This window comes from Brachycentrus maculatus, unplaced genomic scaffold, assembly GCF_059751285.1.
Source record: "Brachycentrus maculatus isolate JH-2025_06_01 unplaced genomic scaffold, ASM5975128v1 h1tg000085l, whole genome shotgun sequence".
Lineage (NCBI taxonomy): Eukaryota > Metazoa > Arthropoda > Insecta > Trichoptera > Brachycentridae > Brachycentrus > Brachycentrus maculatus.
This window is the reverse complement of record NW_028280839.1, coordinates 798,945-1,077,500: the sequence shown is the minus strand read 5'-3', so window position 1 is coordinate 1,077,500 and position 278,556 is coordinate 798,945. Positions and strand designations below refer to the sequence as shown.

Here is a 278,556-nt window from a genome sequence, read left to right as displayed (position 1 = left end):
GTAATGAACAAACTTTACCTAATTCTCTCAGCAAATAATAACAAGTCAGTCCACTGGTGACAAACTACAAATTGTCATAACTTACCCCTGAAATTTCCGTAAACGAATAAATAAGGAGTCTAAAGGAGACATCTGTGTAAACTTTTCCATCAACGTAATTATTTTTATTTTAATACATTTCTCAATACTTTATAAAATAGGGATGAAAGAGATGAAAATAGGGATGAAAAAATAGAAGTGAATGCAGTCGAAATGCAAACTCTCAGACGAATGTGTCGGGTTGTGGTACCGTGGTTAGTATGGTGGACTCTTGAGTTAGAGTTTCTGGGTTCGAACCCACTCGACCACATTTTTAATAATGAGGCCGCTTAGGCTTACAGAAAAAGCATGAAATTGAAGTATTTTTGTAAATAATAAAAACACAAATATTTATCTTTTAAATAAAAAATGCTTCAAAACGATTCTTCAAAAAGATGTTCGAATGGCGATATAAGAAAATAAAGACTAGGCTGAAATAAATACTATATACAAAATTTAGAAATGTGTGTTTATATGGTTTGGACATGTTAATCGAATGATTGAATAAAGAACAGTGAAACACATTTATGACGCGAATGCGGTTGACAATAGAACCAAAGGAAGATCGAAGAAAAATTAGCATGATCTTGGTCGATCCTTGTTGTTAAGAATTTAATGTTACCGAAAAAAAATATTAATTTTTTACCGAATACATATAAATAACGTGAAAAAAATCATCATTCACATTTTTTTTAAAAGCCATATTATTTAAAGTACTACAGTTTTACTGAGTATAGAGTTTGAGATTAAAATATGTACATATTTATTTACAACATTTTGTGTGTCCAAATACTTGTTCGATTATCTCCAATTATAGGAGTTATTTGTCATATTATTTTTTGACATCTCATCAAAGATGAAGAAGAATATGGAAGTCAGGGCATTTATGGGGCTGACGACCGTCATATGCAGGTTATAGTTATCACTTTACACAGTGTAACATTCACCAATTCTACCCATTATTGACAAACACACTACTTAAATTCTCGGAAGTTCTATATATATATGAACCAATTTTGAAACATTGTTGTTGAATCAATTGATGAGATGTCAAAAAATAATATGACATATTTATTTACTTAATATAAATGCCTCGAATCCTGGTACAAGCATACTTATAAAATTACATATTTTGTAATTTGGTAATACAGCTATACATTGTAAAGTAATTGCAATATTGTATGCAATATCCATTGTTACTGAAATACAAATATAAATATAATAAATAAATTTTTTTAAATAATTGAATACAGATGAAAATAAATGAAATCCTTCAATATTTTTAAAATAATTATTCAGCCTTCTTAAAATTAAGGTTTTTCTTCCTCGTACGATAAAAAAATATATTCTTAAAACATTTTAATACATCATGATAACAAACGACCCCTTGACGATTAAATCTAGTATATGAATAAAAAGACTAAGACATACTCAAAAAATATTTGTAAAATCACCCCTTTTCATACGTGAAATATATAATATTTGTATTTTCATCGTTTCTAATACTTTTTAATATTTTCTTTCAGGATGCGGACACAGTGGAGAGGTTGAATGAAGCAGGAGAATTGAGGAGAATGCTGAAACCATACAAGGTAGGGAATTTAAGCTTTATCGTTTACACGTGTTTTAACATTTTGTTGCCGGAAGATTTGATCGAAATACCTTTCAAAATAAACATGTGAGGTTTGAGATTATTTTGTACAAAAAATATGCTTTATTTTTTGGACTGTTTTTATATTGTTTAGAAAAGTTTTATGGACGATATATACAGCGTTTTTTTAGTGTATCTGTATTTTAGTGTATTTATTATATGACGTTTTATTTTAAAAGTCTCTATTATTCCCATTTTTGAAGATCCATATTTTTTGGAAAGTTGTATACAGTACAGTTGTATACAATTCTTAATTTTTGTATTTCCAAACTTCCCATTTGAGACTATATACATACACATGTTACATTAATATATTGGTGAATGTTGAGAAGAAAAAACAGTGCGTGTATAAAAGCTTAATATTTACTATCATCGATACATTTCTCTAAAGGTAGGGGATAAAAAAACTTGGACGTTAAAAAATAGGCGACGAGTCAATTAAGTTGGAGATTTTATAGTTCAACATATTGACATCAAAAATCTCATATTATTCGTGTATGTTAGACACGCTTTTACGCTAACCGTCTCGTTATAGGGGCTGTTTTTATTTGTCCAACTACGAATTGAAAATTTTCCATTTCATTTAACAAAGCTTTTACCGAAAAACGAATTTTATGTTTATTTTTTTGTATTGGCATGCGAGAAAAAAATTGGCGTATGTGGGTTAAAACTAACAGTTATACAACGTTTGAATGCACAGGGTGGCGGAAAATAATCACCCGATTGAAAGATGAATTAATTATTTGACAATTGTGAAATAGACAGCCGCAGTATACAAATATATTGATAAAACGGTCAAAAATGTGTATCAACACTGACGACAGTCACTTTACATATATCATCTTTCCACTCAACAAAAAATATTTTAATGATCATTATAGCTGTCCCACCGCATTCCCAGATCTGATACAGAAGCATCCAGGCTTCCTGGAAGATCTTCTCTTGCAAAGCATTTTTTTGCGCAACTAAGTTGCGAAATTTATTGAAAATATGGTATTAAATTGTGTTCAGTTTTTACAGTGAATTGACATTCAAAAGCATTCAGTATCCCTGTCATTGTAAGTTCGTAAAAAGATTTCTTTTACTATATTTTTTTTTGGAAAAAAGTTATTCTAAAACAAAATGATTTGATTTATTTTGCGCCACTTCAATTTTTTTGTATACTGCAGGTGTTTAGTTTACAACTGTAAAATATGATTTATGTATCATTCGCAAAAATTATAACATTTTCCGATAAGGTGATGAATTTTACGCCACCTTGCACCAACTTTTACATAAAGCGTCTCCAACGCAAGTCGTGCTAGCGTGTGCATGATCGTAAAAACATTTCCACTTTTAAAGTTTAAACTTTTTTTTTATTGTTATTCTCCGTAGAAAAGGAGAAAGTACCTACCCTTAAATTTAAATTTAATGTACGGGTGGATGAATAACAGATGAAGGCAAAGCAAAACTTACTGGAAGCCCGTCTCGCATCGCCGGGAGCCATTCTTTTGTTACGAGACGATTCTCAAATTTCGCATTTATTAAATTATACTACGAAAATATACATTTCTTCCATCTGGCGTCGTTAGGTAAACTTGTATCCCGCAATCAGTTTATACTCCAGAGCACAGTGCTTAGTAAGTTTGATTGCTATGCATTTTATAATTTAAAAAAATCGTGAAAAAAAATCAACGTCACAACCAATTCCATTTTCTTTATATTATTAAATAGCTTAGTTGTAACCACTTTTTTACTAATACAATTTAACTTACCGGTTTCGATAAGAACTTTGTCATCATCAGGGTATATTATAATTCAAAAACATTAAAATACTCTCACCAAAAACTTCCACACACTCCGAAAAAAAATATTTTAAATTTTAATCCCGTTAAATTGTATTAATAAAAAAGCAGTTAAAATTAAGTTATTTAATTTTATAAAGTTTATAAAATGTGCCATAAAGTATCTGCGGAAAACATTCAAGAAAAAATCCATTTTCCTTTGTTTCTTTTACTAATCTGAAATTTTTAAAGCTATATTATATTATATATATATATGTAATGGTTAGCGTGCTAAGCTACCATGCTGGAAGTCCCGGGTATGATTTCCAGGGAGGGGGGGTTAAAATAAATATCAGTGAGTTTACACTCTAATATTTATTTAATATTACCCTGGACTGGTCCCTGAATCGCAGGAGTGATTACCTTGCCTTCGTGTAAGAAGCGTTGAAGATAACGCTGCGTCAATACGATACAGTGCCCTATACACCATCGGGTGCAGATAAGGGTTAGAAGTTACCTTTAGAAGATGTGCTCGTATATTTTTTTACTTCTGTTGAGATAGTTTGATAGATGGAAAGATGGATATTTATAAAGAGAGGTAAAACAAAGTTATGAATCGAATGAAGTTGAAAAAATGACCAAAGAAGTCCAAGGAAAAATTGACAAGCTCAAGTATTTCAAATACTTGAAAGTAGGGAGCGGCGTGATAGTTAGTTTACACTTTTATAGATTTTATTTAATCGATGTCCTATTTCCAACATTCCAAACGCCATAAGGCAAATTAAGAATCATCATTTTTACTGTTTGAAACATACGTGTAGTCGAATATCTTTGAACATGACATTAATAGTATTAATCTTAACAATAGGGTGTCCTAAAATCCAAAAATAATAAACATTTTATACATACACACATATGTGTATATATATATATATATATATATATATATATATATATATATATATATATATATGTATATATATATATATATATATATATATATATATATATATATATAAATAATAATAAAACCCTTATCCAAATCCCAATGGTGCATAGGGCACTGTGACAAATAAACGCAGTGTTATCTTGATCGTTTACAAGTGAAGGAAAGGTGATCAGCCCTCAGCCTCAGGCACCAGTCCATGGTTAGATTAAATAAATATTACAATGAAAAAAATCACTTATATTTATTGTACCCCCTTTGGGAGTCGAACCCGGGACCTCCAGAACGGTAACCGAGCGTGCTAACCATTACACTACGGAGGCGGACATCTATATATATATATATATATATATATATATATATATATATATATATATATATGTGTGTGTGTGTGTCACGGCTGGAAATCTTTAAGATAGTCCAGGGATATATTAAATAAATAACATGAAAGAATGTCTTATTTTTATTTTAAAACCCCTAGGGTTTAAAGAAGAATTTCAAAGGAATTTTGCTACTCACGATTTTAAAATGTTTTCATGAATTTCTTTAAAAAACTGACTTAAATATATGATTTTAAAAAAATATTTCATCTCGAAGGGTAGATTACTTTTTCTCTAGTATAAACGCAGTGTTATCTTGATCGTTTACAAGTGAAGGAAAGGTGATCAGCCCTCAGCCTCAGGCACCAGTCCATGGTTAGATTAAATAAATATTACAATGAAAAAAATCACTTATATTTATTGTACCCCCTTTGGGAGTCGAACCCGGGACCTCCAGAACGGTAACCGAGCGTGCTAACCATTACACTACGGAGGCGGACATCTATATATATATATATATATATATATATATATATATATATATATATATATATATATATATATATATATATATATATATATATATGTGTGTGTGTGTGTGTGTGTCACGGCTGGAAATCTTTAAGATAGTCCAGGGATATATTAAATAAATAACATGAAAGAATGTCTTATTTTTATTTTAAAACCCCTAGGGTTTAAAGAAGAATTTCAAAGGAATTTTGCTACTCACGATTTTAAAATGTTTTCATGAATTTCTTTAAAAAACTGACTTAAATATATGATTTTAAAAAAATATTTCATCTCGAAGGGTAGATTACTTTTTCTCTAGTATCTTCTTATTCTGACCTTCATCCTCCTTCAATGATCCATAAGACACTCTATAAAATCAGAGTAGTGTTAATTTGATCTTTAATCTTATGAGTAAAAGGTAATCCATAATGGTTGACGAAAATATTCAACAAATAGCATGAAAGAATATAATGTTTTATTTAACCCCTAGAAATCCAAATAGGTATCTTCGGCAATTATTTTTTGACATCTCATCAAAGATGAAGAAGAATATGGAAAAAGGAAGAAAAGGGCATTTACGAGGCTGACGACTGTCATAGGCTGGTTTAAGTGACCACTTTACACACGTGTAACATTTACCAATCCTATCCATTATTGACAACCACACTTTTCAAATATTTGGAATTTCAATATAAATGAACCATTTCGAAACTTTTCTTGAATCACTAGAACTTCACTAGAGACAGCTGCTATTGGTGAGATAAAAGAAGCTTGTTATTGAGCAGAAACTATTTTATTATATTTATTCTTATGTGAACAAGTATTTGGACACACTCAAAATGTTGTATCTTCAGCGATATAGCATTCACACATATTTCATAAATTATGTTCTTTAAAAAATAATCATTTCTTTTAGGACACTCTGTAGAATAATTAAGCATATAACAATTACACCTGAGTTCATTTCTAATTAGTTTAATCGCTACCACTTAACATAGCACAGCTCGAACAAAATTCATTCGGTTTTCCATCACTTTCTTGCCTGGTGATGATGATGGGTAATGAAGGAGACACGCATAGTCTACGTTTTCAACCTGGCGCCATTTTTTGTATTGATCTCGTTTACATACACGGAATAATTGTGATTACATCTGTCTATTACGCCTAACCTAAACTACATTTGAGAGAACAAAAAAAACTAAATTTGATAACCTACTTATTCGTTGTAATAACACGGTTCTGTTTAGTTATTCCACCATTATCACTTAATACGTTTACTGCGTTCAATATATCGTGAATAATAACGAGACACTAACAAAATATAATTTTCAAAACGCTTAAGCTATACTAGAAATTTTGTAGATACTAGACTCTTTGTGTATAGATTTCACGCGCGGAGCATCTTTATACTCGCTTTGAGACAAGCGAGTATAAACATGAGTCGTCGAGGAACTAAAGCTGAGCTTACACACTCGCAAATTATACATTCAGACATGAGAATTTAATTAACACTATTTTGTATTTATTTTCATTTACTATACATGTAAGGGTGTACTTTCGATTGCGCGATGATTCTTTAGAGCCATTTGACTCATTGTTATCAAGCATACGCCTCTAACGCGTATTCTGTACCGGGGAAAATATTAGACGTTCGCGCCTGGCGCGTATGCTGTACACAACGTGTTACACAACAATGATATTTTATACTATTGAATTCATGTTATTTTCACTATAATCATTCAATAAATACTGTTTTCACTAATCATTTTTGCAAACTTATCCAACAATATTAATTTATATTCAGCATCTATGGTTGGATTGAGAAAGCTTTTATTTAGCTGAGACATTTATTATTTATTATTTCAGTTGTGTGGTTATCAATCATGAGTAGAATGATGAATGATGCACATGTGTAAAGTGATCACTTAACTAGTTTATGACAAGCCATAAACCCTGTCAAAACCCTGACTTCATATTCTTTTTTGTTCATGTTGAGATGTCAAAAAAATATATAAAAATAACGCCTAAGTAGAGAAAAGATTACCTTAGATTTGTGAAAAAGTATTTGAATACACTCAAAATTTTGTAAATAATGAAGTGTTTAAAAATCAAAGCCTACTGTCATATTTGTCCATGACTAAATCACGTGACAAAATCATCGTACTGATATACATAATTAATTTGACATCATCATTCGGACTAACAGAGGAAAAGCGCTATAATAAGGGCACTCTATAGAATGATGTAACCAGGTTACGCTATCAAGGTCAATGTTACCGGAAATGAAAACAACTCGGTAGCAATTCTTTTAGATCGAGTTGGCACTGGGCGAAGTTGTCCGCGAGTCAAGATGCCCTAGTTCGCGATATACAAGTGGAACGGTAGACAAGAAAGTTTGTTTACTTTGGATAAAAGACGCAGAAAACTTTGTGATATTTTCCAAACATATTAGTATTATTTTTCAGGCGTTGTGCATAGAGGAACTAGTCGACAAATGAGAACCATGAAACTCTTAAAGTGTTTTTTTTTGCTTTACGTATCCAATTTCACTTTAAAAGCACTGCGCGTCGGTTGAAGTTGACAAATTTTGAACCATTTTGTTTCAAACAATATGAATGTTATTTGTATTACAATGATCCACAATGTTAGTGATTTAAATATTCAAAATTTTATATCAATATTATTCATTATATTGGACACTGGATTATACACCCTACGGATGGGATGTCGATTTTGAAGATGTCCTAACTTGAACAACAATATGAAACATGTATCATTCTTCCCTTTTTTAAGAAAGAAAATGGAAGAAATTTATCGAAAACCTTACCGATTTGCGGAAAGATTTAAGACCATTGCATATATACAGGTTTCAAAAATAAATACAATATGGTTGTTCAATAATGGACAGAATAAGGAACGTTAAACAAGTGCACAAAGTGGTCGCTTAATCCAGCCAAATGCCAGGACGTAATCCGTAGGATGCTCAGACTTCTTCTTTCTTAAATATCTAAAAATCTTCTTTCATAAATAATGAAGAATGATACATGTTTAAATTTTTTTTTAATAAATTTTCGTCACTATCAACAAGCACAAATTTCGCCTACAAAATACTGTTTAAATATATAACTATAATACTTGAAAAATAATTGTTAAATAAACATTTAAAATAATAATAATTTAACTAATTCAGGTTAAGTGGTGAAGTCTTATTCATTTATTATTTTCTATTAAAAAGAAAAAAAAATGTTTTTATTATTTACAAAAATAATTCAATTTCATACTATTTCTGTGAGGATAAACGGCTCATTTAAAAAAATAGGTATCAAATTGTGGTAGAGTTGGTTCGAACCCGGAAACTCTGACTCAAGAGTCCGCGACACTAACCACAGGACTACAACCCCAAATTTTTTTTTAGAAAATATAATAAGAAGAATACGGAAAAAATGTTGACTATGAGACAAATCTTGATTGATATAAGATATGGGACCCGTTGTATCTATTGTATTATTTCTATGGATCGATCTTATACATTTATGTATTATTTACGATACACGTTCGTTATCATTTCAAAAATATATAAACTGAATATGCTATAAATCTTTGTTTATAACAAGCGAGGAGAATTTTTTTAGAAAACTAATATACATATATAAATACTAATATATGTATATCAAAAAAATACTACTTCATATGAAATTCGAAACCACAAAACCTCTTTAAGTTCTCTCATCTTACTTCTAGTCTTCTACTTAATTTTCTGACTTATTTATAAAATTGAAGTGAGCTTTGAAGTGTATCCCGTATTTGATTTTCAGTTATAACGCAAAAGTTGTAACAAAAAAATAGTCAAATATGACACTATTTATAAAATTACATCACTCGTTGTAACAGTGAACGGAGAGTAACATGATTGATACTAGATTCAGTTGAATAATGACTAGGAATGTAATCAGGAGATGATGAGGCGTATTTGATCCAAAACGGGACAACAGGTGTCGTCTATGATACACCCTTGTCGTTTAACGGTAAACGAACTCTACCAAATTTATTAAAGTTATTTTTTAGACCTGGATTTAATATTCTTGGACACAATATTAAAAGAGTATAAGAATAGATTTGACTCACCCTATCATCTTAATAATATTCTCCGATCTCAGTCTGGAAGAATCTTTATAATCTTGGATTATCCTGGAAATATCACAGCCGATTACAGACGTATATAATACACATTAAAATCGGCAAAATCACATGCTCCAAAACATACCGATATTTTCGCAAACATAACCAAAAAAAAACACATACATTATTCGCGATAACGCGTGACATAGCCGCCGGCTATAAAATAATGTAACAGAGTTATCACATTGTTTTCACATATGTCGAAGAACAACAAACAAACTAAATGCGTCACATTCGATATTGGAGCGAATTTCGACTGCGTTCACTGCGCAATTACATTTCAACAATTCTTTTGGGGGGTAGGATATAAGTTTTTAGAAAATAGGTACCAATAACAAAAAATATCATAGAATGCATGAGTCGAACAATTTTTCTTTAAATTTGATCAAAAATAATAATAATGCTTATTTAATACACATTTTTTTTTTTGTTCAGGTTTAAGCGGATACATTATTTTATTATTTCATGAATTACTTTTTTTTATAAATATAAATATATATATGTATATATATATATATATATATATATATATATATATATATATATATATATATATATATATATATATATATATATATATATATATATATATATATATATATATATATATATATATATATATATATATATATATATATATATATATATATATATATATATATATATATATATATATATGTAGTGTGTGTGTATATATCGTCTTCTTCAAAGCCTCATCCGCACGCGATGGTGCATAGGGCACTGCATCATATAAACGTAGTGTTATCTTGATCGTTAACACATGAAGGAATGATGATCAGCCCTCCGCTTCAGGTTGGTACCTGAAGCGGTAGGTTGGTCCAAGGTAATATTGAATAAATATTAGAGCGAAAAAATCACTTTTATTTATTCGACCCCCCCCCCCTGGGAATCGAACCCGGGAGCTCCAGAACGGTAGCCGGTAGCGTGCTGACCATTACATTATGGAGGCGGACAATAGACTAAGATAATTATCCACAAATATCTTCGAATCTAGTATTTAGAGGTTTTAACTTCTTTTTAAACCATGGTCTGTCTTTTCCTTTCTTTGGAACTCTTACCAATTGTTTATTTTCTTAAAACTCAACAAAACACACTTACGTTTACCGCAAACTAACTAGTATTGCTTAGATCCGTTTTGGTAGTTTGCGGTAAATGCACCACTTCTCTGCTCCCTGGTGGGGTCATGATTCGGTTGAATGATCCGGTAAATACCAAGAGCGGGTGTTGTCTCAGAATGTAATGGGCAACACTGTCGTTGTTTTAAAACTTCTTGTAATACATTTTACGTGCAGCAGCTGTGCACGTATTATCTCGACAGGGTTGCCATAAATCACGTTAAATTTAATCCGAAAAATTAAAAATATTTTTTTTTATTTCAACTCAGATAAAGAAGAATATGTAAGTCTAGGCATTTACGAGGCTCACGAACGTCATAGGCTGGTTTCAGTGACCACTTTACAAGCCCCATAAATGCCCGGACTTTTAAATCCTTCTTCATCTTTATTGAGATGTCAAAATAATAATTAAAAAAAAACTTCTAATAGGAGATAATCCATATTTCCGTCACTCCTTTCAATAACGTCATAAATCAAAAATCGTCAATTTTCGGTGGTGCATGTTTTCGGAATGCCCAGAGAATGTTCTATATCCCAGCAAAAGCGGTATATTTTTAACTTAATATTTACCCGCTACAGGGCAGAATGTGTTGTTTTTGCATTTTGAAGAAAGGGTATTGCTTAATTCTTTTTTTGAATATACTAAATATTTTGCAAATGGAGAAAAAACCTTCAGGCTTTACCTAAAAAGATCTGTTGCACAGTAATAAATTCAATAAGTGGCTTGATATTTATTTTTTAAATTGTATTATATTTTTAAACTTTGAAAACGTTCTCCTGAAAAATCAAGTTTTTTGATTTATGACGTTCTTGAAAGGAGTGGGTGATTTGTGAACAAGTATTTGTACACAGTCAAAATGTTGTACACAAGATGTTTCTTTACAATTGAATTGAAAAGTATTTTTTTATTCATTTTTTTTAAATATTTTATGTATGTAGTATTTTTAGTTGAAATCCTTTCATTTAACTAAAGCGAGTTATGTTTTCTTATTTTGTCGTAATTTTGAAGCGCCCTTGAGGTAGCATGTTGCGAAATTAGATGTGAATAAATTATCCCAAATTATTTTGTTTTTTTGTTGCAAATTTTTCAATAAGACGTACCTGCTGCATATAAGGAATTTTTACAGAAGAGACTTATAAACTTTCGAATGTGAGTTTTCTTAATCGTTTATCAACCATCACGCGGATTACATGCAGGGGTAGGCAGAGAGAATAGAACGCTCCACCAATCTGTATTTGCAAACAATTTTCGCCTATTTTCCATTTTCGCCTATAGTGCATTTCGATATATACCTGCCGATTTTTCCGACTCATGCCGTGACCTCTTTTAAGTATTTTATATACTTGATCGTGCCAAGTTTTTCTTGGATTTTTTCTGCCCCTGTTTCCAACTACATTCGCTTCATGAATTTCTTTTACTGTTCTTTCCTCACTCAGTCATTCCACTTTTGTTTTCTTAAGTTAGCTTATGTAACAACTTATATAAACTATTATTTACACTTAATTTACATCATCTTTTTATAAATTTACATCTCTTTACAGTAAACAAAATATATATATTTTTTAATTCTTTCAGACTCTTTTCATTCTTCATACATTCAGGCATTTCATCATACATTCTTAAAACCTTATACATTAAGCAATTTTGCGACTTGGTTTTTTCTACAATGGCAGTCTTATTTTATCCTTATTTCTAGTAATATGTTCGTGACAATTTTTGTTTAAAACTATTTTATCCCAGTCCAAATCTTCTTAACATATATTTCTTAATTTTTTTTATATCAACTATATTAACTCAGACTTGCATTTTTCTTATTTCAACATTCGAACATCTATCGTACAACCTTTCGACACACATCCGTTAGAGAGATCGTATTTCGACTTCGTTCAGTCTACGTTCATCCTTCTTCTGCTAACTATTTTTTAACATCAACCTATTTTCTTCCTAGTGATGCGTACTTTTCAATTCTAAAATCATATTTTACTGGCACTTATAATTATAATATCGCTCACTCCTTTCAAGAACGTCAAAAATCAAAAATCGTCAATTTTCAGTTGTGCATGTTTTCGGAATGCCCAAATGTACTATATCCCAAAAAAGGCATATTTATAAGTTGATATTTACCCGCTACAGGGCAGAATGTGTTGTTTTGCATTTTGAATAAAACGTATTGTTAGTTTTTTTTTTAATAAACTAAATATTTTTCAAATGGAGAAAAAACCTAAAAAGATCTGTTGCACACTAAAAAGTTCAATAAATGGCTTGACATTTATTTTTAATACATTGTATTATATTTTCATACTTTAAAAACGTGCTCCTGAAAAATCAGGTTTTTTGTTTTATGACGTTCTTGAAAGGAGTGAGCGATATATAGACACAGGTTATAGCTGACATATATATCTCTTAAAATTTTATATATCTTTTTAAATTCAAACAAATACATATTTTTAAGAGTGTAATATTCGAAATGTCAATGAAAATGACAAAGAAAATCGTTTTAGCCCTATAGCTCTGAAAAAAGCGACCATTTAACCAATTCTTGTACTTCTTGTATTAGCTTTATAACAGCTCAAGGGAAATACAGTGCTCCGGATAATTTGAAATTTTGAATGAAAAACAGCTTCTTTGTGAAAATTTGAATGATTTTCTAAGAATATATGTAAAATCTGAGAATGAAAAGCTATTATACAAATCTTTTGATGATTTTTTCTCAAGCCCAAGAACGGAAGATAAAGACACTTATCTTGTTCATTAATGAAGAAAAAGACATCACTATTGTGTTTATAAATAAAATTGAATGGGTTTCAGTGTGATTTAGACCTTTTAATCTGTTTTTCATACTTTATTGTGCAAACTGAAAAACTTTTATCTATTAAACCGTACGTAACATCCTAAATACAAAAGAATTTACAACATTTTGAGTGTGTGCGAATACTTGTTCACAAAATCTGGATTATCTCCAATTACAGGAGTTATTTTCAGACTTATTGTTATTGACTTACTGTTATGGACACACGCAAAATGTTGTAAAAAAATTTAATGTGTTTCAGTCTTATTTATCTTATTTTTATGTCTTTGCCTATGTATTTTTTATTCAAACTGAAAATTTGGATTAGCAAAATGAAAAAAAAAAATCTTTAAAACCATACGTAACATTAAAAAAAATGGTAAAAAGTTACTACTCACTCATTTTATGGTGGCTTATAATTTTATTTTTATTTTATTTTATATTATTCGGGAATTGTACAGCTTACATATAAAAAAATGACATAAAACAATAGTTACATTAACAATAATAAACATTACATTACATTGACAAAAAATAGTTACGTTAAAAAAAGGCCAATTAAACAATTCCACAATTATGTTATAAAACTATTAAAAAACATTCAGAGATTAAACAAAAAAACAAAAAAAGGTTATTATATAAAATAATAGATTTAGCAGGAAGGAGAAGGAATTTTTTTTCTGGGTGAGAAGTTTAAAAATATATTTATAAATATACATACATACATATACATACTCATACATACACACACAAATATACATATACATTTAGTAAAAAATAATGAATTGTAAGATCCAAACTACAAAACAAACAAAAGAAAAGCTAAGAAATACATAGGTACCTATTTTGTTCAAAAGAGCTTTGATTATTTTGTAATAAAGTTGTTCATCCAGGTTTCATTATCCACAAAGTCATTAAATAGAGAAACTAACTACAAAAGAGCTATTCATAAATGGATATTGAAGCTGGATAGACCTGAAATAGATCGTATAATTCGGCCTTGTTTTAATTGACTGTATGTCATAAACAATTCAATTTTCATATAACTTAATAATTAAGTATGAAAAATATGCTCTCAGTGCGGAAAAACCTATTGAGGGCACATAATTGTAAATAATTAACAATAATTAACAGTGATTATGTGAATGATGAGAAATAAAAAACAAACAAAATGTCTGGGGCAAAACAAAGGATGTTTTATTATTGATTGTGTATCTAAGGTGTTCCTGGGATTTAATTGTGAATTTTATTGTAGAAAAGTAGAGCGTCTATAAATTTTACTTTACTCCTATCCGGGAATAAACGTTTCCCTATTTTATTTTCTTATCGCTAGCATTAACTTCCTGTTTTTATGTGTATTCCTTCTAGAAAAGTAATAAGTGTTTACTACAGTAAAATACCTTATCCTGTGACAATAGAAATTGTAGAACAAAGAGAAATGTCTTTTAATAATATAATAAAGTTCTTGATATACTGTCATTTAGAAGACTTAAATGAGATTTATGTATGGATATATAAACATATATAAATATATATATATATATACATATAATATATACAAAAATAATTAAAAACTTTTGTTTTGAATATTGAAAGCATTAAATTTTTGGATCATATTAATATATTATTTTGAGAAATAAAAAGACTTTGTGTTCTGATCCACTCACATAAGGTAAACCCTGAAGAGGGCAATAGGTTGTTGCTGAAACTAGTTGGTTAATAAAAATGTGAGTGGATCAAAACACAAAGTCTTTTTATTTCACAAAATAATATAAAAAGTTTTGTTTATGAAATAAATTGTCATTGAAATAATCGGTTTCATCAATTTTTATTAATATTTTACTTTATTCATCTAAGTTTATATTATTGTTTAATTATTTAGCCTAAGTTAAGCGAGAGATTATCATGCCAAGGACTGCAAAATGTTTCGCTGGAAATCTCATTAAAGTTGTGATGCTGAACGACGCTTTGCAAATAAAAAATGAAATGGAAAATTATAAAAAGTTTAATTAAATCGTAAACTCGAAGTTGAACAGATTTATTGGGGTGTGATGTTATTTTAACACGCCAAATGACCCTCAATTGTAGGACGGAATTTTTAATATGTTAAAAAATAAAAACGGTCTTTATTTCTGACCTAGTATTTTAACGTGCACCCTACATCTACTTATGATCCAGGATTGGCTTTCGAAGACATACTCTGGTAGTTATAATTAAAATATATCTGTAAATTTAGATTATTTTATTTTAGTGAAAGGACACATTGACCTAAATAATTGTCTTATTTATTGATTTTGCATTTATTTTAAGGAATAACCTGATGATTGAAATATAAAAATTAAATACTTGATAAAATTTTTGACATGTCATAATATTTGACATAGATAATATTAAATGGTTGACAAGAATCTTGTCATCATCATATGTATAACCCTGATGATGACAAGGTTCTTGTCGAAACCGGTTGGAGAAAAAAAGTACCAATAAAAAGTGGTTAAAAACAAAGTTGTCTTATTTTATAAAGTTAATATTACGGTACTTATAATACCTTAAACGCTTCAAGATTTAGAATTGCTCGAAATGTTCAAATAATACAAAGATTAATATTTAATTTGTATTTTTCAGAGTGCCGATGCTTGCACCACGTGCCAGATGTGCGGAGGCTTCAGGCTCCTGCCCTGCCAGGTCTGCTCCGGCTCCAAGAAGAGCGTCCACCGCAACCACTTCACCGCAGAGTTCGTCGCTCTCAAGTGCATGAACTGCGACGAGGTCGGCCTGGTCAAGTGCGAGGCATGCTGAAACTGACGATGTTCAATAAATACACAAGTTCTACAATCTGTGTAAATGGTATGTATCTTCATCTCCTTTGAATCCAATTTTACCACACGGTTCATTTTTTTTTCAAGTGCGAGGTATGCTGAAACTGACGATGTTGACTAGATATACATGTTCTACAATCTGTGTAAATGGTATGTATCTTCATCTCCTCTGGATCCCATTTCACCATACAGTTCGTGGCTTTTGTCAAGTGCGAGGCATGCTGTAACTGACGATGTTGACTAGATACACAAATTTTACAATATGTGTAAAAGGTATGTATCTTCATCTCCTTCGGATCCCATTTCACCATACAGTTCGTAAGTTTCGTCAAGTGCGAGGCATGCTGAAACTGACGATGTTGACTTGATATACATGTTCTACAATCTGTGTTAATGGTATGTATCTTCATCTCCTTTGGATCCCATTTCACCGCAAAGTTTGTGGCTCTTATCAAGTGCGAGGCATGCTGAAACTGACGATGTTGACTAGATACACAAGTTCTACAATCTGTGTAAATGGTATGTATCTTCATTTTCTTTGGATCCCATAGATGCTGGCGATCACCATGGTGAAAATTTCGATACCTAATCTTATTTAAATAACTCTTTTCTCTAAGTCTTCGTTTGAAGTCGTTTCCAGTATATGGAATATTGTAGATAGATACTATAGCTGAGCAACAAATTAGTAAATAGTATAAAATTATAAAAATTCACTAGTGTACGATTATTTTATCCGCATCACCCACAACGAAGGATTGATAATCCCAAGTTAATATATGTATGTAAATAGTGCACTTTAATGCATATAAAAATTCACTCCGTTTTTAATCAGCTGTCGATACAGTTACGAGGAGATACCAGAATATGGAGTAAAGTTGAAATACAGGAATAAATTATCGATCAAAAGTTAATATATTTAAAAAAAAATAAAAGTCTTCTAAATGTATGTATTAATTTAAAATCAAACACAGATTTTGAGTCTACTAAGTTGTATTTTATTAACAAAAACACATAAAAAATAACATTGTGACATTCGTTTGAAAATGCCATAACTAGGCGAAACAATTGTCACAATATAAATTTTTTATGTGTTTTTGTTAATAAAATACAACTTTGTAGACTTAAAAAATCTGTGTTTGATTTAAAATTAATACATAAATTAAAATGGAGTTCTACAAATTAAACGCCAAATCAACAAATCAATAGTCTTCTAAATTGTTTGCAAAGACAAATTGGTGTTGCGATCTAGTCTCTCTGTCTACCCCTGCAGTTAGCGGCGTGATGGTTAGGTAGTTTCATTGCATTCCAAAATTTCCTAATCTTATACATCATCGTTGATATCGCATCAAACTGTTGGCAAAAAAATATTGGCAAAATATTAATTAAAATATTTTTATTTTCAGGTATGAAAGACTACTCTCCATATACTAAGAGTGGAAAATGAACGTATTACGTAACAAAATTTTATAAACGAAAAAAAGAAAAAATATATGCCCAGAGATGGATAAATACTTTATTAAATTGTGACGACGTTTTATGGTATTTTTAAGTAATTAATTATAATTCTGAAAACTATATTAGTATGTGTTATAGAATAAGTTTCTTGAAATATAGACTAAAAAATGATTTGCTTTGTAAATACTTTTTTCATATGTATAACAAATTATCCTTTTAAATTGTTTAGTATACCAACAAATTTGTTAAAAAAATCTGAATAATTTTAATAATTTTTTAAAGAAAAAACATTGTATGTAAAAACTTCTTAAATCTTTTTGTATTAAAATTATAAAAACAATTAAATTTAATGTGTTTTCAATTAAAATATATATATTTTTTTTCTTGAAAAATTTTCTTTGAAAAGTTTTTTTTATCAGAAATATTTTTATTACTCTACCTTTATACGATGCAGTGCCCTACATACCATTGGATTTCAAAAATGATAAAAAGAGGAAAAATCTTTCATTAATTTCTTTTATGTTTCTAATATATCTATAAGAATTAGCTTTATTTCTTTAGTTATGTTAATTGAAAATCAGCCTGATTTTTTTTTTTTTTTAATCTTATGTATTAATGCATAAAATATGTTCAACACATTATGTACTCACGTAGTTTTATCAAATACATACTAGCTTTTTAAGAAAACATTTTTGTAAATAAAAACTTTTTAAAAATAATGAAATTATGAGTCTACGATTGTATATATGTAACCTTTATATTTCTTTAGATTTATTCTTAAAATCTACATTCCTAAACATATTTTGAACCATTTTTTTAAGAAAAATTTTACAGGAACCAAAAACAATAGCTGAAATATCAGTTTTCCGTGAAAAATGTATTTTATTTAATAAAAAAAATGGAAAATCTATTTATTCAATAAAAAATTGACGAAATTTTTTTTTACACTTTTGCCATTGAAAAAAAAAACTCCAATGTAAATACAAAGTACAAACATTCCTCTACTATGATAGTTACTTGGTATGTAAAGAGTATACTTAGAAAATTAAGTGCCCTTTGCACTTGTATATGCAAATTTAGTTGTGCGTAAAGTTATTCAAACTGATTTTGTTCCATATGTGTCTCAAATTGATATGAAACATATTTCGATTCTCTTTATATGAAAGTAGATAGAAGTCTAAGCATCCCAGGGCTTTCGACCTAGCATTTGTCTGGCTTAAGCGATACTTAATACACTCATGTATAACGTTCACCATTCTGCCCATTATTAAGCTTCCATATTGCATTAATTCATGAAACTTGTATATATGTAAAGGTCTCAGAACCTTCCACGTGTGGGTGCGATTTTCGATACGTTTGGAAGTATGTCTGATTGTAGCGCCCACAGTTAAGAACTTGGTGAAGTATTTATTTAGCTTTCTCAATTCATTCATATAAAGAGGAATGATAGATTTTTCGTATCAACTTGGACTCTTTTAAATTGACATCTCATCCTAAGGGTGAATAATCTAGTATCTGATAAAATAAATAATATTAATAGTGAATTATTTCAATGAATATTTGTTATCTTTTGTATACTTAATATTAACCCCAAAATGTATATTTGCTCATAACTACTACGTTAACATACATTTTCTTTAATTTTTAAATGTATCATTTTCATTATTTTGTATTTTTCTGTGCTTGAAAAATAAAAATTAAAAGTTTTTTTCAAACTTTTGCAGCTGACGCTAAATATTATAGTGAAGATAAATCAATTAGCTTACTGTAAAAATTAAAAATTGCTTTTATTAAATAACATAAAATTAAGATAAAAGAATGATTAAATTTTTTTAAACAAATATCTAGTTTAATGATTGTATTGTATTAAAAATATATAAAATGCAAACATGTTTTTATGTAACTAAAAACGATAAACTGTGTAATGTTGTGTCCGAATAAATAAATATATAAATAAAATAAAGCGTTTTTTTTATTATCAAGATTTTTTTAAATTTTGAAGTCACCAACCAGACATTATAAAGTGAAAAATTCAAATATCGGACAGATTTTAAAACCCTCAGGTGAAAATCCCAATCTTCTTTAAAAAAAAACCTTATTTCTTCCAAGTCTCTCCGTAAAAATGAAATGGGATATTGAAAATTGTATCTTTACAATTTAATGTTTCTAGAAAAAAATAATCATTTTCAAGAAGGTATTGAAATTGATAGGAAGACTTTTTATTATACACGAGCGATCGAATTAAAAAACCGAAATTAGAAACGACTTTTTTTGTAATTTATGTAATTTGGTTTTTTATTCGGTTTTGGAACTAGTCTGCTGCGAATTAAAGTTGTTGTGAATTCATATACCAAACATTATAAAGGTGTCCTAAAAACAATTTGAGACACCTTTATAATGTTATAAATATTTGTAAATTATTCATACGGTGAATGATTTATTGTTTTATACAATAAATAATTTTCATTAAATATTCATCGAAATGGTTAAGGTTAAATCAACGTTCATTATGAGGAATCCAAGTTTTTATATTCATACATCTTGATTGCAAGGCATTTCATTATTTGATTCTTATCAAACGGAATTATTAATCTGTGTTTTCAGGACAGAAGGATTCAGGAACATGATGTTTTCCGAAAAGCCATGAAAGCGATTGAAATTTACAATATTATATTTCAACATCAGAGCAATAAAGTCCTTGAAACTTTCATATTTTGGAAGACGTTTTAATGATCACTCGGTTTGGATGGTTTACATTGGGTTTTCGCTGGAAATAATTTAAATCTGAGAATCCAAACTTTGGCGTTTTGCATTTTAATAGAATAAAATTACAAAGTTCGTATAAACTTAATTTTGCGAATAAAATAAAATTGAAGAATCTTTTTTTTCAGCTTTTAATTTAAGTCGTAAGTACAACTGACTTTTACTTGGCGGAGGCTCTCGGGACGTCATTCTGTTGGAAGAAATGAAAGAATATTATGAAAACAACCCATGATTACTCTTGTCCTTCGTCTTTTTCTTCTCTTCGTGAGCTCTTTGGCCTCCGATGCCGGATATAGGACTCTTCCTCTTCTTTCCATTAACGATTACTCTCAATTTAAAATAAGAACTTATAATTCATGAAGGCGCAACTATTAAAAATAAAAATGAAATCTAACAATTGTCAATTATTTTTATTTTTGTTTCACCTCAAATAATAAAAATTTACTCAACAATATTTTAATTGTCTACATAAATACTCGTATATGTTCACAAATTTAATAAATAACTGGTCATATAGTAAAATCAAATATGAAAACGATATCTTTAGGCGTCTCTAGTATGTGCAAAAATTCGGAAACAATCTAAAAATATATTTCACAACAGTTTATGCTTACAATATTTTGAGTATGTGCAAATACTTGTTCACAAATCTGGATTATCTCCAATTATATGAGTTATTTTTTAAATTATTTTTTGACATCTTATCTAAGATAAAAAAGAATATGAAAGTTTGGGCAACCAATCATTCAATTCATCTCACCAATAGATGTCTCTAGTGAAGTTCTAGTGATTCAAGAACAAGGTTTTTAAATTGTGTAGTCGTCAGCCCCGTAAATGCCCAGACTTCCATATTCTTCTACATCTTTGATGAGATGTCAAATAAAAAATTGAAGCGTTTATTAAAAACTTGTAAAAAAATGATAAATTCAAACAAAGATGGTGCCAAAAAAGTAGCATGTGCAAGATGATATCAATTAAAGCGTGAATATAACTTCCAAAATTTTAAAAGTGTTGATGCCAATCATGGGAAAAATGTGAATCTTACACGTGTATTCTGTGATCACTTAAACCATATGAATGCCCAAACTTCATATTTGTTGACATATCAAATAAAATATCAGCCAACCAAAGGTTGCACTGAATTTTGTTTGTGAGAATTGATTTTTAATATACATATATATATATATATATATATATATATATATATATATATATATATATATATATATATATATATATATATATATATATATATATATATATATATATATATATATATATATATATATATATATTATATATATATATATATATCCATATAAACATCCGAAAATAAGCATTTATTTTCTTTTATGTACCCACATGCTTAGAATTTTAATTTTAATTTTATAATAAATATTTCTTCACAAGGTTTTTGATGCGTGTTTATTAGTTATTTTCATAAAGCAATTAGCTTGAAAAATAAAGATAGAATTAAAATATTACAATCCAAACAATATGTGAAAAATATCATTCATAAAAAGTATGAAGAATCGCAAAGGTAACTTGTTGCAACTAAATAATAAAGGGAAATGTTAATAAACTACTGTGCCAGTCGCGGAATACTCTGGAAAGGAAATACCCGGTAAACGCCGGGATTCAATGTCATCCCCCGTTGCAGCCTTCACCCAAAGTTACCCGGAGGGATGGCTTGGAACACAACTATTTCCCGGTAATAATGTAACGCTCGTGTTTCAGCGTAGATTACCACCCTCTATTCTGAATACAATAAAACACGTATTTATACGTTCTTTAATTTATTATGGAATAATGCATATTTCTATTATTAAAAATAAAATATTAAAAGCTTTTATATGTAAATTCACAGTAAAATCAGGATACAATTTTATATTGTTTCACATTTTCAATAAATTTCGCAACATACTCGTAGTTAAAAAAAAATTGCTTAGCAAGAGCAGATCTGTCAGGAAGCCTAGATACTTCTGTATCAAGTCTGGGCATGCGGTAGGACAGCATTCAATATATTAAAAATAAAAATAAAAACACGTGTACTATATCGTTTATTGAGTTTTATTTCATTACACACATTCATTTTGAAAACTATAGTTGTTTTCATCTAGAGGTAAATAGTATAGTAATAATAAGTTTTTCTTTTCACCTATTGATGAAACAATTGAAGTTTTCGAAACTAGTCATGTGTAATGAAATAAAACTCAGTAAGTGGTGTTATAAATACAGGTGTCATATCATATCACGATATTAAAACATGATAATTTCACGTCATTTTAAATTAAAATACAGTAAAACAAATTTTCCGCCTCTGTAGTGTTTCGCACTATTCCCAGGCGAGGGTTTCAAATAAATATGTGATTTTTCACTCCAATATTTATTTAATATTACCATGAACTGATCACTTTTCCTTCATGTGTTAACGATCAAGATAACACTGCGTTTATATGATGCAGTGTATGTACCATTGGGGATGCGGATAAGGGTTAAGAAGAAGTTAATAAGATTTATTTTGTCATGAAATTTTAGCGAAATAACACGAAGTGAATTAAATTTGAATATGATATGGTTCACAAGAGGGTAGGTTGAAAATAACATGATAGGGTTAGTATTATTGTGTTATTTCAAGCCAAAATATATTACATCGGTTATTGGGTGGTTTGGAAAGATACAACAGGATTATTAGGGAGGAAAATTTAATTACCGGAAGACCTTGAAGAACTCACAGGGTTCTAAAAATATGGGAAATCTGAAAGGGAATATTATCTCACCCAAAATGATATACAATCTGAACTACAGTCCTTATCATACAAAAAAAAAATCAAAATTGTATTATTCTGAAACTTGATGGAAATGATTGACAGTCAAAGAAAGGTCAATATAATTAGAAAAAAAATTAACTTTATAAAATTAAACGAATTTGTTAAAACCACTTTTTTTATTATTAGTACACTTTAACCTACTGGTTTTGACAATAACCTTGTCATCATCAGGGTTTATTAAAATCTAAAACATTAAAATACTCATAATGTATTGAATTCCCTTACCAAAAACTAAATCTTAAATGTTATTGTGCATCGCGTAGCAACTCCAAATAACAACTAATGGAATCACCCAAAACACAGTATGAAGCCCTGATGATGACAAGGTTCATATCGAAACCGGTAGGTTAAAAGGTACTTATAATATAAAAGTAGTTAAAGCAAAGTTGCTTAATTTTATAAAGTTTACAAAATGTGCCAAAGTATCTGCGAAAAACATTCAAGAAAAGAAAAAATTAAGCCATACAAAAAATATTATTGAAACCAAAGTAAAGGTCTAATTAACTTACTAACTGATCATCACACTGGTTCCCCTCTGGGGTATATAGAGAGAATAGAACGCCTAATTGTGTTAAAATGTAATATTTTGTTTGCAATCAAATAAATTATCAAATATTACATTGTATTAATCTTATATGTTACTGAGTTATCATTGATCCTTTGAATTCGAATGCACATTTGGTTATTAAAACAAAACTTTCTAACTAACCATCACGCCGCTTTTCCGCAGGGGTAAGGAAAGAGAATAAAACTCCACATTAATATGTCGTCGCACACAATCTTCGCCTCCTCCAAATTCATGCATCTCCTCATACATACCCGCCGATTATTCCGACTTCTGATCATGCTCAAGCGATTGAAATACTTGATCATACCAAATTTTCCTCGGTTTTTCTCTGTTTCTATTCTTTCGCACCAACCACATTCGCATTATAAATTTGATTTACTTTCCTTTCTTGTCTCTGCAAAAAAATAATATGTGAATTATGTCTATGAATTTATAAATCAATGTACAACTTTATGTATTTCTATGTAAACTTATATTAAAAGAAATTTAAATAAACATTCACATACACAACCATCTCAACACATCTTCTTTCCTCATATCACTATTCCAACATCTATCATACTGCGTTTCGCCCTCACATTTATCTAAGAGAACGCATTTCGATACCTACATATAATAAAGACGTAACTCAGCTAGCCGACGCAACTGGTAGCCTGTTTACTAACCGCCCAGACGTCGGACGTCTCAGTTTGTAGTATAGAGCCTTTCTACAGCCTTCCTACCCCATAGCAAGTAAGGCTAATATATACGTAGCAGTGCTCCGAGCATATGCGCCTTGCCGCCGCGCCGCAATCGGCGCGTGGAATAGCATCCCCATACTTCGAGGATTACAACAAGCTGTACTTGGAGCCATATTGAGATCAGAGGATATCATTAGTATTATCAGTCTAGAAATAGAAGCGGTTAGCTTCAAAACCGGTAGACATTATAAATAAGTTATAATAATATATTTCTTGCGATTTTAAAACAAATTTATTGCTTCAATTTTAATTTATATATATATATATATATATATATATATATATATATATATATATATATATATATATATATATATATATATATATATATATATATATATATATATATATATATTATATAGAATGTGTATTTATGTATATGTATACATGTGTATCCCTTTCCAAGCATAAGAGCTTAGTCTCTTTATCGGAGAAAGCAGCTTAACTAATTGTAAGATTTTTAAAAGTATAAATATCTAGCAAAAAATAATTATGATATATTTTGTAACAATATGAAATAAATATCAAATAATAAATATGTTTGTATTTATATAGTGTACTGTAATTTTTTTATAAATATTTTTTTTAAATTGTGTCCAAAATTTTTTTTTCATTGTATTTTATATTAAGTAAATAAAAACAGAGACCCACAACGTAAATATCTGTTTTAGTTTATTTGGGAGCATTCATCATTAAGCCAGTCTATGATTGGTCATTAGTTCTGTAAAAATGTACCTCCTGAAATTCCACATTTTATTGTTTTTTTTTTTAAATAGACAATATCTGTTAATAGGTTTTAAGATATTTGGTACTTATTGAGGCTTATTTAATTTAACATAATTTATTTCGTAAAATAACAGAATTTATTACAAGGGTTAGTTTTGTCAATATTTCTCATTTTAGTCAAACAATTAAACATAAAATAATTATTTACGTCTAGATTACATTGAACAAATGATGGACCATCCTGGATTTTTCCCTAGACGTAAGGTCGCCTGTGACGTCAGAGCTCTCCCAGGATTGGGAAGAGGGGGTTAGCTAGATGAGAATTGAGATAATGTATGAAAAAACATTGGTCTTGAAGATTTTTCCAGGATGAAAAAAAGACTTTCATCGTAGTATAAAACATACTCCGAAGTTTCTCAAACGATACATAGGTTGAAATTGGTCAGAAAAATGGATAGTAGAAAATCGTCATTTTCTATTTTATCAATTCATTGATGTACTGATCCTTTTATGTTGGAAGTAAAAATTTTGTAAAAACATATGATGAAATCCATACTTTTGAAATCTCTACCTGAATACATTTGTTAATATCAATGACAATATTGAAAGATATCTCATTATTATAAAAGACCAGTGAAATTTATATAAAAGGATAAGTTATTTTTTATTGATTTCACATTTACTTTGTTGAATAATATGATAATTCAAATAAAATTGGAAACATAGATGGCTGTTGTGAACTCATATGTACTGTGTCACGAGATTAATGCTATATCTAGGAGTTCCAAAAATAAGAGCAGTGTGTTCAAAAATTTGTCACAATGTTTCCTATCTATGTATGTGTTTAAATAAAAATAAAAATATGATTTTGTTTAAAATCTTTAATCTCCCAAAGGCATTCGGTGTTTGTTTTAAATTTTCCATATAACCTTGCATTTGAAAACACGTATATTTTTAGAAATAAGTGTTTTTTACCTGTAGCAGGTAAAACATGTATTTTTTTAAATCATTTTTTTGACCGCAATGACATCCATCTCTTGAGCATAACAACAATACACGCAAAACTAAACATTGCTTTTGGCGGACGGTAAGCTTCTTAACAGCTGATGGCACTTGGAATTTTCAATGTTTTTATTGCACAATTGTTTTAGTTGGACAAAATGCATGCGGTCTATTTAATTTCTTTTCGATTTGACCAGACTGTGCCACAGAAACGTAAAGCCGAGTGCCAGTTACCGAATAAAAGTTATGTTAAAACTATGTATCTATTGTGCGCTCTGTGGAAATCTGAAAACTATAGATTTTCACAGAATACAAAATAACGAATAACGAGAGGAACTCAAATAAATATTCACATCTCGACAATGTCAGTAGGGAATATTGACTAACAATTAGGGCAGTAGTTCTATTTGATAACCCATCGTTTAATATAGATTACTCTAAAAACACTTTTAATATTGAATTGAATTTTCTCTTTTGTTTTTTACATTTTTTTTAGATAAAGTAATGATTTCCGAATGCCGATAATATAAAGTTAACTTTATTTATTACATTTATTGATTCAGCAGTTACTGTGTACTAACGTGTATCCATTTTTACTTTATTTTTGACTTGGTTAATACCACTATTCCTTTACCTTCTATTTATTGGCAAATAATACTGTTATCAAAACGAAATAGTGGTATTTACCAATAGTAAAACTTTAATTTGAAATCAATTTATACACTATGTCCATAAATATTTATATGTATATATATAGAAATATATATATAAATAAATATATATATATATATACATATATATATATATATATATATATATATATATATATATATATATATATATATATATATATATATATATATATATATATATATATATATATATATATATATATATATATAATGAACCCTTATCCGCACCCAAATGGTGCATAAGGCACTGTGTCATATAAACGCAGTGTTATCTTGATCGTTTACACATGAAGGAAAGGTGATCAGCCCTCCGCTTCAGGTACCAGTCCATGGTAATTTTGAATAAATATTACAGTGAAAAAATCACTAATATTTATTTTACCTCCCTTAGGAATCCAACCCGGGACCTCCAGAACGGTAGCCGAGCGTGCTACGGAGGCGGACAACTTTATATATATATATATATATATATATATATATATATATATATATATATATATATATATATATATATATATATATATATATATATATATATATACATGTATATTTATATATTTATATATATATATATATATATATATATATATATATATATATATATATATATATATATATATATATATATATATATAATATATATGTATATATATATATATATATATATATATATATATATATATATATATATATATATATATATATATATATATATATATATATATGTAATAAAATAACTAGGTACCTACCTATACATTTTATTAAGTACTTACAAATAGTACCTACATAAAACAGTTCAACCATCAGATGTCGCATGCGTCGCTCAGAAGAAAACAAAAGACTTCCGATAATATTATTAACTGTCAGAATCAGATAGATAGATAGATGGATAGATATAAAAATATTATAAAGATAAAATAAGAATAAACTTTTATTATAACTTTAATTACAAAGCAACACATTGTTTATTTTATTATTATACACCCACTTTACATATTATTTACACTTAATTTTCAAAAGGAAAATATTACCACGTTATAAAACGACAATTTTGTTGATTGGAAATGGATTATGAAACATTAGATGTACTAAAACAATTACTACAATATGTTCGGAGTGAGAGAGAAAAATTAGAAGATGATCAAAGAAAACGATTAGAAGATAATCAAAGAAGACGTGGAAATTTAAAAACTAGTGATAAAATAAAAATAAAAATCATGTGAAAAAAATTTCTACAAAATATAAAATAAAATATACTCCAGAAAAGAAAAATTTCGAAGCAGATTGTATGAGCAGGAATCCAGTATTAGAATCGAAGGAAAATGCAAATGAACAATTAAAAGTTGTAAATTTGGTTAAATTAGAAGATATTTTAAAAGATCAGAATAAAAATGAAGACATTCAAATAACACAGAAACAGTGCTTGAAAAATGAAAATAAAAATAAAGTAGAAAAAACTTCTACGAAAGATAAAATAAAATATACTCCAGGAAAGAAGAATTTAGAAGTAGATTGTCTAAGCAGGAATCCAGTATTAAAATCGAATGAAAATGCAGATGAACAATTAAAAGTTGTTAATTTGGTTGAATTAGAAGATATTTTAAAAGATCAGAATAAAAATGAAGACATGCAAATAACACAGAAACAGTGCTTGAAGAATGAAAATAAAAATAAAGTAGAAAAAAATACTACAAAATATAAAACAAAATATACTCCAGGAAAGAAGAATTTAGAAGTAGATTGTCTAAGCAGGAATCCTGTTTTAGAATCGAATGAAAATGCAGATGAACAATTAAAAGTTGTACATTTGGTTATATTAGAAGATACTTTAAGAGATCTGAATAAAAATGAAGGAATTCAAAAGAAAAAAACAAATGGATTGAAAAAAACTGTGTCTACTTTAAAAGGGTCAAGAAAAAAAAAAATACAAAAAAAAGAAAGAAAGAAAAAAGAACGGAAAAAAAAGAAAGAAAAAAAAACAAGAAAGAAAAAAAAAAGAAAAAAAAGAAGGAAAAAAAAGAAAGAAAGAAAAAAAAAAAAAAAACTTTATCATATCACTAAACTTATACCAGTCCCTTCACTACAAGAAGATGATCCGGAGGACGAGTGAAAATTTTACTATGAATTTTCATCCCCAAGGGGGGAGATGTAATAAAATAACTAGGTACCTACCTATACATTTTATTAAGTACTTACAAATAGTACCTACATAAAACAGTTCAACCATCAGATGTCGCATGCGTCACTCAGAAGAAAACAAAAGACTTCCGATAATATTATTAACTGTCAGAATCAGATAGATAGATAGATAGATAGATATAAAAATATTATAAAGATAAAATAAGAATAAACTTTTATTATAACTTTAATTACAAAGCAACACATTGTTTATTTTATTATTATACACCCACTTTACATATTATTTACACTTAATTTTCAAAAGGAAAATATTACCACGTTATATATATACATAAATATATATAATAACAAAACTAAGCTTATCTTCAAATCAATCCTTGGGGTGAAGAGTTCAACGCTCCAAAATTGATAAGGTGTATTATTTGAAATACAATAACAAAAAAGTGCAACACATAATTAATTATTTGAAACTACTGTACACCAAAAGTAGAAGAATTTTTTTTTTATATGTTTGTATGTGAGTATGTGTTATAACTTTACTTCGTTATAACGAAGTAAAAATAAATCTGTCACCACCGGTATTAATTGAAATTATAATATTATACTCTGATCGTGCAGCCGGGCGAGTTCTAATTGTAGTCGAAATATAGTCCATTGTGAATGTGGGAGAGTAACTGGGTTCGACAGCTGTCATTGTTTAGCACACGTGACTATTTCTCTTGAAAATAGCAATTCCTATTCACACTATTATACACGTTTTAACTGGCCATAATACTAGGGGTGAGATGCCAATGTTTTAACACGAAGTTCTTGAAGGAAGAGGGTAGTTGGTTTTTTTTTCTCTCTTTTCATGAAGCTATATTAATTGTTATCAATCAACAACATATATGGTAATTTTAAAGGTGTCTAAACTTGATATGAAACATGTATCATTCTTTCCTTTTAAATGGAAGTACATGGAAGTCTAAGTTAACGGATATTTTAAGAAATAATGGTATATCCCAAGTAAAATTTAAATTAAAAACGGATAGATAATACCTCATTTTCTCAGCATTTTTTCTCCGTGTTATGATGGATAAATTTAAACGCTTTGTTTGACTCTTCCTCGCTGCTAGCTTATAGTGATGATAGTATATTATTTAATGTTATTGTGCATATTTTTTATCAATATTGTTAAAGGCATTAAATAAATCAAAATAAAATAAAATATACACCATTCAAAATTAATGACGATGTAGAAATTCAATAATGGGCAAAAAGGTAATCGTTATACAAGTGTTTAAAGTGATCAAAGGCAAAAAATTGAAAGGTTTTTATGAAAAAATATTTATTTTGTTATTTTACATATTTAAATTAATATTTTTTAAAGCATTAACCGTGAATATATATATATTTTTTTAAAACACAGTGTGTCTGCGAATCAATTAATGAAATCCTTCGTTATGTTGAATGCGGTGCCTGCAAGCCCTATTATAATAATAAGATATTTTTATATTTATATATATATATATATATATATATATATATATATATATATATATATATATATATATATATATATATATATATATATATATATATATATATATATATATATATATATATATATATATCACATTTTTTAACAAGGGGCTCGCTAATTATATTAAATGTCAATGAGGGGCTTTCTTCACCCGCTCCGAGCCCCCGTTAACCCACCCTAGCTTAATGCATGTTGCAGACGATGCGCAGTAACTGGCGTGAGTACGTTAAGGCAGATTTACATTGAGTCATTTACTGACGTCAGAACTAACGACGTCAGTACTAACGAGTTTGGTTATCAGTCAGTAAGGAAAAATGAATTCTCGAAAATGACGAGTTTGATACGAGTAAATTATTTGTTAAGAAATATTTCCTATCTGCTATAAGAGTTCACAGATTTCTTAGAAGAAGGGATATTTTTATGGAAAGATGTTTGTGTTAGTGATAAGTTATATTTTCTCTTTTTTTCCTTTAAATATATTTCTTACCTTTCGTTTTTTTATATGCCTATTTACCGTACCTTTTATTCTTTTATATTTTACATTTTGCCCGGTTTAACTTATTTTTTACTTTTTTATTTGTTTTGTTTACCTTAATTCTATGTCCTAAAATGAGAATAGGAAATTAATCATCGGGAATATCATATTTCGCTCACTCCTTTCAATAACGTCATATATCAAATATGGTCAAATTTCAGTTGATCATGTTTTCAGAATGTTTAAAAAATTGTACTATATCCCAGCAAAAGTGGCATATTTTCAACTTAATATTTTCCGGCTACAGGGCAAGTGTTGTTTTTGCATTTTGAATAAAAGGTATTGTTGATTATTTTTTTAAACATACTAAATATTTTTTAAATGGAGAAAAAACCTTCAGATTTTACCTTAAAAAATTAGTTGCACAGTAAAAAGTTCAATAAGTGAATTAATATTTATTTTTAATATATTTTATTAAATTCTTAAACTTTAATAACGGTCATCTGAAAAATCAAGTCTTTTGATATGTGACGTTGTTTAAAAGAGTGAGAGATATATAAGACTTTTGTTTGTAATATCGCTCACTTCTTTCAAGAACATCATAAATTTAAAAAAAAATTGATTTGTCAGGAGATCGTTTTTAAAGATTAAGAATACAATAAAATGTATGAAAAATAACTATCAAGCCACTTATTGAACTTTTTACTGCGTAACAGATCTTTTTAGGTAAAACCGGAAGGTTTTTTCTCCGTTTGAAAAATATTTAAAATATTTAAAAAATAATTAAACAATACCTTTTCTTAAAATGCAAAAACAACACTTTCTGCCCTGTAGCGGGTAAATATTAAGTTTAAAAAATGCTTCTTTTGCTGGGATATACTAATTTTCTGGGCATTCCAAAAACATGTACAACTGAAAATTAACGATTTTGGATTTATGACGTTCTTGAAAGGAGTGAGCGATATGTTTAAATAAATAAATATGTAAAAATAAAAAATAAATTATAAGGGAGTGGATAAACGATACCATGGATAAACGACTGCCTTGGACACCCTACAACGACTGATTTACTACTGATTTTGGTATTTAGGCGATATCAGTGACTATAACAGTTCCGAGTCACCACTGACTTGCCTTGTGTTAGAAGTCAGTGAGTATCTGAATGTGAACCTGCCTTTACTAATATTGCACATACCATAAGTTTTCATCATGAAGTGCGATTGTAGACAATTGAGATGTATGCACCCATGCTAAGTACTTGGGCAAGTACTTACCTAACATCGCCAGCATCAACAACGAGAGTTATATTTTATATTAATTTTCATTTTTCAAGTTTTTTTGACAAAATTTTGTAACTCCTACATAAGTATATCATTAATCTCATGACATAGTACATATGAGTTCATAAGAGGTATGTTTGTTAGAAAGCTTTTAATAAGCAGTTACCTCTTTATTTGGATGTATGTTAGATCCTAACTGGATTTTTTACATACTGTGAAACGTCTGAAAACATAATTATAAATTTTCAATGCTCACCAAATTATTTTATCCTTAAAATTTTCCGTCTTCTTCATCTTCTTCTTCTTGGTGTAGGCCTCGTGGCCTGTTTTTAATAGGGATTAGCCTCCTGCGATGTCGATTACCAGCTATCGATCCATCTCTTTGGTGGTCTGTCCGGGAGTCGTCTACCATGGAGTTGGCCGTACAGAGTGACGGGGGGGGGGTCTGGATGGTTTAAACTATCAAAAAAAATTGAGTGTGTCCAAATATTTTTTATGTAAAAATAACTCCTAATATAGCCGTAATAACTTCTTATAAGTGGAGAAACTCAGATTTGTGAACAAGTATTTAGACTCACTCAAAATGTTGTGAAGTATTCAATTAAGCCATATTTTTATTCATGGACAAGTCACGTTGCACTGATAATACGGATGAGTGAATTGAAAAAATATTCTTAGGGCGATTATCAAAGTGACAGGGAAAAGTGTGTGGGTAGAAAGCCAGGCATACGACTCTGATCACGTTTTACTGAAGTACTGAATGTGTGAGTGGAATTCAGATTTGAGAAGAATTCAATTTAATTATTTATTAATTCGGCATTAACTTCGTAGAGTGGCATTAACTTTGTGGAATGGTATTTAATTTTTTTTTTTTAATTAATCACTTGTATTTTACCACTTAATGAGATTTATGTAATTTCACGCGACTTTTTTCGAAAACTATAGCGGTTTTCATCTACAGGCAAAAAGTAAAACTGACGAGCAAAATAATATTCAGGTATATTGCATAGAGGTTGGTAGGGTAATAAATAGAAGGTACGGGGTGAAAAAACGGGACGTTTTTTTGGTTTTGCACCCGATGGTGCATAGGGCACTGCATCATATAAACGCAGTGTTATCTTGATCGTTAATACATGATAATCCATATGTCCAAACCATCTCAACACATTTTTTTTTTAAATTTTATTGATAGTGCTTATCTCAGCCTAAATTATAAATCAAAAAAAAATTGAATTCTAAAAAAAATGGAAATTAATATTTTTATTATTTATAAACGCATATACATTTCGGCTGTCCAAATTTAAAACACAGTAAGGGACATTTTTTTGTAGTAGGTTATTTTTTGCATTTATGGACCAAGTAGACTCTACATAGTCCAAAAATGCAAAAAAAAACCTACTACAAAAAATGTCCCTTACTGTGTTTAAATTTATAATATTAAATTTGGACAGACGATTTGCTGCTCGTAACAATTAAGAATTCTAGTTGTGATCATGTCTTTAAGAATAGTGTCCGTCAATGGTTACTTCTCGTTGGAAGGGACAAGGTAGAAAGTGAATTAATTATATTGTATGTAATGTATATAGTCTAATAATTTAAAAATAATAATAATAATAATAATAATTTGTATGTAAGTATTTCGGCTCAACACAGGCCATGCCTAAAGAGCCGTAATACATGTAGTAAAAATGTATGTTTCTATGAAATAAATAAATAAAATATTAATTGTGCCATTATATCCATGAAATTAAAGTCGTCCGATTTTTAATACCAATAAATTTTTTAATCTTAAATATACGAGTACCACCCTATTATGACATACATTATTCTTAACATTATACACATAAGATAAATATATACATACATACTACATACATAAGAACGTTATTCTCCTGTATACTCTTATTATTCTAGAATGTTTAATGTGCTCGAAGTTCATGGCCAAAGGTAGATGAACTTGAACAAAATGGCGTCCTTAACCCCTTTCAGGCGAGGCTCAAACCAGTAAAACAAGAGAATAAACCTTTTTGAGAATTATTAATATTTATAGCATTTACTTTGTGCTTGGTAATTTTTCTTCCATCCCTTTTTAAACGAAAATTATATTAATGTGAGTTTATTACCACTCACCGAGATTTTCATCTACCGGTTTCGAGACATTCCCGTCTCTTCGTCAGGATAATCACTACACCAGTATGCAAACAATACTACACATATTTCCCTTGACACTATTCACACACTGACAACTACTCAATTTTAATACTTCTCAAGTGTATAATTATCAAATATGTGGCCATATTCGTGACTTATTATTTTTGCCTTACTCGCAATAGCATAATTCAGTTAGCGTTCGGTAGCGCTGAGAGCCGGACGTCAGTTCACGGGCTTTTTTTTAGAATATATTTAACATTGGATTGTTTTTTTTTAGAATATATGTTAAAAACGTGTTTTTATATTTTTTGACTCCATTCCTTTCAATGAATATTTTCTTTAAAAAAAAAACATAAATTTATTTCGAAGTAAAATTAATTTTATCAAAACAAAATCAATTACGAAAATTATGCTGCAATTCATCAAATAATGGGCATTGAAAAAATTATGTATTGGGTTTTGAAAAACGAAATTGAATAAATTTTTCAAAATTGAGTATAAATAAAAAGTGTTTTATTCTAAAATAAAACTAGAAATTCAACGGATGGTACTTTTCAAGATGTTGAAAGTCCAGAAAATACCTTGACCTGATACCGGACTCTAGAATAACTCAAGATAAAACAAAAGTAACTTAATTTGCCACAGAGTTACTTCGTTCAAAACATCACTACTCGATGAAATTTAACGATTCATTTGAAAGAGCGTTTGTTAGAGAAAAAGAGCTATTTTAGTTTCATAATAACCAAAACACTGTCCCTTAGAGACAAAATAATAAAAATTCACGCATTCACATCAATAGTAAGGTTAGAGGCAAAAATTGTTCATTTATTTTTAAATTCACTTATTTGCAATTGTTAGGCACGCTTTCATCTTTGGATCCGAATGCTAAACGATGTATAATAACTATTCTAGGCAACTAGAAACTGCTGCTGGTGATCTGATGCTCAGACGGTCAGCTGAAGTGCCCTTTAGAGACAAAATAAATGCCCAGACTTCCATATTCTTCTTCATCTTTGATAAGATGTCAAAAAGTAATATGAAAATAACTCCTGTATTTGGAGACAATCCAGATTTTGTGTACAAGTATTTGAACACACTTAAAATGTTGTATACAAAATAAAGAGTTTGTGGAAGACTAGGGTAATAGGCATCAAAAGTAAGGCATAGAAAAGGCTATTGAGTTGGTATGGGCACATAGGGCGTGGAGAACCTGAATATATTTTAAACCAGGCTTTCGAAATGGATCTCCCTCCAAAGACATTTAGAAGAAGACCAAAAAATTCATGGATGTTACAAAAAGATAACATGATGCAAAGGCATGACCTACGTGACGTTGGATATGATATGATAAGAACCTACAACTAGAGGACGAGGGTAGCTGACCCTAACAGTCTACAAAGGCGATAAGTTGGGATGGAGCCAGGAAGAAGAAGATCATCATCAGCATACAGTTAGTAACACATTTGTATATACATATGTATGTATTGTATATTATAATCATCATATTATTTATTGATTCAGCATTAACTTTGTGGAATGACATGTGACATGGAATGATTTTTTTTTTTAAATTTAACACTTGAATGAGTTTAATGAGTTTTATTTATATATACGACTAGTTTCGAAAACTTACAGATGTTTTCGAAACTAGTCGTTTATATAAATAAAACTCATTAATGTGGTTTATGCAAGTTTTTAATTTTAAAAAATATATAAACATCATATATTATATAAAAATATTTAAATCAACATGCGATTTCATTATACCAAGGCTTATTATACGCTTCTCCGGAACTCAAACCGAGAACATTCTGTTTATGACTACATATCTGAGAGTGCTTTGTTTACTGAGCTAACTGTTTATCATACGAAAGCTCTCTGGATAATAATATTATATTAAATTTGATTTAAACTTGCGCTTTAAAGGTTGAGCTCAACGCTGTATGAAACGAGAAAATTTGGAGGCATATTTTGTACAAGGCACCTTTATTTTCGTATATCAAATTACAAGTGAAAAAGGAAGCGCAGAATATGATATTACCTGAAGAAGAATATTTGAAATATTAACATTTCATTTGATATTCATATTTAATGCAAATCGTATGTTAATATGTTTGAAAGTTTGATTTACTGAGTAACAAAATATTTTCCCGGAATAAAAATATTTTATTCATTTCTGTTTCATTTTTTATTTTAATAATATCGAACAAATAGTAAATTAATAAATATTATTCATAGATTTCTGAATATGGTGACCCTTTAAGCAAAAGTGAATAGAAAAAACAAATATTGAGAACAAATGTTTTTATTTTTTAAATGACAAATATACGTGTTCTTATTAAAAACATACAATTTTTCAGAAACCCGTTATAAAAATAAAGAGTGGGCTCGAACCCAAAAATTCTGACTTAGAGTCCACAACACTGGACCACAACCCAATTTTATTAAATTAATTTTTACAACCCAAGTTTTTAAACCAGTATTTTAATGCTATTTCTTTATCTAATTATATTTATACTGTCATGTATACTGATCTATCTCATTTTCATACAGTGTTTTCAGTTTAAAATCGCGATTTTACAAGCAAAAACAATGCAATCCTTATCTCTTCTGCACAAGTTCCTGCAAAGGTTGTTCCGTTTTCTTTTTTAAACAGATTTATAGTAAATACGTTAATCATTGTACAAAAAATCTATCATGGAAATTACATCAAACGATTCGAATTTACCTTAAAATAAAAAAAGAGACATCCCTTTTAGATACAGAAAATATCGTTTTAACACATGGAATTTCGTCAAAGGAAAAAAAGTTCTTCCCCAACTTTTTATTTTTAATGAATTGGCATTTATTATACTTTATAGAGTATTATTGAAATATGAAAACAAAAGTTTTTGCAGATACTTTGTGGCACATTTAAAAAAAATAAACAAAAATTATAAAAAAATAAACAAAAAGCATAAAACAAAAATTTTGTTTTTAACCACTTTAATTTATGGTACTTTTCTCCAACCGGTTTCGACAAGAACCTTGTCATCTCCTCAAAGATGGATATGTACGTATGTACATACTGCCAAATAAACTAATGATTTTAATTCATTATGTTAATTGATACAAAAACTTCGCAAAAAAACTTTGAAACCTTCAAAAACCTTACAGCATAATGAGAAACTAGCTCATTACGTGTGACGAAATATTTGCTCAAATCTCAAGGACAACGAAGGATACAGAAAAAAATATGTGATTCATATTTGATTTCATATTTTATAATAATGAAATAAGTACCTCCGTTTTGAAGCTCAATAATGGAGTCCTTTTCGAGACACATGTGCTGAATTTAAATACGAGGATCTTCTCATTATTTTTTATCTTGCAAATCAAATTTAATTTAATATTTTTATACTGAGAGCTTTAAGATGATAAAGAATTAGCTTACGATTACGCACAGATTTCATATTTTATTCGATTTTCTGCCTTTTTTGTTGGGATCGGGTAGGATTAGTCGTTTGTGACCTATTAGTAAGAAAGAAATATAAGTTGTAAGTCATCAATTGATTTAAGAAAATACCTCATTGTGTTGCGGAGCAACTGGATTTTTATTGTTTAGTAAAATATAAAATTTATGTTTGTATGTATATATACACACACACTTATATAGAGGATTAACAGAGGAAATCAACAGTATTCCAAGAACAATGCTCCAGCGAGTGATTGACAACATCCGTTTATATATGTATATATATATATATATATATATATGTATATATATATATATATATATATATATATATATATATATATATATATATATATATATATATATATATATATATATATATATATATATATATATATATATATATATATATATATATATATATATGTATATACGGACGTTGTCCCGCACAGAAGGGTTTTTTTGGTAAAAATAATTTATGTAAATTTCAATAAATGTTTTTATTGTAAGAATAAGTGAAAATGTTGAAAATATTACAATATAAAATATGGTAATATGTACGAATATTTTAATGCTAATCAGTGTACTGTAATCCTTGTTTCCCCAGCTTCTATGTACATAAATAATTTTAGTGGTTTTCCAGCGCGAGAGCATGCGACATTTAATTGTCATTCGGTCCATTGGTTCCGGAGAAATAACGGATTTTCACATTTGACCGCAGCGCCATCTACAGAGTCCAAAATTTACAGAAACCCGCTTACGGACAGGATACATATATATCCAAAATTTGGAGTAAATTAAGCGTGTATGACAGCTCCCGAGCAGTATCTAATGTATTCACTTAATAATAAAAATAATAAAACCCTTACCGCACCCTAATGGTGCATAGGGCACTGCTTCATATAAATGCAGTGTTATCTCGATCGATTACACATGAAGGAAAGGTGATCAGCCCTCCACTTCAGGTACCAGTCCAGTGTAACATTGAATAAATATTACAGTGAAAAAATCACTTATATTTATTAAACCCCCCTGGGAATCGAACCCGGGACCTCCAGAACGGTAGGCGAGCATGCTGACCATTACTTAAATTGGTACATAATATGATATCGAACATATGCACTGAAGTTTTTAAATAATAATATATCGAACGTATGTACTAAAGTTTTCATAAAAAAAAAAACGTATCAAAGATTTCGAACATACGTACTTAAATTTTTGTGAAATAAAATATCGAAATTATCGAACATATGCACATATTTTTTTTAAATAAGATATCGAACATACGCACTTAAGTTTTTATATAAAAGATACCGACCATATCGAACTTATGTACTTATGTTTTTACATAATAAAATATCGAACATATGCATGAAAGTTTTAGTATAATAAGATATCGAACATATCGAACATATGCACTTAAGTTTTTATATAAAAATTTTTGTAAAATGAAATATCGATGATATCGAACATATGCACGAAAGTTTTTAAATAATAAGATATCGAAGTTATCGAACATATGCACATAAGTTTTCATATAAAAGAGACTGAAAATATCGAACGTATGTACCTACTTAAGTTTTTACATAATAAAATATCGAAGATATCAAACATATCTACGAATTTTTTTCTATAATAAGTTTTTTTTTTTATAAAATAAGATATCAAACATATTGAAGATATCAAATATATGTACTTTAGTTTTCATATAATAAGATATCAAACACATCGAACATATGCACTCAAGTTTTTTTATATAAAGTAACCCAACGTATCGAGGATATGTAACATATCGCTCACTCCTTTCAAGAACGTCATAAATCAAAAAACTTGATTTTTCAGGAGAACGTTTCTCCTGTTCTCCATACAGGAGAAAGTGACCAAGTGCATTTTTTACAAAAACGTGATCATTGACTATTTGATATCTTACTAGCTTAATATTGCCTTGGAAAAAATCCCAAAGGATTTTAAACATGGAAGTTTATTATATATTGACTAGGATATGCAAGAAAGTTTTTAAAAGCAAAATTTCTACGAATAAATAAAGGTGAATAAAGTCTACTTAAAAAAAAGCTTTCCTCACTCCAACATAGATGACTATTGGGAACATAAATGTATGTACTGTGTCACGAGATTGATCAATATATCAAGGAGAGTAAAAAAAGTGTGCTTTTCAACAATAGGCAGAATTGGTGAAAAGTGGTGTGTAAAGTGATCAATAAACCAACCTATGATAAGTCACAAGCCCTGTAAATACCCAGACATCCATATTTTCTTTATCTGTGTTGAGATGTCAAAAAATGTAATAAATTAATTATTGTGCCATCCTTTACATTTTTAAGGTAATTACAGTCTTTTTTACGTTTTCTAATCTTGCGGTCGTCTTTTTTTAATATATTAATACTTTTACATATATTTAAGATATTCTGGGCTTTATGTTGAACTAATTCAACTTCAAAATGAATGCGACATTTGCAAATTGTCCAATGAGATTAGACCAATGGGTAAAGGAGTGAGATGTAGCCTGATTTCATTAGTCAATTTGCTGAGCTCAAATTTGCCTTAAAAGACGCACAATTAAAACTTTAGTTTCCTAATCGCTTTGGTCCATAAACGAAGTCGAAATCAAGAAATTTTGGTCAAAACCTAATTCAAAATGAAGTTTTCCTTAAAATTAAAAATTTAAATTATCGTGTTTTGAAATCTGAAATATCTTTAAGTAACTGGTTATTTAAAAAATTGACACAACGTAGCATTGAAATATTATAATTACAATATTAACCGTTAATCGCTATTGTAGATCACTCGTATTTATTTTTATTTATTTATATGTCTATGGCCATCAATAAAAACCACAATAAATGTAAGAACGAAAAATTAAAAAAAATTAAAACAGGATTAATTTTTACTAATTTTTACTCTTTTTGAAAATGTATTTATTTATTTAAACTTCATGTACAGAAAATAAATAAGTACATTGGCGGGTTTATTGCTAAAAAACAATATCTTCCAACCAACCAAAATTAATCGTGTAGAAAAGACTCCTGTATAATTTACTAACAATTTTTCTCTATTGTTTCGGTATTCATTTTGTGGTAAGACATGATAAATACTTGTTTTTTTACCACTTGAGTATATTTTATTATTACAACTTGTTTTGGAAGCTACACTACCATCTTCATGTTTATATAAAGATGGAAGCATGGCTTCCAAAACTAGTCGTTATAATAAAATTAACTGAAGTGGTAAAAAACAAGTGATTTTCTTTTACAATTTTTCCTATGTTTCACATGTCAATATATGGTATGTGCCCATAATTATTTATACTAAAAATGACTTAGACTCCTTTTTTAGAATGAGCATAATTTATTCTGTTTTTTTAAAACAGTCTAAGTCATATGAAAAAGAAAAAATATTTTTTCCTTACAAGTTCCATGCAAAATTTATATGTCAAAATAAACTGTAAACCTAGTAGACTACAAAGGTTTTGAAACCCTATATTGTTCAATGTAAAAATATTTTTAAAACATTGAAACGCAAGCCTTTAAATATCTCAAAACGAAGAAAACATGACTTACGGCACATTCATAATTATGGGCACATAAAACAATAATAATGAAATTGAAAGCTGTCCCACCGCATTCCCAGATCTGATACAGAAGCATCTAGGCTTCCTGACAGACCTGCTCTTGCAAAGCATTTTTTTTATAACATATTTTAAAAAAATATTTTGTAAAAACCCACCAAGTCACCTTGTGTCTTGTCGTAGAAGTTGATTCATTGATTTTAACCATTTTAACCTAATAATAAACACACAAAAAGAGAGAAAAATTAAGAATATTTAAATTTTACAATTTTCATAAAATTAACTCTTGATCATTTACTCATTCCTTTATTTGCCTTTGTTCTATATTTTATTTTGACCTCTAACATCCATCGACAGCAAATTAAAAATGTTCGTAACGATATATTGCAGTGTTTGACTCCCATATTTACTGTTTATTCTTGGGACTATCAAACCTTCGTTGTGTGTAAATCGTGGATCATGGTTGTGTACTAAAAGATTTCGATATCTAGTTTGTTGTTCGACGATGATACTCATCTACAATATTTCAAGTACCGGCAGTAATTTTAAATGTTTATATATCAATATTGGATTGTTCCTTTGATTATATATATGACTGGGTAAAAAAAATATATAATGGATCATTGCGGATTTTGAACCATGTTTTAATTTGTTTTAATCTAAGTTGTGAAATTTATTGAAAATGTGAAACAACATTAAATAATAATGAAATTAGTACGTCTTACATACTTCGCGGTAAGACTTTGCAAAATTTATTGAAAATGTGAAACAACATAAAATAATAATTAAATAAGTACATCTTGCATACATCGAGGTAAGTACACAGACTTTGCGAAATTTATTGAAAATGTGAAACAACATTAAATAATAATGAAATTTGTACATCTTACATACTTCGAGGTAAGACTTTGCGAAATTTATTGAAAATGTGAAACAACGTTAAATAATAATGAAAAAAGTTTGTCTTGCATCCTTCGAGGTAAGACTTTGCGAAATTTATTCAAAATGTGAAACAACGTTAAGTAATAATGAAATAAGTACGTCTTGCATACTTCGAGGTAAGTACTCAGACTTTGCGAAATTTATTGAAAATGTGAAACAACATTAAATAATAATGAAATTAGTACGTCTTACATACTTCGAGGTAAGACTTTTCGAAATTTATTGAAAATGTGAAACAACGTTAAATAATAATGAAAAAACTACGTCTTGCATATTCGAGGTAAGACTTTGTGAAATTTATTGAAAATGTGAAACAACGTTAAATAATAATGAAAAAAGTACGTCTTGCATACTTTTTATTCAAAATGTGAAACAACGTTAAATAATAATGAAATAAGTACGTCTTGCAAACTTCGAGGTAAGTACGCAGACTTTGCGAAATGTATTGAAAATGTGAAACAACATAGAACAATAATGAAATAAGTACGTCTTGCATACTTCGAGGTAAGTACTGAGACTTGAGTACCCTAGTCTCTCCCCGCTCGTCCGCCCAGCGTCCGCGTCGCGCCGCCCGGCCCATTCGCGTCCAGGCATCCGCTCGTGATGGGTGTGCTCGGGCCCGCGGCGTACAGCGACGCACAGCCAGACAGAGCCTTCGCGCGCGCCGCGAGCGCACTGCTCAGTGCGGGCGACCGACTCGGGAATACCACACTCTCCGCGCCGGACCTGTTGCGCGAGGGGGAGCAGCAGGCGAGGGTTTTGGACCTAGACGACAACGGTGAGAGAATTCATTTATTTGTTTAATTAATCTAAATTTTACACAGTAAATACCAGAATATATAAAAAATTTCAAATGCAAAAATACCTATTAATAGTATTCATCTAATACTAGTAGTATTAATCTAATACTAGTATTAAAATAAACATTAGTAAATGTAGAATTCAATCCAATAAAAACCGTGTTTTATTTTGGATATATTACCTAACAATTCGATATGGAATTCTACCAACTGTCTGCAGTTACAATAAATGCAAAAATACCTCAAAATGTTGCATGTATGCATCGAATGCAAGAATTACGATTTTTACCTAGTGAAATCTAAATTAAAAATCTAAGAATATTACGCAGAAATGGCGTGATCAATTAATGAAACTATATTATTTATTTATTCAATTTAAGTTTAACTTAGCAAATACCATTATTTCTGAATAGATTCTACTATAATGTTAATTAATGAAAGTATATTATTTGTATTTTTTTATTATTTTTTCAATCATTAGTTTTGGATTTAGATGACAACGGTAAGAAAATTAACTTTTTTTTTTAATTAATCTTAATTTCACTTGGTTTCACCACCATTTCTTAAAACTAAAATGTTGCAAAATGCATTGAAATAATACGTGACGCAATAAATTGAAATAAATAGTGGTATATTTACCTAGTGTTTTATAAATTAAAAATGTTTTGAATATCATCAACAACTGACTGCCGATTAAATTTAATGGAATCATTTTTATTTTATTTATTTACATCAATTTTATTTTGACTCAGTTAATATTGTTATTTCTTAAAATTAGAATATTGCAAAATGTATCGAAATATGTGTCACAAGAAAAGGAGTTATTTACCTAGTGAAACCTGAATTTAAAATGTTTAAATATAACAAAAAAAATACACTCTTTCGTTAAATGAAAATTTTGCAAAATGCATTGAAATACTTGTCACAATAGATTTTAAGAAATAAAGATATTTGTGTGGTGAAGCCTCAATTAAAAATATTGAATTTTAAAAAAAAATATATTGCCGAATCAATAAATGAAACGGTTTTGTTATATTTTATAGCATTTTTCAAAGTTTTTTATTCAAAATCTTTAGTTTATTCTTTCAATCATTAGCTTTCGACTTATCGACAACGGTGAACCGATTTATTTATTTTTTTAATTAATATATATTTCATGCGGTAAATATCACTGTTTTTTTTTAATTAAAAGGTTGCAGAATGCATCTAAACACGTGTCACAATAAATTTCATACGTAAATTTAATTTGAGAATATACAAATTCAAAACACAAATCAGGTACAGATTTATTTATACCCATGTTGTGTTTTTTTTATACCAATTTTTTTATTATTTCTAAAAATGATTTTTTTGTGTAATAACTAATGCATTAAGGTTATTAAAATAATGCATTAAGGTTATTAAAATAATGTATATAGGAAATACAAATTATGTAAACAAGATGAACTACGTGAATCTTTTCTGGTGTCAGATTATAACGACAATAAAATATTGCAACAATTATAATGTTTTGGTCGTTGCTATTTTGTTAGGGCAGTCAATTAAAAACATTTTTTTATTATATGTCATTAACTCACGTTCTAACTTGTTTTCCAAATATTATTATTTACGTCTAATCGTACATATGTTGAATTGGCCAACATATTTTTCTCGTAGTAACTCTCTTGTCCTACAATCACTCCAAACAACTAGTTAATGTTTTTTTTAAGTAAATACGAATGTTAAGATTACCACCACTATTTGAACAACATAAGTTTTTAAACTTTATTTTCATAGTTGATTGTAGTTACCGGAAAGCTTACTTTCTTTTAATTTTAGAAGATCGTAATTTTATGTCAATAATCTCCCATTTCTTCAGATAACCTTTGTATATTGGCGTTTTGTAATTCATTCAGTAATTATTCAGCATGCACAACTTCGAGTCTGACTAATAAACAAAAATTATGATGGAGAAAAAAAAAACAATAAAAACAATGAATATTTCTTAGTAATATTTCTGAGTAAAAAAAATTCTTGCATTAAAATTAGATAATAACAAAAACTACTCAAGTTCTGTTTTTTTTGTGATCGATTTTATGAGCTTAAGAGTTAGGGATTGGTTCCACCTCTCTAGCAAAGCTTGAATCTTATTTTCAAACCCAAGTTCTTCAACCCTAGAATACTAAACAATCGTAAAAATTACGACGGCAAAATGAAAATTTCTGAATAAAACCATGTTCGCGTCGTTCCCTCGCCCCCTGCTTTACAGTGTCCTCCTAATGTACCATATTTTTTTTTCATTATAATGTGATCCTTTGAACCCAAAAATGTGACTATGACTTCTGAATAATAAAAGTTTTTGACTATCGTATTAATTCACGTTTTATTTGTCATATTTTTTTACGAATGTTGAGTAACAACGTCACCCGTAGGATAGTTTAGTAATATAGAGTTAAGCTAACAAAAAACATTTATTTATTGTCATTTTTTTAAAAGACATATTACATACATAAGTCATGTACATAATTTTCCCGATGAGTGATTTTCATTTCTCGTTTTGGGATATGGGATAACAAGACTGCACAAACTATTACAGGGCAAAATATAAAATATAAAACATTAAATACGTACAGTAAAAAGGCATGTTTAAAGGAAACAAATAAGAAAATAAAATTAATCACTAACACAAATATCTTTCCACAAAAATATCCCTAACACAAATAATATTAAAGTGTTTTTTCAGTTTATTCTTTTTGGATCCCTGACTGGGTTCTATTTTATATACCGTAGTCATACAGGAGAAAGTGACCAAGTGCATTTTTTACAAAACCTGATAATTGACTATTTGGTATCTTGCTAGCTTAATATTGCCCTGAATAAATTCCAAAGGATTTTAAACTTGGAATTATAATATATTGACTTTTTAAAAATGACTAGCTACATTGAATTTATTATCTTGCCAAGCAAATGTGACTTAAATGGCCCTCCTGAACATTTTACGTTTTGTTACTTGGTCCCTTTCTCCTGTACGACGACAATATGTCAGGTACCTGGTTAATTTGATTACAGGCATATATTGTAAGGACCTTACTCTAACGCTATTTGTATTTATCGACACCACATGTATTTTTTAATGTCCTCGTATATTAAAATAATGAATTTCTCTCGGTTTGTATTCATCAACAACAAAAAACGAAAAGTATTTTTTCATACGCATTTTATGGTATTTCAATCCAATAAAAAAATATTAAAAGAGGATCAGAATTGAAAATTCTCTTTGCCCTATCCGCCTGCAACTTTAAGCGCCGGAAAGGGATGCATCCAGGTGCACGAATCCACCCCCTTCGCCTGCAAGCTGCGCCCCCGCCAGCAGGCTGTGGGTAGTCCAACCCTGACCAGAGTCCTGGGTCAATGTCGGCCGATCGATACCACACGGCACCGCCGAGTGGCAAGGTTACGATCCATTCAGATACACCAGCGTGCAACATGTTTTGTGAGGATAACAATTTGTAGGGGGATGCAACTTTTTACACCCGTGTGCATTTCTGATTTGTGGGCAACAGTGATGAAAAGTCTTCACGTTACTAACTAACTAACCACGCACGCCGTTAAATTGCGCTTATACACACACACATGTGTGTGTGTATATATATATATATATATATATATATATATATATATATATATATATACATATATATATATATATATATATATATATATATATATATATATATATATATATATATATATATATATATATATATATATATATATATATATATATATATATATGTGTATATTTATTTATATTTTTATATATATATATATATATATATATATATATATATATATATATATATATATATATATATATATATATATATATATATTCAGTGCATTGAAGAATATTACCTCTAAAGTCTTAGGCGATTAATTAACGCTATTTCAATATTACATGTGCATCAGATAAATGCGTATAATAGTTGCAAATCCAGCTTTACCTGCAAATTCAGCTTAAGTCAGCTTGAGACCGTAATGTTTCAAGTCATTTCTCAATAATTGCATTTATGTACAACCTGTTAGAGTCCATAGAATATGAAGTGCAAGCTACCTGTGAAGTGGTGGTAATCCATAGTAATAACTCGTAGGTTGAATATACGAACCAAACGTAATTATTATTTACTTATCCTTTTTTGCCGTCGCCGTCGAGTGTAAAATTAAAAAGGAAATTTCTTGAATGTTTTTCGCAGATACTTTGTGGCACACTTTATCAATTTTATAAATAAAATCAAAAATTTTTTTAACCACTTTTTCTTGGTACACTTTTTCCAACCGGTTTAGAATTAGTAAAATTAAATAAATTATTAAATGTTTTAGAATAAGTATATAAACCCCGATGATGACAATGTTCTTGTCAAAACCGGTTGGAAAAAGTGAACCAATAAAAAATGGGTAAAACAGAGTTGTTTTATTTTTTAAAGTTCGAAAAGGAAATGTTTTGTAAAGTGGTTTAATAATTCAAATATAAAAATTAAATACAAATTTCAAATTGAAGTAGTGCCACTTTTTTCAGTTTATTAGTATAAACACGACTAGTTTCAAGAACTACAGGTGTTCTCATAATATGTTTTTTCATTTTTAATGTATCTCATAGACAAAACGTGAAAAAAGGTCAGCTTTTTTAATTAGTAAAATGAAAAATATTCAACCTTCAAATATAATGACAGAAGAGCATAATTTAAATACTTAAAAATATTTTTTAAATAAAATTGAAGAATAATTTCATTTCAAACATCAAAAATAATTGTATTTATTTCGTTTTTTCAAAATACATAAAACCGGCAAAAAATCCTCATCTTCATTCAACACGACTCCAGTCAACGCATAGCTCCAAAATTTGTTTGGACACGGGAGCCGTGTTTGACGCACAGATCGTTTTAATAAGCATATATCAGTTTAAAAGGAGCGTCTGAAACTGACATCGATAATCCTTTTTAGATTTTCTTTAACAGTTACTTGAAATGGCGTTTCGATTGCATAAGTTCCTTAAACAATGCGATCTCACAAATTCACATATTTAATAAAATAATCACGTTAATTTTTACTTTCTTCGTTTTCATCTACTTTTCTTTCTTCAAATAAATTACAATATTTTCAAAATTAATTACGACTAAATATGGTGATTGAAATACAGGAAGACAATACCTTGTAAGGCTTTTTCGTGAAAATATCGTATTTCGATGGACAAACAAATAATTACATCTACTGAAAGAATCCTTGAAATTTCCTTTATTAAAAGGTTTCTGCAGTAACTAGGGCGTGAAAGGGTTCTTCAATTGTTTATTCGATGCCGCATTTTCTCCAATTTAGAAAGGTTGCTTATAAATTAAGGGTGATTTCCTTAAGTTTAATATGTATATATGTAAATATATATATTAATATATATATATATATATATATATATATATATATATATATATATATATATATATATATATATATATATATATATATATATATATATATATATATATATATATATATATATATATATATATATATATATATATATATATATATATATATATATATATATATATATATATATATATATACATATAAAACGTGGTAATATTCTTCTTTGTAATCATAGTGGGTGTAAAAATAAAACAAACAATGCGTTGCGCTTTTTAATTGAAGTAACGACAGTAAAAGTTTATTGTTAATCAATCTTTACAATATTTTTCTATCTATCTGATTCTGACAGTTCAGAATATTTTTCTATGCGATGTCTTTTGTTTATTCAGTGCGATGCATGCGACATCTGGTGGTAGATTTGTACTTTATGTAGGTACTTAATAAAATGTATAGGTAGGTACCTAGGTATTTTATTACATATATATTTATATATATTCACATATACACCTCACCATAGATGACAAAGAATATGGAATTCTGGGTATTTACAAGACTCATCACCCGTCATAGGCTATTTAGATGATTACTTTCAAACTTGCAACATCCACTTTTCTACCAATGATTGACATCTCAGGTATCCCAAGTATTTACGTAGTTATTTTATTAGAATTTCTTTTAATCAGATAGTTTTCTTATTATTTACCATGATTTTACTTAAATTAATATAAATAAATATATACGGGATAAATGCAGGCAGTTTATGCAGCCGATCCACGAGTGAAGTGTCTATTAACCAATTATTCTAGAATGCACAGCGCTTCTTGAAAGACTGATGCCATATTATGTAATGATTTATACAAAAGTCAGAGTTTATACTTTACCCTTTAAGGAAAGAGTAACTAATGTAATTCTTAAAGTAGTGCAGTGATATGTCTAAATTTACAATCAAGTCATAAAGTGATCACTTAAATCAGCCAATGCTTTGTTATAAACACAAAAACTTATATTATTTATTGATTCGGCATTAACTTTGTGGAATGACATGATTATTTTATTAAAATTAAACACTTGAATTATCCACTTTATCGAGTTTTATTTTTATTTACGACTAGTTTCGAAAACTACAATTGTTTTCATCTTCTGGTACAAAATAAAACTAAAAAATTTTTAGTTTTAATTTGTACCAGAAGATGAAAACAACTGTCGTTTTCCAAACTAGTCGTAAATAAAAATAAAACTCGATAAAGTGGATTATTCAAGTGTTTAATTTTAATAAAACAAAAACTAATCAATATGTGTGAACATTTGATTTTTTCTTTTACTTTGTACCTTTTTTAAAACTACTGCGTTTTATCAAAAATAACTTTATAAGAAATTGAATTTAAAAATAAACAGTTTTTTAATCAGTTACCGATCAAATCCAATTCATACTACAGGGGAGAGAAGTTTATAAGTATCTCAAATGAGGAGAAAGATCAACCATTTCTTAACTCTTCGTTTTCAACATAAGTTTTGGGGGTTTCTAACAAAATTAAGTAAATATTTGAATTCATGTAATCTACCGTTTTAACTTAAGTTCGTAACTTTCATGATTTCAGATGTTTGTCTTACAATGTTCGTAAAAATATTAACCAGTACCAAATAATCTAAATATCAGCTAAGAAAACTTAAAAGCAATTCTTCAAATACTTAGTGGATACATTTATTTTGCATCTTACATATAGCATAAAATTAAGACTTAAATCACTAATCATCAAAAAAATCAATTCAATCTTCATTTGACTCAAAGGCAAATAGACATCTAATATTTGAATTTGTAACTATTAGACTGAGCAAAGCATTGTTGTGGCTCAATTTGGTTAAATAGAATAGAATGAAAAGATCAAGCTCACATTTCGAAAATGTTTAATATTAAAATCGTTACGGTTATACAATATTTTAGTTTAGAAGGACGCTGTCTGCTATATTTAATATTGCGTGTGTTGCCGATTCAACGGAAAGCACTGCCATTTTGGTCTAAAATTGTATTTTTTCAATACTTGTTCACTTGTCAGAAGTAAAAATTAAACGAAAAATTTCAAAGCTATTGGTGAAATTTTTATTTATATTAATTATATTAGGCAAACGAATATTTACACATTTTGAATGTGTCCAAATACTTGTTCATAAATCTGGGTTTTCTCCACTTACATCCAAATAAAAGAGTCTCTGCTAAATAATAGCTTTCCCAATCCAACCGTAGCTTCAGTAAACTCACATGTACAGTGTCATGAGATTAAAGGTATATGTAGGAGTTCCAAAAATTGAGTAGTGTGGTCGTCAATCATGGATAGTTAAGTAAATGTTGTACAAGTGTGAAGTGGTCACTACACAGACTAATATATTCTTTACCTATGTTGAGAAGACAACAAAAAAAATCATTCACACGTTAATATTACATACGTTTCGACGTAATATGATAGATGTATCGTTTTTATTTTAATAAAAATGAGGACTTAGAGAGGGTTGAAAAATAATACTGTTATATGTATGTATTTCAAATTACAGTTTAAATAATGTCGAAAATTTACAGGCAAGTATGACTGTCCACAAAATAATTGCTGTGCGATCCTATGCGATTCTGCTAAGTAGATAAGGGATTTTTCTTTTTTTTTTTCTCTTAACAATATATTATAATTTTACGTACAAAAAAAATAATACAAAAAAAACACAAGGCATGGCCAGTGTGCGGGTATACATTTTATTTTAGGTTACAACAAAGGGCACTGAAAAAAATACAATAGATATTAGAAATATAAATAGATTAAAGTGCTAATATAAACTACAAATACTTGATTTAAATAGAAAACAAAAAACAAAAAGATGCAAATGAAAAAACTTAACAAATAAGCAATAAGTATATGAGTTATAAGATTATGAAAGGTGAATTATTGATATTAATATTTAATGACATTATTGGGTCGACTGAAGCCCCTTAATTTTTATTATTGCTCCAGCATACAGGCATTTGTGGGACAAGACCAGGTTTATATTGAAATGGTACGTGATCAGAAACGCTAAGAACTTCTTATGAGTTCACCTCCGTCCTATCAGTACCACTATCAGCGTATCTAAAACAGTGTGTTTCATAATAGTATTTATCTTTTATAACGTCATCCTTAAATCAGGAATAATAAATACATTGTGTTATATTTACTACTTACCATTTTTTGCACAGTGTAAAATCATGAGGAGGCTGAAAAATCACTTTTATTTTAATTAATGTTTTACTTAGTTAAATAATACTATTTCTTAAAATCTACTGCGACACGTGTTTCGATGCATTCCTCATCATTTTAAATACCGTTTGATGCGGAATGCATCGAAACATGTGTTACAGTAGATTTTAAGAAATAGTGGTATTTACTTAGTAAAACATTAATTCAAAATGGATAGATTTTACCACAAAGTGACTGCCGAATCAATCGATAATCAATTTAAAAAATACTTTTGAATTTATATTTCAACCAAAAATTAATCAATATAAGGTTTAACTTTACATTTAAATTTTTAAAAATTAACACATTTTTATTTCGACACACACTTGTTTGTATTTTCACATATTGAGAAGTTCTCTTGTTTAAAAAACTATAAATTTTAGAACTATGGTAATTATTTTTAATAAAATACTTACGACAGCTCTTAAGTGTACGTAAAAGTTTATCATTTATTATTTAAATCAATTATGATAAATAGCTATTTCGTCTTTTAATTTTAAGACTTTATTTGATCCATTTAAGTCTAGTAAAAACTACCCTTTTGTGCTTTTTGCATGCAACTTTACTCTCTCCTTTAAAAACCTGTTCTTATCTTTTCACCCCTAAATCTCTTCGCTTTCCTGTCTCTCATACTTGTAACATATCAATCCTATGTCATGTTGTCACATTCTAAAGAACGATCACTTTTCTTTTCAGAATCTCTCTCTTCTTCAGTGTCAGTTTTACAGACTTATTTGTACAAAAGCGTATCGCGTAAAACGTTTTAAAGCCTCTAAAAAAGCGTCGGTGTACTTTCCTTTAAAACTGAAATCATTTGTATTTGAAGATTCCAAAGCTGTAATGCTAAAAATCCAATAATCATCGTTTCGTCATATTTACCGTGTAAATTCTGAACACTAACAGAAAAAGATGTCGAACGTCTTGAATGCATATTAGAGCATTTTTAAAATAATTTTCTATTAGTTTACTTAATATTTAGTGTTTTTGAACGAAAGGAAGTTTTTATTAAACTTTTTTTAAAAATTGTCGTTTAATTTTTTTACTACTGGCTAAGCAAATATTATTGCAAAATCATGTTTTATTCATAATATCATTTTATTCACTATTTATTTATTATACACATATTAATAAAATTACAATTATGTCCACACTAAGGTTTTCCGAACCGAAAGCACATTTTCGAAAACAAATCATTATGTTTTATTTATTATTATTTTTAGCAATTATTGTAAAAAAACAGTTATACACATCGCTCACTCCTTTCAAGAACGTCATAAATCAAAAAATTTGATTTCTCAGGAGAACGTTTTTAAAGTTTAAAAATATAATACAATGTGTTAAAAATGAATATCAAGCCACTTTTTAAACTTTTTACTGTGCAACAGATATTTACAGGTAAAACCTGAAGGTTTTTTCTCCCTTTGAAAAATATTTAGAATATATAAAAAAATAACGAAAGAATACATTTTATTCAAAATGCAAAAACAACACTATCTGCCCTGTAACTGGTAAATATTAAGTTAAAAATATGCCGCTTTTGCTGGGATATAGTACATTTTCTCGGCATTCCGAAAGCATGCACAACTGAAAATTGACGATTTTTGATTTATGACGTTCTTGAAAGGAGTGAGCGACATGTTATACACAGTTATATGTTTGAATGTTTTTTTTGGTAATGATTAAGAATATTTTTTTAACAAAATCATATTTTTTTTCAATTGCTCACCTAAATCCTAATGGTTTTTCATAGCTTCAGTAATTATTATTATTATTTTTTTTTATTTATGAAATAATATTATTTATTTATTATTCATCGTACACGTATTTAAAATTTACAAAAATGTGTCCACACTGGGTTTTTACAAAACATTTCACATATCGCTCACTCCTTTCAAGAACGTCATAAATCAAAAATCGTCAATTTTCAGTTGTACATGTTTTCGGAATGCCCAGAAAATGTACTATATCTCGGCAAAAGAGGCATATTTTTAACTTAACATCTATTCGCTACAGGCTAGAAAGTGTTGTTTATGCATTTTGAAGAAAAGGTATTGTTTAATTATTTTTTTTTAATATAATAAATATTTTTCAAATGGAGAAAAAACCTTCAGGTTTTACCTAAAAAGATCTGTTACACAGTAAAAAGTTCAATAAGTGGTTTGATTTTATTTTTGATACATTGTATTATATTTTTAAACTTTAAAAGCACTCTCCTGAAAAATCAAGTTTTTTGATTTATGACGTTCTTGAAAGGAGTGGGCGATATATTCTATTAAATTAAGGTTTTGTTTTGACATTGGTGTAATTCCATTATGTATAATTAGATAACAACTTTATAGTTTTTTTTCACATACACTTTGATATGTCGTAGTCGTACAGGAGAAAGCGACCAACTACCAAAACGTAAAATGTTCAGAAGGGTCATTTAAGTCACTTTTGCTTGGCAAGAAAATAAACATCAATGCAGTTAGTCATTTTCAACAATTAATATACTATACTTCCAAGTTTAAAATCCTTTGAAATTGTTTTCATGGCAATATTAAGCTAGTATAATATCAAATAGTCAATCATCACGTTTTTGCAAAAAATGCACTTGGTCACTTTCTCCTGTATGACTACGACATATAAAAAAAATATATTCGAGTTGTTGTTATTTCATTGTTTATACAATTTATTCTTGTTGTTCAACTTATTAACTAATATTTATTATTTTATAAATCAGTAGAAATTATAACTTTTATTCGCGTTATTCGGTAGTTCAACTGTTGGATATTTTGGACATTCACTATTATTACAGTGGATCTTTGATTTCTTGTTTAAAGGTATAATAAAATCGTAGTTTTATAAAGCTGATTCTAAAAGTCAGATCTTGTTTTACTATCGTGTTCTGATTTATCGTAAACGAAAATTTAAAATCTTAAAAATTTAAAATTTAAAATCAGTTATAGTAAATAAAAACCTATCAGCGGAAGCTAAACTGGCAGTGCACAACGGAGTCCTTTTTCCAACTCTAATGTATGGAAGTGAAACATGGAGTTGGCAAAAGAAGGATGAAAGTAGACTGAATGCAGTCGAAATGCGATCTCTCAGAGGAATGTGCGACAAAACGATGTATGATAGATGTTCGAATAGTGAAATAAGGAAGGAATGCAAAGCTGAGATAAGCATTATCGATAAAATTAAGAAAGGTGTGTTGAGATGGTTTGGACATGTAGAACGAATGAGCGAGGAAAGAACGGTAAAACAAATTTACGAGGCGAATGTAATTTGGAAAAGAAGCAGAGGAAGACCGAGAAAAACATGGCACGATCAGGTATGCCAAATACTTGAAAGTGGTCAGGTTAGGAGTCGTAACAATCGGCGGGTATGTATGAGGAGATGCATGAACGTGGAAGAGGCGAAGAATGTTTGCAAGGACAGAGTGGTGTGGCGTTCTATTCTCTCTGCCTACCCCTACGGGGAAGCGGCGTGATGGTTAGTTAGTTTAAAATTTAAAATATCGCACAGGAAAAGGAATGAATTGTGGAGAACAAATACTGTTTGTTAAAGAATTGAATTTGCGATTTATCTATGAAAATTAAAAAGATTCTAATCAAATTTTTCCTTCTTTTTTTACCGCAGACGGTTCTAATCAAGATTTACAATCTTGTGAAAATTGCAAGGAATGAATGAAGGGCATTATCATTTTTCCAATACGTAAAGGTGCCTTTAGAAAAGAAAGAAATTAAAATATGAGTAAAATGACTTTGAGCTCTCATTTTATTATTTATCTCTTATGGAGAGTAAAATGAATTAAATTTTTCATTTTTCATTTTAATTTAAAGATTAAACATAAAACTTCTATGACAAGATTTTCAGTAACAGATTTTTTTAAACTATCTCATGCTTAGAGTAAAATAAATGTTCAACGACGATATTTTATACTTTTTGAGGCACTGTACATCTTTTTAAATATTTCACGAAATGAACCATTGCTTATTCATAATTTAATTTTTTATTTATATTTTTATGCTGAAGACATTCATTTTCGACTCCACAGTATAGTAGTTAGTGCTTTGTCTACCTAATTTTCTGTCATATATATTTTTTAAACTACTATTTCATGATTTTCAGCACCCAATTTTTATCTCAATTGACATCTTCACAAAGATGAAGAAAAATATGGAAGTCTAGTTATTTGCAGGCCTTACAACCTGCCACAGGCTGGTCAAAGTGATCACTTTATACACGTGTAAATTTCAGTATTCTATTCACGACTGGCAATCTCAAATTACTAGGTTGACTTCTTCATTCACATGTGAGATCTAAGTACTATATACTCGTCAGCCCGTAAATGCCCAGACTTCCATATTCTTCTTCATCTTTCATGAGATGTCAAAAAATAATATTAAAATAACTCCTGTTATTGGAGATAATCCAGATTTTGTGAACAAGTATTTGGACACACTCAAAATGTTGTAACTGTCGTTTTTCATAATGATAATTTCAGAAGTGCTCATATAGCAAGGCAGAAAGGAAATGATGTTTCCATTTCAGTTCTTTCATGAAATCCTGCCTGAAAATCTGGCCGTCGAGAGAGGGTGACTTGCTTTCATGAACACGTAATGAATTTTCTGTTTGACAATCAACTCCGGGCGTTATTTAAATGCAGAAACATGGAGCTAGTAATGGTTTCAGAATCGAACTGACAGCCTTACTTCCGGTGTGCTGTCGACAGACGGTAGAGGCTGACACGTAGCGTTTGATTTCAGAATAAAGAAAAATATGACGGACATAAAAGGTGTTCAACGTAGTGAAATATTTTTAAAGATATTTATTGCAACATTTATTTATAATAACCAATACTATTTCTATGAAATTGAATCTAATAAAACTTAGAAACCTAGGTTATCGTAAATTAAGTTTCGTTAAAATTTGTTAATTTTATTTTTTTTTATTTTAATTTAGTTTGTTCAAAAAAAAATGTAAAATGAACTACCTTTCCAAACACTTTATTAGAGAGGTAGAAACGTTATATTTAAAAAAAAAATAATATATACCAACTATTTTATATTATTTAAATATATAGTTTATAAAAAAATACAAATTTCAATAATAAAAAAATAATAATAAAAAAATACGTCATTTGTATTTTCATCGATCAATTTTTTTAAATTATTTTTTTTTAAACCAGCCAAAGTAAGGTCGTAAATCCCGTCAATGACCGAAATTATACATTTATTTTATATTCAACTCAACAACTCTCTCTGTTTAAAAATAAAAACTTAATATTTTTACTTTTACTGAGGGCAAGCATTGCTGACTTTAAATAAAAAAAATAAAACCCTAACTTAATTAAAATTTATCATTTCATTCCGTTAAGTTAATGTTAAATCAATAAATAATTTAAGAAAAGTGTTTTTTCTTTAAAATATTCTCTCCAATATAAATTTAGTATAATTTAGAATATTTATTTATTATCTCACCATTTTCTCTCTATCTTCATTTAATGGAACAATGTCTTTTAATATCAAATTCCTGTTCGCATACTTAATTCACCTTGAAGTGAAATTATAACATTCCAAGAATACCATATATGATCATAGCATACAAGATATTATACAATATTACTTATGATGTATATTTTCATAAGTGCCTTCTGAAAATACGTTTTAATTTAAATAAAGATGGCGTCGTTCAAGAAAAAATAAATTATGACGTATGCTTGTAAAACATGTTAGAAAGATTTATTTAAATTTAATCTTCATACATCTGAGAAAAACGAATGAATATTTTATTATAATATATTATTAGCTTTATTTTCATAAGTCAAATAAAATATTTATCATGTAGAATATAGTCTACTATTTACTGATATTTTTTGACAAGTAGATAGAAATATCGCTCACTCCTTTCAAGAACGTCATTAATCAAAAATTGTCAATTATCAGTTGTGCATGTTTTCGGAATGCCCAGAAAATGTACTATATCCCAGCAAAAGTGGCATATTTTTAACTTAATATTTACCCGCTACAGGGCAGAAAGTGTTGTTTTTGCATTTTAAAGAAAATTTATCGTTTAATTATTTTTTTGAATTTCCTAAATACTTTTAAAATGGAGAAAAAACCTTCTGGTTTTACCTAAAAAGATCTGTTGCACAGTCAAAAGTTCAACAAGTGGCTTGATATATTTTTTTAATACATTGTATTTTATTTTTAAACTTTAAAAACGTTCTCCTGAAGTTTTTTTATTTATGACGTTCTTGAAAGGAGTGAGCGATATATCCTCAACAGAAAGCGCCACGATCACACAGAATTCTTAATATTTGAACTAAGAACTAGCATTTGGAAGGAATCCATATATACAGGTTTCAAAAATTAACGCGATGTGGATATTCAATAATGGGTACAATAGTATACACTTTACACAAACGTGTAAAGTGTATATTGCAAATGTATAAAGTGATCACTTAAGCCAGCCAAGGGCCAGGTCGATGCTTAGATTTCCATCTTCCTTCATTACAAACTATAGATTAAAACAGACATTGTTTAGGGTTAAAATGCAAAACTACACATAAAGTTATACGTAACATTGCAAAACACTGCAATAAAAAAACAGTTTCATAATTTGCAGTGATGTATGAGTATTTATATATACAATAATTACAATATAAAAAACGCATAACTAAATACCTTGTAAAAATTCAAGCGTCCACCTCCGTAGTGTAATGGTCAACACGCTCGGCTACCGTTCTGGAGGTCCCGGGTTCGATTCCCAAGGGGGGTAAAATAAATACAAGTGATTTTTTTCCCTGTAATATTTATTCATTATTACCCTGGACTGGTACCTGAAGCGGAGGGCTGATCACCTTTCCTTCATGTGTAAACGATCAAGATAACACTGCGTTTATATAATGCAGTGCCTTATGCACCATTGGGTGCGGATAAAGGTTTTATTATTATTATTAAAAATTCATGCTTAAAATATGTAACAAAGAAAATCTATCATTTTTGTTACGCATTCAAAAACTTATACAATGGTTTTGTTTCAAAAGCTCGCTTGATAAAATACAATACATGATCCAACAAAATTTGATATTTAAAAATTTGAAGACCCTTTAAAGAATGTTATTAATCCTTGAAACTTTGAACGAATAAAAGAAAACATTTAAAGCGAGGGACTTTCATAATAAAAGTTTAATGAATTATGATTTTCAGGCACGGAAAAGAAAAATAATCGACCGAAAATATTGGATACTTGTAAAAAATGTTTAAAGACAAAAATATTGAGGAATTTTTCAAGAATTTTTACTTCCGTGTTTCGTGAATTTAAAAATGTTCATTTTTTATTTCTCAATATATATTTTTTTTAAATTAAAATATTTTAATGTATGAATATGCTTTTTCTTCTTCGTACCCCTATCCAAACCCATAAATAGGGCCCTGTAGCATTGATGCAGCGATATCTTGATCATGTTACTAAAAGGCTCGTTTAACTACCGTCCTTAAGGTCCCGGTTTCGATTCCTTTAAGGGACAAATTAAAATTAGTGATTTTTCACTGTAATATTTATTTAATATTTCCCTGGTACCCGATTGAAAAATGAAATCCGGGCTTTTGGCGTTTCAAAGATTTTTTTAAGTACACATATATTTAGTTTTCCTACAGAACAAATATTTATATTGTATATCTTATACAACGTAAATATTGAAATAATAAAAACAACTGTTTAATTCTTATCCCTAAGCTTAAAAACGTAGTATAATGAAGAATTTATTTTTGGGTGTACAATACTGTACTGATAAGTAGTTTAATAATGTTCTAACAGGGCGAAACAATTGCCAGAATGAAATTTTATTTTTGCGTTTTTCAAAAATATAAATACAACTTAATAAACCCTAAAAATCAGTGTTACATTTTATTATTTAAAATATATAGAATTTCTTTTCAGGCAAAGATGAAACATATTTTTACCGTTTTTTGTTTTAATCCCTTCTCATATCATCAGAAGAATTTATAAAAACATTATCTTTCTCCTTTGAATAAGAAAATGAAAAAGTAAAGCTTCGTATTACAGATGTTTTTATTTCAACACGTGTTCCAAATGTTTTCCTTAACAATATGTTTTTACACATATACTTCAAAATGCAAACAAATAGTTCTTAAACACCATTACATAGAAAAACTCATATAATTTACTACAACTTCCAAGTTTTCTTGATTTCTCAAAGTAATGAAAAAAGTTCAGTCGCTTTTTTTCAATTTTCACGTAAGCTCGTCTACTCAAATCTTACGCATTTTTTAAAACGAACGAGAAACTTTTGCGTATTTTCATTTATTATCAAACGTTAATTGGTTTTCAGTCCTCTTAGATTTCTCCGAATTAAAATAAAAACTTTTGGTATTGAAAATAAAAATGCATTCTTTTGTAATGTGATTTACATTTGGCTACCATGCTGAAGGTCATGGGTTCGAGGGGTCCATGGGAGATCAAAATAAATGTGTGTTATAACAACACGAAAATATTTAAGAAAATAATAATGTATAAATTTAAAATTTGTGGTTATAGGTTAAAATTTGTTTTTTTATATTTTATATTACTTTTAAGTATTTTTGTAAGTGTATTATTCATTGGATTTTGCATTTATCGTTATCTTATTAAAGACATAAGCTGTTTTGAAATAAAATAAAAATAATAATCATATGATAACATTACCCTGGACTGGTACCTGAAGCGTAGGACTGACCATCTTGTATCATGTAATGAATTGTCAAATTAATTTGCCTTGAAAATAATAATAATAATATTTCAAATAAATTATATCACCCACAAACATATACAATAAATAATATTATTTATTGTATAAAAATTAAATACTTACATATACAACTTTAATGAGTTTTATTTAAAAATTTAAATTGTACTTAATTGTAATTAATTAAAATTGTACCAGAAGATGAAAACATCTGTCGTTTTCGAAACTAGTCGTAAATACAAATAAAACTCATTAAAGTGGTATATTCAAGTGTTTAATTTTAATAAAACAATAAATAAGTCGAAGTGTAAGTCCCTCTCCAAGTACAAGAGCTTAGTCCTTAGATTGTAAAGTGTAAATGACTAGAAAATTAATTGAATTATAAAAAAAACTGTTGTGACTACATATATTAAATAAACAAATAAATAAAATAAAAACCACGTTATTTAAATTTCATAAATTGTTATCTTATATTTTTCTTGATTTTAATATAACTTGATAATAAATGTATCATTAATTTTTTTATTAGAATAACGACTTTTATTTTAACATTCTGGTATTTACCACGAAACAATACAATAAAATATAGATAAATATTACAAGAAAGTGACTACCGAACAAATCGTAGTCGTACAGGAGAAAGTGACCAACTACCAAAACGTAAAATGTTCAGGAGGGCCATTTAAGTCACTTTTGCTTGGCAAGAAAATAAACACCAATGCAGTTAGTCATTTTCAACTAGACAATATATTATACTTCCAAGTTTAAAATCCTTTGGGATTTTTTCAGGGCAATATTAAGCTAGTCAGATATCAAATAGTCAATGATCACGATTTTGTAAAAAATGCACTTGGTCACTTTCTCCTGTATGACTACGAAATAATAAAATCAATCATTTGTTATTGAAGAATGTATGTTTAACTAAATCTAAAAAAGTCAACGGTACGAAAACCCTTAGCGTAATATTACATATATATGCAAAATACAATTTTTTAGTATTGTATATACTTATTACAATACTAAAAAAATGTATTTTGCATATTTTAAGAACGAAGTTTTTAGCTTTAATTTCAAGTAAACTATACTTGCTGACTCTGTTACAGGGCTGTCATAATTGACAGTGATATCCCAAAAGCAGGGTTGCTCCTTACCTTCTATCAAAATTTCTTACAAAAGTCGGTAATAAAGTTTATAATTTTCACTTTTGATTTACGATTTCTTGAATGCTTAACGGCGCTCCGGTTTTACGCTCCTCCTAGCTTTAAGGAACTTTCCAGAATATATATTATAACACTTTGTTTTATAATCTCACCAAACCAATCTGTCGTAAATTTCGATAATAACATTTTAACGATTGCACCCTTCGAAACGTTACAACGATAATAGGGCATTTTCACACTAGCACATTTTAACTTAATTAACCTAAAAAAAAAAAATGTTTTTTTGCTAAAATTATTTGGCATATTTTATAAAATAAAAAAACTCAAACATATTTTACTATTTTTATCTTGGAAAAATTATTCCAACCGGTTTTTACAATCATTTTATTTTATTCAGATGTAGGTACGTACTATCTATCCCTGAAGTAGACAAGGTGCTTATCGAAACCGGTTGCAAAAAGATTGACAAACACTTCTTTTTTTTATTCATTTAATATATTTACATTTTTATTTATCACATAATACATTTGAATCATTTATACAACTGGAGAACTTTTATATTTTGATTCGCTGTGCCTCTCCATAAAAGAGTCTGTGCTCTTGTGCTTGGAAAGGGACTTACTCTCGTGGTTTAATGTTATACAATAAAAGATATAATAGTTTTTTTTTAATATTTTTTAAATTATTTTTACAACCAGTTTTGACGAATACCTTATCTTCTTCGGGGACGGATACGTACTTTCCATCCCTGTAAAAGAGAAAGTGTTTGTCGAAAAGATTCTCAAAAAAAATACCGAAAATAAAAGTGACAGGATTTATTTATTTAATAAAATATATGATCAAAGTATATTGTATGTTTTATTACTTTCACAAATTTTCAATTAATTTTTGGAAAGTCGTTTAAAATATGGATAATTCAAACTACCCACGAATGACTTTTATGTCTGTGACGTAGAAGTAGTTGTGTTTTAATCATAATACTTGATGAAATTCTATATATGTAATTGCACTTTCTTCAATATGGTAAGATGACCTAAACTTACGTATGTTAAGCGTCTTAAAACAGCACAAGGGAACAGAGTGCAGGATACACGGGAGATAAAGGAAATAATTTTGTGATCGTTTTTCAAATTATTTAAATTCAATATTATTTTTTTACATTGTAAATAAAAAAAACTAAATTTTCATAAAACTTTATAAAAGTAACATCATTACAATTGTGAAAATACCCTTTCATATTTAGTACATTTTCAGCTTTATATCCTATTAATGAAAAGACCTTAATTAACTACTAAATTGTATCGCTACATTGCAAAACCAGCCACATTCATAATAAGGTATTTTGTCTTTTACCGCAAAATTTCTTGAAACTGCTGTTAAGGAAATGTATTAAAGTACTTTAGAATTGTTAATTTTTTTGTCTTATATTTAAGCAAACGATGATTGTTTTTTTTGTGCTGAACTCAGGCGTTTCCTAGTATGTAAAATAATTAGGGAAAAATAGTTATCTAAAAAATAACTGATAATGGAGATGAACCCAGAAATTTTACACAAAGATTTGGGCATATTCAAAACATTTTGTTAAAACAAGATGAATGTACGTATTAGACTTGTACATGTGAAACATAGTAAAAATAAAGGGTTAAATTGTGTCGCAGTAATTTGAAAATGAATTTAATAAATAATTACTGTAACATGATATTAAATTTAATACCTGTCATATTTTGATGATTGTTGTACCTACATTTAATAAAAAGGTTTAATCATCCAATTCCATTTAAATCTCTCAGTGTCACGTCAATAACACTCTTCCTGGTAATAATAATGGCCAATTTATATAGCGACGCTTTTGTCAAAAATCTCCTCAAAGGCGATTTACAATTCACAGTAATTTTGATATTAAAAACGACCTGCGTAAATATTTATTTTTCAAATCATTGTGTACATTTATATATTTATATATATATATATATATATATATATATATATATATATATATATATATATATATATATATATATATATATATATATATATATATATATATATATATATATATATATATATATATATATATATATATATATATATATATATATATATATATATATATATATATATATACATATATATATATATATATATATATATATATATATATATATATGTATATATATATTTATATATATATATATATATATATATATATATATATATGTATATGTATATATATATATATTAATATATATATATATATTTATATATATATATATATATATATATATATATATATATATATATATATATATATATATATATATATATATATATATATAATATATAAATACATACATATATTCTTCTTCTACCAGTCCAGTGTGATGTCAAATAAATGTGCGAGTGAAAATCACCCATTTTCATTTTGACTCACCTGAAAATAGAACCTGGGACCTCCAGGAAGGAATTTTGTTGCACTTACTATTTTACTACGGAAGCAGACAAAAAAAATCGTATCTGAAAACGCATACTCCCTTATTTTTTTGTTACTATGATGAATTGTTCAGATACGAAATTTCAACCCTGTACTATGAGTCTAACCCGTGCCGACGATGCCCCAAAAATTATCATGATAGAATTAATTATAAAGAATATCCTCTAGATGTAATGGTAGCTCTAATTGTTTCATTTTTCTGAAATGGCCAAATAATATCGAAACTTGCGTATATTATATTTGAATGACGACACTGTGAGTTGAAGTGCCGCCTGAGTGTTTGCGCTCTAACGCTACTTGTTTTCAAATGAACTGAAATTATGTTTTTATAGCAATACAAAAAATAGGCCTTATGCATAAAAAAAATAATCAAGTTGAAAAATAAAAGACAGTCTAATATACATATACATATTTCTGTATATATTATACCCTCTGACGTAAAAACCGAAGCTTAATATTTTTTTGTTGATGTTGATGGAGCTTTTATACTAGTTGGACATCTTAGGAAACGTCTGGGTAAATTTTATACTATATTCTCTTTCAGTCTCCAACGAGAAGGATTTATTTTGATTTTTTTAAAGGAACAACCTGCAAAGCCTCTACTTTTAAAATGCTTGCTGCAGGTAGAATAGTAAGGATAGGGAAGGTTAATGTGAAAAATACATCACAAGCGCTTAGACCATTTGAAAATATTTTCTTGAATTTATTTTCCAATATACGGGAATCGAACACAAGACGCCAGTTTTGTAGTCGAGCATCTACCCAACTACGCCAAGGCGCCTGTCATTAAATTATTCTTATAAAATAAAAATGTAACGAATGTTATCAATAGTACAATAGTATACATTTTTAGGGGGGAAATTAATACCAGCGTTCAAAAGTTCATTAAATTTTTTTATGTGCGGTTATAGAAACAGATAAAAACGCAATAAGCATTTTAAATTTCAAGTGAGAAAAGTGTCCTCGCTGCTATAACAATGCCAGGGTCTTGTTATCAATTTGGGAATATTAAATTACATTGCTTTTCGTTTTCCTTTAGGCGCTAGGTTTCAAACGCCACCAAAGCGGACTGTCTCTTGATTTTATATTAGAATTTTTCGGGAAAGTAGCATGCGTAATTTGTTTTTTTTTTTATAATGATGTTTTTATTATTCAACATTGGTTTGGGAAGAAATTCAATTTTTTCAAACCTCAAAAGATAGTTGATGGGTTCCAGGATTTCGAAATATTGTTGTTGTTGTTTACAATCATGATACGTACTAGCCAATTACTAAAAAATATTCCAAAAGAAAATTGTCCAGATTATCATCGTCTTCGAATAAAATCGAGAGCTTTCAAGAAACATTGTTGACATTTTCCCATGTCAATTTTGTTTTTTTTTTTTATTATTTTATTCATATACATGTTACTTATTTCATAAACATCTCATTAAAAATCTTAAAAAGGTAATTCTATATAAGGGTCATTTATTATTTCATAAATGATTCGGCAGTCACATTGAAGTAATATCTATCCATTTTTAATCAAAAAATCTTAGTTAATAATAATTTTTCTTAAAATGAAATTTTAAGTAAAATCCGTCATTTTCGTGCAATGATCAATAGATATAAATAAATAAATAAAAATAAGAAACTGCTCCTACCCCCTCTTCATCCTTCAACGTCACAAAGACACAGCACTTAAATTTAGACTTAGCGTCATATACGGTGTTTGAAAATGGTGCGAAAAAATTTATATGTAAATAATCATGTAACATTCGAACCTTTGCATTATGAATCTGTTATATTTTTTTCTCATTTTTTGTATTTTCTTACTTAATCATTTGTTCATTTCAAATATGCTTCTTACCTTATGTTTTTCTCATTTATTTCTTTCAAATATGCTTCTTATGCCTATTTATTATACCAGTTTATTGTTTTTATATTTTGCCATATATTTTTGGTTATTTTTCTAAAATCTTTTTTGTTTCTTAATTATTTGTGTTCCAGTCTTGTTAACCTAAATCCCATGTCCCAAAATGAGAAATAGAAATTACTCTAATCGGGAATATTAAATATATATATATGTATATATATATATATATATATATATATATATATATATATATATATATATATATATATATATATATATATATATATATATATATATATATATATATATATATATATATATATATATATAAATATATGTATATATATATATATATATATATATATATATATATATATATATATATATATATATATATATATATATATATATACATATATATAAATATATATATATATATATATGTATAAATATATATATATATATGTATGTATATATTTATATATATATATATATATATATATATATATATATATATATATATATATATATATATATATATATATGCTTCATGCTTTCATACTTTCATACTAAGATTATTAAATTATCGAAAGCCCTCGTAAATTAAGCGAAAAGAATACCATCGCCTGTTAAATATATTTTAGAACATTTTTTAAGCCTGAAATGAGGATTAAGCTTTCGTTATATTACAAGCTTTTGAGTGTTTTATTCGTCAAGTATCTCATTGTCAAATTAAACAAGTTTGTTAACCTTAACTGAACTGGACACAAAAGTAAATACGAAAACAGTGAACTTTACTTTTGATCCGGGGATCAAATGCTCACCAAGAAAGGCTTAACTGGTCTCTTTATTAACAGTATAAAAATTTAAACTTAGGGATATTGATCTTTCACCTTTTTATCTTACCATTTATATTCATTTTCACACTAAACGAAGCCTTATTTAATCCCTCAATAGAAAAGGTTTTGTGTACAATATTAATTTATCTTTTCCTCACCCGATGGTGCATAGGGCACTGCAAAGTTTACACGCAGTGATATCTTTCATCGTTACTTACATGAGGGCAAAGTGATCAATTCTCCGCTTCAAGTATCAATCTAGGGTGATATTCAATAAATATGAGAATGAAAAGCTTTAGTATTAATATTTATTTTGATCATACTACTCAAATTTTTGGCACCCATACATACATATATCATCAATTTTATGACGGTTTACGATCTAGTTCACAACAGCCATCTATGGTTGGATTAAGAAAAAAATAATTTAGCAGAGACTTTTTTTGTTTTACTTATACATAAAAAACGCCTACAAACATGATTTTCAAGGTTTATGTCGCTTATAATTTGAACAGTTATTTCATTCACATCATTTTGAATGTGTCCAAATACTTTTTCACAAATCTGGGTTTCTCCGCTTAGTGGACATTTTTACATGTTGACATCTCGACACAGATGAACAAGAATTTGAAAATCTGAATAGTGTCATGAGTAGAATCGTGAATGTTATACGTTTATATAAAGTAATCACTTAACCAGCATATGACATATCAAAAGCCCTGTAAGTACCTAGACTTCCATAATCTTTATCATCTTTGTTAGGATGTAACGTCAATATAAATTAATTTATATTCATAAATTCTTCACAAGGTAACATTTTATATAGAAATCTGTCTAATATTTGAAGATATATGAAGTAGTGTGTAGCAAAGTTATGGTATAAGATTCTGCGCCTTAGGCTGTAATTTACCCCTAAATCCTAATAATAAAATCCCAGCAGCTTGAAATTTATATTCTTACCTACGTTACAATATCTGTTTTCTAGTTTATTGTTTTTTTTTGTTCGCTAAGCAGCGCAAACCTGAAACATCGTTATTTGTAATTTATCTCTTGAAGGTATAGAGAGAACTTATTATATTACTATTATTTATTAACGACTGTTTTTTCGGATTATTCGGTTACTCTACAGACGATTGGACGTCCGCCTCCGTAGTGTAATGGTCAGCACGCTCGGCTACCGTTCTGGACGTCCCGGGTTCGATTCCCGAGGGGGGTAAATTAAATATAAGTGATTTTTTCACTGTCCTATTTATTCAATATTACCCTGGACTGGTACCTGAAGCGGAGGGTTGATCACCTTTCCTTCATGTGTAAACCATCAAGATGACACTGCGTTTATATGACGCAGTGCCCTATGCACCATTGGGGTGCGGATAAGGGTTTTATTATTATTATTAAACTTTTTTTTCACTTTACGAACAATATATCAATACATGTACATTAAAAGTGTTGACTGAATAGAAGCATCTGCTAACATAACCAAAATTCAACCTTTGCGACTTGGTGTGATTGTTTTCTGGCAGTTTTTAGGTGGTTTTTGCAAGAAGCACATTAAAAAACCTTTTGACTGTTGTTTGAACCGCACACCGGGAGCATTGAATTTTTTTTTACCTGGGTTAACCTGTCAGAATTCAATAAAATTATTTGAGACCGCTCAGTTTCACTCAAATCACGTTTTCTAAGCATTTAAATATAAAATAATGAAAGCTTAAATAAAAAGAATAGAAAAAATATAGGTGATAGTAATGATAGTGTTTTCTTTATTGTAATTATACATATTTTTATTAAAATTGTAACAAGGCCATAAATAAAACAAAATAATATAAAAATAAAATAAAATATTTAACTTTAAAAATTAATGCAATATAGATAGATCTTCAACAATGGGCGTTATACAATTGTATTAAGTGATCAAAGACAGACAAATGTAAAGTTTTAAGTTCTGGATCAGACTTCCATCTCCCCTTTGTATGATGTGTCTCAGTTAAGATATCTATACATATAAGTATATTTTTGGGCAATAAAAATTAATAAAAGTATTAAATACTTTACTTTTTTTTTCAATTGTTATCTTTGGTAAAGAAACTTAAACTATATAGAAAAAATAAATATGATGAAACAATATAATATTTTGTTTTGTTGTTACGTATGAAGGGATATGTAGATCAATAAATTAATAACCACAGTTTAAAATCAATGTTTGTTCTTAACGAAGTTTTTTTCATAAATAATTATTTCAACTACCTACTGAAAATATTGTTTTTTCCTGAAAAAAGCCTCAGACGTGACTATTAACAAGCCAATATTATCAATTATTTAAACGACGGGACAAAGCTTTGATGATTTATTCAGTCGTTAATTGCGTACAAAACCTTTAGGGATGCTTTTATTCTAAAATTTCCTCAAATTACCGAGCTATTAAATCAATCATGTTTAATAATGAAGATAGAAACGATTTTTTGCCAAACAATAATTTATTTCGATGAATATTTCAAAGCCTGAATAAGGTTTATTCATTAATAAATTAATCCCAAATAAATCCCATAAGATTTTCGAAAATAAAAATGCCTGTGATCATAAATTTTTAAGAACCTAGTCAACACTTATGACTTCAGGGGTATTTTTTTCCATTTAAAACTAACTACCACGCCGCTTCTGAACCTTAAAAAAATATTGATTAGGTATTATTTTTTTAGTATCACAATTATTCAAATACGAAAAAAACTTATATTTTTTGTAAATTAAAAGCATTGTTAAATTTAAATACATTACATCATAATTAAAAACATATCTTTCTTTTTATTTTGTGTATTAAAAGTATTGTTAACATTGTGGTATGGTAATAAAACACTCTCCTTATCATTCAACGTTCACTTTGTGTACTACTTTAATAAGCACTACTTCATGAATGCCGGTTTCGGTTTCAAATAACCAACCCATCATCTGTCCTGATGTCCTGATTATTCCAATACCGGTAGTGATGAGTAGTGTTTTTTAGTCATATTATACTTAATGATAAGAAGAGTGTGTGAGTAATGAGGAGAAAAAACTTTTGTTTAAGACCACTTTTAAGTTTTTTCATGTTAAAACGACTAGTTGGAGTCTCGAAACTAATCGTGTTTACATGAATAAACTAAAAGTGATCCATTACAAACCTTTTTTAACCCTTTAAAATGCACATAAAAACGTGTTATTTAAATTAAAATTTTATTTTAAATATGCTCAAAACTAGAAATCATGAAAATGTCACCATTTTCGTTGATAAATTACAAGAGGATATGATATTTTTGTACGACCGAAAATTATCACGAAATTATTTTAATCCTAAACATCACTCGTCTGAAAGAAGTGTAAATGAGGGTGATATGTTAACACTAGATAAACGTTAAATCATGTCTGTCAACAATGATATAAACTCTCATTCACTCGCTTACTTCGTTTTTCAGTGGATTAACTTACTTTTGAAATATCGTTTGGGATATAAGTTTCAAATTAATTGGTTTTTTGAAACATAAACCACATTCTTAAATTATTTTCAAAATAAAAAATATTTTATTCAATGGATTAATATACTGTTGAAATATCTTTAAGAATATGTTGTTTCGAATATAGTAGTTTTTCGAAACCAAAACAGTCATTTCAATGGACTAATTTGTTTTTTTAAATATCTTATAGAATATTATGTTTTACATAAAGTTTTTTTTTAAATTGTATAGTTTTGATTAAAAAAATCAATTTAAAGTATTTATGAAAAAGGATATTATCCTCTCCTTATTTATAGAACAATTTTATATTTTAGTTATTATACAGACCTGAATGATGGTAGTTTAACTTCTGAAACATGTAGTCTTCAATAAAACTCAAGTGGTAAAAAACAAGTGTTTTCTTTAATCATTGTAACATGTCTTACCACAAAGTTAATGCCGAAACAATAAATAAAAAAGGATTTAAAATTATGTATTACTTACTACACAATAATTAAAATATTATCATTCAACATTTCCTGGGAGCTAAAAGTGCGTTGTTTGACTCCTATCTTCAAATATTGAAATTCACAATAATTGCTTTCTTTTAAATGTATCAGTATAACTTATTCACAAAGAAGGAATTTGGGTTATTTTTCAAATGAATAATATACTCTTTGTATTGAATTTCCTTTTTTTTATATTTCGACGAATTATTACCATTAAGTTTTTCTTCGGGTTTTTCAGGTTTATGGAATATCTATTGAAAAACTAATACTACTGGCTATTGGATATTTTATTATTCAAGATTTTTCTTTAAGAAAAGTTTATATCGGATACCATACAATTTATTCAAGTAAATAATTTTATAATAAGTTTTGCACGAAAAACATTGTATGACAGAATTAAAATCGAAGAAATAAGAAAGTAATGTAAGGTTAAACATTAATTACAAGGGGTAATTGAAAAGATTAAGAAGAGTTCTTAAAATTAGTATAGACGTGTGGAGCGAATGGATGATGATAGATTGACAAAGAAAATATTACTTAAGTGAGCAAGAGAACAGAACGAGGACGACCGAAAAAGACTTGGCACGATCGGATAAAAAACAATCTAAAATTTAGTGGTGTCAAAAGCCTACGTAATCGGAGGGCATGTATGACTAGATGTATTGATGTGAAGGAAGCTAGAAGTGTTTGTCAGGACAAAAAAGTGTGGCGATCCATCTTCTCTGCCTACCCCTGCGGGAAACGGTATAGTTGTAGGAGTAGTAGTTTCACCAAAACACTCATATTACATAATAAGTTTCGCACGATAGCAAAAACGTTGATGTTTTGTTGACAGGTGGAAACTCAATTTATCCTTCGTCAGATTTTTTTAAGATTCACGAACTTATTTAGGAATATCTCGGAAACTTATCATTCCTTTATGTTGAAACATACTATGGATACTTTTTTATAAGTCACCGAGTATATATTTGTAAAGTTTATCTTCCTTAGTTCATATCCTTGGATTTCATTTTAACAAAATATTTTCAGTTTAAGTAAAAAAAAACTTTATTATGGATGGTAAAATCTTGTGTTTTTGAATAATTACTTAAAATATAAAGTTTTTTTCACTATTTTTTTATTGTATTAAAAGTGTGATCGATGGCTATACGACCCTTACGGGCCCGAACCAAATATGACAAATTTAACTAGGCAATCTGACGCTATTTCCACAGGATAATAAACCTTCGATTTTACTTTTATTATTGTTTTATCCAAAAATAAACAATGAATCATATAATATAATATAGCGAAGCGCCTTTGAGGTAATATATATTTTTTAAATGGAGCTATTTAATTTTATTTTTGTACACACATTAAAAGCATTGTTAACTTTGTGCTATGGTAATATAACACTCTCCTTATCAATCATCGTTTATTAAAGTGGTATTACACAAAATGAACTATGAATGATAAGGAGAGTGTTATATTATTTTTTTCTCCCTAATCCGCGATTTTTAAGACGTCCTGGTGTAAACACCAAAAGTATTTTAGTCCTAGATAACGTTAAATTTTAAAACCTCAATTTTATGTTGTTTATTTTAACTATAAGACATTGACTGTTCGGCCGGAAACTCTTGGACCTACTTTTAAAACTACTGCGTATATATATGAGCATTTGTGTTTTTAAAACCATCAACTCAGCGAAAAATCTCACATTTAGCTATTGGTAATCTTATATTAAGTGTGTAAAAATATATGTAAAATTGCTCCCAAAGAACTTGAAATTTATATTAAAGCGTTGTGTTTTCAAGGGTTAAGATTAAACTCTTAGCAAGTCCATTGTTGTCTGGAATCCATTTATAATTTTTATAAAATAAACCAAAGCTGTTTTATTTTATAAAGTTTATAAAATGTGCCAAAGTATCTGCAAAAAACATTCAAGAAGCCATTTATAATTAATATACAACATTTTGAGTGTGTCCAAATACTTGTTCACAAAATAAATAAATTATCTGGTCAAATTATAAGCTTCAATAATAAAAATGAAAATGGTATTTTCTGGCGTTTCTCATGTGTGTGATTATAATCCAGGGTTCAGACCTCACATACTAATATAAGAGTTTCTGCTTAGTAAAAAAGCTTCTTTACATCTCGCCAATAGATGTCTCTAGTGAAGTTCTAGTGATTCGAGAACAAGGTTTCTAAATTGATTCATGTATATAGAACTTCCAAGAATTTGAGTAGTATGGTTGTCAATAATGGGTAGAATTGGTGAATGTTACACGTGTGTAAAGTGATCACTTAAACCAGACTATGACGGTCGTCAGCCCCGTAAATGCCCAGACTTCCATATTCTTCTTCATCTTTGATGAGATGTCAAAAAATAATATAATATATAATTTATCTTATTATTTATTAAGAATGCATGAAAGTTAAGCATGAATTTGATAATAGAGGGATGCAGTCAAAATACGTACTTACAGATGAATGTACGGCAAAACGTTGTATGATAGATGTTCGAATGGTGATATAAGGAACGAGATAAGCATTATCGACAATATTAAGAAAGATGTACGAATTTTATGTTTTGTTTCCTATCGTAAACGCAGTTTACCGTTATACAGTGTATCGACTTATGGTACTGGAACACCATAAGTCGATACCGATACACTGTATAACAGTAAATGAGGTATGATGAAGAAAACTAAAACACGCAAATGAAGACAATAATTTATTTACCGAAAATTATAAAAGTTATAAGAGCGAGAAGAACAAAACGACGCCAATAGACAAAGAGCGAACGCGACGTAAATACGTTTGAATCTTATCTGAGTAGGTACACAAAAATTTCTCTTCTACCCTTTATAAACGATTTTAAAGGAGTTACATGTGGCGGGGACAATATTATAAGCAAATAAAGTCGATGAACTGCGTCTCTTTGTTCTTCTCGCAGACATTTTTGAATACAATTTGAATACACAAATTCTTATAAAAAAAACACAAGTTTGGAAGGAACATACAGTATAAATAGTATATAAAAATAGATAAATGATTTATACGGTACTGAACCGTGTCCTAAAATTCAATATGAATCTATGTAATTCAGACTACCTCAGCTCAAAAAATATGGCAAAAAAGTTCATAAAAGTAAAAAATGTTATAGAGCTCATATATATGTATTTCAAAATAGGGCTTCTCCAAAAATATAAATCTTGAATCTTGAATAAGAAAAAGGTGTATAAATTTGATCATGTAGATACATATTGATTTATACTCCTATAGTACATCTGTACATTACTGAGGGAAGAGATCAGGGTTCGCTCGTACCTCTATTTATCTTTTTACGTAATTTTCCATTTGTATTCATGACACAGAGCATAAAACATGGACACGTGAACTATAATAAGTAAAGGCGCTGTAATATAATATTGTACTAATGGGTTTTCTTGCATACGTAACATACCAACTACATACATGTAATATGCAAGAGAATTCCATTAGTTGAACAATACAAAAAATATTGATATACCACTTAAAAACATTCCTGCAGGTTTTCAAGCTCATTTTACTTTGTTTTATACTACTAGCCCAGTCATTATTTACGGTTTCAACATATTAAACAACTTTTTTTAAATATCTATTTATTTTTACCATTTAATTTTTTCTTCTTTCTGGGTCCAATCTATCGTCTTCGTAGACTGTTGAGCTCACTTCTCCTGGTCCTCAGATTGAAGGTCCTTCTATTGACAACGTCCCCTAGGCCATGCCTTTAAATCATGTTACCTTTCTGTACCATCCATGAATTCTTTAGTCTTCCTCTAAATGTCTTTCGAGGAAGAACTATAGCGATTGTCTGGTTCATAATATCTCAATTACCTTTCCTCTATCTTACTATTAATGCCTACTACGCCCAGGCTTCCACTAATGCGTGAGTTCTTTATTTCGTCTCCAAGGGACACTCCAGCTGACCATCTAAGCATTCGCATTTCAGCAGTTTCAAGTTGACTAGAGTAGGTGTTATCATCGTTCAGCATTCGGAGCAATAGAGGAGTGCGGGTCTAACAATTGTTTGGTAGAATTTTTCTTCTTGTTTTTTTTTTTTTTTTTTTTTAACCATATATGTAGAGGTCCTCACCAAAAAGTTACATTTCCAATTTTGCACAAAAAATCATTTAATTGCAAATCTGTTCTGTTTACTGTATTCTATCAATATCTTAATTAAAGTTTAGAATAAACGTGACAAATCCTGTGTTAAACCGATAAGATTTTTTTTTACAAGATTTTGAGTGTGTCCAAATACTTATTCACAATATCTGGATTATCTCCAATTACAGGAGTTATTTTCATATTATTTTTTTACATCTCATCAAAGATGAAGAAGAATATAGAAGTCTAAGCATTTACGGGGCTGACGACCGTCATAGGCTGGTTTAAGTGATCACTTTACACACGTGTCATCAAAGATGAATCGGTGAATGTTACACGTATGTAAAGTGATTACTTAAACCAGCCTATGACGGTTGTCACCCCCGTAAATGCCCAGACTTCCATATTTTTCTCATCTTTGATGATATGTCAAAAAATAATATCAATAAGAAATAATTAAATCGCACCAAAACGCAACAATTACTTTTAAAAAAATACTTAAAATCATTTATAATGGAAATGAAACGTTTTGATTAGGACCTCTACATATGTGTTACATATTCTTGATTTTGTAGTTTAAACTAGACACACTTTGTAAATATCTTCTGATGGGTGTTTTTCTTTTGCAGGGGAGTGGTACGGGTGGGTCGTGTACCAGACTGCCGGGGGGTTGTCGCTGGTTGCGATGGCCCTAGTGCTTCTGGCAGCAGTTGGTTACCACTGCGCCAACACCTGGAGGTGGATAAGAGGGAGGTAGGAAAAAAAATATTCGTCAATAATCTAATTAATCAAAAATGTGAGGTGTGAATTATACGATAATTTGAGTTGTATGGTGGTCGATCATGGTAAGCATAATGAATTTTACACGTTTTTGCAGTGATCACTAAACTAACCTATGACAGGTACTCAGCCCTGTAAATACTCAGACTTCTTCTTCGTTTTGATATCAAAATATAGACATTTGATTTTAGCATGATTGAGTATTTAAAATACTTAGTCGTGGTCAGACGAAAAGTCGTAGTCATCGTATGTATAATATAATAATCGTATGTATGTATAATATAAAGAGATGTTTTTATATTAATTTTTGAGATCTCAACATAGATGAAGAAGGATATGGAAGTCTGGGTATTTACGGGCTTACGACCATTATAGGCTGGATTGAATGATCATTTTACAGACATGTAACATTCACATATCTATATTCTATCTATGTTGAGATGTCGAAAAATAACAAATAAAAAATAACTCCGAAAATTGGAGGTAATACTGATTTATGAACAAACATTTGGCACAATCAAAATGTTCTTTATAAAGAGATGCATGAATATGGAAGAACCGAAGATTGTTTGCAAAGTCATAGCGTTGTGACGTTCCGTTTTCTCTGCCTACCCCTGTGGAAAGGCCGCGCGATGGTTAGTTTTTTTTTAAATACTAAAATAAGTTTTTATTTGTACAGTGGTTAATAAGTAAACTTATTTAAGGGGAACGGTTTTTATGAAGTTCATGAAAAAACGGAATGGATTGAAGAAAAATTCATTCATTTCCATTTTATTTATTTTTATAAGCTTTCGACTAATTTGTAATTAACTAAAATATCAAAAATAAGGTCAAGTCTTTATTCAGCTTTTTTATCACTATTAATTTTCTAAACGCAAATCACTTAATCTCAATCTTTTTAAATTTGTGTTCATTACATAATACCTGTTCTGTGATTTAAAATTAGACAGTGTGTTTCCAAAAATTATGGTTATTCCATCACCAAAAATTCATTTCCAATATTTAAATGTTAATTTTTCTGCCTCTTGTAACGTTTTAAGAAGAAAATAATGGAAATAAGACATATATTAAGCGTTTTAAAAGTATTTTGAACCTTTTGGTTTGATAGTATAACACTTTCTTTTTCACTCAGCGTTAACTTTGTGTATTACATACCACTCAAAAATGATATTACACAAATACAGTATTGGTGATCTTTGAAAATTAAATTTTAAAAATAATGAAAAACTTTAACAAGGAACAATCAAGAAAATACTTGTTTATCAAATTTGCTACAGCAATGGTTATCATCCTTATGAGATATTGATATATGTTAAAACACTAACTTTTGGCTATGTAACAAATTCGATACACAATGCAGTGAAGGGTTAATCGGTATTACATAAAGTGAACAATTAATTATTAGGACAGTGTTATAATGACAAATGATAAGGTGAGTTTTATAAAGAGATAATCTGCGTTCTATTTCTTCAGATTTATCTTTGCTCCAGATTTTCGGATGTAGGACCAATGTTTACAATAAATAGTTTAGATAGTTACACAATGCATTGAATGTCTACGTAAAAATTTATTGTGAAACATAAGATTAAATCTGGTTACTATAGATAAGGGAATTATTTATTTATTTAAACTTTATGTACAAGAAAGAAATGAGTACATTCATCTTGTATAGTGAAGAACATACGTGTAAAGGTTACTAATTACTTTATTTCTTCAGGTCACGCAGATCGTCTGAAGACAGCCAGAGCGACTCTTTGTCGCGCCAAACGGCCATCAGAATTAGTCACTCACTTCCAGATCTCCAAACGGAACCACTCAAGAAGGAATATGTTCAAGAACATAAAGAAAATACCAAAAAAGTAAGTATCTTCATTATTTATGGATTCGGCATTAACTTTGCGGAATGATATGTTGATTATTTTATTTATGTATATATATTATTTATATATATATATATATATATATATATATATATATATATATATATATATATATATATATATATATATATATATATATATATATATATATATATATATATATATATATTTATATATAAATATATATATGTATACATATATATATATATATATATATATATATATATATATATATATATATATATATATATATATATATAAATATATATATATATATATATATATATATATATATATATATATATATATATATATATATATATATATATATATATATATATATATATATATATATATATATATATAAATATATATATATATATATATATATATATATATATATATATATATATATATATATATATATATATATATATATTTATATATAAATATATATATGTATACATATATATATATATATATATATATATATATATATATATATATATATATATATATATATATATATATATATATATATATATATATATATATATATAAATATATATATATATATATATATATATATATATATATATATATATATATATATATATATATATATATATATATATATATATATATATATATATATATATATACTCTTGCAAAGCATATTTTTAAATTGGTTGCTAAATTTATTGAAAATGTGAAACATAACAAAATTGTATCCCAATTTTACTGTGAATTAACACTTAAAAGCTTTCAATATCCCTGTCACTACCAAACAAAATAAATACGTTTGTAAATCCACCACCAAATTTTCTAGTACCCCGGTGAAGGCAGTGAAAGGGATTAGTATTTAGTTAAGTTAGTCACCTAGATCCTATTTCAGTCATTAAATGGTCTTTTTTTTCTCGATTTCAACCTTCCACTCTCAAAGTATCTAGAACATCCTTTATATCCCAATTCTAATAAAGTATGTTTCAGCGCTTACTATACATTCTTACTTTACACATAAAACATAAATTTTCTTAAAACATTATTTTCAAATCATAAAAACGAATTTTCTTTTCAGAGGCGAACTAACAAATCATTTTTCTGCTATTGAGAAGGCTGAAATAAATGAGTTTTAATCATTTTCTTTATTGAGTAGAAAACCACCGAATATTTATTAAATCTCTAAAATGTCAAAAAAAATTCAAGGGAAATAGTAATATCATTTATATCAATCAAAGCGGATCAAAGTTTAGCGAACGAAGTTAACGCCATATATGTATTTCTTGATATTTCTCAGTCTAGTTGAATGTTTTGTAAGTGCAGATGAGTTTGATTTGGTATGGAGAGAAATAGGACAAAAAGTGAGAAAAAATTAATTAATTTTTAAATTCATAAAATAATGCGTGTTTTCAATTTATTTAATCCTTTTTTATAAATTATTAAAAACCGTAAAAATAATTACTCTTGTAACAAATTCAAATTAAATATAAGTAAAAGTGAATTGTTACCAAGTTAATTTCTAAACTTTTCTTCATTTTATTGGTTGATCATACACGTAGAATATTCTTTATTTTTCTTCTTTTACCATATCCGCTCCCTATGTGGAGCATATGGAGTCCACACACTATCTCCAGGCTTTTCTGTCGGCCGCCAGCTGTATGCCCGAAGTTCAGACGAAAACTAACGACAAATTGTTAGCAGTGGTCGTCCTACCCTTTATGTACAAAATACATATACATAATTATAATCTATCTCTTATTAAAATTTAATTGGTAATTACCACTATTTCTTTAAATGTATTGTGAGACGTGTTTCTATCCATTCAAAATCATTATCAAATACCGTGTTTGATAATGATTATAATCAAATTTGTAAAAATTTACGAACAGTGAAAAAAAAAATTGAAAAAAGGTTATACTAACGTCTGTATATACGTGGCAAGTGTGTTTAAATTTGAAACACAATTTACTCACTCCTTTTAACAACGTCATATATAAAAAATCATAAAATTTCAGTTCTGCATGTTTTCGGAATGCCCAGAAAATGTACTTTATCTCAGCAAAAACGGCATATTTTTTTACTTAAGATTTACCCACTACACGGCACAAAAAGTTGTTTTTGTATTTGGAAGAAAAATTTTTGTGTAATTATTTTTTCAAAATACTAAATATTATTCAAATGGAGAAAAAACGTGCAGGTTTAACCTTATAAGATCTGTTGCACAGTTAAAAGTTCAAAATGTGCATTGATAGTTATTTTTAATATATTTTATTATATTTTTAAACCTTAAAAACGATGTCCTGAAAAATCAATTTTTTATATATGACGTTGTTGAAAGGAGTGAGCGAATTGTGAATGACTTTTTTCAATGAAAAAAATGTGATGATAACAACATAACTCCCTGTTAAATCAATGTGCATCTTACGATGCAATGATTAGAATTATCATTCGTAAAATTTGCCTTTACGATGCTCTGCCATGAAATTCCAGATAGTTATATTATGATATAACTCCCTTAATACCAGTTTATACCGACGCCGGGTAATATTAACGCAGACGATGCGATATTACGTAATATTCAGGTAGAGTCACTCAAAAAGGCTTTATCAACAGCGACGACATCTCTCGACGTCAAGAAACATAATATCTGACGCCTTAGAGGCCACTTAATAGGGTGAAATCTGAGCGCATCAACCTTGGCAGCGTCGTAAAGCGACAAAACACCTCGGCGTATTCCCTCATATCCCGGATCTGCATCCAGGCAAGTCCTTGACATCTCTTGATATCATTCCCACTAAGACTTACGGTCGGGATGGTGTATTCAGATACCAACGGCTTAACAGAATATAACTGCATATGAGATACACCTGTATGTAAATTAATTGGCTACCACCACAGACATATTTAATTTTCTCTCTCTCTCTAACCCTTATCCGCAATGCAATGGTGCATACGGCACTGCATCATATAAACGCAGTGTTATCTTGATCTTAAACACCTGAAGGAAAGGTAATCAGCCCTTCGCTTCAGTTCCAGGGAAACATTGAATAAATATTAGAGTTAAAAAAACACTTATATTTATTTGACACCCCCTGGGAATCGAACCCGGGACCTCCAGAACGGTAGCCGAGCGTGCTGATCATTACACTATGGAGGTAGAGGATTGATTTTTTTAGTCTACAATTATTTACGTTTTATTTTTACTCTATTGGATTCCACCATATTTACACTTTATTTTTAAGTCTAGAGTTATTTATTGTCTATTTTAACTCCACTCCAATTAATTTACTACCACCACAGGCACATTTTATTTAAAATTATAGACTTTTTATTTATTATTTTAAAACAATTAATTGTAAGAATATGTATATATATATATATATATATATATATATATATATATATATATATATATATATATATATATATATATATATATATATATATATATATATATATATATATATATACATATATATATTATTTAAAAAAATATTAACGGAGCTCACACCAACACCAATTTTCACTAATTAACACTTAAATGAGAAAAAAAACTTACTTCTTTCATATTTTGCAGCATTGCTACGTCTTAAAAACAATAATTATGATACCAATATTTTTTAATTAGAACAAATTTATTTGATCTTAAAATTCATTTAAACTTGAAAAACAAAAAAGGACAAGTGTCCCTAATAATTTGGCCACCCACTGTATATATATATATATATATATATATATATATATATATATATATATATATATATATATATATATATATATATATATATATATACATATATATATACATATATATATATATATATATATATATATATATATATATATATATATATATATATATATATATTAAATAAGTTTATATTAGTATAATATAAGCTTACTTAAGAAAAATAATTAAATATTCCCATATATGGGTGTTTTAAAGTTTTAAGGGACGATATCGTTATTCAGAATGCCAGTAGTACAGCAACGGAAATATTCGTTCAATTACTACATATTATGCAACGCACCCCTAGGGACGGTTAATGTAATATACCGTGTACCGTTTAATAGGCTTCGAAATCAGGTCTAGTCATCTTCCTGTACCCCCGCGGGTACTAGCTGCCCGTTATTCCGTGACTGGGGGGTGAATAGAAGGCTTTGTCACCGTAAGTGGGCTCCTGGATTGAATACTAACCACCCGACATGGCTAAATTCCTGCCATGAATATTCACTGACCGTCATTTAACAGGGCTGATTAACATAGTACGTTTATTGAAATACTTGTATCACTTTTTGGTGATATTTTAGATAAATTTAAACGAAAGCACTTGTATTTTTCCACTTGAGTTGTTTTTATTTTATTTTATTTTAATGATTAGATGTTTATATTTAGACTTGAAGATGGACACAAAGCTTCCAAAACTAATTGTTAAATAAATATAACTCAAGTGGTAAAAAACAAGTGTTTTATTTTATATTTCATCATGTCTTACCACAAAGTGAATGCTAAAACCATAAATAAAATATATTTTAATTATATCTAATTGCTGTAAAACCTCGGATTTGACAGACCTCTGTTAAATTATTTAAATATAACTATATTATACCCATTTTCGTAATTTCAAAGAGTTGATTGTAAAAATAACAGAACACTTCAAAAGTGCAAAGTGCAAACAAAACATGATTCCTATTTTAAACCAGAATTACTAATAGTAGCGACGAAATCCGGACACTGGTCAAATAAAATTCATGTGGAAATAACAACATAAATGGTTGGTATTTTGTTATATAAAATGCAGGCCCACCAAGAAATGTCAGTAGATAATTTAAATCGAATAATGATTTTTTTCAAAGGTTTTACGTCAAACTACCCTGCCTATTGTTCCGACGAGGCATCAGACCTTCCAGCGGCAGCTCTCACATCGTCTGGATCTTCCATCCATCCAGTTCAGCATTTGCAGCCTGGAGCGAGCTGACTCCTCTATTGGTCTAATCAAGGTAATAATTTTACTTTATTTTATTTATTTATTTATTGTTATAACAACAGAATATTTACAAAAATGTCAAATCACAATAAAAAATAAAAATCCAATAACAGATTTTCACTTAAAAGTAAACTGAAAAAATCTGTCATTGACATACTTGTAAGTATAATTAAATAATATTATACATAACTTACATTTTTTAATCAAATAGTCTAATAGACGTCAACAATATATCTCTTAAAAATTTTAAAATGAATATTATCTATGTCTATTTGATTAAGCATTATATCACGCATATCGCATGGTCTATTTAAAAATTTTCAAAAAGTTTTTGTTTCTGGTCTGCGCCACCGGAACATAATTATGAAATTATTTTTAAAATACGTGCTCTTATCGAAATTTTTAGGATACATACTGTATATTTCATCTACAAAATCTAAAAATTCAACAAAACAAACAAAAATTTTGCAAATTAAAAAAAATAATAAAAATGTAAAAATAGGAAGAAGGCCTGAAAATTTTCTTGAAAATTCTCAATAATGTTATCTTCGCATATTTAAATCACTTTCATATTTTTGGGATATATTTCAGCCATTACAGAAAATAACATTATAATATTTCTGTCAAGGATCTGTCACAAAAAGCTGTCATTTTTCGGTTGATTTTATTATCGTACATCAAATGCGAACGTAAATCCTTCCTCGACATTCTGGCCAGGGTTTCAGGATAGAAATTTAATTCGAAAATAGCAGGACTCGTTCAGTTACTCAGTTATCAAATCTAACTTCACTTTTTACTACACAATTTTGTGCCTTGAAGAAAATCCCGCAAGGGCGACTGAAAGTTCACTCCAATAAAAAGTTGTTGACATATTGCATTATCGAGCTTTACTTAGTGTTTAACTTCATGTTGATATATTTGCGTGTTGTCTACTTGTGTTTTTGCTGCACGCATTACCCATCGATAACGTCATGACTTATTCATACTCGCGCCATTTGAAATACAATATATTCTCCAGGAGCATAATCCCGTTTTTTTAGTGTCTGGGCTCAAACTCACTCTACTACAACTTGATTCTTATTCTTATAACGTACAAAATGGCGAAGAAAAAAGGGTGAAATTGTTTTTTTTTTGTAAACTTTATAAAAGAAATTAAAAATAAAAATTGTAGTATTTCTTTTTTTACAATACTATATACAATACGGTAATACAAAGAGTTTACATTGAACATTTTTTTAAGATGAGATGTTCATTCACATTAATTTAAAGAAATAACAGAATTTATATTATTATATATATCTAGATAATACAAGCAATACAATACAAAACAAAGTTAATTGATATAAACAAAATTGTAAAAAATTAGATGAACAAATACACATTGAAACAATAACTGATTATGACAAGGTTTTGTCAAAATCGGTTGGAGAAAAGAGTAGGTACCAAGTCCTAGTTTTATTTTATAATGTTTATAAAATGTGCCACACAGTATTTGCGAAAAATATTTAAAAAAATTGTATGTAGAAGAAAAATATAAATAATATTTCTCTTTTAATAAAAAAAAAAGACCAAGAAAAACATGGCACGATCAGGTATGCCAAATACTTGAAAGTGGTCAGGTTATGAGTCGTAACTATCGGCGGGTATGTATGAGGAGATGCATGAACGTGGAAGAGGCGAAGAATGTTTGCATAGACACATAGTTTTTAATAAAAAAAATCACAAAAATCCTGTTATTTTGTTCCCTTGTGATTTTTGATAGAATAAACATAAAAAAGCATTAAAACCCGCATTCAAATAAACATTTTTTTCCCTGATATTTTGGAATATAAAATAATAAAACAGTTGACTCAAATCATATTTTGAAGGAAAATAAATTAATAATGTTTACGGCTTTCTACATATTGTAAAGGAAAATAAAATTAAAAGTGTGTGACTGTATACATACCTAATTAAAATGAAAATAAAATAAAAATTCTATGACCTTATAGCTAATTTAAAGGAACATAAAATGAAAACTTTATACATAATATAAAGCAAAACGTCGTAATTAATTAAATGTGGGATGAGCATTGTTAATTACGTAATATTACGTTACACATCCGTTCTTATTAGTCAGTATCAAAATTCAAAGTCACCTTTTGCTTAGCAACAAAACATGGCGTAATGGAGCTTTAAAGTAAGATTCACCTGTTGCTGCCACAATAACGACCTCCAGCGGCCTTATTTCAAGCCCTGGCAAGTTCACCCGCCCACGCTAGCGGGAGATATGCGTAGGAGGCTGGGAACCAAAAATAGAACCAGATATTCAGAGAGCCGTTAAAACGCCGGGTTACTGAATATACTAACCTACAAGTTATGATTTAAATTTTATGGGATGAGAATATGAAATATAAGCTCGATCGGGTTAATTACAAACCCTTGTAAAGTCAAAATTATTACATTTTCACCAGTTATTTTTTTTTATGATTAAAAGTAACAGGCGCCGTTTCGTAGTTGGGTAGACGCTTGAATGCGAAACTAGCGTTGCGGATTTGATTCCCGCCGAGTGAAAAATAAATTCAAGAAAGATTTATTTTCAATTGGTCTGGGTGTTTGTGATGTATTTTTTACATTTACCTTCCAATCCTTACTATCTTATCTACAGACAAGCCTCTAAAATTGAGGCTTTGCAGGTTATTCCTTAAAAAATAAAATAAAAAATATATATAATATGTGAATTAAATAAAAAATATACACTTATATTTCTTCATAATTAACTTTTTCTCAGGAATATAAACAGAAATAAAATATTTTTCACTTATAAATAGGATTTGATAAAAATGCGTCGGTTTGGTGCCCTAAGGACCATTGTGTGCGGATAAGGGTTTGAAGAAGAAAGGCATTATAACGACAGTTGAAATTTCGAAAGAGATTGGACACACTAAAAGTCGTTTGTATTTATTTTGTAAATATGTTGAAAGTAGGCACCATTTTTCAATAGAGTATAGCGTCTAACATTACTAACATTTTTGTAAATAGAACTAAAAATGACCATAAAGTAAATGCTGTTAATATTAAAAAATATTAATGGTTTTATCTTTGCTTGCCGGCTTCATTTTTATGGGATTTTATACATCATTTTTAGTAACTATAACAATACATTGTCATAAAAGCTTTTAAATTTTGGGAGAATAGTTTCATTTTATATGAGGCCATGTTTTTTAACAACATCATATTTTTATTTTATGTATCTTTTACGTTTCATTAAAAAACGGTCATTATGTGTGGGTACCCGTAGGTAAAAGCATCCAAAGGTCGATTTTCCCTTCTATGAAAATGATTTTATTTCTCTTAACAAATTTCCTACCTTATTATTTGTTATGAAAAATTTATATTTGGACCTTAAATATAATTCAAAACAAGGATAATGCAGTGCCTTTTATACAGGTTGTCCCATAATCCAAGGTATTTCTTTTAAAGGGTGTTAGGCCAGCTCATGACTCACCAAAAAATTAAAATATGATCTCAGTAAATGTGCCTTAGTTTTCGAGATACTTCCACTTTGATGAATTTCACTAACATCAACGCCTTAAATCAGTTTTTTAAGTGCCACTTTTTCTAATTTTCATATTTTAGAATTCGGATTTGCGTTTGATTCGGTCATATCTTTCTTAAATTTATGATCACTGCATTATAACTACATACTATATTATACTGAGCCATATCCATACACTTCATCAAATTGCTGTAATTATAATTTGGTCGTTTATAATCATATAAGATGAGGTGATTAGTTATACGCTTCAGCTATAAGTCCAAGAAAATATAAAAATGATAAAAAAACGTGCGATCCCTCAGACGAATGTGTGGCAAAACGATGTTTCATAGATGTTCAAATGATGAAATAATGCAAGGCTAAGATAAGCATTATCGATAAAATTAAGAAAATTGTGTTGAGATGGTTTGGACATGTGGAACGTGTGAGTGAGGAAAGAACGGTCAAACAAATTTATGAAGCGAATGTAGTTGGAAAAAGAAGCACAGGAAGACCAAGGAAAACTTGGCACAATCAGGTTTGTCAAACACTTGAAAGCGGTCCGGTCAGGAGTCGTAATAATCGTCGAGTATGTATGAGGAGATGCATGAATGTAGAAGAGGCGAAGAATTTTTGCAAAGACAGAGTAGTGTGGCGTTCAATTCTCTCTGCCTATCCCTACGGGGAAGTGGCGTGATGGTTAGTTACTTAGTTAGTTATATAACAGCGAAAACTTACATGTTTTTCTTTTGAACCTCTAAGAAAACGAACCAAGGACCTATAGCATGATAGTCAAATGTGCTTTCCAAAATACTTTGCAATATTAAATCACTTCAATTGATAGATGTTACAAATGTTTTTGCCTAAATAATAAAATAAAAATTGTTGATTTCTGTCATATAAAAATTCAATAAACCTGGATAAAACGTAATTTCAAAAAGCATAGTAATATATCATATTTTTCTGCACTGAAAATTTCGAATACCGTTTCAGCATATTTTATTATAGATGAAGACTTCAAAGTCAGTATGCAAAAGCTCACATAGCTCTCTATGTACAGAAATGGAAGCATCAATCACCAACAAACATTTTATTAATCTTAATTTTATCTATTTTTTGACGATAACAGACAACACCTCTAGGCGCTGCGGTAGTGTATAAAATATGCAAGGAGAGAGATTTGATGATGAATGTTGGATTCAGGTGTAATGGTTTTTGAAAGAGATGAATGTAGATCTGGTTTGTTTGTAAAATAACAGTAAATGGGAAATATTGCATATTTCCTATATATTGCATATAGAAAGATTGATGAAGATTTTGAAAGGAAAGTGAATATTGAGATGGCTTGAAAAACGAATGTGGAACGAATGATTGAGGATAGAACGAAAAGAGAAATTTACGAGGCTAATTTTAGGCCTTTAGGGGAAATTATCGCAAATTTGAGTAAAAAAAATTGGTAAGAATCTTACAATCATTTCATGATAGCCTCTGCTTATAAAAACATCTTAAGTTTGAGTCGAAACACCAGCATACAAAATATGGGATCAATTGAATCATAAATATAACTTCCGAAATTTTAATTATGTTAATTATGTCAGTCATGGGTAGAATGGTAAATGTTACACGTTTATAAAGTGTTCACATGTAAACTCTGTGAATGATCGAACTTATTCTTCTTCTTTTTATGACCTCTTTTATGACCATATTCTTCTTCCTCTATGTTAGGAATATATATAAATATATATTTAAATATATATATATATATATATATATATATATATATATATATATATATATATATATATATATATATATATATATATATATATATATATATATATATATATATATGTTTATGTTTATGTAAATATTTATACATTAGCGGGTTTATCGCTAAGTAACAATATTTTCTAACCAACCAAAGACTGGTGAAAATGTGAAACTTTTACAGTCGTTTTGAATTGAAGGGCTAAATATCAACTTTCTTCTTCATCTTTGTTAAGATTTTGATAAAAATAACTCCTCAAAAATAGTATACATATTTTCTGTGTAAAAAGTTGAAAAAATATAAATATTTATTTTTATGTTAAACTATACATTTATTAATTTTTTGAGGTAAAAAAAACATTTGAAAGAGATTAATAAAATGGATTTTAGATATTTTGACTGTGTTCCTAATATTGATTTCCTAACTGAACTAAAATAGCGGATATCACGGACCGTATGACAAAACCCAAATAGTAATGTGCAGAACATGTTGCAAGACAGGACCCCACAAGATGGGCCCGTAAATTGTGAGATGGAGAACTTGAGAATAAAAGAGACGTCAGAAGACCTTAAAAAAATATGATCTTACGACATCACCGCTGTGGGGGATAGAAACTGGCTGCAAGCAATCCCAAGCAATGCAAGGCAAAAAAAAATGAAAAATTCGGAAAAGGTCTATATCCAGCAGTACAGGACAGAGGGCTTTAAAAAATAAGAAGAATAATAAAATGGAAAAAATGCATGTTTATTTTATTTTTCGAAAATGTACGTACGTGCTTTTGATACTGTGTACCGTAATTTTTGACATTCTTCAATGACATCAAGGCAACTCGCGTTTAAGAGGGTGAAGACGTATATCGGGAAAACGTGTGTATGTTCAAGCATTTTACTACTGGATGCATTGGAATTTACTATGAAATTTCTTTTAACTCAAAGTACCATGTCAAAATATAATGGTACTTTATTCTGTTGATCTAAATAAAATTATCATACGTATGTGACGTTGGCGTTCTACTCTCTCTGCCTACCATATGTGGATAAATGGCGTGATGGTAATTTGGTTACTTAGCTCAACTCCACATAGATGAAGAAGTCTATTGACATGGAATATGGAGATCTGGGCATCTTCTGGACTCACGCTTTATCATGGCTGGTATAAGTGATCACTTTATACACTTTATAACATTCACCATTTTGCCCTTCTTACTAACGATATTACTCAAATTTGATAATAAAATTCATTAAATGATCCGGCAGCATTTTGTGATAACATCCATGCATTCCTAATTTAAGTTTTACTATGTAAATATCATTTTTTCTAAAAATCTATTGTGACACGTGTTTCGATGTATTCCGTACAATTTTCAAACACCAATTGTATAAAAATGATGCGGAATACATAAAAACACGCGTCATATTAGATTTTAAGAAATAGTATTATTTACCAAGTAAAACTAATGCATTTGTCGATCAAAGATAGAAAGATAAATAGTAAAAAGTTTACATAAAGTAATCACGACAGGTCGTTAGTCCTGTAAATCTCCAGACTTTTATATTCCCGTCTCTATTGAGACTTCGTTAACCATGTTGAAATGTTAATAATAATAAATAAAAAAAACTTGATTTACTGTCTTTATATAAATAAACCCTTAACTCCAATGTGGAGCAAATTCATAGGATTTACGTTCATAAATTGGACACACTCAACATTTTGTATACAATTTTGTTTTCGATATACTAAGTCATAATTTTTTACGCGGAAATTTCCAAATTCTTGTCGAGAAAATATGCCGTCTTAATTTTCCCGTTTTCGCTTTAAAATTCAAAAATGATCCATACAACAAAGATGACATTTTGTTGCTCTTAATGTTAAAAGAATTTACTCGAGAACGTGTAATTCTTGGAAGGCTGCCGGCTTTTTTAATAAAGTGAAAAGCTTTCCCAGCACAGATTAAATTTAAAAAAATTAAACATGTTTTTAGCTAGAAGAAACAAAAATCCGGTAATTGATCTATAAACCTTGTTCATAAGAAACAAGGTAAATAATAAATTAATCTCCTATCTAAAAAAAATGTAAAAAATAATTACGTGTCCTCGTGAATGCGTTAGAACAATAGAAACATTCAAAGCTTATCTAACAAATATTTTTGATAAAAAAAAATTGTAAAATTACAAATAAATGGTAAAATTTAGCTGTACACAAAAACAAACAAAAAATAAGGTACATTTTAAAATATAGAAACATTTTGCTTTTTTTATGAAATTGGCAACTTTTTTTTTAATTTTACGATTGTTTAAATAAAAAAACATTTAATTACTAAATAATCATTAATGAATTCAGCAGTCACTTTGTTGTAATATCTATCCATTTTTAAATAAGCATTACTTGGTAAATATAGCTTTTTCTAGAAATAGTAAACTTTAGTGTGTAAAACTAAAACAAAAAGATAATGGACTTATTTTTTATAATCACTTAAATAAAACCATAATAAAGTATAAAAAATAAATTGTCAAATATTAATTTTATGTATTTATATAATTATTAATATTATTTTTTTATTATTATTAATATGTTTCATTATTATTATTAATATTAATTTTATAAATTAATTTTTAATATTAATATTATATCTTCATTGTGTGAAATTTTTAATTCATTCATTTTATATTTCATTATGTGAAATTTGTAATAACTAAGTAACTTTAAAAAAAAAAACAGTTAAAAAATTATATTTGTAATAATATATAATTAATATTTTTTATTTAAATTTCTTTACAGAATAAATATTAAATGATCTTCCTATGATTGATTATTTTTGAGTAAATGAGCTCTTTTGAAAGGTCTCCCAACAGTATTCCCGGATCTACAGACGCATCTACATAGGCTTCCTGATAGACCTCTCTTCCAAAGCAAATTTTTAGTTTATGAAAAACATAAGTTGCAATAATTATAAAATAATAAGAGTTCATGAAAAATGCGTACTTTTTAATTTATAGTATACATCTTATATCGCTCACTCCTTTCAAGAACGTCATAAATCAAAAAACTTGATTTTTCAGGAGAACGTTTTTAAAGTTTAAAAATATAATACAATGTTTAAAAATAAATATCAAGCCACTTATTGAACATTTTATTGTCAAACAGATATTTTTAGGAAAAACTTAAGGTTTTTTCTCCATTTGAAAAATAACTAGTTTATTTTTAAAAAATAGCTGAACAATACCTTTTCTTCAAAATGCAAAAACACCACTTTCTGCCCTGGAATAGGTAAATATTAAGTTAAAAATATGCCGCTTTTGCTGGGATATAGTACATTTTCTGGGCATTCCGAAAACATGCACAACTCAAAATTGACGATTTTTTATTTATGACGTTCTTGAAAGGAGTGAGCGATATGTGTTCACCCTAAATTACATTAAATTGTAAAGTATTATTTTTTTCACATCTTATCAAAGACGAAGATTAATATGAATAATATAAAAGATAATATTAAAAAATAACTCCTATAATTGGAGATAATCTAGATTTGTGATCAAGTGTATTTGGACACACTCAAAATGTTGTAAATAGGTGAGTGTTTACCTTTTTAAGCCAACGTTCTAAGAAAATAATAAGGAATCAAAAATCTTTTTAAAAAAATCTATTGCGTTCCGTAACATCCATTCCGTCTTTAATATTTTAAAGTATGTTTCACGGTGAAAAGTTAAACGTTACAAAAATTCTTTTTTTACCCCTATTTTCACGTGAACAATGCCTTCTATCACAAAAATCCTCAGTCGGGGTAGACCCAGGATTTCCCGGTATATATCACGAAAATGAGTACAATGCCTTCAAACCATTAAATTCATCTTTTTATCACTTCAATGGGTAACAATGAATGCTTTTGAAAATAATTTACATGTCTACACGTATATTTTTGTGAATTTCTTCAGAAACAGAATAAAAAACTGCTCGGAAAAATATTATGCTCTTCATCTAAGAAATGTTTAACTAATTAACTAACCATCACACCGCTTCCCCGTAAGGGTAGGCAGAGAGATTAGAACACCAAAGCAATCTGCCTTTGCACACAATCTTTGCCTCTTCCACATTCATTCATTTTCTCATACTGACCTGACTCCCGACCTGACCACTTTCAAGTACTTGAAATACTTGATAGTAGCAAGTTTTCCTCAGTCTTCCTCTGCTTCTATTACTAACCACATCCACCTCATAATTTTTTTTAACTATTCTTCCTTCATTCATACCTTTTTTTTATTTTATTGATAATTCTTATCTTGCCGTGCATTCATTCCTTATATCACCAATCGAACATCTATCTTACAACGATTTGCCACACATTCATCAAGTATACTGAATGCATTTCGACTGCATTCAGTATACTTTTATCCTACTTTTGCCACCTCTATGCTTCACATCCATACGTTAGGGTTGAAATGTTTAAAATAATTTAAAATATAACAAAATTAAAAGTAAAAATAGAACAGATTCCTGTGGGAATTCGCTATGTGAAAGCACCATAGTTTCAGGATGATAAAATACCAATTTGTCAAAAAAATTGAATTTGGAAACGAAAAAGAATTCTACCATTCTACCATTTTTATACAAATGTGTAATCCGTGTATTTTGTAATTCCTTTTTTCACTCGTCATTTGTTACGGATGGAGTTGTTTTCCATGTTAACCTTAAAATTCGAAAAAACATACTTTTCCCCTATTTTATACTGACATTTTGTCTACTACTACCATGCATAAATAAAATATTACCTTTGACCTCTGGTGTTTCAAAAGGATTTTACTACTTTCCAAAAAGAACGGAGAAAAAACTTATTGAGGTTACTTACATACTTGTGAACATAATTTTACTACCTTAAAATTATGTAATTATTTTTTAATTATATAAACTCTATCTGATACTGGAATATTCATCCTACGGATGACAAGTCGATGACATGTCAATTTTAAATGTAACACTCTCCTTATCATTCATTGTTCACTTTGTGTTATACAATTTAAAACTTTTAAGTGGTGTTACACAAAGTGGACGATGAATGATACGGAGAGTGTTTATATTACCATACAACAAAATTATCAATGCTTTTATCATACAAAAAAATATTAAATGCGTTTCAAATTAAGTTAAATATTTATCGTTTTATTAATAAAGATAATTGTTGAACGACCTCCCTTTGTCTGGCTTCCATATTGCATTAATTTTTTAAGTTGTATATATGCAATGTTGTTGGTTTATTTTCATATGCTAGTTTTTATTTGATCGATTTGAAAGTATGACTGATGGAGGTGTCTTTGAAAACGACTTTAATCTCATGTAGAAAATAATCCTTCAATGATGAATACTTATTTTTTCCTGATATAAAAAAAGTTTAATTTTACTTGGTTTATTCCATTTTTTTCTTGAATTTACTGTGAAACGTATTTCGATGCATTCGACATCATCAGTGCTTGCATTTAAACATGTATCATAATAAATTTAATGAAAAAGAGTATTCTCCACCAAGTTAAATTTGAATGAACATACATAGATAATACCACAAAGTGATTGCCGAATCAATAAACAAAAGATTTTGTTACCTTTACTGATCTTTCTTCATTACTTTGGCATTTTTTTTGGGATTTCTTGATGATTCAAATATAAATATTTAATTTCTTGAATGTTTTTCGCAGATACTTTGTGGTACATTTTATAAACTTTATAAAATTGAACAACTTTGTTTTAACCACTTTTTTATTAAAAGTACACTTTAACCAACCGGTTTCGACAAGAACCTTGTCATCATCAGGGTTTATTAAATTCTGAAATATCAAAATTGCCATAGTTAAAATACACTTCAACCGGTTGGTCAAAGTGTACTTATAATAAAAAAGTGGTTAAAACGAAGTTGTTTAATTTTATAAAGTTTATAAAAATTTAACACTTGCGTAAGACCATTTTATGTTAAACTCATATTAACTTAAACAGGACTAGTATTGTAAACATTTTTAGTTCTCGAAACTACATACATAGTTGTGTTTGCATTAATAATCTCAAAAAGTCGTATTGTAAAAGTGATTTATTTTTAATTTCCCTTTGTACAATGACCAGAGCGCATAATTAAACGAGAATAAAAAACAAATCAGACATAATGAAACTATGTTTGATATAAGCTTTATTATCTGCCTTGTACTTTTTAATGCTGCTTATCCTTCGAAAGTATTACCGAATAACTTTGACACAACATGATTTAAGAAAGTTTAAAATTATCGTAGTTCAAAGTTCGTAATATTAACCGTCGTAAGGTGAAGGTTCGCAGTTACGCCAATAAAACGGGTTGCGAACAAAACTTTTAATATTTTTTCATGACCTAACTTTCTGTTCAAAAATTCATAAAAGTTACTAAGTCAGTGACGACGTCTAAATTCAACATGAATATTTAATTGCTGGCTATTCAACTGCCGCGGCCATTTTGTTAAACTTTAAATATTGTAAAAAATTGTATCCAGGTCTCTTCGCAGTAACTACTACTCGTTAAATTGAATTTTATAAATGTTTTAATAATTCAAGTCTTACTCGCAATTTGGATGATTCAGCACGCATTTTGCAGTGGTAGAAGCCGGTCGCGTCTCTGCGCACTTTTTTAAAAATGAAAAATGATTTTTTTTAACTCCTTACCTTCCCATAACTCTTTTCTTTTAAAAACCGTTTATTTATTTTGAAGAACAACATACGTTTTAAGCAAAACATTAAATTACATCAAATTTTACCTGGATTTAAAGAAAATCAAGTTGCAATTTATCGTATATTGGGCCTTAAAAACTATCACAAACATCAAACTTCCTAGTGGGAACGTCACACAACAATATCACTTATATTTTATTCACATCGATGCACTTATACGACCTACCTTGAATTATTTGGTGTACTCTATTTCACCAAGTTTCTTTAGCATTCTTTGTATTCGCTTTCATCCGAATCATTGTGATTCTGTTTAACAGTGTTTTCCTCACTCAAATGCCAAAACATTTTTTATCGTTTATCTTATTTTATTACAATATTTTGAAAACGCCCAAATCTGTATTTACAATTTTTGGGCTTGTCTCCATTATAAGTTATTTTTCAGAGATGTATTTTTCACTAATTATTTTACATACTAGGAAACGCCTAAAAGCGTCATATTAAAATGTATTTTTATAAAATTATCCAGGAAGAGTCTTACAAACATTTAACGAGAGTCTCTACTAATAAAAAAAATAATAATAAAACCCTTATCCGCGACCCAATGGTGCATAGGGCATTGCTTTATATAAAAGCAGTGTTATCTTGATCGTTTACACATGAAGGAAAGGTGATCAGCCCCTCGCTTCAGGACCAGCCCAGGGTAATATTGAATTAATATTACAGTGAAAAAAATACTACTTATAAATAATCTCTATTAATAAATGAATAAACTCTGCTAATAAAAAGTCCAACTTTAGGTGGTGTCGAGGAACTAGCAAATCGAAGGAGGTTCAATTGAAGCAAAATATAACTTCTAATATAACGTAGAAGGGTGAATGTTATAATGTACACAGTGATCACTTTAAACAGCCTTTAAAGGTCATTGGCCCTGTAAATGCTCAGACTTCCATATTCTTCTTCATAACGTTTTTTTAAATAATTTATTCATCGGCAGTATTTTCCAATTAACCTGAAAGAAAAATATAAACAAAATTATATATCTCAAAAAACAAGGGTCATCGTGATAAACAAGAGTTTATTTATTATTATTAATACCTTTATTATGCAAAAATAATAAAGCTTCATTTGAAAATACAGGCAAGGTTTAAATCCCATTGTATAATCTTTCGAGCTTTCGGTAAAATCCCTGGGCATAAAAAAATAAAATATGATAATTTTGAAAGTGGGTTTTAAATCACGTTCTCGCTCGCTTGTGCATACGTCCTTATTTTGCGTGTACGTTTTTATGTGCGGACGTGTCCTTTTATATGACGATACATACCTACCTGACTTTCCACATATTATATTTGCATTTCATACTGAAACCTTTTTACTGAATATCCTGTCATTTTCTTTATACTGAAGGTTTTCTTAGCCATGCGTTTTTTCGTTCTGCTAAATTTTAATCTAGACTCTAGATTAACAAATAGTTTCAATACTTTATAATTGGTTATTTAAAAACTGAATTATTAATTTCTGCTCAAATTCTGTATTTGAAGCTTTTATTCTGTATTTTAAGACATATAAGTTTCCTGAGTTATACTCTTCTTGCCTCTTAAACCATGGTGACATCTAAACATGGAAAGGCTTCAGAATGTTAAGACTTATATCTTCACCCTCGCAAACCTCTTCTTCACCCTCTAGATCTATAGTTCTTAACCGTGTTGGAGGTACCGAGGTACAGTTTCATATGCGCGTTAACCAAACCCTTAATTAGAAAAATAAAATATAATAATAAAACCCTTATCCGCACCTCATTGGTGCATAGGGCACTGCTTTATATAAACGCAGTGTCATCTTGATCGTTTACACATAAAGGAAAGGTGCTGAGCCCCCCGCTTCAGGACCAGTCCAGGGTAATATTGAATAAATATTACTGTGAAAAAAATCACTTATATTTATTTGACCCCCCTGGGAATCGAACCCGGGACCTCCAGAACGGTAGCCGAGCGCGCTGACGATTACACTACGGAGGCGAACAAAAAAAATATATGATTTTTTCAAATTCAAAACAAAAGTAAATATAATATTTATACATGGGTGCACAAAATGAACAAAACCATGTTTTTCACATAAAAACCAAAACAAAATAATGCACATTTTGCGATGTAAACACGTTATGACAATAGATCTAGTACATTTGTTGACCTATTTGAAGCGTCATCCCAGTAAAAAAAATAGCCTTTGAACATTTGTATTATTTTTATTGTCAGATTGATATTTCAAGTACTATACTAGATCTTTTGGATAAATGAATATATCGTGCGTAGTATCATTTTTCATAATGTCGTATAATAAGTAGGTGTGTGTTTTGACCTCCGCCGAACCCAGGAGACTGACTCACCAAACCCCTGGGGTTCGATTGAACCCAGGTTAAGAACCACTGCTCAATATCTTCCAAAAATTCGTAAAAATCTGTGAATTACCGTTGCAGATTTAAAATATTGAAGAAAATATCATTCTAATGTTTATTTATTATATTAAGATAACGTTTTCTTCATGTACTTACTAACGATATCACATTAAAAGTATCGTTTGGTACACATCGCTCACTCCTTTCAAGAACGTCATAAATCAAAAAACTTGATTTTTCAGGAGAACGTTTTTAAAGTTTAAAAATATAACACAATGTATTAAAAATAAATATCAAGCCACTTATTGAACTTTTTACTGTGCAACAGATTTTTCTAGGTATAACCTGAAGGTATTTTCTCCATTCGAAAAATATTTAGTATATTCAAAAAAATAATTAAACAATACCTTTTCTTCAAAATGCAAAAACAACATTTTCTGCCCTGCAGCGGGTAAATATTAAGTTAAAAATATGGCTCTTTTTCTGGGATATAGTACATTTTTTGGGCATTCCGAAAACATGCACAACTGAAATTTGATGATTTTTTATTTATGACGTTATTGAAAGGAGTGAGTGACATATTAAATAAATCTCAAAATTCGGAATTTGTCATTTTTCCCATATTTTTGTTAATATGAAATCATATTATACAACAATAATAAAAACGTCTGTAACCATGTAGAAAACCCTTAATTCGAAAAAAATATTGTGATTATATTGTCATACATTGAATAATGGACCATTATTTATTGGAGGGAAATTATTTTTACATAATTTTCATACGAATTTGGGAAAATGATTTATATACTTTTATAATACACCCACAAAATATTATTTTAACGAACATATCATTATTTTGGATATATCGCGTTTACCATATCTTTGCGGGTTTAAAATTTTCATTTCAATATACAATACATTAAGCATTCAAGAAATATGTTTTTGTTACAATTTTTATTGATTGTAATATTTTTAAAGATTTTTTTATGGAATGATAAACATTTACTAAACGTATTTATTTTCAACTAGTTATCCCTGTCACGCGTCACTGTGGCTCAGTAAAGTGAAATGGAAAAGAAAGAAAGGATATAACATAAATTTGTCATATTTTAATTTATTGTTTCGGAATTCACCTTGTGGTACATACGACATGATGAAATTGTAAATAAGAATTATAACGACTTGTTAAAAACACCAACACTCTAAAAACTCTGGGTTGGTATTATATATTCAACAGATGTCGCTGCCATAAGTTAAAAAGCTGTTTTTCACAACAACGACAACAAAATTCATAAAAATTTTGTCATTTTTTTGAAGCAATCGGTGAATAGCTTTAGGAGATTTAAGATTTTAAAGAAACAAGCACCAATATTTTTTTATTTCATTTATTGATTCGGCAGTCACTTTGTGGTAAAATCTATCCATTTTTAATTAAAGTTTACTTAGTAAATACTACTATTTATCAAAAAATAGTAAAACTAAATTTGTTTAAATATTTTTCAATATATGTTGAAATATGTTAGTCAAATTCTAATTTTTCTTGTCAAAAAATCGAGCGCGGAAAAATGTCAAGCCCCTAGCGCGATCGATCGCCTATTAATTTAAACGTTAGAGATCTCAGCCTTAAGGGCATTTGTCGAATACTCGTGAATGAAGTTTATTCTGTATAATTTATGCTTTAATTGTAAAAACGTATTCATTATAGATTCATATATTTCTCTATATTTCAAATACCCGAAAATCAGGTAGCAATGTACACACATTGCTCATATTTTGGGTATTTTAACGATCGGAGATAAACCACGAGAAAGGGTATCTATTTATCCCCTCTGGCCACCTGGAGGTTGTTGGCCTACTGATAAAATAAAGGATCCAGGCGTCCCTTTTTGCTCAATAAATCAGGGGCGTAGTGTTGTTTTAAAAGCTTACAAAAACAACTCCCAAAATGTTGTAAAAACACTTTATTGAAGAATAATATAACTTTTTTTTTTTCAAATGGTTTTCGCCGTTGATATTGTATTTTACATATGAATATTTTTACAATAATAATAATAATAATAATAAAACCCTTATCCGCACCCCAATGGTGCAGAAGGCACTGCGTCATATAAACGCAATGTTATCTTGATCGTTTACACATGAAGGAAAGGTGATCAGCCCTCCGCTTCAGGTACCAGTCCAGGGTAATATTGAATAAATATGACAGTGAAAAAATCACTTATATTTATTTTACCCCCCTTGGGAATCGAACCCGGGACCTCCAGAACGGTAGCCGAGCGTGCTGATCATTACCATATTTCTGAATTTATCTACTTCACGAGATTGATAGGAAAGAATGCAAGGCTGAGATAAGTACTATCGATAAAATTAAGAAAGGTGTGTTGAGATGGTTTGGACACATGGAACGTTTGAGTGAGGAAAAAACGGTTAAACAAATTTATGAAATGAATGTAGTTGGAAAAAGAAGCAGAGGAAGACCGAGGAAAATCTAGCACAATCAGGTATGTCAAATACTTGAGAGCGGCCTGATCAGGAGTCGTAATAATCGTCGGGTTTATATGAGGAGATGCATGAATGTAGAAGAGGCGAAGAATGTTTGCAAAGACAGAGTGGTCTTTGCAAACATTCTCCGCCTACTCCTGCGGGGAAGCGGCGTGATGGTTAGTTAGTTAGTTTATATCAAGGAGATCCAAAAATTCAAGATGTGTGATTATCAACCATGGGTGAATGTTACACATGTGTAAAGTAATCACTTAACCAGCCTCTGACAGGCCCTGTAAATGTCCAGACTCCTTTATTAATCTTGGTTTATTCTAAAATGTCATAAATACTATTTATATTGATATAAAAATAATATACCTCTTTTGGTCAAAAGAAAAATAGTGCTATGGTAGTGAAGGGTAGTATTATTTGCATGCTGTGGTAGTAATTGCCCTGACGAAGAGACGAGTACGTCTCGAAACCGGTAGGCATAAAAATCTTGGTTAAAAAAAGAACTTTGATTATTATGCAATCAAGTCATTGCTTGAGTTGCGCCCCTGTACTAAGAATATTAAACGTGCGGTTGCGCCTTGACCACATGTACACCCAAAGCCATTTTTCATACATTTGACTTTGCTCCCAGCAAAATTGCTGACAATTACTTTTGATTCTCTGTTTTATACCAAGCTTCCGGAATCTTCACATTTAGACCCTTAATCTGTTTGTTATTGAACAGTGCTTAAGTAATTAAGATCTTGATAAAACAAAACCTTAACCATATTTGAATATTGGCTAACCGTTTATATTTATTAATTCATTCAGAAGCCACGTTTAGTAATATCTTCCCAGTTTTAAGTCAATTTTACTTGGTAAATACCACTATCTCTTAAAATGTATTGTGACATGTGTTTCAGTGCATTTCACATTTCATTTTCAAGCACCATAAACACGGTGTTTGAAAATGATGCGGAATGCATTGAAACACGTGTCACAAAAGATTTTAAGAAAATGTGGTATTTACAATAAACAACTAAATTTTAAAATGGTTTTACTAATTTATACTTGATTGATTAAATTTTTTTTGTTTGTATATAAAGTTCAGTCCATTTTTCTTATTTTATAAATCCGTTTATTATTTGATTTTTCGTAACTGAGGAAGTTTTCAACACTTTTCTCAATTCTTTCGTACAAACAGGTAGTATTTTATGTAAAAAACGTTTGTAAATAATCCAGAATATTATCAAGAGTGTCTGCCGAGAAGGAGTTTATTGTAATCATGACTATAGGTTAGAAATAGAAAAAGAAAAAGAAAAAAAATTAAAACAAGATTTTTTATTATTTATATTTTACACAGTATATACCACTATTTCTTAAAATCTACACAAGTTTCGAATCATTCAGAATTATTTTCAAACCTCGTATATGCTGTGTTTGAAAAGGATGCTGAATGTATGGACACACGTGAAAATTTCACCAAGCTAAATTTTAATTAAAAATGGATAGATATAACCACAAAATCTCTGCTTACTAAGTTTATGAAAATATTTTTCGTGAGAATTAACTGAACTTACAAAAATCTACAAACTCCTCACTTATTTAATGACGAAGATAAACATAATTTTAAGAAATTATTATTTAATCGACATTTCGCATTTTCAGTAATCGCTTGAAACGCGGTTATTAAGGTTTAAAATTTCCTTTTTCTGCTTGATTATTGCTAAGCGTTTTCCAATTTTCGGGAAATTCGACGACAAAGCCTTGCGCTTGAAATGGCCTTCAGTTTCCGTAGAAACCACTTTTAAAGGGTTACACAATCAATTTCTTATTCACGCTGAAACTTAATGTCGTTTCTTGGGAAATTTATCAATTTGTAAAATAAATTTAAAATCACCTGTTTTGTATCACCTGTCGATGGAAGGACTTCTCTCCCGACACTAACAATAATTTTTTTTAAACCCTTCTTTGCACCTCAATAGTGCATAGGGCACTGCATCTTATAAAAGCAGTGTTATCATAATCGTTAACACATGAAGGAAAGGTGATCAGCCCTCAGCTTCAGGTACCAGTCCAGGGTATTATTGAATAAATATAAGAGTGAAAAAATCACTTTTGTATTTATTTGATCCCCCCCCTTCCTGGGAATTGAACCCGGGACATCCAGAACGGTGGGCGAGCGTGCTTACCACTACGCTACGGAGACGGACAAAAATAAATCGGCTGTAAATCTTTAATTTAGTCAATTAATTTTTAAGTAGTAAATGAGAGAAATCTATAAAATACCGACCCTACAAAAACGACAAACGCTTGTGAACCTTTCTTCAACTGATAATAGATAGACCTTTATTCACATATCTGTGTTTCACCACTAACGAGTGATTTGTATTGTCATCTTAACATAGAAGTTTCATACAATACGAATGTCCGGGTATTGAAAGAGCTAACGACTTATTATAGACTGGTTTAAGTGATCACTTTAAACACGTGTAACATTCACCATTCTACACATAATTGATAACCACACCACTCAAATTTCCGGAATTTGAGTAGTGTAGTCATCTATCATGGGTAGAAGGTAAATGTTATACGTGTATAAAGTGATCACTTCCTCCTATCAAAAAAAAACTATCATACCTCTCAACTTCATTAATTAATTTTTATTTTATTATTTTTCTTTGTTACGTTTGATATCGATCCATCTTTGAAGAATATAAGATTGTTGTCGAAACTGTTTAAAATATCAGTAATAAAATAAATTAAAACTTTTAAAAACGAAAATTGCTTTTATAATCGCAAGTAAATTAGAATAAAAAAAAACAAATGTACTACTACTATCATCACGTTTTTCTGCAGGAGTAGGCTGAGAAGATTTGATTATGAGTGTGGTTTTAAATATTTATGTTTTATAAAATATGTACATATAATAAAAATCTTAAATTTTCTTGAATGTTTTTCACTGATACTTTATGGCACATTTTATAAACTTTATAAAATAAAACAACTTAGTTTTAACCACTTTTTATTAGTACTTTATCCAACAGGTTTCGACAACAACCTTGTCATCATCAGGGTTTATGTACTATATTCTAAAATATCCTTAAAAATTTGAAATCTTCTTCACGAAAAAAAAACGGAAAATATAAATAAATACTTTTAAAAATTCATCTTATTCGTAAGTGTACTCGAAAGCACTTCAATTAAACGTCTTTAATTCCACTTAAAGCTCTACTTGTATACATACCTGCTAACTCAATGAAAAGACGTAAGCTCTTAATCTGATCCCGCTTAAGGAACAATTATCCGGGAAGGTTACGCTCACCTTTAAAAAGGTTATATCCTTGGTATTGCTGTTATTACGAAGCACGCTGTTAAGGTGATTGCATTGAATTAGTGAAAGCCATTCTTATAACGTAAGAGTCATTAATAAGAGGAACGTTTAAGTTTTATTCTAAATTTTAAAATGAAAACCATTTTTTCAAAGGTTTTATTATTTTTGTTGGAGTAACGGATTTCTTTAAAACTATGATCTTAACATATTATCTACCCAAAGCCAACTAGTCGGATTTTCGCTGTGAACTATAAGCAACCAAACATTTTGGACGACCCGAAGACCAACATGCACTAAAGGTTTCAGCACGAACATGCGTAACGAGCCGAGGTTAAACATGCACTAGTGCATGTTTAACCTCGGCCAAAATCACATGTGTTAAACATTTTGTGTAGTTTTAAGTGTGTAAATGGTGCTATGGTGGTGAAGGGTAGTATTGTTTGCATGCTGTGGCAGTGATTGTCTTGACGAAAAGACGGGTACTTTTCGAATCAGGTAGATTTAAAAATCTCAGTGAGTGGTTAAATACTAATATTTTTAACATTTTTGTAAAAAAATTCATAAGTAAAAACAATAAAATATTGATCTCGTTCTCGGGTTATATTCAATGCCCAATATACCAGATCCCCTGACTTCAAATACAAAAGAGTAAATATGTAGATACCCATTTCAATACATCTGAGTCAAAACAAATATTGAATTTCTACTTCAGTTCACCCTCAAAAGATCCTGGTTGTATTGTAAACGCATGAAACGCGGGGATGTAAACTCAGCCTGTTTTCAGGCAGGGGTGCAAAGTGTGTCAAGGCTTCACCACACCCTGCCTATAGGATACTATGAAGGACACAAATCACCGTGAAAAGCAACCGGTGGCGACCATTGTAGTAATCAGCTGATAGAAAAGGAAACAATGGCTTTCGAAATGTATCGCATTTCTTCGAGAAAACTTTTTTCGGATTATTTTTTGCTCGGTAATTTAAACATTTGGAACTGTATCATTTTGAATATACTCAAATTTGCGTTTACACATTTTGATTTGCTCTACTGGAAGACTAGGCCATTACAGGGTTTACTACCTGGTATAATGATAGAAATAAGTTTTGCAAAGCGAATCCAGAATATGTGAACTTTTTTTTACACAATAAAATTATCATTAAAAACATGCTTTAAAAGTTAAATAAAAAATTTTAAACGTGTTTGCAGGCATCTTCTAGTATGTACAATGATTCGGAAAGAATCTTACATTAATGTTTTTGCTAGTAAAAAACTTATTTATTTAAATCATAGATGGTGCTTAAGAATTACTGTGTGCAATATGGTATCAATTGAAGCATTAATATAACTTATGAAAATTTTAGTAAATTGGTTGTTAATCATAGGTAGAATGGTGACTATTTCATAGTATATAAAGGGATCACTTAAACCAGTCAATGATTGTTCGTAAGCCCTTTAAATGTTCAGAATCCCATATTTATTATTCATCTTTGTTGAGATATAATAATTTATAAATCTTGATACTGACGCATTTAACTTTTCGGGGTTATTATTATTCGCAAGTATCAATGATGGATGGAAATTTCGCATTTAATGGTATTGAAGATAAATTCGATTTCAAAACACAAAATCAACTACAGAGAGGATATATTAAAACCTATACTTTTAAAAAATATGTGAAAAAGGAAAAATGTGTAATTTTATTTTTAGGCAGGAAAAACATATTTCTTATCAACTTTATAAAATAAAACAACTTTGCTTTTAAACCACTTTTATTGGTACACTTTTTTCAACCGGTTTTGACAAGAACCTTGTTATCATCAGGGTTTATGTAATAATTACAAAACATGAAAATACTCATAGTTAGGTAATAGTTAATTACCCTTCCTTTACGATGCCAAAAACTTCCACGCACTCCGTACAGCATGTGAAAATGTGATTAAAAAAAAAAAAAAAAAAAATTTCATTGCATTGCAAAATGTGATTTTAAAAAATTTGTTATCATTGATTAGTACGTTTATTTATTTCATCCTAATATAAATATTTTCTCGTCGAAAATGCCATATTTTTTGTTATATATTACATAATACAAGGGGTTAAGATCTGAAAGTATAGGGTAAGGAGCTTTGAACAGTCGAGAACAAATGTGCTACGAGAAAAACTTTTCTGTCACCTTCGAATTTCTTTGAATAATCTTTCAATACTAGATATTTCTTTTCTTGTTGTTTATAAGCTTTCTGCACTTGCAATCATTTGAAGTAACGAAAAACTGTGAAATGTTTTTTAGATGATAAAGCGAGCACAAACTTAAAAGAAAAACCCAATTTTTTCATTGTTTTTAATTTTTTTGTTTAATTTGTAGAACTCTATTTTAATTTATATTTTTAATGTTAAAATCAAACACTGATTTTTAGGATCTATTTAATTCCATTTTATTTTTAAAAACACATGAAAATAAAATGGCATTATCATTTTATTTTTTGACATCAAAACATAGATGAAAAAAAAATATGGGAGTCTGTGCATTTACGGGGCTTACGACCGTTATAGGCTGGTTTAAACCATATTCTTCTTCGTCTATGCTAAGATGTAAAAAAATAATATGATAAATAACTCCTATAATTGGAGATAATCCAGATTTTTGAACAAGTATTTGGACACACTTAAAATGTTGTTAAAATGGCATTAGTTTGAAAATGCTATAACACGGCCAAGTTGTAACAATTTTTTTCGTAATGTGTTTTTAAAAATAAAAAACAATTTATTAGACGCTAAAAATAAATAATTGATTTTGACAATTATTATATTGTATAAATTATTAAATTTTTATTCGTACATTACTCATCATCTACAATCACATTATAACTGTAAATATTTTTCAAGGTCTAGGTTAAAGGTTATATAGAAAAGGTTGAATGTACTAATCTCTGTAAAAGCTTGAAGTCGGAACATCCTGCCAGCATGAAATTTTCTCAGATCGCTTAGACGTGAACTTTTAGGTCGAACCAAGTATTCAAAGACCGCTCGTTTATATAAATATATCTACATTTTGACATCTTAACAAAGATGAAGAATATTAGAGACCAGTTAGTGTTGGTCTGGCTCCAAAGTGTAGTGGTTATCACATTTGGCTACCATTTGTTCAATTCCCAAAGGGGGCAAAATAAATAGACTTGTTTTTCCACTAAAACGTTTATTCAATATTACCCTGGACTAGTACCTGAATCGCAGGACTGATCACGTTGCCTTATAATAATAAACGTTAAGTGAATTTTGCATCAATTTGATGAGTGCCCTTAGCACCATTGGGTGCCGATTAGGGTCAGTAGTAGTGTTGGTACAAAATGATATAAAATGACATAAATTACATATGACGCAATATGAATGAAGAAATAATTACAACATTTTATTTTCTTAATTTTTTTTGTAGATACTTTGTGGCACATTTCATTAACTGTATAAAGTTAAAAAATACACCTTTCTTTTTAACCTTTTTTTGATCGGTACATTTTTTTCAACCGGTTTCGAGAAAACCTTGTCATTATCAGGGTTAAAGTACTAGTACATATTTGACCCTGATGATGAAAGGGTTTTTGTCGACACCGATTGGAGAAAAAATTTAGGTACCTACCAATAAAAAAGTGGTTAAAATAAAGTGTTTGTTTTTATAAGCAACAGTATTTATTAATGGAACATGAACGTTGTATTTTGTTGTTCTCATTATATATTACTTTCAAAGCTTCAACCTATTCATGGAATGGTGTTGTCAATAAACATTAAGAGCACTCTACTTAACGATACTCTAACACCCTCCCTTGCTACATAGTCAGAAGACTGTCTCGAGACGGTTCTCGATATTTCAAAAAAATATTTTGCTTATAAACAATAACTTTATTTTAATATGTATTCCTATCAAATAAGATCTCAAAAATAATACTTATTGATTCGGCGTAAGCTTTGTGGAATGACATGTTGATTATTAAAAAAAAACACTTGTATAATAGTACTTAACTAGTTTCATTTCATTACACAAGACTAGTTTTGAAAACTACAAATGTTTTCATCTACAGGTGAATAGAAAAACTTTTGATTTACACACCCATTTGACCTTACATTCAAGTGAATCCAAAATCTGACTACGGCTTACGAAGCACTGCTTTTGTTCTTCCTGGGGCTCTAAATTTATAAGTTTTATGGCTTATTCCAACCTCAGAGCGAGTTCACATAATTGTTGAGTGTAAAATACATATCTAGGCAAAAACACTCGTTATGTCGTCAAATGTGTGTCGTATATATATATATATATATATATATATATATATATATATATATATATATATATATATATATATATATATATATATATATATATATATATATATATATATATATATATATATATATATATATATATATATATTTATATATATATATATGTATATATATGTTTACTGTATATTATAATAAATATTACATTTTATATCTTTTTTTACTTTGAAGTAAAGTATAAAGTTACATAAAAGAAAATGTTTGAACTTTACGAAAAATTTATACTGTAACCTCGACATGTGATATTGATTTGTTTTACTCGGGGAAAAATGAAATACAATTTTTTTAGCAGTACTCCCTTGTAGAATGTCAAAGTGTATTGGATAAATTTTGAGCACCTGCTGCTCGACGAACGTACTATACATTCATATGTGACGTGCTTAAACGCGTATGTATGTAGTTATTCGTATAAAATAAACTTTACATATTTTACATCAAAGGGTAGTTTTTCAGCGGTTTACCTCTAACAATATTTCCAATATATTCTGCCAATTATTCTTTATTTTTTAAATGACTTTTTTGTCTTTCTTTATTTTCGACGTTATTCTGTAATCGATTAAGTATTTTGATATAATGTACGGCAGATATAAGTACAATTATCCTTTCAACCTTGTATTGAGAGCATAATTTTCGCTGTACAAAGGGTTCAAGTTCATAACATCTCCAATGTCAACATATTATCATATCATACGTAAACATCCTCGTCACATCTCTCTGCGGGGTACGGATATTGATAAAACGGTTTCATCATGCCAATCACCATCTCATGTATCATATTATGTATAAGACAGCTTTGGCCAATTGGGTATATAGCCCATAACTTTCAATTATCTCTATGGGCTTATTCACCAAACCACTAATATAATATTATATTACCCAAGTTGAGTCGCTTCATGGATTATTAGCAAATACTACCAAACCTCGTACTTTTATATTTTAGGAGAAAACTACATAAAAATGGAATAAAAGTAACAATTTACAACATTTTGAGTGTGTCCATATACAAATCTGGATTATCTTTAATTAGGAGTTATTTTTTGAACAATTTTTTGACATCTCAACAAAGATGAAGAAGAATAAAGAATCTATGTTGAGATGTCAAAAAATAATATGAAAAATAACTCCCAATTGGAGATAATTGCTAAGACAGAGTGGTGCGGGGTTCTATTCTCTTTGCCTACACCTGCGCAGAAGTAAATTAGTCAACTTCTCAAAGGTTTTTAACCCTAATTTAGGTTCAAAATAGAAAAAAATATTGATTGTGGATTTTTTTTTGCTAATACTTTGTAGCACATTTTATAAACTTCATAACTAATCAAACGAACTACCACTGGTATAAACGAATAAGCAAGTGTTGCCCACTAGTCACTCCCTTGCGCAGTACACAGTTGTTGAATTTATAAGAGGTGTCCTGGGATGCAGTGTGCTCGGAAGTTTTGCAGAAATTGGATTTTGAAACTATTACCCTTATATAAAATATTTCTGTTTTTCATACTTCAACGTGCCTGGGTGAAGCGAACGACTAACATTAAGTTTAACAGTCGATTGGGGACAATATTCGGAGGAAAATGTTAAAACACATATCCGCAAATGGACCGTATCTGAAAAAACCTGAAAATTCTGTGGCCCGTAATTCTTAGGGTTGATAACCTTTGCTGAAGGGCAGGTGTATTTACTTTTTACCCCTACAGGCTTATCAGCTAGAACATTTCTGATTTATTTTGATTTTTTAGAGATACGTGTAGTGCATATTTTATGAAATTTATAAAAATCAATAAAACGCATTTTTTATATTTAACCACTTTGTTTTTTGTGGTATTTAGAAACTGGTCGACAAAAACAACACCAAATTAATGTAGTTTTTCTAAAAAAAAAATATAAATAAAATACAACTCTTTATCAAGACTGATTAAGAAACGATTAGCTTCGAAACCAGTAGACATTTTAATTAAGTTAAAATATTAATTAAGTTAAAAATATGTTAAGTGATTTTTAAACAAAGTTATATTTTAATTATAAAATAAAAATCACAAAGTCAGTGCTTCAAAAACTTTATTTGCACATTCAATAACTGATACCAAAAAAAAATATTTTTTAAAAACGGAAAATATTGTTGACCCAGGGAAATAAAACAGTAAAAAACAAATGTCGTTCATATACTATAAACAATGCAATAAACATTAATATTAGTTTGGTTCATTTCAGCTTTGTATTTTTTTTTTATATTTACATTTATTAAAATCTATGTAAAATATATATTCTTCTTAAAATTTTAAACTACCAATTGTTATACAGATTGGGAGAACGGTATCTTTACTCGATCGTATCTCCTTTTATATTGAGTTCTTAATACCGCATTCATAGATTATTTCAATAGGTCCCTTTAAAAACGATAAATAAAGCTTTCACTTTATTTCAGTTAGTCATTTTGTCAACATATTTTAGGGAAACAACTATGAAATGTACGCGATATAAATAAAATATGAAATACTTTCGTCATGTATGTATATTTCCGTGAAAATGTAACCAAATTAACCCCACCTTAAATTCCTAGAACGATATTATAAATTTTGGGTTCTAGATAAAACCAAGCTTTTCATCAAATTTCGAATTCCAATGAAATGTTGACACAACTTTTGCCGTCGCTTTGCAAATATTATTGTGTTTACTAACTATAGAGATTTCCATATTTTCCGTGAATTTTAAATGGGCAAAGCAGTTCGGTTAGGACGCAAACAATGTGTTTTTTTAACGTCCCAGGTAGTAAATATTATTTTTTTATCGAAATATGTATATTTGTTTCCTAAGCTAACAATTATAAATATAAGCAAAGCAAATTCAGAAATGGCAGGGAATAAATGGAAAAGGATTTCAAAACAAGTTTTTTTTCGACGAAAATTAACGTTTAATGTTTCATTATATTGTGAAATACTGTTTTCAATAAATATTAGATATTTTCTTTGGTACAAATAACGTTATTAATTAATTATGATACGATAGCTCTCTCTCCTTTCGAGAGCATTATCAAACTTTTTACGTAATCACATCTTCTTCTTCTTATTATTATTCTTCTTTTTCCTTCTTGTAGATCCTTGGATCTGTTTGTTTCATTATCGCTTTGGAGATCTTCCAGATGGTCTTCTTCCGTCTGGACCAAAAATAAAAGCGTCTCTTCAAGAGTAAATCGAGCCAGATCTACTCGCATTTTATTGACATGGGCATTCCAGAATCGTCTTCGCTGTCTTCCCCATCTGACAATATCCTATATGTGTGTGTATGTGTGTGAGAGAGAAATAGAGAGAGAGAGAGAGAAAGAGAGAGAGAGTGTGTGTATGGGTGCGTGTGTTTTTTTTATATTAGTAGACATAATGTTTTTATAATTTTATAAATCCAATGCTTTTTTTAGCACCATTCGTAAAGTTTATTTTCCGCATAATAGCAAACCTCGCATTACAGGTGTATTGCAAATAAACGCTTTATTAAATAACTATTTCAATTGTTTCTTGTTAAAACCATTTGATGCAAAATGCATCAAAATAGCACAAACAGCGAAATACCATTTTCGAATTAAATTTATTCATAAATTATATTTCCCACCTGAGATATCGTGAATAGCGTAGTTTCGCTCTTAACTACCCCTGTATAATGCAGTATACTTTATACCTACACCCATGCGATATTCGTGAATATATCATGAATATTCGCGACACTCGAATTTATTATTGACTCTTCGGGCCCAGTATTCATTAACTTTCTTTAAATCCAGGTAAAATTTTACGTAATTGAATTTTTCTTTAAGTTTTTTTTTTGGAATAATTATATGGTTTTGAAACGAAAAGGGTTATTGAAAGATAAGGAGTCAAAAAAATAATTGAAATGTTTTCTCAAGAAAAAAAAAATACCCAATGTCTCGTGGTCTCGGGTGGAATGAATGTTGTGCGAATATTCCCTTAACTACCCCTTTAGTATTATATGATGTAGTATACTTTATACCTACATTCATAGGGTGAATAAAGTGATTATTGGTACCTATTGTAAAATAATCTCTTTGATCCTCCTTACTTCTGAAAATCACAATTGAAATATTTTTTTGTTTGCTTTGAGCTGGTTTGGGTCCGTTTTAATTCCATCAACTCGTAAATTAAATTTGTGGCGTTTCACCCGATATTTAACGCCTATAAAAAATGCCTTTTGGATATAAAACCGATTTTCATCCATTGATGACGTAAAAAAACATGAAAATGTAACAAATAAATACATAAAATAAAAACAATAAAATCCCGTTTATTATACATACTTAATGAGCAGTATGGTCCAACTTAATGTGTTAATTTTAAACAATCTTTTAAATAAAAATGTAAAAGTCTATATTTGTCACCTATTTTCAAAATCCGCCAGATCCATGTAAGTCGATTTCACAAAAAATGTAAAATTCTCTGGCAACATTTATGTTTAAAAGATATGTCTATCTTTAGATAAAATATTATGAAATCGAGAATTTTAATTTTTTTAGAAAATTTTTCAGTATTTAAAGAAAAAACATGAGACACAAACCGATAATCACGTCATTTTAATTTTTGACCTGTCCCCGCTCTCTGATTAGCCGATATGGGTCAGAAGGCAAGTTCCATGAACATAGCGGAATTTGAAGTACAACGCTGCTTTTAAGTATTTTTGAGCAGGGTTTTCAAGTATATAAATATTTTAAACAATAAAACCCACAATTGGTATTCCGATAGAGTATTTATTTCAAAATCTTATAAAATTGGATCTGGCGGATTTTGAAAGTAGACGACACATATACGTTTCCATAAAGTGCGTTAATAGTGATTTGTGTGCTTTGCTGGGAGGTGTTTTCTTGTGATGTGTGTATTGAGTTATTCTCAAATGCATAAGTTAGGATCGTTTTAGCGTATAGTTGTTTAACTATAATAAATGTAAAAAAAAAATTTTTTCGCAGCCGGAACTCTACAAAAACGAGCTGATGAGACAATCTTCGACCGAGAGCACCGGAGACTTGGAATTTTGTGGGAAACTTCACTTCGCTTTGAGATACGAACATGAGATTGAAGGACTTATTGTCAAGGTAAATTACAATTTGGACATTTCCTGTAATATGAAATTACCATTTGTACATTCTCTGTAATATAAAATTATCATCTGCCCATTTTCTGCAACATACTCGTAAAATTACCATTTTCATAGTTTATGTAATGTAAAATTACTATTTTTATATTCACAGTCTGTATGATAAAACTACCATTTGCACATTCTCAGCAGTTGAAAATTACCATTTGCACACTTTCTGCAATAAAAAATTATCATTTGCTTATCCTCTGTAATAAAAGATTACCATACGCACATTTTCTCTAATTTAAAATTGCCATTTGCACATTTTCTATAATATTAAGTTACCATTTGCATATTCTTTGCAATATAAAATTACTGTTTGCACATTCTCAGCAGTTGAAAATAACCATTTGCACACTCTCTGCAATATAAAATTACCATTTGCATATCGTCTGTAATATAAGATTACCATTTGCACATTTTCTCTAATGTAAAATTACCATTTGCACATTTTTTATAATATTAAGTTACCATTTGCATATTCTTTGCACTACAACATTACCGTTTGCACGTTCTCTGAAATGTAAATTTACCGATTGTGTATTTTCATTAATAATAATAAAATTATATAAATGATAATATAGAGTAACTTTAGATACACTGAATAAATATTTATTAACTTATTTGAGTTCATTTACGTAAACACGACTAGTTTCGAAAACTATAGACACTCCTTTCAACAGCTGACAAAACATACTCCAGGTTATAATTTTACCTGATAGTGATAACATCTATAGTTCTGGAAATTGGCCGTGCTTACATTAATAACCTCAAGAGTGGTCTCATACAATTGTTTCATCTATTTTTTTCCATAAAGTTAATTAATACCAAATCAATAAATAATATGTATTTAAACAACATAATATGTCCGCCTCCGTGGTGTAATGGTCAGCACGCTCTGCTACCGTTCTGTAGGTCCCGGGTTCGATTCCCAAGGGGGGTAAAATAAATATAAGTGATTTTTTCACTGTTATATTTATTCAATATTACCCTGGACTGGTACCTGAAGCGGAAGGTTGATCACCTTTCCTTCATGCGTAAACGATCAAGATAACACTGCGTTTATATGACACAGTGCCCTATGCACCATTGGGGTGCGGATAAGGGTTTTATTTTTTTAATATGTTACTATCACTCACTCATTCTTGAGAAATTGCATTCTTGTTTAAAATCCAGTTATCGCCCGTTCATTGTTAGTATCTTACACAATTTGCAACTTTACATATAAAAATTTTTTGGCACAAAAAATGTTGTAAATTATCATGTCATTTTAGCACAATTTCCGACAAATGGTTACTTAATTAACAAGTGAAGTTGAGGTTTTATGTAATTAAAAATAATAAGGCTATATTTAAAGGGCTTTTGGGAAAACTAAACACTTTTTTCCTCGTCTTTCCTGAATTAAGTCATCCAGTATGTTTTCTTAGACATTTCCTGAGTCAAACAAAAAATACATTTTTGTAGGTGGAATCACATGGACCTGTATCATTTCCGTTTCAGCGTATTTCTTTCCGCATTAAGGATTTGAAGGACACAAAAAATAAACATTTATTTTTACCTTCTTTATCCATTAGGATATTTAAGAAAATCTTTTAAGGCAATTTTTTTAAATGACTAACTAACTAACCCTGCAGTGGTAGGCAGAGAGAATAGAATGCCACGCCAATCTGTCTTTGCAAACAATCTTAGCCTCTTTCATATTCATGCATCTCCTCATACATATCGGCCGATTATTCCAACTCGGGATTTGACTACTTTCAAGTATTTGATATATTTGATCATTCCAAGTTTTCCTCGGCCTTTCTCTGCTTCTATTACCAACCACATTTGCCTCATAATTTGTTTTTACTGTCATTCATTCGATTTAATTTTATGCTTATCTCATCCTTGCATTATTTTCTAACATCACCATCAAAACATCTATCAAACATCGTTTTTTTTATTTGTTCAGGAATTGTACAGCTTTACATTTAAAAAAGTATATAATAAAAAACAGTTACATTAATAAAAATAAAGCCAATTACACAATTCAACAAATTTTTCTGCACATTCGTCTGAGAGATCGCATCTCGACTGCATTCAGTTTACTTTCATCCTTCTTTTGCCAACTCCATACTTTTCAAGATATTAATCAGTACTTTTATAATTAAAATATCACTTTGTTTTAAAATTTGTAAATAAAACCATAAGTTTTATTTTATTGATTTTTAAAACAAAGGTACTTATATTTAATTTTTTAAATGGAAAATCACAAAGTTATTGATTCAAATATAAATTATAATTATTATCTTGTTTAAATTGATGATTATCTTATTTAAAAATATTTTTATAGCGTACACAATTTTTTCAAATCATCATACCACTTTGAGGTACGTCTAAGGAATCTTATGGTGATAACGAAAGAGATCGATCGACGGACCTATGACTTGAAGTTTAAAATTCTACCACGGGACCACAACCTGTTTTATTACGTGCTAATGGTCGATTTTAATTTTATATTTGAAAACACCATAAATCTTCACACACATAAATATAATATAATAAATTATGCTGTATTACTTCATCCCTTAGTTCCGATAAAGGGTTGTCCTGGAAATTTTCCACAATGACGCATCAATAATTCCAACATAATATAACACTTTATTAAGGGATATCGTAACATAAATATCAGCGGGTTGTAATAAAAAACAACCAATTCAAAAAAACTTATAGGGGTAGGAAAAAAATATATAAATATATATTTCCACAATAATGTACAAAAAATCAAAAAATATCATATACAATGAAAATGTAACTTTGATTTATTTAAACTCACTATAAATATATAATAAAATATTTTTAGTGATTTTAAAATTTCTAAGAAACTTGTTTGAATTTTTACGCATGAAATAAGTTTAACTTTACAAAGAATCTTTTGACTTTTCCCAGGTCTTGGAAGCCCGCGATCTACCTATCAAAGATGTCACCGGAAGTAGCGACCCTTATATCAAAGTTTTCCTGCTTCCTGACCGGAAGAAGAAATTCCAGACTAAAGTGCACAGAAAGAACCTCAATCCAGTTTTCAACGAGACATTCATATTCAGGTACTTATTTGAACAATGATTTGATAGTGAATTGGTACAATAAACAGGACTGATTACCTTAGTTTCATTCAATAATCGATCAAGATAATTACATTAAGTGCATAGGGCATATTGCAGTGCCCTATGCACCATTGGGTAGGGGTAAGAGCTAACAAATGAAGCACATTTTACGTTCAAAGCTTAATTTTGTGGAAATAGTGTTTTTTAACTTTAAAAGTTTAAAAATCTCTTTAAATATTTTATTTTTACATAATTATAATGTATACCGGTTTTGAAGCTGACCGCTTCTTTATCATAACTGATTAAAACTTCGAAACCGGTAGACATTATTATTTGGTTATAATAAAATATTATTGGTGATTTTAAAACAAAGTTACATTTTAATTATAAAATGGAAAATCACAAAGTTATTGCTTCAAATATAAATTATAAGATTATATTATTATTTACACCTCAACATAAATGGAGAAGAATATATTGAAATCTGGGCATTTACAGGGCTTACGACCCTCATAGGCTGGTTTAAGTGATCACTTTACACACGAGTAATATTTACCGATTCTACCCATGATTGGCAACCACACTTCTCGAATTCTTGAAACTTCTAGATATATAAATTAAACTCAATACACAGTGTGGGAAAGTTCACTAGACAATTCTCTAAAAAATAACTCCTACAATGGAGATTGGAGATAATAATTGAAGATAATCCAGATTTGTAATTGAAGATAATCCAGATTTGTGATCAAGTATTTGAACAAAATGTTGTTTAAATAGATTGTTTCATCATAAAAAAAAATATATTTACTAAATGTTACTTCCGAATCAATTCACAAAAGAGTTTTTTTAATAAAAAATTAAGCTTGATTTTTTTATATTAAATAAACAAGTGAGTGTGATATATTTATCAAACGATTTGTTTGCTTAAAATGTTGATATTTATTCTTTAACGTGTATATATAGTATATCGCTCACTCCTTTCAGCACCGTCATAAATCAAAAAACTTGATTTTTCAGGAAATCGTTTACGAATTAAAGTTTAAGAATACAAAAAAAAGGAATTAAAAATAAATATCAAGTCACGTATTAAACTTTTTACTGTGCAACAGAGTAAAGAGTTTTTATCCATTTGATAATATTTAGTATATTTAAAAGGCGATTCAGTTGGCTTGGCCATGTACTCCGCATGCCTCCTGAGACCCTTAATCAAGCTTGCCTCTTTTACAAGGCATCAGGTTCGCGCCGCCCAGGGCGACCACTGCTGACAATTCGTCGGCAGTTCTCGTCAGAACTTCGGGACGTGGATCTGACTTGGGAGGATGCAAGGGAGCTGGCAGCCGACAGAAAAGCCTGGAGACAGTTTGTGGACTCCATATGCTCCACCTAGGGAGTGGATATGGTTTAATTAATTAATTAATTAAAAAAACAATTAAACAATACCTTTTCCTCAAAATGCAAAAACAACACTTTCTGCCCTGTAGCAGGTAAATATTAAGTTTAAAATATGCCTCTTTTGATGGGATATAGTACATTTTCTGGGCATTCCAAAAACGCGCACAACTGAAAATTGACGATTTTTGATAAATGACGTTGTTGAAAGGAGTGAGCGATATGTTTGTGTATACACGTTTTGTTACCACATCACGTGTATTGTTGCTTGAACGTATAATTATTTAGTATTAATTCAAATCATTTACATTGTTTTCACGATAAAGGAAATTAACTGCCGAAACGGTAGACATAACTGTGTTTAATTAATTATGCCGGTTCTTACAGAATTATACAAATAATTAATTTTATGTAAACGGAAAACCTTAGTTTATTCCGGGTAAAGCATGTGTGAACTGGCGTTTAAGGCCACGGTCACGATGCGAGCAGCGAGCGGCAAGAACAAAATAACGGGCATGATGTCACTTCGTCAGGACAATAACTAAACTAGCATTTAAACAGTTTTACACGTCACTATCATAGCACTACTCACACATATACAACTACAAAAATCTTCACATGTGATTTTGGTCAAGAACCATCATGCACTAAGAATTGCAGAACAATATACACTAAAGGCCCAAATCTGATATTTACTTGAGAACTATTTTTTTTTTCATCTAGGCACTACTACGGGTTTAATTTTTTTTTATTTCATAACTTATAACTTCTCGTCAGTGGAATTACTCTTTATGTTTAAGTTTGCTATTATTTATTGTAATTTACGAGTAAAAATTCTAGCTAAAATCACTGGCTTTCTCTCTAAAGGTATGAATGTATAAAGATGTTAGTCAAAATACGTCGGGTTTATATACATATGTTGCAAAGATTGGAGGGGTTTAAATATGAATTATTTTCATACCACAGTATACGGTGTTTAAAAATGATGCGGAATACATCAAACACAGAAAAACAAGACTATATTTTTTTCTTTTTACTTATTTATTTGGGAATTATACAGCTTGTACATAAAAAAAATACAAACAAATTGTTAGATTGACAATGATAAAAGCCAATTTAATGCATAATTCCAAATTTATGTTATAAATACTGTTGTATATTAAGAGAGAAAAAAGAGAAGAGAGGATGTGTGTGAGTATATGTGTATGTGAGTGTAAGGGTGTGCGAGGGTGGAGTAAAAGGGTAACGGTATGGTATAAAATGGAATATGCAGTAAGAAAAATAAAATTAAGAAACCGCCCCTACCACCTTTCCAACGTACCAAGGAAACAACTCTAAAATTTAGACTTTGTAGATTAAAGTTTCACTAGGTAAATACTACTTTTTCTTAAAATCTATTGTGGCATATGTTTCGAAACATTCCGTATTATTTTCAAAATCCGTATGTGAAGCCAAGTATAAATTTTAGAGTTGAATCCTTGGGATGCCTTTACATATATTTGTTCCTCGGACATAACACTAAAGTTTAGACTTAGGTTCACATATCGCTCACTCCTTTCAAGAACGTCATAGATCAAAATCGAAAATTTTCAGTTGTGCATGTTTTCGGAATGCCCAAAAAATGTACTATATCTAAGCAAAAGAGGCATATTTCAAAATTAATATTTACCCGCTATAGGGCAGAAAGTGTTGTTTTTGCATTTTGAAGAAAAGGTATTGTTTAATTTTTTTAATATATTAAATATTTTCCAAATGGAGAAAAAACCTTCAGGTTTTACCTAAAGAGATGTGTTGCACAGTTGAAATTTCAATAAGTGCCTTGACATTTATTTTTAATACATTGTGTTATATTTTTAAACTTTAAAAACGCTCTCCTGAAATATCAAGTTTTTTGATTTATGACGTTCTTGAAAGGAGTGAACGATATGGTGTTTGAAAATGATGCGGAATGCATCAAAATACGTTTTACAATAGATTTTAAGAAACAGTGTTATTTACCAAGTGTAACTTAAGTTGAAATCTGAATTGTCACCCTGTACGTTCTTCATGAATTATCCTGCGTAAAGTCTATTCTCGTCGGAATACAAATGCTCCATTAAACCTTTGACAAATCCCGCCGACGACATTAACGCGTTGTTTATGTTAAGGATTACAGATCCCAGGGCGGGATTCGTCCCGGAGTCCTGTTTTCTCGGGAAACACCGAGAATTCGGGATCAGCTAAAGAAATTGAAACTTTAGTGCTTTTTCTTAAACGGATTAAACAGAATTGCTTTTAGTACTCTGCTGACGGACTCCACCCGATAACGTAGTTATAAAACTATATATCCTTACTTATTTTTCTGAAAATGTCTGAACACATACATAATTTACACACATGTTTATGTCGGTTTGTGGTTCCGTACATAGTTAGTGTCGCTGATTCTTGAGTTTCTCGGTTTGAACCCACTCTACCACAATTTGATACCTTTTCCTAAAAAAAGAGTCTCTGCTCAATAGATGTCTCTAGTGAAGTTCTAGTGATTCAAGAACAATGTTTCAATATTCGATCAGATCAATCAGAACCTAAAAGCTGGCGGTGTCTAAAGTCTGCGTAATCGGAGGGCATGTATGACTAGATGTATGGATGTGAAGGAGGCTAGGAGTGTATATCAGGACAGAAGAGTGTGGCGTTCCATCCTCTCTGCCTACCCCTGCGGGGAAACGGCGTGATGGTAGTAGTAGTAGTAGTAGTAGTATATATATATATATATATATATATATATATATATATATATATATATATATATATATATATATATATATATGTATATATATATATATATATATATATATATATATGTATATATATATATATATATATATATATATATATATATATATATATATATATATATAGAACTTCCAAGAATTTGAGTCGTGTGGTTGTCATCATGGTTATTACACATGTTTAAAGTGATTACCTTACCCGCCTTTAACAGGTCTTTAGCCCAGTAAATACCCAGACTTCCATATTTTTCTTATCTATTCAACTTTTCAAAACTTTAAATATGAAAATGTGAATGTTTCTGTAATTCAACGAATTTTAATTGCTGATTCATTTATTCACAGGCATAATAGGTCTTATAACGAATCCCTCTTTAGCAAATATTTTGATAAAATATTTCTAAGGTTTCAAATTCTGGCTAAAACTCCAATTAACAACAATATTTTTCATCAGAAGTTTCTCGAATTTTGTTCGTACTTATAAACTTTATAACAATATGATTTATGAAAAAATATATGTAAATGTGATTAGAAATTAAGGACGAATTTTAATTTGCGTTTACGTTGTTTGTTGTTTAAGTTGTTTGTTGTTTACGTTTGCGTTGTTTTTCTTTAGCCATGAGATTTAATTTCATCAATTGATTTGGCAGTCCTTTAGTGGCAATTTTTTGAGGGGAATGTAGTTGGTAACAGAAGCAGAGAAAACCCGAGGAAAACTTGGTATGATCAAGTATTTCAAATACTTGAATGTGGTCAGGTCAGGAGTCGGAACAATCATTGCGTACGTATGAATGTGCAAGAGGCGAAGATTGTGTGCAAAGGCAGATGAGTGTGTCATTCTATTATCTTTGCCTACCCCTGCACAGAACCGGTGTGATGATAACTTAGTTAGTTAGATTATCTGTTATAAAGTTTATATGTGGAGGTTCTCATCAAAAAGTTACATTTCCAATATTGCACAAAAAATCCTTTAAATGCAAATCTGTTCTGTTAACTGTATTATATCGAAATCTTGATTAAAATTAGGACAAAATGTGAGCAATCCTGTGTTTAACCAATATGAAAACATTAAATCACACCAAAACGTAACAATTTTTTGTTATTTGTTCGGGAAATGTACAGCTTTACATTTTTTTTTAATATGTAATAAAAAATAGTTACATTAATAATAATAAACATTACATTACATTAACAAAAATATTTACGTTAGTAAAAATAAAGCCAATTAAACAATTCCACAATTTTACTTAGTAGAATCCCTGATAACTTTAAATCATTTATAATGGAAATGTAACGATTTGGTGAGAACCTCCACATAAGAGTGTGTCATTAGTAGGTAAAAAAATTGTTTTCTTTTTTTTCCCAGTGTTCTTTACGAAGACCTTCGAACCCGACAGCTGCAGTTCTCTGTTTATGACTTCGACCGATTCAGCCGACATGACCTCATAGGCCACGTGTCTCTTCGCGGACTCCTCGAGAGCGCTGATCTGCAGCAGGAGATTGAATACACCATGAACATCCTGTGCGCACCTCAGGTTAGTGAAATACTATACAGAACACTTTCCTAGCTCTCGATCCATCTCTTTGTTGGTCAGCCAGGAATCATCTTTCTTGGGGTTAGCCGTACAGTACAGTCTGGATGGTTTATTCTCCTCACTTGCGCATACCATTGTCTTTTTCGTCTCAGGGTTTTTGTTTATAATTTGGAGGGACCCAAAAATTACTGATACTTTTTTTTTTTTTTTTTTTTATTCATTTAATATATTTACATTTTTATTTATAACATAATAACATTTGAATCATTTATACATATGTAGAACTTTTATATTTCGATTCGCTGTGCCTCTCCATAAAAGAGTCTGTGCTCTTGTGCTTGGAAAGGGACTTACACTCGTGGTTTAATGTTATATAATAAAAGATATAATAGTTTTTTTAATATATTTTTTTAAAGATTTAAATGTATAGAGCTTTAATTTTTTTCTTGAGGATTTTTATATCATCTATTTTTTTTATTTCTTTAGGGAGTTTATTGAAATGTTTGATTGCCAAATATTTGAAGTTTTGCTGAAATTGCTTGGTGTTGCATTTTGGAATAGAAAAATCGTTTGAGAATCTCGATGATAAATTCTTTGTTAAATTTAAATAGTTGTCACCCTTTAGTATTTGAAAAACTGCGGTTTTTTTTATAAATGGATTCTATATTTGGGACTTGAAATTTTTTAAATAATAATTTTGTTGGAAATATGTTTTTTTTTTCAAGATGACTTTAATTATGGTTTTCTGTACTATTTTCACTGAGTTCAGTATGTTGTTGTATGAGCCTCCCCATGCAATAATGCCATACTGTAGTAGTGAGTGAACGATAGCATAGTAAACTCTTTTTAGGTTGTCGATGGTTAGTATGTTTCGGATTCAAATGAATATATATATGCATTTTCTTATTCGTTTTACTAGTTCATTAATGTGACTATGGTATTTCAAATGTTGGTCTATTATTACACCTAGATATTTTATTTCTTTTTTTGGACATAAAACAGAACATAAGTTTTTGCAATTTGAATCCCTGCAGTCACCATTGTGAATTGTAATTTTTATATTTGTCGGTATTTTGAGTTTATGGATACAAAATGTATAAATTACAGCAGCGAAAATTGACTTATTTCTGGAGTATTATTTTCATCTCTGAGTAATCAGGATTTGAATATTTGTTGCGGTTTCTCAATATTCCGTGCTTAATACAAAATATAGGGAATCACGTAAAATTATAGAAAGCACGCGCATGCGTTGGAGTGGTAGTGAGGTATTCATAATACATATATGTATAATATGCGAGCAGGATTATGATTGAATCAAATGTTTGAACAGAATTTATTGGACCAAGAAAATTTGAATTGTTTCATTAAATTAAATTAATGTTATCATAATTCCATGATTTCATATACATTTATTTGTTTTCGTGTATTTAGTGGCGGAAAATTATATGGAAATTGAATATCAAGCACCTACTTGTTCAGGATCATTGTAAAGCTATTTTGTAAAGCAGCGTGATCAGTCTTACGCTCTCGGTAGGTACCAGTCCTGAGTAATGTTAAATTAATATTAATATTCTTGTTATTTGCCTTGTGGCCTGTTTATAAGAGGGACTAGCCTCCTGCGATGTCGATTTCCAGCTGTCAATCCATCCTTGTGCTGGTCTACCGGGGGTCGTCTACCTTAGGGTTGGCCGTGCAGTGCAATGTGGGGGAGTCTGGATGGTTCCATTCTCCATTCTACATGCGCATACCATTGTTTTCTTCTTTGCTTTCCGTACCTAACGACATCTAGTAAAAAAACGAATATATTTATTTCAACACCTCTTGAAATGCTACCTCAAGAGCGCTTACACAGATACGAGATTAAGTTATGATATGAAAATGATGATGATAGAAAAAAAATATTTAAAAAAAAAACCTCGTTAATCGTATTGGATGGATGTTATAGAATGACAGGATTCTGCGAATTTCAATAAAATATCTGACTCAGTAAAAATGGCAAAATAAATTAATATTAATATGGTCTAGTGCAAAAATATTACCAAAAGAAATTAAATTGTGATGTTCCAAGGCTAATTTTTTCATTTCACACAGAATTTCATGAGTGGGAACTGTTTAGATCGTTGAAATATTTATATACTCGTATACAAATTATACCTCGAGTTTCGCGAGACAAATCAAAGTTATTAACGATCAACCCAACACTGCGTCATAAAAATATGTATTTTGAAATCATAAATCCTAAAGAATATTATTTAAGAAATAGAATTTCAGGTAATGCATAAATTTAAAAATTTCCACGAAGCCAGTTAAAAAATATTTTCAAATTTAAACTTTTAAAAATGGTTCATTTTTAATTGGAGAGCTTTTTAAAAATGTTTATCCGCTCTTCTTGGTATTAGGTATTAAACAATTATTGTGATATCCATTTTGGTAATAAATATATAATGAAGTAATCTACCTTCAAAAAAGCAATTTATTTTAATGGCTTGTTCACAGTATGGTCGAATTTTTTTAGCCTGAAAAAGTTTGGATTATAAAATAAAAACTAATTAATTTCAATTATTAACATCTCAACATAGATGAAGAAGAATATGGAACTCTGATATTTACAGGACTATCATAGAATGCTTAAGTGATCACTTTACACACGTGTAACATTTATCATTCTATCTATGATAGAAAACCACACTACTCAAATTCTTAGAACTTCTATATACATATATTGTTTAGATTTTTCCTCAAATTTTGGTTTGGTTAAGTCATACATATAAAATCAATTTCACGACTTTCCATGATTGAGTTCACAACAGCCATCTTTGATTTGATTTAGGAAGCTTTTATTTATCAGAGACCCTTTTGTTTGCATTCCAGATTCGAACCGGATTATTTTACATACTGAAAAACACCTTTAAACCTGATTTTCAATTTTTATGCAGCTTATACTTAGACGAGTTGACGTCATGAAATTAATATGTGTATGACTTTCAAAATTAGAGTAGCATGGTTGTCGATCACGGGTAGAATGGTGAATGTTACACGTATGTAAAGTCATTACTTAACCAGCCTATGATAGATCGTAAGCCCTGTAAATACTCAGACTTCCATATTCTTCTTCGTCTAAGTTGAAATGTCAAAAAACGAAAATAACTGCAATGTGGAGAAATTCAGATTTGTGAACAAGTATTTGGACACACTCAAGATACTGTGAATCATTTTTAATTTTAAATATAACCACTTTTTTATCCATGCAATAAATATTTGTAAAACTTTTTTGGCAAATGTTAACACACGAATGACTTCGCAAATGCATATGACTGACATATCGCTCACTCCTTTCAAGAACGTCATAAATCAAAAAACTTGATTTTTCAGGAGAACGTTTTTAAAGTTTAAAAATATAATACAATGTATTAAAAATAAATTTCAAGCCACTTATTGAACTTTTTACTGTGCAACATATCTTTTTAGGTAAAACCTGAAGGTTTTTTCTCCATTTGAAAATATTTAGTATATTTAAAAAAATATTAAACAATACCTTTTCTTCAAAATACAAAAACATTTCTTTCTGCCCTGTAGCGGGTAAATATTAAGTTAAAAATATGCCTGCTGGGATGCTGGGATTGCTGGGATAAAGTACATTTTCTGGGCATTTCGAAAACATGCACAACTGAAAATTGACGATTTTTGATTTATGACGTTCTTGAAAGGAGTGAGCGATATGTGTCGTGCGAACATTGGCCCACCTATAGGAGAAATATGAATTGAGCAGTTTAATATATCGCTCTCATATATTACTCTTTTACCGTCATTTTTCAATATGACGTCACACCCTTTACTTTTACTTGAAGGTATCCCTATCAATAGATATATGACTTATATATTATGGAGTTGACAGTTTAAAATAAGTTTGCATTTATATACCATTTTGTACTCTTCTGCACCCTGTAAGTAGGTACCATTACAATATTGTCTATTTCACACATTAAGATAATTCATGTTGACGAGGAAATTTTTAAGTCAGATATTTTTTTTAATCCTTCAAGTAAATCGTGAAATGGTATTAAGGTGATGCGTTATTTTAATCAAAGGCAAGATTGAAATATGTAGCCAAAATTTGACAAGTAATTAACTACGTTTGGTGTTAAAAAATATTAATACTAATCAGTGGCGTACACAGAAAATTAATTAAACTGTCGCGGAATATATTTACGTGCAAAGTAAGCCTTTAATATATTTACAACATTTTTTTCTCTAAAATTGATGTCTCTAGAGAAATTCTAGTGATCCAAGAACAATTGGATCAAATATATATATAAATATATATCTAAATATTTGATCCAAGAACAATTGGATCAAATATTTAGAATTTCCAAGAATTGAATTTCTAAGAATCCAAGCGAAATTGGATCATATATATAGAATTTCATGGGTAGAATTGTTGAATGTTACACTTGTGTAAATTGATTATTTAAACCAGCATAAGACTGTCATAAGCCCTGTAAATGCTTGGATTTCCATATCCTTTTCCATCTATATCGAGATGTCAAAAAATAATACTTTATTATATGTTTGATGTAATAACCCTCAAAGCTTCTTTTTCAATAAAATGTCTTTTTATTTATTTATATACATTTATTTCAATCACAATTTATACATATTTATAACCTTTTTTTGCAGAGACCCACCAAGCCACTTTGTGTGTCTTGTCGGTGGAGCTCTTTTTTAATACATTTTATTGTTTTTAACTATTTTAACCTAACATAGACACAAAAAAGAGAAAAAAAATTAAGAATATAAATATTTTACAATTTCATAAACTTAACTCATGATCTTTACCCATTCCTTTATTTTGCCTTTGTTCCATATTTTATTTTGACCTCTAACATCCGTCGGCAACAAATTAAAAATGTTCGGAACGATATATTGCAGTGTTCGACTCCCATATTTAGTGTTAATTCTTGGGACTATCAAACCTCCGTTGTGTGTAAATCGTGTATCATGGTTGTGTACTAAAGGATTTCGATATTTTTGTCTAGTTTGTTGTTCAATGATGATACTCATCCATAATATTCCACGTACCGGCAGTAATTTTTAATGTTTATATATCAAGATTGGATTGTCCCTTTGATTTTATATATATATGACTGGGCACAATTTTTTATTATGGAATATTGCAGATTTTGAACCATTTTTTAATTTGTTTTCGTCGAATGTCCCCAAGACTTAATTCCATATTTTAATATAGATTCTACTAAAGCACAGTAAAAAAATCTTTAAGGTCTGTATAGGCAGGATAAAGTACAACTAATAAAAAGTACTCCCTAGAGCCCGCAGACGATCACAGAGCTTAAGAATTCTAATAATAATAGGAAAATAAGACACCTACTTAAGTAAAGACCAATTGAAAATAAATAAATATTTCTCGAATAAATTTTGTAATCAAAGAAAATCTGAAGATGTTTAGAGTATGTATTTTTTTTAAGTTTTATTTTGTGTTTTTTAAATATATTGTTTCGGTAACATGTAGTTACACTTTTCCGGATAAATCAAAAGTAGTTTCGCTGTATCGAATCTACATCCAGTATTCAAATTTCAAAAGGTAATAAGATCTGAAGGCGTTATCGTTAAAGATATATTCCATTTAACTAAAGTTTGTATAATACAAAAAAACCTGCCGGATTATAAAATACCACTTTCCTTTGAGCTGTTCCAGTGAAATTAGTTATTTATATTACTTTGTTTTTTTATTTATATTCAAATTGGTATTCCGATCTCGACAAAAAATCATTTGAGCGAATGGCGTAGTTAAATGATAATATTACCATCAAAAACTAATTCGTTTCTGGCTGAATGACTGAATTATACATTTTATTAGTATTATGCCGTTTTTTTCTATAATACTTCTTTGCTTAAAATATTTGAAATACGTACAATCCTTTAATGTTTTACTCATTAAATCTTCTGTAAGATGGAAGGAAAAAATATTTTTAAGTAAAAAGATTATATTTTAAGTGATAAATTCCAATAACTCGTAATTTTCTAATAAATCTTTTAAATCTTGGTCCCTTGAAAATACACGTTGATTAGTTAAATTTTATTTCAATATAATTTAATTAACCACTCTACATATATATATATATATATATATATATATATATATATATATATATATATATATATATATATATATATATATAAATATATGTAATCGTTAATTAATTATAACATTAAATAGCTTTACTCTTCATCATATCGTGGTATCGTTCGCTTGAGATTTGGATTTTACACTTAGGGGTAAGAAATTTCTTGGTATTATAACCACTGAGAAATTAGAAGTTTGCCGCACTCAGCAATTTCAGGCGCTATGTTGGCGGGATTTAATGTTTCGGCGAATTGATGTTAGGCTTAGTTGACGTACATTCGCAAAAGTGTTTCATATTAAAACTGTATCTTTACTGTACTCGCTTCGGCAGTACATATACTAAAATTGAGTATATTAATTAAAGCTATGTTGTGAAACATAATGAGCTACTAATGAACTGAAACTTCACGATCATAATAAATTGAAATATTTATAATGGATGTTTTTTATTTGTTTTATAGTAACATTTTTACATAACTTATATATATTTCAGGACGACTGTGGAAGTTCATATATTGGTATGACTTCCATGAAAATTCAACACAAAAATCAGCAAACACGAATTATGTTTATTTTAATAATTTTTCAGAATTTACTAACCATTACAGGTCCAATATACGATAAACAGCAACTTAATTTTCACTTAATCCAAGTAACATTTGACGTTATAATTTTTTTTCTGAAAACACCGTTTATGTATTGAAAAAAACAGTTTTTTTATCGAAATAAATATATGCTTTTGAAAAAAAATAGTTTTAAAAGAAAATTTAAAAGGTTAGAGTTAAAAAAAAATGTTTAATGTTTTTCGCAGATACTTTGTGGCACATTTTATAAACTTTATAAAATTAAACAACTTTTAGGATTTTTTACGGAGTGTCTGGAAGTTTTATGATAAGGGAATGTAATTAATTATTGGGTATTTTAATGTTTTAGAATTTAATAAACCCTGGTGATGACAAGGTTCGGTTGTCGAAACCGGTAGGTTATAGTGTATTAATAATAAAAAAGCGGTTAAAACAAAGTTGTTTAATTTCATTAAGTTTTTTAAAAAAACAATATGTTTACTAAAAAAATGTTTGTGGAGCTAGCCCCTAACGCGGCCAAACACATTATAATTAACACGTTTGAGGTCTCAGTCTAAATAAACAATCATCACAAATAAAACAACAATAACGTAGAAATTTTAAAAATTATTAATACGAATAGTTATAAACTGCAACATTTTGAAACAATTGAAATTCATAAAAATATAAACAGAAATAAACCTGTAATTATCAATATGACAGTTACTAAAGCCTATTATTTTTTGTAAAACTAAAACTAACTAACTAACCATCACGCCGCTTCTCCGCAGGGGTAGGCAGAGAGAATAGAGCGCCACACCACTCTGTCCTTGCAAACATTCCTCGCCTCTTCCACGTTCATGCATCTCCTCATACATACTCGCCGATTGTTACGACTCCTAACCTGACCACTTTCAAGTATTTGGCATACCTGATCGTGCCATGTTTTTCTCGGTCTTCCTCTGTTTCTTTTCCCGCTAACATTCGCCTCATAAATTTGTTTTACCGTTCTTTCCTCACTCATTCGTTCTACATGTCCAAACCATCTCAACACACATTTCTTAATTTTAACGATAATGCTTATCTCAGCTTTGCATTCCTTCCTTATTTCACTATTCGCACATCTATCATACATCGTTTTGTCACACATTCTTCTGAGAGATCGCATTTCGACTGCATTCAGTCTACTTTCATCCTTCTTTTGCCAACTCCATGTTTCACTTCCATATATTTTTTATGCTTTTCACAACATATTTTCGAACACACTCAATATATTGCGATTCACAAAACCTTTTTTTCATTGTTCTTAAATATTATAGTAAACACGGTCAATATTTTTTTTGCTTCTCTCATATAATACAATAAATTAGTTGTTTTATCTACCAAGTATATTTTGAAACCATAGAAAAAGCATTTGATAATTATTTAAATTTATTCAAATTTGCATCGTTGAATAATAAAAGTTGGTCTTAACTTTAAATTGCCCTTCGGGGCTATGCTCACTAACGGTTTTAAGGGTTGAAAAGTTATATATTTTATTTGCTACCCAAATGACACCTAATCGTAATACATTTCCAGAAGAGGGTCTCGGGAAATAAAGTAGCTGAAATAAAACAAATTAATTAATTTATTTGATTGTATGCCATTATCCTTAATGAAATCGTTCAGGTACGATTTTATAAATAAAATTTTATGAATATTTTGTAGATAAGGGATCTGAATTTTGTAAAGAAAACATAATTAAAACCAAAGATCTCTTTTTTTTAATTGGATCATAATATCCTACTTCCGAAAATTTGAGTAGTGTGGTTGTCAATCATGGGTAGAATTGGCGAATGTTACACGTGTGTAAAGTGATCACTTAAACCAGCCTATGATGGTCATCAGACCCGTAAATTCCCAAGTCAAGCCATCCAAGGGTAACTTTTTACGAATGGACTCGTTGGTGCTTCTAGCTGTCCATGGGATTCAAAGTATACGCCTCCAACGCCACATTTCAAATACGTCAAATTTTCTCCTTTTTGCTGATTTTATGATCCATGATTAAAAAATTTAAACCGATTAATCACAACATTTTAATATTTTGTTTTTTGGCATCTCAACAAAGATGAAGAAGAATATGGAATTCAGGGCATTTACGGAGCTGACGGAAGTCATGTCTAAATAATTTTTCCACACCCTTCTCAATTTCATCGCTAAAGCTTTTCTCAGCCCAGCAGGAAGCTCGTGTGATTCATAGCATAAAATACATGCATTATATTTTATTTTTGACATCTTATCAAAGATGAAGAAGAATATGGAAGTCTGGGCATTTACGGGGCTGACGACTGTCATAGGCTGGTTTAAGAGATCACTTTACACACGTGTAACATTCACCAATTCTACCCATTTTTAACAACCACACTACTCAAATTCTTGGAAGTTCTATAAATATGAACCAATTTTGAAACATTCTAATTCTTCTTCAACTTTGATGAGATGTCAAAAAATTATATGAAAATAACTCCTGTAATTGGAGATAATCCAGATTTTGTGAACAAGTTTTTGGGCACACTCAAAGTGTCGTGAATAAATTCGATTTTTCAAAACCGGACTGCCGGACGGTCAAATTCCGGGTAGTGGACAATCGCCCTATCGGTGGCATTTGGTGTTCACCGAGTATAGATCCGATCTCCAGACAGCCTTCAAAATGTAGATCCTGGAAGTCCTTATCGCACTCTCAGTTCCTTTATTAATCAAGAAGGAGTAAAATAAATGATCTGAAAAAGTACTTTATGGAAATATATGTATATGTAGTGATTAGTCATATTTTCTTATTTTGTTTTTAGCTTATGTTTTTTTTATATTTTCTCATTGGTTTATTTTAAATATGCTTTCTTACCTTATGTTTTTCTCATTTATTTCTTTTAAATATGCTTCTTATGCCTATTTATCATACCTGTTTATGGTTTCACATTTTGCCATGTATTAGCATTACTTATGGTTATTTAAAAATAATATTTTATATTATCCACTGACACTTCGTGATGGAATTGCATTTTTAATATATTATTAGATTAAAACCAATACTTTTAGCTTTTCCACTTAATTTTTGGTGGTGATCACCAGTCTGATGATGTCGGTAACGACGAAACCCGGTCGCTGGTCAAATAAAAATAAAGTGGAAAAGTTAAAAATATTGGTTTTAATCTAATAATATATTAAAAATAATATTTTTTGTTACATTATTATTTGTGTTCCAGTCTTGTTAACCTTAATCCCATGTCCCAAAATGAGAAATAGAAATAACTCATCGGGAATATTATATGAAAAAAATAAAAAATAAAAAAATTAATCGTTCTTAGACGTAGATTAAGTACTTGAGGTACTCTTTATCTTCAAGAGTTTGTATCATGAACGTAAATTATTCAAAAGTTTTAGCCAAATCTTGTAACCCCAAACAAGCACTGTAAATCATCTCATAAATATTTCGAGCGAACACCTCTCACTTAACTTAAATGTTTTATTCACATCTGTATTTCAAAAAGTGTTTGTGGGGAAAGTTACAGTAATGTTCTATTAGAATAAACGCTTGGGGAAAAAAACGATTTCCTCGTTCTTAACTAACTAACTTACTAACTATCACGCTGCTTATCAGCAGGGTAGGAAGAGAGAATAAAATGCCACACCAATCATTCTTCGTCGCTTTCACTTTCATGCGTCTCCTCATACATTCTCACCGACTATTCATTATATCATGCCAAGTTTTCCTCGGTCATTCTCTCCTTTTACTTTTAATCATATTTACACCTCATCAATCTAATACAGAACCATATGGATTACTGGATACAGTGAAATGTCAAACGAATGATAATTTATTTTTACTAGTTAACCAGCACGTCGCTTCCCGCAGGAGTAGACAGAGAGAATAGACAGCCACATCAATCTGTCTTTGGAAACAATCCCAATCATATTTGCTTCATATTTTGTTTTACCTCTCTTTCCTTGCGAGTTCCACATATCCAAACCATCTCAATACGCCTTTCTTAATTTTTTCGATTATTCTTATCTCAGCCTTTCATTATTTCTATTGACACCTATCATACGTCGTTTTGCAGCATATTCGTCTGAGAGTTCTCTTTGTGATTGCATTTAGGTAACTTTTAGTCATTCTTTAAATAACGTAATTTTCGAGAATAAATTGAATGTCTACCTACACAAACCTTCCCAAACCAAAATAAATTCATTCGGCCATTTGATAAGTACCTGTATTTGACAATCGAGGGCATTACTGAATGAATACATGGTTATCTTTTTTTAATATTATTCTACAGACGACATCTGTCGAAATTTTGGCAGATTGACTAAGTAGGTTATTTTTTTATACCATGACAAATCGTTCAGAAATTCGATCTTTTTCTAGTCTTAAGAAATGGAAAGGAAATTGAATATGAGTGGTTTAAAAAGACAACGCATCTTCGATGAATGTTATATATTTAGTCTGTAAAATTTAGGCGTACCTATGGTTTTAAATGTTATGATTACAGCGAATCGTTTTAAACCTATGTCAATCTACAGATTTTTCGATTCAGATTGTTGGTTTTACAAACCAACCTTACAAATCAAATTGGACGTTCAACAAATCGAAGTAGACATTTTACAAAACAAATTACAGGTTTTGTAAAACAAATTGGACTTTATAATATATTCTTAAAAAGTTTGAATTTTAAAAACATATTCAAAGGAGTAATCATGATTCAAAGTAATACTGAAATTCTAGTCTCCAAACATTAGTAGGTATACATCGCGCGCACATACTATGACAGCGCGCCGCGCAGGCTTGCCAACTTGACGACAAACGCACTTGCTAGTCTTAAGAATAATATATGTGGACAGGTTTTTACACCAACGGTATATGTACTACTTATTTCTGAATAAGACTGAAAAACATCTTGATTTTGCAAAATATACATCATTATCATAACGGGTATTATAAATCCATCTATGAAATAGCGCATTTGCAATATTGTACATACTAAAAGAAAATCGATCGCCAACTTCTAAGCAATGTTTTGCCTAGTTCATGTGTAATCCGAGTAAGTTCCTTTAACTCCATGTGACCATTCATAAAATATACATCCATTACTTTACGCCAAATGAAACTTCAACAGGCTTAACGAATTACTTCAGGCGAATGCACAACAAATAAAATGAGAATATTCCCACCGACGGATAAAAATTGTCAACCTTTTTGTGGAGTTTGAGAGACATTATCTTTATGAAGACTTAAATGGAAAACGTCCCTCGTAATCATCGCACTAAACCTAACCTAGTTATAATATAACACAACAAATTGCTTCTTTATTCATTATTTTGAGTAAAGTTAGCTCTCTATAATTGATTTTTGTTCCCAAACATTAAAAATTACTTGAAGGAAATCGATTCACGTCGAACGAAGATAGTCGAAACAGGGCTTTATTTTGCCAAGTTTGAATAATTACGTTTACTTTAAAATGAAAAAATCAAATTAGGAAAATCCATGGACAAAATACGTATGTATAAGTAACTGGATATGGACCAATGTTGAAAAATAAACGCGAAAAGCAAAACAACAAAACAAATTATTTCTACCATTATCATGATTGAATAGCAATCCTTTATTTATTCGTTGTAAATTATGCTTTTTAATTTTCCTGTTTTATTTTAAATTCCGTGGTGTCATGGTAAGCGTATTTAACTATAGTACTGAAGGTCCCGGGTTCGATTCCCAGAAGGGGTGAAAATAAATAATATTGATTTTACACTTTAATATTTATTTAACATTACCCTGGACTGGTCTCTGAAGTGATCGCAGAAGTGATCACCTTGCCTTCATGTAAGTAACGATTAAGATAACACAGCGTCAATACGATATGCGACAATGAACCATTGGGTGCGGATAAGGGTTAGATGAATTTAAAATTTACTTATTAAATTCCACTTTTTTCAAATCTTTTATTTAAATCTTTTATTACACATGTTTCGATACATTTAGCATCACTGAATGTATTGAAACACATTCAACAATAGATTTTAAGAATCAGTAACATTTATTTATTTATTTATTTATTAATGGATAGATATTGCCATAAAATGACTGCCGAGTCAATAAATTAATTAATTTTTCTTCTTGGATCGAAATAAGAACTACTTGAACAATTTTTTTAATCCAATAATTAAATTGTTAAATTTATTTCTTCAAACAATCGATTTATTTTTTACATAATTCTCAAATTATAACGAAAAGAGCAATTAGTTGAAGGGTCCTTTAAATATTTTATCTCAATTTTCAATTACACCCTTGTCAATATAAATTGAAGCAAAAAATACATTTATGAGGATTTTGGTAAGAACGTGATATTCTCTGAATTTCTTTAAAGCAGAGAAAATTTTGTTAATTTTTTATTTATTGGAATAATAACCACAATATTATTGTAAGTTTAACCAAACATTTTTGAGTTTTTTCATCATTTGCATTGCATCGCGTTCTTGCATGTCTAACTACTTATGACGTGTTTAAAACAAAAACGTTTTTACATTTTGATATTTCAACATAGATAAAGAAGAATATGGATGTCTGAATATCAACAGGGCTTATGACTTGTCATAGACTCGTTAAGTGATCACTATACACACGTGTAACGTTCACTATTCTACCCATGATTGACAACCATATTACTTCTAAATTTTTAGAAGTCCTGCATTTATATTATCATAAATCTCATGACTCTTTATGTGTGAGTTCACTTGAACTATATATATGGTTGTTTTGAAAAAGCCTTCATTTAGCAGATACCTTTTATTTAGGTGTATGCAAGATCCTTTTCCAGGATTATTTTACATACTGGGAGACGACTAAAACCATGATTTTCAATTTTCATGCAGCTTTTAATTTAACTACATTATTTTATTCAACTCCTAAGTGGAGAAGCCCAGATTTGTGAACAAGAATTTGTTTACAACATTTTGAGTGTGTCCAAATAAAAATAAATAAATAATAAGAATTTGTTTTAAGAAAAAGGAATTTTCTAATTTGTTATTTAAACTTCTTACCGGTAGATGCCAGTCTACCCTCGTTCTGCACCTTCATACAAAACAAAACAAGTTTCGTGAGCTAAGGCCGAGATCACGAACGACAAAATTCATAACGCGGACGACCACGCTAGACGGTCGAGTTTTCGCGCACGATTTGTTTTAGAGTAAATATTGGAATTTTACTTTTTTTTTATAATATGCATTGAAAAAATAGATATTTATTTTTTATACCTTACCTTTCAAAAACTCTTTTTTTTCAAAACCATATTATTCATTTCGACTTATTTTTTTTAATACAAAAAAGCTGTTTTAAGAAAAAGAAAAAAATTACGTCAAATGTTACCTGGGTTTAAGGAAAATTAAGTTGCGTTAAGTTCGATAGAATATCCCGTCGAAACATATCGCTCACTCCTTTCAACAGCGTCATATCTCAAAAATCGTCAATTTTCAGCTGTGCATGTTTTCGGAATGCCTAGAAAACGTTCTATATCCCAGCAAAAGCGGCATATTTTTAACTTAATATTTACCCGCTACAGGGCAGAAAGATTTGTTTTTGCATTTTGGAGAAAAGGTATTGTTTAATTATTTTTTTAAATATATGTACTAAATATTTTTCAAATGGAGAAAAAACATTCAGGTTTTATCTAAAAATATCTGTTGTACAGTAAAAAGTTCAATAAGTGGCTTGATATTTATTTTTAAAACATTGTATTATATTTTTAAACTTTAAAAGAGTGAGCGATATGTTACATTAAGCATATGGTTTAACCCTATTGTGCGTTCTACAATAACTGGGCGTTCATGAGAGAAATTTTAAATGAATCTGTTATGAGTATGAATTATTAACTCGCGAATTTCATCACAAGTATTAATATGACAAGAATTCCGTTTCATTTAATAATATCAGTTAAGGGATGATGAGAACGCGAGACTTGAAAGGGTAGAGGTGCCTTAAACAAGGTGGCGTGAAATAAAACCACTCGCCCTCCTTTGATACTTTATATTTACCTACAAATTCTGATGGTTTCTCTACCCTTAGAAGGAAACCTTCTTATAAACGTGGTAATTAACCCTCTGAAACCTTCGTACAAAATATTTTTAATACTATAAACTTAAAATTAAATAACAACAAAAAGTAGAAATTCTTTATGCAAGCCCATTGGTTTACCTTTTGAGACTCATAAATATTATATTCTCAATATTATTAATATGTAAAGCATTTACTTTGTGGTTAGTCAATTTTACTTTTATATTTTTTTACAAAAATGTTAGTAATATTAATATTTCACCACTCACCAAGATTTTTATGCCTACCGGTTTCGAGACGTACCCGTCTCTTCGTCATGACAATCCCTACAACAGCAATTTTGTAAAAAATAATGTTGTTTAAAAATTGAAAATGTAATAACATTATTTTTTGAGCCATAGTTATGTAAGTAAACGACTAATTTTAAACTATGGAATAATCTAAATGAAACGTCATTTTTTGGGTTTTAGAAATTATTCACCATTTTAATTTTGATATACGATGTTAGTGGGTTAAATGAAAAGACCTCGAAATACATGTGTTAAATGATACTCAGTACTCAGTTCTTATTACGTAATTATTTATAGTACGGAAAATTTGTACCAAGTGATATAATATTTTCCTCCTAATAAACTTTATATTGCACAGTAACTATACTTGGAAGTTAAGGGAAGCGGAAGATGGTTGTTTTCTAAAGGGAGCAAAGCATTCGCGTAAAGCAGGGCTTCTAAAACTTTTCTGTACTAAAGCACATCGCAAATCCGCAAATTTGAACAGAACACTTGGCTTCCTTTTTTTATGTTGGGTATCCTAAATGTATACTAAAAACTAAAAAAAAATTGACATCTCAAAATAGATGTCAAAAATTGACATCTCAAATTGGAAGTCTGAGCATTTACGGAGCTTACGACCGTCATAGGTTGGTTTCAGTGATCAGTTTTTACACACGAGTAACATTCACTAATTCTACTCTTGATTGACAACCAACCACACCACCCAAATTCTTGACTACAATTTCACTAAAGACATCTATTGTGAAATGAAAAAAGGTTTTTTTGACAAGAAACTCTTTCATTTGTATGTGAGGTCCGAATCCTGGATTTTAATCACATACATGAGAAACGCCATTAAATATCATTTTTTAATTTTGTTATTTTAGCTTATAATTTGACCAGTTAATTTATTAACAACATTTTAAGTATGTCTAAATACTTGTTTACAAATCTGTATTATCCCCAATTAAAAGTTATTTTTATATCATTTTTTGACATCTCAACATAGATGAAGAAAAATTATATTATATATTCTTCTTCATCTATGTTGAGATGTAAAAAATAATATAAATAATAACTCCCTTTTGGAGATATTCCAGATTAATCAACAAGTATTTGGACATACTCAAAATCTTTTATTTGTACATAAAAAATAATCATTAATTTTTTTTGTTTCAAATTATACGAGTAATTCATCGTAGGCTGTGTTCCGCTTCAAAATGAGCTTTTTTATTTACATAAATTGTATTAATTTTTTTTTAAACAATGGAAAACACATTCAAAATATTTTTTGCAGAGACCCACCAAGCCACCTTGTGTTTCTTGTCCGTGGAGTTCTTTTTTTATACATTTTTCATTGTTTTTATCCATTTTAACTTAAATACACACAAAAAAGAGAGAAAAAGTTTAAAATGATAAACTTTTTTAAAGTTTCACCGAATTAACTCTTGATCATTTACCCATTTTGTTTATTTTGCCTTTGTTCCATATTTTATTTTGACCTCTAACCTTCGTAGGCAACAAATTAAAAATGTTTGGAAAGATATATTGAAGTATTCGACTCCCATATTTATTATTAATTCTTGGGACTGGGACTGGACCAAACTGTGTTTCGCGAAACACGGTTTGGGAAACTCAACTAAAGTAAAGGATCGTTGCTTTTTACTAGACATTTCGAGTCTGGCTGGTTTATAAAAGAAGTCTTATCGTCAAACGTGTTTTGCGAATGAGCATATGATTATCAAATTTTTAATACAAAATATGGAGTCTGTTCAATAGAAGCTTAATATGTATAAATGAGAAAACTTAATAACATCAGTAGTTATTTTTAATTTATGTTAAAAGCTTAAAACCAGAATTTGACTGAAACAAAATACCGATACAACAACCATGTTGTCAGGATAGTTATCAAATCAGCCATTTCCCAGTTCGCAAAAATAATCCGGGGTTCGGATTTGCATACATCCAAATAAAAGGGTCTTGGTTAAATAAAAGCTTTCTCAAACCAACTTAGATGGCTGTTGTGAACTCATGTGTCAGAAATGAAGATTCTAAGAAGCATATCAAGCAAGAGTCCGATCGTTATACCATATTTACCAATGCTTACTATTTGTTATTTTATTACGATTTTATGTTATAAGACTATTTGTTATAAGACTTTTTGTTTCTCTATTAGTGTATTCATTACTGTATGTTTATTTTTATATTAGATACTTTACGTACTATTTGAGTTATACATGAGTTATATTATTGTACTCAGCCGTTCAATAAATTAAAATAATTTTTAAAAAAATTATATATATAATATATATATATATATATATATATATATATATATATATATATATATATATATATATATATATATATATATATATATATATATCTGTGTGTGTGTGTAAATATAGAATGTGCTAAGGAATTAACACGTTTGACATAATGCGGTGCACACCCTTAGAAGAAATATGTGACACACTTCATAAGAATTCAACCATTATGTGTTCATCGAGTTTTTATCATCACTCATTTATTATTAAATGAAATTCACGAAAAAAACTGTATCAACTTTATGGGTTTACAGGTAGATGACGTGATACCTTGATAGCTTCACGCTTTGTGTGTCTTGATGGCATCATGTCGCAGTTTGACTCTACAGAGTAATAAATACTTGACAGGAATTGTCGTCTTCTCAAGATTATTTCCCGTCGGGTGATTGCGATTGTATCACGCTTGCTCGCTTGATGGTTACCTGAAAGTTCAACAATGTCGCCAAAAGGGAAAGAAATTTCTTTGTTCTCTTTTTAAGGACAGAAATGTATCATTGTAAATCACAGCTGATAAAATCAACGATTTTCGCTCTTTTCCTCGCTCAACGTCAATAAAACGTCAGGCAAGATGACTCCCTTTCGCGAATGTATAATACAGGGTGGCGCAATATTAATTACCCTATTGGAAGATGTTATAATTTTTGCACATGGCTTTGTACGTCAATCGAATTTGATATTTGTAAACTAGATAGCTGCAGTATACAAACAAATTCAGGGTGGCGTGAAATAAATCATTCAATTTTATTTTTGAATAACTTTTTTATTAGCATAAATATTATAAAAAAATAAAATCATTATTTGTACCTTAACAATTTTTTTGTGTTAAGTAGGAAAGATGATATCTGTCAAGTGGCTTTCGCTAGTGTTGATACACATTTTTGTCCTTTTTTTGTATTTCGCTTTTGTTTTATTCACAAACGTCAAATATTATTGACGTACGATGCTATTTGTAAAAATTATAACATCTTCCAATAGGGTGATTAATTATGCGCCACCCTGTATCACCTTCATATTTGTACGTATGTATTTACAACCGTGATCGATCGAGAACTCCGGTGGTGATGTCATAGTACCTACAATGTAATACACAAACAAGGTATTTTTTGTGGATAAATCCGAGACATGATGTAAGCATTGACATTTTTATTTCCAGATGTGTTTGACACGTGGAAATTTTATGTACATACTTCAAAACGTAAAACTTTTGTGTGTCTTTTGTGTGTCCGCCTCCGTGGTGTAATGGTCAGCGGTTTAGCTACCGTGCTGGAGGTCCCGGGTTCGATTACCAGGGGGGGTGAAAATAAATATTAGTGATTTTACACCGTAATATTTATTTAATATGGTTAACGACTGGTTCCTGAAGCGCAAGAGTGATCACCTTGCCTTCATGTAAGTAATGATCAAGAAAACACTGCGTCAATTCGATGCAGTGCCCTATGCACCATTGGGTGCGGATAAGGGTTATAAGTAAGTAAGTGATTGCTTAACCTAACCTAACCTAACTAACCAACCCTTATTTATGTTATCTTTAAGGTACAGTAAACAATCAGTTATCCGAGATCATTGGGATGACACCGGATTATGTTCATAGGTATGATGAAACGAATGAAACGTAGAAAATCATAAAATAAATACTAAAATTTTATTTTATTAAAATTAAACACTTGAATAATCCACTTAACCGAGTTTTATTTTATTTACGACTAGTTTCGAAAACGACAATTGTTTTCATCTTCTGGTACAAATTAAAACTAACGAATAAAAAATTTAAAATTTAAAATTCTAAAATTTTATTGTTATACGAAATTGTAATATTGATATTATTATTTTTCCTTACCAATAACCGTATTTATTACTTTCACGACGCTATTGGACCGCAGTGTTTTCAAAATTGTTTAATTATTTATAAATGCCTGTGGGCACAGAACGTTAGTGTATTTAATATTCATCATTTTTTTTTTTTTTTAATAATTTTTTTAATCAAAGATACATTGTATGGCAAAATAATCAACATAGTTATACATTTTTTTTTACTTGCTACCTCACTAAGAGAGCAGATTGCTCGTGTTTAGAGAGGGAGTTCGCTTACAGGGTTTTTACATATAAATAAGAAGTAAAAATAAACTTACAGGGTTTGTACATATAAATAAGAAGTAAAAATAAACTTACAGGGTTTGTACATATAAATAAGAAGTAAAAATAAACTTACAGGGTTTGTACATATAAATAAGAAGTAAAAATAAACTTACAGGGTTTGTACATATAAATAAGAAGTAAAAATAAACTTACAGGGTTTGTACGTATAAATAAGAAGTAAAAATAAGAAATAATAAATCTGTCTTACAAAACTGTGTATCCTACAACAACAATTAGAGATACAATCCGTTCACAGTTATTTTACTTCTAGTTTTTTTTATCATTATTTATTTGGCAGTATAAATATTTTTAAAAAATATAAAATAAAATAAAAACTAGAGGTAAAATAACTGTGTACATATATACATACATATAAATAATTATATCATAATATTATAACGTTTTGAGTGTGTCCAAATACTTGTTTACAAATCTGAATTTTTTCCAATTAGTTTTTTGACATCTCAACATAGATGAAGAAGAATATGGAAGTCCGGGCATTTACAGGGTTTACAACGGTCATAAGCTGGTTTGAGTGATCATTTTACACTCGAGTCTATGATTGACAACCAAACTACTCAAATTATAAGTAAAATAGGAGAATATTACATGTAATCTATTTTTTAATGAATTTGAAATATATAAATATAGCGTCATTATAATAACTTATATTTTCACATATTAACTGTTGGAAAAGGTAGTAATAAAATAGGTTTTTCTTAAAAGCAATTATACTCGAATTTATTTCTTATATATATTTCTTATATTATACGAGTTTTTTTACAGAGATTTTTTTATGTCATAAAAAGGATTTTTCATCTAAAAGTCGTAATTACGGCGTTTGAAACACATTTAATATAAATTCCATTTTAATTTGCGTTCTCGAAAAGCAAAGAAATTTCTACATTATTATAATTATCAAAATAAATATTCCCTCAAAAGCTTATTTCTCTTGAATCTTATTTGCGTTTACAAAAATTTTTCAGTTATATTTTTTGGCTTTTTGTATCGATTTAGAGTAAAAAGTCAGATTGTTAAAATAGGGTAAGAAAAAAGTTTCATTAGTCAATAACTTATAAAAATGAGAAGATACATTTATGACTTTGTCAGCATGTGCACGCTTAGAAAATGTAAATAAAAAGTTATTTTTATAAGTTTTTCTTACTAAATACCACTAATTCTTAAAATCTATTGTGACGCGTGTTTCAATGCATTCCGCATAATTTTCAAACAGGAACTAGCTAACATACGGTGGTTGAAAAAATGCGGAATGCATTGAAACACGTGTCACAGAGGGTTTAAGAAATAGTGGTATTTTAAATTAAATATGGATAGATTTTACCACAAAGTGACTGCCGAATCAATTAATGAAAAAATTACTTATTGGGATTCCCGGAAATGTCAGTTATGACAGTTATTCAGGAAAGCGTACAAATAATAAAATACAGAAGCCAAAAAATACCTTAAACTTTTTTCAAAGGTCTTTTTAAGCGCCTAAAACATTAATTTTCATTTGATGAAAACTGGTATCATGATTAATTAATAGGAAAGAATTTTTCAAAGGAAATTTATTTTGTATTTTTTATTACTAAACCTGACATGAATATTCAATAATTGTGTTTTATGTGAAGATTGGGAAAATTAAAAAAATTATATTGAAATTTCGGAAAGTGTCTAAGGAAATATTTAATTGTGAAAAATATGAGGGATTTTTAAAAAAAAATCTACAAAAAATGCAATAATTGAAGCGTAAAGATCTACTTACATTTAAAAAACCTACTGTTTTATATATTTTCTATAAATCAACACATATGAAAGAAAATTTATGTTTTGATAAATTATATAAATATGAATAAAATTCCAATGTTCGTTTCTTCAAAACCTTAAATCTCTTTAAGCGATTGACCGATTGCTTTAAATTTTCGACACGTTACATTCGAATACGCACGTGTTTTTACACGCTAGCAGCTGTCAAGAAACATGCTGTCCACCATGAACAATTTTTAGTTTTGCGTATGTTAATGTTACGTTCAATAGATGGTGCTGCCATAAAACTTAGTTTTTTTAATCAACATATTTTTTACCAGTTACAGGGAAAAACGCCTGTCACAGGTATAAATATATAAATAAAGGAAGTTTAAGATTTTGATCAAACGATCATTGACATTTTTATTTTTTCATTTAGAAAAAAATATGCAGGTTTTCAAATGCAACGTTTGTGTCACAATTTCAAAGCAATCGACGAATAACTGAAGACTTAATAAATTGATAAACCAAAATTTACATTTTTATTATTATTGATAGTGAATAAGCTACGCCACTCGCCCGAAGATATTTTATTGGGTAATTCAAAAAAACAAATATTGAATTTATGCTAGTCAACGTACTGCGGAATACCATCAACAATAATCCTAACAACCGACCCTAATAAAATATTCACAAACAAATATTCCAAGAACAACTAATTTGACCAGTTTCCTTAATTTACCACCCTGTATCCTCCAACGGTCAGAGGTACAGAATATTAAATTACACTAAAATTTTCGTGTCAGCCACATAGTACCTTTGTTTTTTTACTAGGTACGTTGCTATATATACTATTCAGGAAAAAGCTCATCATTTTCATTTACAACATTTTAAGTGTGTCCAATTACTTGTTCGTAAAACTGGATTATTTCCAATTTTAGGAGTTGTTTTTTATATTATTTTTTGACATCTCATCAAAAATGAAGAAGAATATGGAAGTCTGGGCATTTATGGAGCTGATGGCCGTCAAAGGCTGGTTTAAGTGATCATTTTACACACTTGTAACATTCACCAATTTTACCCATTATTGACAACCACTCTACTTAAATTCTTGGAATTTCTTTGTATATATACCAATTTCGAAACTTTGTTTTTCAATCACTAGAACTTTTATGTATACAGACATCTATTGGTGAGATGAAAATAAGCTTTTTATTGAGCAGGAACTCTTTTATTAGTACCTGAGTTCCGAATCCTGGATTATAATCACATACATAACAAATAAAAAAATCCAATTTGTGAAATCAAATTCATATTTTTAATTTTAGCTTTTCTTAGTAAATACCACTATTTCTTAAAATCTACAGTGGCACGTATTTCAATGCATTCCGCATCATTTTCAAACACCGTAAATGTTTGAATATGTTTGAAAATGATGCGGAATGCATCGAAACACGTATCACAGTAGATTTAAAGAAAAAACGGTATTTACTAAGTAAAACTTAAATTAAAAATGGATAGATTTTACCACTAAGTGACTGCCGAATCAATTAATGAAATAATTCACGTTTTATGATTCCTGTTTTTGAATTTTCTGATAGTCATAACAATGTTCATGGTTCATAGAACTTCCACAACTCAATGTTAATTTATACATACATATATACCACTGTTATCATAATATTACCACCCTTTTCATAATTTATTACAATAATTATTTTTCTAATTAAATATTTTAAAAATATTCTTTCATGTAAAATGGTTGTTTCATATCATCGTGGAATTGTTTGGTTATTTAATGTGATATTTTATTTATCGTTGATATTTTCATTGCATATATCGTAGTCATACAGGAGAAAGTGACCAAGTGCATTGTTTAACAAAAAACGTGATCATTGACTATTTGATATCTTACTAGCTTAATATTGCCCTGAAAAAATTCCAAATAATTTTAAACTTGTAAGTATAATATATTGACTATAATATAGTAAAAATGACAAACTACATTGATGTTTATTTTCTTGCCAAGCAAAAGTGACTTGAACATTTTACGTTTTGGTAGTTGCTCACTTTCTCTCGTACGACTACGATATAGAAAATGTAAAAGCTGTTTTTTACAAATGCTGAGAACCCAATAGTATTACAATAGATTTCAATAAATATGTGTATGTACTAAGTGAAATTTTAACTAATTTTCCTATGGCAATTTTCATCTTTAATGTCATAATCTTTAGCCGTAAGCAACTTTCGTTCAGTTGTGAATTTTATTTACGAAAACTTCCAAATTGTCAAACGATGATTTTCATAAATGTCAGTTAAGTTTTATAATAACGGTAAAGATTAATACTTTGATTGATGAAGTGAGATCCCTTCCATAAATCTTTAAAGTTTGCACAAACCAAACAAGTTTTTTCAGTGGAATAATTCGAGCTAGCCAATATTACAAAAACTTATCGGAAGGTGTGAGGGTAAAGACTAAAAAATAAATGATAAAAATGCTCTATTTTTTTCAAATCGAAAGAAAAAATGTATCGATGATCAAATATATTTATTTATTTTTTTGTTACTAAGTTTCCACTCGTTAACGAATGATTTAGTTCTAACAAACAAAATACATTGTAATAGCTATAATAAAAAAAGAGGTTAGTAGAAGGTTGTCATACTCTGCTTACTCTCCACCAATAACCTAGTTATGTTATGGGTGGGGGGTGAACGGTGCATGACAATTTTTTTTCTCTGAATATACAATGTATATGCATATGTATGTATATGTGTATATGTATGTATACATATATATGTATGTATGTGTGTATGTATGCGTATGTATATGTATGTATGTATAATTATAAATATATTTTTAAACTTCTTACCTAGAAAAAAAATCATTTTTTTTAAATCTCTGAATGTTTTTAATAGTTTTATAACATAAATGTGGAATTGTTGAATTGGTTTTTTTTAACATAACTATTTTTTGTTAATGTATTGTAATGTCTATTATTGTTAATGTAAATATTGTTTATTAAATATTTTTTTTTATATGTTAATGTAATTTTATATGTTATAGTGAATAAATAAAAACAACAAAAAAAATGGATATAAGTATGAGGAAATAGAGATGGAAGCGAAAAAACAATAATATTCATTTATTATTTTTATTTTATTCATTTTATATGGTTACAATGTTTTTACAATTTTAATGAATTTTCTAAACATTTCTAACCATATTAAAATTAAGAACTCTCCAAAAAAGTGACTAAGCTTTTGTGCTTGGAGAGGGACTTATACTTGTTTTACAATTTACAAATTATTTTTATTGATTTTTTTCTTATTAGATTTATAAAATTCATTTGATTTATCTTTTAGCATTTTAAAGTTCTCAATTTTTTTATATCGGTTATAGAAACAATAATAGTCAATATTATTAAATAATAATTAACTGAAATTAAGGAAAATATAAAATAAACCATTCGGCCTTCATTATGTAAATCATATGAAATATTATAATTTATTTGATATGGTACTTGTTTTCAGTATATTGTTATTATTGTTTTCTATCCTATCTATAACTCCTTTCAAATCCTTTTTTATTATTATAATATATCATTCTTATCAAAAATTTTCCCATACGAACGAAGAAATACATCATGTGTTTTAATTTTTATTTTTATTTTACAGTGTATTTACCACTATTTATTGAAATCTTTTGTGACATGTATTTTAATACATTCAGCTACTACTACAGTATCTACTCAATGAATTAGGGCCACCCATTATTTTTTTGAATACTCTGAAATCTTTTGGATTATTATATTTATTTTACATAAATACTTTAAGTTTTCTATTGACATCTAATATCATGTATATTACCTTCAATAATATGTAAAATATACCTGGATAATTTAAGCCTTTATAAAATTTCAAACCCTTTTTCTGAGAAAGGTCCCTAATTAGCACAGGTAGACAGATAGTTGAAAGTTCAAAAAATAGTCCTATCTCATTTATTAGTGAAGTTTCTTCAGTTCTGGTTGTTGCTTTGTTTAGAGAGGTTATATAGCTATCGTGTCTTGTGAAAAAAACTTAATTTTTAATTTTAGTTCATAAATTATAATTTTTTTTTGTAAACACAAGTGTTTTTTTTGAAAAGGACAAAATGGGAAAAAGTAAAGACATTTCTGAGGAAAAAAAGTCTAGTGTTATAGTGCTACTGAAATTAAGAATACTATCTAATAGAGAAATTTCAAAAAAAGAAAACGTTTCTCGTCAAACAGTGGACAGAATTTCAAAATCAATAAAAAATCAGTCACCCGCCACCAGCAATCGGCGAAAGAACTGTCGTAGGATTAGAAAAACAACACCGAGGACTGATCGAAAAATCGTTCAAAGTGCCTTAGAAAACCGTAGTGCATCAGCAAAAACATTAAAAATAAAATTGGAAGAAGAGGGTATAAATATATCGGTATCAACACTGAGGCGACGTCTTTACGAAGTAAATCTGAAATGCAGGCGCCCTGTAAAAGTACCAAAATTGACACCACGAATGAAAGCGGATCGATTAAAATGGGCCAGGCTACATCGAAATTACTCGGTAGATGATTGGAAAAAGGTATTTATTTAAATGTAATTTTCAACATATCATTTTAGTAAATAAACTTATATATTTGAATTAAACTTAAATTTTCATTATTTTTCAGGTCATCTTTAGTGATGAGTGCCGGTTAGAAGCCGTGACAGAGAGCCGTCGATTCGTCAGGAGAACACCAATGGAACGTTACAATGAGGCCTGTGTGGTAAAAGTTATCAAACACCCCCTGCAACAATGATATGGCCATGTATTATTAACAATTTACCTGGGCCGTTGTTTTTCGTGGAAGGAACAATGAACCAAAATTCCTATAAGCAGGTCCTCGAACGAATTTTATTGCCTTTCTACCATACACTCGACCCAACAGAAGGTCCATACACCTTCATGCAGGATGGGGCACCTTGCCACCGGGCTAAATCAATAATAATTTTTTTTTCTAACAAAAATCTGCCTTTGCTCCCCTGGCCTGGAAATTCTCCGGACCTTAATCCTATAGAAAACGTATGGAGCATGTTAAAAAATAAGGTATACTCATTTCCAAATCTGACAGTAGACTGTCTAAAAAAAAATATTCAAAAAATTTGGTCAGAAGACGAAGAAATAAAAAACATGATAAAACAGTGCATTTTAAGTATGCCAAAAAGAATTGAGGCAGTTATTTCTGCCAAAGGTGGAAATACTAAATACTAACTATATTTATATGAAAGTGTATGCATAATTTAAGCGTAATAAAGTGTTCATGTGTAAATAAAATTCAAGGTTGTTTTATTCAAGGTTTTCTCTGAGTTATTCCTGTTTGAATTGAGAAATTGCGCGAAATTCTGCGTGGCCCTAATTCATTGAGTAGATACTGTAGTAAACACAATCAAATAAGGTATAAATAACCTATGGATAAATTTTACAAGGCGACTGCAGAATCAATTAACGAAAATATATTTTACATTTAAAAAGGTATTAAACATATGTGACAAAGCCCCCCTCAAAGTCCGCGACACTAACCCCGGAATTACAACCCTACTCTATATACGACTATAATACGGCATATACAAATATACGCATCATCTTCGTTTTTTAATTAATTAAATTAATATGACTATTTATCATTGTCACAATGACACACAGTACATAAAGAGCTCACCTTACCCGGCAAATGACAAATTCCCTTTTTTTTAAATAATATCCATAAAACATATTGATAACAATCCTCCAGGGGTTTAATCTAACAGTTATATACCAATATTTGCATATACTCAAAATATTTACTAACGGGAATGTGGATTGAACAAATTGTTATGAATAATATAATAAATCAAATTAGTGATAAATATACTGGATAATTATAAACCTCAACATCAACATTAATTAATTTTCATACTCCGTTTATCATTAATTATATTTTCCTCAAAATCATTCCAACAACTTTACAGACATGATTCAACCAATTCTAGTCTGATCTAACAAAATTTACTGAGTTTCATCTATTAATATATTTTCATATATTGATTCTGCAGTCACCTTGTGATATCAATCCATAAGTTATTTAAACCTTACTTGATTGTGTTTACTAATAGAGTTTGAATGAATCGAAACACGTGTCATAATATGTGAATTGTAAGAAATAGTGGTACATACCAAGTAAAAATTCAATTAAAAATACAAATTTAGTATGCAGGTAACCTAACTTTTTTTTAAACTTGAACTTGAATTTTAAAAAAAAAATTAAATTTTAAATTATCGGTCTTTCTTCAATGTGATTTTGTGTTAATTTTCATCTTTTAATATTTGAAGTTTGCATTTCCAATTAAATCTTGCCCTAAATTTTGAGCCGGCTGTACATTGGAATGAAGCAGCAATTATTTTCTTTGCTCCTTCCAATTTTCCCACCCTTAACGGATCAATTAATTGCAACGTGCGATGATATTCAAAACCTGAAGATAAATGTGTTTAATATAAAATTTGCAACTAAGAAATTTGCCATTAGTCGGCAAAAAAATTAATATGTCGGGTGCTATTTTTGAATAATCAATCGAAATTGAATTTCCGTTTGCGTTCCGGAATATTTTTAGAATCTTTATGTGATGTCGATGACAGATTGAATTCATTACGGTTTATTTTTCATACCTTCCTTACACTTATTTTCTAATTTATTTCAAAATAAACTCTTCTATAATACCACTTCATTTCATAACACACGACTAGTTTCGAAAACTACAATTGTTTTCTTAGACAAGTGATTACTAAAACTGACGAGCAAAATAATTATTTAAGTATAAATAAATGTTAGAAAGGTAATAAATAGAGAGAAAGGTTAAAAAGACGGGATTTTTATAAAAGAAGCAAAGATAATAACGGTGAAGTATTTTAAAAAGTTTATTGATCATTAATGTTTTCTCACAATTGAAATTTTTATATATTTCTAAATTTTCTAAATTGTTGAATGACTTGAGTTTTGTTTGTAACTGAGTGTAATAATTAATTAATTTAATTTCGTGTAATTTAATATTAATTAATAAGTGTATGTGAGTCAAATGAATGATTAGTTTCCATATAAGAAGTGTAAATTTTTTAAATAATCAACATGTAATTCCACAAAGTTAATGCCGAATCAGTAAACAATACATGTTGAATTCATTACTGTGTATTTTTCATACCTTCCATACACTTTTTTCTTTCCTGATGTTTGATTTCGTAGTATTTTTATTTTTAATCTGATTATACGTCGAAAACCAAAAATTTATTTTGTTTTGTGAAGAAATATTTGCTATAGATTGAATTATGCCACAATTTTAAAAAAAAAAAAATCAAAACTTATGGTTTGAATATTATCTCACAATATATCGATGCAGTATTAACTTTAAAATTTATAATATGGGATTTTTGTTTGATATTTGAGATTATATTTCAAATATCAAACAAAAATCACATGACACTTCGGCACTTCTAAAATATACAAAAACCTTGAGGCAATAATTAATTCTTTTCACTTATAATTTTTTAAATATCATCTTGAATATGTAATTTTTGTTTTCATTTTGTCAAAATCTTTATTTTTCCCAGAATTTTCATTTAGAATTCTGAAATGAACTTGAATATCGTAGTAATACAATTGCAATGAGAAAAAATATAATATCGCAATATTAAAGATATCTTATCAAAATTTATCAACAAAGGATTTCACAATATCACCAAGATTCCCGGGTGAATAAAAAAGACACGAGAAAAATAATATACTACATATATTACTCGAAATAAATTGTAATCCTAGCTCCTCAAAGGTTACTGTCACTTTAAAATACAAATCTTTTTGATACTTATTTTTGTGGTGTGCCTTCTTGCTCATTAAAAATATTTTCACCACTTAAATCATATTCTAAGAGTCCTTCGAAAGAAAATAATTGTGTTCGGATCACTTTGATATTAAATTATTTTTAAATGTGGTTTTCGGGGGTCACGTTACACGTTTATCAAATACTGATTACTACTCAAAAACTATGAATGTTTTTTTTGTTTTTAATTCGTTTTCATTTACATATTTTTCTTACAACAAAATAAGCAATCTTTTCAATGAGCATTCAAATAATATAAATAACAGTTTTAGAAAACGTGAAAAAAGGTAGACACGAAATACAAAACTTAGGAATATATATGTAGATAATCATATATATATATATATATATATATATATATATATATATATATATATATATATATATATGTATATATATATATATGAATATCTACATATATATTCCTAATATCTACATATAATATCTACATATAAATACAAAACTTAGGAATATATATGTAGATATTCATATATATATATATATATATATATATATATATATATATATATATATATATATATATATATATATATATATATATATATATATATAAATACATATACATATATATATAAACATGTTTATAAAGAGTTGAGCTGAAACATGTATTTTTCGAAAAAAAATTATAATATATTAATAAATGTTTTGAATATGTTAATAATAAAAGTTTAATTATTTTGCTATATCTACCTGTGCTAGTATCCGAGCCTATAAACTGATCAATTATTTTCATTCTTTCATACTTTTTTGGATTAAAAAAACCATCCATTAATATCATGCATTTTTTGATAAAAATTCAAGGAGGGTCAAATCGTTTGTATTCTTCAGGCCACTTCAAAATATCACCTAACTCAAAAAAATATTTATTCTGCTATATCTTCATGAATTATTGCCGTTTAATAAAATCTTTGAAGTAACCTTAATATACATACATCATACATGTATATCGTATTGGACAGCATAGTACATCTTACATAGGCACACAGAGTTACAATCCCTATAAATATATGGTTATCCCTTGTTCAATATTAGTTTTACATGATTTATATTCATAAAGTCTAGCAAGTTTATCATCTAACGTTAAGAGAATTTCTGTTTACCCAACTCAGAATTCAAAAGAAATAATGTCAAAATCTGGCTATATCGACCAACTCTTCATAGAAATTGACGCCGACCTAGTGATTAATCTAGTAATGAGACATTTATCTTCGTAATATCAAGGCGCAAACATGACGTAAAAATATACAATTCCTTTCGTGAGAAACGCGTATTTGTTGGTTTACAATGTTGTTACTGTATACAAGTACTAATTTTATTTATAGAATTTTCACACTATTTGAATATCTGTCATTTTCCTTGATTCCGTTAGTTTTTTTTTTAAGTTTTTCAGTCACGACAGCTATACCCAGTCAAATGGAAAAGAAGGAAAACATAAAAAATACAGATGACAAGGTAGTGAAGGAACTTAGTGTAAAAGACATTACGGATCTTAAGTTAAAGAAGAATAATTAAGTAGAATACCAATACTGGCTGGAATAGACGGAGTTAAAATAACTAAACTCCTTCATGATTATGTAAGTTGGATATTTCTTATGTAAACGACTCCCTTAAGGGAGAAATATTTGGGATGTACATAACGCTCATTCCTTTCAACGACGTCATAAATTAAAAAACTTGATTTTTTAGGAGATCGTTTTTAAAGTTTAAGAATATAATGATTAAAAATAAATATCAAGGCACTTATTGAACTTTTTACTGTGCAACAGATCTTTTTAGATAAACCTGATTTTGTTTTTATCCATATAAAAATCATTTAGTTTATTTAAAAAATAATCAAACAATATCTTTTCTTCAAAATGCAAAAACAACACTTTGTGCTCTGTAGCGAGTAAATATAAAGTTAAAAATATGCCGCTTTTGCTGGGATATAGTACATTTTCTGGGCATTTCGAAAACATGCACAACTGCAAAGAGTGAGCGATATGTCAAGCAATTTCAAGTATTTTATAACTTTAAATAAAATATGTTTATTGAAAACTTTTAAATAACACTTTTTTTATAAATTATGAATTGATAAGGGAATCACTTTGTAGGTACTAATATCATCAATCCGTAAGTAATCATGCCACAAATTATTTATTATACCATAAGTATTGTTTATGCATAACTTTACATCCTTATTAAACACCGGTATTTGATAATGATGTTGAATGTATCGAATCACGTTTCATAATATCGCAGCACAATTATTTGCGCTATTTATCATGATAACTTTGAAATGAAAAGTTTTAAAAAAAAAACATTATTGCATTGTATTTTTGACCACCTCCATAACATAGTGCTTAGCACATTTGGCTACGTGCTGGAGGTGACGGGTTCGATTCGCAGGGGGGTTAAAGTAAATATTTGTGACATTTTTAAATTTATTTAATATCACCCTTGACTTGTTAACTGAATTGTAAAACTGATCACCTTTTCTTCACATAATAAACGTTCAAATCAAATTAACATCACTCAATTTGATGCATTTCTCAATGCTTTATTTGGTGCAGATAAGGGTCATTAAAAGTAATTTTTTGATAACATTGCAAGTATATTTTTTAAAAATACTAGTAATTGACTTATTTCACACGGGAACGAATAATTCATATCACACAGCGTGTATACTTTATAGTAATCACTTACCCACGCAATTTCTTGCTGATTTTACGCTATCAATTACTAACTAATTAACTAACTAACCATTACGCCGCTTCCCCGTAGTGGTAGACAGAGAGAATAAAACAGATTAAAATAAAACATCTTTTTTTAAATAAGAAGAAACTACATCCTATAGGGCACTACATCTTATTGACACAGTGTTATCTTGATTGTTTCTTACATGAAGGCAAGGTGATCACTCTTGTGCTTCAGAGACCAGTCCAGGATTTAAAAAAAATTACATTGTAATATTGAATAAATATTAGTGTGTAAATTCAGTAATATTTATTTTCACCCTCCCCCTGGGAATCGAACCCGAGACCTCCAGCACGGTAGCTAAACACGCTTACCGCACCCACGGAAGCGAACAAATACCTGATCAAAGGCATCATTTTTCAAATTACAGTAAAACGAAATTTCTGTAGTCTCTGTTCATATTCGTCTTAGTAAAGAAATCAATAAAAATCCCGATATTTTTCGACAATTCAAGTATTTTCAATGTATTATGTATTATGAAAATAAAATTAAAAAAATTTAGATTGAAAATAAAATTCTCAGAAAGATATACATAGTTATTTTAAAACCAATTTCCGTCGAGTATTTTTTTTTATTTCCACGCGTATCTACATACGTGGGATTTCTACTTTTGAAATATCCAATCGTAAGTTTGACTGTTTAAAGGTTGTGTTCCCAGAGGATTCGGTGGGAACACGTTCATTCTGGTTTTTACAATTGTTTGCACACGTACCTGGGATACGTTTCGACATGTCGATGCTTATGTCAATCTCATATCAGAATACGCCTCCGGACGCAATGCGACAGATGTCGCACGAAATAATTATGTCTGCTTCTTTCACATACAGGATGTCCCATCATCCAACGTATTACTTTTAAGGGGTGTTAGGTCAGCTTATGACTCACCAAAAAATGAAAATATGACATCAGTAAAAGTGCCTTAGTTATCGAGATATTTTCACTTTTATGAATTTTCCGAATATCTTCCCCTTAAATCGGTTTTTTGAGTGCTACTTCTTCAAATTTTCATATTTTAGGATTCTAACTTATGTTTTACAATACTGAATAACTATTCTGTTGATCACAGTCCAAAATGCCCGGTCAATGATTTTTAAATAAATCTTTAGATAACTTTGACTCTTCACACTGAAAAAAAAAATGACGCTTAAACCTGGCAAGTTATTTTAAAAATTTGTTCAATTTATTTGATATTAAAAACTGTAAAACATATAAATTGTGGCCTTACACCCCTTAAAAGTAATACGTTGCATTATGAGACACCCTGTATTTTTATATATATATATATATATATATATATATATATATATATATATATATATATATATATATATATATATATGTATATATATATATATGTATATATATATATATATATATATATATATATATATATATATATATATATATATATATATATATATATATATATATATATATATATATATATTATATATATATATATATATATATATATACATGTAATATCAATATATATATATACATGTAATAAACTTTGTTTCAAAAAAATCCTGGGGATTTTTTGCGTCATTTAATTTTGTTTTAAATTTTATTTTTACATTTTAACCAGCAGAAAAAAATTAACCGAGTCATTTAAAATTAAAATAAAATTTGAAAACATTTACCCCTTACAATGTTCCTTCCTATGATACGGTACTTATCTCAACGGTTTACTGTATTTCAGATTGCTACAAAATGAATAAAGTGTACTATCACATTATAATGTTTTATTTAAGGGCCCGTTTTCAAACACATGTTAATTTCTGTGCGGTAATAGTAAAAAATGGATCTGGTCCAAATAAAGTAACTACTGATGTAGAAGAACCAAGGCGCTGTTTACTGGAAGAAAAGTTTGCGGTTATCTCTCTACTAAGCGTTACTCCATTCCAGTCCTTAACGACGCAGAAACTCTCCACTGTGTTTTGGTTACAAAGCTCCTATAGCACACAAGGGATATATTCCTTTGTTACTCGGATTTCTCTAATAAGGATTCCTTTCACGTCGGACAGTTTTTCAATTCGGTTTTAGTATTGCTCAACCAAACCCTCCAAGGATCAAAATATGTTTGACTTTTTACTTGAATCTTTTGACGTCAAATTTATCCGACCGTATTGAAATTCGAAAGTTTATAGTTTAATATCTTGTTCGATATTTACATTTATATTTTTCGAGAGAAATTAATGTTTGTATAGCAAATGCTTTGGATATGAAGTCGAAGTTTTTGTAAGTTTGTGTTTCAACATTTTTTTATATTCCCCATGTTATATAATGGTCAGCACGCTCGGCTACCGTTCTGGAGGTTCCGAGTTCGATTCCTAAGGGGATTAAAATAAGAATAAGCTTTTTTTTCACTGTAATATTTATTCAATATTACTCTGGACTGGTACCTGAAGCGGAGGGCTGATCACTTTTCCTTCATATGTAAACGATCAACATAATACCGCGTTTATATAACGCAGTGCCCTATGCACCATTGGGGTGCGGATAAGGGTTTTATTATTTTGTTATTATTATTTAGTAATGAAATATTATTGATTTAAATGTATGAAGGTATAAAATGTCCGAAAGTTGTTAATGGAAAGATCTCCCGAGAGAAAAAAATACATATAAAATGTATTAACTGTTAAACTCTTATTTATTTATTTTTTAACTTCATGAACAGAAAATTATACACATCGACAGGCTTTTTGCCAAGAAGCAATATCGTAACCAACTAACCAAAAACAGACTGGCGATAATTGTCAAAACTTTTGATACATTATAAAGCTACATATTTGCAAACTGAGAATAGATAGTGCTTGAACATGAAGTATAAACGAGAAATAGAAAAATCATAAATAACAGTTTCTACATTTATCCGCACCCCTAATGGTGCTTAGGGGCACTGTATCGTATTGATGCAGTGTTATATAATCGTTACTTACGTGAAGTCACGGTGATCACTCCTGCGCTTTGAGGACCAGTCAAGGGTTTATTAGGGCTAGTAATATTAAATAAACATAAGAATGTAAAATCACTAATATTTATTTTCAACCCACCTGGGAATCGAACCCGGGACCTCAGCACGGTAGCTAAACACGCTAATCATTAAACCACAGAGGCGGACAAAATGAAGCAACAACTATTTTATACAATTAAAATTTAACTTTATTTTATAATCACTATAAATATTTTATTATAATGTCTACAGGTTAAAGAAGCGGTTAGCTTCGAAACCGATAGGCAGCTTGTGCACTACACGGAATTTTACCGTCCGACAGTCTGGTTTTGAAAAACAAAAGCGACTACGACAGTTTAGCGTGACCGAATTTATGCGCAGTGTATTTCATGACGACTTGTTTTGGAAGCTAAGCTTCCATCTTCAGATCTAACTGTAAGCATGTTTACATTTAGACCTGAAGATGGAAGCTTAGCTTCTGAAACTAGTCGTCATAAAATAAACTCAAGTGGTAAAAACATAAGTGTTTTATTAATAATATCATGTCTTACCACAAAATAAATGCCGAAACATTAAATAAAACAAATAATATACTCCATTTTTTATCAAATCGTATTAGCAAACCATGCCTTTGTCGAAGACTTTTAATTTAGTCTCCGGAAAAGGCAACCTTTGCTTTGGTATGCTGTTTTCACTCTAATCAGAGACTTAACGAAATTGAAAAACGAATTTTACATTTTCAACTCATAGCCTTAACCTTATCGTTTTGAGTTTTACTTTTATTTTTTTATATTATCCTTATTTTATGATCTACAGATTTAAAAAAAATCAATTTTCGTGCAATTTTTTTTTCAGACCGAACTTAACCCAAATAAACAAAATTTTACTTCTAACATTAAATTCATTGACGTTTTATCTCATCTCTTACGCAAATAAAAACATAGAATAAAAATTATTTTACTGCAAAATGCAACACTTCTACAAGACCACTTTTGAGTTTATGAATGTAAACACGGCTAGTTTTCAGAACTACTGATTTTCTCATCAACAAATGAAAATACAATGTTCGTATTATCACCTGTTGATAAGAACATATTAAATTTATTTACAACATTAATATCAAAAAATAATATTAAATTTATTTATTGGTTTGGCGTTTAATTTGAAGTTTAACTCAATTTTAATTTATGAGTTAATTGTTAAATCAATCACGGATTTTTTGAGTCTACTAAGTTGTATTTTATTGTTAAAAAAACACATAAAAATTAATATTGTGACAATTGTTTCACCTAGTCATAACATTTTTACACGAATGTCGTTTGTCATTCGTTTGAAAATGCCATTACTAGGCGAAAAAACTGTCACAATATTTATTTTTATGTGTTTTTTAACAATAAAATACAACTTCGTTGACTCAAAAACATGTGTTTGGACATAAGCAGGTAATTAATGAATTACCTGCTTATGTCCAACGACGTAATGTCACGTAATGTGATTTTGGTCAGAATAAAAGGTACATAAATAACAATAAATACATAATATATTATTTTGAGAAATATTGACTTTGAGTCATAAATGAAATTCTGAAGAGGGCAACAGGTTTTTGACGAAACTAGTTGGTTAATAAAAATGTGAGTGGATCAAAACACAAAGTCTTTTTATTTCTCAAAATAATATACCAATATGATCCACAAAGTTAATGCTTTCAATATTCAAAACATAAATATATGTTACTTTAATCTAAATAAATACGTTTTTAACACTCCGTGTAACGAATGAAGTAGCGTTCGTTTTCGGTTTTTGGCACATGAGTCCAGAGAGTGATTATTTTTATTGGATGAGGGTAGATTCAGGGGGTGAGAATCGACCTAATCTCAAATGCGTACAAAATTTTCCCTACAATGTCCATCTTTTAGCAGATTTTCACTAGAATTTTTATTTTGACCGTCATTAAAATTATTTCGAAACATAGGCGGTGTGGTTTAGAGGTGTTTATAATACATGTAGGTCAAACTTTCTCGAAAGTATTTTTAATATTATTTTAAGTACCTAACTAAGTTGTTCCTTAGAGACGCCGTATATAAATTTTATTTTGAAAGTTTCACCATATTTTGGTGACTCTTAGAACCAGCGTTATCCCATAAAAGAAAACTTCAGACTTGTTATATAACCTGCGCATATTTATCTTTCTAAATTATTCCGAAATTCATGGCAGAAAAATTCATCGCAATTGTTTTTACGTCACCTAGAGGTATTTTTATTTTTTAAAGATAAATATTTTGGTTTTATTATGTACGCTAATAGTCATATTTTTTTATGTATTAATTTTAAATGAAACACAGATTTTTTAAGTCTACCAAGTTGCATTTTACTAACAAAAACACATAAAAGTTCATATTGTGACAATTGTTTGAAAATGCCTTAACTAGGCGAAACAATTGTCACAATATTAATTTTATATGTGTTTTTTTAATATAATAAAATACAACTTAGTAGATTAAAAAAAAACTGTGTTTGATTTTACATTAATACATTGATTAAAATATAGTTCTACAAATTAAACGCCAAATCAATAAATAAAGTCATATTTTTAATAATTTGACATTAAATTAGGAATAACGTTATGATTAAAATATACAAAATAAATACTTGTAATAGACAAATTTCGAGCAAATTAATGTTAAGATGACTTGTTTCGCGAACTATAGATGTTGTTACTAGTCGTATTTATGTTAATATACTCAAAAGTGATCTTTTTCAAGTACCGTAGAACGGGGCTTATTGAACTTTGGTGTGTTACTTGACCCCAGTACAAAAAAAAACTGTATTTGGTCTACAATAATGAACGTATAAGTGTCACCAGTCAGGGAAACAATGAACCATGTCGATACGATCATTATTGTAGACAATCTACAGATGTAAATATTTTTTTGTTGTATATTTTTATAATATTAATTTATTTTTTAATTTCAAATATTTATATTTCGTACCATTTTCGTTAGCCATTGTAAAACAAAAATATTTTACACGTGTGTTAAATAAGGGATTACTTAAGTTTCATTTATTTTGAAATAATTCATCATATGTAATACGCAGTAACACATAATTTATTTACAGTATGTCATAAACATAAAGATTAATCTTATATATGTCGAAAAAAAACAATTCAAACATACTTCATTTTAGAAGTGATTTAACCCTCTTTTTATTCCTTGTTGAATGGGTATCAACTATTATACTGATACTTACATGAAGAAGATAATGTAAGTCTGGATATTTACAGGGCTTACAACCTATCAAAGACTGTTCTAAGTGATCTTTTTATACACGTGTAACATTCACAATTCTACCCATGATTGACAACCATACAAATCAAATTTCCGGTTTTAAGTACACATTTATATTTTAATTGACATCTTTTTTCACATGCTAGTTTTTGACACCATCTATGGTTGAGCTGAGAAAGATTTTTATTTAGCAGAGAACTTTATGAAATTTGTAGGAATATTCTCGAATAATTTTAAATGCTATATATTAGACGTTTGACAACATCAATCTATTTTTTTTATATATATTTATTTATTCATAATATTTTAACTGCGTCCAAACATGTTTTTTTAAAGAAATAACCCACAAAACCTCTACTTTTAGAGGCTTTTCTGCAAGTAGGATAATAAGGGAAGGCAAATCGCTTACTCCTTTCAAGCACCTCATAAATTAAAAAGCTTGATTTTTCAAAAGAACTTTTTTAAAATTTAAAAGTATAACACAATGTATTAAAAATAAATATCAAACTACTTATTGAACTTTTTATAGTGCAACAGATCTTTTTAGGTAAAACCTGAAGATTTTTTCTCCATTTGACATATTTATTATATTTAAAAAAATAATCAAACAATACCCTGTAGCGGGTAAATATTAAGTTTAAAATATGCCTCTTTTGCTGGGATACAGTACATTTTCTGAGCATTCCGAAAACATGCACAACTGAAAATTGACAATTTTTGATTTATGACGTTGTTGAAAGGAGTGTGCGAAATGTGAAAAAAAGTACCTCATATAGACCTTGGGAAATTAAAAATAAATCTTTCTTATTTATTTTGCAATTGAACCCACAATGCCAGTTTCGCAGTGGATCATATACCCAACTACGCCACAGCACTTGTCTGTTGATCAAGTCTTTTTTTAGGTTTGACTTACTTTTGCGTAACACCATCCATATGTTGTGTAAACGTCACGACTTTTCTTTTCGGAAAGTTTTAAACCCTTTTTTAAAGTCTGGTATATACTTTCTGTAATATATAACTCCTGTTGGTTAGACCCAAAGGATTAGTTTCCGGGATGTTTTTACGTTTATACTAACCAGAAATACTGTCACTGCGTTATGCGACTTCAAATAAGTTTGTTATGTTTAGTACGCAAATATTATACTGAGAAAGGTGTGCGTGTACAGGGTTACTATGGATGTCAAACGCCCTAAAAATCACATGAGAGAGATCTCATAATCATTTTGTATTTACGTGACTTTTTTTATCCGGATTGACAGGTGATTTTTTAGTTTCTCGCTACCTAACAATAAATTAAAATAATAAATAATTTTTCAAATTTATATGTATTTGAAACACTAACTTTTCTGATTTTCCGTTTTATAATTACAATCTAACTTTGTTTTAAAATCACTATAAAAAACAGTTTCCAAGCTAACCGCTCCTTTTCAGTTTTGATAATGAAGCGTTTAGCTTCGAAACCGGTAGACATTATAATTAAGTTATAATAAAATATTTGTAGTGATTTTAAAACAAAGTTACATTTTAATTAAAAAAATAATATTCAATGAACAATTTATTATGAAAATGATTAAATACCCTTATTTTTTTGTAATCAAACACAATTACAAACGACTAGTTTCGAAAACTAACAGATTTTTTCATCTACAGGTGAAAAGTCAAAACTTCATGTCCACATAGTAAATGCCGAATTAATAAATAAAATAATTAACCTCTCAAAAATATAATGAAGGAATGTGATATTCAAAGTAGTATGATATAAATAAAGAAATACGCCACAAAGCAACTTGTTTTTCATGATCAGACTATACTTTTAGCAAAATATTGTTTACTTTAAATAAACTACTTTAAAGTAGTAAATAAACTAGTTCTGAATTTCTCTTTGTTTACATTTTTTCACGTTTTTGGATTAACCGGGAAATCGATTATACAAGATTTTTTCCCTATCCATGTGTGTGTGTGTGTGTGTGTGTATTTTATCATTTTGCCTGTGTGGATATTTCGATAATCAATATTTATGCCCAGTGCCCTTTGCACCATTGCGTAACAAACTTCACTTTTCTGTATCTAAGACTTAACTTTGTTTATTTTTTTTAATATTCATCTATGAAACTTTTTTACTGATTGATTGATTACAACTAATGTGTTTCCTACTACCTCTGGTACTTAGAAGGGTTGCCATGGCGTGTCCTTGGCGGTTCTTAAAACTTTGTTTTGTTCGTAAATTTATTACATAGCTCTGTTAAAGATCTGGAAAACAAACAGAAAAATAAAATAATCAGATTACGCGTGCTCTACACAAATATTAATGGAGTGGTCGAAGGAAATTCAGCATCTGGCAAAATATCCTCCTAGCTAGTAAACAAATATAATGTAACATGGCTTTATTACACAAACATATGCTAAGTGAATTGAAAATGAGAACAAGATTTTTCATATAAATATATATATATATATATATATATATATATATATATATATATATATATATATATATATATATATATATACATATATATATATATATATATATATATATATATATATATATATATATATATATATATGTGTGTGTGTGTGTATGTGTGTATGTGTGTATGTGTGTGTGTGTGTGTGTGCGTGTGTGTAAGTGTGTGAGTGTGTGTGTGTGTGTGTGTGTGTGGTGAGTGTGAGAGTGTTTGTACGTATGTTATAAATAAAGTAATTAAAACTCTATAAAATAAAACAACTTTATTTTAACCACACTTTACCCAACTGGTTTCGACAAGAACCTTGTCATTATCAGGGTGTACGGAGTGCGTGGAAGTTTTTGGTATCGTAAGGGAAGGGTAATTAACTATAACCTAACTATGACTATTTCAATGTTTTTTAATTTAGTACACAAACCCTGATGATGACAAGGTTCTTGTCAAAACCGGTTGGATAAAGTATACCAATGAAAAGTGGTTAAAACAAAGTTATTTTATTTTATACAGTTTATAAAATGTGTCACAAAGTATCTGCGATAAACATTTAAGAAATCATTTTGACTCATTTTATTAGAACATCGTAGACGTAGGCGTCCAAATAAATAAATAAAATGTTGTTCAGTTCCTTGAAATACGTCGTTACTTAGATTAAAAATAAAACATTTATTTTTACCCTTGTGTATTATACTATTTGGGCTAGTTTCAGGAACTACAGATGCTTACATTTACGGTCTTAAACATAAACCCAGAATTTTCAATACAAAACCAAAAAAAAAAATATTTAAACATAGGTAACTCATGAAATTAGTCGTAACAATATGATACTAAAGTTGTAAAAAAATCAAGTGTTTTATTTGTAATTTAATCATGTCTTGCCATAAAGTGAATGCCGAAACAATGAATAATATAAGTCATTACTTGATTTGGTTTTTGGATTCAACCATTTGAAGCTACTAGGGAATCAATTTCTAGCTCCTTATGTATTTGCCAATTTTTCATAAAAAAAATACAAAGATACAAAAAATACCTATCATCAATTAATTTCATCTTCATTGGTTTTTCTCTTCTACATGAAATTTTCTTTTTTTGAGACTGAAAGAGAGAATTTTACCCGGACATTTCCTAGGATTTCTAACTAGTATAAAAGCTCCATAAACATCAACAGGAAAAATAGTAAGCTTCTGTTTTTACGTCAGAAGGTATAATATTATACGAGTATATACAGATGTGTGTATATGTACGTATACGCAGATCCTGAGCGTCCCTTTAAGGGTACATTACCGAACGAAATGGCGCCCTAACTGGGTCAGGGTTGCATTTTGTAGGCACTACTCGATCCCTGGCAAAGGTGGATTTACATAATATTTATTTTATTTTTTGTGGATATCTTCTTTTTAACGACCCAGAGCGAACGGGACGATGTTTTGTATTCAGGAAGGGTTTGTGTGGAAAGTTGTGTTCTCACTTGCGAAGTTAACGACAAGCGTCTGGAAATTTTTAACGGTTTCTTCCGCGTTACTTTTTGACAATTTATCAATGTAGCCAGGTGTTACTTTTATTATTTTTAATATAAATAAAAAGTTTATATTAATGCGTATAATTTTGTTGACAAAGAGAGAATTTTTGACTGCCGAATCAATTAATGAAATTGATTATGTATTATGTCATTTTGTGGTAATACTCGTATCTAAACATTTTAAATTTAAATTTTACTTGATAAAAACCACTATTTCTTCAAATTTATTGTGATACGTGATTCCATGCATTCCACATCTTTATGTTATAAAGAAAATCTTTACAATATTTTGAGTGTGTCCAAATACTTGTTCACAAATCTGGATTATTTCAAATTATAGAACTTATTTTTTTATTATTTTTTAACATCTCATCAACGATGAAGAAACAAATGGAAGTCTGGGCATTTACTGGGCTTACGACCGTCATAGGCTAATCAATAATGGGTAGAATTGGTGGATCTTACACGTGTGTAAAGTGATCACTTAAACCAGCCTATAAGGGTTGTCAGTTCGTAAATGCCCAGACCTTCGTATGTATCTTCATCTTTGATGAGATGTCAAAAAATAATAAGAATTTTTTTTATTTCATTTAGCTTTTAAAACTGCTAAAACCTATGTAAAAACGATAAGTCAAGATTTTTTATCAAATGCTGACTACATTTGCCTCGTTAAGTTGTTTTACTGTTCTTTCTTCACTCATTCGATCCACATGCCCAAACCATCTCATAGCACCTTTCTTTATTTTATCGATAATGCTTATTCTTGCATTCTTTGCATTTTGTTTTTTTTTTATTGTTATAATTTCAGGACGTTTAATGACTGCAGTCGATTATATCAATTATATTATAATTTCTTTAGGCCTATCATTTGTTAAGTTGCATTCATTCCGCCGAAGACCACCGGAGAGGTCACATGTCTGCTAACGCCCGATTTAAAAAAAAATATTTTGGCTCTTTTGCTAGTTTTATATAACATAATTTAAATAGACTTTTTAACTCCTTACCTTTCAATAATTCTTTACTTTTAAAAACTATAAAATTATTTCGAAGAAAAACTTATTTTTTCCTTGCAAAAACAGTGGTATAAGAAAATATCAATTACGCAAAACATTGACTTGATTTAGAGAAAATTAAGTTGCGACTTAACGAATGCTGGACCTTAATTTCATCTGCATCTCTTATCTGAGATATAAATTATCATTTCCAATTAACTTACATTTTGATCTGTGTATATGTATGCAGGTACTTTTGTTTGTTCGATTGTAGCAATTTACTTGAGAAAATTAAACTTGCGAGACGGTATCCTCTAAACACGCGTTACGTATTTGAGTTCAAGACCAATTTCACGCTCCGTGCATGTTCTTTGATGTTGCAAAGTTACCCCGGCGCGAGTTATCCCGACGTACCCACACAGCCTTGCGCTATTCTGGTGGAAGACTCGGTGCTATTTCGATGGAAGGCTGGGCGCTATTCCGATGGAGTGTTTTGTCGCGACACAAAATCTAAATAATTTTTTTTTTCTTCATTTTAAATTATTTTGCATTTCACAATGTAATACAAACACAAAAAAAAATTAAGAGAAATATTTGTATTCTTCTTCTTGGAGTAGGCCTTGTAGACTGTTTTTAAGAGGGATTAGCCTCCTACGATATCGATTCCCAGCTATCGATCCATCTATTTGGTGGTCTGCCCGGGAGTCGGCTACCATGGGGTTGGCCGTACAGTGCAATGTGGGGGAGTCTGGATGGTTCCATTCTCCTCACATGCCCATACCATTGTCTCCTTCGTTGCCTTTCCAATCTAACGATATCTTCGATCTCGCATATTTCCCTGATCCTAGCGTTTCTTATTCTATCTCGTAGACTCTTGCCTGATATGGTTCTTAGAGTCTTCATTTCTGATACTCTAAACGCGTTTTTTGTGTCCGCTCTACTTTCGATTCCATACGTAATGATGGGTCGGACACAAGTTTTGTAAATCTTGATTTCGCTGCCGATCGTCATCTCACGTCTCATTTGTGTTTTTATTATTTACACAGATATTTCGATTTCATACTATTCTGTGAGCCTAAGCGGCTTATTATGAGAAATAGATATCAAATTGTGGTAGAGTGGGTTCGAACCGAGAAACTCTGACTTAAGAGTCCGCGTCACTAACCACGGGACTAATACCCGACTATATACCCAAAAATAATACAAAAAGAAAACACAAAGGCATGGCCCGTGTGTGGGTATACATTATGTTTTAGATTATATTAAAAGACACTGACTAGAATACAATAGATGTTATCAGAAATAAAATTAGATTAATAGTGTTAATGTAAGCTGCAAATATTTGATTTTTACAGAAAATAAAAAATCAAAAAAATGAAAGTTAGAAAATATGTACTATTTGAGTTATACTTTATTAAGAAAAAGGAACTGAGATCTGTTTTTTTTTCAACAAAATAATTTAAACAAAATTTTGCGGGTCTATTTTAGGGGCGGAAATCGAATTACAGCCCCTGAAATGGAATGTTGGCACGGATGATGACAGAATAATAATTTTGATATTCGGTTTAGTTTAGTAATCTGTATATGGACCATTGTATGAAAGAGAGAGAAAATACGGAGTAAACCATAAATTAAGGGGGAATTCGCAGAATTCAAATCTAGACGTGGACGACCACGCAAGAGGTTGGTCGTGCCTTCGCGCGCGGTTTTTTAAATATACGAGTCTATATTGGAATTTGATTTTTTTTAATATATGGATGTGAAGGAAGCCAAGAATGTAAAAATACCAGTATGGCCATCCATCTTCTTTGCCTACCTCTACAGGGGAACACCGTGATTATAGTAGTATAAGTGTTTTAGTTATAAATCAATATATAGATATTAAAAAAGAACACATACTTACCATTTATGATTTATGCGATGGAATACAGATACAATACCCTAGTAATGAGATGAATTGAATGAAAATTGTCGAGTTATTTATAAATTTGACATTTAATTTGTCGAACTGCACTTTAATTTACGTATTACATATTAAAATCCAATACTGAATTTTACAGTCTACTTTTCTGTATTTTATTATTAGAAACACATAAAAATAAATTTTATTATATATATATATATATATATATATATATATATATATATATATATATATATATATATATATATATATATATATATATATATATATATATATATATATATATTTATATATATATATATTTATATATATATATATATATATATATATATATATATATATATATATATATATATATATATATAAATATATATATATATAAATATATATATATATATATATATATATATATATATTTATATATATATATATATATATATATTATATATATATATATTTATATATATATATATATATATATATATATATATATATATATATATATATATATATATATATATACACTGATTTTTAGAGTGTACAAAAATGTATTTTATTATTAAAAACAAATTGTTTCGCCTTGTTATGGCATTTCCAAACTAATATCACAAATGCCATATGCCATAACAAGTTGAAACAATTATGATTAATATTATTTTTATTTGTTTTCAATAATAAAATACATTTTTGTTCACTCTAAAAATCAGTGTTTGATTTTAATATATTATATCTATGTATATATATATTTATATATATATATATATATATATATATATATATATATATATATATATATATATATATATATATATATATATATATAAAATTATATATACGTGTATTTGAATCATCTTTAAATTCTTATCAATACTCTATTGTTAAAGTTATTCAATTGAGTCACTCTATTCAAAAAGTACTTATAATATGATTTATTATTTCATTGTACTTTTGGGTCCTGGCAGTCTCCGAAAATCTCCCCCTTCTCAGATTTTTTCGCTGAAAACCCCTAAAAGATTTCTTTTCTTTTTTGTCGTTTATGTAATCCGGCGGTAACATTTATTCCAACGGAAGTATTCACAGGCATAGACCTTTTTCAGTCCAGTCTCAATTTTGGATATGCTGAATTCTTGAAAATCACCTTTTATCTGAATATTAGTAACATTTCGCTCACTCCTTTCAACAACGTCATATTTCAAAAATCGTCAATTTTCAGTTTTGCATGTTTTCGGAATGCTTAGAAAGTATACTATATCCTAGCAAAAGCGACATATTTTTAACTTTATATTTACCCGCTACAGTGCAGAAAGTGTTGTTTATGCATTTTGAAGAAAAAGTATTGTTTAATTCATTTTTTAAATTTTATTAAATATTTTTCAAATGGAGAAAAAACATTCAGGTTTTACCTAAAAAGATCTGTTACACAGTAAAAAGTTCAATAAGTGGCTTGATATTTATTTTTAACACGTTTCACTACATTTTTAAACTTTAAAAACGATCTCCTGAACAATCATGTTTTTTATACATGACGTTGTTGAAAGGAGTGAGCGATATGTGGAGGTCCTAACCAAAAAGTTACATTTCCAATATTGCACAAAAAATCATTTAAATACAAATCTGTTCTGTTTACTGTATTCTATCGAAATCTTGATTAAAGTTGCGACAAAACGTGACCAATCCTGCGTTAAACCAATATGAAAACATTAAATCGCACCAAAACATAACAATTTTAAAAGCTAGAATTTCTGATTACTTAATATATTACTTAATATATATAATAGAAATGTAACGTGTATTGTGTTTTATTTTTATAAATATTTTTCTTGAAATCAATACATATTCAACAATAACAATAATGCCACAAAATACATTGGTACCTACATATGGTATTCCCAAAATTTTGAGTGTGTCGAAATACTTGGTTTTCTCCACCTAGGAGTTTTTTTTACATCTGTTGACAAGTAAGTGACACACTCAAAATGATGTAAAAAAAAGTGGAAAAAAATAGATTTAAAAAATTCTTCTTCTTCTTTAGCCTTCTGACCTCCGCTGCTTTATATAGGCCTTTTCCATATCTTTGGTCAAATTATAAGCTGCATAAAATGTTTAAAATCATGTTTTCAGGCGTTTCCCAGTAAGTAAAAATAATCCGTGGTTCGGATCTTGCAAACATCCAAATAAAAGGTCTTTGTTTGATACAAGTATTCTTGATCCAACAAAAATGGCTGTTGTTAACTCATATGTACTGTGTTATAAGATTGATCATATATCTAGGAATTCCAAAAAGTTGAGTAGCGTGGTTTTCAATCATGGGCAGAATGGTGAACATTAAACTATGTAAAGTGAAGTCTGGTAATCACTAGACTATGACAGGTCATGAGCCCTGTAAATTCCCAGACATCCATATTCTTCTTCAACTTTAATGAGATGTCAAAAATGCTATACCAAATAAATTCACGAATGAGAAATGATTACTGAAAAATTTTAATTCCAAAGATTCATCCCGTGAAATGGGATATCTTTTTGGATTTTCGACTGAACAGTTTTATGAGTTGAATTTCCGCCTAGCTTCAATATTTATTTTCTCAAATAGGTCGTTGCCTTGGGAATATTTATTTCTTTATTTGTCTTTTCCTCTTCGAATTCGTCTATTTAATTTTTATTTATTGTTTCGGCATTAACTTTGTGGTAAGACATGTTACAATGATTAAAGAAAACACTTCGTTTTTTACCACTTGAGTTTTATTATAGACTACATGTTTCAGAAGTTAAACTTCCATCATTCAGGTCTGTATAATAACTTTGTTAGTATACAGACCTGAATGATGGAAGTTTAACTTCTGAAACATGTAGTCTATAATAAAACTCAAGTGGTAAAAAACGAAGTGTTTTCTTTAATCATTGTCTATTTAATTTAACAATAAATAAAGCTATTTGCCCAGTAAAACTAAATATCAAGACTTTTTTATCTGGAAAAAAAATGTTAAATGAAATCCAATGTTAAATTAACTAGCTGCCTGACATAATATATACCCATTCGGGAAACCAAAATACGAGTAAATGATCTGAAAAATACTTCATGGAATGATATATATGTAGTGTTTAGTCATATTTTCTTATTTTGTTTTTACTTTATGTTTTTTTATATTTTCTCATTTGTTTATTTTAAAAATGAATTACCTTATGTTTTTCTCAATTATTTCTTTTAAATATGCTTCTTATGCCTATTTATTATACCTGTTTATTGTTTTTAAATTTTGCCAAGTATTAGTTTTGGTAATTTTTTAAAAATATTTTATATAACTTTATTATTTGTGTTCCCGTCTTGTTAACCTTAATCCCATGTCCCAAAATGAGAAATAGAAATGACTCATCGGGAATATTACATATATGACTTATGTATGTAATATGTTTTGAAAAATAAGTAAATGATCTTTATTTCAAAAAGATATATTTTTTTAACTTAGAGCCTTTTTTGGTTTTACGATCAAATTTTAAACATCAAAGCGATCAATTATTACAAAATAATGAGTAAATTAGTGCATAGGTTTAAGAATTAATTTTATATTGATATCTCAACATAGATGAAGAAGAATATGCATGTCTTGGGTATTTACAGGGTTTACGATCTGTAAGGTCAGTAGAAGTCATCACTTTATACAAGCATGACATTTACCGTTTTACCCATGATTGACAACCACACTGCTCAAATTTGACCAATCTCATGACGCTCTATGATTTTGTTCACAACATAAATATAAAATCTGGGTATTTACAGGGCTAACGATCTGTAATAGGCTGGTTAAGTGATCACTTCACACACTTATAATATTTAGCATTCAATCCATGACTGACAACCACTTTATTCAAATTTCTGGAGTTGTATATATGGATATCCTTCAATTGACACATTCTTTTACATGCGAGTTCTCGACATCTATGTTTGAGTTGAGTAAGTTTATTATTCAGTATAGATCTTCATAAAACCGCCTCCATAGTGTAATGGTCAGTATGCTCGCCTACCGTTCTGGAGGTCCCGGGTTCGATTCCCAGGGGGGTTTGTTAAATATAAGTGATTTTTTCACTCTAATATTTATCCAATATTACACTGGACTGGTACCTGAAGTGGAGGGCTGATCACCATTCCTTCATGTGTAATCGATCGAGATAACACTGCGTTTATATGAAGCAGTGCCCTATGCACCATTGGGGTGCGGTAAGGGATTATTATTATTTATTTTATTATAGATCTTCATAAAATGTATGTAAGATTATTTATTGATTAGGCGTTTAATTTGTAGAACTCCATTTTAATTTATGTATTGATTTTAAATCAATCACAGATTTTTTGAGTATACCAACAGAGAATATTACCAACAAATGTTTTAAGCTTTAAAATATTAATTCTCTAAAATATTGCCATGTCAATAAATTCTTCCTTTCCCAGAAAATAAATATAAGGGTACATACCTACATCCCCCATTAGCTACTGTTGTCTCCCATAAATTATTGCTGCACGTGTTAAAACTGTCACTTAGAATTGTATAGCTACATGAGGACCGTAGTCCATTTGATCTTCACATTCGTTTGATAATGCCCTAACAAGGCGAAACAATTGTCACAGTATAATTTTTTATGTGTTTTTGTTAATAAAATACAACTTAGTAGACTCAAAAAATCTGTGTTTGATTTAAAATTAATACATAAATATGTAAGATTAGTTTAATTAGTATCTAAATTCGAAATAAAGCATATATCATTATTTTATAAGAAAGTCCGAGTATCCCAGGGTTAGAACCTGGCATTTATTTGGCTTGAATGATCACTTTTACATACCATCTATTTACTATTAAACATTCATATTGCGTTATTTTTTTAATGTTGTATTTATGTACTGCTGTTGGATTCCTTTCGTATGCTAGTTATTATTTGTTAGATTTACAAGAATCACTGACGGTAGCGCCTTCAGTTGAGAATTTTGCGAATGTTTAGCTTACTCCAGTTGAACATATTAAATTAATTTACGCTGAAAGAAGAAAACACTTTACGGAATTGCAAAAGTTTCTCGATATTTTCGCAAAGTTGTAATTTTTATGAGATTTCCATCTAATTTTCCGCCGTAATAATCTTCAAAGGTCCGAAACGTTCGTATAATTTGTAATTATTCTACACAGATAACTACTTAATACTTGAAATACCCTACAATTAAGAGCACTTTTAAACTATTAAAAAGCTCATTACATTGTTTATTTTCTCTTTTGTGATATTAACAGGGTTCAATTCGACACAGATTTCAATCCCGTGGGATCTGTATTAGATGAGATTTGTATAAGACATGCGTAGTTACATATTTTTCAACTTTTTAATTTTACACATCCACCTTCACTTATTGTGGATATGTATGTATGTAACAATCTTATCATCATCGTTCACTTTGTGTAATAACACTTTATTCTTTGACATCTCATTAAGGATGAAGAAGAATATGGAAGCCTGGGCATTTACGGGGCTGATGACCGTCATAGGCTGGTTTAAGTGATCAATTTACACACGTGTAACATTCACCAATTCTACCCATTATTGACAACCACACTACTCAAATTCTTGGAAGTTCTATATATATGAATGAATTTTTAAGCATTGTTCTTGAATCACTTGAACTTCACTCGAGACATCTATTGGTGAGATGAGAAGAAGCTTTTTATTGAGCAGAAACTCTTTTATTAGTATTACTCACATATTAAAACTACTTTTTTAAAAACATTAATTCGTAAATAATGGGTTCGGAATAATCATTCCACTATCGTGTATGTATGTTTTATGTTTGTTTTATACATGTGTGTGTTTATATATTATTATATTAATCTTCTTTATCAAAGGAAGAAAGATTCACACAGCTGAATGCTGGGAACACGGTGAATGGTGCACTAAAATCAGTTATATGAAATAAAATCCTATCAGCTATAAATAAATTGACCGTACATAAAGAAGTCCTGGTTCCAACTCGTTTACAAAAACCACTGTTTATTCCCTTCATGTTTTTTTATGGGGTCTTAATATATATATTTATATATTAATTTTTTAACTAAACACAGATTTTTCGGTGTACTAATTTGTACGTTATTGTTAAAAAACACATTAAAATTAATATTTTGCCAATTGTTTCTCATAGTTATGGTGTTTTCAAACGAATGTGAAGATCAAATGGACTGACGGTCCTTATATAGCTATACAATTCTACGTACTTAAGTAAACGTTTTAACATGTGCTGTAATAATTTACGGGAGACAACAATAGTTAATGGGAGATGTTAATATATATTTTTCGTTTTAAATATTATACGAACTTAAAAGCGTCCAGACATCTCAAATGGATAAAATGACTCAAAATATTAACTAAATAAATTAACTAGTCAAATTATAATATAAGCTAAAATATTAAAAATGAAAATGATATTTTCTGGCGTTTCTCACGTGTGTGATTATATTATAATCCAGGATTCGGACCTCACATACTAATATAAGAGTTTCTGCTCAACAAAAAGCATCTTTTCATCTCACCAATAGATGTCTCTAGTGAAGTTCTTGTGATTCAAGAACAATGTTTCTAAATTGGTTCATAGATTTAGAACTTCCAAGAATTTGAGAGATTAGAGTGGTTGTCAATAATGGGTAGAATTGGTGAATGTTACACATGTGTAAAGTGATCACTCAAACCAGCTTATGACGGTCGTCAGTGCCGTAAATGCCCAGACTTCCATATTCTTCTACATCTTTCATGAGATGTCAAAAAATAATAGGATAAAATTAGTTTTTTTTGTACGGAAAATATTTTCAACAATATTCCTAACGCAAAGGAAATCAATCACACATCTCAAAAATGTCTTTAAAAATATATAAATAGGTATTATAACTTTTGTATTTCAATATCTCAATACCCGCCTAGTCCAATCCCATCAACCCTTAAGTGGTTCACGTATCTTCTCCCCCGTCGACTCATTACAGAGAACTCACCCACCTTCTGCAACAATACACATTATATAGGTCTCAAGACGCAGTATCGAAAACATCTCCATAGGGGTTGATATCCGTTCAGAGCCTTAACCTAACACCGTACCATTAATAAAGCTTTTTACGTAAAATAATTAAAAATAGTAGAGAAACCCAGATTTGTGAACAAGAATTGGTACTCACTCAAAATGTTGTGAATAAAATAACATTCATTTAAACCCTTATCCGCACCCCAATGGTGCATAGGGCACTGTATAATATAACGCAGTGTTATCTTGATCGTTAACACATGAAGGAAAGGTGATCTGCCCTCCGCTTCAGGTACCAGTCCAGGGTAATATTGAATAAATATTAGTGTGAAAAAAAAACATATTTATTTGATCCCCCTTGGGTATCGAACCCGGGACCTCCAGAACGGTAGACAAGCGTGCTGACCATTACACCACGGAGACGGATGAATATAATACGACTGGTAATAAATAATATAACTGGTAATAAATAAAAGTATAAGCTGCATAAAAATTCAAAGTCAGATTTTCAGACGTTTCCCAGTATGTAAAATAATCCGTGTTCGGATCTTACATACAAATAAAAGGGTTTCTATAGATGGCTGTTGTAAACTAAATCATTGAATATTATGAGATAAATCATGGTTGTATGACTTCCAATATTTCAGTAGTATGGTTTTCAATTATGAGTTGTAATAAGGTGAATATCACACTTGTGTAAAGTGATCACTTAACCAACCTATGACAGGTCGTAAGCCCTGTAAATACCCAGATTCCCATGTTCTTTTTCATTTTTGTTGAGATGTCAAAAATGTAAAATATGGCTAGCTAAGTATTGCACCCACCCTTTAGTTAAACTTGAATAAAAATTAAAATAATTTTTATTAATTTCATTAATTGATTCGGCAGTCACTTTGTGGTAAAATCTATCCATTTTTAATTAATGTTTTACTTAGTCAATACCACTATTTCTTAAAATCTACTGTGACACGTGTTTCGATGCATTCCGCATCATTTTCAAACACCGGTGTTTCAAATACGGTGTTTGAAAATGATGCTGAATGCATCGAAACACGTGTCACAGTAGATTTTAAGAAATAGTGGTATTTACTAAGTAAAACATTAATTAAAAATAATTATTATTAAATTAAATTAAACTTATAAATTGTCCTGATCTTACGTTTATTTTTTCATTATCGATGTGAAAAATTACTCACTCTTGAACCAACTACACTTACTTGAATGTTGAAGGAGTTTTAACATTATTGGAAGTTGAACATCTTCAAAGATTTTCATATTTCATTTTAGTGTTAACTTTCTCTCGGCAGAAAGTTTCAACATCTTAAAAAGTCATTTTAAGTTTACACCTGAAATATAAGAATTTTGTTTTTAAAACATAAGTACTCGTAATACTTTCAATCGGTAATTGTGTCAATTTCGAAAGAATATTTTAACCTGATCAAAAATTCAAATATCACTTTTGTATTGCGAAGTATTTTGTAATCATTTAAATTTTATTATTTTAATTGGGGCTTATCTAGCTTCTGGATTAACTGTAGCTTACATAATGTCCGCCTCTGAAGTGTAATGGTCAGCACGCTCAACTACCGTTCTGGAGGTCCCGGGTCCCAAATAAATGTAAGTGATTTTTTCACTGTAATATTTATTCAATATTACCCTGGACTGGTACCTGAAGCGGAGGGCTGATCACCTTTCCTTCGTGTGTAAACGATCAAGATAACACTGTGTTCATATGAAGCAGTGCCATATGCACCATTGGGGTGCGGATAAGGGTTTTATTATTATTCTTACATAATTCGGTTGATATACTTTAGTTATCCGTTAATAAAAAAATTTTTTGAGGAAAAAGTAATGGAAAAAAGTATATTTTTAAAAAAAAATTTACAGAATTTTTAGCGACTCAATTTTTATGTGAAGAATTTTTTCTTCAATAAAATTTATTTATTTACCTTTTAAGTAAAAAAAAATAGTGTTTTTAGACATATTCGATATTTTTTATTAAACTGTTATTATTTTTCCTGCTTTTTGTGTTTCTTTTTGAAGGGAACGTACTTTTTTTCTTTTTTTATCACTAACCCAATGGACCAAAAAACCTACTTCACATATATAATTATGTTATCAAATCATCAAAGATTACTTATATTTATATAAATAAAATTGTATCTGAATAAATTTTTAAATCTCTTAATGTAACAAATAAATAAATAAATAAATACACACTAAAACTACAGTTAACCCTCCTACAACGTTGACATGGGTGAACCTTTAGCTTAGGGAGTTTTATAGTGGGTTATTATTTTTAATTGTATTTATTTATTTATTCAAAATTCATCACAAAAAAATGCAATTCACCAGTTAGCTACATTATCTACCAATGATTAATTTGCGTTTTATTTGTGTCATTATGAAAGTCGAGGTAACGGTCGATATTAGGCGCCATATCTTACAGTCATTAACCTTCAGCTGAGCGGACGGGGCTGAGTTATCCCAGTTCATCAATCTCGCTTTATCCCTAATTTGGAACAGATGTACAGGACCTTAAAGGATTCCGAAAGAAAAGGAAAATACTTGATGGTTGTATCGAAAAAGTTTTTGGGGAAATATCGACTGAATCGAACCAAACGGGTGAATGACATATCAATACTTTTCAGTCTTTGAAACGCCATAACTTTGTAAAGGAGACTGACATTTATATATATATATATATATATATATATATATATATATATATATATATATATATATATATATATATATATATATATATATATATATATATATATATATATATATATATATATATATATATATATATATATATATATATATGTATATATATATATATATATTGCTGGTCAAATAAAACTAATTTGGAAAATACTACATACTTAGTTGTTATTTTTTCCATTAAATTCAATTCCACGAATAAATGTCATTACAAAATTTAAATTTAATGTATAAACGAATTTCCAAGACATTTTCAGTGTTTTCAAATACTTGTTCATAAATCTCGGTATTTTCTACTTAATAGTTATTTTTACACGTTTACAATTGTCAAACACAAGCCATTTAGGCTTACCAGAAAATATATTTTGTATTTTAAAAGCATTGTTAACTTTGTGGTATGGTAATATAACACTCTCCTTATCATTCATCGTTCACTTTGTGTAATACCAAAATAAAAGTGGCATTTCACAAAGTGATATTTTGTTTAATGAACAGTTTCTATGAGCAAATTTTCATATGTAATTTGTATTTTTTATCTATTGTTATTATTTCTTATTCTTTTATATTATAATCACGAAGGGCTGATTACGGATCACTTTTTCTTCATGTGTTAACGATCAATATATAATGCAGTGCACTATGCACCATTGGGTGTGGATAAGCGATTGAAGATTTATATTATACATGTTTGGTCAACATATACTCTGGACCCTTAATCCATTGTATATATATTTTACATTATGTAGAAGCGTTTGGAAATTAATAAAGGCATATATAAATCATGTTTAGATAATAGACAAACCTAGAAACTATTTGATTAGGGTAAGGCATCTGTATTGATAAGGGGAGGAAGGATTAAGATAAGGAAAAAGGGTTTTTCCTTATATTGAGCAAACACTTCAAATCTGTTTGCTTTCGTGCTAGAATATTGTAATTGAACGTAGTTTTTGGAATTGGTAAAATCGATATACATATTTTATTTTATTGTTTCTGGTTTTATGGAGAACAGAAAATGGAGATATTGATGTTTTTTTGATAAATTTTTATTTTATTTAGTTAAATAAAAATAAAAAAATAGCAAAAATAACACAGGGTAAAATATAAAATATTAAACAATAAACGGGTAAATTAAATAGGCATATTAAAAAATATATATATGGTAAGAAGCATGTTTAAAGTAAACAAATGAGAAAATAGAACTACTCACGAACGCAAATATCTTTCTTTAAAGTATTTTTTTTCAGTTTATTTATGTTGGAGGGGTTTTGTTTTTTATATGTCACGCAGCTGGTTAATTTGGGCAAAGTCAATATAGTTAGGACCTTACTCCAAGCATAGTTATGTTTATCAGCTCCACATTATTTCATTATGTATTTGTGTATTATAATGGTAAATTTCTATGTTATAATTCGGTTTGGTGTCACTGTGAGTCGTTTTAAACATTATTTGAGGCATTGTATTTGTAATTTCATATTTTAGGAGAATGTCAAAAGGTATTATGTTAGTGCTCAAATAAATGTATTTTACATGAGTCGTGTACGGTAGACGAAATATATTTCATTAATTGATTCGGCAGTCACTTTGTGGTAAAATCTATCCATTTTTACTTAGTAAGTACGAAAATGATGCGGAATGCATCGAAACACGTGTCACAGTAGATTTTAAGAAATAGTGGTAGGTACTTACTAAGTAAAACATGAATTAGAAATATATTTCTTTTAGTTTTATTAAATCAGTATGTACCATTTATCTAAAAAGTGTATATCACAGCCAATTAGGATAATCTTGCACACCGTATAAACCCAAATCACCCCAGTTAGAGGTCTTACCAAGTTCCGTGATTCCGCATATTTCTGCCCAATGTCCTTAATACATGATTTCATTTATGCACGGTTCCACACGGTGTTAAAAAAAAAACAAAATCTCAAATCGAATACGGACTGCACGATTTCAACCATAAAAGGTTTCAAAAAAGACATCACAGTAACATTCTGTATTAGCACAATGTGGGTATTATATTCATATTGTAGCTAAAAGCTTTTCCAGGAAAATCCGCAAGGGAAAACTTTTGCCTACATTCGAACAACTCTATTGAATATGGAAACGTATTTACACATTGATGATTATTCACGTACTACGGTATAACGTCGTTCAACGTCTAATACTGTAAATAAAATGAAAAACCCTTTTTAAATGTTATTTACCCCAAAAATATCGCGTTCTTTTACGTATATCTACGAGCGAATTATTATTAAAAATTAAAAATTTGTATTAATTTCTTTTCACACAACTAGTTTCGAAAACTACTGATGTTTTCATCGACAGAAAATCATCACAAAAACTAAAGTAAATAAATGACAGATCGTTAGTACTGTAATTACCCAGACTTCCAAAGCCCCATCAAAATAGCCTTGTGTATCTGTAATCTTTATCTTTAAAAAATTAGACTTTCTCAAAGTATGGAGATTTTTTAATTTATTGATACATGGTGGTGTTTTAAGGGATGAACCGCGAAGCCTTTGCTTAGAAGGCTTGTTTGCATGTAGGATAGTAAAAAAAGGGAAGGCAGAAGTCAAAAATACGTCACAAACAACAGAACCAATTGAAAATAAATATTTCTTGAATTCATTTTGAAATCAGCGGGAATCGAACCAGCGATGCCGAGTATCACTTATCTTATTAAGTAAACATAATCTCAAAATCATTATTAAAAACATTTTTTAGAACATCCTAACCCTTATACGCACCCAATGGTGCATAGGGCACTGCATCCTATTTACCCAGTGTTATCTTGATCGTTACTTACATAAAGGCAAGGTGATCACTCCTGCGCTTCAGGGACTAGTCCAGGGTTATATCATATAAATATTAGACTGTAAAATCACTAATATTTATTTTCATCTCCCCCATGGGAATTAAACCCGGAACCTCCAGCACGGTAGCTAAACACGCTAACCATTACACTACAGAGGTAGACAAAATATTTATCATTCTTTATCTAATTTTCAGCAATTATTTTTACCGCTTTAGATAAACGAGTAAAGGCAAAATAAAATAAATTGCCAAAAATGGACAAAAGGTTTCACGTTTTTCATGTTGGATTACAAATTAAAACATTAATTAATTTGCTGATCACTAAAATACTTTAAATTCTGAAAAAGCATACTCCAATGTACAACAGTAATTCAAATTAAATCCAAAATTGCAACATTGTGCTGTCGAAATTGCTCCATTTAATTAATGATTTTTTAATGAACGAATTCTTCTTCTCTGCCAGTACAAGTGTGCCAATAAAGTATAATTGAACGTCAAAGACTGATTACCATTATTGTGAAAAAGGAAGTATTTTTTACTCTGAGTATTTTAAAATTAAGTTCCTTTTTTCTTTAGGAAAAGGTGCAGCTAGGAGAATTGATGCTTTCCTTGTGTTACCTACCCACTGCAGGACGACTGACACTAACCATCATAAAAGGAAGGAATCTCAAGGCCATGGACATCACAGGATCTTCAGGTATTTAATTTTTTTTTACAAAATCTCTTGTAATATTAGTATTTAAATACTCACCAAATTTTTTGTCTACCGGCTTTGAGTCGTATCCATCTCTTTAACAGGACAATCATTATTTACACACGTACAACTACAGAAAATATTGATCACATGCGTGTTTGGTCTACCCGAGGACCAACATGCACTAAGGATTAGAGAACCTTGTACCTATACAAAATCTCGATGACTGATTATATGGTACACGAAATTACTTCAGTAAAAATGATTAAGAATAAAGTAAATGTAAAAAATATTAAAAATGTGTATGTTTATGTATATATATATACAAATATATATATATATATATATATATATATATATATATATATATTATATATATATATATATATATATATATATATATATATATATATATATATATTATATATATATATATATATATATATATATATATATATATATACGTTCAATTTTACCTTGGACTGGTACCTGAAGCGGAGGGCTGTTCACCTTTCGTTCATGTATTAACGATCAAGATACTGTGTTTATATGAAGCAGTGCCCTATACACGATCGGGGTGCGGACAAGAGTTTAAAGAAGCATACAGACATACATACATCTTTCAAAATTAATACAATATGGTTGTTCAAAAATGAGCAGAATGGTAAACGTTATGCAAGTGTAAGTGATCACTTTAGGCAGCCGAATACAAAATCGTAAGCCCTGGAATGCTCACACTTCTATCTTCTTTCGCATAAAAACGAAACACGCTTCGTATCAGTTGTGACATCTTAAGTATAAACTAATCTTGTATTTCGATATGAATTCTTTCAATAATTTCATTTTGAAAACATTTCGCCTTTCATTCAAAATGATCCCCAAACATCTTCTCCGCATATATTTACCCAGTAAGAGGCTTTGTAAAAGAGCGATGAATATTTCTCACGGTGGTTTGAATGGCTGAAAATCAATCCCGCCTAAATCCCTGAAAAACCCTTGAGGTAGTTGAAGAGAAATATAATATGTATTTTATTCGTTTTGGGTACAATAATTCCGAATGCAAAATACTAAATTTTAAGAGAAATTTTTTCACGTTTGTAATATATTAAACGCTATAGGGACGCCCACGTCGCGAATATCTAAGCGAATTGTACGAGGATATGGGGCGTTCAACGTATGGGGAGCCGAAGATTTAATAATATTATGAGAGGTGTCATTTGTTGCTGCAATCCACAAGATTAGGGACAAAGAGAGAATATGTATATTAAATAAAACAACAAAAAATATTGGTTCATCGAATTTCACTATATAACATTATCGATCCACTCCACAGACAATGGATAACATAAAAATAAAATAATTTATATCTTAGTGAGAGAAAAAAGTAACAGAGATCTTACGATATTGTATTTAAATCAAAAATATGCTCCCACATTCACAAACCTAAAAATAGTATATCGAATAATATATCCGCCCCCGTAGTGTAATGGTCACCACGCTCGGCTACCGTACTACAGGTCCCGGGTTTGATTTTAAAAGTGATTTTTCACTCTAATAATTATTAAATTTTATCCTGGACTACCTTAAGCACAGGGCTGATCACTTTTCCTTCATGTGATCAACATAACACTGCGTTTGTATGATAAGGAAAAAGGTTCGAAGAAGTATATTTAGTAGAAGTATATATATATATCTATATGTAAATCTAACTAACTAACTAACCGTCACGCCGCTTCCCCGCAGGGGTAGGCAGAGAGAATAGAGCGCCACACCACTCTGTCCTTGCAAACATTCTTCACCTCTTCCACGTTCATGCATCTCCTCATACATACCCGCCAATTGTTACGACTCCTAACCTGACCACTTTCAAGTATTTGGCATACCTGATCGTGCCATGTTTTTCTCGGTCTTCCTCTGCTTCTTTTCCCACTAACATTCGCCTCATAAATTTGTTTTACCGTTCTTTCCTCACTCATTCGTTCTACATATCCAAACCATCTCAACACACCTTTCTTAATTTTATCGATAATGCTTATCTCAGCTTTGCATTCCTTCCTTATTTCACTTTTCGCACATCTATCATACATCGTTTTGTCGCACATTCTTCTGAGAGATCGCATTTCGACTGCATTCAGTCTACTTTCATCCTTCTTTTGCCAACTCCATGTTTCACTTCCATACATTTGAGTTGGAACCAGGACTCCGTTGTACACACACACACACACACAGTATATATATATATATATATATATATATGTGTGTGTGTGTGTGTGTGTGTGTGTGTGTGTGTGTGTGTGTGTGTGTGTGTGTGTGTGTGTGTGTGTGTGTGTGTGTGTGTGTGTGTGTATGGACTATCAAATTATTCTCAACCCTTACACTATATCATTATTTACTGGATTCCGTGATCTCGCATAGCCTTCATTTTTGGTAAACTTTAGTGTATTCTACTTGTTCATGTAATACCGTAGAGCTTCCTTACAATTTAAATCACGACTAAAATGTGGCAAATTGTACAGTTCGCTGATAACTCTGCACTTTCGGAATGTAGCAGAGATAATAATGTCACGTACGCGAATCACCATCTCGAATAATTATTTTAATGGCGTTTCTTTTATAACAATTCTAGTAAATTCAATGTAATATTCAAAGCTTGAACAGGGTGAAATTTAATCCTAACTTAAGATATAACTTGCTTACGTTCCTAGGTGAAATTACTGTATACCTGTGGACGATTTGAGTTGTTGAAGTTTTTTTTTAATTACAATGCCCGCTGTGTATTTATATTTTTTCCACGAATAATGATATCGATAATCTAAAAAATAAATCCGAAATGATGGCGAGAAGTTTACTTGCGAGAATAATATATACCTACATTACAGGGATAAACAAAAAGGTTTAAAATTATAATGTAACTTTGTTTTAAAATCACTATAAATAATATATTTATAGTGATTTTAAAACATGTTAAGTATACTTTAATTATAAAAACGAAAATCAGAAACTTAGTGCTTCAAATATAAATTATAAAAAGGTTTAAGTTTAAAAAACCATTTACATTAAAAATGAAAATCGTTAATGATGAAAATATTATTTTTTGACATCTCAACATAGATGAAGAAGAATATGGAAATCTGGGGATTTCCGGGGCTTACGACCGTCTTAGGCTGGTTTAAGTGATCACTTTACACACGTGTAACATTCACTTATTCTTGGAACTTCTATATGTATGGTTCAATTTCGAAACATAGTGCTTGAATCACTAGAATTTCTCTATAGACATCTATGGTGAAATGAAAGAAGCTTTTTATTTAGCAGAAACTCTTCCATTTGTATCTGAGGTCCGAATCTTGGATTATAATCACGTACATGAGAAACGCTAGAAAATATATTTTTCATAATATTATTTTAGTTTTTTATTTGGCCACTTAATTATTTATAACATTTTGAGTGTGTCCAAATACTTGTTCACAAATCTGGATTATCTCCAATTATAGGAGTTTTTTTTTCATATATTTTTTTTCACTTCTCAATATAGATGAAGAAGAATTTATACCACTATTATTATCAATATTACAGAATATCATAAAGTTTTATGTTATTACAAATACAATAGTTTAAGATCTAATAAATGAAAAAGCTTTTTATGAAGAATTTAATTGAAGTATGTGTGGTCCGTCCGAATTTTTCGTTGTTAAATATGATGTGAAATTGATTCCATTGGACGGAAATGAATGAGGTTACGCGTAAATTTACTTTGCACTTAGCAAGCTCCTAGCTGTAAATGGGTTATATGTGGTTATTAACTAAAACATAGTAAACCGCTTTACTCCGTAAGCGATAGGACTTGCCAGTCATTTATACCAATTTTTCATAGTGTTTTTCGTAGCTTTTGACTATTATTTTTTATACAATTATGAGGGATGATAAATTGAATCCTTTGTCGTACATTTAACAAATATTTGTATTAAAATTTATTGAATCTATGTACAAAATAACAGTACAGTTATTTAACAACGTAAAACGTTATTACAGTAAAACCTTGATATAATGGACTAATTGAGAAGAGGGGGTCTCCGTTAAAGATGAAAGTCCGTTATATAAAAATAGGTTTGAAATAATAATAACAGTATTTAAATATAAATGAATAATACAAATCGAAAACGAAATTCTATGTATTGTCTTCGGATATCGACGCGCTTGCTTTCGGTAATCCTGCTTTGAAAAAGGAATCAAGTTTTATTTGCATTTTCGAAGTTTGCTAATATACTCCTACTTTTGTTTCTATTCTTATTATTTCTTAAATTCTACTGTTAGACGTATGAAGTAATCATCACGGCTATTAAAAATTGTTTACATGCGGTGGCACTTGAATTTAAGCATGTATTTTTTTACATTTGACCGCATTTTTGTCCGTTATATCCGGGGTTCGTTAAATATATGTTTTTTATATCGAGCTTTTATTGCATGAATGGTAAAACGCATATTCTTGAAGACAGTTGTAACCATTAATTAATTTACTGAATAGCAGTACAGGTATTTAACAGTTTCAACCGCCTTTTCTCGACGACAGTTGTGATCATAAATTTATTTATAAAATAATGGTTTAGGTAATTAACAGCGTAAAAACTTATTAAATCAATATAAGGTAGATAAACAGATAAATAATAAAAATTAAATCATAACTTGAGCTTTAAAAAAACAAAATTTATGGGTATCCTGATCAAATATTTAAAAAATACTAAGTATTTTGTCAATTTTTTACTTCAAATTCCAGTCCGGAGTTATTTATTTAAAATTTATTTATTAATTTATCCTAGTCATGAATCGAACTCTTAAAACCACGTGAATCCAATTAAATTTTCTCACCACTTCACTGCGCAGGCCGCCTTATAATAATTACGTATGATCATTTTATGCGGAGTCCTTCCAGCTCTATTCGTCTCTTTTAAGAGTTATTTATACAGTTATTTTTCTAACTCCCGTATACAAATGGGGACCATTTTTCAGTCTTACGTTTTTAATTTAACTTAATAACGCTTAAAGTTGTATTCTGCGCCTCTAACCCGCGTATTCACAAAAGTCCTCTGTTGATTAGCTTGTAGGGGTGTTTCTATCCCCTGACACGATGCGGAAATTAACTCTCGTACAGCCAGGGTCTAACTGTCAGGGTTTAATATTCCTAGAATATAATTCGACATTTTGCCCGGTAAATTAAGTTACCAGCTGTATATGTATCAAAATGGTCAGAATGAATGGTTAGTTATTACATTTAATAGTATACTTTATGAAACCCTTACTATTTTTATTTAAAAAAAACGATAATCTACTTTTTAAAGTATTCAGTAATCATTTACAAATTAATTTATAGACCTAATATTTAGTTGAATTGTAAATGAGATCTATTACTTTATGAAACCCTCACTATTTTTATTTAAAAAAAACGATAATCTGCTTTTTAAAGTATTCAGTAATCATTTACAAATTAATTTATAGACCTAATATTTAGTTGAATTGTAAATGAGATCTATTACTTTATGAAACCCTCACTATTTTTATTTAAAGAAAACGATAATCTGCTTTTTAAAGTATTCAGTAATCATTTACAAATTAATTTATAGACCTAATATTTATTTGAATTGTAAATGAGATCTATTACTTTATGAAACCCTTACTATTTTTATTTAAAAAAAAACGATAATCTACTTTTTAAAGTATTCAGTAATCATTTACAAATTAATTTATAGACCTAATATTTAGTTGAATTGTAAATGAGATCTGTTACTTTATGAAACCCTTACTATTTTTATTTAAAAAAAAAACGATAATCTACTTTTTAAAGTATTCAGTTATCATTTACAAATTAATTTATAGACCTAATATTTAGTTGAATTGTAAATGAGATCTATTACTTTATGAAACCCTTACTATTTTTATTTTTAAAAAAAACGATAATCTACTTTTTAAAGTATTCAGTAATCATTTACAAATTAATTTATAGACCTAATATTTAGTTGAATTGTAAATGAGATCTATTACTTTATGAAACCCTTACTATTTTTATTTAAAAAAAAAAACGATAATCTACTTTTTAAAGTATTCAGTAATCATTTACAAATTAATTTATAGACCTTATATTTAGTTGAATTGTAAATGAGATCTATTATTTCGAGAAATAAAAATACTTTGTGTTCTGATCCACTCACATTTTTATTAACCAACTAGTTTCGGCAACAACCTGTTGCCCTGTTCAGGGTTTAATTTATTAGTAATAAATAAACTAATAAAAAAATCAATTACATTGAACCTGGGTTTAATGAAATTTATGTTGCAGGCTATCGATTATCCCGCCTAAATACGTCTTACAAGCCATGTTAATATTCACAAAAAAATAATACGAAAATATCAATTTTTGAGCAAACGTTTGCAGTCATTTAAAGTGAATATGTTAAATTCTATACTCTGAACACAATTTCTTTAACATTTTTTTCATATTTGCTAAGACTTAAGCATAAAATACGAAGTACTCCGTAAAACGCGTAGATGCGGGCGCTAGAGGTTATCGTCTATTTTTTGCTGACTGTCCTATAATATTATAACAAAGGTGACATTGTGCCTATCCGGGTGAGGTGGCGAGCCACTATGAAATCTGGGTAAAAGTGCTGCTCCGGGGTGACAACAGGTGGCACGGCAAACAGTCTGATGATTTATAGCCCCCCTTTCCACCCCCAAGCCACCCCCTAAGCCAACCCCTAAACACGGGCCCAGATAAGGTATTTGTACAGCCTTGGGAATATGCCACGTATTATTGTAGATGTCACGCCTTTTCGCATCACCTCATGTGACCCCAAGATAATAGGTACACATCGACACTTTCTCAGAAAAACGTCGTATGTGCGAGTTTAAAAAGAATTGTTTTAATACATCGAATAAAATAAATTGAAACGAATATATTTCCTCATAATTAAAAACTTATCTTTCTTTTTATTTTTGTATTAAAAGCATAGTTAACATTGTGGTATGGTAATATAACGCTCTCCTTATCATTATTCGTTCACTTTGTGTAATACCACTTTTATAAATACTTATTCCTGACTACCGGTTTCGGAATGTCATCATGCCATCATCGGGTCATTAAAATAAAATTATTACGGTTTGACATGTCGCTCACTCCTTTCAAGAACGTCAAAAATCAAAAAACTTGATTTTTCAGGAGAACGTTTTTAAAGTTTAAACATATAATACAATGTATTAAAAATAAATATCAAGCCACTTATTGAACTTTTTACCGTGCAACAGATCTTTTTAGGTAAAACCTGAAGGTTTTTTCTCCATTTGAAAAATATTTATTTTATTAAAAAAAAAAAAAAAACAATAACTTTTCTTCAAAATGCAAAAACAACACTTTCTGCCCTGTAGCGGGTAAATATTAAGTTAAAAATATGCCGCTTTTGCTGGGATATAGTACATTTTCTGGGCATTCCGAAAACATGCACAGCTGGAAATTTACGAATTTTGATTTATGACGTTCTTGAAAGGAGAGAGCGATGTGTGCAATACTAAAACTTTGAAAGAGAGAAAGAAGGCAAATGAATCACAATTGGAATATTTTTAAAAGTGGACTCGAAGTTAAATTTAGTTGGTTATTTATTATACGTAAGTCTTTATTGATTGCTTTACTCATTTCAAATTTTTCTAGATTATCTAAAGAAAGACCAGTTTTATTTACCTGTAAAATTTCTATACCCGTTGAATTATCACTTATCTTTCTTATTAATTTAAGTCAATTTTCATTAAAATCGAGTAATCAGAAACTGTTCTTCCCTTTTGTATATCTGCAAAAAGTGTATGATAAGGTTGATAGAATGAAACTATGGAGCGTGCTGGAAAAATACGGAATAAACAAGACTTTTTAATACCGTGTTCTGACCCGTTTAATTTCTGGCCAGAAATATCAAAACGTATTAAAACAAATATTTAAAAAAAAAACATTTCTTTGAATTTAAACGTACAGTTGGAATCAATTTTCAATTTTCTTTACCAGAATTTAAAACGTATTTTAGGGGGAAAAGTGAACTGAAATTTCGACACTTCGAAAGAGATAAAATATTCATCGATGTGAGATATATCGGATAATTTTTTTCCATAATAATATTTATTTTCACCAGAAAATTTCGCCTTGAGAGAAAATGTATAAACCTCGTGAATTTTACAGCTTTTGTTTTATTATTGAAAACAACTCGGGGAAAATATTCGATAAGTATGAATAATTTTATCACCCTGTTACTATCGAAAAATAATAATCACTGTGTGCGAGCTTTTTTATTGAAAATGTGTATTCTAACAAAATATATACCATATAAAAATATTAATTTTTTAAACAACATCCGCGGACATTTTTTCCGAAAAAGTTTTGTTTGCTAAAAATGCCCCGAATCTGTCTAAAAAATAAACATTTTAATCAAGTAAGTAGGTAGGTACCCTTCATTGATCAACTTTAAAGTGTAATGAACTCACTTCAAAATTTGAAAATAATCGAATATATATTGTAGAAATTTCATCGCTCAGTAATAATTATCAGCAATATATTTTACATGTCATTTAACGTCAAGGAGAATATTCTCGTTACGGCGATGACGCGCTGGAATTCTTCAATTTTCACTGCCTCTCCCGCCGATTTTCGTATTGCCTACACATTGCGCGGGAAACATTTTGACAGTTATAAATGCGGGTCTTTTTGTTGGAATCTCGATTGTTAGTAGGGTTATTATTCACGGTGATATGACGAAGAATATGATGCCGTGTTATGAGGGCGGAATAAAGAACGTTTCAAAGGACGGATGGAGCTGTGGGGAAAAGAGGCTGGATTTAATAATCGTGGCTGCTATACATACTCGTACATGTGTACACAGATTATTACTTGTATCCCGAAATCCTGTGAATATTTGACCTAGTAACAAAAAAAATTTACAGCTGTTTCTTCAAATTTATTGTGACACATGTTCGATGCATTCCGCATCATTTTCAATAGTATCAACATTGAGTTATTATTTCTATATATATATATACTACTACTACTACTACTACCATCACGCCGTTTCCCCGCAGGGGTAGGCAGAGAGGATGGAACGCCACACTCTTCTGTCCTGACATACACTCCTAGCCTCCTTCACATCCATACATCTAGTCATACATGCCCTCCGATTACGCAGACTTTTGACACCGCCAGATTTTAGGTTCTGATTGATCTGATCGTGCCAAGTCTTTTTGTTTATATATATATATATATATATACAATGTCTGCGTAATCGGAGGGCATGTATGACTAGATGTATGGATGTGAAGGAGGCGAGGAGTGTATGTCAGGAGAGAAGAGTGTGGCATTCCATCCTCTCTGCCTACCCCTGCGGGGAAACGGCGTGGTGGTAGTAGTAGTATATATATATATATATATATATATATATATATATATATATATATATATATATATATATATATATATATATATATATATATATATATATATATATATATATATATATATATATATATACATATACATATATATATATATATATATATATATATATATATATATATATATATATATATATATATATATATATATATATATATATATATATATATATATATATATATATATATATATATATATATATATATATATATATATATATATATATATACGTGGTATTGTGTTAATTTGTATAATGTACCTATTTTTGTATGATTTTTATTAAATAATCATACCTAAAACAAAGTTGTGCTTATTTTAGAGTTCCGTAAAATATTTAGTTTTTCAAAGGAGTTTGATAAATAATATTTTTTGTGTTTTCAGATCCCTACGTGAAGGTGTATCTGCTTTGCCAGGGGAAAAGAATAAAGAAAAAGAAGACAACTGTCAAGAAGAACACGCTCTGTCCGGTGTATAACGAAGCGCTAGTGTTTGACGTTCCCGCCGAAAATGTCGAGGAAGTTAGCCTACTCGTCAAAGTAATCGACTATGACAGGTAATAATTACCTCCATTTTATTTATTTTTTTACATTTGACATGTTAACTTTTCACTTCTCCTCATGATGGTAAATGCATTCATTTATTTACAACATTTTGAGTGTGTCCAAATACTTACTTAGTACAAATCAGAATGTTCGCAAATTAAAATAAATATAACTGACACCTCCTTCGTCACTGCAGTGTATTTTGCGAAACCCTCTTCAGCTCCTCATACGTCTAATAGCCCATGTCCTCGCATAAGTTACAAAGATATTCACGAGCATCCTCTGGCGTTTGTTCCCTCGATCGTTCCCTCTATTATCAGGTGCAGGAAACCCTCCTATCTCAACACGTGACCAATCTCTCAAGATAGTTGCGAGTAAGTGCCTTCTTTCTTCCATTATTCGTAGTACCTCGTCGTTGGAGATGTGGTCTCTCCAGGATATCCCGAGCATTCTTCTATCGGTCCACATCTCAAATGTATTCAGCCTATTATTATCTCTATTTAATTAAAGATTTACTTAGTAAATACAACTATTTTTTAAAATCTACTGTGACACATGTTTCGATGCATTCCGCATCATTTCAAAACAGGAACTAACTTCACATACGGTGTTTAAAAATGATGCGAAATGCATCGAAACATGTGTCACAGTAGATTTGAAGAAATAGTTGTATTTACTAAGTAAAACTTAAATTAAGAATGAATAGATTTTACCACAAAGTGACTACCGAATCCATTAATGAAATTATTAATATCCCCTTCAGATAAGCAGCAAGATCGGTTAGTCTCTGCATATTGTGTATTAAATTTGTAAAATATCGTTTTAGGATCGGATCCAATGAGTTGATGGGGTGTACTGCCATAGGATCCAGCTACATTGGCATCGGACGAGACCATTGGCTAGAGATGTTGGATAATCCGAGGAAACCTGTAGCCCAGTGGTATCCCCTGGCCGAGACCGTACCTGGAAATCTACCAGTCAATGGGAATGACCATCCCGTCAGCCTCAGCTGTCTCAATGGAAGGTGAGAACGATTATCATTTGTTTATTTCAATAATATTATTTATTGATTCGGCATTAACTTCGTGGAAAGACTTTTGATTTTTTTTTTAAATTAAATACTTGTATAATACCACTTAATGAGTTTTATTTCATTACACACGACTAGTTTTGGAACTAATAGATGATTCTTTCTGCAGGTGAAAAGTAAAAGTAAAGTTTTACTTTTTACCTGTAGATGAAAAAATTTGTTAGTTTTCAAAACAAGTCGTGTGTAAATAAAACTCATTAAGTGGTATTATACAAATGTTTAATTTTTTTTTTCAATACTCTTCATTTTGTTTGTAACTAGAGCTTTGCCATACATGACACAAAAGCCAGTAAGAACATACATTTGAAAAAGAACAATAATTTCTCCATGAAGAAAGATATTTAAATGATATTGACATCATTTAAAATTAAACACTTGTTTTAGACCACTTATTAAGTTTTATTTCACTTCACATGACTAATTTTGAAAACTACAGATATTTTTACCAACAAGTGATCAGTTTTTGTGAATATTTAAGAATTTTCTTTATTTCTATCAAAAATTTAAGAAAACCTCGCAATAAATGTAATATAAATTAATATTAATCCTTTTAAAAAAATACTAGGGAAAAAAAATTGTCATTAATAATAAAATTTTGGTTATATGGTCTTCTGATTTACGAACTTGTAAACAAATATACCATACAAGTACTTAGAATTTAGAAATGTGCCAAGTATGACTATTTTATGTAAACTTCTTACCATTAATTCTGTAGTGTAGTGGTCTGTACATTTGGCTACCGCACTAGAGGCCCTGGGTTCGATTCCCAGGAGGGTGAAAATAAATACAAATGATTTTAAACTCTAATATTTATTTAATATTACCTTGGACTAGTATCTGAAGTGCAGGGCCGATCACCTTTCCTTCATGTATTTAACAATCAATATCACACTGCTTCCATACGATGCAGTGCCCTATGCACCGTTGAGGTGCGGATCTCTTATCCATTAACTTGTTAAATTATTTGATATCTGACCGGTGGATACCTCTTCATAGCAACCATTTATGTAATGTAATGTTATGGAATGTAAAAAAAAACTTTTTAACATTGTAATGTGGTAAAATGACAAGGTTACTAATACAATACAAACTTACAATATAAGAATGTCAGATTTTCTTACTCAAAAATATATAACTTTCCATTTCAGGTGAAGAGATTAAAGCATGCTTTGGATCGTGTAATCATTCCGACTTGGACTAAAAATATTTGTATCTCGGAAGGAAACATATTAGCGACTGTTGTCATGGGCTGGAGTAGCATCAGATGATGCTATGAATTATCATTTAGATAATGATGTGGAATCGCTAGGATCTGCAATGAGTAACTGGCTATGAAAATGTGTCACATATTTTTTTATCAGTATTAGGTGTAAGATTCTTACAAAATAAACAATTCTGATAAATTTCTTTGTTGATTTTTTATCTTATTGAGATGCAAGTCTACTCAAAACGTTTTATATGAAAAATAAATTTAGATTGTAAAATATCTGAGATGAAAATCAATATCATTATAATGTTGCCATGCTAAAAGTACCTACTATAATTTTATTTACCATGTTTGTATAAGAAATGAATTTATGGTTTACTCATATCTATTTTAGTATTATACTAATTTTGGATTTTTTTGGAATTATTTACTATATATTATAGAAAGAGCTAAAGAGCACTCATGTATTTGTACTATTTAATAGATATCTTCTTCATTTAACGTTAAACATTCTCTATAAATGTTACATTATAATGAACACTAAGTGTTTAGTTGATACGTTATTAATAAGAAATATACAATTAGTTTTGTATACGTAGAAAGACAAAAAAGTGTATAGACTAAAATACATAATATTTAAAATACTTCGGTTTACATACCATGCTTTTTTAAAATCTTTTACCAAATATGAGTCTGTGATCGTATCTTTCTGTTTCATTATTTCTGCTGCTGAAAAATATGCCATACTTCTATCGTGTATTTATTTAAAACTAATTTCATTCTTCTTTCTATTGTACCGCTCCACGCTGTAGGTTGTAAATCATCATGGCAATCTTAACTTTGCCTGCAGCCACTTTAAACAGTGACTTAATAAAATATAACAAATAATAATTAAAATTACACAAATCTCTCATTTTATGTGCTTTATAATGCAATATTTGATTAAAAACATGGAAGATAAAAAAATCAACCGTGGTACTGACAAGTTAATGTACTTTTTGACTAATTTGAACCTGAAAAAGGTTATAAAAATAATAAAATTCATTGCACAAATTTCAAAAACTACTGAAAAAAGACAACCTCATTTACATTCATATTTGATGTCATTTATAAGTCATTGTTCTTTAAATGTTACAATGCACATTTAAAATGTTGGTAAGGCACATGGACGTTGTGTGAAAAGTTATCATTGAATTTTAAATATAGATATGAATGTATTAAATGGAGCACATTAATATTTTAAGATTTATGAAAAAAAATATTTAACTGTCTTTTTTTCTTGTTCAACCCAGCAAATTGAGATTTTAACTCTAATATTATTCATGTTGTTTGCATGAAAATATATGTACATAACTACAAAAAAAAACAAAGATATAATAACGCGTTAATCCTGATGTGTATTTCAAACAGAAAGTTCTTAGTGGCCAGACAATATGTAATTAAAAATAAGACTAGTAAGAAAAACAGATTTTTGTAAAATACAGAAATATTTTTCAAATGGCGTAGTACAATGCTTTCAATAGGAAATTAGTCATCAGGAGTGTGATGAACAGTAGAAGTATATCTGTATTAACTGTGCCATTGTGTGGTAGAAAATGTAATTGCGATGTTTAATGATTGTCAAAAAAAATACTGTAGTATCAATTCATTTTAAAATCTGTTATGTAGGTACTTACTAAACCATGTACTGTAGAACGGCCAAACTCAACCAGTCTTAGGACCTCTATCTAATTGACTTCAAAAGAAGGAAATTACCAATTTGGTGTGTACATGTGTATACACCAAAAGAAGGAAATTACCAATTTTACATAGTGAGCATATGCTCACTATGTAAAATTGATCACTGAAAAAAATTGTAATAGAAATAATAAAGTATGTGTATTTTTCTCAAACCATTTTTAGCTCATTGCGTCTCCGTTACTCCTTAGCATTTGAATGTGGTGTATAGCTATAAGTAATCCATGCTTATACTTACAAATTTGCAGAATATAAAAATGACAGTACACAGTACTTATTTATAAAAAGATGGAAATTAGTGAAGAGTTTTGACATGCGCATATTTAGCTGGTCACATGTTGAGTATGGTTGTTTTGGAAAATTATATAAGAATGTTTTTTTTGCCAATCAACAAACGAGTGTTTCATTTATCTTATTTAGATTTAATTATGGATGTATTACCAACAGCATAACATATTTTTTAACAAAAAAAAATGTGTAATTCACAAACTGCATCCTCAAAAAAATATTACTTATAAAAGTCTATCTATAACTTTATAACTAATAAAAAGAGCTTTACTTCGTAACCTATGTTTTGGCCCCTATAGAAATACTTAACTACTGTGGTAACATGACTTACAAACTTAATTTGTTTCCGACTGGTTCGTATCTATAGATCTTTATGCTTCTAAACCTAATCTATACATGTGCAGCACGGGTCACACACACCACTTGTGGTGTCGTATTACAGACAAATGCAACATAATAACAAACACCACAGATACGGCACACACACAAATGCAGCATATCACCGTGTATCTCAAAACTATGTCGCATGTTGCGGTCAAAAAGAGATATCAAAAAAGTTGATATCTCGAAAATTTCTAATGCAGAACAGCTTGCAAGTCAAGTTACCACTGTATAATATTAAAATATTTTTATTTCTTTCATTCTAATGTTGTATTAGAATATTTAACATAGAATAAATAGGTAAACACTTGTCTTTATATTATTTAAGTGTCAATTAAATATCTAATGTAATATAAGGTTGTAATACTTTATATAAGAGAGAAAATGTCTAAAAAATTATACCTATCCCATTATCACATTTGGCGACTACACTTCATATCATTAATTGCCTGTCAACACGGTATTTCGCAGTTTTAAAGTTGGTCTGAAGCACATATTATAAGGTATTTACTTGCAAACATGGTCTTTGAAAGTTACCAGGAAATCATACCTGCTCACTTACCCAAAGTATATATGTACACATCACACGGATATTGAGGGATTTTCTTTTTCAACAAGTATATCTTTAAAAAAGTGTCCCGTTAACCTATTTATGAAGTACTTACCAAACAGGTTTTTCTTTTAATCTATTGCAAAAATTATAATTTCATATTTTATTTTATTTTTTGTATAAATATAAATGCAGGCACCTCGGTAGTGGGATCGCTATGTACAGTGCAGTCAAGGGATAACAGTAAGAGAAGAGTCATTGATTCGACAAGGGTCACAACCGTCAGTAATGAGGAGTAAGATGGAGAAGAAATAAATATAAGATAACTTTTCTCACCTTATTTTTGTGCAAACTTATTATTTAAGTTCATGATTTTGAATTACTGATGAGAGTGCCAATAATCGTAACCATTAGAGTGAAATATTTACCTCTGATTTTTTATGGAAAGGTAGGTGGCCTAACTTTAATTTTTGATGTGCCATATACCGCTTTAATTTTATGATATAATATTACAACTACCATTTTGTTTAAATAATCACACATATTTGCTTATTTTAATTTACATTATGAGATTTCATGCGACTTTGATGGAAGCGAATACAATTTATTGACATCCGGCATCACCAAAATTGCCAAACTAGGGTTGGATTGGGTATATAAGACTGGCTTTGGATATTGAATATATTACCCAGATTGTTAACATACATAATATTTTTGAGTCAAGATAAGTCAGCCCTTAAAATATTTCCTTGCTACCCCGATTGTTCTATTTTACACCTTTAATTTAAAAACAAAAAAATATTTATTATATTTCATTTACTTAACATAAGATTAGTTTAAAACACTCAATTTGGTGGATGAATGACAAGATGGGATGAAATAGTATATCCGAAAAAAAAATAAGATGTCAATCGAAAATGTTACATCGTCTTCAAGTTAAGAAGTTTGAAGGATTATAGTAAGAAAGTACCTACTTACTATAAACATAATATTTAACTTGTAATATTATAGTATAATACGTGTTTCTACTTAAACTCTCATTTAAAAACAGTATTTCTTAATTAAATGTGTATTTAAGATAATATTTTTTAAATATATACTTACATGTACAAGACAGAGATTCGCTAAGCGGTTGTTATAGCAACAACTAATCTATTGACAGTTTAAAAAATAAAAAGTACTGTGGAACCTCGAGTTACGAACTTAATTCATTCCATAATACTAGTGTCATGGACTTCGAGTTTCTAGGTTTGACTCCTGATCTGCCACGACATGATCCTTATTTTTAACTCAATCCGTTTAGATTTACCTTATACAATAGCATTGCATAATAACGTAAAAAGTAATATGTGTATATTTTTTATATGTGAAAACATCAGGTACTTTAAGCTCATCACTATCTGTCCACGGAATGGATGGCCCGAAACGTTATTTGCAGTCCGAGACATTTTTTCATCGGAATTATGTTCAAAGTTGGAGGTTCCACTGTATTTATAATTAAATAATAATAATGTTGCTTTAATGTTGATATGTACCTTCATGTGGTAATAAACATAAATTTGATTTTCATATATCTGATTATAATATAATGTGTTTTGTTCTTATTTAATATGTACTTATACAATTTGGTCTATTGTTTGAATTACTGATGTGATAAAATTAAGTAAAATTTTATATTATATGCTGCAAAAGCCTTGGTAGTTGTGTCCTTGTTAACATTCCATATTTAGAGACCCTCCAAATTCACATTTGTAATTTTAAAATATTTTCAATACATACCTAAAAAATATTTTTATACATGCATTGACAAAATCAAAGTAAAATTGGGATAATTATTTCGCCTGGCCGTATAGGAATACAGATAATATATTGAAAATTTTATATACCTAGTAAAAAAAATCCAGAGAATATTGATGAAGTTCAAATCTGTTCAGAACAAACCTAGATTTAAAGTCCTAGCATGCACAATTTAAAAGTTTTACTAAATTTATTTAGTAAACTTCTGAATGTAAAGCAGAGTTAAACTTTTGTGTTTTATAATTTTGACTTTAAACACAATCCGTCAAAGTTAACAAATACACAAATAAAACATTTGTACAAGCAAGCTAAGATTTGTACAAATATTTTGTTTACACAGTCAGTGTTGCATCAATGAAATTAAAGTATAGTTTATTAAAAACAGTTTTATCTTTTCTGTTATTATTTAATGCGTTCATTTTTGCAATATCCAATAAAAACAAAAAAGATGGCCTCATTTTAAAATTATAAATTTATCACATTTTTATTCATTATCAAATTTGTATTTTCAGTTTCATAATTTATAAAACGAATCATTATGCTTGGAGAATGTTTTGTTTAAATCTTTTGAATAATAAATATGAAATTACAACATAGCGTTATACACTTTTACATAAGAATATTATATGTACATGTATCTATTTACCTCGAAACATTAGTGCAACTGTTATGTAATATTTATATATGATATATTTATGTAGTATCAATGCAACCTAAGCAACTGATGATTTACATGTTTAAAGTGAAATAAATCAAATATGTATTATAAAACGATTATTTTGACCTTATTTTCTTCGTTGACCCCAGATGGTACATACGCACTGCATCAGATCAACGCAGTGTCGACTAGATCATTCCAATGTGATCGGTCTTTCACTCCAGATTCTTTGCTTTTGGAATGGAATATATATATTTATATGCTTGAGATTATGAGTAGATTATTACTAGAAATAAGTTATGTTATGTAATGATTCTGTTTATTTAGGAACGGAAACTAAGGAAATAATAGTAATTCACATAATACTTTCCACAATATTCCATTTAATGTGTCAAAATAACACATTACAGTTGTTCAAATTGTGAAATACGGAAAGAATGCATAGCTGAGATAAGGATAATTGATAAAATTACAAAAGGGAATGGGCCGCAAAACGATGTATGACAGATGTTCGAAGGGTAAAATAAGAAATGAATGCAAGGCTGAGATAAGCATTATTGATAAAATTAGGAAAGGTGTGTTAAGGTGGTTTGGACATGTGGAAAGAATGGTAAAATAAATTTGCAAGGCGACTAAAGTTGGAAATAAGAGTAAAAGACAACCAAAAAAACTTGGCATGATCAAGTATTTCAAATGCTTGAAAGTGGTCAGGCAGGTATGTATGAGGAGATTTATATATTTCATATTTTACATACCATTTTTTTTTATTATATGACAACCTCACCGGGCATCACCCGTATCGAGACATTCAAAACAATGAATGTGGGAGATGCAAAGAATGTTTGCAAAAATAGAGAGGTGTGGCTTTTTATTCTCTCCGCCTACCACTCTATGGAAGCAGCATAATGGTTAGTTAGTTAGTTAATTTACGATAAGAAGAAATTAAGTTAGGGGTGGCCGAAAAATCAGTAGGTATTTATGAGGAGATACATTCATTGCGGAAGAGGCTAAGGAACAATAAACATAATGGTAGCATTTTACTGCAAGATATTGGAAGTTGTGTGATTATTGATTAGATTTTCACCACTGATGCTCATATCAGTTTTCTATCAGCTAAACGCCATGATCGCTCATGGTGAGATTGTAATAAATTTGACAGGTACAAAAGTGTAATAATAAAACAATAGGTAAGATCAATAAAATGCACTAATTTATTTTAGACATTGAGTGAAACAAAAAACAGAGTATTTTTCTTAACACATTATAAATTGTAAGGACTAGATTAACATAGCTTCTGCCATATTGTAGATATTTCTCTAAATAATATGAACAGCCTCTCTTTGGCTCATCTCTTTGACTCATCCCTGTCATCTTGATTCTTGTTTCTCTTATTCCATTTTGACAAATTATAAATCTTCAACACTCAAATCCAGATGTTAGAAGGCTGGTTACATTTTCTTCTCCAAAGATCGGTTGTATTATTTAGATGCAATTTAAGCCGGGCCGATTTATAAGAAGGTTGAATAGAAAACAACAAAAAAGTTTCTCTTCTACCGATTTAACGGTATATGAATCTTCATATCGATGTAGAAGTTAGGAGATTCCTTACTTTATGCACTCCGAACGTTGTGTTAAGTGGCTGTATTCTCGGAGGTCCCAAATAAGTTACCGGGTGCATGGAATAATAAAATAAGGCGACGAAGAAGAAAATCAAATTATCTGATAAAATATACTCAACGGCGTGATGTACAGCATACATCATCCGGATGAAAGATCTTCTATTTCTTTCCAACCTGCCGTTGTTCGATATTTGTGGGTCCATTATTACTCGATGTTCAAGATATGCACATAAAATATCAAGCAACTAAATAGGTTGCTCAATGCAAGCAAACGATTGTAAATTATAACCTGCAGCGATTGACTAAATTTAAATCAAAATGTGATGCAAATCTACAAAAGACAAGACGCAATAATCGCTAATCGCTAATGATCGTTGACAAACGTCAAACGTCAATTTTATTATGATTTTTTGTAAATGTTGCCAGTTAGAGGGAAAAAATACACTGCACCATGTACAAGAACTATGCTTACCCACCCACGCTAAAACAATATCTCTGTCGAATATTATTATTGATTCACTTTGAGTCAATAATAATATTAAACAGATTAAAATTTATATGTTTTCTTATACATTATCCAAATATCTCAATTAAATTTGTTGTATTTTTCATATCTAAATATTATTGTTTCTTTTTTATCCATATGGCGGCGTCCTAATCATATATAGGGTACCGCATGGGATCAACGAAATGTTAACTTGAGCTTCCTTGGCTTTTCCAAAATTAAGACCACTTTTTCTAGTTTTACTTCAATATAAAAAATATTATCATCAATAAAAGAAGTTTGTTTAAATACATATTTGTAAAGAGAATGCCAACCACTCAATAAACATATTACGGAAATGGATACCTGCAGATTTGGCAATACAATAAAGAATATCCATTCTTAAAAGGACAGCTAAATGTATAAGTTTAATAATAATCAGTTCTATTTGAAATTACAACATTTAGAATTCGTAAGTTTTTGTCAAACAGTTGATAGGGCATATAAAGGGCACGAGGGTAAGAATTTTGATAACGAAGACAGAAACACAACTTCAAGTGGTTATGATTAATATTTTTTATAGTTTATACATTTTAATATTTTTACCCTCCCCTCCCATTCCCATCAAACTAACGAAAGATAAATTTTCTTCAAATTACCCCATTCTATTTTTTTTATTTCATTGTTACATTAAAGCAAAGCAAGTTACAATAATTTTTACTGTCCACATTTTAATGTGGATCAAGTAGTTCTATTATATATTTTCCTAATATTAGTTAATTATTATTGTTGTTTTTTTTCGTTTTGCTTCTTTATCTATTTTCTCTTATATCCTATATTTGTTGGTATTACAATGTATGTATTTTGTTTGTTAGAGCTAATATCAATCGTAAACCAGTGGAGAAAAAAAAGTTGGTTAAATTTGTTCTAGTCGTACGTATGTAGATGTTTTCGTTTGATTGTTTCTCGTTCTAGGCTCGTGTGCTCGCATGTTGTTGAAAATGGCGGACGGCGTAGATATAGATTTATACGCCGACGATGTAAAAACTGACTTTGCACAGGTAGTATGTATTCCTTTTCTTATTATTTATGTTATTTCATTAGATGATATACTTTCCCGCATAAATTTATTGTCGTACCTGTAAATAACAATCGCAAATTGCTTTTAAACGTTGTTATAATTGGCACTCCAAACCACCGCAAATTTGACACGCTCGCCGGACGGAGTAAAATATCATAATATAACAACTTTTTGTTTCTTACATGTATTCAATAGTTTTGGGTGTGTTTTAGGATGAATTTGGAGGTGAAGACGTCGACCTATACGACGATGTGATTGTTAAAATTGAAGACGGGGATATGGCGCAGCACCAACCGGCCCCACAACATCGGCCTTCCGAGGAAACAAATGGCGGAGGAAATTATCATAATAATAATTCTGGACACGGCCATCACGGACACGTCGGAAGGAGGCATCAATTATACGTAGGAAACCTTACATGGGTATGTAACGAAATATTTATAAAATACTGTCATACTTGATTAACTTGGGATGCGGTTCTATTGGCGGCAAGATTCTCATTTCCGCATTACTTTGCTATCCCAAATTTTTAAAATTGTACTTTATATATATATATATATATATATATATATATATATATATATATATATATATATATATATATATATATATATATATATATATATATATATATATATATATATATATATATATATATATATATATACTTACATACATACATACATACATACATACATACATACATACATACATACATACATACATACATACATACATACATACATACATACATACATACATACATACATACATACATACATACATACATACATACATACATACAAGCACGTTGCGAAGCAACCTCCTGGCTCGACCACCAAAATACACTGGCGTCATTGTCGATATATCGACGGGCCGTGCTTTTGGCAAAGTAAACCAGAGTTAAAAATTGATTCTCAGCACTCTAACGGCTAAATTAACATTGCATCAATTGGACGCAGCGTCCTATGCACCGCTAGATGCAGATAAGGATCAGGGAAGTCAGCCAGGCGGACAGACCCATAATATAATAATAATTTGGGTCATTTGTATAGCGCCGTAAAATATTACCTCAAGGGCGCTTATAAAGACATGGGTAATAATAATAATAGGATGATGATGATAATGATATACAAAACATAAATGGATTAAAACGTCAAGTCTGGAGCGGGGAAAAGATAAGCGGACAAATTAAAACGCCTTTCTCTTGATCCCATGGGCTGGAGAATGGCCAAGGTGTTGGGCAGGACGCCTTCGACGTTGAGCGATGGTCGTCACGTCCATACCCGGTACATCTCTTAATATATATGAACCAATTTAGAAACCTTGTTCTTGAATCACTAGAACTTCACTAGAGACATCTATTGGTGAGATGTAAAGAAAGATGTTTCTTTACATCTCTCTTAATATAATTGATATTAGTTTGCTAACAATAAGATTACATTTTTTCAGTGGACAACGGATCAAGACATGTCCAATATAATGGTTGACATAGGAATAAATGACTTCATCGATGTTAAGTTTTTTGAAAACCGAGCCAACGGGCAATCCAAAGGATTCTGCGTTGTATCACTAGGGTCGGAACATTCCTTGAGATTATGTTTAGAAAGACTACCAAAGAGGGAATTGCACGGGCAGGTACCGATAGTCACACTTCCTACCAAACAGGTTTGTAACATTTTTATATTCATCTTAATTCGTGTCATTTCAGTACATTGGAACCTCTCATAACGAGCACCTCTCACTATGAGTAATTCGCATAACGAGTGATTCGCATAACGAGTAATTCACATAGTGAGTAATTCGCATAGTGAGTAATTCGCATAGTGAGTAATTCGCATAGTGAGTAATTCGCATAGTGATTAATTCGCATAGTGAGTAATTCGCATAGTGAGTAATTCGCATAGTGAGTAATTCGCATAGTGAGTAATTCGCATAGTGAGTAATTCGCATAGTGAGTAATTCGCATAGTGAGTAATTCGCATAGTGAGTAATTCGCATAGTGAGTAATTCGCATAGTGAGTAATTCGCATAGTGAGTAATTCGCATAGTGAGTAATTCGCATAGTGAGTAATTCGCATAGTGAGTAATTCGCATAGTGAGTAATTCGCATAGTGAGTAATTCGCATAGTGAGTAATTCGCATAACGAGCAAAATAAGCGTTAAAAAGTTGCATAACGAGTTACAGAGAAAAGGCAAGTCCCCTTTTCACGACATTCACTTGTGAGACGGAACTTACGCGCTAGTGAAAACAAAAAATGTTCAGCTTAACTAGTAAGATTCTGGAAGTGAATTATGCTCATTATTAGAGGTTCCACTATAAAGGGTCCGCCAAATAACTTTTTTTTTTTGAAAATGGGGCGCAAAACATCGAGTGTAGCTTCGGCTGTGTGGCACGTAGCGCCGTCCTGTTGAAACCAAATGTTGCCAATATCCTCCTCTTCAATTTTTGTGAACAAAAATCCGTTCAACATGGCCCGATAACGATCGCCATTGACTAACGGCCACTCCTTGCTCATTTTCAAAGAAAAATGGCCCAATTATGCCTCTGGACCAAAATCCGCACCAAACAGTGACTCGTTTTGGGTGTACCGGCTTTTCAATGTATGCGTGCGGGTTTTCTGTGCCCCAAATACGACAATTTTGCTTGTTTACATACCCGCCAAGATCAAAATGAGCTTCATCCGAAAAGATGATTTTTTTGGCAAAATCGGCATCTTCTGTAAGTCGAATGTCGCAATATTTCCCAGCGTTGTTCAAGCGTATACACAACCATATTCGCTCAGCGGAAGGATAAAACTAATTATCTGTCAAATCAGACATGAGCTAAGTGTTACCATTCACGAAATAAGCACTAGTTGAAAAAAAAAACTTTAGATGGCGGACCCTATATTTTTTTATCCATCTAAATAAAAGTATAAATTTTAGTTTTTTAAAAAATCCGCCTCCGTAGTGTTAATGGTCAGCACGCTCGGCTACCGTTCTGAAGGTCCCGGGTTCGATTCCCAAGGGGGGTAAAATAAATATAAGTGATTTTTTCACTGTAATATTTATTCAATATTACCATGGACCGGTACCTGAAGCGGAGGGCTGATAACCTTTCCTTTATGTGTAAACGATCAAGATAACACTACGTTAATATGACACAGTGCCCTATGCACCATTGGGGTGCGGATAAGGGTTTTATTATTTTATTATTAAAAAATCTAGAATCCCCTTAAGTTATTAACCGATAGCTTTGAAATTTTGCCACAATGAAGAATAATTGATGGAATGGACAGATTTTATAAACATTTTGATTGATAATAGCATTTCTGAATAAATTTTCTCCATTTTCCTGTACAAGTTTGCATAATCTCATTTAATTTTTTTTTTAATTAAACACTTGAATATACCACTTAAATGAGTTTTATTTAAATATACAATTAGTTTCGAAAACTTACAGATGTTTTCATCTTCTGGTAAAAATTAAAACTATCGAACAAAAAATATTTAGAGGTATATATAGGTTAATAGATATAGGGAAGGGAGAAGAAAACATCTGTAAGTTTTCGAAACTAATCGTATAAATAAATAAAACTCATTAAAGTGGTATATTCAAGTGTTTAATTTTTTTTAAATAATCAACATGTCATTCCATAAAGTTAATTCCGAATCAATAACTCAAGTCACTTTGTGGTAAAATGTATCCATTTTTAAGTTATGTTTTACTTAGTAAATACCACTATTTCAGAAATAGTGGTATTTACTCGTTAAAATGGGTACTAGTGGGAAAAGAAGCAGAGGAAGACCGAGAAAAACATGGCACGATCAGGTATGCCAAATACTTGAAAGTGGTCAGGTTAGGAGTCGTAACAATCGGCGGGTATGTATGAGGAGATGCATGAACGTGGAAGAGGCGAAGAATGTTCGCAAGGACAGAGTGGTGTGGCGCTCTATTCTCTCTGCCTACCCCTGCGGAGAAGCAACGTTATGGTTAGTTAGTCAGTTAGTTAGTTACTCATTAAAACCCCATATACATATTGAAGAATTATTAATGCATTATGGGAGAAAATAGACATTTAGATGATCATATATTACCATCATTTCAGTCTTGCCTCTAATTTCAAATATGTATATATATAAATCATATTTTAGACACCCAGAAATTATCACACAATTTTATTTATGCGTCTATTTTTTTTCCACCAGGCACTTAATCAATTTGAGAGCCAATCCAAGACTCGACCGGCACCCCCCAACCCCAACAATGGAGGAGGTATGAGAAGCGGCCCCCACCAAGGGGGCCCCCCTGGACCCCCACACCAACATCATCCTGGTAAGATATCTTCTTCATGAGCCCTCTGTCCTCCACTGCTGGATATAGGCCTCTTCTGTATCCTTCCATTTCCTTCCGTCGGTTGCTATATTATAGTATCATAGTTTTTAAAATCCTCATCCGATAAGAATGAATAAGAATTTCAATGGGTAAGGAGTTCTTCAAAACAAATATCATTTCCGTCAATCACTAATGGTGTCATGGTCATCCATCTTTTAACCCTTACTGGTCCAATGTCGAATCTCCTTCGACATCGATTTTTTCCTCTTAGGTCTTATGTCGGATGTTATTTGACATTTTTTTAATCATTAGTATTATTTATTTAAATTCCAAGCTTACATTTTTGTCACTCGTATCTATTACAACAGTATGTGGAGCAGAGGACAACTGATGTCTGTATCTACAAATTGACCATGCAATTTTTTATGGATTGAATTTTTTTTAGATCACTTTTACGGTCCCAACAATGGAATGGGCCCTGGCAGTGGAATGGGACCTAGTGGAATGGGTCCTGGAGGCATGGGCCCAGGCGGCATGGGTCCAGGTGGCATGGGCCCAGGTGGGATGGGCCCCGGTGGCATGGGACCTGGTGGCATGGGACCTGGCGGCATGGGTCCCGGAGGCATGGGGCCGGGTAACATGGGGCCGGGAGGCATGGGTCCCGGTGGCATGGGACCGGGTGGCATGGGACCCGGTGGTATGGGACCCGGCGGAGGCAACATGGGGCCCGGTGGACAGAGAATGATGATGCCTCCTCCGCACCAACAAAATATGAGGGGACCTCCCCCACACCATCAACAACAGAGAATGCCCATGCAGGTTAGTATTTTTTTTTTTTTTAAAGTTGGATTTTATAACCATTTTACATTTTTCTAAGAGTTTACTTTCACTAGCGTTGTTGAGAGTACTTCAATTACAAAAACATATTGTTAATCTAGATTTTTGGTGCTGAGCCCACTATACCCTCCGATTGCTATATATGTATAATTTATAATACATAAGTAGTTAAAAACAACTTCAAAAATTTATTTCAAATTAATTAATATGAATAACTTAGTATAGTTCTCCCAAAGAAATATAGCCGTGTGGAACAAATACTTTTTTTATTTTTTTATTAGAAGTATAAAATTGAATATACAATAAAAACAATAAACATATTTTTGCAGGCAATTATATCCCTTCTATGTTACAGCAATTTGATCAGAACCATCAAACTTTGTATGCTAAATGATAAAATAATATTTAAATTAATAAAAATAAAATAAATTACAGGGCCCGCCTATGCAGGGTGGTGGCGCCCCCCGCTTCCAGCCACCTCCGCAACAGTGGGGCGGCCCCCCTCGCCCTGGCGGACCTCCCGGGGGCCCCCCGCGTCAACCCTCGCCCCAGGGCCCCCCAACTGGCCCCCACCACCCTATGCAGAGACCCCCTGACCAGCACCACCCACAAGGACCCCCTTACGTGAGATTCTTGAATAAAAAATTTTCAAATGAATAATAATAACTTAAGATATTTTTTCCCCCTGTATAGTGCAGTGGTTAGCGCGTTAGGCTACCATGCTGGAGGTCCCGGGTAAGATTCTCAAGAGGGTCAAAATAAATATTAGTGATTTTTCTGTCTAATATTTATTTAATATCACCCTGGACTTGTACCTGAAGCGCAAGGTTGGTCCGTTTCCTTCGTGCATTTAACAAGATAACACTGCTTCTATATTATTCGATGCCCTATCACCATTGCACATATGCACCACCGTTGGGTGCTGATAAGGGTTAGATGAAGACAAATAGTAAGTCAATTCCAATATACATAATCGGATTTAAATATGTCCTAAGCGAGGAAAGGATGTAAACAATTGCAATTTCTGTAAAAAAAAAAAAATTATCGTAAAAAATTTTGTAAGATAATAAAACAATGTTTAAAACTAAAAATTCTGATTTCATTAATTGATTCGGTAGTCGCTTTGTAGTGATATCCATTTTGAATTAAAATTTTACTTGGTATGTGCCCGTTGAAATTTTAATTAAAATAATAAAAGAGAAAATGCAGCCGTCACTCTAATTTATTTATTTTAGGTGCATATATAAATGTTTATACATTTTATTTATTATATGTATTACGGCTCTTTAGGCATAGCCTGTGTCGAGCCGATATACTTACATGTTAATACAATAAAGATTTTTTTTCAATTACTAGAATTTATGCATTACAAGATACAATAACAAATTGCAATAAAAAAGTTGTACAATAAAATAATCACAATATTAATTGAGAGGAATACTACAAATTTGATTACAAGTGAGATACTTAAAATAGAAAACTTCTTGACAGGTGTATGATGTTCAAAGCCACATTTTATGTGATCGCAAAGATTAAAAAAATAGCAGAAACATAGATTGATAATTCTTCTGTAGTCTCTTCTCAATCCTGTGGATTGGTCTGCAGCAACAAATGACACCTCCTTCGCCATTCCGGTCTATTATGCTATATAACCCTCTTCAGCTCCTCATACGTTGGTTTAGGGCACCCTCATGCCCTGGAGAGAATAAATACTCTCTAAAGGCGGGAGAGCTCTCATGGCCAATGGTATAGGATGTGGAATGCAAGGGGAAACTACCATATTAAAGACCAAGCAACAGCAATGGATGATGAACCATAAAGTAAAACACTTTCCTTATCATTCATTGTTTACTTTGTGTAATACTACTTTTATAAACACTTATTCGTGACTACCGGTTTCGGAAAATTGTTTCATTATCAGGTCATTAAAATAAAATTATTACGATTTGACATTTGTATAAAAATACAATTCTGAAAGAGAGAAAGAAGACAAATGAATCTCAACGGGAATGTTTTTAAAAGTGGACTCCAAGTTAAATATAGTTAGTTATTTATTATTCTTTCTCTCTTTCAAAAGTTTATTTTTATACAAATGTTATAAATAAATACAAACGAATAAGTATATTTATAAAAGTGGTATTATTACCATACCACAAAGTTATCAATGCTTTTAATATACAAAATACATAAAGCAAAATTATCCAGATGTAAAACAGTCCCCCATTCGGATTCGGAGTGGGGCTACTTGGGGGGAGATTCCGAGTCCGAAAGAGACAATGCAATGTATAATAATCGTGCCTTATTATTATTTCCAGTTCCCGAACGGGCCGGGCGGGCGGGGCCCGGAGGTGCGCGGCCGAGGGCCCGAGTGGGCGGGCCCCCGGCCCCCCCCGCAGCAGCAGGTCCCCCCGCACCACTTCCCACCGCAGCAGCCGCCCCCCGGCAGCGCCCGGGGGCCCCCTCAACATGTGCCACCTGGTAAGTGATACCCACCAAAATGCTAAACTGGAGAAGGCTGCTTTGTTTCCTATGACCTCACCCGACTGTAGTGCCTTACTCTTAAACACAAAATTTAGTAAGCGGCCGGAGCCACACGTATCTCCACGCTCGCCAGTTTACCAGTCCAGGGAACCGTACTGGAGGTACCGGGTTCGATGCCCAGTGTGGGGTCAAATGAATATAAGTGATTTTTTCACTCTAATATTTATTCAATATTACCCTGGACTGGTACCAGAAGCGGAGGGCTGATCCTTCATGTGTTAACGATCAATATAACACCCCATTTATATGATGCAGTAACCTATGCACCATCCGATGCGGATGAGGGTTTGAAGAAGCTAAGACACACTTGAATTTCGGGGGCAATTTTGTGAAGAAAAAAATGCTCCTTATATTCCGTAAAATACGGTACGTAATATCGTTACTTAAACTCCACAATCAAAATCGTGTAGCAGCAATGCAACTTACGACACATATAATAAAATGTAACAAAACTAAAACCAGTTATTGAACTACAATAGAGTCTGTATTATCCGACCTAAACCGGCCGCGGCAGGGTCGGATAAGCGAAAAGGTTGGATAACATGAAATGTCAGAAAATGAAATGAAAACGATATTGAAAATGTGTCAATTTCATTTCCACGTCTAAAACTTTTCTATTATGAAAATATTAATATTATAAAAATATGTACATGTAACGTAACTGAATGTAACGAACTTAAACATCAAAATGCACTTACAGCAAAGTAATAAGATAAAATAAATAATGTTTTACATGAGTGAATATAGTGCGTGCAGTCGGGTTAAGGAAAGGGGCATTGCCCCGGTAGGTCGGATAACTCGGAAGGTCGGATAAACGAGACAACTGTATATATTTTTTACATCTCAACATAGATGATGAAGAATATGGAATTCTGGGCATTTACAGGGTTGACAAGTTGTTTTTACTTATTTATTTATTTAACCGTTTTTCTCTCTCTCTGTCTCCCAGGTGTGGTAGGAGGCCAGCCCGCCCCGCACGTTAATCCCGCCTTCTTCGGGGGAGCGGCCGGAGTGGGCGGTGCCGCAGCCGCTGTCGGGGTGGCCGCCCCGCAGCAGGTGCCGCCCTCGTCACAGCTCGCCCCCCAGCCTTATCACAGACCGCCGCAGCAATACCAAAGACCTCCGGTGAGTTTTCTTCAATATTCTGTAAAAACTTTACACATTGTTTGCCGGTAGTTTTTTCATCAATCCCCAGCCTAATTTTACTCAGACTGTCTGCAGCCCGACCCTCAGTAAACTAATCACAAGTAACCGCAAAGCCAATTCCCATCTGTACAATGTTTTTTGGCAACTCTCGCACTCTAACAGAAGTAAGCAAATAGAACGCTTTTAAGCGTCTCCTGCTCTCTACCAACAGTATGTAAAAGATGCTTTTAACCGTTTCCCGCAAATAATGTGTTAATATTTAAGAGTATTTATTATTAGATTTAAATTATAAAGTTTCACCTTCATATACATCAACATTAATGTACCCAGATTTTACATGTCCCATGAATACGTAACCCTGTATTCCCCTTTTTTTTAATACGGAATTTTGACTTTTCAGAGAAAAATATTTAAAAATAATAGTTATAATACGAAAATATTTACTTTACTTTATTCCGTATTTTTTTTGACATTCTGCCCATGGGACTGTTATACCTACAAATAAATCAGGTAAACAAACCCTTTACTTCTGTCTAAATAAGATACATGCTAATATATATTCAATTAAAAATTTAAAAGCCGCATGGTTGAATTTCGTATGACATTTGTATAACTTAGTGCCAAAAAGTCATCCTCGGCAGGCATTTTTTTGCTTTTTTTATCAAGCGCTAATATTCATTAGTTATGCTATTTGAATAAAACTGATGTATTTCCTTGCAGGGTGCATATGAAGGACGCGTTGACGCTCCCCCGCTAATGTCGGAGCAGGAGTTCGAGGAGGTGATGGGGCGCAACCGTACCGTGTCAAGCAGCGCCATCGCGCGTGCCGTGTCTGACGCGGCGGCAGGCGAATATGCCAGCGCTATTGAGACCCTCGTCACCGCCATCTCACTCATAAAGCAGAGCAAGGTAAGAGTTATAGTTGGAATATGAAAGGCTGGGCATTTACAGGGCTTACGACCGTCATTGTCTTCATCTATGTTGAGATGTCAAAAATAATGTAAAAAATAACTCCTAAATGGAGATAATTCAGAAGTAATTGGACACTCAAAATGTTGTAAAAAATAATCTTATTAAAAATTACAAAATTCTGGTCCCTCGAATGATGGATCAGGAATCAGAATTTTTGTCATACAAAGCATTTGATAATTCTAAAATATTTTGTCCAATATTATCAAAATACAAGAACCAGAATTGAAATCACAAATTTCAATAATTTTTAACCGCGAGAAATGTGCACTATCATTTTGTGTATTCGTATATTATTTTAAAAATCATATACTACATAAATGATTATAAAAAAAAAAAATATATAACATATAATGATTATGACATAAATGATTATATACTAAATAAAAGATTATATACTAAATAAAAGTATTCTACATAAATCATTTTGTTACCATACCGGTACTATTGCTCCATCTCCGTGGTATAATGATTAGCGTGTTTAGCTACCGCGCTGGAGGTCCCGGGTTCGATTCCGAGGGAGGGAGGGAGTGAAAATTAATATTAGTGATTTACATTCCTATATTTATTTAATATTACCCTGGTCTGGTCCCAGGAGTGATCACCTTGCATATATGTAAGTAATATGATGCAGTGCCCTATGCACCACTGGGTGCAGATAAGTGTTAGAATAAGAACAATTACTCCACATGTTTAATTTGATAATTACTCATTCAAAATTATAAATATTTTTGGAGTTATGGTCCTATCAATTTTGAATTAACGATCTTTCAATGTAATACAATATCCGCCTGGGCAGGAACTGAATGCTTTTCTGAAGAAACGCGAGGGCATCGCTAATAGCGCTAATGTAATGTGTGTGCAGGTTGCCAACGACGACCGCTGCAAGATCCTGATCTCGTCGCTGCAGGACACGCTGCACGGCGTGGAGACCAAGAGCTATGGGTCGGCCTCGCGCCGCGAGCGCTCCCGTTCCCGGGACCGCGTGCACCGCCGCACTGCGCGCCGCGACCGCTCCGCCTCGCGCTACCGCTCGCGCGAGCGGGAGGACAGAGACAGGTGAGGCGCTCCCCATCCAACCCCGAGTTCCGCTAATGAAACACATCAAGCGCAAATTGTTTAACACTCTCCTTATCATTCATCGTTCACTTTGTGTAAAACCACTTACCTCTTTGAGGCATGGGGGAGTGTCCCAACCTTTTGTTGATTAAAACTGCATGGTGGATCTTTTTTTATTACGAAAATTTAAAATTGCTACCGTAGAACAGGGCTACTTGAACTTTGATGTGTTACTTGAGCCTAGTACAAAAAAAAATATTTAGATCTGTATTTGGTCTACAATAATGAATGTATCGACACGATTTATTGTTTCCCTGACAGATGACACTTACTGTCACAATACGTTCATTATTGTAGACCAAATACAGATTTTTTTTTTGTACTGGGCTCAAGTAACATCAAAGTTCAAGTAGCCCCGTTCTACGGTACTGGAACAGAGATTTAAATTTAATCCCATCCATTGCAACTAGTTAATAATTTCACCAACAGTTAATAATTTCATTAATTTTTTTTTAGATTTATTTCTTTATGAATTAAAATAAACAAAAATTATTAAAATTTATAAAAATAGAATTTCTGTGCAAGATAGTTTTTTTTATTTGCTGAATTCTATGCCTCAAAGAGTTAAAAACACTACTTCTTGACTGTCATTTTCGGAATGATCATTCCATTATCGGGTCAAATGTAGACTAAATTTTGACCTGTTATTTTTTGTTTCGGCATTCACGTTGTGGTAATAGATGATTGAATTATAAATAAAACACTTGTTTTTTAGCACTTGAGTATTATATTTTAACGACTAGTTTCGGAAGCTACGGATGCTTTCATCTACGTTTGAGTTTATATTCAAACCCGTGGATGGAAGCATCTGTGGCTTCCGAAACTAATCGTTAAAATATAATACTGAAGTGGTTAAAAAGAAGTATTTTATTTATAATTTAATGTTTGATTTGATGATGGAATAAATATAACATGAAGTTGTGTTTTTAAGTGGTATTACACAAAGTGACCGATGAACGATAAGGAGAGTGTTATATTACCTTACCATAAAGTAAACAATGCTTTTAATCTACAAAACACAAATAATTTTCCTCTTTTCACCTCCTTTCTCCTACCTGCAGCTTGGCTGTCCAAACTTAAAACACAGTAAGGGACATTTTTTTGCATTTTTGGACTAAGTAGTCCAAAAATGCAACAAAAAAAAAATTTAAATGTCCCTTATTTAAGTTTGGACAATCGAGCTTGTATTCAATGCATTGTCTCATTTAAATTATTGACTTTCGTAAGGTGCAATGAAATTCAAAGTGCATTTAATATACACTGATTTTACTTACTGCATTTGTTATTTTGTCAACTAAAAACACCAAACATTACCGCATGTATAAGAAATAAGTGAAATTAAGAAATAAATACATTAGAAATTTTAACATTACATGATATATGTATGTATCAGAATTCCTCCAAAAATTCAAAACTCTTTTTAAATTCGAAAATTTCTTTTAGCATTGAAAGAACTTTAAATTTATCAATGAGTGCCCCCTTTCTTTTCCCCAAACATCATGCGCACTAATTCTAATGGGCGATGGCCAAATTATCTTGTCCACCATTTTGTAAATTTTAAAGGAAATCAACTAAACGCACTGTCAGTATTTACAAAAATAATATAGTATTTTAGTAAATGTACAGTATTAAAAATTTAAAGGACCAACATTCAGACCCAAAATTTCATGTTTGAAGTAGATAATTTTGAGACAAAAAATTCACCCGTTTTCATAAATAAACCAATGTGCCGCATTCTTTCCAAAGTAATTTGTATTTTTTTGTTAACAAATATTTTTTCAATATTTGATTTACTCTTTTCTCATAATTTAATTTCCAACTGTGGGCGAAATATTTACTTGCATTTTTATAAAGTATTACTGAACACAAGATTTTTTAATTACGGCAAAATTATTTTTTTGTTGTAATGAAAGAACTTTTACTGTATATTAAATAAGTATAATAATGTCTATCTTACATTGTCGGGTTAAAATATTTAAACATGTATATGTAGTATTTTTTTTCCAAAATGATAATAACAAGAAGCTGGCCAACCCATTTATATCCAATTCATCCATTAAATATTTATTATTTCTTATATAAACATCTGTACCTTGGGTTTTTTCACTAACACGTTCTTATGGTTGTAATTTTTTTATGCTTTGTGTGATGCTCATGTTCCATATGCATGCGATTTCTCAAAATCATGAAAATATAAAAACACAAATAAGCACATTATTTATTTTTATGTTTTAAATGTTTCAATAAAAGGCCCATAATATGCTTGTTTCATTATCAGAACTCAAATTAAAATAAATTTATTTTAGTGAATTTTGCCAGCTTTATATGTTATATCATACAACCATTGCTAACCACAAAATTGCAAATGCCCTGTGTTTGTCCTCTGTCTTATTAAAATAATATGCTGTGATGGAAAATGGAATTTATGGGTAGTTTAACACCGTAAAAGCTCACTAATATGAATTTTGACAAAATTAAATAATAATAATAAATTTCAGGTGATTCTTATATAAATCATTTATTTAAATTTGCCAACTGAAAATTGGAGAAAAATTGTAACCTATAATTAAAATTGATGTTATGAAGAGCGTAAATCACAGGTTCCCAAACTTTTTTAATCCCTATCAAAATTTCTTGTCAAAGGGGAAAATAAAATCGCCACAATGTCCCATTATAGAAAGAGGAAAGGAATAAAAATTGATATCTTACTTCTTAGCACTTCTATCCGTCTCTTTGGGCTTCTTATGCCCTATAAAAGTCTTCTAGAACGCCCACAAGGGGGCGTTATTGTCCACTTTGAGAATTACTGGCGTAAACAATCATGAAAAAATAAATCGTATTCAGGATTTTTGTATTACTTTTTAAATTGCAAATTTAAATTACTGATTTTCTTATTCATCAACAACACTAAAAACTTTCAAAACATTGCCACCAGTTTGTGTACGGAAAATAAAACAAACAAGTATTGGTGCCTTCAATTTAAATTAACGAGTTTTTACTGTTACCATCAAATATTCATTTTCCATCCATTTCCTCCATCAAGATGGCAGTAATAATATTGTCAAAATCTTACCAAGATATCTGAATGATTATGTATTTACAATACATGCCCCAAAGTCCGATATAAGGGGTGGAGTTAAAGGTACAATAAAACATTTTCATTTTATCAACTCAACTCACATTTCCTGATGAGGGTCACCAACAATAAAACCAGAGTAAGGAACTTTATCATAATTGGCGCATTGATTGAGTTAAAATTTGTCACTGCTTTCGAAGTTAACTTAACTTTCTCAATTTTGAGTATTTTTTACTCTATGAAATACTAAATTTAAACGCAATACTCTATATCAATTATTCTTGGGGCCAGTCTTATTTTCATATTCTGCCGTCTTCATGTTTGACCAACGCACTGTGCATACTAAACTCAATGATTGCACCATTATTTTAAATTGTAGGTGATAAGTGTACGCTAATAAGTATATAGGATAAGTGTCAATAGTGTCTCTAACCTAATTGTCAAATATGAAGACAAGATTAGTATAAAAGGGGGTTAGTGTAGAAGTAGAAAACTCAATTATTCAGAGAGTGCAGAAAGAAACAAATATAAATGAAGAAAAAAAAATCCCGGACAAATACATCACATGAACATTTTTGAGTGAGAAGTTCAGTACAACCTACAATTGTAATAAGAACAATTGTAAGAATCCGGCTAAATGAACATTTTTATTATATGGTAAAAAAACCTCTCAAAATGTACAAATTATCAACGGTTGTACATGTCGCTCATTCCTTCCAATAATGTCATATATCAAAAATCGTAAATTTTCAGTTGTGCATGTTTTCGGAATGCACAGAAAATGTACTATATCCCAGCAAAAGTGGCATATTTTTAACTTAACATTTACCCGCTACAGGGCAGAAAGTGTTGTTTTTGCATTTTGAAGAAAAGTTATTGTTTAATTATTTTTTTGAATATACCAAATATTTTTGAAATGGAGAAAAAACATTCAGGTTTTACCTAAAAAGATCTGTTGCACAGTAAAAAGTTCAATAAGTGGTTTGATATTTATTTTAAATACATTTCATTATATTTTTAAACTTTAAAAACGATCTCCTGAAAAATCAAGTTGTTTGATATATGATGTTGTTGAAAGGAGTGAGCGATGTGTCCACCATGCGAATGTTTACCTACAAAAGTAACAACAGCTTATATGTAGATCGTATAACTAATATGTATTGTGAATAACATAACATCATTCCATTTCGATAAATATGGATCAAAATTTTTAAACTAGCTTGACTCATTTGTCACACGCGATAATCCTAGATTCTTTGTGACTTAATTCAAAAAGAATTTCAATTCAAACAAGAAGAAAAAAATTGTTTTAGTTTGATGATTTATTTACGAATAATAATTTTTAAATAAAGTAAAAAACACTCCAACGTCGAATAACCACAAACTCACTTCTCTGAATATTTTATATCCCGGGGACGATTATCGGGAGGGTCAAAATAAATATATTTGATTTTTCACTTAATATTGATTTAATATTACTCTAGATCGGTACCTAAATCGCAGGACTGATCACCTTTTCTTTACATAATGTCAGTGTGATTCAGTACCCTATGGGCGTTTGTCCACTACACGGGATTTAACCGTCCGGCAGTCCGGCTTTAAAAATGAAAACGACTACGACAGTTTAGCGTGATCGAATTTACGCGCAACGTGTTCACGCACCGATCGAGAGCTCCGATCCGAAGAAAGATGGACAAAAGCACAAGCCAATCTTCATTTTAAAACGCTAACTGACGTGCCGGACGGTAAAATTACACGGAATATCGGGTAGTGGACAAGCGCCCTATGTGTAATTAGTTGGGAGTAAGGGGTGAAATAAGTATGTTTGAAAATGTTCAGTATTTTATACAAATCATTTCATTATTAGGCATATCGTAGACTAATTTTTCGACTAATGTTCCGTGCCTTGATTAATTATTGATCATAACAATAGGAATGTCATCATTAATATTAATTGAATCCTTACGAAACTGGGGTGGTGCAGCTTGGGAGAGCTAGGTACGACTTTCTGGCAGGGTGGATAAAATGGTAGTCTAGACACTAGTCTGTACTGACTGTGATATTGCCTTTGCAGATACAGGGAACGTTCGAGAGAACGCGACCGGGAGCGCGATCGGGATGCGTGAGTATTTCCCATTTACCAACGTAACGCCCCAACGGGTATGTGAGTTGATAAATCAGACGCTTCCACCCTTCTACAAATGCATTACCAATCAATCCAAAATGTTGTGCTGCATTTCTAAAAGTGTTCCTTCTTATGCGTGAATTGCATCTAAATCATTACGTTATGTGTTTTTTTTATATTTTGTTTTATGTTTTAACATATTTTGGTAATAGCTTTTGTTTGGGTATTCCAACAAAAATATACATGGTACAAAAGGAATGGAAAGATGTCTACATTTATTTTGAATAGTAAATTCTAATTTAAATAGGAAAAAAAACTATTTTTCACATACAAACTATTTTTAAAACAAGAAAAACAAAATTATGAAAGTAATTTGTGTTTTTTGCTTTGAAGAAGACAAGCAGTGAATGAAGTAATTCTTTTTTTAAATCTCAATTTTATTTTAAATTTTGAACCAAACATTTTTTTTTAATTTCAAACTTTTTCAAATTATCAAAGGAAAATATGGAAAATTCCTTGAAGTAGCTGAAATTGTAATATTTTTCAAATTATTGGTTATTTTAAATAACTAACTAATCACATCTGTGAAATAACTTACATAGACTCATATAAATGACTACACTGTTAAAACTATTATCATGTATTTCAGCATTTACATGTGTCATCCGAATTGATCCATCGTTTGTTAAAAAAAAATAGAATGAACAGTATTAAAATCTATTATTTTTAATTTAAGCTAATAATGTATGCTACAATTCAGCCCAAAACATCTGAAGTGTATAATGATGAGTCATATATATATGTAATCTGAAATTTAAGAAATTAACCATTCAGGAATCAATTTCTGATTGTACCGTGTATGTTTTTTTTTGCATTCTGTATTATAATTTTTATAAATATGTATATTTAGTATGAAGTGATGTTATTTTTAGATAATGCAACAAAATAAATCATTATTTTTGTAAAACTGACAATGCACTCTTGATCTTTCCTTTTTTATTTTATTTATATTTTTGTATAGACTTTACAATTAACAAAAAATTAATTGTTGCATCTTCTAGTTCTGGTAGTAAAAATCCGGCATTTTGAGTCAAAGATATACAAATATAATGAATAATATTCAGGCCCATAGTGGATCATTGTAACCAATGTTTTTTTTTTTAAATAATTTATGAAAAAAATCCATCCCACATCCTAAACATGCATTTTTTTTTCTCTTTTCTTTAATTTGACTTATTTTTTAAAATGTGTGAAAAGGGTCAATTTTACTATGCACTTTTGGGAAAATTCAAAGATTTTTTCATAAATAATTTTCAAAAATCATTCATTTATATGGCCTTCAAACATGGTGTATTAACCCACAAAATTCTTAAAATTGCAAGTATCATATTTGATAATTTGTAAACAAACTATACATTTGGTGCCATGAAAATGCTTTATTTTTTGCTTATGATTAAATTTGTCAGTATTAAATACGTAACACATATATCAAACACTGTAAAATGTGGGATTAATTTGCATGAACGCTCCTGTAAATATTATTTTTTAAACAATTAAATTGTACATAGGTTTTAGTTAGCCCGACGGGAAATTTTTTCCAGTACACTTGTTAACGTTGCCTTTTCTTCTCTTCCAGGTACTACCGCGATAGTTATCGTGAGAGGGAAAGGTCGCGTTCTAGGGGGGATCGTACTGATCACTATAGGGGCCATAGTCGGGAAGAAAGGTACACTATTTACTTGTCTCTTTGCATACAAGTTACAATATCTTTACAGTATTCAAATCTTTGTATAAAAATACTCCATTTGACCCCGCGATGGGTTCCCACCAAGATCCTTATTGATATCTCGACAGATGAACAAGTGTCGAGTAGAATGATGAATATTTTTCTGCCAAAAACAAGCTGTAAGCTATGTATTAATTTGAAATCAAACACAGATTTCTTAAGTCTACTAAGTTGTATTTTATTAACAAAAACACATAAAAAATTAATCTTGTGACAATTTTTTCGCCTTGTTAGGGCATTATCAAACGAATGTCTGGCACATTCGTTTGATAATGCCCTTACAAGGCGAAACATTTGTCACAATATAATTTTTTTATGTGTTTTTGTTAATAAAATACAACTTAGTAGACTCAAAAAGTCTGTGTTTGATTTAAAATTAATACATAAATTAAAATGGAGTTCTACAAATTAATCGCCAAATCAATAAATAAGCTGTAAGCTCTTTATATGTCTAATATTCCAAAATTTGTCTCTGTTGAGATATCAGTAAGGATGTACACAAATTTTACGGCATTGTTCATTTCATTTGGTAAAATATTTGTGTTCTTCTATACACGAATATTTCAATTCAATACTACTCTTCTATGGGAATCAATTTGTGGCTGAACCAAGTCAGGGTTGAACGTAGAAACACTGACCCAAAGTCCAGAGTTAGGCCACTATCAGATTAATCTAGCCCGCTTGAACAGGGGGATCGAAATCCCCCGTTTATGAATATTAATTGGATAACTTTAGTTTTACAGGAGCTACTTACTCCATATTTTTTATAAATTTTCCCTTTTTTATTTTTATAATTTCAAATCGTTCAATGTTTCAAAATATTGTTTTTGATAAAACACACTATTTACTAAGCCACAAGTTAAGTACTCATATATCAACACGTAATTTTTTGTCTGCTAGCGACATGCTATTCTTTCACTCCAATACCAATAAATGTGGTACTACCACAGGAAGAGTGCGAGACAATTAGATTACTCCGCTTTCGTTTGATCCCATTTCCGGCCTCTCGTTTTTCGAATGGCCGCATATGTCGCCGCGTGGCGCTGCGCCTGGGAGAGCGTGGAATCTGAAGCTATAATCATGGCGAGTTACGTGCTACGATATATGATCTCAATACAAATATGAACTGTGGTCTTTTTTTTAACAAAAGAAAGAGAAATATGTGTGTTTTTATTATTTACACTAATATTTCAATTTCATACTATTTCTGTGAGCCTAAGTGGCTCATTACTAGAAATAGGTATCAAATTGTGGCGGAGTAGGTTTGAACCGAGAAACTCTGACTTGAGAGTCTGCAACACTAACCAACACTACTATGTATTTTGGTATCCCGTTTCGGATTTCATGCAATTTTTGGATAATCAGTACGGGAGTGCTTCAAATATAAGATTTTTAGAATATCTATGCTTTTTACATATATTTTCTTTCCGAAAGTATGCTATAGCGAGTAAAATATTGAAACAAGTTGATGAAATAGCCAAATAGCCACTCAACAGAACATGGAGTCGATGAAATAGCCACTCAATTTTTTTTTTATTTGCGCAGGGCCCGCAAGTCGCCGGCTGAGGCGGGCGCGGGCGACCCGGCGGCCATCTCCGAGTCGGCGGCCAAGTCCCGCTCGGGCGTCTCCTCGGGCGGCGGACTCGGCTACTACGACGAGCGCTACCGGGACCGTGGCGCGGCCCGCGAGCGCGACCCCCCGCCGGAGAGGGAGCGCGACCGCGAACACCGCTCCCGCCACTAGCCCCCACCTCCACTGCCGCACCGTCCCATAGTGCGTCTCCAGCCCTAGTGATGTTCGCGGTTGTAACCTGAGTGAGCATGCGGAAAAATTGGCCATTACCTGTATTCCATCAAAACAATCAAATCATGATTTCTCCCGAAATTAGAGCGCCTGTGCACTACATGGAAATTTATTGTCTGGCAATCCGATTAGCATGAAAAAACGGATGATGATGCTTGTGCACTTGTCCATCTTTCTCCGGATCGGTGCGCTCAATCGGTGCGCAATCACTTATCTACTAAACTGTTGTAGTCGCTTTTATTTGAAAAAATCGAACTGCCGCTCAGGATTCCATCTTAAAAATTCTAAGTAATATTTTAAGATAAAGATTCAATTTGTTTGATTACATTTTCAAAGACAATTGACAAAAAGTACAGTTGAAAGTGTCTACCTAACTGCAATAATTATAATGTAAATTGTTTATGACTATTTGTTTCATTCCCTTGGGATCTTACAGAATGTAAGTTATTAAGATATACACGAATCATAAAAAATATACTATTGTTTTGATGCTAATATAGTCATCCTTAATTTTAACTAATTTTAATGGTTGATTATGGTGATTATTTTGACAAAATGGCCCCTTGCCAACATCTTTTCAATTTGTAGAGTTTAAAAATAATTTTTACTAAGCAGGAGTCAGAATTTAAAACATATTTTGTGTATGGTCGATTTTTCAGTATGCTCACAATATCGTAAATTTGTACACACCCATACCTTGCCTTACAGAAGAGATGTGTTATTGAAGCATTGTGTGTGTATATTCAATCATTTTTATGCATATAAAAATTTATTCTAATCTCTAAATATATACACATTATGTAATAAAATTATGTACTTTTATGGACGGTTCCATATTGGTATTTGAATGGAAAATAGAATTTGCTCAGGAAGTACACATGCAAAGTTTTCCATTTGCTTTAAACCTGTTTATAGTAATCAATTAAAAAATACTTTTAGCTATATAAATCCCTCAGTCGTTTTATAATTGAATTCTGTAAAACAAGGATGGGTGTATACAAATGTCAGTGAACATACAAGTGAGACTTCAAGTGCTTTGAGTGAAAATTTATCCCAACATTTCTGTGTTTTTTTTTACAATTACAAATTTTCCGATACATTTTTAAGTACACCAGTAATCCCACATGTTGACGGTGTGTGACAATCCTCTTCATTCTATGTTTCTGCTAAAACTTGACTGTATCGATTGACCTTTTCTCCTTTGACCGAGAGTCCTCGCACTTTTCACTGACTACACCATGGAGTAACGTTATCCGTGCAGTATTCTCATGTGTATCTTATATTTTGACCCGATACAAACTTTAATTTGTGTACTGGATTTACCGAATGCGGCAATGTCGTTTTCGCTGCACTATCTTGAAAATGATTTATTTTTACTTAACTGTCAAGATTATTACGCAAGTCTGTAACGTAACTCTTCTTATGCTTATCGTTTACGGGACATACTAGTTGTCGGCTTTGTTTTATTCAAATAGTAGTTTTTAATTCCATTTGGTAATCATTAAGATGTTACATGTATAAGTATACAAAAATTAGATGTTGAAGTACATATACAATGTAACTGTTAGATTTAGCCAACCACTGTGGGCTTTTTGTATAATCTTAAGGAAAATGTTCAGGTGTCGGAAGCCATCGCTGGAGTCGCCGCGAGGAAGAAAGAAGATTACACTTTTCTGATTGTATTTTCCTTTTTATTTTATGTATTTAGAAAGTAAAGTTATAAAAATTTCAAAATATCAATGTATTTTACTACTGTATTTTCTAGAACTCTATTTTATTTGTCATTTCCTCATTTATTTGTATTCTTTGTGCTCCACAATATCCTTTTATTTACATTCTGCCTGTATAACGATGTAATATTGCGAGTTAATGTGAGACAATAATTGGTATATGTTCTTCAAAATAGGTTTTTGTAAGGATTGCAGTTTGGAGATAGAGTGTATGGTTCTCGTTCAAGTGGAAGCTACTATTTTATTACTACAAATGTTACGGTGACTTTTCCCAATCCCAGAATGTGACCTTACATTTTCTAAATAAAATGTACAGGAAAATGAACTTTCAAGGGACCAATGTTAGTACTTAAAAATGTCATATTCCCGTATGATTTGTTTTGTGATTTTACTTATACAGTATGGCGCACAACACTAAAAATTATTGCTCAAAATAAACTTATGAATTTATCTACAATCTACAACACATGGTTGAAACATTATTATTGTTACTATTGACATTTTGTATTACGAATTAAGAAGTTGCTATATTATTTGTTATTTGATGACTTTTGCGTAAACAGAAACGGTACTAACTAATTAGGTTCTTATGGTGTTTGAACATTTTTGTTTTTTTGGCAAAAACTTATCATAGTTCAAACGTAAAATGGTAAACAAATATGTTAGACTGATTTTTACATAAAAAAAATATGAAGAAAATTGATCCTGTAATATCTTCTTTTTAAAAGAAATATATATAATTTAGCTTTTAAACGGATGATACTATTTTATTTAGTATCCATCTCAAGGAAAGTTAACTTAATTTCTTTCTTATAAAGAAAGAAAATAAATCACAAATTAGTGAAAATTTGTATTCTATTGTTTAGCTCAAAGAAATGCATAGAGAAACCTTTATAATTTAAGAGTCAAATTTATTTTATTACTTGAAACATTTGTATTAAAATTATTCAATATTATTAAATTAAAGTGTAACAAAAAAATAACATTTATGGGTCGTATTCATAGAGTACAGTAAAAACTCATTAATTTTTAATAAATTTTAAATAGTAATAAAAAATCAAATTAGGAAAAATGAAGAAAAAAACGTTCGTTTGAAACATTGTCACATTGTTATGCGATATGACGATGTTTAAAAAAAATTGTATTTGTTGTTAACAAAAGCAGTAATGAATTGATAATTTAAATCAATTGAAAAATATGAAAGAAAAAAAATAATTCAACGTCTATTTTTTTATAACCTTAATGAGTTACTAAATATTTTCAATTCAAAAAGATTTGAATAACAAAAATTTAGTAAGTATTTTTTAAACTGTGACCAAAGTAAAATAAGCTTTCGAATTAACGAGCTTTTACTGTATATATTTTATATAATGACATTAAAAATATATGGAAGTATGACCTTTTAAAGTTCAAAGTATTGTTGCTCATATTGTATGCATTCATTTGTTTGCAAATACGACATTCAGACATCGCATTCTGATATCAATTTTAAAGAATGCTGTCATGATTTCACATTGTGTAACCATGATTATCCCCATTCCATAAGTACCTAAAACCAAATTGTTTTGTTGATGTTTTTTTGTAGAAAGATAATATTTCCACTAACAGTTTTTTTTTGTTCAAATTGTGGCAGTGCCTTATTCAACCTAATTTTATTTAAGATTTGGAATCGTCCTTTTTCTACTGTCTGGAACAGTCTTATTTGTCTATCTTACATCTATAATAACTAAAGTATCTAAAACGGAGTCATTCTGTATATTGTACTATTTGTCAGTCTACGCAAATCACTTAGTAGTATAACAAATGGTGAGTTGCATTGGAAATGTTTTAAATCAAGTTTTCTGATTACTTTATTTTCGTTATGATGATATTCCCACTGAGAATTGTTATAATATGGTCCAATTTCAGTCAGATTTGGACAGTAAAGCATAATTTTTGTGTTACTCATTTTTACATTTTTCTGCTTCTCACCGAAAATCTCTATTATCGTATCATATCATGTCTCTCGCTTTAATATCCCCTATAATTATTCATACCCGTCTTTACACTGTCAGAATCATGAAATGTGTAAAAATGAGATTTTACTATGCATAGTAGAAACCTATTTAAAACTGAACGATTTCATCAAGTATGTACTCACAAAACTTTCATTTCCTATTGTATATCATCATTACTATGTAATTTGTGTGGGCAGACATATTTGGAATATGCAAAAGGACTCTAGCGTTACATTATATTACATATATACAATAAATTGTTTGTCATATAGTCAACCTGGGTAACTTTGAACTCCTTAGTAACATTGAATAAAACTTGAATTATTCTTAAAACTGTAATAAGTGCGGTGCTAAATACAAATATTTTTTGTTACTTTTATGAACGCACTATCTATCTGTTTACAATTTTCAAAAATAATATATTTTCTGAAAAAATACTCCAGTATCTAGTTGCGGGATTATCCGTTTTCAATTTTGTTACAATATCTTTTTTTCCGATGAAACTCTGAATTGTTTTATTTTGGCCAAGTGCAAAATAAATTCAAGAAAGATTTATTTTCAATTGGTCTGGGTGTTTGTGATGTATTTTTCACAGTTACCTCCCCATCCTTACTACCCCTACCTGCAGACAAGCCTCTTATAGAGGCTATGTGAGTTTTCCTTTTAATATTTTTTTTTAAATGGATAAAATTAGTTATGCAAAGATATTGTTAACACTATATTATTTTATTTTAGATTTAAAATAGTGTTCAATGTTACCCTGATGTACAAAGTAGCTTTATATACTCGCTATTTTTAGGACACCTTTTTTTTAAATGTTTTATTTACTATTAAGCTCCGACCTTCGTAAGTATGTTACTGCAACTTTCATTACCAAAAAAATCCCATTGCAAACAGAATACAAAATTACCCATACTTAATGTACTGTAATCTATTTTCCATCGATACTTACTGTGTATGTAGTACATTGTGTAATAACACAAAAAAAATCTAAAAGATGATGTGCCACTTTTCCATATACACTTATATATGTGAGCCGTTCTGCCAAATTTATTGATAATTTAAACAATAAGGAATTTTGTTAAATAAAAAAAAACATCTTCTGTTTTCGTTTGGTTGAATATATTTAAATATGTACAAATTTGATACATAATATACATACATGACAACCAACATTATGCCCTATCTAAAAATTTTATCTCATATTAATGAGGTTATAATTTTTATTTGTATTATTATTATTTCAAATAGTTACATACATATTCCTTATTTTTATTTATTTTTACTACTAATAAAAATTATTTTTTATGTAACATAAATAATTCAAATCATCTTTTTATGTGAAAACAAATAATTTGCAAATATATACTGTCAGTGTAAGCAGCAAAATTACCAAATCTATCCAGACTTATTTAAAGAAAGACATAAAAAAATTATATATCAAACAAAATTGACTAATTCTAAAAATATGTGTTCTGTTCTCGCTTACAAATTTACTTACTATGGCAACTTTACATATTTTATATTTGCAATCTCATATTTTGTTTAAACATCCTTGCAACTACATTTATAATTTTTAAAAGTCTTCATGTAAAATAAGCGAGAGAATTTTCATTGTCATCATTTATAAATTACTCATCATTGTAATTTAAAATGTGAAATTGTGCAAACCAAAATACTAAAAAAAACAACTGTCAATATCTGTAGCTTCATTTAAACTTAATGTTCATGAAAGCTCTTATATTTTTTATGCTTTTGTTATTGTCCAACATGTACATACATGATAAAGTAAAAATTATTTGTTTGTCATAAAAAAGTAATCACACTCTATACAAAAACAGCATTATCTTTAAAATATTAAATACTAATTGTTTTGTGAACACAATCTTGATGTGTAATTTGTAATAGTTTTATTTGTTAAATTATTTATTATGAACTTTATTTAACATCTTTAATTAATATAAAAATGGCATTCGAACAGCCGACTTGTACTAGATACCTCTATAACGAGAGAATTATTAAATTGTCATAATTGGGATGTTGGATGTATGTAATGGTAATTCAGATCGATGAAGAATGAAGTCGGAAAGTTTTACTCATGTGCACTATGAAACAAAAAACGCTTCTGCAGTCAAAATGACATCTTAATATAAAGGTTATAATGCTGTTTTTGAACTGTGAGACCCTTTTAATGCATTTTTTTTCACATGGAACTAAATCAATAGAATTTACAATAATATTTGTAAATCATCGTATTCCAGAAAGACATCTTACAAATACTTATTCTGTAGTCTGACTTTAACATTTTTCACCCATTAGGGATCCTCGATTTGAATGAATATTTTTTTAATAATAAAAGTATAACTTTGTTTTAAAATCATCATAAATATTTTATTATAACTTAATTATAATGTCTACCGGTTTCGACCGCTTCGATGCGGTTAGCTTCTAAACAGGTAGACATTATAATCAAGTTATAAAAAAATATTTATAGCGATTTTAAAACAAAGATACATTTTTATTATCAAATGGAAAATCACAAATTTAGTGCTTCAAATATATATTTTTCAAATTGTTTTTTCTTACTTTTTGTAAATTGAAAGAACCTCTTTCTAAATGAATTTTAAAAATAACTATAAATGACGATGAGGTTACCTAAAAAAAATAACCTTTAAAAACAGTACACTTTCCAGGTGAACCATTAACAATTATTTATTAATATTATTTTGAGTTCAACCTCGAAATGAATTTTTAGCCTAAACAAGTATCCCTATTTCTCTCTCTCTGGTCTCAATCCTGCGGATTGGTCTGTAGCAACAGATGACATCTCTTTCGCCATTCTCGTTTATTTTCGGAAGGAATCGAGGATCCCTATTTACTCAACAATAAATCGTAACACACTTATGATATATCGTATATTTATTAGTGTTGCATGATATATATGTCAGCTTTTATTTATTTGTCACTTATAATAATATATATTATCAAAGATCCAAATATAGTAGACTTTTGTAATAGTTCAATATTTTAAACTAGCAGATTACAAAAAAAACATTGATATTTTATTACATTTATCACATCACTGTCTTTCCTTAAATATATTTTTTTCTTGACATATCGCTCACTCCTTTCAAGAACGTCATAAATCAAAAAACTTGATTTTTAAGGAGAACGTTTTTAAAGTTTAAAAATATAATACAATGTATTAAAAATAAATATCAAGCCACTAATTGAACTTTTACTGTGCAACAGATCTTTTTAGGTAAAACCTGAAGGTTTCTTTCTCCATTTGAAAAATACTTAGTATATTTAAAAAAAAAAAAACTACGTATACCTTTTCTTCAAAATGCAAAAACAACACTTTCTGCCCTGTAGCGGGTAAATATTGAGTTAAAAGTATGCCTCTTTTGCTGGGATATAGTACATTTTCTGGGCATTCCGAAAACATGCACAACTGAAAATTGTCGATTTTTGATTTATGACGTTCTTGAAAGGAGTGAGCGATATACTTGAGTAGTACTAGTATACTTGCAAACCACATTATGTTGAAAAAATAAAGTTTTTTAGCCAATGGCGGCAGCCGGTAGAATATTAAATGTTTAATTTAATTAAAATATTAAATGTTCTACCGTTTTGAGCTTTTTTGAGAGATTTTAAAATGTGAACTATCGATCGGCGTAGTGAGTTTTGCAAGAGTATTGATTTTTCTTTTCCATTGTATTCCTAACTTAACGTGTTTTGGCAGATTATATATCAAATATGGATGTTAATATTTTTAATTTTCTACCGATTGGAGCCATTTTTAAAAACAACTTTATTTTTTTTAACATAGTGGTCTACTCACTTTATGTCTGACTAAAAACCCGAAATCCATAATTCAGGAAAAAAACATTTTCATTTCTTGTGTCATCTTTACTTTAGGGTAAATATTTTTTTGGAATAATAACATAATTACAAATATTTGTTTTTGGAAGGATACTAGAAGTCTTAAATGGATGAGAAATAAAACATATTAAAGTTCTATGTATGTTTCATAAAAATATTCATTAAGAGAACTTCATTAATAGAACTTTGGTATTTGAAAGTTCAACTGTACATTAAGTTACATATACTCTTGACTAAGAAAAAATATATGTGGCTGTGCTTAAACTGCTTTCAATTGTACTTGCCATTTTTATTATTTAAAACTTAAGTCTACTATATTTCGCGAATTTATAATTATATTTTTTACTCAATATTACCTTATTTTTCCTTTTTACAGATTATGTAAATACTTTTAAAATAATCTTTCATTCTCTTCATGTTTTCATATCACATTAATTAAAACATATACATAACATAACATTTCTATTATTAAGTATCAGTAGGTACAAGTAGAGGAATATAATTTTCCTGCAGTAACAGTTTTTACAATGAAATGTTCAAGAAAATATAGTCAGAGTTGGTGTGTTAAAAAATGTCTATACTGAAAGTAATATATTTAGTCTTACTCAAATTTCAATTCAGTAATTCAAATAGTAAAACATGTATTTTATACAATTTATACCAACTGTACACTTGATAATAATTATGTTTTCATTATTATTACGTAATATATCCGATATTTCATCTTACTAAGGGTCATCGCTATGTAGTATTTCCGTAGATATTTCTCTTACCACTGACTTTCTCTAGAGTGATTTGTTTATAGAATTATATATACATATTTTTAAATGCACAAAAATTTGATAACCGTTAAACCATTATTAAAAACCTATCTTTTTTTTTTCAAAGTTCTTCATACTAGAAATATCAGCAACTATGAAAATTAAAATAATATAATTTTAACAGTAATGCTTAATGAAATTTTATTCTACTTAATCTAATGTTTTGTAAATTTCATTGATTGATACAGCAGACACACTGTGGTAATACCTATCCACCTTTTTTATTTTTACTTGGTAAATACTAATATTTCTGAAAAATTGTTGTGACACAGATTTCGATATATTCAATACCATTATCAAACATTGATAAAAATTTGCAATCAAGAGTTGTGTCCTTGGGACGTTGAAGAGGAGAGTGTAAGTTGTAGTTGTTTCTTATTTTTTTACCAGTGTGCACATAAACAATAGGAGCCTTTAGTCATTTTTATTGTTATCTATAGATGTATTATTATTTATATTTTTACAGATTGCTAATTATTTATTTTAGTTTAGATAATTTTTAGGATTTCTATAGTAATATATTATAGTTACGTGTGAATGTTGTCTATTCAGCAGTGTGTGAAAATTCTATAAATTATAATTAAAATTTAACTTTGTTTTAAAATCACTATAAATATTTTATAACAACTTAATTATAATGGCTACTAGTTGTGAAGCTAACCGGTACACATTATAATTAAGTTATAATAAAATATTTATAGTGATTTTAAAACAAAGTTTAATTATAAAATGGAAAGTTACTGCGTCAAATATAAATTATATTCTAAAAATTATCTTTACTAATAGTCTTAAACTTCAATATTAAAATAATAAATAATAGTAATTTCATATAATAAAATAACAACTTTATAATTGTTCCTATTTTTTTTCAATTTGACTACTGATGGGGTTTCGTCGACACCATCAAACTTAGTTGGTGGTCAAATTAAATGAAAGTGAAAGAAACTACATATTTGTTGTTTTATTTTACAAAATGCAGCGTCACCAAATAATGTCAATACAAATCTCAAATGTGGTACTTTCACAATGAATAAATAAACTGTGGCCTTCGTTCCAAGGATACAACTCTCAAATTTGGGCAACGTTTCAGGTATTTCATAATGATGTTGATTAATTCATGTCACAATAAATTTTAATAAATTGTAGTACTTACTAAATCATAGTAATATGTAATAAATATTTTGCACTTTTTTATCTCATTTTGTAAATGAATCATTCGTAAGTGAAGAGTTCATGATAAAAGAAATGTGTATGAAAATACCATGTTGCTATGGCTCCTAAAATAAGCTTACTGTGCGAGGGTGTTTGGCCCTGTTATATTGATATTATAATGCTGTTTACATGTTTGCAAATTATATAGTTTGGGTGAGGTCTTATGAGCACAAACATCCATATCCGTAAAAGCAAAATGACAATATGTTTTTTAATGTTATTTTACAATCCGGTGACAAAGAGTGTAAAAAAATATATTTGTGCGGATAAAATTAATATTTTAACCTGCGACTCAATTTATACCAACAATATATGTACAATATCTGTGCTCAGGGACTTCAACTGTACATACACAAATCGCACTTCTATATATGACCTTTCCAATATTGGTGGTATTTTGCAATGTCATAGTTTGGTCCTAAATAAGATAAGATATAAATACACACAAAGAAAAAAAAGGTTGATTGTAAAGTTTAATATTTTTATATAATTTCGATAGTTAAAGTGCCTACACAATTTAATTTCAAAAATACATTTACAATATTCCGTCACCTAAAAATATCATTTTATGCACTTTCAATAAAAATAAAAAATAAAAAGTTCTGCACGCACTCTAGTTTTGAATAGTTGTAATCGATAACTGCCGTCCAGTTTTGGTTGAGTGTACGCAAAATGAGATTTTTGTATTGAAACTGCTGAGCTTTCAACTGCGGCAGCTTAAAGTGGTTACCCTGACTGGTTCAAACTGCTATGTAGTCTATTTCCACACATAGTCAGTTTGTCAAAAATTTAAAGAAACTTTTTTAATTTAACCTTTTTTCAATAGTCTGATCACTACTTCTTTCTAGAATCTATCAGCAAATGTTTAACTACATAAATACCAGTTTTTTTTTTTCAAAATTGTAAATGCACAAATAGTATTCCATTTTACTTAGATTTGAATTGGTCATATGTATTTATGTACACGATACATATTCAATTTATACATTTTTTTTTATCTTGTGAAACTTTTTATTACCTCTAATTTTTTTTTATATCCCCACAACCTTTAGTTTTATATTTTCTAAGGTGACAAAATAAAATCTCTACGGGATGATGAAAAAACTTTAATAATTAATTCAGCTGTCACTTTGTAGTGTCATTAAACCATTTAACTTTTATTTGGTTAATACTGACATTTAGTAAAATCTGTGAAACGTGTTAAGCTGCATATTGTTGAACGCATCGAAACACTTTTCACAATAGATTTTAATAAACAGTGGTAAATATACCAAGTGAAAGTTAAATTTAAAATAACATTTTGACTTCAATTGACTAACTTAACATTTTGATTGAAGATCTTGGCAGTTTTTTAATGTTTATCAGGAAATTGGAAGCAATAAAAAGAAAATCACTTTTTTTATATTAAAATATTATTTGTAATATTTGATTAGTGAATTTATATTTTTTCTTTGGTGAAATTCCAATGTAATATTTTGTTGTTAAAATAAAAATTGTTTGTAAACTTACAATGAAATATTTTGATACATTTAATGTTATCACCAAGCAACAGCTATCTGAAAACATAAGATATTTATAATCAATATTTGAAGTACTAATTTTGTGATTTTCCACTGCGTTATACATTCCGTTAAGTTATTTAAAATATTCATCTGTTTTCGGAAGTTATTGTTTATTTTAAGTCATAAATAAAATATATATTTTTGAAGATGTCTGTTTTGGACTGGATGGAAGTATTAAAATATTTCAGCTAAGTGTACTTACATATTTTTTTAAATATTTTAATAACAAATTATTACATTGTGTTTAAATTTCATACGAGTGATTACATCTATTGTATATTTCCTCAATAACAAATAGTTCTATTATTTATTTACTTGTTGCGAATCTGTATCTATCCTTTTTTCTGTCCATAAATAAATACAGGCTTTCCTTGTTACAGTCGAGGAGTATTTTTGAGAAAAATTTAAAGTTTATTGAATCTCCATGAAAAAAATCTCTAAGCATTTTTTTCCACTTCAATTTTCACTAAAGTATGTTGTACTATATCCACTTTAACTCAAATTGAAAAACAATGATCAATTTTTGAAGCGCTATCTTTGTGATTTTCCATTTTATATGGAAAACAATCTTTATAAAACCACGTCAGAAGTGAATTTAGTGCTAAACTTCTTGTGAAATTAAATCGATAACTTTCTTTAAAATCTATTATAAAATTTTATATTGTTTTTACAATATTTTTAAAGTTAAAGTTATGAATGACTGACTTATGTTGTCTTGTATTCACAGCATGTTGGCGAAATCAGACTCATACATAACAAGGGATCCCTGTATTATACATGAAGATAAATTGTATGTTATAGATAATAATATTGATATTTTATAATTTACATAGTGCCATTTTCGTAAAATACTACCTCAAAGGCGCTTCAATAATCACAAATATTTATTTTTACGATAACTATTTTATTTATACTTAATGTTTTTTTGAGAAAAAAAACTCATAATGAATTTGTTATAACTACCCAGAGCTGGTATGAAGAAAGCTTTTTTTATAGTATGTTTTATAAAATAAAATGAGAACTTTGTAGTTTTTTCCACATGAATTTTATTTGACCACGACGAAAACCGGTCGCCAGTCAAATGAAATTCATGTTGAAAAAACTACATATTATAGTTCCTTTTTTTATTTTATAAAATGCTGTTCCACCGAGAAATGTCAGTACAAAACTTTAATCTAATATGTTTTATAACACAAAATACCTAAATAAGAAATCCTTACATTTTAAGTTTTAAATTAAGCAGTCAACTTGGCAGAAAGAATTATACACCCGTCAACAGAACGAGACATCAGGCGGTCGCTGTTGCAGACTCCGAGACTTCTATAGGTTTAAGAAAATTTCTATACTAAAGTTGGAGAAATTGTAAAAATTATGGTAAGGTTATCATGTGTGTATGTAACTTACTAAAAATGTGTAGAAGGAAAGTAATATACCCACATTCTGTTTTAAAAAACTTTATTTTTATATAAAGAAATACGGAGTTGCATTCCTAAAATATTACTTTTGTCACCATCTGGTCAATTATAGTAAATAAGTAAAAGAAATAATAATAATAAATATGCAATTGTTAAAAAGTATTTATAAAAATAAATTGAATAAACAATGTAGCAAATGATGAAAAAAAAATGTTTATAAAAAAATTTATACAAAATTTGAAGAAAAAAACAAAAGAAAAATCTGTACCTGGAATATAAGTGAATCTGGTGATGAATTATTGATTTATATTATTTATTGATTCGGTATTAACTTTGTGGAATGACACTGATTTTTAAAAAAAAAATGAAACACTTGTACGATGTAATGCCACTTTTTGAGTTTATTTTATCACACACGACTAGTTTCGAAAACTACAGTTGTTTTCGATACTAGTCGTGTGTAATGAAATAAAAGTGGTGTTATATGAGTGTTTTATTTAAAAAAATTATAATTATGGATTATGAAACTGGTGAAGGATTTCGTATTGTTTGAGGATTGTTATCATGTTTTATTTTCTACAAACGGAGAGGTGAGTATAAAAATATTAAATACTTATTTATTCAAGGATCCTAAAAAACTGTGATATTTATAGACTATCTTAATTAAAATGCATTTTACTGTCGTGTTTGATCAACAATAAACATATATTCGATGTTCAGCCTCGTCAAATAGTAAAATAGCTACATAATGCCAAAAAATATATATATATGTACCCAAAATTTATGTTATAAGATTTATTTTTTTAATATTAAAAAATATATATTTAAAGTTTTCAGCTAAACAATGCTTATCCTTAATTTTTGTTTTTCTATTTGTAAATATGTACCTTTACCAAGTTAATACAATTTTTAAATAAATAAATATTTAATTATTGCAGTAAAATTTAAACACAATTTATAATTCTAATGTTTGTTTTATTCCGCGGGAAGCCTTTTCAGGACATTGTCGAACCGCATTTTTCCTTTCGATATTATTATGAAACCTCTCATAAAGCAAAATAGCTAACCCTGGAGTAAAATCATTAACAGAGTTATAAAATGTGTTTGCAAATTTACACATTCAGTTTGCTAGTTTATTTTTTACTGTTATTAATCTTAGAAATGTAGTAATATCTAAAATTAGGATGTAAGAAAAAAAGACTTAACAAATTGCTAATAACCAAATGATGTTCACATAGTTTAAATTGTAATCATAACGAAATTTCTCTTTTTCTCTCTTCAAATTGTTCTGAAATACTAACAATAATCATCACGTTCATCAGTGTTTGATTTACGATACATAAGACTAAAAATTCAAAGCTCCTTTTGGAGTGAATGGTTATTTGTGATAAAAATTTAAATATATTGTATGAATCTATTGCCCGTCTTAAATATATTGTATGAATCTATTGTCCCCCTAAATACATAAAGCATTTAGAATGTAAATTTAGTGATATTTCGCATCATTTCAAATCCCAATTTGGAAGACGCTGTGCATAGTTTAACCCATGACTATAACGCATGATCTTCTATAATACTAACCAAACTTTAGAGGCTTTTTAATTGAGAAGCTTTATTGTAAATCTGACGGGATATGATAGCAATAATTTCAACATTTAAACATTTTAAAAAAATGTTTATGAACTTAATATTGATTCCTGTAAATCAACAAATTTGTGCCGTGAACCAATGATGTTAAATCTTGTAATGTTCTTAGAATCATTTAAATAAGGAAAATGTTACAATCTTTTGCCAAAATGTTCATTGAACTTTTTCTTATTGAATAGAAAAAGGTTTATGAGGTAGGTTTTTTAAATATTTTTTATGGTTCTTCTGCATAAAGCTAACAAGTTAACACCTCTAAATAACGAAAAAAAATGACATGAGTATTTAAAAAAAATGTATTTTCATAGTTATTTAGGAGTATCATTTTCTTTTGGATTAGTTAGGCTTATCACAAAATGTACCTGATTTTACCTATACTTATGCATTTTATTTTTAATCTGGGCTTATAATTCGAAAACTAATTGATTTTTTTTTTATGATCTGTGTTTTATCATTCTTGTGAGTTTTTTTATTTTATTTTTCCATAATATTTATTTTGTTAAAAGTAGTTTATCATACTCTTATGTACATAATTTTTCTCAATTATAAAAAAGGTAGTTTACATTGTTCACTCATCCAAAACTGTGATATTTTTCTTATTTCACCAATTGATGGATTATAAAAAAATATTTTAATTTAGAAAAACGAAATATACTTTTGGTAGATTAATAACGCATTTTAATAATCCTTTCATATGATTAGGTGTATATTTTCATGTATGGTAACTTATCTCGCCTAAAAAACATTGGTAATAACTATGGGGGGTAATTCGAAACAAAAGCAATCATTAGGAAGTATTTTGTTGCGACTACCACTCGCGGCATTATTGTTTTTAATGTGACGTTTGTAAATAATGCAAATCTATGGTTCAGAGTATCATGTCTATGGCTTCGAATTTAACAGGTCAATGTAGCCAGTAATAAATAAGGTACCTACTTATTCTTACCAATTTTAAATGATTACCTTTGGAAGAAAACGTATATATCAAAACCGACTATATCGGTCCTTTTTCGATGAATGTCAAGGCGGTTTGAGATAGACCGCTTGAAAATGTCGTTAGAATCCTAAAACACGTATAGGGGTAAATTTTGTTTTCAATAATTTATTATGTAATATGAACTTCATTATATGAAGAAACTGCACCTAACATTTAACATTTTTAAAATAAAAAATAATTAAACATTTTCTTTACTGGGACCATACATAATTCATATTGCTACCTAAAGCATCCGCAAAAATATCCACGTATAGCGGACATGAACGATCACTGTGGTCGCTTTTTTCGGTTATATAGATTAATATTCTGTTCGCGAAAATTATTTCTCAGACGAGAAACATGCGCGTGTTTGGAACAAGTACAAAATATTAATCGGAGAAGTTACGCTGAGCTGTCCATATATGCTATTGAGTGGTTTCTCAGTAATATTTTTAGCGCACAGCACCAACTGTTAATTTCACTGAGCATTTTACTCTTTATTTGCCATCGCTGCATTTGAGTCGGTAAAAACGTCAAAAAATGTTTACCTCTACCACTAAGTAAGATAATCCTTGATCAAAATAATTCTTGTTTATGTTTAATTGCGTGGTACGGTAAGTACCTATGAACTCTTAATGTATTATTTGTTTGTGGTCAATTTAACATACGTGTTGTCTATGAATGCTTTGTAGTGCACTCTGCTGTCAAAATGCCGAACTAAAATTTAGTATTGGTGCATTCGGCGGCGGAGTCGTAACTGGAGCTGTTAGGAGTGGGGGTGTATCTATCGCCATTTTACGTGCTTGCTTCTGACAGTCGCCGTGTTTGTGTCTAGTTGTGAAAATTGGGCAGTTTAACAGTATACCGTATGTTAAAAATGTGTTAAATCATCATATTTAAAATGTGGTCCACAGTTTTTCAGTGTTCTTAATTTTGTGCGTGCTTCGTAATGATGGAAAAGTGACGAAAACGAGTTGTGTTATTGTGTTGTGTTTGGCTGTCACAGCTGGAAGGTTCAATTACTGTGTGGATTTATCCTCCTCGCACCGTCTTCTGACTTTGGGATATAACCTGGACAGCATCCGACATGGCTTCCAAAAGCATTCCTGCAGATAAGGTTGGTTTCAGGGCAATATTCGCCCCACCCTCTACGTTAGGTCTATTTCGACCTACTTATATTATAGGTATCCTAGATTAATTCGTTTGGGAGATCGAAAGCGTTTACTTTTAACTTGTCCACGACTTAAAAAATAAATATTCAAACTTGTTTTTACCCTCAATGTTAATATCTGAACAGAATATAAAGATGAAGGGAAAGTTTGAATAATATTTAAATGGAGAGAAAGGTTGGGCAATATAAAGATACATACTATCGAATGTGTAAATGTTACTGAACTAACACTAAATTACAATTTATCACACGAAATTGCATAAACACACCATAATCCGACGGAAATAAAATTCATTTACGTTTGTAAATATTTTTTTAATCAAAATATTTACTTCTTGTGAGATACTTGAATATCCACACGAAAACAAAAGTTTATTTTTATTTTGTTAAAATATGCAAATTATAAATTAAGTGTAAGGTGTAAGGTTTGTTACCTGCTTATAAGTACATAGTTCCTGCAAAACGTTTGTGTATTTGTTTATATAATGTGCATTCAATAATACAGATTTCTCCAGTGTATTAGGAATTCACTTACTTTTGGCAGGCAATGTACTAAAAATAATTCCAGTTTACGAGTTGGTACAATCAATGTGGATAACTTAGAACTCATAGTTATTATTTTTTATTATAAACCAACAGAATAATTAACAAAAATAACATAATTTAATAAAATTTAAAAAATAACATTCCATTCAAGTAATCTAAAAATAAAAATAAATGTCATGCACATAAAAGTATAACTATAAAATAAACTTACATTACATGTTTTTATTAAATAATATAAATTTTCTTTATCAAATAGTCAAATAGACATCAACAATATTTATCTTAAACGTATTAAAAGAAACATTATTGATGTCTATTTTATTAAGCATTACATTGCACATATCGCAGGCTCGATTTAAAAATGAATTTAGGTAGGACTTGGTGTGCATTTCAGGGATTTTAAATAAATTTTTCTTTCTGGTCTGTGCTCCCGGGACTCTTAAATTGATATCTGACCCTTATCCGCACCCAGTGATGCACAGGGCACTGCATCATATTGACGCAGTGTTATCTTGATCGTTACATGCATGAAGGCAAGGTGATCACTCCTGCACTTTAGGGACCAGTCCAGGGTAATGTTAAATAAATATTAGATTTAAAAATCTCTAATATTTATTATACACCCCACCCTGGGAATCGAACCCGGGACCTCCAGTATGGTAGCTAAATACACTAACCATTACAACACGGAGGCTGACAGAACTCATAGTACCATATCAAAATCGAAATACATTTAATTTGATTTTTTTATCTCCCTGATAACGAGTAGTGATTATCCGCCTTCGTAGTCTAATTAATGTTCAGCACGCTTGGCTACCGTACTGGAGGTCCTGGTTCAATTCCCGGGGGGAGGGGTCAAATAAATATAAGCGATTTTGCACTCTAATATTTATTCAATATTACCCTGGACTGGTACCTGAAGCGGAGGGCTTCGTGTGTTAACGATCAGGATAACACTGCGTTAATATGCAGTGCCCCTTGCACCATCGGATGCGGGATGAGGGTTTGAATGAATGATAACGAATACTTATTATAAAGTAAACATAAGCTAAACTGGCAGAACACAACGGAGTCCTGGTACCATAAAACTACTTTGTTTTTAACCAATTTTTTTTTAAGTGGTGTAAAACAAAGTAGTTTTATTTTATAAAGTTTGTATGTAAACATGTATTTGATCATTTTTCGCACCAGCCAAACAAAAGCTTGACAAAAGCCTCTTGCCGAATATCGATATTTCTTTTTTTTTATCCTTTCGTCTATTTTCTCCATCTTTCTTCTCTCGGCCTACCGATTCCCAATCCTCTTCATCCCGATATCCGCTTTTAACGAGTCCACTATTTGTTCTCAAATCGTTTCGCTTTTTCTAACTCTGACCAAACTTCGTTCCCCCCCTGTTTTTATCTCGTAAGACAAGACCTGTTCCATTGTTCGTCGATAGTGATCTCTGAGTACAATACGAGTATGTACCTTTTTTTCATTTTACGAGCAAAATGAACCTTTTTTCTTGATGATTTTAATTTGTATGTATTTTTAATGTATTATTAGATTAAAACCAATATTTTTAGCTTTTCCACTTTATTTTTATTTGACCAGCGACCGGGTTTCGTCGTTACCGACATCATCAGACTGGTGGGAGGCTATACAAATTGATATGTTATATATAAAACAAGGCAGGAGTTGATAACCATGATTTGATATAATTTTATTGAGAAATTAATTTCATTTGAGTGAATTTAAGTATTGTATGATATTAAAAATATTTTTTTATGAAGGTTTTTATGTATTGAGAGCACTATTTTATTATATAATATATTTAAAAAAAATATATTTTTAATATCATACAATACTTAAATTCACTCAAATTAAATTAATTTCTCAATAAAATTATATCAAATCATGGTTATCAACTCCTGCCTTGTTTTATATATAACATAACAATTTGTATAGCCTCCCACCAGTCTGATGATGTCGGTAACGACGAAACCCGGTCGCTGGTCAAATAAAAATAAAGTGGAAAAGCTAAAAATATTGGTTTTAATCTAATAATATATTAAAAATGCAATTCCATCACGAAGTGTCATTGGATAATATAAATCTATTAAAAAATGTATGTATTTTGATGATACACGTTGATCGTTGAATCGTTCTCGTCTTGTCATACATGTGGGTCATTCCAAATCAAAAAGGACATTGAGGCGTCAAACCATTGCAATGACCGTTAGATTTTTTTTACATTTAATAAAATATATCAAGCAATAATATTTCGAGTGTCGAAATATTTGTTCACAAATCTGGATTTGTCCACATGATAACACATGAGTTATTTATATTGATATCTCAACATAGGTGAAGGAAAATTTGATAAAACTCCAGGTATTTTTTACAGGTTTGACAACTAGACATAGGCTGGTTTCAATGTTGACTTTATGCAAGTTTAACATTCGCCATTTTACCGAAAATTGACAGCCACACTGCTCAAATTTCTGAAGTTGTATTTATCCTTTAATTGAGACCTTCTTTCACATGCGAGTTCTCGGCAACTTCTATGGTTGAGTTAAGTAAGTTTTTTTGTATCACTTAGAACAGACCTTCATACTATGTATTTAAGATTCTTCTCTTCCCTTATACTAGCTTATGACAGGTCGTAAGCCCTGAAATCTTATTAGAAAGCTTTTATTGAACAGAGACCCTTTTAAATCCAAATTTCAATCCAATCATAGATGGCTATTGTGTACTCAATTACGGAACGTCAATAGATTGTATGACTTCCAAAAATTTTAGTAGTGTGGTTGTCAATCATGGGTTGTGAATGTAACACGTGTGTAAAGTGATCACTTAACCAGCCTTTGCGCCCGTAAGCCCTGTAAATGCCCAGACTTCCATATTCTTCTTCATCTATGTTGAGAAGTCAAAAATGTGAAATAACTCTTATGGTGGAGACTGGCCTCCACATTTCGTCGTAACGTAACACGTTACGATGCGAGCATTCAGGCAGTCAGTACACCGAGCCGAGCGCTCCATCCATAGTTCCGAACCCTCTTCTAGTGGAACGGAAAGTCTGCTGATGACAGTCAACAGTCCGCCTTCTCCTGAGGGGTGCAACGTGGTTTCCTCCCAGCAATGAGCAAATGCTGAGAAGTTCCTGTTTGGCCCACACTAGATTATCCCTCCTGTTCCCAAAACAGAATTAAATAAAAATATATTAAATTAGCTAGAAGAAACAAAAATCCACTAAATGATCTATCTTAAAAGATAAAAAAAAAGTTTCGGATGCTCGCTGATGCTCGCCGCGAGCGATGTTACGACGTTATGTTACGACGAAATGCTCCGGTCAGTCCTTACCATTAAGTGAAGAAACCCAGATTTGTGACGAAAACGAGCATTTGGAGACACTCAAAATGTTCAGAAAACGTTCGCTCGGAATGACCCATGTGGGTAATAATTTTTCACGTAAAACGTCTGGGGATGATTGGACAAATAGGAGCGGGGGGGGGGGGATCTCGAGACGTCGGATTTATCTCATTAATCCGGCCCCAGCCGTCTCGCGTTACTTCCCCCAGGCCCCGCGGCCCTCACGATCAATGCCCCAAATTGGCACATTACTCACACGTTAATTTGGTGAATCCGCCAAACGAAAGGGCTACATTCTGATTACAACATATCGCTCACTCCTTTCAACAACGTCATATATCAAAAATCGTCAATTTTCAGTTTTGCGTATTTTCGGAATGCCCAGAAAATGTACTATATCCCAGCAAAAGCGCCATATTTTTAACTTAATATTTACCTGCTACAGGGCAGAAAGTGTTGCATTTTGAAGAAAAGGTATTGTTTAATTATTTTTTCAAAAATAAACTGAATTGTTTTCAAATGGAGAAAAAATCTTTAAGTTTTACCTAAGAAGATCTGTTGCACAGTAAAAAGTTTTATAAGTAGCTTGATATTTATTTTTAATACATTTGATTATATTTTTGAACTTGAAAAAATCGAGTTTTTTTATATATGACGTTGTTGAAAGGAATGAGCGATATGCTCGATTGTCGACACAGGACTCTAAATGAATATCTAAAAAATCTACGATAATTTTTTTATACTCTAACCCTTATTCGCACCCCTGCGGTGCATAGGGCACTGCATCATATAAACACAGTGTTATCTTGATCGTTAACACATGAAGGAAGGGTGATCAGCACTCCGCTTCAGGTACCACTCCAGGTGATATAAATAAAAACTAAACTATAAAAATCACTTTAATTTATTTTGACCCTCTTGGTAATCGAATCTGAGACCAGTACGGTAGCCGAGCGTGCTGATCATTTCACTACGGAGGCGGATGTTACATAAGTCGCATTAATATTGCTCTCAACACGTTGAATGCTGCGTGAGTTTTATTTAACACACGCTGTGTTTGGTCGTGTTAAATATAGCTCCAATCATGGATTGGATTCTACGTTCTGTGAATTGGATACGCTTCACGTTTGCCATGTAATGTAAATGTATTCACACTCTGTGTGGCGCCCCTGGACAAATTACCGAAGTTGGCCCAGATTTTTCTCTGAAAACTTATACTTGGCATTGCATTGAAATGAAGACTGTGCAGTTTGTTTACAGTTGTGGCCCCAAGGAACGTTTTTTTCGAAGTTGGTACTCAATGTGTTAAAAGTTAACCTTGAAGTGGCATATTAGAGTATGACAAAATAACAAACTTACTAAATATACAAAAAAAATCGTATTGATTTAATAAATAAAAAAATCAAACACGTTTCAGCAAAGTTAATTTCGTTAATTTAATGACACAAGTATTCCACAACAATAATGAAATATAAATGATAAAATAACAAAACTTCGCACAGAAAACTTTGAGAACTATTCGCAAATTATACATTTTCGTAGCATGCTGATAACATCACACTAGTTATTAACCGTCATTTAATTTAATTTCCATTCTTATAAATTTAGTTTTAATTGGTAAATACCACTATTTATTAAAATCTATTGTTACACGTGTTTCCATGCATTCCCCATCATTGAAAAAATAATGCGGAATGCATCGAAACGCTTGTCACAATATATTTTAAGAAAGAGTGGTAGTTATTATATGAAACTTAAATGAAAAATGAATCGATGTTACCACAAAGTGACTGCCGAATCAATTAATGAAATTAATAATTTCCATTAATTTGATCCTTCATCGACAATATATATATAGGACCGTGTTTCATTATAATTGTCCACAGCCCACGAGAATCAAACAAATTTATTTATTTATTTGTTGTACAATTTTTATTTTTTTTATTTTTTCAAAACATATTACATACGTAAGTCATATATACAATATTCCCGATGAGTAATTTCTATTTCTCATTTTGGGACATGGGATTAAGGTTAACAAGACTGGAACACAAATAATAAAGTTACAAAACAGATTTTTTTGAATAACCAAAACTAATACATGGCAAAATATAAAAACAAAAACAGGAATAATAAATAGGCATAAGAAGCATATTTGAAACAAATAAACGAGAAAAACTTAAGGTAAGAAGCATATTTAAAATAAACAAATGAGAAAATATAACAAATGACAACATATAAAAAACATAAGGTAAAAACAAAATAAGAAAATATGACTAATCACTTCATACATATCTTTCCATAAAGTATTTTTTCAGATCATTTATTTTGGATCCCCGAATGGGTTCTATTTTATATATGTCAGGCAGCTGGTTAATTTGGGTATAGGCAATATATTTTAAGGACCTTTCTCCAAAATTAGTAGTGTTTATCGGCTCCATATGTATTTTGGTATGTCCTCGTGTATTATGATTTTGAATTTCATTGTTAATAATCTGTATGGTGTTGCTGTGAGTCGTTTTAAACATTATTTGAAGCATTGTATTTGTAATCTCATAAGTTGGTAGAATGTCAAAAGGTATTTTGTTAGTGCTCAAATAAATGTCTTTTACATGAGTGTATAGCGCCGTTTTCGTGATCAAAATCACCTCAAGGGCGCTTTATGCGATGCAAACGCAATTTTAAAAGGGTAACGCTGATTGCTATATCATGCTGTAAAATATATTGTTATGAAAAACCGTCTAGGGGTGGTCGCCTATAAAATGTCCACTCGCGCCGAAACAAAATGAAATTGATATTACGCAAAGTTTAACCTTTGTCGCCTTGTGAAGTGTTTTTAATAATAGCCGGTTAAGGGCGCTAAATCAGCTGGCGGGGGTGGACGGCAGGCCGGTGCTAATGAAACCAAATTCAATTTACGGCGCGCAATAAAAGTGCAATAAAGTCCGGCGTAGCGATGGGGTCAAAGGGCCGGACCTCGGACGAAATATCGCTGTATGGTATCGTCGCTGCACAAATCGAGTGTTTTTGCCTAGAATTTTTACTTATGAATTACATGAAATTATAGTAACTTTAACCCTTTCCGGTCCCCCAAAATTAAATATAAAAATCTAGGTAGACAGTTACATTCCAATTGAAAAAAAATCTTTTGTCCTCTGCTCCACATACTGTTGTAATAGATACGAGTGACAAAAATGTAAGCTTGGAATTTAAATAAATTATACTAATGATGAAAATTATCGAATAACATCTGACATGGGACCTAAGAGAAAAAAATCAATGTCGAATGAGATTCGACATTGGACCAGTAAGGGTTAAAGAGTAAATCCACTCACGAGTAGGCATAGGCTATGAAACTCAAAAAGTTGAAGCCTGAGTAGGGTCATGATAAGCGGTGTTGCATAAGCTATAGCTAAATTTCAGAGTCACTTGGACGTTAGGTAATTTTAAAAAAATAGTCGCTGCATGGTTGAAACCTCCGATGTGCAAATTTGTTCATATTTTAAGTGTGTCCAAATACTTGTTCACAAATCTCGGTTTCTCTACTAGGGAGTTATTTTACACTTTTTAAATCTCAACATAGATGAAAAAGAATATGAAATATGAAAACGATGTTATCGATATTTATATAAGTGTTCAATATTGTAGATTAAGAAAAAGTGCTTATTCATATCTAAACAAACCATAGATGAAGAAGAATTAAAAGCTTGGGTATTTACAGCGCTGACGACCTGTTGTAACATTCACCATTCAACCCATGATTGACGACTACACTACTTAATTTTTTGGTCATACATGTATGATCAATCTCATGACGTCCCATGAATGAGTTCACAGTAAAATAATCCGATGATCATGCATTGATATAAAAAGATCTTTTCTAAGTAAAAGCTTTCTAAATCCAATCACAGGTGGCTTTTCTGAAATCATTGTTTTTTTATTAGTTATATTTCAGCGGTGTTTTATATTCTTCACACCATCAGGCGTTAAGGATATAAGTACTACTTTGTTTTATTTTTATTTTTAATGGTTTTTTGTAGCTTAAAACAATTAATGATATTCGTCTTCTTTTGTTTTTGACCCAAAGCTTTCAATAAAATCTTCTATATTAAAATTCAATTTTGTCACATTTGAGGTTTCAAGTGTGCAACGACGATAAATAAAAAAAAATCCTGTTTTTATTCCCAGCAGGAAACATTTTTCAACAGGGCGAGGTCATTTGCTTGTATTTGTTAACTTTTAATTTTCCGCCCATACTTATAATGATTTTACTTCCCCATTTCCGTTTCTGGTTCAAATTTGTGACAAACGTCGCCATTATCTCTAGATTTGATATACTTACGTGATTTTTAATCAGTTTGACTGGATTTGACACCAATTTTATTTAGAACACAGCATTGTTGATTTTTTTATTATGCAATAAAGCCACCCATGAAAAATACATAAAAGAGTTTTGTATCTTCCCATCGATACGTAAATTTGTCAAAATTTTTAGAAAATTATGGGTGATGTTGTTTGTAATTTACTGAGATAAATTAATATTAAAGGGCTTCCTTTAAATTTATAATAAAAGATTGTCAAATTATTCATTAGTATTGTGATAATTGAAAAATTTTAAGTTTAAAAAAAAAACAAATCCAACAGAATTTATTTAAAACTGGCTGAATATTTGTTTCGTCAAAAAAATCTCATTCAAAATACGGATATCTGACACAATTGAAATTTTATAATTTAAAAATTATTAATTAATACTAGAGTATTTTTGTATATTAAAAGCAATGACAACTGTGTGGTATGGTAATAAAAAAATGGTATTACACAAAGTAAACAATGGATGGTAAGGAGAGTGTTTTAATACTAGTGTTTATAACATTTTGAGTGTGTCCAAATATGTACTTGGCAAATAAATAAATACCAAATACAAATCTGGATTATCTCCAATTAAGAGTTGTTTTGTTGACATTTCAACATAGACGAAGAAGAATATGGAATATAATTTATATTTGAAGCACTAACTGTTACATTTTAATTATAAGAATATGGAAGTCGCAGCATAAATGCTCGTAAATGTCCAGACTTCCATGTTATTTTTCATTTATGTTGAGATGTAAAAAAAATCTTAAGTATTTGTAATTTATTTTTATTATAACTTAATTATAATGTCTACCGGTTTCGAAGCTAACCGCTTCTTTATCAAGACTGATTCATTAATCAGTCTTGATAAAGATGCGGTTAGCTTCGAAACCGGTATACATTATAATTAAGTTATTTTAAAATATTTATAGTGATTTTAAAACAAAGTTACATTTTAATTTTAAAATGAAAAATCACAAAGATAGTGCTTCAAATATAAATTATATGCTTGTAATTTGTTGATTGTATTGTTATTGTTATTTAATGAACCCCTTACAAAGCATAATTTGGCACGAGATGTTCGTATACATTATAAAATATATGTAATCTACGAACTACAAATACATAAAGTACAGAGAAAACGCCATTAAATTTGACTAACAAAACATATTCGATTTTGAAATAAGAGTTATCGATTGCGTTCGATTAGGAAAAATGTCAACGCGATAGACATTGATACACCATGTACTGGGAGTATAACGTGTGTTGCATAAGACATAGCTGGGCTTAGTCACTCAGCGTTGGGAAATGGAAGTAAAAACACAGATAGTTGTATTCTAAACAGCCTAGCAGTTGCGCACTGTTATTGTCATAGCAGTAGTACAGTAAAACCTCGATATAACGGACCTCTGTTTAACGAACTTCAAAAATCTGGTAAATGAAAGATATACATGTCCTTTTAATATTATACATATAATGTAGTCCTGCCCGTAGACTGCACCTATCCGGAACCACAACAATACTGTAAAAAATGAAGTTATCATTGGCAAGATCACATCTCGACAATTAATTACTATTCGCCAGATAACGAAGTTCAACTAATTTTAGATTTTGATTAAAAAACAGCAAACTTCAAAAGTGCAAACAAATCTCGATTGCTTTTTCAAAGCAGGATTACCGAAAGGACGAGTTTCAAAGATAATAAGCCGATATTTATTTGTGATTGGTATTGTTTATTTAGTCAGCCTCCGTGGTTTAATGGTTACCGTGATTAGCTATCGTGTTGGAGGTCCCGGCTTCGATCCCCAGGAGGGGGGTGAAAATAAATATTGGTGATTTTACACTCTAACATTTATTTAATATTACCCCAGACTGGTCCCTGAAACGCAGGAGTGATCACCTTGCATTCATAAAAGTAACGATAAAGATAATACTTCGTCAATATGATGAAGTGCCCTATGAACCATTGGGTGAGGATAAGGGTCAGAAATTGATTATTTGTATCTAAAAACAGTGTTCAAATTCGAAAAAAGGTCTTTTGGTTTATTTTAAACTTATTTTTCTATAACGGATTTTCTGGAATGATCATGTAATCAGAATGTCAGATGACAGACTTCCACGTATCGCCCTTCAAGGAATCCTTGAAGGACACAGACCCCCAGGCATACTTCCAAAAAGGTGGAAAAACAGCTGGGAGTCAACATCCCAAGAGCTACAAGCGGAGGCACAAACAGATTCTTAGGATCTAGAAAAGGAAGAAGAAGAAGGATTTTCGGGTTTAACGAACACCCCTTCCGTCCGTTATATCGATGTTTTACTGTATCTACATATGAAGGTACTTGCATAGCTGCGTGCTTTGAACATCAAATTATGGCGCTCGCAATATGGCGCAATTACGACTAGAATTAATCTGAAATGCAATATGCATCGTCACTCATCACACAGAATACTGGCTCTGGTAAATTGGGATACGCAAACGGCGCATGCGTTTACTGACTACGTTTGCAGGGTATAGCGGCAAATTGGAACACAAAACGAAGAGAGAATACACAAATGTCTGATGGTAGAATGGAAACTGCGAGATATTGTAGAATATTCCTTCACGTACTTACATATTGTGATTCCTCGAGTAAAGTATCGAAAGTAACACCGGACCGTTATAAAATATGTATTCTATCGCAATAAAATATATATTTTTTTAAAATCAACCGCCTATATTTTAGATATTAAAAGCATTGTTAACTTTGTGGTTCGGTTAAGTATAATATAAGTATATAATAATATTCTCCTTATCATTCATCGTTCACTTTCTGTAATACCACTTAAAAGTGGTATTACACGAAGTGAACGATGAATAAGGAGAGTGCCTATTCATAACAAGTTGTATCCGACCACGCGTTGCCGTGGCTCAGTCTGGTTAAATGGAAAAAAAGGAAAAAAGACAACGCATTTCTAATTTGTAAAATTTCGCAATGCTTGTGAAGCAAAGAAAATATAATTAATCCACAACGCAGTAATCGAAAACTTTGAAAATGCTAAATGACAGCAGATGTCAAGAAGCGCGCTGTCCGCCATGGGCATTTTTTTTAGTATTGCGGTCAAAATGCTATTTTTAAAAAAATCGTGTTTTTTACCTGTCACGGTAAGGAAAAAATCTTTCTTCGGTAAAAACACTTGTCTTAAATAGAAAAAACACGCACGTATTCAAGTGCAAAGTTGTGTCTAAATTTCTTTGAATAACTTAAGGAAATTTAATATTATTTTTTTACAAATAAATTTTTATTTGTACTTATAGATCATTAGGAATGAATATTTATGATCGATTTTAGAAATGTACAGTAACCACGGTACCACTCATGGGAAATGCCTTGGGAAAATTTGTTTTGAAGAAATAGCTACGTTGGCACCGATGTGCATTGTCATTTGCCTAAAGGTATGTATACACTCGTACACTGTGCGTAAGTACTATCGCTGGTCTTTTCTCCGACCAATTATTCATAATTGATCTGAATTATATTGCTATTAAACTACCGTGTTTTTCATCTTACGCAATTGTAGAAATCCGTAAATTTATGAGCTATTTTTAACGTCTGGTTAAAGTATTACCGCGGACGTACATGCGGTACTTTTTGATGATCATGTGAAACCATTATGATATGGTATCAACATCAATTATTCAATAATTTTGTCACGGACGTGATTCAGTTAATTTCTTCGTTGTATTTAAAGAAACGAATCTTTTATTTCCGATTTTAAAAAAAGTAATCGTAAAAATACGAATAGGCACACTCAAGTGGCAATGGGCAGGACATATCTGTCGAAGAGACGACGGTCGATGGGGAAGAAAAGTATTGGAATGGCGCCCAAGAACTGGCAAACGAAGTATCGGCCGACCCCCTACAAGATGGACTGACGATATAAAAAGAATAGCGGGAGTGACCTGGATGCGGAAGGCGAAGGATCGAAGAGGATGGAGACTCATGCGGGAGGCCTACGTTCAACAGTGGACGGACACAGGCTGATGATGATGATGATGATGAATCGTAAAAAGTACACAATAATCTGAATTATTGTATTTCTTGGTGGAACTATATTTTATATAATAAAACATACAAATGTGCAGTAGAAACAGTTGTCGACCAACGGCTCCGGTTTTGCAATGAGCAAACGCTGAGAAGTTCCTGATTGGCCCACACTAGATTATCCCTCGTGTTCTCAACACTGATTTAGATAAGACATCTTCATTTAGTTAGAAGAAACAAAAATCCACTTAATGATCTACAAACTTTGTATACAATAAGCAAGGTTAATAATAAATGCAATTCCAATCTAAAAAAAATGACGCTTCCAGATTTATCCATATATCATTTAAATATTCCTGCAAAAATTCATTTCTATTTTAAAATCTTTATAAAATCCTACTTAAAACCCTTACCATACCTTATATATAATTAGTGTTATAATACACTACTTAAATTCATTCCATTGAAAATATTTTTTTAAAGATATATTATTATGGTTTTTTAACCCCTGCATTATGTATATAATATTTTGTCTAGTTTCCCACCAGTTTGATGATGTCGGTGAGGACGAAACCAATTTAAATGAAACGAATATATTACTGGTGTTATAAGCATTTATTCCTGACTTATTTACTTTAAAACGCGCACGAAAAACTATTGCCGTTTGAACTTAGTTTGTAGAAGACCACACTCGTAAATTTCTTATTGCGCATAAAATACCATAAAAGGAACAAAAAATAAACTTTATGATTTATAACGTCTATTTTAATACTTCTTTTGAAAACTCCTTTCAGTTTTTTTTTCACTCACTCTGGCAGGCGAGAAATACTTACGTATCAGATAATTTATTCCTCTAAAACTCGACTATTACAGTTCTTTATAACCGCACTTTTCCAGTTAAACTCACATCCAACGACATGATGACCTTCGTCAATATGTCATGATGAAATTTAGTTACGTCACGTTATTAGGGGATGAGTGTCAGATGGCGTTATGTCACACGACACACTTTGCCGCAGAAGCAGTTAAGAGTTATGGTCGTCAGTCCTCTTGAATCCATTAACATAATGGTGGCAATTATCTGTAAAATATTCATGACGTTGCTTTGAAAATGTCACAGAATGTGACGTCACGATGGTCGATGAAATTAACTCAAATTTACCTTACGCTGGCACGAGTTCTGAAATTAGATTGAAAACCAAAATTTGGTTTGAGTGTCTTCAAAATATGTTATCGTTTACAACATTTTGAGTGTGTCCGAATACTTGTTCACAAATCTGGATTATCTCCACTTGGAAAATGAAAGGCTGGGCATTTACAGGGCTAAAGACCGTAGGCTCCTTAGTGATCACTTTACATACGTGCAGCATTCACCAATTCTACCCATGAATGACGACCACACTATTCAATTTCTTGAAACTTCTATAAAAGGATATGGTTCAATTTTCGGAACACAGTGCTTGAATCACTAGAATTTCACTAGAGACATCTATTGGTGAGATGAAAGATGAATATATTCTTGTCCAATTCCAGATACGACAGTTAGTGAGGAGATACCTATTTCTAATCATGAACCGCTTAGGCTCACAGAAATAGTATGAAATTTAAGTATTTTTGTAAATAATAAAAAAAAAACACAAATATGTATATTTTTTTAAATAATGATTTTTAACGGATGTTGCAGGGGGCGGTATTAAGTTAAACTTTTAACTTGTCTTGTGTATTCTTGCTGACGTCATTTAACCCTTTGACCGCCGGCAATGTTATTTCAATAACGGTGAGTCAGTGAGTCAAAACATTGTTTCGATCGAATACAATAGTTCTGTTTCGAACTAAATGCATAATGAATCACCCTATGTCCATTTGTCTTATCTATGTCACTATCGACTACTCCAATAAGGCGAAATGGAAAAATTTAAGGTTTTATTTGTTATATATTATATACATATGTACATTAATTATTAATCATAGTTTGTGACTAATTTTAACTAATGTGTCGGCTTTATTTTTGTATATCTCACAATTAGTTATGATTTGATTAACCTAGTTGAAAGTATGGCTATATTTGTATTTTAAATTAACACTGCTAGTTTCGGGACAACAGTCCTCCCATAATCAGGTGACTTGATTTAGTTTGAATATGATTTTGACACTTCAATGCAATGGAAAACATTGTGAATAAATACAAGCAGCCGTCAAGAAGCACGCTGTCTGCCATGAGTAATGTTTAGTATTGCTTGTGTTTCTGGTGCGTTTAACATATTACGCTGCCATTGCGGTAAAAACGAATAAAATGAGTAACGAAAATTACCCATCGGGAACATTATATATATGACTTATGTATGTAATATGTTTTTAAATAATTCAACGTAAATAAAACGTGCTTGTATTCTAATGCAACTTTGTGTCGAAATTTCAAAGCAATCGGTGAGTAACTTAGTAGAAAATTTAAGGTTTTTAATAAACGAACATTTACGTATATACCATAACTAGATACATAGATTATTCAATTCTTGAATTTTGTACTGCATTATACGCATTATTATTTTTTTTTTTTTTAAATAAATTATTTATTTTATTTCTTGAAGTAAACTAATCATTGACATTCAATATGTATATGTGTATGTGTGAAAGGTTTCCTATCGCATATATGTATCTAATTTGGGATTTTCTCAATGAATAATGCACAGCTGCTTGTTATAATATTATACAAAGTAAAATTAAGTACTAATCAATCAACAAAGTAATCTTGCGTAAAAATACTTTTCTAAGTATTACTGTCTTATCGGGCATTCAATATTTAATTGTATTCCGTGAGGTGAAATCCTAAATCTGGACTAATTTCTTGAAAAAATAATCGTAAAATATAAATAACTGTTCCTTACTGGGAGAACATCACTAAATAGAAATTCGTTATATTGAAATTAAACTGCGTTAATTTCGTCTGTAAGGCCCAATATGCGATAAACAGCAACATAATTATCTTTAACCACAGGTAACCATTTTTGTATTAAAAAAATAAGCTTTTCTTCGAAATAAATATATACAAGTCTGATGATATCAGTAACGACGACACCCGGTTGCTGGTCACATAAAATTCCTGTGGAAAAAACTAGATAGTTGTCATTTTATTCTATAAAATACAGTTCCACCAAGAAATAACAGTACAAAACTTAAATCTAATAAACATTAAATAAGTATTGTACATAAGTATACGGTTTCGAAAACGAAAGAATTATAGAAAGGCAAGGAGTTATACAAAAAAAATCAATGTACATACTTATATTCTTAAAAAAAAAAAACAAATTCCAATGTATATTCTAAGAGACACTTTCTGAATTGGATGTTTGCGAGTCCAGCCTTAATTGTACAATGATTATTGTAACCAATAAAACTAAACTGGCAATATCACGAAACCCGGTGAAAGTGAAAGCAGCAAAAGAACGCTTTTATGTTAATTTTCCGTATGTTTGCTTTATTTTGCGTGATCTAGATCTTGACTTTCAGTTACTGTTGTAAAACTACGAGACAAAATGTCCAACCTCGTTCGTTCGTTTCTAACGCACTTGGTTTTAATAGTTTCACGTTTTTATACGCGACCGTGTTCATTTGAATGAGGCGTTTCTCAAAGGGGGTCATGCGATATTACCGAATGAATACCGCATTGTTGTAAAGATTGTTTGCCTTTTACTCGTTTCCGAATTCAGCATTGTCAATTTACATGCACGTTTTTAAGTGAAAGGCGACGCACCTTGCTTTCTGTTTTGTCGTTCGTTTTTCTACTTGCGGTGTATCAGAATGTGACACATTTTTGTTTTTCGCGTTGATGTTTTCTTACATTCTGCATATTCATTTATGGTATGCTCAAAAAATGAAGAAAAAAATAATTCTAGTAGAACAATATATTTTTATAGAGGTATGCTTGGGGGTTAAAGGTGGGTTTTATTTTCTACTACTACTACTACTTCTACTACCATTATGCCGTTTCCCCGCAGGGGTAGGCAGAAAGGATGGAACGCCACACTCTTCTGTCCTGACATATACTCCTCGCCTCCTTCATATCCATACATCTAGTCATACATGCCCTCCGATTATGCAGACTTTTGACACCGCCAGATTTTAGGTTCTGATTGATCTGATCGTGCCAAGTCTTTTTCGGTCGTCCTCGTTCTGTTTTCCTCTCACATTCGCCACATATATTTTCTTAGTCATTCTCTCGTTATCCATTCGCTCCACATGTCCATACCACCGCAAAGAACTCTTCCTAATCTTTTCAATTATTCCTTACATTCTTTTATTATATCTTCGTTTTTAATTCTGTCATACAATGATTTTCTACACATTCGTCTAACCATCACGCCGCTTCCCCGAAGGGGTAGGCAGAGAGAATAGAACGCCAAACCTTTCTGTTTTTGCAAACATTATTCGCTTCTTCCATGTTCATGCATCTCTTCCGATTATTTCGGCTCCTAACCTGACCGCTTTGAAGTATTTGACATCACTCATCGTTCTACATGTCCAAACCATCTCGACACACCAAACTCCAATCCCTTGTTCCAAATCGCACAATGAGTTCGATATCCACACATGCCAGTATTGTTAGGAGTCCAATGTCTGGTCATCACTCTGATACTCTTCGCGCTATGCTTATGTTATATGGAGTCAGCACTCCGGTTAATGCTTATGTTACACACTCTTCAGGCATCGCGCACTTACAGCAATCTCGTAGTATGCCGAAATATCTGTATTAAATACCCCCACACAAAAGATTTGGTTCTTCTTTTCTATCTTCAGTGTTGGTGGACGTCAAAAGGCCTCCTGTTTCTCTCGAGGAGTGGCTCATTTATCTTTTTCCTTGACTTTCATTTTAGCTTAAAATTGCTCACCTTGCGTTATTTATGATTCAGATATTCTAGAATCATTTGGATGCTGTGTTCAATGCACCGTTTATAACGAGAACAGTAAAAGGATAGAGAACGAAAATGTGATAAGTAAAAATTGGGGTAATACAGAAATTGCTTAAGGACCTACAATCACTATCAGAAAGTTAGTACAATTCATACTAAAATTTCGATTAGGACTTTTCACTGCATTTTAAATGTGTATTAAAAAATAAATAATTAAAAATACTAAAATTATTTTTGTCGTTACTTTAAAAAATATGGATATTTCTAGCTACCTAAAAACAATAATGGTTTGGAGTGACTCCTATGACACAACCTACAGTGGTTGCGTATTCTTGCTTTGGGAAAGCAATAGTGACACACGATCGATGCGGAACTCAACTTCGTGACGTCATTTTACGTTTTACTAACGACTCTCCTCATCGAACTATTTTATGTACGTGTACGTCAACACATAGTTTATATATATATTTTTTTCAAAACAACATCAGAAACGTAAAAAAAACACTGAAAATTTTATAAACGTTTGAAATATCATCCCCAATTTATAAGAATACACCGTTTTAATGTTTAAGCAGCGCCCTTACGCACGGCGATTAGCCTTAGTTATGTTGCACCTTAGGACAAGCGCCGTGGCGTAGTTGGGTAGACGCCCGACTGCGAAACTGGCTTCGTGGGTTCGATTCCCACCAATTACAGAATAAATTTAAGAAAGATTTATTTTCAATCGGTCTGGGTGTTCGCGATGTATTTTTCACATTTGCCTTCCCTATCCTACCTGCAGACAAGCCTCTAAAAAGTAAAGGCTTTGCGGGCTATTCCTTAACTCTTGCCACTCTGTAGGCCAGACATTCTGGCCCGTATGATTCTAGTAGGCAGCTCCGTGGGCCACAATGTCTGGCCCGGCGCAGGTATAACTTTAATCACTATTTTCTCTATCACCCGAGCACATTCTACCAAAAAAATACTTCAGATAAATACAGTTAATCTTAATTAACATGGTCATACAAATTGCCAAACAGAGTGTCCCAAAATTAGGGAGCCAAAATATTTATTTTAATGGTAGAAAAACGTCGCATATTTTTTAGTAGCTGATCAGTTAAGAGAAAAAATAGTCAGAGTGGAAAGGGTTAAAAAAAAGCTTAATACTCAATGTTTTAAGTTTATTATTATACTATATAGTTTTATTGGCCTGAATAGTGTTGAATCTGAATAACCTGCTCGCATTTTCACGACCTGAGAATTGCCACAAATGATGCAATCCGGCCAGAATGGGAGTTTTGCCTTATTTCGCAATCTTTCCCACGCTTTTGTGCGTTTGTGTTTTTATTTTCTTTTGCAATCCGGACTCGGAACAATTGAGAGTGGCGGTAGCGATTATTGATCCATTGTCCAGAGCCCGCCTTGCGTCTTGTATTGTGTGAACATTTTCACTTTCTTCTGGCCCTGCCATTTTGCTATGCGGCCCACTATAATCTTACGGAGATCAACTGTATCATATCATTGTTTGAAGTTTGATAATACTCAATGTACGCGTTTTCACACACATTATTTTTTGCTAAAATACCGTTATTAAAATACGTGTTTTTTTACAAATAAGCTGTGATTTGTCGCAATTTTCTTTTGTTATATGATGACCTTATCTCTCGCTTATCGGCAGCTGAACGTTTTTTTTCTCTTCAGAATTTCGATTGTATTTATCAATCGGGTACTCGCACTTAACAAATCTGATGATTTTCATATTAATAAAACAATATGCTATCGAAAAATAATAAATCAATGATAATGACACTTGTCATCGTAAAATTATCACTGTTTGTTGTTTATATACACTCACAATCACACACACACACACATATGTATGTATATATATATATATATATATATATATATATATATATATATATATATATATATATAAAAATATGTATGTATGTATATATATATATATATATATATATATATATATATATATATATATATATATATATATATATATATATATATATATATATATATTCGTCTTCATTTGTCCACCTCCATAGTGTAGTGGTAAGCACATTTGGATACCATCTTGGAGTTCCTGGGCTCGACTCCCAGGGGGTCAAAATAAATACTACGAAATAAGTGTTTTGCACTCTAATATAACATATATTTATTATAACTCTGGGCTGGTACCTAAAGCGCAGTACTGATCATCGTGCTTCATGTCATGAACGATCAAATTAACATTTCACCGATTTAATGCAGTGCCCTATGCACCATTGGGTTCGGATAAGTGTCAGTAGTAGTAATATTCAGTGAAAATAGCTTAAAAAATTTATTATTTATGAATAACACAAGAATGTGCGAGTTTTTTAAAAGTATGATAATAGAAGTGGGTAGATCTGAAATAGATCGTGTCATTCAGCCGTGTCGTATTTGATTGTATGTACAAATTTCTGTCATTATAATTTTATAAATAAATACATATTGTAAAATGCTTTTAGCTCGAGAAAACTCTGTGAGGGCACATTATTATAATTTATAACTACTTACCTACTTATGTGTCTTCTTCTTCTTTAGTCTTCTTTCCTCCACTATTGAATACGTTCTGTTGCTGCTTGCAGCCAATTTTCACCCCCCACAGCGGCTTTGTCGTAGGACCATCGTTTTTGAAGTCTTACGATGCCTCTTTTATTAAAATGATTAAGGAAACACGTGTTTTTATACCACTTGAGTGGTATAAAAACAAGTGTTTCCTTTATCATTTAAACATGTCTTACCACAAAGTAAATGCAGAAACAATAAATATCTTCACATACGGTGTTTGAAAATTATGTGGAATGCATCGAAACACGTGTCACAGTAGATTTTAAGAAATCGGTATTTACTAAAAAAAAAATAATAAACCCTTATCCGCACCCCAATGATGCATAGGGCACTGCGTCATTTAAACGCAGTGTTATCTTGATCGTTTACACATGCAGGAAAGGTGATCAGCCCTCCGCTTCAGGTACCAGTCCAGGGTAATAATATTTAATAAATATTACAGTGAAAAAATCACTTATATTTATTTTATCCCCCTTGGGAATCGAACCCGGGACCTCCTACGAACGGTAGCCGAGCGTGCTGACCATTACACTACGGAGGCGGATTTACTAAGTAAAACATTAATTAAAAAAGGATGGATTTTACCACAAAGTGACTGTCGAATCAATTAATGAAATTATTTATTTTTTTATTCATTTAATATATTTACATTTTTATTTATACCAAAATACATTTGAATCATTTAAACATATGGAGAACTTTTATATTTCGATTCGCTGTGCCTCTCCATAAAAGAGTCTGTGCTCTTGTGCTTGGAAAGGGACTTACACTCGTGGTTTAATGTTATTTTATAAAAGATATAATAGTTTTTTTTTAAAGATTTAAATGGATAGTGCTTTAATTTTTTTCTTAAGGATTTTTATATCATCTATTTTTTTATTTCTTTAGGGAGTTTATTGAAATGTTTGATTGCCAAATATTTGAAGTTTTGCTGAAATTGCTTGGTGTTGCATTTTGGAGTAGAAAAGTCGTTTGAGAATCTCGATGATAAATTTTTTGTTAAATTTAAATAGTTGTCACCCTTTAGTATTTGAAAAACTGCGGGTTTTTTTATAAATAGATTCTATATTTGGGACTTGAAATTTATAAATAAATAAGAAAATGCCTCTTTTATTTACTAAACAAAAATAAAACAACGATGTGTATTATGAAATAAAATTACAAGAACTAGGTATGTGATGAATTAAAAATGAAAGAACTATGTGTCCGATGAAATAAAAATTAAGGAAAAAAAAAACAAATTTGGATTTTGATGGTTTCGCGTGTAGCGAACCTAATAATGGAAGTATCGGCATGTAAGGGCGCCGGGGACGTGAATAGCCGGCTATCAATCATTCATTCATTGCGTTCAATCAGAATGTAACCTTTTCGCCGTGTCGAGCGAGCACAAAGTGTAAAATTAATTTCCTAAAAAGCCTCCCATGATAAATAACTCGTTCGGGCCGAATCCGGTTACGCCCGTCTACAGAAATAGTTCCCAATCCGAAATACGAACAATATCGTGAGACCGTAATATTATATGTTATTATGCTACGCCCAACCGGTCTGCTGCGGGCCTCGGGCTAGCTATTTGTAGTCTGGTGTAGAGCTGATTTCATTCAGATTTATCTCGAATCTGGACGGAGAAAACTAATCGAAGAAAATAAAATGTTACTCTGTGAAAGGTATCAAATATGTATGTAAAATTTAAGCTGTGTTGTAGGAATGCCTACACTATGGGGAAAATAAACTGGTGAGAGCTGTGGTTTCAACAAGACGGCGCGATATGCCACATGACGGGTGCCACCATCAATTTATCGCGGGAAATTTGATTTTGTATACCTCTAAAAAAAACACCCTTTACTACCTTAAGCGCGCTTATTCTATTCCCTTATCCGCACCCGATGGTGCATAGGGCAATGTATCGTATAGAAGCGGTGTTATCTTGATCGTAAAATACACGAAGTTCACATTTTTTTGCATTTTCTTTACAAATCTCTATAATGTCTTCAGCCATAGAGAAAAATATGGCGAGTAATCAGAGCGGAAACATTTATTTTTATTTATTTATATATCGCTCGCTCCTTTCAACAACGTGAAATATAAAAACTCATAAATTTTCAGTTGTGCTCATCAATGTTATCGGAATGCCCAGAAAATGTACTATATCCCAACAAAAGCGGCATATTTTTAACTTAATATATATCCACTACAGGGCAGAAAGTGCTGGTTTTGCATTTTGAAGAAAAGGTATTGTTTTTTTTTTATGTACTTAATATTTTTCAAATGGAGAAAAAACATTCAGGTTTTACCTAAAACGATCTGTTGCACAGTAAAAAGTTCAATAAGTGGCTTGATATTCATTTTTAATACATTTTACTATATTGTTAAACTTGAAAAACGATCTCCTGAAAAATCAAGTTTTTTTGATATATGACGTTGTTGAAAAGAGTGAGCGATATGTAAGATTCTTTCAAAGTTATTTTACATAGGTCACACTAGGAAATGCCTTAAAAATAATTTTAGTGCTAGACAAATTATACAGCTAACAATTATTTCGAGTGTAAAAAGACTTGTAGTAAAATTTATCGTTATCTTTTTTTACAATTTAGTTACTCCAAGGTTGCTAACCACGTTGCGCAGTCCTACGCGGCGGATAACCAGTTTAGTGTAACATATTATTGGACAATTCCGACCAACCGTCTTCACGGCACTTAACAGACACGACGACTGTAGTGTCTACAAATTAGAAACCGAACTTAGAGGTCTGAAAAATAAACTAAAAAAATTGGGATAGATCTATTTGCGAATTTTCCTGTTTGTCTTCTAAGAAATTCTTAATATGACCCGAAAGCTTGTGGCGTACATATTGAATTATCAAAAATCGTATAGATTAAATTAATTTTTTGACATTCTTCTTATAATACAGTTGTATTTTTCTACAAAAAGGTTTTTCCTCATCTGTATATAAACCTTTAAAACTAAATTTAAAAAACATATAAGACTCACCCCTATCTAGACTCCATACCAAGGAATATATATTTTTTTAATTTACTTTGTTTTAATTTACTCGTTTTACAATTATTTTACTTTTTTATTAACAAACTGCCTCTCTTAACACAAGAATCTTCTTTATTAGAGAGGTACAAACGTTATATTTGAAATGTTTTGTATATTTACCAACTATTTTGTATTATTTAAGTAAGTATTTTGTAAAAAAAAATGTAATAAAATAATGACTAAATAGTTTTTCCATATGTTTTATTTGACCTGTAACCGGGTTTTGTTGTTATCGACATCATTAGACTGGTATGGGGATAGACAAAATTCTATATTACATATATACACAACAAGGCATTTCAATCCCTGCCTTTGTTGTGTATATAAGAAAAAAAATTGTCTAGCCTCGCACCAGTCTGATGATATCGGTAAGGACGAAACCCGGTAAAATAAAAATTATGTGGAAAAAACTATTTACTTGTTATTTTATTATATAAAATGCAGTTCCACCAAGAAATGTCAGTATAAAATTTAAATTGAAAATTAAAGTGTAAATATTCGTTTGTTCAAAATTCTTAATCTCCTAAAGTTTACAGCTTGTTTAAAATTTAAAATAATACTCAATTTTTTCTTTATTTTACATAAATTTTATGGAGGTGAAGTCTTACATTATAAAGTTCTAAAGAACTAAGTCAGTGTTATCAAATCGATACAAAATGAGCAACAAAATATAAATTAGATATCATTTCACATTTTTCAAATGTAATATGATAGTGTTGTTCGTACTTTGTTTCTATAGAAGAATATTTCTCATTTCTACACTTACATAGTCTAAGTCATCCATCACCTTTGTGAACGAAAACTCTCTACGTTTTGCTGATTAAATAATAAAAATAAAATAAATTAAAAATGGTTGTAGGCTATATTAAAAAAATCCTTATTTTCTAAGAATTATTAATACTGTTATAGAACATTTTGAAGTGTCCAAATACGTGTTCACAAATCTGGATTATCTCCAATTAAAGGAGTTAGTTTTCATAATATTTATATTTAAGAGTTTCTGCTCAATAAAAAGCTTATTTTCATCTCACCTTAGATGTCTCTAGTGAAGTCTATTGATTCAAGAACAATGTTTCTAAATTGGTTCCTGTAAGTATATAGAACTTCCAAGAATTTGAGTAGTGTGGTTGGTAATAATGGGTAGTATTGGTGAACGTTACACGTGTGTAAGGTGATCACTTATACCAGCCTGTGACGGTCGTCAGCCCCGTAAATGCCCAGACTTCCATATTCTTCTTCATCTTTGATGAGATGTCAAAAAATAAATGTTATAGAACACAATTGAGTGGACTTGTGCTTTTGGCGATGTAAAATTATATTTAAGCCATTACTGTTCGTACGTAAAATATTGCAGGCTTTGAGGGAAAGTCTATAATATAAAAATAAATGGAAATAATCAATGATAGATAAAACACTCAAGTGGAATGTACTCGTATATGTTTGTTGCTATCTAAAAAATTCAATGATTATGTTTAACGCCATTATCAGTCGACTTCATCTTGACCAGTCGCGTAGCGAGGAACAAACATAATATTAACATAAATAAAATATGTATTAATTTACCATGAAAATCAAAATTTATGTATTTTCAATATGAATTTCCAATTAACATATCATTTGTTTTAATTCCTAATGGAATACAAAAAAAATCACTAAAATCCAACACGAGCGGTATCAAAACAAATTTGTTTTTTTAATGGATTTTTGTATTATCTAGAATCTATCTGAAACCGTATCTCCATAAAAGTATTTTACTATTTATTTTCAAATGGTATAATACATGTTTTCCCTTTGTGCAGCGTAACTTATATTATTATCAATTTTATTATCGCATTTAGCACTTTGAACATAATGCTCGTAGCGCACGTCAAATCGGAATTCCGAATGCGTGATACCCATGCAAAAACTGTAGGTAGGTTAGGTACGCACACGTTTTTTTTCGGACGGAAAATATTCCGAATTCGGGGTCCCCAGACGTTATATTTGGTTGCTTAGAAATTCGGCTGTCCAAACTTAAAACACAGTAAGGGACATTTTTTTGTAGTACGTTTTTTTTGCATTTTTGGACTAAGTAGAATCTACTTAGTCTAAAAATGCAAAAAAAAGTACTACAAAAAATGTCCCTTACTGTGTTTTGAGTTTGGACAGCCGAATTCGGTATCTATAATCTATTCATTCAATATAAAACATTGTTAAACTGTGTTTTTCTCTCAATAATAATAATAAACAGGTTTTGCAAATGAAAATGGTGAGTGATTTTTGTTTTCGTTTAAGAGAAATATTTGTGTTCTTATTATAATCGGATATATTTCAACTTCATACTATTTTTTATGAGCCTAAGCGTCTCGTTATTCAAAATAGGCATCAAATTATGGTAGAGATGGTTCGAGCTTGACTTACTACCGTCCGCGACACTAACCACGGGACTTCAACCCGACTTCTAATTGTAGTTTACTTTATAAACACATAATCTACAAGAAATTATTTTCCCAAACTCGAAATCCAAAAAAAACGACATTTGTAGCAAGGTTAAGTGACGTAGAGAGTTAATTTAGCGCTAAATGTCAGTTACAAAATAGTATAATAGTATTCGGCTTTAAAAATAGGACGATGACAAAGCAGACCTTTCCTTGTGTTTTTATGCACCAAATCAATAGTTTTCAGCTGTTCGTGAGACGTTACGTGACAATCGCACCGCTTTATATCCAAGTTTAAGAGGGATGTTCGAAATATCTGAAAATTATATTTAACTTTTTAAAATATTTCATTTTTATTTCGTTTTATTTTTCAACCGATTTCGACAAATACATTGTCTTTAGGATGCACACAAATTATGGTATCCCTCATATGGCAAAAATTAAATAAAATTACTATATATCTTTAACATATATTAATTTACTTATATATTGATATGTCCGCCTCCGTAGTGTAATGGTCAGCACGCTTGACTACCGTTCTGGAGGTCCCGGGTTCGATTCCCAGGGGGGGTAAAATAAATATAAGTGATTTTTTCACTCTCATATTTATTCAATATTACCCTGGACTAGTATCTGAAGCGGAGGGCTGATCACCTTTCCTTCATGTGTAAGCGATCAAGATAACCCTGCATTTATATGACGCAGTGCCCTATGCACCATTGGGGTGCGGATAAGGATTTTATTATAGATACTAGGTGTCCCTTATATTGGCAGTTTTTTTTTTAAATTTAAATACTCAGACCTTCGTTTCGATACAAGTCAGCATGGGTTATGAAAGGAACTGAAATTTGCTTTGCAAGTGTCTTATAGAAATACGAAAAAATTATGCCCTTTGCATTGAAAAATAAGGAACAGTCAAGGATTGTAATGCTTAAAAATTAAATGACATTATGTGAACATTCATGATTTGAGTATCGCCGATCCTCTCCTATAAAGAGACTACCTCTGCGCTCGAAGCAAACACACATATCGCTCACTCCTTTCAAGAACGTCATAAATCAAAAATCGTTAATTTTGAGTTATGCATGTTTTCAGAATGCCTAGAAAATGTACTATACCCCTCAAAAAGAATAATATTTTTAACTTAATATTTATCCGCTACAGGGTAGAAAATGTTGTTTTTTCATTTTGAAGAAAAGATATTGTTTAATTATTTTTTTACATAAACTAAATATTTTTCAAATGGAGAAAAAACCTTCAGGTTTTACCTAAAAATATCTGTTGCTCAGAAAAAAGTTCAATAAGTGGCTTGATATTTCTTTTTAATACATTGTGTTATATTTTTAAACTTTAAAAACGTTCTCCTGAAAAATCAAGTTTTTTGATTTATGACGTTCTTGAAAGGAGTGAGCGATATTTCATACATTAAGTTGTAAGCGCCTGTTTATGGAGCAAGAAATTGAACCTTGAATTTGGTATATAAAAAAATGTCTACCACAGTACCATAACCGAACAAATTATAATGACATGTGTATTTCTTATCAAGTCACATAATTTATAATAATTATTCATTTTATAATCCTTGCGTGGGAAAGAAAAAAGTGATTTAAATTCTTCTTTTTTATCACAATTTACGTAACTACGTGTTTTGACAATATGTGCAATACAATATTTTAATAAAAAGTCGCGCTTTTTAAGCCGCCTAATAACGTAAATTACCATATCATAATATTGATAAAAAATAACCAATAAATACAGTCATTCATTTTTTATGTGATAATATGAAACTTTGTCCTTTAATTTCTAACATTTTCATATTATTTTTTGACATCTCATCAAAGATGAAGAAGAATATGGAAGTCTGGGCATTTACGGGGCTGACGACCGTCATAGGCTGGTTTAAGTGATCACTTTTCACACGTGTCACATTCACCAATTGTACCCATTATTGACAAACACACTACTCAAATTCTTCTCCTCATACATACTCGCCGATTGTTACGACTCCTAACCTGACCACTTTCAAGTATTTGGCATACCTGATCGTGCCATGTTTTTCTCGGTCTTTCTCTGCTCTTTTTTCCACTTACATTCGCGTCATAAATTTGTTTTACCGTTCTTTCCTCACTTTTTACATTATTTAATCTGTTTTATACGTTTTGTTGTTTTGCTCGAGATAAATCGGTTATTGCCCATCGATATTATCATGACAATGGCTTACTATTACGGATAGCAATAGCTAATGGCCTCTTTCAAACGAAAATTAAACGAAAAGCAATTATTTTCCAAACTCATTTTAGCCAGCGGAGTTAGGGCCGCGGCATTCTCGTAGGACCAAATTACAGTATATTACAGTACAATAGTGAACCATCGCTTGGTATTCAAGGTGACATTCAAATGTCGATGTTTGTGTCACCCGTCTCGCTCTGGCTCCGCGGGAGTAAGCGGAGGAGATGCACCGTCGCACTTTCCCGACTTGACACACTTCACATTGCGTATTCTAATTTTGGCTTGCATTACGTGGTCGACGTGACTACTATGAAAATAATTAATACGATTACAAAAAAAATATGTATCTGCGATCAATATTTGAATTTCATATTATTTTTTGACATTTCATCAAAGATGAAGGAGAATATGGAAATCTGGGCATTTACGGGGCTGACGACCGTCATAGGCTGGTTTAAGTGATTACTTTACACAAGTGTAACATTCATTATGTTTTGAATATTGAAAGCAATAATATTCGAGAAATAAAAATACTTTGTGTTTTGATCCACTCACATTTTTATTAACCAACTAGTTTCGGCAACAACCTGTTGCCCTCTTCAGGGTTTAATTTATGACTAAACATAAATATATAAAAAAAGAAACAGTGTACAAGTTGTTGGGTTTCAAAAGGGTAGGGGTGGGGGTAATGGTGTTTTAAGGAGGGGTAAGAGCAAGGAAGGGGATAACTCTGTTTAGGTTGGGTTTGATTTTATGGGAAAAATATTAAAAATGGGACATTGACTTATGTTTATTTGATTGTTAATTATATTTTTTTTAAATCCTCCCTAAATTGCTTTTAATAATCGGCCTAGTATTTCATTTTTAAAAGGTCCTGTTTATAAACTAATTTATCAAATATAACTGTGTTTCAATCAACATATTTTATATTATTTTTTGACATCTCATCAAAGATGAAGAAGAATATGGAAGTCTGGGCATTTACGGGGCTGACGACCGTCATAGGTTGGTTGAAAACACATTACACACGTGTAACTTTCACCATTTCTACCCATTATTGACAACCACACTACTCAAATTCTTGGAAGTTCTATATATTATATGAACCAATTTAGAAACATTGTTCTTGAATCACTAGACGCATCCATTGGTGAGATGTCAAAAAATAATATGAAAAATAACTCCTATAATTGGAGATAATCCAGATTTGTGAAAAAGTATTTGGACACACTCAAAATGTTGCAACATATTTAACTTTTTTTTTTTAAACATAACTTTAGTGGTGATGATTTCACGATCACTGCACAAACATGCAACAGGTTATCAATGACCAACAAACATGATTTTATTGCGACTTGAATCAATGTTTTTATTTTTTATTCCAATCTTTATGCTTTCGATTGACACTAATTGGCCATGTTCGCTGATATACTCGTATATATTTTTTCTTTCGATTTACCTCACAAAAAACATGATAACATTCGTTCTAACATGATATTTTTTTCAATAATCACATCGTATGTTTTTTTTCTATCTGGAAAGTGGGGACACATCGCCAGTATTGGGCAGCTTTTGCGGGGTCATTCTTCCAATACAAAAATACTTTTTTTTTATTGTTGGGTAATATATCCATACCTCGCTCGGCTACCGTTCTGGGGGTCCCGGGTTCGATTCCCAAGGGGGGTAAAATAAATATAAGTGATTTTTTCACTGTTATATTTATTCAATATTACCCTGGACTGGGTACCTGAAGCGGAGGGCTGATCACCTTTCCTTCATGTGTAAACAACCATCAAGATAACACTGCGTTTATATGACGCAGTGCCCTATGCACCATTGGGGTGCGGATAAGGGTTTTATTATTATTATTATTATTAATATATCCAAAATAAAACACGGTTAATGGATTGAATTCTACTTTTATTTAGATATACTTATATGATAATATGTGCCGCGTTTCGTCTTATTAAGACACTATCAAACACCCAACAGATTACCCAAGAATTCAATATAGAATTCTACCGACTGTCTGCAGTTACAATAAATGACCTTTTTTATATTGAAACCGAGAATGACCCCGAATACGACAGCTCTAAGATGCCTTGGTCTTCCCAGACTTATGTCCGGTTATGTTCGTCTTCAGAAAAATATTAGGCTCTATTCATATTTTCGTTTTCGGATGAAAAAAATGAACCTTGATTCTTTATTTGTCCTTAGTGGTATTTGAGTTTCGCGTATGCCTGTTTTAATTATCGAATTACATACATCAAGGCTTTACAATTTTTTGTAAGTAGGTAACGTTTTTCCAGGATATTTCGTCGTGTGTCGCAATCAATTTTCAATTCGTATCGCGTTGCATCTAGCGTAATTTATCGCATTGTTTTATTATTTTTATTTGTCCATTCGCTTGTCAATGTTTCCAAGTGATGTCATTTGAACTATTGATTCTTGATCGTAATCCAGCATTCTTTTAGTTTTCTCTCCCTACAACTTTTCCTTTGATTTGCATCTTGCATTATTGCGTTTTTCCACTTTTATTTTATTTTGTTTTGAATATTGAAAGCAACTGTGTGGATCATATTGATATATTAATTTGAGAAATAAAAAGACTTTGTGTTTTGATCCACTCACATTTTTATTAACCAACTAGTTTCGGCAACAACCTGTTGCCGTCTTCAGGGTTTAAAAGTCATAAATTAAACCCTGAAGAGGGCAACAGGTTGTTGCCGAAACTAGTTGGTTAATAAAAATGTGAGTGGATCAAAACACAAAGTCTTTTTATTTCTCAAAAATTTATTTATTTTGTCCATCGACCGTGTTTTGTTTTACCGACTTTTTCGGAATGGAAATCTCGGTTTGCACATCCGCAAGTCATTTCTACGATATATATATTTTTTTAACCCTCGATTGTGGAGTATGTTACGTCATGTTACAAAATAAAGCGATGAGAATAGTTCTTAAGAAAAATAAATATAGCAATGTAAAAAAAATGAGAGATGAACTAAAATGGTTATCTGTAAGAAGAAGACTTAAATTTAATATGTTGATATTTATACATAAATTTTTTCACGATAAATTACCAAAATATTTTAAGGATAAAGTTGTCTGAAACAAAAATTGTCACGAATATGCTACTAGACAAAAGGATAAAATAAGACTGCCACTATTGAAAAGAACTGAGTCGCAAAATTGCTTGATGTATAAGGGTTTAAAAATGTATGATGAGATGCCTGAATGTATGAAGAATGAAAAGTGTCTGAAAGAATTTAAAAATAAATGTCTAAGTTACTGTAAGGAAATGTAAATATATAAAGATGATGTAAATGTATATAATAGTTTATATTAGTTTTAATATAAGCTAACTTAAGAAATAAATAAAATAAAATAAATGTTGCCGTAAATTCCGCCCCTGGTGACGTAAAGGAATCGTAAATTCCGTGTAACTACCTGGCAAATCGCGAGGAAGGATAGGTAAAGCGCGGAGAAGGTTTGCGTAGGTTCAGGTCGAGATCCATAAATTCCCGCTGGTCAATTTTTACGATTCCTTAAAGTAAACTTTCATATTTCAGTTCTGTAACAGGACTCAGATTTGTGTCCCTTGCTTTCTTAACTAAATACTGCCTTCTCTATACCCTATTTCGCCTTTGCTATGCATATTTGAACACACATCATTTATTGATTTGGCGTAAAAAATTCTCACATTAATTTTTGACATCTCAACATAGATTAAGAAGAATTATGTAAGTCTGGGAATTGACAAGGTTTTAAATGCTGGTTTATGTCCAGTCTATGACGGTCGTAAGCCCTGTAAATGCGTAGACTTCCATATTTTATAATGCGTGTTGAAATTGGTTCACATATATGGAACTTCCAAGAATTTGAGTAGTGTGATTGTCAATAATGGGTAGAATTGGTGTATGTTACACGTGTGTCACTTAAACCAGCCTATGATGGTCGTCAGCCCCGTAAATGCCCAGACCCCATATTCTTCTTCATCTATGTTGAGATGTAAAAAAAAATAATCTAAAAATAACTCCTGTTACTGCAGATAACCGGGTTTGTAAACATGTATTATATTTGGACACACTCAATATGTTGTAAAAAATGCTAAAATTTATCTCTGAACACATTTAAATAATTCACCTATGATTTTCTTTAACTACTTGTGACATTTATGTTAACAATTCATTCATAATTTCATTCATGTGTAATCTATTTCGCCTTGTGTGTGCATTATCTAACACTTGATAATATACTCGCAAGGTCACACACATGTCGGCAGACTGCTACATTGTAACAAGTTTCTTATTTGTTTTTTATCACCGTTTATTTTATTACTCAACTACCATACGCTGCCAATACTTGTAATATTTTTAATAATAAATGATGTTTTAATCATAATGAAAGCTTTGTCACCCATCTTTTGTTTACGACAATATAGCATTATAAAAGAATAAAATAAAAACTGTATAAAAATAAAATAATAACAAAAAAATATAAATAGGAATACAGTAAACCCCCCTAGAACGTTCACATAGGTACCCGTTCATCTTAGAATATTTTGATAAGGGGTTAATGTTTTAAATTGTTAAGTTACATTTTATCTATTTATATAAATTTAGCGGAAATGACTGAAATGAGTCATTTAAATTGAAATATAATTTTTAAACATTAACTTCCCTATAACGTCCCCAGCGTTATAGGGGGGTTTACTGTATTATCAAAACGATTTTTTTTTTTAATTAAAAGCGTTTTCAATAAATAAATAATACTGAAGAGGTGATGTGAGAAAATCAGCTCACTGGCAATCGCAAACCCTAATCTACAGTGCCATTTTTTTTTATAATACCACTTATTGAGTTTTATTTTACAAATCTTTTTTGGTAAAACCTGAATGTTTTTTCTCAATTTGAAAAATATTAAGTATATTTAAAAAAAATAATTAAACAATACATATTCTTCAAAATGCAAAAACAACATTTTCTGCCTGTAGCGGTTAAATATTAAGTTAAAATATGCCGCTTTTGCTGGGATATAGTACATTTTCTTTTTCTGCATTCCGAAAACATGCACAACTGGAAAATTACGTTTTTTGATATATGACGTTGTCGAAAGGAGTGAGCGATATGTGTTTTCCTGTTTGTTACTTTCTTAACCTGTTTTTCAGTCTTGTTAACCTTAATCCCATGTCCCAAAATTATTAATGGAAATTACTCATCAGCAATATTATACATATATGTATGTGACTTATGTATGTAATATGTGTAAATGAAATTCTTCCTCGTCATAATAGATTCAAAGAACGGGCCGTGATGCTGAATAATTGAATTAATATACAAATGAAATTCTTATCAACCTTATCTCAGTAATTTAATGTCGTGTTTATGAAGTAAACGGGTTAATTATTATTGGTTGACCCCTTTAAATGATCCTTCGTGTCACTCAATTTATTATGTTTGATATTCCGTTATTCGTTTATTTATTACACTAATTTAAAATCAATTAAGATAACCCTTTACAGGGGTTAATAATCTATGTTCTATTGTTTACTATTTTGGTAAAATTATTATTATAATCAACTGTAATAATATTTTGAAACATTTAAAATGAGACGTTTTTATCTGCTCCTTGCATGCTGGTACCGTCATAAAATATCATTTTTATAATTTTTTTAACTCGCTACTTTTAGTGTATAAGGCACTGCATGGTTTTAAACTTCATTTCATAAATATTATTCTGCACAAAATCTACACCTTAGTGGTACATATTGTATATCTTGACACAGTCACACACGCATTCATTCATTCATTCAAATCCTTATCCGCACCCCAATAGTGCATAGGGCAGTGCTTCATATAAACTTAATGTTATCTTGATCGTTAACACATGAAGGAAAGGTGATCAGCCCTCCGCTTCAGGTACCAGACCATGGATAATATTGAATAAATATTAGAGAGAAAAAATCTTTTGTATTTATTTGATCATCCCGTGGGAATCGAACCCTGGACCTCCAGAACGGTAGCCGAGCCTGCTGACCATCACACTGTGGAGGCGAAAAAATAGTGCATAGAGCATTGCATCGTATTAAAACAGTATTGTCTAATTGTCTTGATCGTTAATCATATGAAGCCAAGTTAGTCAGACCGGCATTAATCAGAGTAGTTCTTAAATACATTGTATTTAATTACTTGCTACCCATCTGTTTGCCATCGCTTATTATTTGCGACACATAATAATAAGCTGTGTATAATTTTTAGAGCTCATTTATAATTGAATTCGTTTGCAAATTGGGGTCAAAATCTTTTGACTTGGATCCAATATCGGGGCATCTATTTTCGTATTTCGAATCCTATTCGTCCGACGATACAATATAACGGTTAAGAACATGACTCTGGGCGTTTGTCCACTACACGGAATTTTACCGACCGGCACGTCAGTTAGCGTTTTAAAACGATGATTGGCTTGGATTGGATTCTGCTTTTGTGGATCTTTCTTCGGATCGGAGTTCTTGATCGGTGCGTGAACACGTTGCGCGTAAATTCGATCACGCTAAACTGTCGTAGTCGCTTTCATTTTTCAAAACCGGACTACCGGACGGTAAAATTCCGGGTAGTGGACAAGCGCCCTCTGTGTTATATTGAGGCCAAGTATTCGTTAGTTCGCAACTTTTACGCCATTGATTTTTTCTTAAAACACCGTTTATTCATTTAAAAATTAGTTTTTCTTTTTTTTTTACTTAAAAAAAAAGAAAAATATTTTTGTTTTTCATTATTTACAAAAATACATCAATTTCATACTATTCCTGTGAGCCTAAGCAGCTCATTATTAGAAATTGGTATTAAATTGTGGTACAGTGGGTTCGAACCGAGAAACTCTGACTCAAGGGTCCGCGACACTAACCACGAGACCTCAACCCGACACTAAGCGCGTTTTGCTGTCCCGGTGAAGGTCCCAGGTCCAATTCCCTAGGAAGGTTAAAATAAATATATGTGATTTCTCACTGTAATGTTAATTGAGTATCAGTCGGGTTATATTCAATATATTGAATATAACCTTGCCTACATATACTTAATGATCAAGATAACACAACACCGCTTCTGTACTCAGGAGTATCCTGCAGAAAAAGGTTAAAATAAAATCAGCAGAATAGGAAAAATTGTAAGAAAAAAAGAAAAAAACGGTTTATTTGTATTATCGGTCGATACAATAAAAAAATATTATACGGTGTTTGAAAATGATGCGGAATGCATCGAATCACGTGTCACGGTAGATTTTAGAAATAGTGGTATTTACTAAGTAAAACATTGATTAAAAAAAATATTCGTTTATTTAGCTTTCTCTTATATTAAATTTATTAGATTATATCTATCCATTTTTAATTTAAGTTTTACTTACTAAATACACGACTGCCGCCGTGGCGTAGATGGGTAGACGCTCGACTGCGAAACTGGCGTCGCGGGCTCGATTCCCGCCAAGTCAAGTCCAAAATTAATTCAAGAAAGATTTATTTTCAATTGGTCTGGGTGTTTGTGAAGTATATTTCACATTTACCTTCCCTATCCTTACTATCCTACCTGCAGATAAGCCTCTCATAGAGGCTTTGTGGGTTATTAATTTAAAAAAAATACGAAGTAAAACTTTTTTTATAACAGCATTTTTGTATCGCTTACATTCTAAAAACGAAAGAAATTGTATATTAAGAGTATCTAAATTCATTATTTTTATATAATTTTTGCTAAATTCACACACACCACATCATTTTTCAATTAGGTTTGCGTAAAAATAATCAAAATATGAAGCTACACGCTGATTTTCGTGAGTTACAAATTGTATGTTTCTTTATGTTTAAAAATAATCACATGTTATTATTTTCAGTACGAAATCAAATTAAAAAATAAATTATCTGTCTAATGTAACGTGATTCCAAACGTAACCTTCAAACTCTGCTCGTTTTTTCCCCAAGGTTTCATTTAAAAATATATATAAGATTTGTTCTCATTTAAAAATCTTATATTAGAAGTTTAGAATTGACTATTCGTTACTTATTTAAATAGTTTTTTTAAAGATGATTGTATATTTTTAAACTATTTTTTTTCATACTTCAACTGTATAATTTTATTACCTATACCTATATTCTGTATAATTTTATTACCTATACCTATAATTCATTTAAAAGGGTATTTTATGTATATTATTGTGATAGAAGTATGATTGATCATTCCCTCCAGAATCTTAAATTCCATTGTAAACGGCTATTACGTGCAAATTATATAGGGTGTTTTTTTAGATAATTGGTTTTGAAACTGGCAACATTGTCTCTACAGACTGAATTTGACAGTTGACAGTTGATTTGCAGTTAGTGCGTTTTGCCATTTCACCGTGAATATAATTAATGACCGTTATGCGCCATGTAGGTTCGGTGAATGGGCCGAAAACCATATTCACTTTGATTATCAACGCAAAATTTTCTTCACCGATGAGGCACATTTTTGGTTAAATGGCAGAATTTCAATAAGCAGAATTGCCGAATTTGCAGTGAAAAAAACCCTGAAGCCTTTGTCGAGACGTCCTTACATCCATTCAATGTCACTGTTTGGTGTGTTTTATGGGAGGTGGAATCATTGGCCCATATTTTTTTTAGAGACAACGCCGGCCAGAATGTTACGGTCGATGGAGAGCGCTACAGAACCATGATTACTGACTTCTTCGTACCTCACTTGAATGGCATTGATCTGACAGAGCTGTAGTTTCAACAATATGGCGCAACATGCCATACGGTGGGTGCCACCGTCAATTTATTGCGGGAAATTTGAATTTGTAAACCTCTAAAAAAACACCTTATACATCTCCCTTTGCGGTTTTCCGCCTAGTTTCAAGAATTTTGTATGGCATGTGAAATTTTGCATTTTGTGTGACGAGCGAAAATAAAGCTTCTTAACAATTATTTAGATGTATAGACCAGGTTCCTTTTGATTCTAAGAAAAAGCAGCTGTGCACTAAAAACATTGTCTAAAAATAATTTTCATTGCTTCGGTATGGATTCGAAGAAAAGAAATAGCGCCGTACATTCTAATAGAAGAAAATACACAAACGATAAATATGTAGCTTGTTTATCTTATACCAATGTTTTATACTAATTTATGCGTTTTAAAATATAAGTATTTTTACATACATTAAAAAAAAGCCCCAAATTTTTAAAACAAGTGGAGGGTGATAAAACGACGATACTGATTTACATGTTTTTTTTAGTTGAAAATTATTTAATTTTAAATAAAAAAATATGTTTTTGAAACAAAACGTCCTTAAATTCCCGCGGTGATGAGTAAGTAACAAGACGTTTCTTAAAATGAGAAACAAGAAAAAGTAATGGTTTATATAAAAGTTGATAGCGGAGTAATGATAAATTACAAAGGGTGACACAAAAGGAAGAAAGACACGGTAATTAATTTAGCTGCAAAGTGCGTCTGTCCTTCAAAGGAGACGAAATTAATATTCCCGAAAAATAAGAAAATTCTTTACAAGCCTTGCGAGTGTGCATCTTGGAATAAGTTTATAGATAAATCTGGAATTTTTATGGGATTCTGTTAACTTCCAAGCATAAATAACGAGGGAACATTAGACTAACTTAAACGCGGGAAACTTTTCAGAGGAAATTTAATTTATGGCTTTATCTCCAGTGACGTTTTGGTGGACATTGTTATACCTACGAGTGTGGTGTGCTTCGGGAATGAAATATGGCATACAAAGTAAATCCGTTTCAGTACCAGCTCGAAGATTCGGTTCTTCTACGCTTAGGGTGACGTGGTTAGGTGGTCGATAATGATGGATGGATAATATTTATTGATTCGTCATTAACTTTGTGGAATGACATGATTATTTTAATTAAATTAAACACTTGAATAATCCACTGAATTGAGTTTTATTTTATTTACGACTAGTTTCGAAAACGACAATTGTTTTCATCTTCTGGTACAAATTAAAACATTTCACAGTTTTAATTTGTACCGGAAGATGAAAACAATTGTCGTTTTCGAAACTAGTCGTAAATAAAATAAAACTCAATTCAGTGGATTATTCAAGTGTTTAATTTAATTAAAATGGATAGATAAATTAGTACATTTAAGATCTCAGCCTTAACGCATTTACCAACTAACTAACTAACCATCACGCCGCTTCCCCGCAGGGGCAGGCAGAGAGAATAGAACGCCACATTACTCTGTCTTTGCAAATATTCTTCGCCTCTTCCACATTCATGCATCTCCTCATACATACCCGACAATTATTACGACTCCTGACTGGGCGCTTTCAAGTATTTGACATACTTGATTGTACCAAGTTTTCCTCGGTCTTCCTCTGCTTCTTTTTTCAACTACGTTCGCCTCATAAATTTGTTTAACGGTTCTTTCCTCACTCATACGTTCCACGTGTTAATTTTATCGATAATGCTTATTTCAGCCTAGCATTCTTTCCTTATTTCATCAAAAATAGAATATCTATTGGGTTGATGCAAAAGTAATGACCGTTTTTTATGATCCCAGGTAAAAAATTTTTTTTTCATAAATTATGAATAGTATCTTCTTTTTTTATGATTCCATTGTATAAAGGATGCTTTCCCTCTACTTTCTATTCAGTTTTGGCCTGGCCAGAGTACAGTAATAACCCCTTGTATTTTTTCAAAATGTCGTTCGATAAAGTGCATTTACGTATTGTTTACTTTATGAATTCCGTAAACACAATACCGCGAGTGTGGCAACCAAAAACATTTGTGAAGTGTGTGGAGCAGATGTCATCAAAGTTCGACAGGTACGAAGATGGTTTGCAAAATTCAGATCTGGAGATTTTTCACTCATTGATAAACCACGTACCGGGCGGCCATTGAAGTCTGATGACGACGAATTAAAAGTCATAATTGACACCAATCCACGTCTAACCAACAGGGAGATTGTGTAAATGATGGGAGTCAACCAAACAATCGCATTAAGACATTTGAAGCGTATGGAAATGGTTTCGCGGTACGACGTTTGGATACCTCATCAATTGTCGGCTGCCAATTTATTGGATCGTGTTTCAACGCGCGTTGCTTTGAGTGCGAGACAAAAACATGAACCTTTTTTGCATCGTTTGGTGACGGGAGATGAGAAGTGGGTCGTGTACAACAACGTGACAAGAAAAAGACATTGGACTATACCTGGACAAGCCCCATTAACAACTTCGAAGGCCGAAATCCATAAAAAAAAGTTATACCTTGTGTTTGGTGGAATAATAAGGGTATTGTGTATTTTGAACTCTTGAAACACTATAAGACAAGTACAGCAGAACGATATTGTCAGCAATTATCCAAATTGAACATGGTCCTTCAAAAGGATAGACCAGAATTGGTAAACAGAAAAGGGGCAGTGTTTCATCACGACAACGCGCGACCACATGTGGCTATGATGACCTAACACAAGCTAAATGAATTAAATTGGGATGTTATCAAGCATCCACTATATTTTCCAGATCTTGCTCTTTCTGATTTTTATTTATTCCGATCACTGCGAAAAAAAATTAATGATGAAAAAAATTATTCAATAGAGCAAGTAAAAACATCCCTTACTTCATTTTTCGCATTAAAATCCGCGGAATTTTATACTACTGGTATTAATAAGTTAATAGAAATATGGAAGAAGGTTATAAGAACTGATGGAAATTATATAATTTATTAAATAAATAATACACAAGAAAAAAAATTAAAAAAAAAAATATATGTAAAAAACGGTCAAAACTTTTGCATCAACCCAATATATTAAATTTAAATTTCACATGGTTAATACCTAAACTGACCATTTATTTTTGTCCTCAAAACGGGACATCTACTGATTTTTACGTAATAGTAAGTATGTAAATTCAAGAAAACACGTATTTTTTCATAGTTTTTATGTATTAATAAAAAAAAGGAATGTTGATAAAGAAAATAAGAGAAATAAATGAAAAATATAAATATGAAAAAATTATGTTGTTTTATATTTTTATGATGTTTCTGATGTTGAAATTTTCTTAAGGAAATACTTGACAGGATTTTTTAAATATACATAAATGAAACGTCTATACAAACAACTGTTGATTTTTTGCACATTTTTTTTTTAAATTGTTACCGTGTGTTGCTCTTTTTTGAAAACGGGACATTTCGAGGTCCCGAAACTTACTCGGGGACAACGGGACAGGCTATCTATAAACGGGACGGTCCCGTTAAGAACGGGATGTATGGTCACTTTATTAATGCCACTATTTCTAAAAAATCTTTTTTGACACATCGACTGTCCAAACTCAAAACACAGTACTTAAGGGACATTTTTTGTAGTGCTTTTTTTGCATTTTTAGACTAAGTAGATTCTACTTAGTCCAAAAATGTAAAAAAAAGTACTCCAGAAAATGTCATTTACTGTGTTTTAAGTTTTAAGTTTTTAGCTGACGTGTTTCGATGTATCTCGCATCATGTAAACGGTGCGGAATGCATCGAAACACGTGTCACAATTGTTTTTAAAAGACATTGGTATTTACCAAGTGAAATTGAAATGCGTTGATTCTCGTTAGAAATCGTCGCCACGGTATCGCAGAACAAAGACGGACTTGATTTGCATTTCTGGTGAATAATTCATGCAGTTAATAAAAGATATTCAAAAATCTTATTTCCATATTTAGCCAACAACGGAATATTTAGACCACTTTTACATAATCATGATTTAATCATTCGTAATTTCATGGTAAATTATGCTGTTGACACTTGCTTTGATATTAACAAAATGTAAACTGTAACGCTAACAAATAGTGCTAAACCATACATGGTTTCCTTTTTTTATTTTATTACATATTCTATTTTATAAATAATATATACCGAAAAAACGTATACTTGCTCCCCAGGAGTAAATCCATCACTTCAATATTATATATGTAGAGTTAAGTATTTTTTTTTGTTTTCACTGGAGCGGCTCTCAAGTGAATGTCGCGAAAAAGGGACTTGCTCAATTATTCCTTGTTCAGCCTTACATTCCTTTCTCATATTTTCGTTTTTAATTCTGTCATACAATAATTTTTCCACACATTCGTCTGAGGGAACGCATTTCAATAGCGTTCACTCTGCTTTCGTCCTTCCTTTGCCAGTTTCATGTTTCGGTTCCATACATTAGTGTCGGTACCAGCACGCCGTTGTGAACCGCTAGCTTGGCTTCCATGGACATATTTTTATTTTTAAGCACCGTTTATTCTATTCCCTGCATTCACTTCTCTCTCTCAATATCCTTATCCACACGTACACGCCACTGCTTATAAAATGGAAAATGACAAAGTTTGTGCTTCAAATATTGACTATTCTGAAAATATTTATGCAAGAAAAGTATGAGTTTTATTCCTCAAAGGGTTATCTGATCATTAGGCGTCTGAAGACATCTTTGTTGTGAAATGATGAGGAAGAATCGCTTATTATTTATCGCCTGTCCATAAATTATCTTAATCAGCCGTAGTTATAATAAATTGTCCTTGATTTGTGTAGTGTATTATGAACATGGCGATGTCTCTTTTCGTTACAGTCGCGTTTATTGCATGCAAAGGAAGTGAGATAATCAATTCATTTCAATATGAATTTTTCTGATAGCGTATTATTTATGTTAGTGCATTCTTCACTTATCACAATATTTTATATTCACGAAATAACTTATTCTTTGAAATAAGTGATTAGATTAGAATTGAAATGGCTTTGCTTTTTGGATCCAATATATATTTATATATATTAATCTATTTGCACTAAATATAAGGTATGCACATGGACGAGCTTATTGTTAAAAGAAATATCTCTCAACCAACCAAAAATACACTAGTGATTTGTAATACATAACACAGCTGTTTGACATAAGTGGGCAGTTTATTTTTATTGAAAGGGGTTTTAATTCAACACTGTTAAATTAATTGAGCCGAAGTGCACTGCGTAAATTAAGTCTGTTATTATTATTATTAAGAAAACTAAAAATTAAAACCCTGTTATTATTGTTTTTTACCACTTTATTACCCGTTTATTTTATGACGACTAATTTAGGAAGCTTCCATCTTCAGGTCTAAATGTAAATTAAAACACGTCTGTTATTCACGATTAATCGGATTATTTTTAGTATTTTTTTCACCTTGATTGCATTTACAGTAAACCCCATACAACGTTGACATAGGTACCCCTTTTTTCTTAAGAGATCTTGTAAGTAGTTAATGTTTTATATTGTATTTTTACATTTTAACTAGCGGAAATGACTAAAATGAGCCATTTAAAATTGAAATGCAATTTAAAAACATTAAGTTTCCAATAACGTCCCCCACGATAACGCGGTACCTATCTCAGGGTTATAGGAAGGTTTACTGTACATTATACGTGACTTACAGCGCTTCTGCCTTAGAAAATGACAAGATAATTTTTGGTGCATATTGAGCGCTTTTATATCGTAATACACATTCTGTTGGTAATTTCAATTATTTTTATTTATTAATCAACTTCATAGGGAATGCTGTGG

The 278,556-nt window shown here is 30.1% G+C and overlaps 4 protein-coding genes, 1 long non-coding RNA gene and 1 other non-coding gene across 11 annotated transcripts in view; 5 read left to right on the top strand and 1 right to left on the bottom strand.

Moving 5' to 3' along the window:
* LOC148310926 (uncharacterized) overlaps positions 1-17,713 on the top strand; it is a 160,582-nt gene extending 142,869 nt beyond the window's left edge. Inside the window, exons 4-6 of the mRNA XM_088257608.1 lie at positions 1,605-1,670; positions 15,998-16,219; positions 17,595-17,713. Coding sequence (XP_088113734.1) covers positions 1,605-1,670; positions 15,998-16,171 — 240 coding nt within the window. The 3' untranslated portion in view covers positions 16,172-16,219; positions 17,595-17,713. The remainder of the gene's footprint in view (positions 1-1,604; positions 1,671-15,997; positions 16,220-17,594) is intronic.
* Positions 17,714-43,101: 25,388 nt separating this feature from the next.
* On the top strand, positions 43,102-193,213 carry LOC148310924 (synaptotagmin-10-like). 2 transcript variants are annotated; one of them, XM_088257605.1, is made up of 11 exons: positions 43,102-43,295; positions 75,783-75,906; positions 77,651-77,792; positions 82,671-82,814; positions 112,243-112,368; positions 115,341-115,495; positions 121,016-121,184; positions 179,412-179,532; positions 189,386-189,557; positions 190,373-190,570; positions 191,785-193,213. In XM_088257605.1, the coding sequence occupies exons 1-11, from the start codon at positions 43,121-43,123 to the stop codon at positions 191,786-191,788; spliced, it is 1,530 nt and encodes a 509-aa protein (XP_088113731.1). In that variant the 5' UTR covers positions 43,102-43,120; the 3' UTR covers positions 191,789-193,213. The 2 variants fall into 2 exon arrangements, with proteins under 2 accessions (XP_088113731.1, XP_088113733.1); XM_088257607.1 differs by lacking the exon at positions 191,785-193,213 and having other exon boundaries at positions 190,373-190,574.
* Positions 171,252-174,548, bottom strand: LOC148310925 (uncharacterized). The gene is made up of 3 exons (XR_015837332.1): positions 174,512-174,548; positions 173,193-173,275; positions 171,252-171,281 (listed from the first exon to the last, which is right to left on the bottom strand). It is a non-coding gene; the product is annotated as an uncharacterized LOC148310925 (long non-coding RNA).
* Positions 193,214-200,316: 7,103 nt separating the features above from the next.
* On the top strand, positions 200,317-222,571 carry Cpsf6 (cleavage and polyadenylation specificity factor subunit 6). 5 transcript variants are annotated; one of them, XM_088257599.1, is made up of 13 exons: positions 200,317-200,418; positions 200,651-200,860; positions 201,891-202,106; positions 204,630-204,756; positions 205,202-205,575; positions 206,029-206,217; positions 207,909-208,071; positions 209,084-209,259; positions 210,001-210,189; positions 211,115-211,308; positions 216,519-216,566; positions 218,206-218,295; positions 219,901-222,571. In XM_088257599.1, exons 1-13 carry the CDS (start codon positions 200,347-200,349, stop codon positions 220,097-220,099), a joined length of 2,247 nt encoding a protein of 748 aa, XP_088113725.1. In that variant the 5' UTR covers positions 200,317-200,346; the 3' UTR covers positions 220,100-222,571. The 5 variants fall into 5 exon arrangements, with proteins under 5 accessions (XP_088113725.1, XP_088113728.1, XP_088113730.1 ...); XM_088257601.1 differs by having other exon boundaries at positions 200,348-200,421; XM_088257602.1 differs by lacking the exon at positions 216,519-216,566.
* Positions 222,572-236,127: 13,556 nt separating this feature from the next.
* UBL3 (ubiquitin like 3) overlaps positions 236,128-278,556 on the top strand; it is a 248,470-nt gene continuing 206,041 nt past the window's right edge. Inside the window, exon 1 of the mRNA XM_088257598.1 lies at positions 236,128-236,518. Within this exon, the coding sequence (XP_088113724.1) occupies positions 236,489-236,518 (30 nt within the window). The 5' untranslated portion in view covers positions 236,128-236,488. The remainder of the gene's footprint in view (positions 236,519-278,556) is intronic.
* Positions 262,297-262,369, top strand: TRNAG-ACC (transfer RNA glycine (anticodon ACC)). The gene has a single exon. It is a non-coding gene; the product is annotated as a tRNA-Gly (tRNA).

Coding starts and splice junctions, on each gene's coding strand:
- LOC148310924 (XM_088257605.1), top strand. CDS start 43,121: ATGGGTGTGCTCGGGCCCGCGGCGTACAGCGACGCACAGCCAGACAGA. Junction 43,296..75,782: donor TTTGGACCTAGACGACAACG/GTGAGAGAATTC, acceptor TTTCTTTTGCAG/GGGAGTGGTACGGGTGGGTC. Junction 112,369..115,340: donor TTGAAGGACTTATTGTCAAG/GTAAATTACAAT, acceptor GACTTTTCCCAG/GTCTTGGAAGCCCGCGATCT.
- Cpsf6 (XM_088257599.1), top strand. CDS start 200,347: ATGTTGTTGAAAATGGCGGACGGCGTAGATATAGATTTATACGCCGAC. Junction 200,861..201,890: donor ACGTAGGAAACCTTACATGG/GTATGTAACGAA, acceptor ACATTTTTTCAG/TGGACAACGGATCAAGACAT. Junction 205,576..206,028: donor AACAGAGAATGCCCATGCAG/GTTAGTATTTTT, acceptor AATAAATTACAG/GGCCCGCCTATGCAGGGTGG.